This window comes from Erpetoichthys calabaricus, chromosome 5 (assembly GCF_900747795.2).
Source record: "Erpetoichthys calabaricus chromosome 5, fErpCal1.3, whole genome shotgun sequence".
NCBI classification, from domain to species: Eukaryota; Metazoa; Chordata; class Cladistia; order Polypteriformes; family Polypteridae; genus Erpetoichthys; species Erpetoichthys calabaricus.
The window spans coordinates 23,726,614-24,014,971 of record NC_041398.2 but is presented as its reverse complement, the minus strand read 5'-3'; the positions used below and the strand labels follow the sequence as shown (position 1 = coordinate 24,014,971).

The window sequence follows — 288,358 nt, the reverse complement described above, 5'->3', positions numbered from 1 at the left end:
AAAGCTCCTAACTTTTATTTACCTTTCATTCTCCAGACGGACACCTTGGACACAGGCCTGGGTGCCGTGCTGAGCCAGAGTGATGCTGAACACCCCTTTATGTTCCTAAGCTGGAAACTGCTGGAGCGAGAGACAAGGTATATGGCGGAGGAAAGGGAAGGCGATCAAATGGGCGATTACACAGCTGAGGTACTACCTCTTGGGCCATGAGTTTACCCTTGTTACGGATCATGCACCCTTTCAGTGGATGGTCCTACACAAGGAATTGAATCCATGGGTCACCAGGTGGTTTCTTGACCTGCAGCCATACAAGTTTTCACTTGTTCATCGATGAGGCTGTCTTCATACCAATGCCGATGCACTTTCTTGGGTTCACAACCTCTTGATCAGGAACACCCAACCCGACAGGTCTGGATTGAGGTGGGGGGGTCCTTGTCACACATGTGAGCATGTGAGGCAGCTAAAAGGCCTGAATGAGGGTAAGTCCATGCCAGACCAGGGAGTGGTGGAGTGCACTGACTCTTTCTTTCACTTCTCTGTAGACCAGTTACGGGAAATTCCGCCTGGCCCCAATGACATCCGGTTCCAGCGCTATTGATGACATCACTTTTGGTCCCAGGCCCAATGATATTATTTCTGGTTCTCACCCTCTTGATGACATTCACTTCCTTTGCTCTCCCTTAAAGCCACCATCTTTGTGACAAGCAAATCAGTTCTGTTCTGGACTCCAACTTCTACACATCTGTGCAATCATTCATTTAATGTTGCAGCCAGGAAAAAATATATGAGTGGCTGCCTCAAACCTTTTTGTGCCTTTTGTCGATTTTGTGGCACTGCCTATCTGAAAACTCTGCTCTTTTTTTTAATAAGATTTCATCATGACACATTCTCCTAAGGTCACTTCTTCTTAAATATAATTTGTTGGTTGTCACTTAAGCTACCCACTGCTGTAGTAAGCATTTATTTAAAAACTTTGAGAAGTTTAAAAATGCCATAAAAACTTTGCATTGATCACTTTTGCAATATGCAAAAAGATGTAAAAGTAAACTTAAATTTACAAAAGCAAAAAGCTGTGTTTCTTTACAATTTATTTAGACTATTACACAGATTTAGATGAGAACAGGGCATTCAGCCCAACAAAGCTTGCCAGTTATATCCACTTAATTCTCCCAAAATAACATCAAGTTGAGTTTTGAAAGTCCTATGTCTACCACGCTACTTGGTCATTTATTCCATGTGTCTCTGGTTCTCTGTGTAAAGAAAAACATTCTAATGTTTGTGCAAAATTTACCCTTAACAAGTTTTGAACTGTGTCCCTGTGTTCTCAATAAACTAATTTTAAAATAACAATCTCGATCCACTGGACTAATTCCCTTCATAATTTTAAACATTTCAGTCATGTGTCCTCTTAATCTTCTTTTGCTTAAACTGAAAAGGCTCAGCTTTTTTAATCTTTCCTCTTAATTCATCCCCTGTAGCACTGGACTCAGCCTAGTCGCTCTTCTCTGGATCTTTTCTAGCTCTGCTGTGTCCTTTCTGTAGCCTGGAGACCAAAACTGTACACAGTACTTCAGATGAGGCCTCACCAGTGTGTTATAAAGCTTACCATACCATACCATACCATTTTTATTTGTTAAGCGCTTAAAAACACAGCATTACAACTGACCGAAGCGCTGAAGCTTGAGCAATGCTTCGTAAGACCAGGCCCGGTCTTAGGTATTATGGGGCCCTAGGCGAAAGGGGGGTCCAGGGGCCCCCTGAGGGGGGCAGAGCCTCCCTGGAAGCTCTGCGAAATGCGTGAAAATTAGACCAAGGAGACGTTTTCTTGTAACGTTACGAGGTCATCACCCTGCGTCCCTTTTTCGCCCGGTGTAGTTAGCTGCTACAATTTAGCCAGTTTGAACTGTTAAACATGCGAGGGGAGGGGCGGGCCGGGGGCCTGGCCGCCGTCGATCCAGGGCCCCCTGGACAATAGGCGTTCGCCTACTTCGCCTATGCCTAAGGCCGGGCCCGGTAAGACTTGTACTCAACACATCAGGGTGCTAAAATACTGTTAGCTTTCTTTATGGCTTCTGAACATTTTCGGGCACACTTTCCAAAGAGACTAACATTCCTCTTTTGAGCAGATACACACGATTGATTAACAAAATAACACTGAGTCTGTAATTTAATTTAATTAGTTAAGTATGTGTGGTTTCTGTGTGCGACAAAGGTTATTTTCGCTGTTTGTGTATGCATGTATAACAGTGTACTATTGCAAGTGTGGTTGATGTTTATGAGAAAGAAGGATGTAATGATATTGAAAATACCTTCTCACAGTCAATAAAGTGCTTAGTTCAAGCTTGTTAGATAAAATGAGGGTATGTTGAGTTTGTGGGTTGGAAACATTAAGTGAAATAAAGAAATAGTAGCAATTAACAAATCAAGAACTGATGGATCATATGAGGTACAAATATGCACTCTAAACACTTTAACCTTATTCACAAAATAGTGCAATAATTCCGTGCAGGTTTCAGTGGAGGGGTCTAGTTTATGAATCTGAGCAGAATTTTGGGCAGCATTGATAGTGTTAAAGAGCATACCAGGGTTATGGAAGTTCTTTGTAACACTATTGGAAAATTATTAAGACTTTTCAGCCTTAAAAATTGACTGGTTACTTGACCCAGCACCCCTTCAACATATCAAAAGATACCTGAAGCCTATCCTTCTCCATTTCCTCTTGGCTCTCCTGCATTCTCGTCTGGCTGAGCGAGTAGTATCAATCAGCCAGGGTTTGGATTTTAACATTGGCTGCCAGGATTTAAGAGGGGCTACAGTGTCCAATATATTTAGGCATGTTAAAAGAAAAAGAGAGATGAGCTCCTCAGTATCAGGACAAGATGGATCCAGCAAAGAGGGCAGCATCTTCAAAAGCAGCGCTAAAATCCATAGCCATGGAGGAAGTAATCCTCCACTGGCAACATGCAAGGGCACTCAGTTTAGATAAATAACGATTTCTAGAAACTTCAAATAAAACGGGCACATGATCAGAAAACACTGCATCCCTTAATTCCATATGAAAAATGGACAGACCATACAAAAGAACTAAATCAAGTGTATGGCCCGATTTTTGCGTTGGACCAGTAACTAACTGAATTAAATTAAAGGAATCAATAAGATTTAAAAAGTCGTGAATCAATGGCTTATTGGGACAACACACATGAATACTGAAAACTCCCACAATAAGAACACAATCATATTTTAATATAAGACCAGATAAAAACTCAGAAAACTCATTACAAAATCCTTATGACATTCACCGCACAAACTACAGGGTCAGATTTTTCCAGCTCAAAGATATTTAGTTCAAAGCTGGAATAGTTAACCCCTGGTAATTGCAGTTAAGGTTTTCTCTGAAGACGGAAGCAACTCCACCTCCTCGACCCATTGTTCTTGGTGTATTATAATAAAGACAGTCCAGTGGTAAACGTTCGGTAAAAGGACTGGAATCTCCAACACCCATCCAGGTCTCAGTCATACAAGGTAAATCCAGTCCGCAGGATGTCATAAAGTCATTCAAAATAAATGTTTTAAGGATTGTACATTTACCAGTGCAATCTTTGTTACAACTGGGCTTCTTGTTAAGCATGTAGCATGACCAATAGGTCAGAGATTACTGTGATTCTCCCCGCCATCCTGAAGTTGGGGCGAAAAACACCAAATAGGTATGGACTCCTCATCCACAGGAACAACAGGTAAGGGCCAGTTTTAACAAGGTTGCAATGAATGATACAAAAGACACCAACCTGAGAGGAAATGGAGTTTGACAACACTGCACTAGATCATAGACACAGAGACAGAACATCATTATACAAAGATAGATGGAAAAGTAGGTCCATTTAGTGAAATGCATGTTTTCTATTTTATATGTTAATTTCAAATTTAGTGTTATTACTAATCCATGTTTACTTTCATTTACTTTCAACATAAATGCACTTTCTAAACGAGAAAGGCATGTTAATATAATCAACTATTCATAAACAAATACTGTATCTTTTTCATTTTTTTAATATGGAATAAAGTCATTCCTTCTAAAGCCATCAGCCTCTGACCTGTGGACTGCTTGCTCTCCATCTCCAAAACTTTATTTTCTTTTGAGTGAAGTTTACAGAAGCATAGAGGACCTCATCAGCAACCCTGTTGAGAACATTGTGAAGAGTGAGGTGGTTAGCAGAGCGGTTTGCTCCCATTAATTGGTGACAACTCCGAACATCAGAGAAAGGCAGAGATCCTGAGAGTGAAGATAGCCAGTGGTGTATTTATTAGGTAGAATTTAAATATCACACAAACCTTTAATAAATATATACAGCCTACTGTATAAGCATATTTTAATATATAAATCATCACTTATTTTGTTCATAGCCTTTCACAAAGCACATTACACAAGACACTTTTAAAAGCACCTAAGAATTAGAGTAATGCAACACCAAATAATTCAAATTTATGGTAAATCATGCGGTAATAAATACTCAAAAGAGACAACAAATTTAAATGAATGAAGACAAGAGCAGATTGACAGGAGTGAGATAAAACACTCATTATTAATATTAGGAAATTGATTTTTTTATATAAAATGTTACTCCTATTCCACCCAACCTTCATATCTTCAATAAATCAGTAAAATACATTACCATTAAAATGCTTGGCTAAAAATGCAGAAAGACGGGAAGATGGAAGCCTGCTGTTCAGTTTGTCTCAGGCGCCTTCTCTGTCACTGATGAATTTTGTGTCTTTCTTATAAATAAGCCTAACCACAGTTAGCTAGGTCATCTATACAGGACATCAAAACCTCACTATTTGTAAATAGGGAAGCAAAAAGGGAAGCAAAGTGCTACACTCCAGTAAAGGGTGGCACACGTATTTCTAAATGTGCACTCAAAAAGTCAGGTAGCAGAAACCCAAAGGATCTTTGAGCAGCTGGCTGGACAGCCTCATTCATCCACATTTTAGCAAAACATTGTTGGCATGTGTAGTGGATAATCTTTATGAAAAAATGTTTTGCCTATTAAGCTTTTTTATAGTGCATTTTTCACATTTTTGTAAGCAGGATGAGTTCATTTTAGAGTGCAAGGCTTCAAGGTAACTCCAGACCTGCAATGAACCTGTTTTTGATAGATTGACATGTTATCAACAATATGCTAAATACTCTTTTATAAATTCATACTTTAGAAAGCCTTTGTCTAACAAAGGATTAACAGCAGAACCCAAGTTGTAATACAAGAGTACCCTTGTTTTGGTGTGCTCCAAAGATATCTTTGTTTAAATAAATATATTATACTTATTACTTAAATACCGCTGAAGTCTGAAGAACCTTTTACGTAAGTTGAACCTCTGTCAAGAGATTTTGTGCTGTTAAATGACCCAACAAAGATATAAAAAAGTAATGAAATCTAGATTGTGCAAATCTTTTAGAGCAGTGTCTTTGTGATGGGGTGGGGGTCTCCTTGATGAATCAAGCGCACTTATGCTGAGAAATATGTTGATTGCTTGGGTGACCATCATGCAACAGCCTGAGACCCAACCTAGTGTTTGCGAGGTCACAGTTACATTTTAAAAGTATTTGCTTAACAGACACTCTTATCCAAAGAGACAACTACTTAGCAAATCCCAGGCCTGCATGGACCTACACTTGTGAACAAAGAGGGGTTTGTGGGAGGCCACGGTAACACTTCTAAATTTTCTGTATGAGCAATTTGAACACCACGCAAGATTGCTGTTTATAGATTTCTCACCAGCTTTTAAATACAATCCAGTCTCACGTTTTAATTGACAAAGGGATTGATCAATTCTGTTTGGACTTCTGTTTAAACTTTTTAACAAACAAAACAGAAAGAGTGACTATTAATGGCTATTTATCCGATATCCTGACCTCATCCACCAGATTTTCTGAAGGCTGCTGTTTCTTCTTCTATTTATCTTATACACAAATGACGTCAGAAGTTCACATCAGGACTGGCATACAGTGCCCTCCATAATATTTGGGTCAAAGATCCATTTTTCCTTGATTTCCCCCTGTGCTCCACAGTTTAAAATTGCAAATCAAACAATCCAGATGTGATTAAAGTGTACATTTCAGACTTTCATTTACGGTTATTTGCATGCATTTCGGTCACACCACATAGAAATGACAACACTTTTCATAAATGGTGTAATAAGTACATAAGTTTAATATATCACTGTGCTCTGTACAAAAAATATTTTTTAAAGCCACTCACATGTACAGCTAACACAAGGCCAGATTTAACACACAGGGGCTCATCATTTAGAACTGCTAGGCAAGCATTAGAAGACAAGTTAAGAACAACTGCAAATGGGCAACATGCGCTATCTCTATGTGTCAGAGTCAGAATGACATTGGAACTTCTTTTCCTTGTTTGGAATGGCATGATTTACCTAAGTGGGGGTCTGCACATGGAGAAAGAGTATAAAACCTTGAAACGGCGCACCGTTGAAGCCGATGGACGGATGGGAGATAATGTCGTGTCTGTAAAATCCTTCCAGTGCAGCGATGAAAACGGCAGACTGTTATCACAGACGTGCGATTAGGAGGCAGTCTAAAAGCCTAAAGGTGAGTGAAACATCGCAAGATGAAGGGTTGTCACGTGGTACTTACCGGAATCTGTTCTCTCCACAGAAAAACCAAAGAAAAATCATTTCCAACCTTTCTGAATTTCAAAGTGGCCGCCATGACGTCACTTCCGGTCACATGAACTGACATCACTTCCGACGCTTCCTCAAAGACATCACTTCCGGTTTTCATCAAACGACGTTGTTTCCGCTTCTTGTTGCAACGTCACTTCCTGCCAACCATTTCCTGTTCCCACAATTCAATACTGTATATAAACGCCATTTTGTCAGATAAAGATTGTCAAATGTTACCGTTTTGGTTTTGCTTTTGATCATTTATTTTGCTACTTTGTCCGCAGGTCAATATACGGGGACGGTCGCCAACACTTTGTTTTTGTGAACGTCTTATTCTTTAATCGAAGACTTTCCACACTGTATACATCGAGCTCCCACTTTGGTAATGGTCTTGTCATGGCTTCCTCATCTGTTATGCTGCGTAAACCGTCACTAAAGAAAGCTAAGTTATTTCTCCTACGTATGTGATTTCTTACCACCGTATCACTAAGGGAGGGGTAGCACCTTTTAATATCATATCTATATAGATTCAGGTTATGTAACATGCCGCAATTACAAAAGAATTTATTCCAACAAGGCAGCTAGCGCCCCCTGCTGGATTCACATGGTCTAAGTTAATAAAGTTTAATTCACTTATTTATGGTATCTGAGTGCCTTCCATGACAATGAGAAACAATCAGCTCTCATTTTATAATTAATACAAACAAACCTCTTCTTTCATTCTCACTCTGGCCCTATTGAAACTGTATATTTAAATCATCTGCCAAACTCTGATGTAGTACCTTCAAACCAAAACCTGTCTAGCATTTTGAGATTATTATTAGTTTTCTTTCACTGTTCAGACTGTAGTAAGACAGTCGACATTTTGTACTTTCAAAATCCAATTGAAATATCCAGCTCTTAATGCAATAAAGACATGCATTCAAAGCAAAACGTGACTGATCATTACTTTAAGGTTAGTGGTTATAAAAATGTTATAAATGTATGATTTTTTTTCTTAAATCTGTAATAGTCAATACTGCTCCCTTCATTTACTGTGATCACTTTTAGCTAAACAGTCTAACATATGCTTATCCACATTGGCCATTATTGAGCCCATTTGTATGCATGTCTGCTGCTTTTCTTTGTGATTTTGTATATTTATTTTAATAATTGTTCACTTTTTCAGTGTAATGACTTGCAGTATGAAGGAGAAAAGGAAAGGTTAAAGGCCCTACACATGACGATATAGTGAAAGCTCCTTTCTCAATTGAGTCTTTCTACCGATTTCTGTTATTTTTTTATCTTTTAAATTTTATTATCTAAAAACAGAATACTGCAGTGGAATTCGACAGATCAAACATATTGTAACAGTCCGGAAAATTGAAGCAGTGTTTCCTAAAAGTCTTGCAAGTGGGGTTATTCAGTGTGCTGTGGAGAGGGGTTGGCAGAGGAGCCCCATCTGCCACTCTGAAATAAAGCAGCCACTGGGTTGCTGGGGGAAGGAAATTGTTAAGGAAGTACTTTATACAAAAAAGAAGAAATAAAGAGAAGTTATTGAACTAGTTTTTTTGTGGGTGGTTGACATGTGGTTGTTTTCTCTGTTTGGGCACTGTTTGTTTTGTGTCGGCTTGTTCAATAAAGCTAGAAGAGCAATAATAATTTTCTTTTGGATTGCTACAACCACTTGCTTTTGTGGTTTATTTCTCCTGACTGGAAGGGGACATTGCAATATTATAATGGCAATGGAAGCAAAGGAAAAATAAAAACACAAATAAAAACAACAGCAGAGAAAAAAGGAAATGTCAGCTCTTATCTGTACTGAACCTGATGTTCAATGGCCTTGAGACACTGACTCACACCTGAATAGCTCTCTATTTGCATTTCTTCTAGAGGTTTGATGAGAAACAAATCCTGTAACCACAAGTTCCACCGAGTCTGGCTGACAGCCAACTAATTGGCACCTTTATCTTTGCAGGGACGTCCTGTGCTTATCACAGAGAGGTCTGTATGACCAAAGCTAGCTTATCTGGTATTTCTTATTCCACCTCTCAGCTGCCAAAACTTATTAATTCATTCATTCATTAATTTGTGACTGCGGTGGGTTGGCACCCTGCCCGGGATTGGTTCCTGCCTTGTGCCCTGTGTTGGCTGGGATTGGCTCCGGCAGACCCCCGTGACCCTGTGTTCGGATTCAGCGGGTTGGAAAATGGATGGATGGATGGATTAATTTGTGACTTTAAGACGGAAGCCAGGAAACATTTCCACAAGCAAAGAGTTGTGGGAATCTGGAATAAACTATTGAGTCATGTAATTGAAACAGAAACTTTTAATAAGGTTTAACAAGTATCTGCATGAAATACCAGGACACTTGATCAGCTGAATGGTCTCTGATATTTGCCACACTTCTTAAGTTCATATGCTATTAACACCCTTTAGCCGTTCAGAGAATTGGAATTGGAAACAAAAACACAGATGAAATGATAGGATGAGAGTTGAAGTTTTCTGTGAACTGAGACTGTGATGAGGGGTGGTGACAGAAGTGGGACATTTGAAATAAAGGAAGACTTTGAAAAGCCTGCACTTTAATTTAGCACTTTTAGAAAATTATTTTGTTCCTAAGGGTAAGTAATATTAGAAACCTAATCTAATTATTAAATACTAAACACAGAGTGTCAGTGAGAAGTCAAGCAAAATGACACCTTTTATTGGCTAACTAAAAAGATGATTACAATACGCAACCTTTTGAGGCGACTCAATCAATTACATCTTGCCTGAAGAAGGGGCCTGAGTTGCCTCAAAAGCTTGCATATTGTAATCTTTTTACAGAAAAAGACAGAATTAGAGACAGAAGGTGGGAGTGAGGCTGAGAAGAGAAGACACTTTTGAGATGCCAAGAAAAAAAAACACAAGTGTCCCATCACTTCTTTGGTCATGTTTTCTGGCACCATCTTTCTCATATATATATATATATTGTGAAAGATAGAGACACTGTCGACCCCTTGAACCCTCAGACCAGACGTCAGACACCAGATAAAAGTCCAATAATAATATTTACTATTATAAAAAAAGTGCACAAAGCACCACCACTCCACTATGCTCAATAACAATCAATAATCAAATAAACAATCCTCCAATCTCCCAGACGCTTAGCCACCCTGCCTCCCAACTAAGCTCGCCGTCTGGGATTTCCCACAATCCTTTTATAGCCCTCTCTGTCCATGTGACCTGGAACGGGTCAGATAAAAATCTTTCTTTCTTCACCCCGGAAGCACATTGTTCCCCATGTCCATGTGACTCAGACGTACTGCCGGGGCGTAAGGCAAACAGTCGTTATTCCTCCTTGCAGTGCCTTCTAGCGGGCCCCAAGGTATCCAGGGCTGGGGATAAAAACTACATTGTCTAGGATTCCCTGCTGGCATTCGGGGCACCTCCATGCTGCAGGGAGGGCTCCACCTGGCTGCCTGGGGGTATTGGCCGGAATGAAAGGCCGGCCACATATCACTATATATATATATATATATATATATATATATATATATATATAATGTGTGTGTGTGTGTGTGTGTGTGTGTATGCAGATTATCAGAGAGCACCACTGTGTATCTACGCATCCACTTTTAAACTGGGATGAAAGAGAAAGAGTGATTGAGTGTCCGTCCAACAGGAAAATGTAAGGCAGCCATCATGCCTATTTTGAAACATTTTATCTCTTTTTCAGATGCTTCTTATTTTTCTTTTCTATATGAAATTTGGTTTCTAGCATTTTTAATTTTATTTCTGGACCAATTCGGAAAGGCCAAACTTTTTAGGTAGAAAGTAGACAATACTGTACATTGAATGCGATGTTGCTAGATGGGCTGGATGGCATAATTTCCGAGGATGGCCTACAAGCGGTGAGCTATTGAGATGATATTGTAATGGCGCTGACAAGTTACGTCAACCAGGGAAGAGTCAGCTAAGTATGAGCTGGCATTACATTCACTAGTGGCAGAGGTGCCTATATAAATGGCAAGCCTGAAAAATTGCATTCTCTTCCAAATAGTGCAGCAATGGGCGAGCAGTCTTTTTAAGGATAGTGAGCCACCTCAAAGAGCCATGTAAAGAGCAGAGAATCCATCCATTGTGGCGTTTAGTGCTGACCCTACAATAAAATAAAATTCAGAGGTGACAGGTGGCCACAGTGGACAAGGTGAATGCTTTAGCACCTAGGAGGAACCTTTTTGTTTGTGTGTTGTTCTTTCTGTGCCATTCTCAGTCTCAGTCTCAGTCACGAAATAATAATAATAATAATTCTTTGCATTTATATAGCGCTTTTCTCACTACTCAAAGCGCCCTGCAATTGCATGTTAAGGACCTTGCTTAAGGGCCCAACAGAGCAGAGTCCCTTTTGGCATTTACAGGTTTCGAACCGGCAACCTTCCAGCAAATGAGTGTCCTCCAGAACCTTTGATTGCTTTTTATTCATTTTGTCAATAGGCCATTTGCTTTAGCCAGTGTCACATAAACATTTTGAGCATAATTTATTTTTCGTTTTAATCTTTGAATAAAAACTACTGGGTAGTTATTTTTTTTGGTTTTAGGTTTTCATCTGGATGGCAAGAGGACACAAGTGTGAACTGTGGACATTTTTAAACACTTTTTTAGTTTTTGCACATAGAGACTAGATCTGTGGTTGTCAAGTTCAGTCCCGCTGGACCCCTGTGGCCACAGGCTTATGCTCTCACCAGTAACCTTGCCTTTGTTTCCTAATATTCAGCATTTATATTCATGTGAAATTCAGAAATAAATGTATTTTGCTGCATGTACTAAATGCTTAGCTTTTTTGTCTTTTTCTTTAAAATTCACCATCAGCAGAATTTGCATGCTTAGTTGTGTCAAATGAATTAGCAATAAGAAGTGCAGACATACGTGCAAACAATGTGAATGGTAAAAGAAGAGACTCTACTTAAGTGTCATATTTACATTCAGTTGTATACTCAGTAGTAGAAACAGCTGATATAACAAGAACATTAAAAACACACAAAATCTGTTAAAGCTAGATTAAAGAAAATCAATAAAAGCTCATTTAACTCCATGCAACACATATAAATACTTGCTGCTTTGGGATTAAAAGCGGAAGTTGGTAGTAATGAAGACCTGCTGCCACAGGAGTTCCCTGATTTGAACTTGAGAGCCTCTTGAACAGATGTTTTTGGAAACTGTTTCTTTTTTTTTATAAATTGCTATGATTATTAAGTGTTTCCTGCTTGTTTCTGGGAACACACCAGTCATAAGGTACAAGTAGGGTGTTGTCTTACATCGCGTTCTGTGCTGTTAAGCTGCAGTGATGGTGGTTAATTGCTGCACATTTTCTTTTCTGTCCTCCCTGGCCATCGGACCTTACTCTTATTCTATGTTAATTAGTGTTGTCTTATTTTAATTCTTTGTCTTTTTTTCTTCTTTCTTCATCATGTAAAGCACTTTGAGCTACATTATTTGTATGAAAATGTGCTATATAAATAAATGTTGTTGTTGTTGCACGTCCACACACCAAAGCCACATGTCACTTTGAGGACTCATCCCATCTTTAGCCAATTTACAGAAGTTGTCCTGCCCTGGTTGACAGCATAAAGTTGTCCATCCTACAAATGTGACCTTCTTTTATAATCTCTCATTATACATGTAATGACAACACCACAGAGACACATCAGACCTCCATTTATATCCTGACTATCAACTTGACACCAGAGCGGTTAAAGATACAAGCTAGTTGATCATAAAACACGATGGAGATGTTCACCAATCATCTCCACTTTGCCTGACAAAGTAAGTTAATGAAAAAGAGCTGGAGGCAGGGAGATGGACATTAACAGAAGTCGCCTCAACACTGGTGCAGTTGTGCTACTGATGCTATGTAGGCTGCTGGTTTAAGTAGTAAAGGAGTGAAAGTTGTGGCTAACAGTATAAAGAAACTAAAAGAATTTGTGTTGGATGCTACCAGGACATACCTGTCTGGTGTTTGCCTCTCTTGTCCTTAGTCTGTTTTACTGTGGCATAAACATTTAAAGTGGGCTTCTCAAGTGTCATCTGTTTCCATGTCTGCTGCAATCTGCAGAATGACTGAAGAAAAGGGGAAGATGAAGTCCTGTTTAAAAAATGTAATCTAAGATGGCTTGTTACGGTCAGAGGGTCTGTGTGTTTGTCAAATGTTTCACACTCATCTCTCTTATTTTTATTTTACTAGCATACAGTTTGTTTGATATTCAGCGCTTTTTAAAAATGTCAGTCATGTCTCCATCCAAAGGGATTTGGTTGATTTGGACTTCATTATGTCCTGTTTCTTGTTGGACACTCCAGTACAAGACCACCGGCATTGCTTGTGGCTCCAATCCATGGAGGGCTTACCAAAAGCAGAAAAACCTTTTTTAATTACATGCAGTTCTGCTTTACCTTAACGAAAGCCTTGGCTCAAAGTGTCTTCCAAAGGAAAGGAGGTAAAAGACATTGGATTACTTATAACAATACCCAGAATTAAAAGAAATTGACAAGATAAAAGCTGAGAAGGCAGTGACACACAGGCCTGGAGACATGAAGTGAATATAAAATAAAACAGACAGACAGACACAGGGAGAGGCCTGCAGAAGATGAATACAATGAGGCCAAGAAGCTAGTGTGCTGTAACTGAGTGTCCACTAGCACATCTCTCCACTGAATTTAAGAAAGACAAAAACATGTTTACTATCTTCGGTTTTTATATTATACAGTATATGACTGGGAAAGATAAAAATACAGCAGTAGAAATATAAAGAGAACCAAACCGGATGATGGATGATGTTGTGGATGAATGTTGTTGAAGAAATGGCAGTGAACTGAAATTTTGCTGCTGAAATTCTCTTTTTATTAAGCATTTTTTAAATAATTACCATAACTGAACTTGTGTTTCTGTTATTGGGGTTCAGGGTGATTATTAGGTGTTTACAAAGATGTCAGGATGCTCTACTCAGCCTCCTTCACTCCAGCCTCATTTTTCCCTATCAATGGCAATGTGGGAGAAAACATTTTTCCAGGCAATATAAAAGATAAAAAAATATTGAAAGTTTTACATTTAAGAAAGTTAAGTCAGCTTCATTAACATATACATTTTTGAGGGAATTTTAGAGAGCATTGTAACAGTAGCATACTCGACTGAAAGTAACTTCATAAGATTCACTGTAACATTAACATCAATTCGGCCTCCAAGATTAGCGTAGATTTGGTATAGTTCTGCTGTTAGGGAGTCCTCTTATTGCTATTCCATTTTCCCTTATTTTACAAATACTTTGGCGAGTCTGCAGTTGTACTTTTGGAGACAGCAGATATATCTGTTCCAACTGTCTCTCCTCAATCAGCTGCACAGATCGTCTTCTCGGATTCTGTCATATTAACAAAGCAAAACCACAATACAGACAGATAGATAGATAGATAGATAGATAGATAGATAGATAGATAGATAGATAGATAGATAGATAGATAGATAGATAGATAGATAGATAGATAGATAGATAGATAGATAGATAGATAGATAGATAGTGTCAAAGATGAAACCATAGAGTCGTGCAAAGGTTTGGGGCAGCCACCCATATAACTCCGGAAGAGTTAAATTGGGAGTACATTGTGTGGAGATACGAGTCCAAAACAGAACTGACTTAAGGTGGCAGAGATGGCAGTTTTAAGGGAGAGCAGAGGGAGTGAGGTGATCACGGTTGGAAACGGAAGTGACGTAATTGGAGGAACCATTCAGAATTTCCAGTAGTCAGTCTGCAGTGTATAAAGAGAAGGGTCAATACACTCCGCCACCCCCTGGTCTGTCATGGAATTACCTCATTCAGGCCCTTTAGCTTCCTCCCATGTGTACATATCTGACAAAAGATAGATAGATAGATAGATAGATAGATAGATAGATAGATAGATAGATAGATAGATAGATAGATAGATAGATAGATAGATAGATAGATAGATAGATAGATAGATAGATAGATACTTTATTAATCCCAATCTAGTGTCCATTCTTCCATTTTATATGCTGAAGGGGGATTGTGGTGCCCAGTCCCCCACTGACACAACTTCCCCAATCAGGGTGCACGTAGTGACGCCGCTCACGCTGTGCACCCCATTCCTCCCAGATCTCTCCCATTTACTGAGGCAATCGCTGGTGGGCACTCTGTAAGGAACCTCCTCTCTCTTTCTCATGCCGTCACACTCACTGCAGTAAGAACTACTGGCCCTTTTCAAACTTTTGACTGGGACTTTACTAAAGTTAGATGGCTTCTTTTTAACAAGGCAATTCAGATATGTGTTGCATTCACTTCAGGTTATTGATACTGGTGACTCCAACAAATGCAAAATTACTGACCCTTTCTATAGCAGATGGGAGAGTAGTATGCCACTTGATTCCTCAGGTCAATGGCCAGCTCAGTTTTGTGCTGAAATCTAAAATAGATATTTTTGTCCTAACAGCACCATGCCAGAAAACAAAGTTCGTCTCTATTAGCCACCTTATCATTTTTGCTGATCAGGCCTATGATGGTGATGTCATCAGCAGATTTAAAGATGGATCTGGAGCTATACTGGCAAAATAAATGAAGCAATTACCAGAATAAGCTGGTATCTCTGAGGAGTACAGCCAGTTTATTCTCAGTGTTCATCTCTCCCTTCTACAGTGAAGTCCTTGGATGTTTCATTCCAGGTGTCTTACATGTCAGGGCTTTCGGTCCACTGCCACAATGGCATGCAGAGGTGCTCTGTCACTTAAGTGTGGCTCTGTGTCTTGCTTTGAGGTCTGCTGCATGACATTACATAGTCCTTTTCAATCTTGCTACTTCTGTTATACTTTTTACCACGTTGGAAGCCCTTCAAACATGTACGCACCACACAAACATGTATGTCCACTTTCAATGATAACGTAAATTTGGGAGCTGTGGATTCTAACAAGATGGCCATCATGATGAGCAGGCATGAACAATGGCCACCTGCCGTCAGGTCTTGGATCTCAGAGTCTGACCTCATTATTAAATGTGTGGCATAATCTTTAGCTGTCAAAATGGAGACAAGTGCTGCTGTCAAAGAAAGAAAGAGAAACACAGAAGAATAATGAGCAGAAACAGATAAAAGAGTGAAAATTAAAAGAAAGACAGCATTGAGTACACTGTCCTGTATCAGACCTACAAAAGCGCAAGTTATTTTATTTTTGTTGAGTTCTCTAAAGAAGCAGTGTGGAATTTACATGTATTACAAACAATAGTCTTTTATTTCCACACATATTAAATATCTTGTGTCCCTATCCCATAGTAACAGAGCCAAGTGATTCCTATTTATTTGCCTTTGCTCATATGAAAACAGTGAACATGTCATGTTAGAGCTGACATTTCTTCTGACTTGTCTACCTTTGAAGGCTGTAAATGTAAATTAACATGAAGATGAGAGACGAGTCTATAAAAGAAAATAATGATTTAGTTATAAGACCAGCACAAAAACTGAACTTAGCACATTGTAAATTTGCAATATTTTAAAATACATAAACCACTGGTATATTTAGCAAAAACAAGGTTGTTTGAGAAGACAATCCATCCATCCATCCATTTTCCAACCCGCTGAATCCGAACACAGGGTCACGGGGGTCTGCTGGAGCCAATCCCAGCCAACACAGGGCACAAGGCAGGAAACAATCCTGGGCAGGGTGCCAACCCACCGCAGGACACACACAAACACACCCACACACCAAGCACACACTAGGGCCAATTTAGAATCGCCAATCCACCTAATGAGAAGACAATGGTCATTGATAATAAAGAATGTCATAAGATGAAAAAATCACAGAGAGTGAAATCCCCAGCAACCTCCACATTGCCATAAAGACACCAAACCCTGCTGTTTATAAACTAAATTTAAAAACAGACTTTAAAGGCTCCACTACAAATTACAACATATTTTATTACAAGCAAAAATTCAGGATAGAACTTACTAAAGTATGGAGAGAAGTTCTAGAATGAAGACTTATGGACCTTTTAACAAGTATATCAAATAGAACGCACTTGAGATGATTCAAAGCACACCACTTGATGAAAGCCGATAAAGGATGGGCATGGGAGAGCCTGGTGACCACTGGAGCAGCATCAGACTTCTTTTGGATGTCTTAACTATTGGTAGTAGTAGTAAAATACAGTAGCTTCAGGAGGTTACAAAAACATCTTGTCTGCTGCATTGAAGTTATTTTCTCCAGATGCGTAGTCTAGCATTTTGTCATGAAGATCTCACCGCCAGGCAAGGCATTCATTGGGGAAAAGATGTAAACAGTTGAACTTGAAAAGTCTTCTGATTTTAATTCAGAATTGTATTTATGTCTGTTTATTTCAGATCTGTAGTAAACAAACTGAAACCAAACAATTCCACAGAAAAAGCTGGGTTATACATTTAGAAAGTGCCAACAAAGTCTTTAGTGATAGCACTGGGTTACCGGCCCAATGCAGCTACAATATTCAAATGATCTTCAGCATAACAGTAAGCGTTATGCTACGTCATTGTAAGGTGATTTGTTACTTTGCATATTCTCATCTGAACAAAAAATGCTATGTTCAAAATTAAAAACCAAAAACCAAGAAATTAATTGTGAAATTCTGATCTTCTAAGCTTTACCTTTTAATGTCACATCTGTGCTGTCTGCCATTCTAGGGTGCCAGCTGAAGTCTTCAGACCCTCTGCAGAAGTACAGACTGATTGTGTAATAGTCATATGGTTACAGCACAGGAGACCATTCAGCACCTACTGTACAAGATGTCATGTCACGGTGCATAGCAGATCCTTTCACTAACCACTGATTTTTACCTGATGCTAATAGCCCCAATAATGCACTTGTTCCTGTGCCTGTTTGAGTGTCATTTCTTGTTCTTGTGTCTTCTGTCCTGAACATTGCCATTTATTTACATTATATTAACATTTTCAATTTACAGTCTGCTGCAAGGGGATATCACTGAAAACATAACAATTACTTCCACTGATATCTCAGATGATAGTCAACTATATCTGTCATTCATATCAAATTACATTTCTGCTACCATAGCCAAATATATCAATGAGATGAAATAGTCAATGAATGATAACTAGTAGACTCTGAAAATATATACAGTACATATATAAAGTATAACTTGGTGATACATAAAGTAACAAGGTTCTGTCACTATTTAACTCAGTTAATTCAAGCTATAATTTTAGAGGATAAACACACAACTTGGTGTTTTTTTAGAAACCAGTCATCTTTTTAAAACACACATTACAACAGGCCCTAAAACTGCTTTGTCCAGCTATGAATTAAGTTTCTAAATATGGGAAATACGAAAATGTAATCTACACATTTATTTCTTGTGGAAGCAACTGCTGCAGTACATTATTCAGACGCTTTTCACATCATTCTATATTCCATCTTCACTTAATTGAAAATGCCGTTGCAAGAACTACTACTAGATAAGAAGTATGAGCACACATCTTCAGTTTGTAAACCTTTACATAGGCTAAGGACTGATTTCAAAATCATTGTTCTTAGTTAGAAAAATATAAATGGCCCAGGTCCTACTTACTAATGCATATTAATCCCTACATACAGAGTGTGATCTCAAGGTGCCAGCCTACTAAAGATTCTAAGATTAATAAAATAACAGTGGGAGGTGGAACTTTTAGTTACAGGGCCTGGAAGCTGTGGAATTGTGTGCCTGCTGATATAAGAGATGTCTCTTCAGTTTCAGCATTTAAATCCAGGCTGAAGACTCACAACTTCAGTCTAGCATACCCTGACTAGAGCTGCTGATTCCCTGTGCATACCACTTCTCTGTTTGTTAGTCATTTGTACAACTACATTAGTTTTAAAATATTTATTGACATTTCTTTGCATATTCTGTTTGTGTGTTGGTGATTTGTGATGCTTGATACTCCACGAGAGAAAGCACCCCAATCCCAAACCCCCTACCATTCATCTATCTGTAATGGTGCTTGCATTGCTAAATGTTAAACAGCAAGTACCAGCTCATATGTTATTCATATCCACTCCTCAGTACATGGAATTATAGGGAATATTGATTATAACCATACCCAGTATGAAAGACACCAGGTATACTGGAATAAAACGATGAAATAAGTTAGTTATCTTATGAGACTGTCCAGTATGAACTTATCTAATATGCTAGAATGTGCAGTATGGTGTGGTGGGACAGTTGCTGTTGGTCACTGGAACTTGTGATCTTTTTTATTTTATTTTTTTATTTAGTTAGACCTCCCTGTGTCTGCGTGGGTTTCCTCCTGGTGCTCCGGTTTCCTCCCACTGTCCAAAGACATGCTGATTAGGTGCATTGGTGATTCTAAATTGTCCCTAGTGTGTACTTGGTGCGTAGGCGTGTGTGTGCCCTGCGGTGGGCTGGCGCCCTGCCGGGATTTGTCTCCTGCCTTGCGCCCTGTGTTGACTGGGATTGGCTCCAGCAGACCCCCGTGACCCTGTAGTTAGGATATAGCGGGTTGGATAATGGATGGAGGGATTTAGTTAGACTTTCTCCAGCAATTCTTCTGATGGGAGTTTTTGGTTTCCTTTCCCTTATTACCAACTGGTCATATCTCAAGACTAATATTAGCAATTGTTTTTTGTGTTAATCTACTTGAAATCTCTCAATTTAATTGTGTATTTAATTCAATTTGTATACTTATGTATGTTCATCATGTCATTTGTATTATCGTGGTGAGCCTGTTACAGTGCTCTGAGCTTGTACTCAGTAAAGAGTATTATGTAAAAAAGGGGAAAAAATGGACTTGACCAGACTCAAAGCACAATATATTTGTCTCATTGCCCCTGTGCACTTCAAACATTCTTTTTCATCTTTTTGAAGTCCAGTTTCTTCTCACATGTCAGATATTAGTGAATTATACAGACTGGCTCTGTATGAGTGAGTGTGTCAAGTTGGATCCTGCATTGTGCCCAGTGGTGCCAAGATAAGCTCTGGCCAACAGTGCCTGTTTATTGGGATTGGTTTATTCATTCATCCATGATGTACCTGAGATGTATCATCCATTCACCATTTATCAGTTCTACACCAACATCAGTCTCATTGGATTTGACTGATTAAGCAGACAGTCTACCTGACACCATGCCCTCTGCCTCTAACCCTGTTTAGCCCAAGCCATTAATGACAGACATGTATTTTTAGAGCTTTTTCTCTTTATCTTTACAGTTTGAGCCCAAGTTGTTTTTTTATTTTTATTTAGCGATAGCAATTAACAGGCCAACTCGAGTCACATTAAACTGCGTCTGACTTGTTAGCAGTACAGCCACAGCACCAAAACTCAACTTGTGAGGGCACCCATAGCAATATCATGAATGTCCTTCAAAATCATCAATATAATATTTTTAAATAAAATGTGAAATTGGTTGGATGACATTTTAGTATCTGAAAGTACCTGATAGCTTTTCTGAAATACAACAACAATAAAGTGTATTTATATTACACATTTTCAAACAAAAAATGTAGCTGAAAGTGCTTTACAAAATGTCAGAGAGAAAGTTACAAAAAGAGAGAAGATTAGACAATAATATTAAAAAGCAAGCAACAAAGAAAGAAAAAAAAAAGACTCAATGCTCTTAAAAACAGATAAATATCTGTAGAAGAGTAATGTCCTTATGTACAATGTCATGCTCTAAGTCTCTAAAGATGAGTTCGGTGATAAGGCCAGATGGCCAGGAGGACAGAAGAAGCAAAAAAAAAAAACTCCAGTTAGGCTGGAGAAAAATCAAAATCTGCAGGGGTGCCAAGGCCAAGGGCTGCTCAGCCCCCTCTGGGCATTCTATGTAACATAAATGTTCTTAATACGGTCCTTTTTGTTTCCAGGCTTCATATGAGAGGATTTGATGAAGTCAGTCTCATGGACAGTTGAGGCTGAAATAGATTATCACCAATGAAAAAAGTATGACTGAAAGTTGATTTAGCAAATTCAAATCCTTTTGTGCTTCTGGTTGTTTGAGCCACCTCAACAGGCGTGTGTGAAGCTCTACTACCACATTGTATTAAATGTATCTGGCAGTGATGGTCCTGCATGAGACTTACCGGTGTTACCCACTGGGAAAAATAACATCTCCACAGATTTAAAAATATCCTTATTATTTTTTAATAAAATAAAATGTTGCTTAATATCTGGAATCAAAACTGAAGCAATTCATAAAATCTAAAACATTAAACTGTATAAAAGTATCTCAAGAGCACACAGTAAGTAAAAATAAGTTGAGTATTACAATGAAGTCACTGGAGATGTGGTGTGCTGTGTCCACTGAAGTTTGAGATGTTATAAACTCCTTTGAGCAGATGGTGGTGGTCTGGCAGTCAAAGCTGCACTTTATTGCTTCATTGGTGCCCTGTGATTCTGTTCCTGGTCTGATGTTGGTTGCTCTTGTATTTTTCTGTTTCCCTTCATTTCAGTTTGGAGACCAGCTGGTTTGGCTTCACAGATCCACTTCTGATGCTCATTGCATTCTGCATCATACCAGCCACTGTATTTTTTGTTCACCTGCAGCTGAACGCAGTCCTCTCCATTAAGATTATTCTGAGTCCAGTTGTCTGGCTCAAACTTGTCATCCTGATCTCTTTTGGCCCAGAATCTGTAAGAGAAGAGGAGTTATCAGTGCTGAACTGGTAGCTGCACTCCAAAGTGAGACATCTGAGACACATTTTGTGTTCTGAGACTGAGGTCCTCAGACATCGGAAACAGAAGAATAAACACAATTTTGTCATTTCATTATAACAATGAAACAGACTGATGCATGTGACTTGATTTGAGTAACGTTGAAAATGCAGGTCTGAAGACAGCTGTTGCTCTGCTCATTTGACCCCCACAGTTTATAGTTTATATAATATCTCATTTCTAATTAATTCAATTGTCTTGATTTGTTTATATAAATCAAATTGAAACTGACCCAATATACTTTGAGTTAAACAAAACTTTGGTGTTTAATTATGTTAATATTGTAAACAATTTATTGTTAGTGTATTATCACTAGAAATTTGTGTGATTGCTCCAAATCTGTAGATATTACACACAGCTATACACAAATATATTGAAATTACTTGAATATAATATATTAAATAATGCTATTACTGTCATTTGTACTGCAACTTAGAAAGAAGAAACTCAAAAAGGAGCGGCTACTAGCATCCTTTAGTGAAAAGAAACTGAGCAGTATGTTAAAACAGTGAGATGCCATTATGTTAGCATGAAAACATCAAAATTCAGGTGTCCATGACGTAATTTACAAAGATCTGAGAAAGGCGTTTCATGTAGAATAGTCTGGAACGTCACCCATGAATAGCCTTATTCATTTGAGAAGTTTGTGTTATCTACATATTTATGTGCAATTGCACATACTCAGAAAAACACACTCTGTACATTTGGAACAACATACTTTTTGAATTTTAATAATAATATCAGAGCTACATAAGTTTTATTTTCTTTCTAGAGAGATTGCTTTGCTAAAGAATTCAAGTCTATGAAAGTCTGAGCTGTCAGCAGTGGCAAAAACTCTGAAGAAAATGGAGAAAAAACAATTGTTTGAGCCAGAATATTTTTGTTAATCATAAAAAATAACCCTTTGATTCTATTCATATTCAGTCTATTCCTGGCTGGAGATAAAAAATTTAAACAAATGTGATGAGGAAATTTTGGAAAACACCTTCCATAAATAATATAGAAATTACTGTAAACCATATCTGTAAATTGTATCCTCCTTTACACTTAAAGTACTAAATATTAGTTTTGCTACAGTTGTACAACATTTAACTGTTATCATTTAAAATTATGTTTATTAACTTGGTTATTATTATTTAAACTAGACATTAAGCCCGTTACAATAACGGGCACTAGAACAGTAGTGCATAAACATTAGTAGGAACAGTCTATATTAAATGGCAAGGGACCTTGACCTCATTCTGTTTCTTGTCTTAATTTTTTTTTGTCAAAAATATTTTTGCAAGAAGCCTAAAGTAAAATAATAATAAAAATAAAATAGAAACGTATATGACAATACAGTAAGTATAATTAATATTACATTTATCCTCTCCTCTGTGTCTGTTGATTGATGTGTTGTGTCTGTTTGAAGATCTCCTATCCTGCCTCTCTTTATTTTAGCTTGGTGTGGCGTCTCTCCAGCAAGTACTGTGCAGTTCCCCAGCAAGTATTTTAATCTGTGCTGGCGTGCAGGTGATTATTGTATGTATGGCGTCTCCCCAGTAACGGATTTTATGTGTGCGAAAATAAATCTACTTTTAAAAGTCATGCTATTGTAATATCATGAAAATTCGTAAATTTAGGAAAACCCCTTCAACGACTGACACTTTACACTTTACCGGGCCAAGCTTCTTAACCTTCCTCTTGTGTTAGCTTTCTGTTATCATCTCTTATGTTAACGGGTCGGTTTTGACCCGTGTATTAAATCAGCTATAAAATACACTAACAACAATAAGCTATCATCCAATTTGTTTCTCATCTCTTGGTTACCTTGTTAGGCTTCCTTATCCATGAAAATGTTGGTTTTCATACTTTTGGTGTGGGCCTCTGGACCTTTTTTTGTCAGTATACCCCTTGATTTCAATTTTAAAAAATGGTAAAATGAACCTCAAGAGAATCATATTAATAAATAAAAGGTTCTTGTGTTACCTGACTAATACTGAGGGGTATAGAACACATCTCTTAAATAAATTTGTTTTATTTATTTTTTTATTTTAATATTAATAACTAAAGTGACATCTATGGTGTTACGGGTCAATTTCAACCCATAGATATTTACATCAAGAAAAGGCAAAAAAATATTTTTTTCAGCAATAGAACTTTAATATAAACTGAAAAAAATGAAAAGCAGAACAGGTCATGACACAAAACATATATTTGCATGGTCAAATAAACAAAAACCAATCAAGAAAATCAAACAAATAGAAATCAATTACAAGTTCCAAAACTAATACAAAGCTAAATCAGAGTAAAAACCTCTGTGTGCAAGAACATGCTTGTGTATGTGTGTGTTTAGAGGCATGTGTGTCAAAAAGTGACACTTTGAGTGTTCTTTGCAGAGATAGTTCTTGCAGTTGAAACACAATACATTTGTCTTTCTGTCCTTACTGCTTGGGCAGACCTGACACCTCTTTCTTTTCGAATCAGGTGGCCTGACTGGGGTTGTTGCTGTTTCGGTTGGTGTTGAGGCAGGGCTGGCTGAGGAGGATGCTGATGCAGATTCTCTCTGTGTTGCTGATGGTGAGGATGGAGTGCTACGTGAGCTCTGCAGCTGTCTGACAAAGGCTGCAGCGTCTGGGTCTCGGGGCACCCGTTCCCTTCGCCTAATGTGTGGCTTGACAAGGGAATTTCCTAACTCCTCAAGAAACAGTCTCCGCTTGTTTTTTTTGGTTGAGTTCCACCCTTGGTGGATGTGGCTCCACAACACAAATGCATTATATGCAGACACATCAAGGATGTTGTAAAACACAACCTTTGGCCATCTTCTGGTCATTCGGTGGCATGTGTATGTGGCTGTCAGCTTGTCCAGGTTGTCCACTCCTCCTTTGTTTTTGTTTTAGTCGTGGATAATTGTCGGCTTTTTGTCACTTCCTGATGATACAGCTGCGTCTTTGTGAAGAGTAGACATGAGTATCACATTCCGGTTTCTTTTTGGACAATATGAGACAACAGTGGTGGTGTCTGTAAAAGCAAACTTTGAGGAAAGTGGAGCCCTGCCCTTCACCTGCAAGATTTCGCAGGCAACTCAGGTTTATTTTTCTTCACTGTTCCCACCATGGTAAGTTTCCTCTTGAGAAGTTCTTGTCCGAGGTCATAGCTGGTAAAAAAATTGTCACAAGTGATATTGTGACCCTGCAGTCCAGTGGTCATATCGAGGACCACACGTTTTCCTTGGTTTTTCTCAGGGATGCCACTCGCAGCTTTGCCTGTGTAAATCTGTAGATTCCAGGCATAGCTGGTTCTTGCGTCACAGGCTGCCCAGATTTTTATGCCGTATTTCCCTGGCTTACTGGGTATGTATTGCCGGAAGGGGCATTTTCCTCGAAAAGGGACAAGACGTTCATCCACTGTCACCTCTGGCCCTGGATTGAACATCAGCGGAAGGAGCTGCACCCATCTCTCCCAGACATCCCCGATGGGACCAAGCTTGTCAGATCTCACTCTGGTCTCTCTGTTGTCAAATCTGAGGACTGTTGATATCATTTGAAATGTCTGAAGTGACATTGTTGCCCGGAAAATATTTCTGCCTGTTGATGCGTCCCATAGACTATCAGTGGCCTCATTGCAGGATCTGTACACTCCAGGAAGAAGAAGAACACCAATGAAAGCATCCAGGTATTCCTCATCAATGTCTTTCCACATGTCACCATGGACTTTTTTTCCTTCAAGGTTCGTCATAGTAATGATGATTCTTTTTAGTGACAATGGCATAAATAGCTCAAAACATGTTTTGATGTCACTGACTCTGGTCAGAGCAAACCTTGTGATTCCAAGGGTCATTTTGATGACATTTGCAGCAGCTGCCCTGCCATGTACATCATGAGGTACTGAGCTCCAAAAGATCTTACCATTTTTGGACTTGAATCTTTCAGCAGGAGCAGCTTCAGCACCAGTGACCTCCTCATCCGACTCATCAGATGTGTCTGTGTCTTCTGGATGATACTCCACATTGTCTTCCTCCTCAGAAACCTGCTCATCTGAATCGCTATGCTGTTCTGTGTCCTCTCCTTCATTTTCACCAAAAATATGATCCAGAACTTGGCTCACTGTAAATCTTCTTCTCATTTTTGCATGCTGCAAATTGTAACTGTGCACTCTGCAAGTCAAATGGCCACTCAAATGAGTGAATTCACCTCACATGTCTGGATATGCCCGTCTTTGTTTGTTTTGTTTTTGTGCAGGTATACTGGAAAGCCACGCAAAATGAGAAAGCTCACATGATTAGGAGAGGAGCTGGTTGTCAGTGTGTCAGCTGACAGTGCACTTAGGATTTCAGTTTTGGCTCTAATTATTGCTTTATCATCGTATTATCATAACTGGGTCGAAACCGACCCTAACAACACAAAGGTCATAATTTCAACCAGAGCATTTTATAATTTAGTAAAAATATTTTTTTTTGCTTTATTTTGTTGAAATAGAGGTTCCTGACAAAGTCAAAAAGCCTTGATGCAATAAACAAATTTATGTGATTCTTGTATGCATTTAAAATTTAAAACGGGTCGGTGCAGACCCTAACACAAGAGGAAGGTTTAATCGCAAATCTGACATCCTCAGAGTGAAAACTTGCACAACAATAAACACTAATCCCACCTGTTTGAGGAAGCTGGTCTCCGCGTCTCAGTACCCGGTTGGATTTTTCGTGCCTTATGTTTTAGGTGTTACCTCATTTACTGAAATCCGATTGGATCGGCCGCACAATATTTTATAGGTCCTGCCCTCTCTGTCTTGTGTGACGTGTCAGGCGGCCTTTGAAGCATCTGCTAGAGGCCGGTAACTCTGCCACTCATTCTGCCCTTCCCTGTACTTCCGCCTGTCCGTAATATGCGTTTAATTTTCTGTCACAACAGTGGGCAATCAGCAGAGTCTCCCCAGGATCTGATGTAATGTGTGGCGTGCAGCTGATAATCGTGGCTGTGGTGTCTCTCCAGCAAGTACTGTGCAGTTCCTCAGCAAATATTTTAATCTGTGCTGGCATGCAGCTGATTATTGTATGTATGGCGTCTCCCCAGCAATGGATTTTATGTGTGTGGCCGCGAGTACCCAATCAGCACTCTCCCCAGCAATGATGTCCTTTATTAAAGAGTGCCCCGCGCATGCGCACTTCACCAGAAGACACACACAGGGATTTTATTAAAGAGGATTATTTAGTGTAATCTGTACTTAATGTTAACTGAGAATTTGCTCACAGCACTTTAAACCAGCAAACAGCACTACTGTATACAAAAATATGTTTTATTTTATTCCATTATTATTACGTTTACATTTACATTTTTACTTCACATTTTGCTGGGAATAAAAAGTGAGTGCAGTACTAGCAGCAAGTGCTGATACAGATCCTCTGCTCTTTACAAGACTCTTTTCAGCGGCCTGCTATCCCTAAGCTCACTGCTCGCCGTTGCCGCACTAGCTGGTATTCTGCTGCATCTTTGCAGGCTCACCATCACTGCTCATACCATTTGTGACTCATTGCTAGCTGAAGCAACTTGTCACTGCTGTTACATAACTCCCCTCACAAAGTTGCTCTTCCCAGCAGCCACTTCCAACTCCTTGAAATGGCACACGGCTCTTCAAAACTGTGGTGTGGTCTTCATTTCTTCTGCGATTCTGTGGCTTGTGAGAAAAGCATATCAGCAAGGATCTTGAGAGCTTCGCTGTTTGGTGACGCAGTAGGGATGTTGAGTGCTGCCTTGTGAGATGGCGTTGTCTTGTGGTGCAGCAGAGGTGTTAAAACAATGCACTATTATATAGTGAGTTTCAATTAAAAGTGAGGAGGCGATGGAGCTGCAAATGTTCTGATTTCTAAGCTGGATTTTTTTACTGAGCTAACACTGCAAACACCTTTCAAGGCCCAGATCACAGCTTTGACAGCTCCCTCATCTTTTGCCTGCACTTTTTCTGTCGGCCCTGCTTCACAAAGCTCACCTGGGGTTAGTGACAACTTGATCTGACATTTTTTTCCCAACTCACTCAACTGAAGCTCCACCAGCCTCTGCATACTCATTCCAATGTACTTTAGCAGGTAGAAAAGTGTTGGTGGAGCTGCAGAGGTAGCAATCTCTTGGCTGTCTTCCTAACTTTACTGATACTGCAAACAGCACTCCAGATAAAGAATCTCAGCCTTGTGGCTCTCCAGCAAACCCGTTAGATGAGTCAAACAGGTCAGTTTTAGGTCTTAGTGTCACTTGGCACTTTGATAAATTGTACTGCAGGTGCTTTTTTCCTGCTTCTGACACCAAAGTAGCCCTGGCGTCAAGTGCTGATATGGATTCTTTGCTGTTTACGTGGTGTGGTAAAGTGAGGCTTGCAGCTGTTTGGTAGCATTTAAATAAATAATTGGCACACCCGTGTTTGTGTGTGTGTGTGTATATAGCATGGCGAGAGAGCATGCGTGATGCGGGTGAGGACGGCCTTGCACTTGGTGCACACGTGTAGGATTGCCCGTGACTCTAACTGGCACCAGGAGCTTCTGATTGCTGCAGCTGTCCCACGTCTCCGCTTTAAAAAGGGAAGCATGAGTGCAGGAAGGGAAAAAGGAGCAACAAAAAGGCAGATAGAAGGAAATCAGCCAGTGACTATGAAAGAGAGAGGGAGGTTTAAAGGGAAATAGAAGAGAGGCAGAGATCGAGAGCAAGAGAGAGCACCCGAGCTATGAAGTGAGGCAGGTGGTTGGAGCCTCAGTGCCATGCAAACCGGAGGTGATGATAGGGTGCTCCTACTGAGCACTTTAATGGGGGGTAGGTGCGGCCTGAGTGACACCGTTTCCCCACAAGGGCAGAAGATGAACGGTGGGAGAGACATCTGGGTCTCGTTGGATTACCCTGCAGATGCTGAAGGAAGGGCAGCAGGGAACAAAGTCCAATTAAGAAAGTTGACTGCACCTGTTGGTGGGCATTAAAATGTTTATGTGCTAGCATGCAAGTTTACTTAGTTTTCTTTAAGTTAAAAAGCCTTGAGTGTTTGCAGGAACTCGTTTGGTCTTCAGTCAGCCTGAAGGCCCAGTAGAGCTGCCATGGCCCAAAATAAAAGCTTGTTTACTCACTTCCCTAGAAAACAGAGTCCTTGATTCATAGAGAACTAGGCAAATGAAAAGCAAGCAGGCCACATTAAAAATAAAACAGCGGCCTGTAAAATAATAGTGCCTGTCTAAGCCACTTAAAAAGATGTCAAGCAAATCCTTTTAACAGTCAATAGTTCTAAAGCCAATGACAAGGCATATTGATCTTTGATTTAAACCTCAATAACACCTTGTATTTTGATTTTTTTTTAATAAAAGCATTTGCACTTTTCACTATCCTCTTGCTTGATGTGTTTGATCTGCTCACCGGCTCCCAAAAACAAACAGGGAGCAAGGAGCCTACCCACATCATCACAAATGGCTCTTTGAGGTGGCTCACTATCCTTAAAAGGTTTGCTTGCGTTTGCAGCGCTGAATGAAAATCTGATTGCAACATTGCAGGCTTGCTGTTTTCATAAGTGTACCTGCTTGCTGGCTTTGAAGCTGTCCATTTGTAACGGCCGACCCCTTTTACCCAGCCGGCAGCTACACCTCCAAGACCAGTGGCCTGGATAATTAACTGAGAAAGAATCTACTATCAAGCCGTACTTCTTACCATTTGAACTTTTCCCCCACAATCGACGGTGAAAAATAAGTACACAAACAGGATGTAAAATTAAACAGATTATATGTATTAAGTAAAACAAGACGACATGCAAAAAATAGAAACATATATAAATACAAATATCCCTCCACCCCAGCAATAACAAAACACCACCAAATATATATAAATATATACAACAAAAACCCTCCCTTGTCCCTGTAACAAATAAACACACAACACGAAAACAACAATGAATGATAAACTGAAAATGAATGAGAATGTGAGTCCGGCAATAATGAAACTGTCCTGAAAGCGGATGACTGAATTAGTGATATTGAGTGGTTTGAATCTCCCCGGAAAAAATGGAACAGCCTCACCGTGAATCCTCGTGTGAATGGTGGATGATTAAGTCCTACCCCGGGGTCTTTCGTGGTGAGGTCCGTGAAATAAATCCGGCAGATGGAAAAACAAACTGGATTGGCAAGCGCGATGTGGACAATAACTGGTACCGTTGGTTCGTGGTCGTGAATGAAAAATCTCCTCTCCTCCTTTTCCTTCTCCTCCTGATGGCTTATATAGTCCTGTGACGGCTGGGATTGAATGATTGTAAACAGGTGTTTTCCAGGTTGGCGGCTGTGGTCTCCTTCCATCATCCGTCCCCCTTTTTACGGGGACGGCATAAACTGATACACAAACAGTAAACGGGACAATGAAACGAGACGCACGCAGAACTGACATTTAAACACTATGTGGCCCCGCTACACATTTGCAAGATGGAATGTCAGGTCATAGTATGGGTGACTCATCCCTGGCTATTGCAACTTGCAGTGTCATTGAAGATGGAAAATGATAATCAAAACACATATCTGATTACTCAAACAAAAGTCTACAAGTGATGGGTGTTGTGATGTGAAATTCTGCATGTATGTTGATAAATATTTTGTATGTCTTTATTTGTAACTTAGACAAAGCAATGTAATATTAGTGTTACATTATTGATAATAACAGCAGTGGTTTGATGATTAAGAACCCCTTCCCCCCTTTTAGGAATAAGTCTCTTTGTAATTTTACAACAGGGTTGGGGTGAAGTGTCTAAAACAAGTTTGGACAATGAATCTCTGCAGGACTCCCAGTCAACCAACCAACAGGAAAGCCAGATTGCCTAGCTGGCAAGTTTTACCTTAAGAAATGATTTTGGGGGCAGGTGTGAAGGTATTCTGTCCCCCCCTTGGTCTGAAGTATGGCTGTTTGGAACTGACTTGTATCAGAAGCTTTTATGTACCATGACACCCTATTGGCTATAGGAATTGGACAGAAAAAACAATGGGGAATGTGTCAGAGTACGCATTGTTACAGGTGTGGTCTTCAGCTTTATTTTTATTATATTTAAGCCAGAGTTCATCCACTGGCTTATATTTAATGTTCATTTTTCTGTCTTCTTTATTCTTTATACATTATCATTTATTATTTTACATTGTTTTTTAAATAAATATGGAAGACAGGAGTGCCACTGTGCCCCAAACCTACAGATACAACTGATACACAGTCATGGGTTCAAATAAAGGTAATTAATTTTTCCTATACCTTTATCAGCAAGACAATTGGAAACAACAATGAATCTTCTCTTCTCTCTTCATCCTCAAACTCCTCTTCCTCCCTCAAGCATTGCCCTCTTCCTCCCAACTGATTTACTGGTATGAGGTCCAGTGGCCCCTTTTATCATGGACCAGGGAGTACTTCCAGTGCCAGGGCATAGCCCAGTGGAATTAGTTCCAGGTCAATCAGAAGCTCTGTATAACAGGGAGCATAACTCCCTGTAGCACCCTTAGGAGGCATCCATGAATCCCAGCAGGGTTGCCTCATGGCACTACAAATCCCATGTTACCTTGCCATTACTGGAATGGATTTGTAAGTCCAGAGATGCTGCCATCTAAAACCTTGGGGAGGCATACATTTCTGAGACTGAGCTCCCTCAGTTGTTCTGGGCAGTTAAGAAAATGGAAATAATCCCAAACGGGATGCCGTCCATGGGTGTGTTCCTTCAAAATAATACAGTATTCCTCTGTATACTTGCTGTTTGTTTAATTTTGTACTATTATTTTATTCTCCTTGATTTTTGTTTAATATCTGTTCATGTTTTGCTATTCTCCTATGCCTTATTTATTTTGTCGGTGATTCCCTAAGAGGCAAGGCCACCTGTCCATCTCTGTTAATGGATTGCCCCCAGCCCTATAAAGGTTTACAGAACTTGCAGTCCTTTGCGGTTCATTCTAATGTGCTTTTGTGGAGCGGAGATTTGTCTTTTTATTACCTTCATTTAATTTTCTTAGTTTCACGGATATACATTATTTGCCTGTCTTTAGATTACATTTACTGGCTTCGTGGTTCTGGACGTTGTTACTGAGGATTGCCTTTTAAGGTCCTTGTTTGAATATTTTTAGAATATTTTGTTATTTTTTGATATTTAATTAATAAATCCTTCTTTTATAAAGATTCTGGTGAGACCTGTCTCTGTACTAGCCAGAGTTTCAATTTTCTTTCTTGCAAGACTTATTTTGGGATATTTTGAGACTCTTTTGTGAATTTTGAATGTTAAAAGCTGGTTCTCAGTTCCGAGGCCTAAATAATCCTGAAGATTCCCAGTTTCCTAGGGTCAAGTTACTCTCAAGTGTGACTAATTTTGGGACAGACTAATTAGAATTCTGGCCTTTTTTAGTGTGTGTCTTTTTGAAGGCCTCATCTTTTCATCTTTTTGTTACTTGTGTGCTGCTGCCATCAGAACAGTTTTTAGTTTTGAATCACCTTGAATTACCTCCTGTTGTTTATTAAATGACTATTGAGAAAGTGATTTATTTTTAATTAACATTTTATTTTTAATCACATGACTGTGTTAATCAGATCCATTAGTGGAGATAATGAAAATAGGACCACATATTCAATTTCCTTCCTCCCTCGGTCAATAAAACAACTCTGGAATTTCTCTTAGCAGTAAAACATTTTTCTGTCAAGTAGTTCCTTGTGGTAGATTTGTTAGTTTGGTTTTGAGTTCATTAAAGTTTGTTTCTGGTTACCTTCTTCACTTAACTCTGCTGCTCTTGTCCTTTGTGTGTCTCAGTTTATGTTTTAGTTGTTGTTCAACATTAACTGGTATTTCAGTGCTCACAATCATTCTTTCTCATTTTAGCAAACCCTTAACAAAATGAGTCCATTGATTTTTTTAAATGCTAAATAACAGTCAGATACATACAGAATTAAATGATTATAATTTTTTTATTCAAAGTTATTACTTTACTATTAAATTATGTTAATTTGACCTGAAATTCTAAAGCTAAGCATTTTTATAAACTAAAAAATTCCTTAGCTTTCTCTGGCCTTTTCCCACAAAGGTGAATGATACAGAGGTCACAATGTGAAAATAAAAGCCTTGAAAATTACTGGATATATCCACTGTGAACCAGAGAAAGGTTTCCATTTGAAACCTTTTTGCTTATGACAACAAAAGCAAACTAGAAATAATAGATTTTATCATAGATTCTTGGCACTATTTTCTTGTGGTAAGAATATGTTTTCTTTTCACTTGTCTACCCGGAGTGCAGGCTTTCATTGTTGCTATCCCTGTGACCCTCAGTGATTGTGTGCTTACATGTGAACACCTCGTGTCCCTTCACTTGTATTCAAAAGGTCCTAATTTCTGTTCACCAGCTTACCTGCTATTAACATCCAGGGGTCTGCTGTCCACCCAAACAAACTGCTTTTCTGTCACATGACCGGTCAGTCCAATCCAGTACTTTCCCTGCTGTTCAGCTCCTCTTTTGTTTTTTGTTGTTTTTATTAAGAAGCTCTGAAGAAAAAATAAACTTGTGTCAGTTATACTGGGATATTTGTAGTACTAAAGTGTTGTACCGTGTTAGCCATTATGAATGTAGAGAAAAGCCAAGCAAAATGACACCTTTTATTGGCTAACTAGAAAGATTACAATATGCAAGGTTTCGAGGCAACTTAGGCCCCTTCTTCAGGCAAGATCTTTTCTCTACTGGAATATTTGATAATTAGCTAATCTCCCTGCCCTCTTTTACCATCTCAGATGTTGTCTCTCTTCATTTTTATAAGAATGTCTCCTTGTCTGACCCTCAACACAATAAAAGCTGTACCTGTTCCTCTGCAGTCTCTATAATCACCAAGTCTCCATTTATTGATTTGCATTTATTGCGACTGGCATTCCAGTTCATTGTTTCATTCGAGAAGAAATAACATTTTCCACTGAACCCCAGCCAGTTTTCTGGACAGACAGCGCACTTTCTTTCTGTGGAAAAAGAAGAAATAATAAATAATGAAAAAAAGACTGCTGAGATCAGAGTCTGGTGACAGAGATTAAATGAAATCTTAAGGAAAAAAGAATGAAGTGGTTCGGGTACTGGGGACCACCATCTTCCACAGCAGTGGGATACAGGCCATTACTGCCATGTGTTTAGAGTTCAGTGAACTTCTTACTTGCATGTGCTAATGAACATGTTACACACCATCACTCTACGGTGCCATAATTAGTAAGTAGAATTACTTTTCCCCAAACCTTCTGTCTTACTTACCTTCAAAATATCAGAAAATATTTGTCATAAATGTATACAACATAATAGAAATGCACAAAAGAACACTGCCTCAATATTTATCATATACAGAAACAAAGTATTTAGTAACAGTGGAAACCCTGGGTGCCATAGAAAATATTGAAGAATGTGTGTTGACTTGTGAAATGTGTAACAACTTTACAGAGGGTTTTCCGATGGATTCATTACCACCAACATTACCCCCGAGTTCTCTGTGGCAGGAACTCTCCATGGACTTCATTACATATCTGCCCTCATCACAAGATGGCTCTATCACAATTTTAGTTGTGTATGATAGGGTATCAAAAAGTGTACAGTTTTTACTTTAATTATATACTTGCAGTATATGAAAATTCAAGATAGAGATGAGGAACAGAAGAAGAATGTGGGGTGTCACAGTCGATTTAACAGGACAGTAATATAAGGAGATATAAGGATTCATTATTTCAAAGGCATTAATGAGAAAGCAACAATGTTTATTTCAAATATACCTTACTCTCCAACTCCATCCATCCATCCATTATCCAACCCACTATAACTTAACTACAGGGTCACGGGGGTCTGCTGGAGCCAGTCCCAGCCAACACAGGGCGAAAGGTAGGAAACAAACCCTGGGCAGGGTGCCAGCCCACCGCAGGGCACACACACCCACTAGGGACAATTTAGAATCACCAATGCACCTAATCTGCATGTCTTTGGACTGTGGGAGGAAACACACGCAGACACGGGGAGAACATGCAAACTCCACACAGGAAGGACCCGGGAAGCGAACCCAGGTCTTCTTACTGCAAGACAGCAGCGCAACCCACTGCACCACCGTGCCGCCTCCCCAACTCTTAAAAAGGAAATAAAACATGTTCTAAAGATGTGACAATTATGGGCAAAAAAGGGAGCGTGAAAAAAGCTAAGAAGATAATTTACCAGTGGGCACAGAAAGACAATGTTCATGGCTGTACATCTGTTTTCATGGTGAACCTTATACAATGACAATAGTCCATCAACACAACATTTTCATGTTGGAGGAGCAATAAAACCGGGAACTGCTATAAATGATCCTTGAGGTTTTGCACGATTAAAATAGTGAACCCATTCAGGGTGCACAAATTTGTCAAGAGACGCATGAAAAGAGTAAAATGTTTGCTGAAAATAAAGGTGCACAGGATTCACCATGCAGGCACAGCATACTATACTTTGATGAGAGGAAGCCAGAATGAAAAAGCCCGTGTACACTTACATTAAGAAAATATATATATATATAACCGTCAGCGCAACATTAGAAAATTTAACTAAAAGTGACCCAAGTGGACCTCACTTACTCTGAGTTAATTGGTTTATAACAGGACAGTATTCATCCAAAGCTCTAAATCTGACGGTCAACTCAGTGAGGTTTTCCCTAAGCGATGAATATCTGGAATGAAGTTCACTGTGATTAGAATATAACTCATTGTTGTTCTTTTTCAGCTCTTCATTATTTGATTGTAGCTCAGTGTTGTTCTTTTTCAGCTGCTCATTATTTGATTGTAGCTCAGTGTTGCTGTTTCTCAGTTCTTCATTCTGAAATTGCAGCTCCCTGTAGCTCTCATTCAGTGCTGAGTTCTCATTTTGCAGCTGTAACACATTTTGCTGCAGCACAGTGACATTTGCTTGTAACATTTTAAATTCTTCTTGGGTTCTAGAAAGGCTAAGCAGCAATGTATCTTCATTTTCTTTATATTTGCTGTTAGTGGTATCTAAAAAAACAGAAATATTGCACTTAGACAGGTTGCTCACTTTATAGTTTATGGGTCTTTGGTTGGCTCTAATGAAGTAGCTGCATGAAGATGGGTTCAGTGTCTTGTCTAGTTACTGCCTGTGCTTGACAGTTTTCTTCCGTGACATGAAGACTAATTAGTATTAGATTAATTTGTGATTCAAATTTGAGTCATTATGTGTTATTGAGTGAGCCCTTTGATGGACTAGCATCCCATCCCAAGATGGTTCTTGATTTGTGTTGAGTGCCAATGAGATGTGCACTGCCTCCACCTAACAATGTAAGAGACTGCAGCAGCACCGCCACAAGGCACAGGGTTCCTAACGTTGCACTGTTTGCTTATTTCTATGTTATGTGTAACTTGTGGTTTTGCAGTCTTTTCTAAGTGTGTAAATGAGGTCTGTGAATTTGAATAGTTTTCTTCACAACATGGCAGTGAGGGGTCAGTGAAAGTGCTTTATATGCACTTTATGACCAAAGGTTTGTGGACACCTGATCATCATATCTATATGAGCTTCTTGAACATCCCATTCCAAAATCATAAGTATCTGCATAGAATTTCCCTCCACTTAGCAGATATAACAGCCTCCACTATTTTGGGAAGACTTTCCACAAGATATTGGAGTGTGTCTGTGGGAAATTGTGCCCATTTACTCAAAAGAGCATTTTTGAAGTTAGGTACTAATGTTGGACAAAAAGTCCTGCTCACTCCTGGCACTTCAGTTCGTCCCAAAGGAGTTCAATAGGGTTGAGGTCATGGCTCTGTGCAGGCCACTTGAGTTCCTCCATTACTTGGCTTTGTGTACAAGGGGCACAGTCATGGTGGAATACAATAGGGCCTCTACCAGACTGTTGCCACAAAGTTGTTTAAAATGTCTGTGTGCTGTAGCATTAAGAGTACCCTTCACTGGAACCAAGGGGTCTATTCCAAACCTTAATAAACAGCTCTAGACTGTTATCACTACAGTATGCAAATGCAGACCATAAGGTAGCGTTCTTCTGTCACTCGGCAAACCCAAGTTTGTCCAGCAGCCTGCCAACAGTGAACCATGATTCATCACACCATAATGGCAGCATGCCTTACACCACTCCAGCCAATACTTGGCACTGTGCATGGTGATTGTAGGCTTGCCTGCAGCTGCTCGGACATGGAAACACGCTTATTCAAGCTCCTGACGAGTTCTTGTGCTTCCACAGGCAATTATGAAACTTTGTTATGAGTGAAGCAACAGAGGATCGACATTTTTACATGCAATGCGCTTTAGCGCTCTCTGGCCCCACTCTGTGAGTTAGCATGGTCTATTCTGTCATAGCTGACCTGTTGTTTCTCCTAAGCACTTTCACTTCACAATAATAGCATTTAAAGTTGACCAGGGCAGACCTTGCAGGACAGAAATTTTATAAAACTGACTTTTGCCAAAGGTGGCATCCTATGACAGTGCCATGTTTAAAGTCACTGAGCTCATCAGTGTGACCAAGTCTACTGCCGGTGTTTGTCAATGGAGATTACATGGATTTGTGCTTGAATCCACCCATTGATGATGAAACACTGGAAATTAATAATTTGGAAGGCCGTCCACATAGTTTTGGCCTAATAGTGTATATAGAATGGGAATGTGGCGCAAGGGGAATTCCTTGTCATCTTTTCATTTACATACATCAAACAACAAGAACTAAGGAAAAATGGCAGCAGCAGCATTTGAATTGCTGTTTATCTGGCAAAAGAGTACTACATACTGAATCTGACTGCATGAAAGAGAGGCCAGCTTGCAAAATATTACGAAGGACTGACCTCTGGTTCCTGGATTACAGAATCTGGCAGTACTAAATTTTATTTGGGAAATCAATTCAATTGCTGTATTCAGGACAGTCAGTTGATATTTATTTTTAGAATAACAATCTGAAGTGCGTTATGAAGCATGTTGTTAAGTTTGTACAGGATTGTATCTATTTTTTGATCACTGGTGATGTGTGGTTTTCAGAGTTGTGCTAGTGTTGGCTTTGTCCCGCATTAGATACTTAGGGAAATGGTACATATAGTACCTATAAAACGGTTTGGGGCACTGTCTGTCCAGTGACAACTCCTGTCCAGTGATGTAATTAAATAGAAGTCATCTAATTATTATGAAACACAACAGTCTTACTTTATTATTAATACATTATTACTTTATACTTTATCTTCTTATATAATATGCTACCATGGCCTTCCATTTGTCTGTCCAGGATGTTAAACCTATTGACCTGAAATTTGGTACACATATACTACTTGGCCTCTACTGTCCACCTTTGGGGTGTTGATTTTTATTACTCTTTTTATTTTTATTTTATTTTATTGAATCAACTCTCAGCAGTAGCCAGCAGGGCGGCTGTACTGCACATACGTATGGGCGCCGTTCTCATCCTTACCACCTTCACCGTCACTTCCCCTACCTCTTCATATCTTCAATCATTCTTAAGGCAGATTGAACACTCAAGTGCCAGCTTAAGTGAAAAATTAAGAAAAACGTACTAAGTAATTGCAACACAAAAACTGACTTAATCAGTTTTAACGCAAAAAGATTCTGACGGAAGAAGAGAAGAAGCGGGCCGCAAAGGTGGAGAAAAGAAGCGCTGCTAAGGAAGCAGCAATCATCAACCTCTGAGCAAACGAGTGCTAAACGTAGAGAGAAAGAGGATGAAAACTATGAATGCTCAAGTCTAGTGTATTCACTGCATATTATTGTGCAGTCCATTTTTACTGGTTATTAATATTGGGCTTTATTTTTAAAGACTGTTTTTATCCTTCCTAAGCTTGTCTTTCTATTTCAAAACATTCCAATATACATCAATAAATCATTCTTTAATCAATTAGATTCAACCATAACCTCATTTATTTGGAATCTAAAACATCCACGTATCCAAAGAGCGACTCTACAAAGACCTAAGACAGAAGGTGGCATGGCTCTACCTAACTGTCAGTTTTACTACTGGGCAGCAAATATACAAGCTATAAAGACCTGGACACAAATAGATGAACATACACAGGCCTGGTCCGCAATAGAAGTAAAATCCTGCATTACTTCTCTATATTCCCTGCTTTGTGCCCCAATAAATGCAAGTTATCACCAATATACTAATAACCCAATTGTGCTTCACTCATTCAGAATATGGAACCAATGTAGGAAGCATTTTCAGATGGAGAATCTTTTATCTGTTGCACATCTGCATGAGAACCACCTTTTTCAACCCTCGCAAACTTATGCAGTTTTTAATATCTGGAAAACATTTGGGATTAAATTGCTTAGAGATCTATATATAGACAACATCTTTGCATCCTATGAACAATTACATTACAAATTTAATTTTCCAGCAACACATTTCTTTCACTATCTTCAAATTAGAAACTTTGTCAAACAGAACCTGCCCGATTTTACCCATCTCCCACCTTCCTCTATGCTGGAAAAAATATTGCTCAGTCTTGAGGACTCAGACAGCATTTCTGCAATATATAAAAATATTTTACAGTCCCTCCCTTTCAAATATCCAAGAGGACAATGGGAAAAGGATCTTTCGCTCAACATATCAGAAAAGGAGTGGAAGGTAGCAATGCAGAGAATTCATTTCAGCTCCATATGCGCAAAGCATACAATTATTCAGCTCAAAATTATATATCGAGCACACCTGTCTCACTTGAAATTGTCCAAAATGTTTCCAGGACAAGATCCAACCTGTGAATGCTGCAATCAAGTTCCAGCCTCACTGGGTCGCATGTTTTGGGCCTGCACCAAATTAACATAATTCTGGACAAAAATTTTTAAGTGCTTTTCAGACACCCTTGGTGTCCCAATCCCTCCTAATCCACTAAAAGTTGTGTTTGGTGGGCTCACATAGGGGCTTAAAGTGGAGAAGGACAAACAAACTGTGACTGCCTTCACTTCACTCGTCTATTCAGGTAGTCAACTTCAAGTGCTGAGAACAAATGCCCGCGCCGGTGTGGTTCCCTATTTACCTGACGAGGTAAGAAGGTGGTATTGTAGCAGCAGAGCTGGAGCTTAGCTAAAGACGAGGCGGCTTGCGAGAAAGTGGCGTTACAAACCTTTGGTGCCTTCTGTGATCCTGGGAAATGTGAACTCACTACCAAATAAGATCAATGAACTGGCCACGCTGGTGAAAAATGTCAGGACCTACAGAGAATGCAGTTTGTTGTATTTTTGTGAAATGTGGCTAACAACTGACATCCCAGATGCTAACGTGGAGCTACCCAGGTTTAGCACAGTTAGAGCGGACAGAGATGCAATTACCTGCGGGAAGCAGAAAGGAGGAGGACTCGCTCTCTATGTGAATACAAGATGGTGCAACTCTGGACATGTAAATGTAAAAATCTCCACTTGCTGCAGGGACATCGAACTGTTGGCCGTAAGTTTGCATCCCTATTACTTGCCCAGAGAGTTTGGACACGTCATTGTTGTTACCAGTAAGCCCGCGATTCTGTAAAGAATCGTAAATCTAAGAATGGCAATCAGTTTCCTCCGATCTTTGGAAGGATGAAATATCATGGAGGGTGGGTGCGTCCGGGGAAATGTCATTTAATTAAATAAGCACATCTGTACTAAAGCGGTTTCGTTTTGTGGAGCCGTGATTCCTTGTCCTTTCCTGACACTGACCGCTGGCAGAGTGGAGCACAGTAAGTTTAGTTTACAGGCTGTGTTGTTCGTGTGCCATCTGCTGAGTCTGGGAAGCCGCTGGGTTTGAGTTTGGGATGGTGAGGGGCTGTGCGCATGCGTCGCGGTGCGTCCGGAATGAAAAGTGATGGTGGGTGGGAGCGTCCTGGTAAAGTTTGTATTGAATTAAATGTAGACATTTGTACTAACATTAACCAATTTATTAAAACAAAAATGGAATTGTAATTGTCACATTATATAAGTCAAAAATGTCTTTGAGTTGCTGCCCTTATAAGTAAAACCAATATCGGAGTGGAAAGGTTCACATGAGGTATTCTGGAAAGTAAACATTCCTAAAATGAAAAATAAAAACAGTTAATCAAATATCTCTTTATAAACAACATTTTGAGTAAAGATGGCTTGCTGTTCTTGAAGTAGTTGTCCCTGGTATGGAGTAGTTACAACCTTACTTTAACGTCACACGAACGACGAACTCTTGAAAAGGCAACATAAAGTTGTCCATGTGCAAATACAGGCTCAGAAAGGTAAATGCCTACTTTCTCCATGGTTTGTCCTTGGGATTTGTTGATGGTCATGGCAAATGCAGCCTTAATGGGAAATTGCCGTTGTTTAAATTTAAAGGGTAATTCCAGGTCAGAACTTGTAAGGTCAATTCTGGGAATCAAAGCAGTATTGGAAGTATGGGATCCAGTTAGTACCTGTGTCTCAATAACATGTTCTGTCAGCCGCCGCATTTTGGGAAGCCGCTGCGTTTGACTCTGGGGCGGGCGCCATGGCGCAGTAGCCTACATTGTGTTATTTTGGGCGCCACCTGCTGACTCTGGGAATCCGCCGCGTTTTGGGAAGCTGCTGCGTTTGACTGTACAGGTTGTATTGTTTGGGCGCTCAGAGGTTGTGTTTTTCGGGCGCCACCTACTGACTCTGAGAAGCCGCTGCGTTTTGGAAAGCCGCTGTGTTTGACTCTGGGGCGGGTGCCACGGCGCATTTCGTTGTGTTATTTGGGCGCCACCTACTGACTCTGGGAAGCCACCGCGTTTTAGGACGCAGCTGCATTTGACTCTGGACTCTGGGGCGGGCGCCAAGGCCGCAGTGCACATGCGCCTCAGTGCATCCGCCGTACATATATTAACTGTGGTTTAGTAAGATAGATTGTATACATCCCTCCTCAGGCGGACATGGAGATAGCAAGTGACATCAACCATTCTGCTGTTGCTAAACTGCAAATGCTGCACCCCGAGGCGCTTGTGCTAATTGCTGGAGACTTTAACCATGTGACGCCGGACAAAACATTACCTGCCTTCTCCCAGAATGTGGATTGTAACACCCGGCCATTTTGTTCCAAATTCCCTAATCATCTTAATAACTTTCTCCTCAGCAGAGCACCTATTGCCTCCAATCCAAATATTTTCTGTTAACAAAAGCATTCATCTTTATCTCACTCTGATTAACAGAACCAAAGTGGATGTTTGTACAGGAGACACGATAGAAGGGTATATGACTGAAATGCTTAGCAGGGAGCAGTGGGATGTCAACACTTTTTTCTGACAATCAAGTGTATCTGAGATTAGTTTACTTGTGGCAGAAAAATGGGCAGACAATGTGATGGTGGAGGTGAAGAGTGTGAGTGAGCTTGTTGTTATTATCATTATCATTATTGTCATTATTATGATAATTGTTGGTGAATGACAGAGGAATTATAATTGACATATGCTCTGCAGGTTGACAGAACAGACAAATGGAAAGGTGAGTGCTCAGGTGGTGATGACTGCGTTGGGTGGCTACCTAAAAGGGGCATGTTGGAGACAACTTTGATAGTTATGAAGGAGTCCTTAGGGGCTTTGGATTCGTTTTCAGGAATGTTGATATTGGCATGGTAGAAATGGTTGTCTGCTACACCATGTTCAAAAGAGAAAAAAAGAAGTTATGTTTAAATGTGATGGTGTTAGGAACACAATAAAGTATTTGTTAGAAGAGAAGCAAGACAATTGGATCATGGTGAAAAATATGAAGGTGATCGCTGCAGAAGGGTGTTCATTACATTAGTTTTAAAATATTTTTTTGTTATGTAGAAAATAAAATATGAACAACCTCTGTCTAGTACAGACATTCAGTAATGGTGCATGTCTGAAACTGTATAATTAGTGTGTCCCAATATTTATGCAAAATGACAAGGTCCGAGTCTTTAGAGTCCTGGTGCTTCCTGTCTTGCTATATGGTTGCGAGACATAGACGCTATCCAGTGATCTGAGACGAAGACTGGACTCTTTTGATATTGTTAGAATCCTTGGGTACTGCTGGTTTGACTTTGTGTCGAATGAGCAGTTGTTTACAGAGTCCTGAATGAGGCACATTTGACTGAAGGAGTGTCAGTTACGGCACTAAGGCCATGTGATGCGATTCCCCGAGTGTAATCTGGCTCACAGGATCCTCGTTGTTGAGGACCCAAGTGGCTGGATCAGGCCAAAGGGACGCCCACATAACACCTGACTGTGGCAGATAGAGGGTCATTTCCGGAGGGTGAGACTGGACCTCGTATCTGCCTGAGGGGTTGCCTACCAGGATCCCAAGCTGTTTCATCGTGTAATGAGTGCAGCAACGCGCAGTACCAGTGCATGCTCCCCAACCTGACCTGACCTGACCTGTTGCTTTACATATGCACATGTGTGAGTTATGTTTTCTGGATGCACATTAAGTGCTCTTTAGACAACTAAATGGATACACTAAGAAATTTATATCACATTACAACTTACATTGTCAGATCATCTCAGATCCATTGAATCATTACAGAGGAACATGGACTGCATACAGGGTTGGGCAGATTTGTAGCAGATTACATTTAATGTAAGTAAATGTAAAGTGTTGCACGGAAGAAGTTAACATGTTAGGTTTGAATGCACAATGGGAGATCTGAAAATTAAAAGTTCAACTTATGAGAAGGATTTAGGAGTTGTAGTGAACTAAACACTATTAACTGGCAGAGAGTGTTCAGAAGCCATTAAGAAGAATAACAGAATGTGAGGTTATATAGCATCCTGCCGTGTGGAGTACAAGTCACAGGAGGTTATGCTGAAGCTTTATAACACACTGGTGTGGCCCCATCTGAAGTCCTGTGTGCAGTTTTGGTCTCCAGCCTACAAAAAGGACATAATAGCACAAGAAAATATCCAGAGAAGAGCAAATTGGCTCATTTCAGAGCTACAGAGGATGAGTTATGAGGAAAGATTAAAAGAGCTGAGCCTATACAGTTTAAGCAAAAGAAGATTAAGAGGTGACATGATTGGAGTGTTTATAATTATGAAGAGAATTAGTCCAGTGGATTGAGACTGTTATTCTAAAATGAGTTCATCAAGAACACAGGGACACAGTTGGAAACTTGTTAAAATTAAATTTCCCACAAGCATTAGGAAGTTTTTGTTTACACATAGAAGCATAGGCACTTGTAATAAGTGAGCAATTGTTGTAGACAGTAAGACTTTAGCAATTTTAGACTTGATGTTACTTTAGAAGAATTACAGTAAGTGGATGGGACTGGTAAGATTTGTTGGACTGAGTGAATGGCTGAGTGATTGGCCTGTTCTTGTCTAGATTGTTCTAGTGTTCTAATTTTTCTCGAAAGTGGTAGTGAAGTGCACAAGTGCATATTATTAAAAAGTCTATATATAGCATCAAGGATGATTTTAACTAATCCAAAATCTGTGAAAACTTTGAAATGAAGAAAAAAAATCAGATGAATGCAGTACTCTAAACCTTAATCAAATTGTTAAACTCTGTTAGGGAAAAGTTTAGTTTATCATTGGCTTAGAGACCTAAGCTGCAAGGGAGAGTTTTATGCTCAGAAGATCTGTCCAAATATCCCTTTATTCTTAGAAATTTCAAGCCCTAATTGTACCCGTGGAAATAAAACTTGTTCAATTGAAATTGAAAAAATAGATAACAAAGAGTGAAGCAATTAAAAGCAAACGTTGCTGTGAAGGGCTCAAAGCACTAGATTATTCTAACTGAATTTTCAAATTGAATTATAAATCAATGAAAATCAAAAATCAATGAAAATAAATTAGAGCAAAGGATATACAGTATACAGGCCTTTTGAACAATATTTCCAATTTTTTTATTTGAAAACGTTGCTGAACTTAACTTTGTTTCACAGTGTTTTTTATGCAGTAGGAAAACTTTAGTGAAATCAGCAAATTTCTTCATACAAGTGTAGAGTAGAATGAAAGCACAACTTTTACTCACACCATTCCCTAATATGAAAAAAAAAAAACTAAAAACATGGACTTCAGAAGGAAATCTTTATTTTTGGAAAGTTGGTATGAAGTAACATTCTGCTGCTTTGTCAACTTTTAAATTAAAATGATTTTCCCTTAACAGCATTTGACATATTGTAAAAGGGAATTAACCATTACTCATAGGAGTAATTCCTGGTCTTATATTCTGTGCCCTCAGGTAAAACAAATATTTCAAAAATGCTCATTTAATATTGAAGACTTTGAAATAATTTCTATCAATGGGATCAGCATAACAGAAAAAAAATGAACACCAGCTTTATTAATGGTATGTCTTTCCAAGTACCCACTGAGTAATTTAAGTGGACACACGTGAGTAGAAAAGTATTTGGCCCCTTCCTCAAGATATAATTTAACAAAGTGTAAGAAGTATCACATAAAATCATATTACCCATCTTACAATTTATTATCTAAATTCACCGTACATATATTAAATATGTGCAGCTTTCACAATGAAGACAACACCTCTATTTAACAATTTTTTTCTAACTATATACTTCCAGATATATTTGACTCCATATTTATTATTTACTAATTGTACTTCTAGACCAAAAACAGCCAGCACTTCTTCACTCAGGATTAGAAGGAATTTGGCAGCTAACTAAAGATATGAAAGCTCTGAAGTGCATAGTGAAGAAAATTATATTCAGACGTCTGACTCGGTTGTATGTAAAACAATGTCATACGTGTCACAAAGCACTCCTGGCATTTTAAACTGCTTTAAGTTACATGGCTATGTTTTTATCTCTCTGTTTGCATATGGTGTTTCTCTTCATGTTATACGTTCTGTTTTGTAAGTTATTTTGTATGCTTGTTTGTGACATGATAAATGGCAGAGTACTCTGACCCTTCACTAGCTGCAAGCATTTGTGCCGTTTTGACCTGCGTGCTTTTGTTGTTCACTGACATTATTATATTGTATGTGCAGCACAACACTTATGCATGAAACAGAAGCTCCCCTTTATTTTTTTTAACCATTTCAAATTTTTAGTACAAAGAAGCTTGATGAAATAAATGATTTTGTAAGCTTAATATTTTTAGCTGAAAGTTACCTGCGATTTTCACCATTTCGTCTGTGTGCAAGCTACTATCTACTTTACCAAATGCTTAGTTAACCACTTACTCTAACGTTTCCCGGTACTTTAACAGTCCACAAAGCTCCCCAATTCTATCTTCATTTTCGATAAACATATTGACAGTGATATCTAATAAAACACAGCCAACTGCTGCAATTTGTAACTGATGGATTATGTCTTTGGGTGGCATAGTGAGGCAGCTATATGAACTTGGATTTAGTTTTTCTGTTCAGTGACTGCTACTGAAATTTTCCTCATGTCTATGTGCAGCATAGTCAGTTTTGCAAAGGTCTTCAGGTTCTTCCGTGCAAGAGGTGTAGCTAGCTATCTGAAGGCCCCTGTTCAGCGCTCTAAGGTGGACCCCTCCTGTCTAGCATAACTCTTAGCAATTTATCTGCGACTAGATCCTAGGGGCCGGCTGGGCAGTGGCGTCTGCCTCACTATCAGATGACACACTGGTGACAAACAAACCAGCTCTCTAAATGAAATGTGTAATAACTTTTTAAATCGCTTTATTACAGCCGCTGTAAGTTAGCAAAAATAAACAAAATTGTGAGAATAGAATGTCGGAGTTGTGGGTAGTAAATACATCTATGTAAAATGTTGACATGCTAATTTTTTTGTGAAAGAAGATGATTAAACTGTAACATAAGCTAGAAAGTAGAAACTGTTCTGTCCTGTACAAAGAAGCAATATCAATTTGTAAATAATTAAAACAACAACACCGGCTGACAGGATACTACTGCACAATCGACCCATTTTACACAAGTTCTGAGAAAATGAACATCATAAAGTGGTCACATTCAGAAATCCTCACAGTAGTGACACTAAGGTACTAAGGTGCACAATAAAACAGATTACAGACAGGATGGATTTAAAACATGCACAATCGAGCGGAAGACGCCGGTGAAATGTCGGTGCTATAGCGTTCAATGAGAAGATTGGCAGCAGCATACAATTCATTGTCAGCCATCAAGGTCAGAGTTGATTGTAACAAGACATTGAACGTTGTAGCTACTGTACTTTTTTTTAATCTATACAGCCCCCAGTGGGCCCCCCAAGCTCATATCCCCTTGTGCTTTGCACAATCTGCACAATCCATTGCTACGCCAGTGCTTCCATGTCCAAAATACCTACATGTCAGGTAAATTTGTGACTCTACTTTGGCGTATTACATGTGTGGGTGAAAGAGCCCTATGATTGACTGGCATCCCATACCACAAGGGTTCTTGATTTGGGTTAAGTGCCACTGGGATGGGTTCTACCAAATGATGAAGCCACATACTGGAGGGTTTCAGTTATAGGACTGTCTGTTCATCACTGTATTTAATCTTTGGTTGTTGGTCTTCTCTAAGCATGTAAATAAAGATAGCCTTTTTGCAGTTTTGTCCCACAGAATGGAGGTGAAGGTTTTTTGTTCTTTATTTCATCTTATACAAGTTCTTGTATTAGGAATTTGTTAGTTTTTGCATACCCCTTGGGGTCAGAGCACAGGGTCAGCCATTGTACAGCGCCCCTGGAGCAATTACAGGTTAAGGGCCTTGCTCAAGGGCCCAGCAGAGTAGGATCTCCTTTGGTAGTAATAGGGATTTGAGCCAGCAACCGTCCAGATACCAATGCAGAGCCTCAGAGCCACCACTCTGCCCTAGTTTTGTCCCACACAATGGCAGTGAAGGTTATTGTGAGAGTTCCCATTTCCTCTAGAAGTGCTGCTATGCATACTGAATGGGATGAAAATATAATTAGAATTCCTTGTAATCTTTTTGTTTACATCACCATGCAACAAGGATGGTTGTGGAAAATCACTAATATTTGAATTTTTAGCTTCTGGCTAGGGACGGGTGAACCAATTTGCATGAAACTGAATTTGCAGTAATATCCAGTTTTTTGTTTTGATAACAAATGTGGAAAACAAATGCAGTTTTGCTTCGAGCAAAATTTGTTCCATTGACACGTAAAGAAAGGTGTTTAATCTCGATCTGGAACCGTTTTCATGCATTAATTTCATATGTGTCTGCCTGTCATTTAGCATTTAAATAACAAAATTTAATGAAATCAAACAACAAAAAAAATCACCGGACTCAATACCTGTCCCATGTAAACATTTTGTTGACGTGTGTAATGATTTTTCTGCTAGTGTAATGCCCAATATGGTCTTGGTAGCTGCAGTTTTAGTTTTAAAGTTGTGGATTGCTTGTTTTTTATGATTTATGTTTTATGTTTTACTGAAACAAAGATTTAACAAAAAAGGAAGAGCTTCATGAGGAGACCCCTTCATACTCCCAAGCTGTTAAATACTCAAAATCCTGTATCAAGAAAAAAATGAGAGTCCCTCCAGTCTCTGTCTCTATTGCAAAGGTAACAGGAGAGCTTAAGTCTTGTCATTAACATCCATGTTCAACATATGATGCAATAACATATACAGTATTGACAAGATACAGGATTCTTGTATGTATGGCAAAGTATAACATGCATATGTAATATTATCTTTCCTGTACAGGTCATGATGTCATATACACAACATACTTTCAGAAGTTCCTCTCTATTTTTTTTTATTGTGCACTTGAAAATTTCTCTATGAATTAAACAAAGTCCTCTAATCTGACACTGTTAGCAGAATATAACCCCTCACTGACAAAATTAGGTTAGTTTCGCCTCGATTTCAAGGGTCTATCTTCTTTACCAGGAGCTCACTTCACCACTTACAAAGACATTTTCCTTACATTTTAGTTTGTGTGTAAAGATCCACAATTATGGAAAGTGCATTTTCTCTTTACATTTACATTAAGTTTCCTGAAATATACTCACAGTAAACACTCAAGGAGGAGGCGACAGCCAGTAACAAAGAAAACAGCAATATGAGCAGCAGCTTTAGAGGTGAAAACCTTTGTTTGTCCTTTGTTGAAGACACTAATAAGAGAGAAGAGAAGAGCAGAGCAGTGAAGTGTTGAACAGAAACACTAACAAAATATACTTGGTCAAGTGGTCAGGGAATTGTGGTCTCACCTTTAGTTGTGTCACCATTGGACTGCTTTTCATCCCCAGGTGTTTTCCATTCAGTTCTGCAGTGAGCGTCTGCGTTGTCTTTATTTATATCACTGGCGTCTGACAAATAAAACCTTTATATAGTCATGAAACACTTCACTAAAAGTGACAATGTTGAAAGCTGGTGCTTATGGTCAATTACATTGACAGGACGAATAATCATTCAGAGCCTCATTCCTCTTTATTTTGCATGATAGCCACAAATCTGGGACATTTATCCAGCTGAGACATAATAAACTTCCTTTGGTCAAGTCACCTCACTCTTTTTCAGCCTTGCTACCACTCATTATGTAAATTATTGTCATTTTTAAATATTACCAGCACTCCCAGGTTTATTGCAGCATGTTTAAAGTGAAAGCTGTTTTAAAAGGCTATGATATAATGATCTGAAGAGGTCCTAAAACATCTAGAATTAAAAAACTATACATACTACAGAATATCACTATATATCTCTTTTTAAAGCAAATTAATATTGACTTTCTTTAACTACTTTAAAAGTTGACATATACTGTATGAAACACAGTTCCATTTCTGAGTAAAAAGCTTTTACCTGTTTGAGAGTTGGAGTTTTTCTGCTGAAGATTAGTACATTTCACTTCTGCATAGATGACCTCTTCCCTCGGGACTATTTAGAAAAAATAGTCAAAAATAAAAAGAAGCTTCACTTAGGACAGTGTGGTCTATTAGCAAACATTTTGATCAAAAATTAAAGTGTTTCTTGCATCGCAAAACAATCATTCTTGAGTTGTAAGTGTTGTATCCAGACAAATAAACTCGTTACACACATTTGCCCAAATGTTTTCTTACTTTTCTTCTTCCTTCTTTTTCCCACAAACCCCCAGTTCACCACACCCCCATTATTTCCATCCTGCCCCCTGTCTTTTATAAAACCAGCTATATACAAAATTCTTAAAGAAACACAGGGTTGAATTCTGGACATAACAATAAGATCAAATATTAGTGGGGCTGTTTTCCTTTATGTTCATATCACTTTATACATTAAAAAAAATATATTTAAACAGAATGAGCTTAGAGAATCTGCTGTTTCACTGTCTGTACTTTTTAATCCCACTTTACTATTCCTGATGCACTTGACCTTCTCCTTGACTGTTCTTTTACTACTAAAATACTTAAACAATCTCTCCTTATCTGCTATATTCCTATCTTTTAGCCCCCCCTAATATCCTTTTTAAAGGTTGCCCTCTTGATTTCATTCGCCATATGATTCACATTGGAGTAATTAGTCTTATACATCATCAGTTTCATTAAACATCCTACTAATTCCAAATGTAGAAATGTATTGAACCTGTCCTGCACTATATTTAAAACATTTTTAAACCTGTTCCACTGCTCTTCGACTGTCTCCACATTTAAAAGCTTATCCCAGTGTATCCTCCTTGGCCTTTTCGCATCTGCTCAAAATTTGCCCTACCAAAGTTAAACTTAACAATTTTGGACTTTACATCTACACACTTTTCCAAAACACTGAGAACTTTATTAAATTATGGTTACTTGACCCTAGTGGTTCAGTCACCTCTACACCCTCAATTCTATCTGTGATTATTACAAAACACTAAATCCAGACAGGCTTCACCCCACGCTGGTGCTTTAACATACTGTATTAAAACACAATCACTGATTACTTCTGAAAACTCCTGCTGTTCTGCTCCGCTATTTGCAAGGTTATCTCATTTAATATTCAGGTAGATTATTCCCCCATGACATAATATTCCTTATTAAACTTGCCTTTTAAATATTACCAAACAGATATGCATTGAAATTACTGTCTGCATTGGGTGGTCTATAACACAATCCTAAAATAAGGCCTCTTTCCCTAATGCTTTCCAGGTGAAGCCACATGTCCTCATTAAGATGTGGCTCATCATCCAACTGAAGAGGACTTACATTTAAATTCCGTTTGACATAAACAGCAACCTCACTTCCTTTTCTGTTCTTTCTATCCTTCTTACAAATTTTGTTTCTCTCTATGTTATACTTATTGCTATCATTCCTATTTAGCCAGGTCTCTGTAATTGCTATAATATCATAATTGTGCTCCTCTAAATACAACTCCAATGTACTCTTTTGTTTTTAATACTTCTAGCACTAAGACAAGATATTTTTAATGTGTTACTCATTTTATTTTTGTATTTACACATTGGGTTAGAACAGAGGTTGCACATTAGTCATTATGGCAGACTGATTAGTAGATACTCTATTGCAGTAAAAATGGACCAACCACAGCAATCTTGTCAAATATTTTTGGAGAATATTTTAGGCCACCATCTGACTGATGCAAAGTTGTAATGCATCTCGTGAGGCTCCTGGCCACATCCTGACAATTTTCAATTCTCTGATGATTTGCACATTAAGGGAAGGAATCAATCTATTTTTAAAACCTGCATATCTAGAACTGGGTCACAAGAAAATGACAGCAAGCATAGACACAAGACAGGAGCAAGCCAATGCAGGGCATCAGTCCATCGCAGTGAAGGTAAATCCTTTTCCACAAACACAGAATTGCGGTTTGTCATGAGGGATTTAATCCCAATACATGTGTCATCATGCACACTAATCATACAGTATTTCAAAAACCCAAAATTGGACACAGTAAAATTGCTGGTGTTAAATGAACTCTTACAGGATTACAGTAACTGTTTAAGTGTAGATCCATATGTTCACTTGAAAATGTTTATTTTCCACTATTTCTCTTTGATGGCAGTATTGTAAGAAGCTGCACTTTTTTGAGACAGTTTAGAGTCACAAAAACCATATGCGTTCAGGTCCTTTCAGCAGTTTTATTATTGCAGCCACACGTTCACCCTACTGACCAATAAAGCTCTGATTTTCATTTTCTGTCTCCTCTGTTCCCCCACATACTTCACAACGTTTGTCACAACACTGTTAAGTTAATTCTAGCTGCAACCTTAAAACATGAACATTCAAATATTAAACTTGCAAATGCATAATCACTACATTCATTAATTAAATTAGTTTATCTGTAAAATATGATTCTACACTACAGTACTTTGGCTATCAGAGCATTGTAAGCTCTAGTGGCTTACCAAAAGAAGTACACATTCTTAGTCAGTCAGTCATTTTCCAACCCAATAAATCCTAACACAGGGTCATGGGAGTCTGCTGGAGCCAATCCTAGCCAGCACAGGGTGCAAGGCAGGAACAAACCCTGGGGACACCGCAGGGCACACGCATACATCCACACACCAAGCACGCACTAGGGACAATTTAGGATCACCAATGCACCTAACCTGAATGTCTTTGGTCTGTGGGAGGAAACCGGAGCAGACACGGGGAGAACATGCAAGCTCCACACAGGGAGGACCTGGGCAGCGAACCCAGGTCTCCTTACTGCGAGGCAGCAGTGCTACCACTGCACCACCGTGCTGCCCCACATTCCTAGTGTGACTCATAATTTTGTAAAAAGAATAAGATGGAACACACTGCCGTCTGCTTTACATTTTAGATGAAGGTTGCGATGTTTTTAACAAAACATTTTACTGTTTCCTCCTAACTTACTTTCTAAATACATTTTAAATAATTCTGTGCCCTTTTTTTGGTTCAGTTGATGAATATTTTTGATGTCGCAAGCAGACAGGAAGAATTAAAATGACACGATAAAAACCAAATAGATTTGATCATGCAGACATCTCACCACTCCTGAGCTGGTGAGAGCTAACATCAGTTCTCACACTCATTTGTACTAAGTGTCACCCATTTTTTGGAAGTCAGGGAGAGTCTCACATGCTCTTCTGACCAGTGTAAGTTCCTTCTCACTGGTGACATGCTTTCAAGAAACCAGGCCTTTATCTTTTTTGGTTTTGGCTTAATGCTTTACTACTAAAATTGGGCAGTGTTATTTATTGAGCTTTTTCTGTGCTGCTATTGCAATTGCACCCTTTTGAATATTTGTCTAGCACTTTGAACGTAAGAAGTGTGCTTTATAAATAAAATTGGTTATTACTTTGTGCTCTTCTGATGTCTGTTTTAACACTAGAATTACCAGAGCCTGCGAAAAAACTCGTAGATCCGGACCACCTTAAATCGCTTCTTAAAACCGTTCTCACCTCTCCGCCAGCGTCTTTTGTCATCTAAATGTACTGATAAAGACAAGCTGCAAGCAGCCGGCTATTCCATCCCCCCACCGACTTAGAACGTACACGAACTTCTCCCAGCTCATGCCTTGATTGATTATCTGGGAGTGAAGTGGAGTTTTAGAGTGGAAATAATAAATCGTTATTTGGAACACACGCATTTCATGTGTGTTGCGTTTCTACAGTAATCTGTGTAAACACATTTTTAAAACAGAAACGTTTTTTACATTCTAGTAACAAATGACAAAATGTAGGCATAAACTATATAATGGATGAAACCTGAAGTCCAAATATCAAAGAAACACTTTCAGCAAAAGGTACAAAAAAAAGCCGCCGCCAAAAAAAGCTTCCTTAGTGTGCGACATTGACACTCATTTACTGTAACTGCTACCATGGCGCAACAGTATCAGTTGCTGAGTGGCAATCAGGTTACGAGTTCGATCCTGTATGACTCCCTTTTGAGAAGTGAAGTGTTCTTATTTTTACTATTTTAGAATAAAAAGATACATTTAATTTCAGTCTGTAACAGCCGGTGTAATTTATGATATTTGCAAAGGTTAGCTTTTTTTTTTTTTTCAGAACCATTACATAACAAAAAATTTCGATCATTCTTTGTGTCATTGTTTCCCTTTGATCAACTTGCCGTTGTGATGAAATGCTTTGAGAAGCTGGTGCTGGGACTCATTAAACATACAATTACAGATAATTTGGACTTATAGTTTGCATATCATTATAACCTGTCCACTGAGGATGCCAAATAACTTGCAATTCATACCATTCTGGAGCCCTTCCATGCAAAGATAGATAGATAGATAAATAGACAGAAAAACAGTTAGATAGATACATAGATGCCACTTTATTTTTCCTCAGAGAAAAAAATTAGCCAGAGTTCTGTGAATAGTCCAGTACTTAGACTTCCCTCTTCTAGATTTTCAGCCATGAGTGGATTTCACTGCATCACCTTCTCTTGACTTGTCGGCTCATACGACTATGCACACTACTATGCTCCTTTTTTCACCTATGGCTACACAAGTCCAACGCTATCATTACATTTGCTTATGACACCACCACTGCAGACCTTTTCAGCGAAAATGTAACTGGTCATAGATTTGAAGAAGCAAAAGACATTTTATGTGTGTTGCAGCCATTGGAATAAGTGTGAGGAGGCTAGCTTGCTGGCAAGGAATCGTTTAGCCATTGCCTTATCAGAGAGTTTCAAGGTAGAAGGTCTAACACACTGTAACAGGAAACCAAGCTTTTCCTCAGTGACTTCTCTGAATTTGTTTCCTGTTACGACAGCACTGATCACATACAGTTCCTATAAAAAGTAAGGAATACCCCATCCAAAAATCACATTCCTTTTGAAATCTTATTTAACCCACATACTGTAAATCGTAGTGATGGTCAAGAAAATTATATAGAGAATGGAGATGGCAATGTTTCTGATAGAATAGGAGTCTATGATGACTAACACTGGACAAGAGCAAACAATATCAAAAATATCCAGGAAAAGATCTCATTTAACTCATGTTGCTTAATCCACTTGCCAGGTCATCCACTGATATGCTTACAATGTCTAAAATGCATGCAATCTTTGCTAAAATATTATTAATACAGAAAGTAAACCACAAATAGGAAACCCCTTCATGCAGAGATGTGGTTTTCAACTGAAGACAGAACTCCTCTGACCAATGAATGAGGGAGAGAAGAAAACAAGAAAAGGAAGGAATCTGAAAACACTTGAAACAGCTGCCTTGTGCAAAGAAAGTCCTTTCAGAGCAGAAGCTGCAGCTTAGGATATGCAGTACAACAACTGAAGCATTTCTTCCCAAACTCAGTCCTGAGGACCCACTGTGGCTGCAGGTTTTTATTCCAGCCAAATTCACAATTAGTGATAATATTTGATCTCATTCATTATTATTCTGCCTTTAGAAAAGCACAGCAGTATGATTTTTACATTTATAAGACATATAGAAATATTTCTACTTTTGCTCTAAATGCTTACCTCTCTTTTGTTGTTGTCCTATTGTTTTGTTATTTTTTTGTGCAGTTTGCACCCCTCATTGTATCCTAATAATGATAATTAAAACAAACAGAACTGACAGCCAGGTAAACAACACTGAATGATGTGAGAAGTCAAGCAAAATGAAACTAATGGCTAAACAGTACAACACCCTAGTACAGGGGTCCTCAATCACAGTCCTGGAGGGCCACAGTGGCTGCAGATTTTTATTCCAACTAGTTTTTTAATTAGAAGACAGTCCACACTGATATTGAAACGTGGTATTGAACTGTTTGGCTTGCTAATGCTTGCATTCATCCAAGAGAAAGTTTAATTGCACTGTAGAGTTTCCTTCTCGGAGAACATTATCCAAGTGTTTTGTGGACCAGAAGAGATTTAAACTTAACGGTCCTTCCAATTCCCCTCTCATTCATTTCTAAAAAATTTTTATCACAGATACTTCATGGTACATATGCACAGGTTTAAAAGGAAGCACGTTAGCTGGAGGACTGCTGGTTTATTGGTTAACTGCATCTCATTATTAACTAATGTCTGGTTAAGAAAACAGGCAACAATTCAAACTTAAACGCTGCTGCTAAAACCTAAAAGAGGCAATTAAGGGTTCTGAATGGTAACAGGCAAGAGAACTAAAATTAAGCCCAAAATATGTATTGCTTTAGTAATAAATAAAAGGGTTCTAATTAAGAAATTGGTTAAAGTGAAGACCTGCAGCCATAGCAGACCTCCAGGACTGTAACTGAAGACCTCTGATGTACAAAGTAACTAAACTTTGTCTTTGATAAATGAAAGCGCTAACAAGGCATAGAGTTAAACACCAACTGTCATTATCTGCAAGGCCTGAGTTCTAATTGGAACAATGGCTGGAATGAAAACCGGCAGGCACTGCAGCCCTCCAGGACCGTGATTGAGGACCTCTGCCCTAATTCTACCAAATACTGAGTGATGAAAGGCTGCAATAACTTTATTGACAAACCCACTAATTAGTAGATAATAAATTAAATAATCAGAACATCTGGAAAAGCAAAATGAAAATCAGGCTGAAAATTGTTAAAAAGCTAAAAAAAATCCCCATATAAGTGTTTAGTACATTTTAATAAAAATTTACCAAACTTAGTTTTGTTATGTCTCCATTGGCTCTAAAACATAGAAACTGGGAAATAACATCTCACTTAATTAGGCTAGGAGTCCAAATAAAAACACAAGCTGGTTGGAACAAAAACCTGCAGCCACAGTATCAAACAACGTAAGGCAAACTTCCCTCTTTCCAGAAGCGACTGATCGTGGAGCTGCTCTTGCTGAAAGTGCGTTCTCCTTTCAAATGTGTCTTAATTACAAAAAGGTGGACATTTGTTTCATGTTAACTGGCTCTTAGGGGTACGAGGTCACATTGCTAAAAACTCTTTGCAGTTTTAGGCGCCATGGCTTAGCTGGTTAAAGCGCCTGTCTAGTAAACAGGAGATCCTGAGTTCGAGTCTCAGCGGTGCCTGCCCTTTGTGATGTTCCTTTGAGTGGATTTTCATCTTGGCTCTCGGATGTGCCTGGAAACCTTGCAAGGAACAAGTTAGCTTTGTCCGTTTCAGTGCGGAAGACGGAGTTGGAGCGCATCTCTCAGCTTTAATTCTCTATTCTTTGGCCAGTGAACGAAAGAGAGGAAGGCGAATGCCTGCCTGCTTGCCTGTCTTCATGACGTGTAACGGATTGCTCTGTAGCAAGGCAGCAATGAAAGAGAACAATTGATCATGATATAAGTCTAGTTGAAACGTCCGTGCTTAAACATAGATCGTGGCATGAAGCTTTATCACAGCTGTTAATTTGAATTTAGCAGGAATGGACAGAAGGAAACATGACTTTTTCACGTGACAAGGTGGCCGAGTGGTTAAGGCGATGGACTGCTAATCCATTGTGCTTTGCACGCGTGGGTTCGAATCCCACCCTTGTCGTAAATTTAAATCTTACAGTGTATTATAGTTTCTGCACCTATCAGTGCTAGCAGCTCAGTTTCAAGAAGAAAATATTCCGACGCTGCTTTCCGCAAACGATCCCACCTCCATCTAAACGCAACGACTGCCTCTTATGGGAGTTTCTCAATCCGAGCAACACCTGATGCTCACCTGCAGTATCTTTGTCCATAGTTCAGAATCGAAGTATTCTGCCCTAAGCCTTCTGTTTTACAGAGTGAAATGGAAAGTTGGCCAGTAAGTATCTCATGTGGGGCGCCGTGGCTTAGCTGGTTAAAGCGCCTGTCTTGTAAACAGGAGATCCTGAGTTCAAATCTCAGCGGTGCCTTCTTCACTCTGTGTCCTTCAGTTTCTCTTCAACAGTACACGCACAGCTCAATCGGTGGTAAAGTGAGCTTTAAATCAGACTGCTTTCAAACCTTACCGCATATCTGCCCGGTTAAACTGATAGGTTTATTACGTATTTGTTTTAAGTCTTTAAGGGCAGTCGAAAAAGGAAAATGGACAACCTCGATGAAGAAATGACTTTAAGGTGCCTTTGAAGATGAAGACTGCTTTTCTCAGGTACGTGAGTGTGATGTGTTTTTCAGATGACATCTTGATCGTCCTCATCACGGATTATGTGAACGTTGTCTCTTCATCGAGCGCTTCCTTTGAACACTGGATTCAAACAACGTAAGCCACGGCGCCCCACATAAGAGGCAATCGTTGCGTTTAGATGGAGTTGGGATCATTTGCGGAAAGCAGCGTCGGAATATTTTCTTCTTGAAACTGAGCTGCTAGCACTAATAGGTGCAGAAACTATAATACACTGTAAGATTTAAATTTACGACAAGGGTGGGATTCGAACCCACGCGGGCAAAGCACAATGGATTAGCAATCCGTCGCCTTAACCACTCGGCCACGTGAGAAAATCATTTTCCCTTCTGTCCATTCCTGCTAAATTCAAATTAACAGCTGTGATAAAGCTTCATGCCACGATCTATGTTTAAGCACGGACGTTTCAACTAGACTTATATCATGATCAATTGTTCTCTTTCATTGCTGCCTTGCTACAGAGCAATCCGTTACACGTCATGAAGACAGGCAAGCAGGCAGGCATTCGCTTTCCTCTCTTTCGTTCACTGGCCAAAGAATAGAGAATTAAAGCTGAGAGATGCGCTCCAACTCCGTCTTCCGCACTGAAACGGACAAAGCTAACTTGTTCCTTGCAAGGTTTCCAGGCACATCCGAGAGCCAAGATGAAAATCCACTCAAAGGAACATCACAAAGGGCAGGCACCGCTGAGACTCGAACTCAGGATCTCCTGTTTACTAGACAGGCGCTTTAACCAGCTAAGCCACGGCGCCTAAAACTGCAAAGAGTTTTTAGCAATGTGACCTCGTACCCCTAAGAGCCAGTTAACATGAAACAAATGTCCACCTTTTTGTAATTAAGACACATTTGAAAGGAGAACGCACTTTCAGCAAGCGCAGCTCCACGATCAGTCGCTTCTGGAAAGAGAGAAGTTTGCCTTACGTTGTTTGAATCCACACTGTAAAAAATAAATCTTTCATGTGTGAAAAATAATAATAAAATATAGCTAACTATACGCAAAATAATCATTACTTTAATTAATAAAAATGAGTTTTACCCTTTTTATTGATTATTTAGTTCTAATTCAATAAAAAAATTATGAATAATGTTAACTTATTATTTTTCTGAAAATGTAAACATTTTTTATATCTTATTCTAAGTAAAAAAACTATACTGTGAATTAAACACATTTAAGTTAAGTTAAATGTAATGACACGGCACTTCCTCTCACATCGGTTTCTTGGTCTTTACAACAACGCATTCCTTTGAAAATACAACTCCGTTGTTGTGACTATCTGTGTATGTTCAAATAAATAAAGATATATGGAATTTTAGCATCTATTTGTTATACAGTCGTTACTGTCCAGCGTTGCATTATTACTCTTTTTTTTTTAGTACTGTAATTCAAATGAAAATCGGAGTAAAATAAACCATTTTTGCCACTACTTATATTTAATCAAACTCATTTCTTTTAGGTAAATTTGAGTAAATTAATAAATTAAGTTTACTCAGTAGTGCAGTATATTAAATCTACTCAGAAATATTGCTTGTAATTTGTTGCCTTATTTTTTTAAGTACTTTTAACGCGTTATTTTTTACAGTGTAGGTCTCCAGGACTGAGTTTGGGAAGCACTGGGTTAAAGCATTCATAATGCAAATTAATCAGCACAAGAGTAGATGGCAGAAGTCTAACTTGTAATATCAATAAAAAGTGATGGTATCGCTAAGAATAACCCTACAAAATAAAGAAAAACACTACAAATAAATAAAACAATGTACAAGATAAATCACTCACTATGAAAGTTCAACAAGCAAAATGAACTGGAGTTAATTTCTTCAATAAGAATATAAAAAGTCTGATACATGAGAAGCTGACACTCAGTCCATCAGAATGGTTTGGTTATCTCATCTATCTCATCCATCTCTGATATTTTTTAACATTTGTCAAGGTTTCTGGTTCAACTCCTTGACTCAGTAGTTTGTTCCAGATTACACCAACCCTTTGTCTGCCTTGCTTCCCAGTCTCTGTCCTAAATGTACTTAATGCTAATGTCTTCCTACTGCCTTGTGGACGGGTTTCACTATTTAGCTGAAAGAACTCAATTGCATGATCTTTATTGATACCTTTAGGAATTGTGAAGACCTGAAGTCGGTACCTACTGTATATTGCTTTTTGCTCAAAACTAAACAAGTGCAATTCTCTGATACTCTCAGAGCAGGACATGCCCTGCAGTCCTGGGTTGTACTTGGCTGTTCTTTTCTGCACAGTTTCTACAGCAATATTTTTAAGCAATACACATACATAGTCAGCGGTGGGTTGGCACCCTGCCCGGGATTGGTTCCTACCTTGTGCCCTGTGTTGGCTGGGATTGGCTCCAGCAGACCCCCGTGACCCTGTGTTCGGATTCAGCGGGTTAGAAAATGATTGGATGGACACATACATAGTAAATAAAGTTTCAGCAATGTAATACATGTAAAAGTAAAAGTTAAAACAAAATAATCTTTTTAATAAGGAGTAAAAATTTGTATGCTCCAGGTACAACCTGGTGCTCATTTTAAGCACTGACAACAAGCTTTCCACACATCTACCCATTTTCTAAACCTGGTGAGAACATGCAGCTCCATGTAGGGGGCACTCAGACTCCATGTTATGAGGCAGCAGCACTACCATTGCACCACTCAGTTTCCAGAGAGTATCCAGAGATCAGTTACAACAGAATTTTCTTGGGCTGGATGTCCATCCCTCACAGAATAGAACTGGTTACAATGGGGCAATTTTGAGAAGTTTGCTATCTTAATATGTACATGACAAAGGATGTTAGGGATGAAGAACTATCTGGAGATCTGTGCATTCACACTATCACAAGTGAAGGACACAGTCATGAGGCCTTAATAACAGCTTTAACAAGCATTAACAATCTACCAGGCACTTTTTATTATAAACTAGCCGCCCCCCGCGGTTCCACCTGCGTATTAGTGAAACAGGACATTGAGGATGGCACCGCCCAGCTCCCCACTGCTGACATCATGCTTTCCCCTCCCCTTGGCCAGCAGCCTCTGTTTGGGATTAGTGCAAATATATCACTCCTGCAAGCGAAGTATGATTCTTAGCATGGTGAGAGTGGTCACAAAATCAACTGGAATCAAGCAAAGTATAGAAAAAAAAATGATCTAAATCCGTTAAGTAGTTCTCTCGTTTGCTAGCTAACAGAAGGTAAGGAACGCCCCAAGGCTGGCGCCTGTGTGAGGAGGAACCCGCCCCCCTCCCCTTAGCCCGCTGTGTGTTATTCAGATTCGCACAAATAAATCAGTACCACAAACGAACTATGATACTTAGCGTGATGAGAGAAGTCAACTGGAATGTTCAAGCAAATTATAGAAAAAAACCCGATCTAAATCTGTTAAGTAGTTTACTCGTGCAAAGTGGACAGCCAGACAGACTTTGGATTTTACATATAGAGAGATTAATGTGTGAATCTGTTTATTTCATTTTGAAAAATTAACCATAACGTTTTTCCCCAAGAAACAAACTTACCCATTTGAAAGTCCTTCTCCTGGTGATTCAAAGGTTTTACAAATTTTACTTCTGCATAAGTGATTTCATCATTTGGTTCTGTTTGAAAAGAAGAACAAGTCGTATTAAAAGGCTATATTTATAGTGAATTAAATAGTTTTGTGATCTTGGTTACAACTGTTCACCAAATAAACAAGAAGAATTCAATCTAGACCCCCAATTCAAAAAATTATATTATATAAAATAACTAATTAGAGTTACTAGTTAAAGAAAAACTGCTAAGTCCATGGTCATCCAACAATAGCCTACATGTCTGATCTGTTTTCTCTGGCCTCAAGCCATCATCCAACACTTTTTTTCATCCATCCATCCATTTCCTAACCCGCTGAATCTGAACACAGGGGTCTGCTGGAGCCAATCCCAGCCAACACAGGGCAGGAAACAATCCCGGGCAGGGTGCCAACCCACCGCAGGACACACACAAACACCAAGCCAATTTAGAAACGCCAAACCACCTAACCTGCATGTCTTTGGGAGGAAACCCACACAGACACGGGGAGAACATGCAAAACTCCACGCAGGGTGGACCCAGGTCTCCTAACTGCGAGGGCAGCAGCGCTACCACTGCGCCACCCTTCACTTTTTTTCAGTTATTTTAAAATTATGTGAAATCTACACAGATATCTTTTGATCTGATATCATTGGGTTTCTTATGTTTCTATAACAACTTTAGCCAATCAGCTTTAAAGTCTGCTTGAGGGTCTAAATGACTACAGGCACACACTTTCACATTTTTTCATTATGGATAAAAACAAAACTGATTCTTTAGGAATTTATTAGATGACAGTGATTTCCATCCATGCTCAAAAGGATTTACGGTGTTTTTCTATGAATGAGAAGAAAACGAGTTATTTTCATTTTCACAAAACAGACAGTTTGAATTATTCTTCAAGCACTTTCCAGTTTTCAATGTCAAAAGCCAAATTTAAGCCTGACTGGTTGAAGATAAATTATTTTCTTGGAACATCAGAAACTGTTGACATCACATTCATCTGTGCAGTCAGTTTGAAAGTGGTTGGTGTTGAATTCATGTTAACAAGACATGCAATGCATGATTGCAAAGTTAAATAATTCCCTCCATGCCTGCCACTTCAATGAGAAGATTAAATAATCACTAAACTTGTGCTGCGTCAATTATAAAGTCGGTGATTAAAAGTGGCATGACCAGGGGGACACTCTTCTTCAAAATCAAACGGCTAGAAAGCAACACTTAGAGCAAAAGTGGCAAATGCCCAGACAGCTTCAGCACCCCCAAATGGCACCTATATGAGACACTTTTCTCTGAATTCAGCGCCATCAAAATATTGGACATAAATGCACAGTTCTGATATGTCTGTGCTGTCTGCTGATTCATAGATGGCTGGGGATGCATGATCAATCTGACTGACGGCTTCTATCATTCAACTTTGGACATTTTCTGCCATCTTGTGAATGTGATGTGCAGAAGGAGGTTTTTGTTTCTTAGATTCCACGAATTTATCTATCGATTTATCACAAGTAAACTCTGATAAAATCACCTGTAATATACTCTTTTTATACCACCGCATCAGTGAACAGTGCCAAAGCAGACTGAAGGAAAACAATTTTTGCTTGTTCTTGTTGAGTTAGTAAATGGATGAATGCTTAAGTGCTTTTATCATAGCTTTTCTTTCAGAATTTCATTTTTTCTGTACCAGTTCACGAAATGTGCAGAATAGTGGAAAGAGGCGTGTTTCTCAAAATACTGGTATTTTCATCATAATGAAGCTTTCATTACAGACCAGAAAGGTCAGCTGAGCATTTCAGAATGATGGTGTCGACCTTTCCAGAATGATGGCGTTACACAGATCTACTATTTAGTCCATTCATCACTCAAATGATGATTCTCGCTATCAGTCCTCCTTTTAAGACATTTGGAAAGATATATTTTGACAACTAACTTGCAAGTGAATTTTGAATGTTACTATGCAGGCAATTGGTAAAAGTTACATGATTGGGTACAACAAATGTAAATTTATATAAAAACAAATAAAATGAAATGACTCAATTTTCTCGTTTGAAATGATGTTAATACCAGGATTGATTCAGTGCAAAATATGCTTGCTGATTCCTTTTCTTGTGAAGATATAAATATAGCATGTGTGACTTGGCTTAACAAGTGTGACGTGGATGAGTGTGTCCATGAGTGGATGAGAGTGTGTCTGTTAAAGCGTGTGCGAGGTGTGTGTTGGTTTGGGGAGTTAACAGTAGGGTCTGGCCTGACCCAAAGAGTATTTTCTCTGTGATAATTTGTCCCCTGACCAAGTCTATTTGATGACCGCTGTACTTTATTTCATTCATTGTTTATATCCTCATTGACAGTGTTCTTAAAGATGCTATTTAATCCAAGCATTATATATCAGTGTGCATAAGGCATTTTGAGATCAGTGAACTTCTTCTTTATGATCTTATAAAGCTTAATTTCACTTCCTCAATTTTCTGCTGACTATATGTAAGCTACATGCTCCTTGCACTCTGAAGCTAAGTTGTATCAGTGAACATTTTTACAGTTATGTGTTGAACAATTAATTAGAATATCACTTTGGAGCCTTGAAAGGAAGAGTACAAAGTGCAGTCCACTTTGAAAAAATACCATAAATGCTGGAGGGATTATATCTCAAGACTAGTCTGGAAGCATCCGGGAATCAGCCAGGAGGAGTGGGTGGTGTGGCCTTGTCAGCCAAGGTCAGTGTATTGATATGTTACCGGCCTCAGGCCTAAGCAAACCTGGGCCAGCTACAAGCCACTGTTGCTACAGAGTATAGCTGTAGCAGTGTGGGGCCAAAAGCATAAAAAGAAGTAGGCAGCAGTTTGGAATCTATGACCATACTTCATTTAATTCTGATTTGCCCAGAGGTATGTAACTGCTTCATTGTCAGCCTAGATCAACATGTAGACCGGTTTAGCAACGGTACTCAAATGTACCAATTTCCTTTGCTTAACAATAATAGACACACATTTTCATCTATCTATCTATCTATCTATCTATCTATCTATCTATCTATCTATCTATCTATCTATCTATCTATCTATCTATCTATCTATCTATCTATCTATCTATCTATATACCACTGTATTGTTGATATAGAGACCAATATCACCAGAACACATTAATGTTCAAGCCAAGCAAATGCAAATTCTAACTGAAGAAACAGTAGTGTTATCACAGTGCTTCATGTCGATGAGATAGATACCAGTCAAAGCAGTTTGATTTTCAAATCAAGTGATTCTTTAAATATCTACATCCTGTAGACAGCTATCACCAATAACCTGCATAACTACTAGGGGGTGCAACTGAGCCCCAAACCACAGACACAGCAATACCCAACACAATTCCAGGTTCAAATAAATGATTTGACAAAAACGCCTTTTTCATGCAAACACCAGCAAAATTAACCGTTCACAATCCTCCTCCAAGAGAGAGTTGCCCCACTGCCTCCCAACTCAGACTCAATTTAATTGAGGCAGCAGGCTCTTTTTTAAACTAGATCCAGGAACTACTTCTGGTCTCCTGTCCAGCTCATCCAGAGCATTTCTGGATTGTGTGGAAACCAAGGCAGTCCTCCCCCAGCAGCACCCTCTGGCAGTATCCAAGGATCTGACAGCACTGCGTTTATCAACTCCAACTCCCATGCCACCCGGCAGGTGTCTTAATCTGGTCCAGGCCTGAGGAACACTGGCACCTGTTGTGTGGGGAAATTAACTGCTCCCAATCAGCCCATTTGCCCAGTACATCCATTATGATCTCCTGGCCGGGTATGAATCCATCCTTTATCCCAGCCAGGATGCTTGTCTTTCCTCCTTGTAACTTACACCTGTAACAGAATTATTCAGGAAATTTGCCTTTTCACTTATCATATGTGACACTTGAGGGTGCTGTTGCTCCTCAAACCCGATAGACAAACGTCCAGGACATCAGGTAAAATCACTTAAAAGGTATTTTAATTCCTTTTCTTTTCTTTTAACAGTGCCTTTAAGCACCCCCAACCACCATACACAGGTAAGTAACAATAATTATAATAATAATGATGATCGAACCGCCACCTTATCGTGGTGGAGGGGTTTGCGTGTCCCAATGATCCTAGGAGCTCTGTTGTCCGGGGCTTTATGCCCCTGGTAGGGCCACCCAAGGCAAACTGGTCCTAGGTGAGGGATGAGACAAAGTGCGGTTCAACATAACCTCCTATGATGAATAACAAATTTGGACAGCGTTTTCCCTCGCCCGGACGTGGGTCACCGGGGCCCCACTCTGGAGCCAGGCCTGGAGCTGGAGCTCGATGGCGAGCGCCTGGTGGCCGGGCTTGCACCCATGGGGCTCGGCCGGGCACAGCCTGAAGAGGCAACGTGGGTCCCCCTTCCCATGGGCTCACCACCTATGGGAGGGGCCAAGGAGGTCGGATGCAGTGTGAGTTCGGTGGTGGCCGAAGGCGGGGACCTTGGCGGTCCAATCCTCGGCTACAGAAGCTGGCTCTTGGGACGTGGAATGTCACCACTCTGAAGGGGAAGGAGCCTGAGCTTGTGCGTGAGGTTGAGAGGTTCCGGCTAGATATAGTCGGGCTCACCTCGACGCACAGCTTGGACTCTGGAACCAATCTCCTTGAGAGGGGCTGGACTCTGTACCACTCTGGAGTTGCCCCCGGTGAGAGGCGCCGAGCGGGTGTGGGCATACTTATTGCCCCCCGACTTGGAGCCTGTACATTGGGGTTTACCCCGGTAGACGAGAGGGTAGCCTCCCTCCGCCTTCGGGTCCTAACTGTTGTTTGTGCGTATGCACCGAACAGCAGTTCGGAGTACCCACCCTTTTTGGAGTCCCTGGAGGGGGTGCTAGAGGGCATACCTTCTGGGGACTCCTTCGTACTGCTGGGAGACTTCAGTGCTCACGTGGGCAATGACAGTGAGACCTGGAAGGGTGTGATTGGGAGGAATGGCCTCCCCGATCTGAACCAGAGTGGTGCTTTGTTATTGGACTTCTGTGCTCATCACGGATTGTCCATAACGAACACCATGTTCAAGCATAGGGGTGTTCAGATGTGCACTTGGCACCAGGACACCCTAGGCCTCAGTTCGATGATCGACTTTGTGGTCGTGTCGTCAGACTTGCGGCCACATGTCTTGGACACTCGGGTGAAGAGAGGGGCGGAGCTGTCAACTGATCACCACCTGGTGGTGAGTTGGCGTCGATGGTGGGGGAGGATGCCGATCAGGCCTGGTAGGCCCAAACGTGTTGTGAGGGTCTGCTGGGAACGTCTGGCAGAGCCCCCTGTCAGAAGTAGCTTCAACTCCCACCTCCGGCAGAACTTCGACCACGTCCTGAGGGAGGTGGGGGACATTGAGTCTGAATGGGCCATGTTCCGTGCCTCTATTGTTGAGGCGGCTGACCGGAGCTGTGGCCGTAAGGTGGTCGGTGCCTGTCGTGGCGGCAATCCCTGAACCCATTGGTGGACACCGGCGGTGAGGGATGCTGTCAAGCTGAAGAAGGAGTCCTACAGGACCCCTTTGTCCTGTGGGACTCTGGAGGCAGCTAATAGGTACCGGCAGGCCAAGCGGAATGCAGCTTCGATGGTTGCTGAGGCAAAAACTCGGGCATGGGAGGAGTTTGGGGAGGCCATGGAAAACGACTTTCGGACGGCTTCGAGGAGATTCTGGTCCACCGTCCGGCGTCTCAGGAGGGGGAAGCAGTGCAGTGTCAACACTGTATATGGTGGGGATGGTGCGCTGCTGACCTCGACTCGGGACGTTGTGGGTCGGTGGCGGGAGTACTTCGAAGACCTCCTCAATCCCACTAACATGCCTTCCAATGAGGAAGCAGAGCCTGGGGACTCGGAGGTGGGCTCCCCCATCTCTGGGAATGAGGTCACCGAGGTGGTCAAAAAACTCCTTGGTGGCAGGGCCCCGGGGGTGGATGAGATACGCCCGGAGTTCCTCAAGGCTCTGGATGTTGTAGGGCTGTCTTGGTTGACACGTCTCTGCAACATCGCATGGACATCAGGGACAGTGCCTCTGGTTTGGCAGACCGGGGTGATGGTCCCCATCTTTAAGAAAGGGGACCGGAGGGTGTGTTCCAACTACAGAGGGATCACACTCCTCAGCCTCCCTGGAAAAGTATATTCAGGGGTTCTGGAGAGGAGGGTCCGTCGGATAGTCGAACCTCGGATTCAGGAGGAACAGTGTGGTTTTCGTCTTGGTCGCGGAACAGTAGACCAGCTCTACACCCTTAGCAGGGTCCTGGAGGGTGCATGGGAGTTTGCCCAACCAGTCTACATGTGTTTTGTGGACTTGGAAAAGGCGTTCGACCGTGTCCCTTGGGGATTCCTGTGGGGGGTGCTCCGGGAGTATGGGGTACCGGACCCCCTGATAAGGGCTGTTCGGTCCCTGTACAACCGGTATCAGAGCTTGGTCCGCATGGCCGGCAGTAAGTCGAACCCGTTTCCAGTGAGAGTTGGACTCCGCCAGGGCTGCCCTTTGTCACCGATTCTGTTCATAACTTTTATGGACAGAATTTCTATGCGCAGCCAGGGCGTTGAGGGGGTCCAGTTTGGTGGACTCAGGATTGGGTCACTGCTTTTTGCAGATGATGTTGTCCTGTTTGCTTCATCAGGCCGTGATCTTCAGCTCTCTCTAGATCGGTTCGCAGCTGAGTGTGAAGCGGCTGGGATGGGAATCAGCACCTCCAAATCCGAGACCGTGGTCCTCAGCCGGAAAAGGGTGGAGTGCCCTCTCAGGGTTGGGAGTAAGATCCTGCCTCAAGTGGAGGAGTTCAAGTATCTCGGGGTCTTGTTCACGAGTGAGGGAATAATGGAGTGGGAGATCGACAGGCGGATCGGTGCGGCATCCGCAGTAATACGGGCTCTGCATCGGTCTGTCGTGGTGAAAAAGGAGCTGAGCCGCAAGGCAAAGCTCTCAATTTACCAGTCGATCTATGTTCCTACCCTCACCTATGGTCATGAGGTATGGGTAGTAACCGAAAGAACAAGATCGCGAATACAAGCGGCTGAAATGAGTTTCCTCCGCAGGGTGTCTGGGCTCTCCCTTAAAGATAGGGTGAGAAGTTCAGTCATCCGGGAGGGGCTCAGAGTAGAGCCGCTGCTCCTCTGCATCGAGAGGAGTCAGATGAGGTGGCTCGGGCATCTGATCAGGATGCCTCCTGGACACCTCCCTGGTGAGGTGTTCCAGGCACGTCCAACCGGGAGGAAGCCCCGGGGAAGACCCAGGACACGTTGGAGGGACTATGTCTCCCGGCTGGCCTGGGAACGCCTCGGACTTCTCCCGGAAGAGCTAGAAGAAGTGGCCAGGGAGAGGGAAGTCTGGGTATCTCTGCTGAAGCTGCTGCCCCCGCGACCCGACTTCGGATAAGCGGAAGAGAATGGATGGATGGATGGATGGAAATGACAAATGGCTATTGTAAAAATTAATTGTTCATTATGATTGACATGACCAACAATGTGATGATCATTCACACAATAAAAGAAAAAATGAATATAACAATGAATGCATCTGAAAGAATATACTTTCATTATAATAAGAATCAGATAGTTGCATTTGTGATTCAACAAATTACCAGATAATTCACAGGATGACTTGATCTTTTACATTGATGAAAAAGGAAAAACGTCCTCAAGGAACACAAACGCTATAATACAAAATTTTAATAGACCAAACAATCCATAACCCTAATTCAGAATTTATCCATGGGGTTAATAAAGTGCATCTAATCGAATCTAATCTAAAAAAAGTAAAGGGAGAGGAATGAGTGCTGAAATAAGTGTTACTGTCTATCAAAATAGCTTATTTTAAAATGTGTAAACTTTTTATATTTTTATTTTATTTAAAGGAATCCCTTTATATTAATTCTTATTACTGTGTATTTATGCTTTAATCATTCAGTAATTACCTGCTAACGTAAGATTCTTTCTGGTCATTATTGTTTTGCACTGACAGTACTGTGTAACTGGTATTCTGGTGGTGAATGATTGTGTGTCCTCTGGTAAAGTTGTTTACTGTCATTTTATCCGCTTTAGGCTGTCTGTACTGTGTGTTAATTTCACCTGTGTGCGAATGAGTAGAATAACACAGGCGTATTGGTACCGATATAAAAAGATAGTAATAGGCTTACTGGTATTTAATGCTGAAACAGCTTAAGGAAATGACGGAAATTGATCAATAGCTGCTAACAGTGTATGCTTGCGTGAAAGTTTTATGCATGCAGGTTTCAGAGTGGAGACACTGTGGAGTTGTTGGTTTCATGATTTTGTCAGGTGATGTGTATCTGACAGGGTGTGGTTGGGTAAGTTTGATGAAGGAGTGGGTAGTTGCTGGTCAGCAGGGAATGAGGAGGTTAGTACTTCAGGAGAAAGCTATAGTTCTGTGACAGAAAAGATTTTTCAGAGAGCTTACATTTTTCCACAGTGGTTATGATGGCATATTTTTCTGTAAGATCATTGGTGCATTTTTTTTACAGTTTTTGCTAAGTTTGTACCATGCTTAATGATATTAAACAAGTGTTAAAAGCTAAAACATTCTAAGGTTAAACAAAGGACATGCATGAACCACACGCTGGCCTCAAGAGCAACGTTCTAGACCCTTAACCATTAGCTCATCTTCAAAAGGTCACAAGCTGGGGACCTTGCCTTATAAGGAAGTTAAAGGGCTTGTTGACTGTTTCTGAACAACTGCACGAGGAGTGAGTGGTCTTACAGAAACCACATGCACGCTGAAGCTGAGAGCTAACAGACACAAGCAGAGGTGAAGGCAGACAAGAGAAAGATCTGCAGATGGTCAATCAGAGCTCACAAATATCTGGACAGGGAGGCACTATAACCACAGACAGACTGAACGATACAAAGGTGGATGCAATGAATAATTCACATATGTAGAGATCTTCATGGACATTGCTCCATCAGATGGCATCTAATGAGGTGAATCATTGATACTATGGAAGGTTCAATGCAAAGGCAAACATTTTTTATGCTTGTTAGTGAGCCTGGTGCTATTCAAAGGAGTCTTCACAAGTTCAGCTTGTATTGTATAGAGCAAAGTGAAATTTTAGATTTTTCTGTCGGACAGGTGATTGGGTCTTTTACTTTACCATAGTAAAGATTCTTCTGTCATCAGCAATGGAGGTCCTCCTTGGCCTGCTGGTCCCTTTTGAATCACTGAGCTCACCAGTGTGTTCTTTTATCTCGATGATATTCCAGACAGTTGATTTTGGTCATCCTAAGGTTTTATCAATGTCTGCAATGACTTTATTCTTGTTTTTCAGCCTCATAATAGCTTATTTGACTAGAAAAAGTGTTGTCATTTCTATATGGTGGGACAGAAATGAATGCAAATACCCTTAAATTAAAGTCTGCATTGGGCATTTCAATCACATCTGTATTGTTTGAATTGTAGTTTTAAACTGTGGAGCTGAGGGGTACATCAAGGAAATAAAAGTGTCCTTAGGCCAAACATTATGGAGTGCACTGTAAGTGTTGGAATATTTGAGGTAAGAGATGAGGTAAATGGGCAGCCATCTATGAAATAACAAGGGAAAGAGCTACACTTAGCAAGGCCAAAAGAACACAGACAGAATATCACATTTTAATAGCTGTATATCTATTTTTTGTGTCAAAGGTTCCCTTATTTTTAATTGAAAAATGCCTTCCAAGTTATTGCAGTGTAATATACAAATTGATTATGTATGTTTTATTGCAATGTTGCCTCTAACAGAAAATATTTTTATACTGTCAACCTTAGTTTCCACTTGACATTTATATATTTTATAAGTAAGTATATAGCACAATATGGCCATAGTAGCCATCACTCCAGGCCGTCTATAAAGCTGCCTCTTGGTGCACATGGCATGCCATTGCCACCTTGTATGTGAGTTTACTAGTTTTTTTAATTCTGGCACTAAGCTCACTTCGAAAAAACCTAGATGATTTGTCTTTTCATAAGTGTAATTTATATATTGACAAGTAATCCTAAAATGAATGAAAACCACTGCAATTGTTTGAGTTGCTAAAACTGAAGCACTTGAAGCAACACCCTCAGAGTTATGATGACCCTGTAACTAGCAGTGCGTTAGGCTGCACTGTGGGAGCCACTTCTCAAATTCTGGACTTCCTCCTTTTAAAATCCACTCAGCAGTTATTATTTTATGTAAATTAAGCTGAATGGCATAAATTGATCTGCAGCTGGTAGCACTGTCATAGAAGCTAATGAAAAGTAGGCATGCATGAACGTCCTGCACATCCATCCATTTTCCAACCCGCTGAATCTGAACACAGGGGTCTGCTGGAGCCAATCCCAGCCAACACAGGGCACAAGGCAGGAACCAATCCTGGGCAGGGTGCCAACCCACTGCAGGACACACACAAACACACCCACACACCAAGCACACACTAGGGCCAATTTAGAATCGCCAATCCACCTAACCTGCATGTCTTTGGACTGTGGGAGGAAACCGGAGCACCCGGAGGAAACCCATGCAGACACGGGGAGAACATGCAAACTCCACGCAGGGAGAACCCGGGAAGCGAACCCATGTCCCCAGGTCTCCCAACTGTGAGGCAGCAGCGCTATCCACTGCGCCACCATGCCACCCCCGTCCTGCACATGCATGTTGCAAATCAAGTAATGACACACTGGAGTGGTTGGCTTCATGATGTGCCTAAATTAATTAACAGAGGCTCCTGTTTGAATAACAGAACATTCTATGGAGAAGTAAAACTATGCAGTTCAGTCTGGCCAAAGAATATCCTAGCAGCATTGACCTCTAAGCAGGAGATAGCCCTGCACAGGATGCCATTCCATCATGGTGCCCAGTCATAGGCACAGCCATATCCACAATCACACAGGGCCAATTCGGAACCAAGTAACTTAACTTGCTTGCGTTTGGATAGTTGGGAGGAAAGCCAATATATCTGAAGTAAAACACATGCAGACACTGAAATAACTTGTACTCTTCATTCAGACATTGAACGCATGTGGGAATCTGTGAGGTAGCATTACCAACAATTTTACCTCCATGTGGTCTGAAATAGACATATATTTTACTAGCCACATTTCCGACAGGTAACAGAATTAATGTAAAAATATTTGATATCTCTTGCCCCCCGGTGTACCTTCAATGCCTTGACTCTGTTTCCTCATGTATCTGAACCTCTCTTGACCAGTGCTCCCTCAGTCAAGTGTGTCCCTGTAAAGTCAGTGACATTTCGAGGCACTTTGTTCCCCTCCTGTATGCTTTATATACTTGCTGTCTTTGAAGGTGACTCTCAGCATGCCTCCTACACCTTTATTGCACCTTGTATGTCTCACAGTTGCACTTCCTCTTTCAGTTGTGTAATCAAAGCCAAACTAGCCAATCAGAATTCTGTAAGGGACCAGACATACACACAGACCTTAACATTTTATTATATTGTGGATTACATTGAAAAAAAAATATGTGCTTCTTTCACCAAAACTATGCTTTTATGGAGGATTAACTGAAACCTTAAGAAAAAATAATGCCACAAGATATATTTGAGTTCTAGCAGGTATCTAACAAAGACCTGTTCTGGCTGTCGATGAATATCTACAGTATGAATGGCAACGGGGGACTGAAAGGGCCAATAAGGTAAGCAACGCATACACTACTTCTACAAAAAAAGACTATCGTATTTATTTACTGCAGATTCTGGATGTTGTCACCTTGAAGACTGCAGATTACACAACTAGGAATCCAGGCCCTGACAAACTGCACGGCTGATTAATGTCTTTTTAACACAGTTTCCAATTTTCAAAGTATTGCAAGCTTGTCACTTTGGCATCACAAAGAGGCTAACTTGCTGCCTGACAAAACTTGTGGCTTTACAAATGTTTTCCAGGTACAGTGAGTTCATCCGCAGTATCAGCCTGCCTTTTTTTCTTTTTCCATAAAATTTTGGTAAAATATACACAAGACATGGAATGGACGAGTGTCTTTTTTTTAGAGTGGTCCAATACATCAATTTTATTCTTTCCCTGCATCCATGTAGTACGCATTGTACTTCAATTAGATAGATAGATAGATAGATAGATAGATAGATAGATAGATAGATAGATAGATAGATAGATAGATAGATAGATAGATAGATAGATAGATAGATAGATAGATAGATAGATAGATAGATAGATAGATAGATAGATAGATACTTTATTAATCCCAAGGGGAAATTCACAGCTTCTATAACTTAAGACATAAATAACTTCTCCAATTTTGTGGGAGAGACATGCCAAACTATACAACTAATGCTCAAGAACAATAAAATACAAACGCATCACCCCAGTTCGCAAGTCCTTGAATTGGCTTCCAGTTAAGCTTAGGCCTGATTTCAAAATCCTCCTTCTTACATATAAAGCCTGAAAAGGCCAAGGCTCTGCTCACTTGTCTAAAATTATTATTACTTACAAACCACATCATGCAATAAGATCTCAAGATGCCTATTAAATATTCTAACAATTAATAAAATATTATTGGGAAGTCAAGCTTGTAGTAACAGGGCTCCAAGGCACTGAGATGTTTTGTCTGTTTTTATAAGAGATGCCCCTACAGTCTCAGCTTTTACATTCTGGCAAAAGGCTCACTACTTTTATCCAGCATACCCTGAAACAAGATGCCAATTAGCTATTCTTATTGTATTTCTGTTTATTACTCATTTGTTCAAAATAGAAGCATTGTAATCATTGTCCAGCCTCACGCCTGGACAAACTGGTGATGAAGGCAGGCTCTATTGTAAGCATGGAGCTGGACAGTTTGACATCTGTGGCAGAGCGACGGGCGCTGAGCAGGCTCCTGTTAATAATGGAGAATCCACTGCAGCCACTGAACAGTATCATCTCCAGACAGAGGAGCAGCTTCAGCGACAGATGGCTGTCACTGTCCTGCTCCACTGACAGACTGAGGAGATCGTTCCTCCCCCACACTATGCGACTCTTCAATTCCACCTGGGGTTACTGTCTGTTTTTACCTGCATTTTTATTACTCTTTAATTTAATATTGTTTTTTGTATCAGTATGCTGCTGCTGGAGTATGTGAATTTCCCCTTGAGATTAATAAAGTATCTATCTATCTATCTATCTATCTATCTATCTATCTATCTATCTATCTATCTATCTGTCTGTCTATCTATCTATCTATCTATCTATCTATCTATCTATCTATCTGTCTGTCTGTCTGTCTGTCTGTCTGTCTGTCTGTCTGTCTGTCTGTCTACCTATCTATCTATCTATCTATCTAATCTTTATTGATGTTTACAGCATTCTGTTTTACTTCACAGTGTCCTGCTGTGGTGCCAATGCTCTACACCCAGAGCATCATGCTTCCCATGACAAAAACAATGGGTTGGCACATTGGCACAGTACTTGAGCTGTTGCCTTACATGAAGTTGACATGTTCTACAAGTGTCCATGTGTGATTCCTCTGTGTGGTTTCATCCCACAGTCCAAAGACATGCAGATTAGGTGAACAGGCATTGCTAACTTGCCCCATGTGTGCATGTATGTGTGAGTTCACTTTGTGATGGACCGGTGTCCAGTCCAAGTGGTATTACTTGCTTGATTTGAAATTTCTGCAGCACAGAACAACAGGTCATCTGGCTCCAATATTGAAAGGTGGAAGTCAGTAAATAACCTGGTGTGAGGTCAGATGTCAGGGGGAATAAATCTCCAGCTCTTGAGGTTGGATTCCTTTAATTTTCTCATTCTATTCTCTCACACAATTTGGGCGTGCAGCGCTTCCTGCTCTCTGAGTGTATCACGCCTAACCCTTTTTCTTTTTCCTTTTTCCTTTCAGGGCTGGGTGGGAGCCACTGAATGGGTGTCTACAGTGATCTAATCTAAGGCACTATATAATAGATTAGTAGGTAGATAAGGCACTATATAATAGATAGTGTAACAAAGGCGCTATATGAGCATCGACCCGACACAAACTGACACCGTGAGGCACGCGTAAAATAAACTTTTTATTTTTCTTCGTCTGTGGGCTGCATCTTCCCTGTACCCACAGATACAACACAGTCCCATAAACAAAAACAAGTCACCAAAAGCAAACACAAAACACACTGGTCTTCACCACCACTCCTCCTGGCAAGCGTTGTCCTCCTCCTCCTGACTCTGGCTCCCGGAGTGGTGGCTGCTGGCTCCCTTTACAGCCCACCTGGAAGTGCTGCAGGTGCTTGGCTCAGGAAGCCATGCAGCCTCCCCTGGCGGTGGCCACAGAGCCCAACAGCCTGTCTGTGGCCCCAATGCAACCCAGGGGGGCTGCCTGAAAGCATTCCGGGGGAAGTAGTGTGTTGCCCATGTCTGTTCCCCTGGACCAAGTATCGAAGGGGCATCCCGGCTGAGCATGGGCCGCGGCCATCCGCCACGATAGATAGATAGATAGATAGATAGATAGATAGATAGATAGATAGATAGATAGATAGATAGATAGATAGATAGATAGATAGATAGATAGATAGATAGATAGATAGATAGATAGATAGATAGATAGAACAAATTTTATTTGTCTCCTGGGGGAAATTTTGCTTTTTACACAAGTGCTTTAAATAAATACAGAGCCTCTATGAAATAGTACATATGAAACACATTGTATCATAGACAGATATTACATTTGGTATAATCATCCATAGTGAAATTAATGTTTAAAAAATGTCTGATATATTTTATATTAATTGCTACTTTAATATATTTATTGATCGTCTTTGCTTTCATTAGAGCATAAACAAGCTTTCTAAACTACAACACATGTTAATGCAATCAATCATTCATAAGCAAAATATCCTTAAGAATTTTGTTCTTTCTAAAGCCTTAAGTCACTGACCTTTTGGCTCCGAGATTTCCCGTTCAGTCAACTCCATTTGCTGCGGAGCAAAGCTCACAGTAGCGTAGTCGTGTTCTTCAGCCATCCTGTCGAGAACAATTTCAGAGTAGATGGGTGAGGAGTTGCTTGGGGAGGAAGTCTTGTTACACACACCAATTGGTGATGCTTAATACATTTGAGAAAGGAAAAGAGCCTTGAAATTCTTAGAGATATACAATAAAATCACAAGTATTAAATTAGCACTTTAAGTGTTAAATTAATGTTTTGTGTCTTTCTGCGCCCACTATAAACAGTGGGGCTATGTAAACACTTAAAGTGTTATTTTAACACTGGTGAATGTAGTGTGTATGAGGACATGCTGAAAGGCCAAGGAAAGTCATGTATTAGGCAGATTTTAAAAATAAACTGAAATAATAAATAAACCTAGACTTACTTATTAAAAAGAGATTCTGGTCTATCTTATTTTGCACAGCTCCTTTCATAAAGCATATCATGAAATGGCACTTTAGAAAGTATTGGAAGTTTAATTCCAAGAAGCAAGAAACGAACGTGGAATAGAAAAGAATTAAATTGCTTGGTAAGTCATAGCTACGTAAGGACTAATAAACTACAACTGATTGTTCCTAGGAGAAAACGTACAGGAAAAGCATAGCCAGAACCTGGTGAGCAGATGCCACCAAGTCAGTGAAGTTTTAAAACACTCCGATCTGAAATGCAAACAACCAAAAAGGTTTTTCAGATATGAATGTTGCACACCCCAACCTCTGGTTACTTGAATAAACCTCTATATTGTAGATGCTCACCTCCAAACATTAAATTAACAAATTACACCACAAGGAAAATAAAAGCCTTTGAAAAGTAACCACACTATTGAGTCTCAAACAAAAATGCTGAATCAGACTTACACTACTAGAAGCACAAATCTCACAACCCTCTCTTCAGAACCCTCAGGTTTTTTTTTTACAAACTTTTAAGCATTTAAAAGTAGATAAAAAAAAGTAAAAGAGTGATAAATTTGCAAACCTGCTGTTCTGCTTATCTCAGCCGCTTTCTCTGTCACTGCAATTTTGCCAAAAATGTGTTTTTTTTACTTCCTTCACTGTAGACGTTAACCCAACCAGAGGAGTTTAAAGCAGCCATTTGATCATTTACTCACTACAGCAACACTTTACTATTTTTAAACAAGGGAACAAAATAATTCTAGTAAAGAGCTGAAAGTTTCAAATGCAATTGTCAAAAAAAAAAAACAAGCAACAAAAATGAAAGAATGTGAAAAAGTAGGCAGTGTAGTAGCCACCAGAGCCATGAGCCCCCATCTGACTGTATGAACCCTCTGAGGTCTGCGTGAGCGGGCACAGCTTTCACAAACTGTTAGGCAGGAAATGAAAGTGTTCAGTTCAAGTTTATGCGTCTTTTTATTTCCAAAGACTTCCTTATGCAACTTTTAAAACCCATTAATTACTTCATAGTAGACACATTAAGAACATGGAGAGAACATAGCATAGGCTTTTTGTCTTAGAGTGATGCAGAAGGATTTTTTTAAACATAAAGTACCAGGGGCCTCATGTATAAATGGTGCGGACGCACAAAAATGTTGTGGAAGAAAGTTTCCATGTTCAAATCGCGATGTATAAAACCTAAACTTGGCATAAAGCCACGCACATTTCCACTGTAGCTCATACCCTGTTGTACGCAAGTTCTCCGCTTGGTTTTGTAGACTGGTGGCACCCAGTGTCAAAGCAGTGCTACTGTTCCTGTGTGGTTACCCTTTCTTTTTTAGATCCACATCCCTGACGCGGTTTTATAAATACACTGAAATTAACCGCATATTGTTTATTAGTTTAATACATCTGATTGTAATTAACCTGTAACAATATAATGGTCCATAGAATGGTCAGACTATTCCAAATACCATAACTGCTTTAGCGTTGTTACTCTCACTGCACCTTCTTCTTCTTTCAGCTGCTCCCGTTAGGTGTTGGCACAGCAGGTCATCTTTTTACATATTACTCTCACTGCACCACTCAGAGTATTTATATCACTGTGTCTGAGTGGGGAATCACAGCTGTACAGCAGCTGATCGGAAACACAATTGTCGGTATACAGCATCAAGCACACACTCCCTCAGCCATGCTGTCTATTGACTGCTCTCATACGGCAAATACTTTTAAAGCCTTTCCTGTACGGACCTCGCAGTTCAGAAACAGTTTCAGCCCAAGAACTCTAAACGCATTCAATCAGTCCATCACGTGATTCTTGTAGAACTGTTTGTACTTATAAGTACAATTACCTCACTGTAAACTTGCGATACAGTTATAATATTGCACAACCTGAGCCACTTTATAAAGCACGTATTTACATATGATGACGATATCATTTTTAAGATGAAATACAGCAAAATATGTTTATTATATTATACAGATAAAACTTTAACTTAATTTAAATAATCTATATTGTTAATAATTAAACATGTGAGGACACGATGCCGCAGCGCTAGCTGGTTCAGGGACTGTTCCTGCCTTGCGTTGTATTCTTGCTGGTGCTGACGCGACACAGGAAGGATAGATGGATAGAATAATTAAACACGTACTGCGAAGATATTTCAATGTTCCTTAAAAGTTTTGAAGAATCGGAATTCTAAGCTTACAGAAGGCTTAACGTCTATTACAGAGCTGAATGTGTGGCGATTGTGTATTTGGAGAAAGAAAAGGAAGGACAGGAATTGGGAGTTAGTACGTTTGAAAGAGACAGTACTGCTGCAATAAATTATTCCATTGAAGGTTGCGCATGGCACAGCAAGCATCTTGCGTGAGACAGGAACAATCACTGCACCACTGTGTTCCCATGTTTAATAACACGCTTTAACTCCTATCATCATGAAAATGACATCACATATACATCTCAGTATTTTAATTATTCAGAGAGCAGTAATATCACGAATATAATGGATTCTGTGTCCTGTCGGAGGAAGAGAAAGCCCGGAAGCACGTAGTAATTCACACACATAGAACACATAGAAGATTAAATACAAAACAAAGCATTTAACATGCTACTTTAGTTACGATGGGACTGAGAAACTAGCAAATTAAACGATTTTAAGATGAAGTTTATGATGTTTTACTTTAATGACAAAATAAACTACGTGATTAAAGTGGAAATTTAGAGATTAAAGTTGACATTTCATGCTTTTTTCCCACTGTGTGCATTTTTTTTTCTCTGTACCCTAATAAGCTTTCATATGACACTCAAATGATGGGCCACAACTCGCCTTTTCACGGCGACTTTGATATGTGTCAACTTCTTTTTTATTTCGGCACTGTGCGACTTTGTGAATGTGAGCTTTCGAGTTTCTCTGACACGCTATGTCACTTGATCAACTTCCTTTTGTTGATTATATCACTGTTTAAACCAACAAATAGCAAGTTTTTCCTTGCCTCCACTTGGTATTTGCTGGAGTTCTTCTATTTTCCCTCTTGCTTTTGCCATTGCCTTTTCACAGAAGGCTGAGCTTAAGGGCTATTTACATTGATTTGCATATTCAAAGAGGCGTAATTCTGGGAGGAGTTGGGGCGGGACAGAAGGCGCGTGCACGTGTGGTACTTTTCATGCTGACCGGGATTTATGGAGCGGAAGAACGTGGAAGTTGGCGTTCGCGCAGATTTATGCATCTGGATTTTTTTTGTGTGTAAGCACATTTCCGCTTTTGTGCTTATGTCATGTTATATTGCAAATTCTACGCACGCCGTTATTCATGAGGCCCCAGGAGATGAGATGCAGTCCAAGAAGCACAACAAATCCACACCCAGTATGTCTAAACCAATCTTTTTCAAGCCCACCATGCACACCAAAAATCTAAGTTCTGTAGTATTTGGCTGTGCAGTGGCCCGTCCATAAGTATAGCATGAATGAGTCCATTGTATGCTACAGTTAAAAGAAAAAATATAAAAATAAAAGTGAATGTTTTGCTGCTGGTGCACCAAAAACTGCACAGTTGATGAGAATCTACAGAAAAAAGAAAGAGCCCTTAACATTTGGACTATGCCCACATGTTCATGTTTTCATTTAAAAGTTTTTGATGTCCACACTGAGTCTTCATATTGTTTACAAAATAATCACTGCCCACATTGAACTGCCCCAAATTGCATATATATAAAAACATAAGAAATTTGACTCTGGCCCCATGAGACTGGGAATTGTCCTGCACCAGGAGGAACCCAGGGCACATTGCACCAGCATAAGGTCTAGCAGTGGCTCTGGGGATTTCATCCTGGTGCCTAATATAAGTCAGGGTACTGTTGCCTAGCATGTGGAGGTCTGTGTGACCTCCCCAGACCATCACTGACCCACTGCCAAACTAGTCATGCTGGATGATGTTAATGTTCACCACAGCGTCTCCAGATTCTTTCACGTCTGTCATATGTGCTCAGTGTGAACCTGCTCTCATCTCTGGATGAAGCTCAACTTAACAATTTTAGTCTTTCCATTTGCACTCTTACAAAATACTGAGAACTGTATTATATTATGGTTACTTGACCCTAGTGGTTCAATCACCTCTACACCCTCAATTCTATCCTGATTATCACAAAATACTAAATCTAGACAGGCTTCACCCCGCAGTGGTGCTTTAACATAATGTGTTAAAAAACAGTCACTGATTAAATCAGAAAACTCCTGCTCTTTTGTTCCACCATTTGCAAGGTTATCCCAATTAATATTTGGATAATTAATGTCCCCCATGACTATAATATCTCCCTGTAAGCTTGCCTTTTTGATATTATTAAAAAGAAGTGTGTTGAAATTACTGTGAAAAATGTGAATCCCTTTATGTTATACTCATCCCCATCTTTGTTATTTAGCCTGGTTTCCATTATTGCTATAATATCATAATTATGCTCTGCTACATGCAACCCAACTCATTTATCTTATTTTTGATACTTCTAGCGTTACGGCAACCTATTTTTAATGTGTTACTCCTATATTTAAATGTTGGGGTAGAATTTACATTACTACACATTTTTATTTCTACACTGTTGTTTGTTCCTCCATGTATAGATCTAAACCTGGCCTGTACTAAATTCCTTGCTCTTCCCATTCCCTAGTTTAAATAATCCTCGACTAGCCTACTCGTATGCCTCCCCAATACATTGGTGCCACCCCTGGTTCAGATGTAACCTGTCACAGAGTAGGTCCAAAAGGAGTCCCAATGCCCCATAAACCTATACCCTTCTACCCTGCACCAAGATCTGAGCCACGCATTAAGCTTCCTAATCTCCTCAGTCTTACCTGGACTGGCATGAAGCACAGGTAGAACTTCAGAGAAGACTACCTTGTCAGTTCTGCTCCTCAGCCTGGTACCTAACTCTTTGAATTTCGATCGCAGAACTGACAGACTACCCTTATGTATGTCATTTGTTCCAACATGGACAATGACAACTGGATCCACCCCCGCCTATCCACCCTTCTAGGGATGTTCCCCACCTGTGCACCCGGAAGGCAACACACGGTGCAAGACTCTATCTCTGGAGCGCACCTGCACTTCAATCCCCCTAATGATTGAGTCCCCAGCTATCACTACCTCTCTCTTTCTGGGAACTGGTTTTGAAGTGGCCCATTGGGGCTCCTCATTCCTGCCTACCATCTCAGAATCATCGGAGACACCGCTCAGCTCAGCTCCGCAAGGACCTGATAACAGTTTGACACTACTAATTCTGATGTTGATGCCTCCGGACAGTGTGCACCCTTTATCTTATGCCTTGTGACCATGACCCACCTATTTCTACCTGTCTGGTCTAGAATCTTCTTCCATGCCACCTTAGGGGTGCACACTATCTCTCTAAAGGACACCTGGGCCAGGTCCTCCAAGTCTCTACTACAATGCAGGTCAGCCAACTCCTCCTCCAGTTCAGCGACCCTGAGCTTGAGGTGTTGGATCAGCTAGCATCTTCTGCAGATGTAGCCCTCATAAGCAACTGCCTCCTCCAAGCCATTATTCAAAAAGTCCAACAACCAAAAGGACTTGCATTGCACCGGCCTCATTATTGAAATTTGATTTAGGATTAATAAAACTGCCTTAACTTTTTTTTCTTAAAATTAAAAGATTTAACTTAAATGGTAACACTAAGAACTGCTACATCTATTTTACACCTTCTATCCCCTTAAGCTCCTGTACTGTTTTCCCTCTCAGCTGCCTGCTGTTTGTCCTTCTATGAGGTTAATTTTACTTTTCTCGGTCTCTTCTCCTAACTTTGCGCTCCTCTTATTCCTTACTTAACACTAAAATCCCTGAAGCCTCCGAAAAAACTTGTAATCCTGGCCCACCTTAAATTCCTTCACACCCCTCCATCAGCGTCTTTTGTTTTGTAAATGTGTCGATCAGCAAAAGCAGCAGGCAGCCTGCTATCCCATCTTCCACTGTCGGAGCTCAACTCGGACAAAAAGTTCTCCCAGCACAAGCCAAGGCTCCTCATCTGCATGTGAGGTGGCTAGAGTTGTATGGGGTAAATAATACATTATATCGTTATTTGGCATACATGCATTTCATGTGTCTTCCGTGTCTACAAAGATCTGGGTAAATGTAGGATGAAATGCAAGACAGGAATTGTTGAACACATAACTAAAAAAGAAATGTTTTTCATATTTTAGTAATAATTGACAAAATGTAGACATGAAGTGTATAATGTGTGAAGACTGAAGTCTAAATGTCAAATAAACACTTTCACAAAAGGTACATATATATATGCAATGTTTGCAATGTTTTCAAAATAGAGTCCAAAACAGAACTGATCAAGTGGAGGTAAGATGGCGGTTTTAAAGGTCGGGAGAGGAAATTAGGTTATCCAGGCCGGAACCGGAAGTGACGTCTTCGAGACCGAAAGTGCCATCATCAGTGACACCGGAAGTGATGTCATCAGTGGTGCCGGAACCTGATGGGATTTCCCGAGAATGGTCTGCAAGAGACTGAGAGAGACAGTCAGCATACTCTGCCATCCCCTGGTCTGGCATAGTATTAACATTACTTAAGCCCTTTAGCTGCCTCCTAATCACACATGTGTGACAAGTCCCCCCCCCCTCAGCCAAGACCTGCCGGGTCGGGCGACTTGCACCAAGAGGTTGTGAGAACGAGAAAGAGCATCACGTTGAAATGGAGGGAGCCCCTACAATGAACAAGCGAATACTGTGTTCCTTCCATGTGCTGGAGTAGATGACAACATCATCCAGGTAGGCAGCATAATACGCATTATGAGGGCGGAGCACTCTATCCACCAGATGCGGAAAAGCTGCAGGTGCCCTGTGTAACCTGAATGGAAGAATGCGATACTGCCAGTGTCCACTAGAGGTACTGAACACAGTCTTGGCCTTTGCGGAGTCCATTAAATGAATCTGCCTATACCCCTTCGTCATGTCAAGTGTGGTCAAGAATTGTGCTTGTCCGAGCCTCTCAAGGAGGTCGTCCACTCGAGGCATTGGATAAGCATCGAATTGGGAAACTTAAGATTAAGCCACGGAAGTCATTGCAAAACCTCCAACTTCCATCAGGCTTAGAAACCGACCAGGGACTATAACTTTCCTCTATCACACCTAGGTTCAGCATGCGTTTGATTTTAAGTTCCACCTCAACTTTCTTTGCTTCGGGTAGTCGATAGGAACATTCTTGAATGACAACCCCAGGTTCAGTCACAATATCATGTGTAATCAGAAACGTCCATCCTGGTTTCTCACTCACAACCTGTTTCCGGCTCCCGCCCCTGTCTGTAATTTAGCTCTGGCCCGAAATTAAGGATGATTGATTGAGTAAAGCGGGGCTGAGCGGAGAAGGGATCTGGATCCCTTTCCTTCCATGGCTTCAGCAAGTTCACATGATAAATCAGCTCCCTTGGTTGATGATTAGGCTGTTTCACCAAATAATCGACAAGTCCTTTTCTCTCCTTAATTTCGTAAGGTCCTTGCCAGTGGGCAAGTAATTTGGAATGAGAGGTTGGAACCAAGACCATGACTCGATCCCCCGGTTGGAATTCTCGGAGGGTGGTTCCAAGGTCATAATATCGGGTCTGTGCTGCTTGCGCTTCCTCCATGTGACTTTTTAAGATCGGTCAAATTTTTCAAAATCTATCGCGTAATTGTGTGATATATTCTAATATATTGGAAGAGGGAAGAGTCTCTCCTTCCCATCCTTCTTTTAAAATATCCAATATTCCCCTAGGATGTTGTCCATATAATAATTCAAATGGTGAGAATCCCGTAGAGGCTTGTGTGACTTCCCTATATGCAAAGAGGACGAGAGGGAGGAGCTGATCCCAATTTCTCCCATCCCCGCTGACCACCTTGCGAAGCATTTGTTTGAGAGTCTGATTAAATCTCTCTACGAGACAGACGGTTTGAGGATGATACACTGCGGTCCTTAAGTGCTTTATTTTAAGTAATTTGGCAGTTTCCCTGGACATTTCCGAGGTGAAAGGCATCCCTTAATCCGTAAGGACTTCTTTAGGGACGCCGACATGCACGAAGACCCCCACTAATTCCCATGTGATTCCCTTAGATGTAGCTGAGTGCAACAGAACAGCCTCAGGATATCGAGTAGCATAATTCACAAGGACTAATATGTACTTATGTCCTCGAGCTGAAGGCTCCGGGGGTCCTACGATATCGACCCCAATACGTTCAAAAGGGACATCAATCAAGGGAAGAGGAACGAGTGGACGTGGTCCCTCCTAGGAATTTGCCGTAATTGACACTCGGGACAAGAGACATAAAAACGGCGAACCTCCTCATTAATTTCCCGGCCAGTAAAATCGGAGCTTAATTTGTTTTTTCGGTGCCCAAATGGCCTCCCAGGAGATGAGCATGCGCCAACTCACAGACCTGCCACCGGTAGGTTTGTGGGTTTAGCAACAGTTTTCTCACCCCCAAACATGTTCCACTCTTCGATATAACAGATCGTTTTCAATCACAAAGTTCGGACCCCGTGGCATGGGTTGATGAGTGCGTTGGCCATTGACAAGCACGACTGCATTTTTTGCAAATTTCAGGGAGTCATCATGCCACTGCTCCAGTTTGAAAGAAGCTGGCGTTTCTTTAAACTGAAACTGTATTTCAGAGAGAGGGTCCGGTCTGATCTCAAGGGGCTGAGCATCATCCCAGCTCGTCGAGGCGTGAGTTGATGACGTATACACCTGCAACAGCCCGGGAATCTCCTTGCCCCTTTCTTTGGTTTCTGTATATCCCTTCACCGGCTGATTACACGGTGTGGAGACAGCTTGAGTCGGGTCATCCCCGTCTATAACTAGGCCTAAGCTTCGTATGGGAGTAGTCAAAAGCATACCGCATTTATTTTCAGGCCAGTCCCGCCCCAGAATCACTGGTAAAGGTGGCGAAGGGAGGACCACAACAGGGATTTTTCTCAGCGATCCTCCCTGACAGATGAAACACCGGGCGGTTTTGTATTTTCGGATTTCTCTGTGTATACATTTAATACTGGTCTTTTCCTTTATCCACTGTCGCGGTAATACATATTGACAATCAACAATGGAGATGTTGCTGCCTGAGTCAAAGAGGGCCTCGACTTTAAATCCATTAACGACTACAATACCCGTATGGGATAGCGTCAGGGGGTTGGTAAGTGCACATAAACCATCCCTCCCCTTCCACCTGCATTCCACCTCCTCTCCAGGCAGGTTGCGCGTCCGACGGCTCGGGAACTTCAAAACATGCTTTGGAGCACATGAAAGGGACCGGTTAAGTGGAACATAATCCCCATGGAATCCACTAGGGAACGGTTCTGCTCTCCCAGATTGTGAGACTGATTTTATTCGTTCGAGGAGCCCAAGGAGCTCGCTCATGCTGTGGACTTTTCCCCAGACCAGCTGGGCTATGTTAGCGGGGAGGCTCTTTAATAGTAAAAAGCAGGCCACCTGCTGCACTGTTTGAAAAGTGTTCAGCTCAAATGGCCTTAGCCATTGTGCCACCTGCTCCCACAGAGCCTCTGCCTGTTCTTGGAGTTTCTTTTGGGAGTTATACTCCCAAGTCATCAATGTTCTAGCCTGCTGGTCTGGGGACAGCCCATTTTTCTCTGAGGTCTTAACCTCAACTGGCGGCTCAGCTCTCTCCTCCGAGAGAACATCATGAGCCCCCCTTCATTTCATCCCTAGGGACCAGCCCACATCTGTTAGTCTCCTCCATATTCCCCCTGTGGTTATATTTTATCCCGGGTTTATATATACAGTAGGGAGCAAAGCCTGCTCTGAGTTACACTTGACCGCCAGAGTAGCTCCCCACCCAGAAATTTGGCCCCAGTACTTTCCCACCTGGGTATTTTTCATGTCCTGTCCTGTTTTCTTCAGGGTATACTGCAACCTGCCGGCTACGCCAGTGTAACAAAAATCGACTTCAGACAGTCACAAAGGTTTGGTGCAGCCACCTGTAAAATATGTTCCTGGCTGCAATGTTTACAAAACAGAGTCCAAAACAGAACTGATCAAGTGGAAGTAAGATGGTGGTTTTAAAGGTCCAAATTTTCTTGGTTTGTGTAGCTGATGGAAATATTAGTGTTTACCTGTCAGACAAGCAATGAAGGGTGTTCTGTTTGTTTTTCTGCTGTTAATGAGGAGACTCTTAACTAAAATTAATGATCTTTGGACCCATGTCAACAAGGCCACAATGTGACATATTATCTTTACATTTATATTGTAATGAGAATCTGAGAGGATGAGGACATACAAGTGACCATAGACTACACTGTAGTAATAGTAGTAGTAGAAATAGTGTTCTTGTGACATGTACAGATGACAGTCCTTTGTTACCTGCAACACGTCACTACTCTCCAGCATCATTTACATTTGAAAAGCAATTCTCAAAACAACATATAAACTATTAAGGTCTTAGGTGATGATGAGATCACATTTTAGAGTTCACACATACACTAATCCAGGAAATTCCTAATGGGTCACAAACATTTTCTTATAACTGAGTCTTAAGTATTTTTTAAAAGATATAGAAAAAAATTGTGGAACAATTTGCCCCTCATAATAAGGTCGGCTCCCACACTTCATAGTTTTAAGTTTCTGCTAAAAGTGCACTTTTATTTACTTGCTTTTTAGTTTATGACTTTGAATGGTGACATATTTCTATTTATATTGTTTATATTGTGTTCATCTTATGTATGTGTTTTTTATTTATTTATGTTTGTGTGTTGGTATGTGTGTGTTCATGTATATATAATGTTTTCTTTTTCTTTTTAATAATTCCTTATTTGGCTTTTATTTCATACTGTTACCTTTTATTCTATGTAAACCACTTTGGTCTACTTCTAGTTGTTTTAAATGTGCTATATAAATAAAACCAAGACCAAAAAATCGGGAGTGGTCCTCCCTACACTTTCTCATATACTCAAATTTGGGGATGAATATCTGAGGAGCAAATCGCAAGACAATTATTATATTTTTTATATTATGTACATTAAAGAACCATCAACAACAAATCAAGTGAAATTAATAATATATTGAACAATTATTATATAAGTAAAGTTGAACAAATCGGACTCTGCAGCTGCATGAATAAAAGGTAAAGTACTACTTCCGGTTAGGGAAATAGCCCAAAAGTTGATAGAAATCTATGTTTTGTACCTAATACTTGTATGCAAAATTTGGTTGACTTAAGTGAAAGCGTACTCAAGTTATCGTGTTTACATACAGACAGACACATGGAAACATAATTCCAAAAATGGTATTTTTGGACTCAGGGAGGTCTAAAATGTCGAGATTCAGCAAAATCTTGACATCGAATTTTTGGACAATTACAATACTTTACCAACACTTCATATACGAGAAAGTAAATAAAACCAAAAAGACAAAGGAGTATATTTGTCAAAAGGATGTATAAGAATGAAGAATGTCTATCACATTTCCCCTCAAGTGATTATATCCATCCATCCATCCATTTTCCAACCCGCTGAATCCGAACACAGGGTCACGGGGGTCTGCTGGAGCCAATCCCAGCTAACACAGGGCACAAGGCAGGAACCAATCCCGGGCAGGGTGCCAACCCACCGCAGAGTGATTATATCCATTTGTTAATTAAGTTGACAGTGTGTAAAACTTTTAGAACTGAGTCAAACTGCTGCTGGCTGGATTAGTGGAGTATCTCCTACTTCCTTCCAAATAGACATACTGTAGGAAATTGGAGCATACGGAAATTACATTTGTATCAACAATAAACTGCTGTTTGTCACCAGTAAAGAAAGAGTTCCTTTTATTTTGCGAGAACTGTTATACTTCAGGAGCAGATGGGTTTTCTTCCCAAGATCAGAGTTGCTGACATTCTTCCAGCAGTCAGTCAAATAGACAGTCAATCAGTTTTATGTCTTCACAGTTTATTGGAATTAATTTAAAAATTTCTATGATGTGTAATATTTTTTAGGCTTGTTCAATATTAAATTAATGGCAGCTTTTATGGTGAGTCTTTTGTGCTGTTTTTCAAAAGGGTATGTTTCTGTTATTATATCTCTGAATAATCTTTCTATAATTATACATATTAATGAAGCAGATCCCAAGTATGCTTTCTTGGTGAAAGCTGTGGGTTTTATGACATACAAAGTGTTGTTTTGTTTCCCTCTCTTTGCATTTCTCAGGAGTAAATGGAGCTGTTAACACTTTTGAAGTTTTTATAGCTACACATTGTTCCATTTGCATGAGTTTTGATCTGTAACTTATTTTGGGTTCTCAGTATATAAAAGGTTAACTTTCAAAAATATAAGTGGAAGAAAATTATTTTTGTCATTTTCTGTTTTTATGACTTTATTCTATTTTGTTGCTGTATACAATTTTGAGTTTGCTATAAATAAATTTTCAATTATTGTACTGCTTATTTACCTGCTATCATTTTAATTCATGCTGAGAAGGTAAAGCCCCTTTCACTGTGGACACACGCTGGTACTCTGTCTCTCGGTCTGAATATTCTATTTAGTTAGGATTTTAATTAATTTTAATTAATTGTAATGCATGTTAAGTTAAGCTGCCTAGCCTCTGGTGTTTTATTCTGAAAAACACAATATAGAATGGCACTTGGACTTTGAGGTTTTATTATATAGTATATGCTAGTTAAACAGCGCTTAACCTCTGAGGTTTCAAATAAAAGGTGACTATTAGCCATAGTCATATTGTTTTCTTGGTGTATATAAATTAAATCTTTACAAACGATTGTAAGTCATGCTAACTCAAATATTACAATAGCTTATAACTAGTTCATATCATAAAAATAAAATTGGTCTTTTAGACCAAAAACAATAAAGTGGAGTTTCACTCTACTATTCCATTATTGGTTAGGAGAAATGAAGCTGTAGTGAAACAGGATGAGTACAAACTTAACATCTATCTACACTCACAACCAAGTAAAATTGTTTAACCTCTTAACATACAGTTTACAATCACTTCAGTGTGGTGTCATGAGCTAAGAGCTCTAAAGCACATAAATACCATTATTTTCCAAAAAAACTTCCAAAAATGCCCACTAGATGGGGGTATACCACCAAACACTATCTAGATCAGGGGTAGGCAACGTCGGTCCTGGAGTGCCACAGTATGTGCAGGTTTTTGTTCCAACCCAGTTCCTTAACGAGAACTCAATTATTGCTGATGAAGCACATATTGCTTAAGTGACATTTTAATGCTTCATTTTAGTGGTCTCGCTTGTTAAGGTTCTCCAACCTTAATTGCTTATTTCAATCTTAAACTGCTACATTCAGTGTTTTAATTGCTCCTTATTAGCAATAAGATGTAAAAGACAAAGCAGCCAGCAGTTCTCCAGCTAGCTTTTTTCCAATTACATCTGTGTGTGTTCATCATGCACGGTTTGATTTAATAAAACACTTAATAGAAAAATGTGACAGACTGAAAATGATCTGTTTTAGGCTTCAAATCATTTGGATGATATCCTTGGAAAGGAAAAAAATCTACGATATAAAAGCCTTACATTGCACAGACTAACAAGCCATAAAATTAAATAAGGTCTGAGATTGGCAATGATTGGTTTCTAATTAAGCAATTGGGTTGAATGAAAACCTGTAGCCACTGCGGCTCACCAGGACCGACATTGCCTACCCCTGTTTTACATCTTATTGCTAATAAGGAGCAATTAAAACACTGAATGCAGCAGTTTAAGATTGAAATAAGCAATTAAGGTTGGAGAACCTTAACAAGCGAGACCACTAAAATGAAGCATTAAAATGTCACTTAAGCAATATGTGCTTCATCAGCAATAATTGAGTGCTCGTTTAGGAACTGGGTTGGAACAAAAACCTGCACATACTGTGGCACTCCAGGACCGACGTTGCCTACCCCTGATCTAGATAATAATAACAACTCAGAATCTTTATAAAACTAAAACATATTTTCCTCCTAAAAATGCTTGTAATAAGAATAACGATCCACAGAGCACAAAAGCCAAAATGGAATCATCTAAAACAAAACTTCAGCTAGGCGACCAATATATCCCAACACAGAATCTAAAGATGTAATCAAAGAAGAAAGCCAAATAATCTGTGAATCACCAAAAGAACAATAAAGCACATATAAACTCATCATTCCCAAGCACATTTGAAAAGGACCACCAGGAACTGTGGAAGACCCTGCATGTTTTTAGGATGGAGGGCAGTTCCTTGCAGTGGTTGCTTGGAGGACTACCCACAAAACACACGGAACTTAACACAGGCAGCTTAAAGACAAGATCAAAAACAGAGAACAATACACGTCATCAACAAAAAACAACATTAACATAAATGGCACAAGAAAGAAAAAAGACATCAAACAAGACTTTGATCCAGCCAGGGGAGGAACCCTGAATGAGGATTTCAAATTTCTGCTTTATTTGTGTAAATAAAATGTATTTAATAGTGTTAAACATCTTGTCATGACCCCATATTGGATTTCATTGCCATTTTTCCTGGTAACCTTACCATTACTAGTACATCTGACTCACAATGTCACAGACACGACCGTATAAAGGATCAGCCTCTTTACTTCCGCAGCTATCTGAGATTGCTCTGAAAGACTCTGAAAGACTAGCATGCAATGTTCATCTACTTTTCCTCAGGAAAACAAATCTGTTGGCAATGATTGTTTGCCTAAGACTTCTGGGTTTTGTTTTGGATTTAGCAATAGGGTGGATTGATTTTTTTTTATGAGGTAAGACCTTTGTATGGCTTTGACTGCATCTTGTTCCCAGGTCCTGCTCACTAAAAATTCGGTCTTACAAATTTTTTAAATAAGTGTAGTATGTTTATCTTATGCCTCTTTCTTACATGGAAGAGCAGCATTTTTATGCAATGATAATTTTCAGTGCTGCTTTGTTGTGTGTTGTTTGATCTTATTATGCGGTTGTATTCTTCTTAGTGAGTTCTGGGTGATGTTTAGAGTTAGTGTTGACCTTACTTACGAGAAGGCGATGCACCTTATAGTACAACTCTCTAGTTGTGTACTGTCTGTCAGACATGTTACAAGAAGAGTACACCATAAAATGGATTATTTCTCACATATATGAAGGTTCAAAAAGAACTAAAACATTTCAGTGGTTCTTCACATTTTCATTCTCCTTCTCTATGTAGCCAAACTCTTTTCACCTGTTCCTGTCTTTTCGTGTTCCTCTTGATCCAGACTACTGATCTCTGTCGTCCTCATGTACAGTTCGTGTCTGGTACTGTCTGCACAATATTCATGGATTCCCAAAGCCTTCTCCTCATTTTCCTCATTCAGTTTATTCATCATCTTCATTTCCCCTATTTTTCAGCTGTTGTGTATCAGTCCTTGCCACTAGCACATAATTTCTCCCTCCTTCTGTTAAAAATCAATAAACTATTAACAATTTGTATGATTTCTATATTTGTTGATTTTATCGTTGACATCACAATCGCCACTTTTTTGTATGCCAATAGTGACGAGCAAAACTGGCAAGTTTCATTTACTGAAACTGGCACTAAAAATTAATTTCAATGCAGGTTTTGCAGTTGTGAAACACAAATGTCACTGATGAGGTTTTGGAAAAAAAAAATTTTCTGGATGGAAAACCATGAAGGAACAACGAAAGTACTTCTGGGTCCAGCATAAAAGGAGGGAGTCTTCTGCCACAGAGTAGTCAGAGTCAACAGCAGAGTTTATGAGATTATGTCGGAGGTGTGGAAGGAGATAAGAAAACATATTACTTTATCATATGATTGTGGAAGAGGATTTGGAGGTCTGTGAAGGTACTGCAAAATAAAAGTATCTTGTGTTCTATCCCAGGATTGTGTCATGTAGTTGTGTATCGGGGTTTAGGGGCTCAGTTGTGCTACCTAATGGTCTAAGCTCTTATTTGTGTATTTGTGGCTTTTCAGTTAGTTTGGCCAAGATGTCTTTCACCAAGTGTCATCCCCCTTCTAATGTCTGGACAAACATCCACTAAACCCTTTAACTGTGCACATTGAGTTTCAGCTAAAAGATTAGCTATTAGACAGAAGCAGGATACTTAAATTAACCAGCAGGTGAAGTATAAAGAATGGCCATTAGGTGCATATTAAATGATAAAAAAAAACTGAACAGGCAAATTTTAGGAAATTATATTCTAAACTGTAAAATACAACAATGTATATTATGTTTTGCTCTACAAAAAGGTGAAAAGCCTAGTCGGTCAGACTGAAGTGAACACAATCCAGTGTAGACAATTCCGATTAAAGCAAAGATTTCTGGTCTGACTGCCTAGGTGAAAATTAACGGCAAGAGCACTTAAAACAAAAAAAAGAGGGCACTTCTTCACTCGGAGGCCTAGAAAAACAACACAGTCATTAGGCTGAATGGCTTAGTGAGATGGTTGTACATGTTGGTAGTTAGCTATACAAAGGAGGCAGAAGAATTAAATGCTGTTCTCTAATATACATATTTTATGATATTCTTAAATGAAACTGAACTATCACAAAAACTATTTAGGTGATTTCACAATTTGTTTGAGTATGAGGTATTGTCTTCTTTAAAGGAAATCAATTAAAGACTTGGAAGAGATTTCCCTTCAATTTAGTTCTCTACAGGATCTATTAATATGGACAGCACAGATTCTCCATTAGGTTTTTCGTAAAATACTCACAGTAAAAAATCAGGGAGGAGGTGACAGCCAGTAGCACAGAACACAACAATACAGGTATGAGCAACGGCTTTAAAAACCACAGTGTTCTTTTATCACTCTCTGGAGACGGTGATAAGAGGCAAAAAAGAGCATAGTGTCTTATAAGGCGTTTAAGGATGTTGTGGTGTCCATGTTATTTTTACCTCCATTGGACTGCTTTTCATCTCCTGACCCCGACTCCAATAGTGTTGAGTGCTTGGTGCTTTACTAAACTGCTGCAATGTCAATAAAAGTCAATAAAGAAGGAAAACATTTTCTACTGAGATGTGGGGAAGAATCTATTATTCTGATTACCAATGAGATATCCGTGTGAAAAAATAAGTGGCGTTAGTTGTTTGTTGGTTATATAAAGTGTTATTTTTGGTCATCAGTAAATTGGAGTTTGACACCATTCAGTTATAGGAGAACCTCTGCCGTTCTTCAAAACTGAAGGCAGGAGGGATTGTGATTTCCAGCACGTAAGATCCAGTCCTGATGGTGAAGTAATACACTGCAGTGCTGATGTACAAGCTGATTTTTTGGATACTTTTTATTGGTCAGCCTTTATTAGCCATACTTACCTACAAAAATAAATGATAGGTAGTAACTATGAGGATGAAATCAAAGGTTTAAGAAACAAAGGCTTACTTTTATTTGGCAATATAAATGAGAATTTAATTTTAAGAGAAATTGTGTAAGCTGAAATTTGTGCTTTACATTTTATCACAGATCTCCACAGATAACCTGAATTCCTCCAGCAAATAAAAGGACGAGCATCATTGTCGAGACCTTTTTAGACAAGCCTCTTCATACATAAGCTGCATACAGATCAAAATATGCCAAATAAGTGATGTTAATCAAGAGTGCATATTGCTAATATTCTACACAATCTAGAACGCTTGAGTTCAGCAAGGAGGATGATGTACAGCATATCTCACTTTTACAAGCCTTGATGGTTAAATTTGTGCACCAGTATCATCCATAAGTCTGGACTTGTGTTTAACCAGAAAATCGACTGAAAATATTAAAATCTTTATTCAGTACTCCATGCATCCAACCATTTTATCATCTCTGCTCACAGCTCAAGATGTGGCCTTCCCTAATAGATAGTGTTGAGCAAAACAGAAGATATTTGTTTCATACCAGTGCCGTAAAATTTGCTTTACATGTTATTCAGCATCTGTGAAACCTGTAAAATGAGGCTTCTAAAAGTTTTTATGGGATGTAACTCAGAGATTATTCCTCCATATGGGTCGTTTTGCAGCAGAAAATTCTCCAGGCCATACCCCCTCCATGCTCTGCATCAGAATAAATTGTGTCATGATTTTTTACTTGGAGAAAAAGGTTGCAATTGGGATAAAAATGTGTCCTAATGGGTTAAATTTCCCGTGAGGCAAATTTTTTTGCAAAGGGAAATTTTAAGTTTTGCATGAATCATTTCACTCATCACGATTAACAGAGTTGAGCAACTTTTTACTCCAAAGCAAAATTCCAGTGCATAGACACAGAAATGGAAGACAGTCTATAACAGAGAAATTTGACTTGGGAGTCACATCATCCAGACTCACTGAAGGAAGGTGAAGTAAACAAGGAGACAGGCTGCATAAAAAAGCACCATATTAGTCTAGATAGAGAAATGGGTTAACTTGTCAGTAACCCTCAGCTGAACTATTCTATGGAAGCAGGAGAGGAGCAGAGCGCAAGCCGTGTGCTGGCTGGAGCTGCTGGGCACTGTGACATTGCAATGAACTGGAGAACACAATGCAAAGTGGACTCTATTTTGATATAAGCCAGGAAAATGTCTCTGTGTGAAAAGAAAAACAGTACAAGAAAACATTTTCCTGAAGCCCTACTACTGCTTTGAATTTACAGTTCCAATATTTAATAAATGATATTTCTAGAAAAGTGATGTTACTATAAACCGTGTGTGGGACACTCATCCACACCCACAATGAAAGACTCGGGCCGTTAACAAGAAAGTTGAGCTTACCTGCAAGAAACTATAAGCCATGAAGAACACATAAAACCAAAACTACCAGCTAAATTACATCAATTCCTTTTCTAGCATTGAATAAGCCAGATCATCAACAGTATTTATAAAATGTGAATAATTGTTTGTAAAAGAGTTAAGGGAACATAAGACTACCTAAATTCTCAGAGAAATCCAAGAAAGATATCCAGTCAGCCAACACTTTGTGCTTTGTATTTTTTTGTTTGTTGCCCATTATCTTTGTAAATACATATACACATTCTGTATATTTTTTATGTATATAGCATGCCTCTCACTCCTAATTGTCTCAGCTCATCACCTGCAATCACCTTCTGTTTTTCCAGACAACATTCTGTTTGTCCATTTTGACTTCAAGCTTTGTTCTTCTCTTTAGCAATGACAATAATTCACAGGCCAGAGTAGCAGCTTGCTTTTCAGGGCATCAAACCTTGGCTTATGACAGTAGGCCTCAACAACTATATTTTGAAAACATCAAATACTAAAATGTGACACTGGGTGTAGACATTTAGTGACATTTCAGTCTCAATGAACCTTACTGACTTGCCATTTATGAGTTGCCTTATCAAGCTTTGGTTGATATGTTCTTCATGGCTTACAGTTTGTTGCAGGTAAGCTCAACTTTTTTCATCTCAAGAGTTTTTGCGAAAAATCTTTCTTCTACAGTTTTTTTTTTGTCAGACAGAGGCATTTTTCTGGCTTATATAAAAATAGAGTCCACTTTCTGCTTTGTCCACCGGTTCATTGCAACATTATGGTGTGCAGCAGCTCCAAACAGCAGATATCCTCTCCAAGTGCCATAGAATATTTCAAGCTGATTTGGAAGATTCAAAATTGTCACTGAGGTCATTTATATCACTTTACTGACTCTTCTTTTAAGTGTGTCTTGGTAACGAGTGTCTGCACATCTTACACTAGTCTCACTGGTACTGCCGACTGGGATAGTTAATGTCCTCAAAGATTTCATAATTTCTTTAACAAATGCATTCACAATGTTAAAAATAGATTAAAAATAATGACAGCTCCTGAAACTATTCAGGAAATGTTAGAAGTTCACAGAAACATTAGAGTAAAAATCAAATACAAATAGTTTAATGTTATACTGAAGTCACTGGAGATGCAGAGTGCAGCTGTCCTCTGAAGTCAGGGATGCTGTAAAGTCCATTGAGATGAAGCTGCTGGTCTGCTGTAGTTTATCTCCTCATGAATCCTCTTTGATTCTACTGAGGTCTGGTGCTGGTCACTCCCATGACTCTTTGTGGCTTCTACTTGCTTGTTGAAGATGGCCTAACTTGGCTTCACAGATCATTTTGCTTTTCTTAGAGCATAATGCATCATACCAGCCATTGTATTTCTTGGTCACCTGTAGCTGAACACAGTCCTCTCCAGCAAGACCATTTCCATCACCAGTCCAGTTGTCCGGTTCAAACCCATCATCATCGTCCCTTTGACCCCAGAAACTGCAAAAGAAGAAAGAGATGTTATCAGTGATGAATTGGTAACTGCACTCCAAAGATGCCTGAGACACACCTTGTATACTGAGTCTGAGGTCCTCAGAAATAGGAAACAGAAGAACAAACTTTTTTGCACAAAAGTGGACAGATTAGAGACGAATGTGGGTGATTTGGTTTTAGTCAAGTTGAATTATACATGCATGAAGACATGAACCGCTACTGCTTTTTGACATTTGTATTATCTCATTTGTAATCCACTTTACATTATCATTATTTAGTTTAAGTTAACTCTGTCTAACCGCATGTTACTGCAAGGGAGACCTTACCAAGAGCACAAAGCTCCCACAACCTAACTCTGAGGAGCATCACTAAGGTGCACAAGCCCCACCACAACATCAAGGTGATGGTCCAGAGTGGGTCTAAGGTTATTGCATAATCAACATGTCAGTTACCCAGTAGTATGCGCATAATGTTCAAAGTGCAAGCATTTTTAGTTATAAATATTGTAAAATGAATACTTCTGGGGTAGTGCACAACTGTGAAGTGTGTTCAAATTGGATTGAGCTTTTGAATAAAAGAAATGGCACTTGACCAATGAATGAGAGGGAGAGTCGAAACTTCAGCTAAAAAACTCAGTCTGTTGTGTAGCTTTGAGAAAGTGGGTGTTGTGTTTATTGGAGTGCAATGCTATTACTGTTAATATAATCTTGGGTAATTTGTACAGTTACAATGTACTTTAATGCTGTTGTAGATGTTTATCATGTGCTTCAAGTGCTACGTAACCTCATTTGATTTCTCATTATTTACTTCCTTAAATGTTGGAAGTGTAATATCTTCAGTTGCAACTTGTAAATGTTTATTCAATTAATGCAGTCCATTAAATGGTGATAGTTCTCAGATACTGAAAAATGCTGTTCCTGGTTTACTGAGCAGATTGTGTTAATGCCCTTTTGTTTTTGGTTTAAGTTACTGTAATGTATTTGTACAGTGGATTCACAAAGTATTCAGACCTTTTCAATTTCTGCACAAGTAATTGTATTGTACATTTAATATTAAATGATAAATTTGACACATCCATAAATGTATACTCAATAACGTATAATAATAAAGTGAAATCAAATTTAGAGAAAAGTTTGCCAGTTATTAAACATCAAAACTGAAATCTCTAATTTCCGTATATATTCGGACTCTTTGCTGTGGCTCTCCAAATTGTGCTCAGGTACTGTACATCCTGTTTGCTTTATTTCTGCTTGAGATGTGTTCAGATTTTAAAACTTCACTGTCTATTGGGCTATTTTCCCCTCTTTTCCTAATCTTAACCCAAGTGTGTTTTAACCCTCTTTTCTTCTATTCCTAATTTTAATCTAATAATTTTTAATTTCAGCTCAAAGCGGGGTGTCTCCATTGAGAGAGACAGGGAGAAAACAAACCTGATGAACAACTTTTTTAGCAGGTTTGACCACCCTAACCCAATCTCACTCTCACCTCAGAGTACTGCATCCTCCACCCATCCTTCTGCTGATATCAGCATAGGAGAGAGTTTTCCCCCCACCCACAATTACAGCAGCCCAGGTAAGCAGAGAGTTGAGGAGACTTCGTGCTAGCAAAGTGTAACGGTTGTCACATATTTTTTTGTGTGCTTTTAACTGTTTCTGCCACTTGCTTCCCTTTAGAGATTATGTCCAAAGGAATAATTGACTGTGGGATATCTCTTTAAGGGGAGTAGGGGTCCAAACAACGCCTGGGGGTCCTTGCCAAAATGTACTTTGGTGTGACGTAAGAGGAAGAACAGACTTTAAAAGGCAAAGAGGCGCGTATTTGAAAAAAGAGAGGAGTGAGAAGGAAGTTTGTTTAAAAGAGTTATCTGGGAAGGTGAATTGATAAAGGAAGTGATTGGTAAAGCAAGTAAAATTCCCAAAAGTACAAACGGTTAGGGTTTGTCTAGTGATCGAAAAGCAGAGGTGCTGGCTAATCGGAGAGGAACCTTGGAGCGCACGATTTATCGTTGCATTTGTGATGCAAGTGGCGGCCATGGAGGGACGCTAACACAGAGACACCCGGGTGAGACGGATTTCAGCTTTTAACAAAGAATCGTCGCCAGGCCGGTGAGATTGCTTCTTTTACCATATTAAATCAGTATACGAGTCAGTGGAGCGTATCTGACTGGATTACTGAATTTATCACAGACTTCCCAGGCCGTGTGGTTTAGAGACTTTAAACAAATATAAAAGGGACTGGGGAATGTGTGGGGATTGTGTGTACGTTTGTCTAATTTATATTTGTATATATACATATATATATATATATATATATATATATATATATATATATATATATATATATATATATATATATATATATGTGTGTGTGTGTATTTAGACGTGTATGTTTAGTTTGATTTATAATATATATTCTTTTTGTTTGGCTAAATAATTGTTGGGGTGATTATTTCTTTTTATTTTGTATAAATTCATAAAAGACAACTCCATCTGGGGACATCAAATTGGGGCTCAGGTTCCGTCGGGTTTCGTACCTAATAGAATTTAATTTTCCTAAGAGTAGGAGTTTTTTGTGTGTTCCGGGCTCCTTATTCAATTTAAGAGGAACTCGCTACAAAAGCAGCGGGTCCAGATGGAGTATCGCCACGACTGCTGAAGGCCTGTGCGTTGGAGCTGGGGAGTCCTCTACAGCATATCTTCAAACTGAGCCTGGAACAGGAGAGAGTCCCGAGGCTTTGGAAAACATCTTGCATCACCCCAGTCCCAAAATATCACATCCTGGTGAGCTGAATGACTTCAGGCATGTTGCCCTGACGTCACATGTGATGAAGACCATGGAGAGGCTGCTGCTTCACCACCTGAGGCCACAGGTTCAACACGCCCTCGACCCTCTGCATTTCGCATACCAGGAGAAGGTGGGAGCGGAGGATGCCATCATCTATATGCTACACCGATTCCTCTCCCACTTGGACAGAGGTAGTGGTGCTGTAAGAATTACGTTTCTGGACTTCTCTAGTGCCTTCAACACCATCCAACCTCTGTTCCTCAGGGACAAGCTGACAGAGATGGGAGTAGATTCATACCTGGTGGCATGGATCGTGGACTGTCTTACAGATAGACCTCTCGGGAACTGCAGGTCCGACATTGTGGTCAGCAACACAGGAGCACCGCAGGGGACTGTACTTTCTCCGGTCCTGTTCAGCCTATATACATCGGACTTCCAGTACAACTCGGAGTCCTGCCACGTGCTAAAGTTCTCTGACGACACTGCTATCATGGGCTGCATCAGGAGTGGGCAGGAGGAGGAGTATAGGAACCTAATCAAGGACTTTGTTAAATGGTGCGACTCAAACCACCTACAACTGAACACCAGCAAAACCAAACAGCTGGAGGTGGATTTTAGGAGGACCAGGCCCCTCACGGACCCCATGATCATCAGAGGTGACTATGTGCATAGGGTACAGACCTATAAATAACTGGGAGTGCAGCTGGATGATAAATTGGACTGGACTGCCAATACTAATGCTCTGTGCAAGAGAGGACAGAGCCAACTATACTTCCTTAGAAGGCTGGCGTCCTTCAACATCTGCAATAAGATGCTGCAGATGTTCTATCAGACGGTTGTGGTGAGCGTCCTCTTCTAAGCGGGGGTGTGCAACATAAAGAAGAGGGACGCCTCACGCCTGGACAAACTGGTGAGGAAGGCAGGCTCTATTGTAGGCATGGAGCTGGACAGTTTGACATCTGTGGCAGAGCGACGGGCGCTGAGCAGGATCCTGTCAATCATGGAGAATCCACTGCATCCACTGAACAGTATCATCTGACAGACTGAGGAGATTGTTCCTCCCCCACACTATGCGACTCTTCAATTCCACCAGGGTGGGTAAACATTAACATTATACAAAGTTATTGTCTGTTATACCTGCCTCACACTCTCCACCTTGCATTTTTTAACTTGTACTGCATTTTTATCACTCTTTAATTAATATTGTTTTTATCAGTATGTTGCTGCTGGGGTATGTGAATTTCCCCTTGGGGATTAATAAAGTATCTATCTATCTATCTATCTATCTATCTATCTATCTATCTATCTATCTATCTATCTATCTATCTATCTATCTATTGTGGCACCCGGCTGGGGTTGTCGCCCGGCCGGGATGCCCAGGAGGACCGGAGGAGGGCTTATGAGGGGGCGTCCGCTCTGGTTGCTTTGGGGGCCACAGGTACAGAGATTGGAAGCTCTACCCTGTAGGGAGCCGTGGTCACCGTCAGGGGGCGCCCCGATGCCTTGGGAGCCCTGGACCTCAGCACTTCCGCCACACCCGGAAGTGCTGGGGGGAAGAGAATTGTGGACACCCAGAGGACTTCCGGATGTACCGCCAGAGCTTCCGCCACACAGGGATGTGTCTACGGAAGCCCTCAGGATGCACCTGGAGTCCTTCCGGGGTGAATAAAAGGGGCCGCCTCCCTCCAGTCATGGGCAAGAGTCGGGAGGAGTAGGATGAAGCTTGGTGGAGAGGAGTGGAGGTGGACTAGAGACAGTACGAGGCATTGTGTTGTGGCCAAGGACTCAAGGGGTGATTGGTGCTGCAGCACTGGGTTGTGCTCACGATAAGTGTAAATAATAGTGTACAATAAATGTGTGGTGGACTTTAAAATGCTCTCCGTCTGTCTGTGTCTGGGTCATCTTCCACACTATCTATCTTATTGTGAGATATGGCCGGTCATTCATCCCGGCCAATACCCCCAGGCCGCCAAGTGGAGCCCTCCCTGCAGCATGCAGGTGCCCCGAATGCCAGCAGGGAATTATGGACATTGGAGTTTTCCTTTACAGCCCTGCTGGATACCACGGGGGCCACTAGAAGGCACTGCAGGGAGGAACAGCGACTATTTGCCCTACGCCCTGGAAGTAGGGAACTTTTTATCTGACCCGGAAGTGATAGAAAGTCACATGGACTGAAGGATTGGAAACACTTCCGGGTCAGGGACTATAAAAGGACGATGGGAGATCCCAGACGTTGAGCTGAGCTTGGTGGAAGGGTGTCAACACGTCTGGGACAGTGGAGGATTGTTATTTGATTATTGATTATTGATTGTTTATTGAGTATTGTGGAGTGGAGGGTGCTTTATGCAAATTTATTATTATAATAAATAATAATTCTGGGCTTTTACCTGGTGTCTGGTGTGGTGTCCGAGGGTTCAAGGGAGCGAGAGTGCCCTTATCTATCTATCTATCTATCTATCTATCTATCTATCTATCTATCTAATCTTAAAAGCTTAACAGGAGCACTGAAGTTAATAGTTATTCCTTGGGGTCCCACTACTAACCCACACATCCTTTCATTTTTTATGTTTTTATCAGAACCTTATTGGAATTATGTTTATATATTTTACAATGTTTACACTTTAGCTTTTCTTTTAGGTTAGATTATATTTTTAACACGTTTAGATCAGCTTTTATATATTTGCATTTTTAATATTGATTTTAGAAGCAAATTTTATAGCAGATTGGTAGCATTGCGCTTTATGTCAGGACAAAAACTAAGCCATGAAGTCCAAGGAACTTTCGGTAGACTTCCAATATCAAATTGTGGTGAGGCATAGACCAGGAGATAAAGCCATTTCTAAAGCTTCAAACAAAAGTCATTTTACATTTTAAAGGACACTGAGACCACTCTAATGTGACATCTATAGGACAAAGTGGCTTTAGTGGCACACCAGGGCTGTAAGACAGCAGATTTAGCAGACATCTAACCGCATGAAGCCCCCACTTGCATTCCAAACTAAGTGAATGAACTCCAGCTTGTACCAGAATTTCTCTGTTCTTAATCTGATAACAAACGTTTAATTCAGAGTTGAACAGACATCTTTCCAGAGACGGCTCTGCAGACATTTTGAGCCAGAAGGCATGGAAAGGACTAAAGCATAAACAAAATAAATAAAGAACTATAAATCAATGAAGGCCAACTCTGATGAACACAAGAACTCGCCTATGATGAGACACTGTTTTGTAACTGGACATGACTTTAATCCAATTAAAAGAAGTTATACCTTCCCTTAAATTTTGATGCTGGACCTTGTCTGGCTCTCTAAATTGGCTTTCTCAAGGGAACTATGAAGAAACTCCCAGGGGCTTCCCTAGGAAACTCCTGAGCACACACTCCAAAAAACGACTGAAAATCTCTGAAACAAACCGTCTCTCTGAAACTAAAAGGTGATGAGTCTCTTTATCTCTCTTTGGGGAGCTGAAACCAATAATCTTTTTCTTTTTTGTGGACCATAAAGTCTAGATTTAGTCTGCCAAACCAAAGCTGCATGCCAGTAGTCCGAACAAGCTGAGAAGCAGCCATTACTTCAAGATGAGAATATCAGCAGCTAAAGCCATAAACAGTAATGATTTTCCCTATGAAGTTGCAGATGTCATAGCAAAGGGCCTAACCGAGGAAGGCACAGCACAGCACTGACATAGGATCATACAGGAAAGAGAAACAGTACACTCCACATATACTAAATTGTAATTAGGATCTTGTACAAGCACACAAAAGAGACAGACTACAAAATATGTGTTGTCATTCATTTTGAAAGAAATACTCTCAACACTCGTGCCAAAGGATTCATTTTTATTTGTTCATGGATTGCTTTTCTCAGCAGTTGAAGTGAATGAATTCACACAAATTCTGGAAAACAAATGGCTAACGTCAATCATTTTTTAAAACTGATTAAGAATAAAGAGCAGACTGCTTTAATAATAATGAAGAAAAACAGTTCTTATTTACTTTGATTTTCTTCTGGTTTGGTGATTTGTTTGTTTAGTGATCAGAATTCTAAACATATATAATGAGGGAATGTTTGAATACACCCTCTAAGAAGTAGCATACCACAAACTAAACCTTTTAAAGAAGCCAACAAGGTCACCCTGAACGATCCAAGACTGGACAAATTCAAACACAGTAGCACCATTTTTCAGTGGAGATATGTGGTAACAGCTGGAGACACAGATCTGCAAATCTGTTTGGTGGTCACTAGATGGCAGCACCTTCTGATTTCTTTAAAGAAAAACCTAACAAAGAATTCCATTTAGAGTATGTCTTGTTTCTCTAATCAGTTGATATTGTGAGAAGGTTTTTTTTTTAAATGAGTAAACTTATAAGCAGATGATTAGCAGAAAATGAACCCCCCCACACCCCCCCACCAAACCAGCGAACTCCAAACTAGAGTTAAGACATAACTTAATATAAAATCAAGAGGAAAAGCCTGTTTTCAGAACTTAAACTTTTCTGAAGAGACCAGTTTACAATTCACCTGCCATGGGAGAATATTTATGGTGTAAATATGCATGCTTATATCCAAATTCCAAATGTCTCTTCTTTTCTTTCAGTTCCTTCAAATTTGTATTTAAAATTCACCACTTTACCTGTTATTAACATCTAAAGGTCTACCATCCACCCACACAAAGTGACCTTCTATCTCCTGATCAGTCAGTCCAATCCAGTGCGGTCCTCCTTTGCTTTTTGTTGTGCTTATTAGGAAACTCTAAAGAAGAAAACAATAAAAATAAAAACAGACATGCACCTGGGAAGTTTCACAATTCACTGTTTCTAATCTAGAAGCCATTTTTTACTATTTCAGATGTTGTCTGTCTTTTCATTTGCATATAATTGTCTCCTTGAGGGACCATCACCACAATAAAAGGTGTACCTGTTCCTCTGTGTTCTCAATAATCACCAAGTGGCCCTTCAATGAAGTGCAGTGATCACGACTTTTATTCCAGGTCATGTATACACTTGAGAAGAGGTAACACTTTGTGTTGAACTGCAGCCAATCCTTTGGACAGACAGCACACTTCCTTTCTGTGGAACCAAAGTTAGAGTTAGAGTTAGAGAAAAGGAGACTGCTGAGCTCAAAGTCTACTGACAGTGCCCAAAAGAAATTAATAGGAAAATAAACTTAGAATTAAGTGATTAAGTGAGGACCTGGGGATCAGCACCTTGGGCAGCAACTAGTCAAGAGTAGGACAGCTTTAAGTGACCCACATGAAATTCATACAGAGGCACAGATTTGCTCCTTGGGAGATATTGAGGAAAAGAACAAGTATCTGGGGTGTCAAAAATGGGGGCATTTGGACAAGACAGTAGTTTATGGAGGGCGAAGGATTACCTGTTTAAAAGGTATTAATGTGAACCTCACTTACCATTTGTAATTTTGTTTGTAATAGGACAGTAGTCATCCAAGGCCGTAAATCTCAAAGTCAGCTTGGTGAAGTTCTCACTAATTGAAGAATATCTGGAAAGAAGCTCACTGTGATTAGTTTTCAGTTCATCATTTTGAGACTGTAGCTCACTGAAGCTCTCATTCAATGCTGAGTGCTGGTTTTGCAGGTGAGAGAAGTTTGTTTGTAACAGGTCCAGTTTTTCTTTGATAGCAGAAATGCTGAGTTCCAGTCTGTCTTCATTTTCTTTATATTTATTTCCAGTCACGTCTAAAGAACCAAACACAGACAATTTAGACACATTTCTTACATGTTTAACTAATGAATTTTGTCTTTGGAAGGCATAGTGAAGAAACTTCATGGACCTGGGTGCTGTTCCCAGTCTGATCACTGCGTATGTGGGGTACTCCTGATGTCTAAGCTGGTTTTCACCACGTCCTCTAGTTTCTTCCATTTCTTAAAGGCATACATGTTAAATTAATTTGCAGCTTTCATTTGTTTTATGTGTGTGAGTGAGTGAGACCTGTGATGTACTGGCATTCCATCCCAATCATCCCTGAGATGGGCTCTGCTTCCATTGATTCATCTAAGACAGGGGTAGGCAACGTCAGTCCTGGAGAGCCGCAGTGGTTGCAGGTTTTTGTTCCAACCCAGTTTCTTAATGAGCAATCAATTATTGCTGATGAAACACTTATTGCTTAAGTGATAGTTTGATGCTTCATTTTAGTGGTCTCGCTTGTTAAGTCTCCCCGCCCTTAATTGCTTATTTCAATCTTAAACAGCTGCATTCAGTGTGTTAATGGCTCCTTATTTAGTAATAAGATGTAAAAGACAAAGCAGCCAGAAGTTCTCCATCTAGCAGCTAGCTGGCTGCTTTGTCTTTTACATCTTATTACTAAATAAGGAGCCATTAACACACTGAATGCAGCTGTTTAAGATTGAAATAAGCAATTAAGGGCGGGGAGACTTAACAAGCGAGACCACTAAAATGAAGCATCAAACTATCACTTAAGCAATAAGTGTTTCATCAGCAATAATTGATTGCTCATTAAGAAACTGGGTTGGAACAAAAACCTGCAACCACTGCGGCTCTCCAGGACTGACGTTGCCTACCCCTGATCTAAGAGAATGCATTAGAGCCACATAGCTGGGGTTTCTGATTTTATATTGTCTGCTTATCACTGTCCACAGTCTTCTGTAAGCCTATGCATTTACACAGTGCTGCCCCCAGTGGCCTTATGGGAGTTCTGTTTCTTTTGGAAATGCTTCAACTTCTACAGAATCGGAAGATAAGGAGAATTCCTCCTACCATGGAGCAAGAAAAAAGGAGGAATAGCAGCAGTTTTTAAACTGTTGCTTCACTGTCCAAAAAGTACATCTGCCAGACTTGACAAGAATCATACACGGAAGGTGTACAGCCTTCATATGAAAAAGAGGTTATTATGGACACCTCAAGAGAAATAGTGTCCAAAGAGAACTGGTAACAGGTGATGAAAATTAGGAGACCGAAAGAAGCGCACATCAATATCAGAAACATAACATAACATAGGTTTGGACCAGAATAATGATGCAAATGTCCTTGCACAACTTTGGTTTTATTACTCTCATCACAAACATACAGAGTACTGTATGCTGTCACCTTATATAGGTGGGATATGTTGATAAAATACAATTTTTAACTTCTGTGTCACACAACTGGCAATAGGAATAATGGACACAGCAACTTTTAACAACAGTTATGCAAGTAACCACACCTGAAAAATAAATGGACAGGCTAAGCTGAACACAGTTCTTTAAATCTCAAGCGAAGATTTCTGCTCAGACCATGGAAGTGAATACTAAGATTAAGAGCATTCAAGTCAAACAAAAGAAAGAACATTTCCAAGCACAGAGGTTCAGAAGAACTTGGAAGAAACTACACAGCCAAATGAACACACTGTCATGTGAAAGGTGAGATGGCTATAATGGATGACATGATAGTGGTGTGCTATCCAAAGGAGCTACAAGAATTAAATGATATTTTCTAATTTGCCTGACCGATGATGATGACCGATGGTGAAAAAAGCCCACTACTAACAAAATGACATAACAACCTTGTCTGAGTGCCAGTGCCTCATGTATAAACACATTCTCACACCTGCCTTACTTCGTGCGTACGCAAGTTTCCACTCGGTTTTGCAAATTGGCGGCACCCAGTGTCAAAGCAGTGCTACTGTTCCTGTGTGGTTTCCCTTACTTTTTTAGATTCACATCCCTAACACGGCTTTATGAAATACACTGAAATAAACTGCATATCATTTATAAATTTAAGGTATCTGATTATAATCAACCTGTAACAATATAATGGACCCAGAATGGACAAACTATTCCAAATACCAGAACCTTTCCTGCACGGACCTCGAGGGTCAGAAACAGTTTCACCCCAGGAGCTACAAATTCACTGAATCAGTCCATCAGGTGTTCCTGGTAGAACTGCTTGTACTTATGAATACAATTACCTCACTGTAAACTTGCACTATAATTGTAATATTGCACAACCTGAGCCACTTTATGAACCATTTGCATTATCTGCACTATATGTACGTATGCTTTAATATTGTATATGTTTCATTGTTTTTTTATCATATTATTATTATTTTAAGTTTATGGAGGATTTACATATTGAATCTCATTGAACCATACAATAACAATAAAGGAATTCAATTCAATACAATAGAAGAAAGCGCATATTTAAAGATGATGATGACTGACTTCTTAGTCTATTTAGATTTGCAAAAGCTATGTTCTTGGAACTCTTGATATCATTTTTAAGATGAAATGCATTGAAGTATGTATATTACATTATACAGATACATTTTTAACTTCATTTAAATAATGTATACTGTTAATAATTAAACATGTGGGATTGTTCATGCCTCGCGCTGTATGCTTGCTGGGACTGACACAACACTGGATGGATAGATGGATAGAATAATTAAACATGTACTACGAAGAAATTTCAATGTTCCTTTAAAGTTTTGAAGAATTGGCTTTCTCGGCTTACAAATGGCTTAACATCTATTACAGAGCTGATTGTGTGGTGATTGGGTACTTGGAGGAAGAAAAGGAAGGACAGGAATTGGGAGTTAGTACGTTTGAAATAGACAGTACTGCTGCAATAAAGTGTTTTATCGAGGGTTGCGGACAGTGCAGCAAGTATCTTGTGGGAGGCAGGAACAATCTCTGGACGGGGCGCCGGCTCATTGCTACCAATGCGACACCATCCCCCCACATTTAATACATGCTTTAATTCATTTCATCATGAAAATGATATCAAGTATACATCTTAGTATTTAAATTGTTCAGAGAGATGTAATATCGTGAATGTAATGGATTCTCTGTCCTGTCGGCATAAGAGAAAGCCCGTTTAAGAAGCACACAGTGATTCAAGTCATAGAGCACATAGAAGAACACGTACAATATGCAACATTTAACGTGCTACTTAAGTTACAATGGGATCTGAGAAACTGTAGTAAATTAAACATTGATTTTAAGATTAAGTTTACGATGTTCTACTTTAATGACAAAATAAACTATGAGATTATGTGTCCCTATTTTTTTGCTTTTCTCTGTACCCTAATAATGCTTCCATATGACACTCAGATGGTGGGTTATAACTCAACTTTTATATCTGACCACTTCTTTTTTATTTCAGGCACTGTGTGACTTTCTGAACTTGAACTTCCTAGTTTCTCCGCCACTCATTATCACTCGATCAGCTTCCTTTTGTTGTTTATACCACTGTGCTTTTGCCATTGTCTTTTAACCAAACGCTGAACGGGAAAGGTGATATTTATATTGATATTTGCATATTTTAATATGCAAAATTCTGGGAGGAGTCAGGCTGGGACGACAGGCGTGTGCACATGCGTTACTTTTCACACTGACCGGGATTTATGGAGCTAAAGTGCGTGGAATTTGGCTTATGCACGGTTTTGTGTTTCTGAATTTTTTTGTACGTATGCACATTTCCACTTTTGTCCGTGTTTTAGTGTGAGTTCTACGCACTGCCTTATACATGAGGCCCCAGACCTGTCCTGTTTACCAGGACACTAATCAAACACTCTACAAAGATGGAAAGCACAGATTCTCTATACAGTTGCATTAAGATTCCTCACAGTAAGATACTCACAGTATACAATCAGGGAGAAGGTGACAACCAGCACCACACAACACAGCAGTATCACCAGCAGCTTTAAAAGCCACAACCTTTGCTTGTCATTACATGGAAACGCTAAGAAAAAAAGAAAAAAAGAAGAAGACTGTTAGCGAAGGGTGTGAAATTAAGACAAAAGATAAAGTGCCTCACCAGGTGATTGAGGTTATTGTTGTGTCACCCTTACTTTGGCCTCCATTGGATTGCTTTTCATTTTCAGCCTTTTTCCAGACAACAGTGCTGTAGGCATGACATTCTCCAATGTCGTTTTGTAACCCATAGGCATCTGACAAAGCAAACAGACATTTAATATGGACACTGTTATAAAGCTGGTGTTCAGAGTAATGGCCCATGCGTAAACTTGATACGCGCTGTCCCTGTTATTAATATGGCAACATTTTACAACGGTAACACAACCTTATTACAGACCTCAGCCATCCAGCATAGTCACCTGTTTTCATCTAACCTTCAAGTTCATTAGCTCTCATTTTTATGTACATGTCATAAAGTTATTCAGAAGCTACTCATACTAACAACTGCAAATATATATTGTCAGGCTTGGGTCACACAGTTGCACAGATTCATTCAGAGTTTTCAAGAAACATAAACTTTATTCGTATACAGCATAATAAAGCAGAGGATGACTGGGGGAGAAGAGAGACAAGACAAAAAGACAAAAGGACAGCTGCTGTACAGGCTTTTAAATGTTTGAAGTGCTGTGCGAGATGCAGTTCATGCAACATGGCAGCAGCAGCAACTCAGCAGCTAATGGAGCAAAGAGGAGGTAAAAAAAAAAAACTATTTGTTCCCATTGTATGACCTTTTAAGAGGAGGTTTCAGAGGAGCAACCGCATCTTCTAGAAGTGCGTGTTCAGCCCCCCTCTTCACACCTCCTCCCTCAGCTTTATTCACATCTTCGTGAATTAAGCAACTTTCCAAACCAGGTTCAGACAGGCATGACAGGACATCTGCATTAATGTGCACAGAGCTGGGTTGATGGTTGACAATAAAACTATATGGTTGCAAGCTCAAGAACCATCTCGTGAGATGGGAGTTCGGATCTTTCTAACGGTATAGTCATTGAAGAGGAGTGTGATCAGTCACCAATGTAAATTTACGACCCCATAAATAATAACGGAGCGGATCCACAGCCCATTTAATCGCCAAACATTCTTTCTCAATTGTCGAATAATTGTGTTCCCAAGGATGCAATTTTCTACTTAAAAATGTGATAGGATGCTCCTCACCATCAAAAACCTGAGACAGGACAGTGCCTAAACCAAATGCACTAGCGTCCGTCTGTAGAACAAAATCCTTAGAGTAGTCAAGATTCTGCAAAACCGAGTAAGAAGACAAAGCAGTTTTCAAATCACAAAAGGAACATTCACAATCATCCATCCAGATAATAGGGTGGTTCATTCTGCCTCTTGTAAGATCAGAAATTCTTGGGTCACACAGTTGCACGGATTCATTCAGGGTTTTCAAGAAACATAAACTTTATTTGTATACAGCATAATGAAGCAGAGGATGACTGGGGGAGAAGAGCGACAAGGCAAAAAGACAAAAGGACAGCTGCTGTACAGGCTTTTAAAAGTCCGAAGCACTGCGCAAGATGCAGATCACGTGGCACAGCAGCAGCAGCAAGTCAGCAGGTAATGGAGCAAAGAGGAGGTAAAAAATTTTGTTCCCATTGTATCACCGTTTAAGAGGGGATTTCGCAGGAGTGACTGCGTCTTCTAGGGGTGCGTTCAGTCCCTCTCTTCACAATATATATAGTGTGACAGCTCACCCGAACACTGTCAGACCAACACCAGCAGGGTTATAAAACACATGTTTATTTTCACCCAAAGTCCCAACACAATCCCGCACAGCACACAGTGCTCCTGCACAAAACACACCTGAACACAGGCTTCTCAAATGTCTTTCTTCCTCCTGTCACTGGAGCTTCATCCACCTCCAGCTCCTGACTCTCGCTCCCTGACTGTAGGAAGGCAGCCCCCTTTATAGTCACCCTGGCGTGCTACAGGTGCTCGCTGATGTTCTTCCAGCGGCACTTCCTGGTGTGGTGGAAGTGCCGCATGAGCACCCAGAAGCACTCCGGGCGTCGCTGGAAGGTCCTTCCTCCACCTTCCCAAGTGTGGCGGAAGTGTAGATCTCCTGGGCTTTATGAGGCTTGGGGCACCCTCTGGTGGTAGCCACGGGCCCCCACGGGTTTGAGCCTCCCTGCTACTTCCTCATAGTACCCTTGCTATTCAGGGCAGTTGTTTCCTCGCGGCCCAGGGAACATATAGATCCCTTCCGGTCCTTCCTGGCATCCTGGCTGCGTCTGGCACCCAGCCTCCTGCCACAATAGTCACCTGAGGATCACTTTTCAGGTATACAAAAACCCCACAGGACAAGAGGAAGGGGTGGCGCCAACACTAACAATACCATTTATTTTCTCTGAGACGCCACCCAATGAAGGCACCTCAGCCACACCCCGGCTCAACTAAATCATATCTCTTCCAGTTGGGATGATATACATTTGAGGGCTCCTGAAAGATGGCTTCTCAGTCAGAGGAACTACGTCCCACATGACAGAGCTCCCCAACCCAGACCAGCTCAAGACAGCTGATAATTTAGAAAAGTTGCTGAGGCTCAAAAGGTAGATATTGCACCTGTTTTCTGTTGCACCACTGAGCTGACATTTTTGTTCTTTGTTTTGGACACTGGCAGTAAATGGGGAGACCCAGCTGGCACCCCAACTTTTTTTGGTTCTCCTCTGCCCTTCACAATATATTATATAAACACTCTCATGCACACACACACACACACACACAGAGTACTGTGCAGAAGCAGATGGATATTTTCAGATGTGCTGTCCATGTTCTTCTACAGAAACAAAAAACAAACAGAAAATATTGAGGAGTGTAAGTCAGACAGCCAAATTCAGCAGTAGAACTGGATTGAGTGAACAAGTGGAATGCTAAGAGAATCCAAAGGGCAGTCACTCCAGATATTGAGTATATGGATGTTTTTGTCTGTATATTGAAGTTTTTAGGATCCCTGCTCTAAAGCATTTTATTCACCTCTGACTTTTACAATCAATGCCACGTATGTTACATTCATTGTATGTTTAAGTCAGTCTTTTGTCATTTTATCGCCATTGTTTTACTGTCACCCAGTTTTCTTCTCAGTGTAGAATGGCAGTTTTATACATTTTACCAAAGTAACACTAATGCTAATGGAGATTTGTTTGTTTCATAATATTTGGTTGTGAATCCAAAAACGTGGACACTGGGTGATGTGTGCCACCAGCCTAAATAGGAAATAGACATCACAGATGATATCCTAAATTGAGAAGAACATGAGCAGCAAAGAGATTGTCATTAGAAACAAAACAGTGGTGCCTATAGAATTATAATACCAAATTTTAAAGAAAATGGAGACAATGGCATCACAAACAACTACCCTTAAATAAAAGGAACAATGAAACATATTACAGATTTTATAAGTCAAAGTAGATATAAAGAAAATACGGGTTCCTGGACTGTCTGTAACATTATTTTCCTTACATTGTATGATCTTCGTCCTGTTTCCATGATAATTCTTTATAATGCAGGTTTTATTCCTTCTTTCAGTTGGTTTCTCCTGATTTAAAACTCAAATAATGGTACACTCTGTTTAGTGGGATTGACTTCCTGATTCCAGGCTTAATCTGCCAAATGTATCTTTTGTTCATGAAAGTTCCAATGATTTCTTCCAAGTTAATGCATTCAATAAATCGCTGTACACCAATTACACCCCCAATTATTTTCTTCTTAGAGCCTGCTCAGCCACTTCTTCTTCCTGATTCACATTCATTTCAACTCAAATTATCAGCACCATTGCTAAGTCTACAGCTGATAAAGCAAAATCTAATTAAGTCCATATATTCTGTCTGTTGTGATGGAATGCAGTGGTATAATAATCAAAAAGAAAACTATTAAAGTCAAATACAACACATAAAACAAACTATTAGAGTCAAATTTTAAAATAAATGAAGTATTTTACCAAATAGAAATATAGTGGTGTTTTGTTTTAATAAAAGTACTTACCTGTGGAAGAGTTTCTTTCTGCCTGCTGATGATTAGAATATTTCACACTATTTACTTCCCCATAGGTGACATTGTTCTTTAAGACTATTTGAAAAAGATGACAATCAGTAATAAAGAAACTTCAATTAAAAAACAGTGATTTATGCAGCAATTATCATGTTTAAATGACTCATATGTTAAAATCATTTCTGAAAGGTAACATCACATTTGAATGTTAAATGATTTTGTTTAAAATATAGTACACAAGAGTTTTTATTTTCCTCTCCTCTATTGCCATCTGCCTATAACAAATTATAAGTACAGTAATTCCTTGCTACTTCGCGGTTCACTTTTCGCCGATTCACGACTTCACGACTTCGCGGGTTTTTAAATACAAGTGATTGCCTGCCTATCGCGGAAGTTATGTTCCAGACCCATCAGCAACAGGAGAAAATCCGCGATATAGAAAGACCATATAAATAAACATTTTTATAGTTTAAGCCTTAAAATACCCATCTCACATGCTTTAAACACATGTAAACTTATAAAACACACTTTGTTAACACATATGATATGTGGATGTCGGGCTAAGGATATGAGTAACATCTCACTATTATAAAACATTTTAACTTCACGCAAGACAAGACAGTGAGACAGGAAAATTGGTGATGTACAGGCTTAAAATTATTGACACGCAGAGCGACAAGCAGCACAAAGCCAGCACAAAGTCCACTTCTCCTTAGCGTTCATTCTGCTCCCCACCCCCTTGACAATGCGAAGTGGCAGGAGCGTACTGCGCTTCCGGGAGGGGGGTTTGAGCGAAGGTGCGTTCAGCTCTCTCTCTCTCTCACACACACACACACACACACTCTTCCTTCCGAACGCGCTGAGCGACAAGCAGGCATTTTGGCAGAAGCAGCACAAAGTCCATTTCTGCTCAGCGTGAGTTCAGCTGCCCCCCTTCACAAAGCGAGTGCAGACACATTGAAGTCTGATCGCTGCGTGCAGTGTGCAGTGTTGGTCTGAGGTGTTTAAGAATGTAGAAAGTGTTTAAGAGCATAGGAAGTGTTTATAAGAGCGTGGGAAAGGTTAACAAGAGAGTGAGAAAGGTTTATAAGAGTGTGGGAAGGGTTTATAAAGCCTTAAAATATGTATAAATAATAAAATAAATATAGGTCGCTACTTCGCGGATTTTCACTTATCGTGGGGGGCTCTGGAACATAACCCCCACGATAGGTGAGGGATTACTGTATTGCTAAAAAATAAACTAATGGGTAAAATCACTGTTTTTGAAACTTGCCAGTTACTCTATATATTTTGTATTTTCATAGTATAAGAATGTGTCAGTGAGGGCAGTTAGACCCGTGATTTCCAGTTTGTGTAATATAAGAAGCTCGGCTGCTCGGAAGGAGGCGTCCTTTGCAAATAGAGTGACCCACCAGATAGAGATGCAGTACTTGACCCTTATTTCCACAATGAAGAGCCAAATATAGACGTAAATAGACGAAATTTTGTTTGACTTCCATAAATTAAATGGGACACCTGGTTGGTGTCCCAGCTATTCATTCTCTCTATGACCTGTCATTAGTGCACCTGCCACAATCTACATGGGGACCAGGACGCCCTGAGCATGGAAGGACTGGGGAGAGAGTATTTCCAGGACAATTTCTGCCCCAGACTGACAGAGGGAATCTCCCTTGTTTTCCAGTAGGGCCGCCAGGGGGCGCATGGACATTTTCAAGGCCCTATTTAGCCACACTTCCGCCACACCTAGAAATATGGCCAGAAGAACCTTGTTGGGCCCCTAGAGTCCTTCCAGGTGCCCTATAAAGGGAGCTAGTCCCCACCACTCAATGGCCAGAGTCAGGAGGAAGAGGACAAAGCCTGATGAGGACTGGAGGTGGATTGACTTGCAGCAGAGAAGGACCTTTGTTGTGCTTTAATTGGTGATTTGTGCACTGTGCTGTGGGGAGCAGGGTGAAACGCTCACCAATTGTAAATAAACCGTGTGCTGGGTGCAGAACTCATCTCTGTGCCTGTCTGTGTCTGGTTGGGGTGGCTGTACGTCCCCTGGGCTTTCTCAACATATATGTAGGTGATTATATATGACGACTCTACACCTAAAGAGTAGTGACGTCACTTCTGTGGTCGATCAAGAAGCCCTGTCTCTTCCACCCTGGACCATACTTAATCATTGACATACCTGCAAGTCATTGTTCAATTGAAGAATCTGTATCTGAGAAGAGCACTGTGCCTTTAGAAATGCACCTAGATAATAACAGTCTATCCTTTTGTATTTTGTGTACATCATTTATATATTAATGTAAAATTTTAAGTAGCCAGCAGGTAATCCTAGACTTTGATGTGCATTTTGATTATCCTTTAACAGTAGCATAGTCAGCAGGATATGAGCTGATCATGATGAAACCAATGGACCTAACAACCCTAGTCCAGTCCCTATGTTACCAACAGCAGAAATAGGGGGTGAGCTGCAGGACAGTGCAAGCAGCCTTACAAGAAAATCAAGCTAATAGGCCATTTCAGGTGCTGTTATCACTTCATCCTCATGACAATATCAAAACCTATCTCTTGATATTCTTGTACTGTGTCCTGCCATTATTGGCCTAAGGAAGAATGGATGCATATACTTCCTCTCTTTATAACCAGAGAAGACCAACAGGCATATTATGATCTTGAGAAAAGAGCAGCATACAGCTGTGTGTTAGTAAAAAAAGAAGAGTCTGACCCGCTATGGCCTCATCCTTAACCTACAAGTTCAACAATGTCAAGCGTGGCACTCCATTCAGATTACAGGTGTTTGAACTGTAAGGACAGTTGGCCTGCTGGATTTAATCAGGGGAAAATACCATTCAATGAGTTACATAAATCTCTGCCTGTGATTATCTTATTAATGCCCTTCCAGAAAATCTTGACCAGCAAGTCAGCAGACAGACCTGGAAAAAATATGGAAAGCCCGGTGGAAACTATTGAGTGGCAAAGAAAGAAGGAAACCAAAGCCACCACACCAAAGTCAATTGTAAAATTACCAGGGTTACCTATATCCACGTCAGACTCGCTGGTAAAAAAGCACATTATATTTACTGTTGTTCCAGGGCAGCATGAATACTATGTAGGTGGCACTACTTCTGTCACCTGTTTATGCAGTAATTTTAGGGTGGGACTAGTCACACAGTAAAGAGGGTGATACCAGAACTGTAAAGATGCCAGAAACGTTAGCAGAACAAAGATTGCACAAGTAGCTAAGAGCAAATTCCATTGTTCAAGGGGAAGGATATACTATAATGCTGTTTTTACTTAAACTAAATGTGCTGATGGTTAGGAGTTAAGAGTTAAAAAAGTTATTCCTGGACAGTAGGAAAGTCAAGGGGCCAGATCAAGAAAAAGAGAGAGGAGAGCATTAGGAGGCCTTAATGAGAACAATGTAAAATGAGGTGGTTGGTTTGTTGGCAGGAATTAAGGAGCAAAACATATCACAACGGGTGAAGAGGACAAAAGAAGGTAACAGAACACTACATTGTAGTGGGGTCATATAGGGGGTTTTATTTGTATGTAAGTATGTCCTTTTGAGTGATTGTTAATTGTGAATAACAACACTGGTTGCACCGATTCCTGTTTGTAAATTGGGGTCGTGCCTTTAAATGGGTTTGTACTGATGTGGAGGGGCTTGTGGGATTTGTAGTCCATGGTTTGTATGCACTGTACTAATAAAACCGGAAGACAAGGATGTGTTTGGACTTTTTGTTTGTGTCATTTTCCAATCAACATCATCCGTAGTAACTCCTAAACCATTCTGGACATTCATAGAGGAGAAGGATGGTGTTTGTCCACCAAATTTAGGGACAGCTGTGAGTCCGCACTGATATGAGCTGAATGTAGAAAAAGAAACAAATAGAAAGTGTTAGAAAACATTGAAGATAATGAGTGGAACTGAAGGAAACTGGAGTCATCAAAGATGCCACAAAGGGTGCTAAGATCCATATGTGAATGTGAAGGTTGTACTGCGGTAATCAATTCCTATCGTGACAAATCAGTATCTGGAAGTACCAAGTTGGAGAGGAACTTGGATGTCTGGTCAATGGGACACCAAGTTGTGAAGACATATTTTAAGGTAGGAAAAACAGGATAGAGGATGGGGCTCTGGGAGACCTTAAATTACAGATGAAAGGAAATGCAAATGGTGGAGTAGAGAGCAAGGTAAGGAAAAAGCATAGCAGACAAAGGGCAAATGCAAAAAAATATAATAACATTTTTTCCATATTTAAACAGCACAAAAATCAGCACAGAACTTATTATTAACAAGTTATTAACTTTTAATATAAAAAATGAAATCAATGTTAAATGTATCAAAATTACTGAGGCCAGACAATACTTATCCAAGGATCTGCAAACAAATCAAACAACATTACTGTAATAAATAATACAAGAAGATACTCACTTTCAGTCCGTCAAGTTCATCTAGCTACTAGCTAAGTAGTCCTAATATATTATTCAGAGGCATACTGTAATACAACATTCTCAAACCTGTTCAATGCAGTTCAGAGGTGTGGGAGATAGAAGTGAAGTCCAAGACAGGAAGCAGAACTGCTCAGGATGCCAGTCCATCATGGTACCAACTTAGGCACACACCCACACTCACACAAGGGCCCGTTTAGAACTTCAAGTTAACCTAAACTGCACAACATTATGATATGGGAGGAAGTTCCACATTCAAACTTCAAACAGACAAATACTGGATGCCAGAATCAAAAACAGGACACTGCATCCATGAGGCGAGGACACTAATTGCTACAGTATATAACCATTCTGCCCTAATAATAGACATTTAATTAAATCTTTATATGTGTTTACAAAAATGAAAAAGGAAAACAGTCTCTTCATTTACATTAGATGTGAAAGAGCTGTTGATGTTTCAGATGTGAATTTTAAGAACCACTACATTAAGTCCATAAAAATATCATTTTTAACGCAGACGGTTTAATTGAAATTCTGGGAGATCATTATCCTTACAGTATTAGTTAAACGTCTTTCACAAACTTGACGTCAGTCCATCACAGGCCAAAATTAATCACAATGAGTTAGTTTAGACATACCAAGTGATGAGCGAAACAATTAGCACAAAATATTAATTTCAAATGAAGCTTGGAGTTTTGCTGTGCAAAAAAAAATTTGAAACAAATAATGTTTTATCTCAAGTGAAATTCACACCATTAATACTCATAGAAATATATTTATCTGATCTGCAATATTTTCCTCAAAGTGTAAACACATGGTACATTTTAATATGGTGCAAAGCATGAAAAGGGGCCATGGATAGACAACAATTATCTAGACAATCTCAACAGCAAATAGGGCCTTTTACAGTTCTGCAGACTTAGACAGTACAGAACTCCATGCCCCAGTAAAATCCATTGGGTGTATAGCTGCCAGCAAAACCTCCAGAATGATCCTGGCTTGGATCAGCTTACAGAGTTAGGGAAAGTGACAGATGGGTTACTGCTGGCCCCAAATTGATGTGCCAGACAGAATATGTGACACAAATGTGCAGGCAGGTTTTTACAGAGCAATATTTCTTGCTTTCCACCCCAAAAAATTAAAAAAAAAGGCAAGTGTTCACAATTACGTAATCACTTGCAAAACTAGTTTCAGGGAAATGTACCAATGGAAATCTGTTGTTTCACTCTTCATTAGAAATGTCACTTAACCTAAAATGTATATGTTTTAGTAGTGAATGGAGGCTGAAGAATCTGGGAAAAATCTATGCATTCACAGCTTTCTTAAAATAAACAATAACATATGAAGAACAAAAGTCACAAGACCAGGACAACTGCTTTAGCAAACATTTAGTGACCAGCAAGATGTTTTTATTATAAATTAATATGTGAGTTTCTTCATTCAGTTATGAACATAACAGAATGATATTCTACATGTATGGAATATTCAAAATGTGCTCCTCCAAACTTACCTGTTGGAGACTGCTGTTGTTGACTCAAAGGTTTTACAATTCTTACATCTGCATAAGTGATATCCTCAGTTGATACTGTTTGAAGGGAACAACAAGCCATGTTAGAAGAATACATTTTATAGTGATTTGAACAGTCCTGTTACCTTGGATAAAATATCTACAAGATTAACATGAAGAACAATTATAAGACCTAAACCACCAGTTCAAAAACTAATATCAAACCAACTGTGCAATTGAAGGAAAGTTAATTTGACCTTGATTAAGTTACTCATTCTGTGTGGCTTCATAGACACAGTGTTTTTAAATGTGCTAAATAGTCTTAGAAATAAATATCAGTATCTTATATGTAAATGTTTATGTGTGGAAGTGTGTGTGTCTGTCTGGCCCGGAAATGAGAGGTGGAGTTGGGGTAAGGGCTCTACCTCCAAGGAAACACAAGTGAGGAGGGCACGTCGGCAAAATGAAACCTCAGAAGAAAGACATTCGCTTAGCTACTAATGCACAAGTGATGTGAGCACGTCAACAACACAAAACCTCCTAGGAAAGAGATGCCCAGAGTAGTTCCTTTCAATTACCTGACATCGCTACAATTCAATATTTTTTCTGATGATTTCAGTAGTTTCTAGAACCCAGGGCTTTTTACAGCATGGGCTTAAACAACTAGTATACAATAAGTATTCGGAGTAATTTACAAGTTAGCACATTTAGGAATAAAAATATATGTATTGAGATCACCTTCTCTCTTACTATTTAGTTTCTATTTCCCAGAAAAAGTAGGGAGATACTTCTTGTTCTCAAATTAAATCTGTTATCAGCTTTGTAACAAAGAACCTAAGCACTGTATGTCAGACATAATAATTAATTACATTGATATAGTGCTTTTCTTAGTACTCAAAGTGCTATCCACACAGGGAGGAACCGGGAAGCGAACCCACAGTCTCCTTACTGCAAAGCAGCAGCACTACCACTGAGCCACCTGTGATGACATAATGTAAAAGAAAGTAATTTTAGTTTCTGCTGCTTTATTCCTGAACAGTAGGTATCAAAATGGGGAAAACAGTCCGATTTGCAAGCTATGACGCATGAACAACACAAAAAGAGCAGCATTAGAAGCAACTTTATTTGTTCTGGGTTTGCTCATTGCTACTATTCAAGGAGCTGTAAAACCTAATGCACTTCTTCAATCTGGCAGTGCGTCATGCCCAAGTAGCCCTCACTGTCTCCAGGTTCAGCATTGAGACGCCACAAGGCCTGTAGTCTAAGGTGGATTATCCTTGAGTATTCCTTCAATTTTCATGAAAATCTTTGCAGCTGCTTTAGTGGATCCCAGAATAAACACAAATACATATGTACATACATGCAAACACATGCCAAATCAGCTCTATTGATATAGATACTGTATGTTTCAGTATACTACAATATAATACTACATAAATAAATACATATAAAGAGATAAAACATCCAGTGTCCATGCCCAGGTGTATATATAATGTATATTGTGACTGGTGTCACTCATAATGATGACAACCATCACTCATGTGCATTTCTGTAGTTCCCCTACTTCATTTTTACTCCCACATAGCGCTGCCAGCTGCATGCTCTTACGCTCTTAACCGCGAGCTGTCTCCCTGTTAAACAGTAAACCTGTGGCAAAGAAAAACAGCTGCCCTTCAAAAACTCCCTCTTAAACAGGATTTCAATGAGAAACAAACACACTCTTACCCATCCCCTTTGTGGGATCAGCCGCAGGCTTACTGCGCAACTTGCTTCTTGCAGGAAGTTTAGAACATTTAAAAGGCCAACCTAATGGCTCACACTCCTCTCCTCTCTCCATCAGACTGTGTCTGCTCCAGGCGCTGTTTTTGAGCCATCGAACCTCCTTGAGGTTCTTATGACATGGAGACGAGAGCTGGACCCCCAACGTTTGACAGCTGCAACCTGTCTGCTATTCTGCTTTTGACAAACCCCTTCTGAATAAGCTCTTGTATTTGTACCTGTCAGTTCAGCATAAAGAACGTGTACCTTGGAAACCTGATCCCATTTCCAGTCTCCTGTGCAACTTTATGACCCAAGCTTGACAATATATAAATATATACCCTTATTCTTAGAGCATATTATAATTGTATGCCACTGGAGCTTCTTTGTACATATAGCAATAAATCTTTATAATACCTAACTGTGACTGCTCTTTTAATCTTTAGTAAAGTCAGAATTTTTCTTTCTTTTTAGTTGTCTTTCTGTTAAGGCGCATTTGCATAACACACACACACACGGGACAATTTAGAATCACCAATGCACCTAACCTGCATGTCTTTGGACTGTGGGAGGAAACTCACACAGACACAGGGAGAACATGCAGACTCCACGCAGGGAGGACCTGGGAATCGAACCTGGGTCTCCTAACTGCGAGGCAGCAGCACTACCACTGTTTTTAGAAATTTAGCTCACTTACTTTTCAAAGAAATTTGTTGGGGCATTTGTTGAGATGTCTCAAACAGATCACAATGTGCAAAGATTTAAAATTTCAAAATCCCCACTTGAAAGCCATTGGCAAAACTGCAGACTTTTCTATCTTAAATCAGAGAAACATTTTCTATGGCTTCAACTATGAAAAAGTCTGAATTAGTATAAGCTGCCCAAATTCGGGGTTGCATCAAGTATTTGAAATATTAAAATGTTTGCTTTACTTTAAATGTGGGAGTGGGGGCTATATTTTTTTTTCTTTAACTGGCAGGGGCCTACCTAACTAAATACCTAACTCCCCCAAACTCCACCCCACTCAATACACAAGGAATGACTGACCGACTATACCACCCAGTTAAGGGTGGGAACTGGGAATCAGAATTAAGCTAATCCCCAGACTCTTACTAAACACATTCTTTTCTATTTACAGGGCTGAGCAACCAGCACATCGGAGAAACAATTAAAAAAATCACCAACATCTGAAACAGAATAGATCACTCAAAATCCAATGCAATTGCATTTGTCTTGATACTCGCAAGTTTCTGTCTCTGTTGATTATCATCAAATCCGCACAAAACCCTGGAAATTAAAGGCGCAGCTGACTTTACTCATTCATCTCGATCCTGCAACCATTGGAGATTCTCCACATAAGCTCGTCTCAAGGGTTGGCTTCCCATGCTTCTCCATCAGCTCCTAAAATGCACACGGTTCCAGAACAGGGCTCTCCACTCTAATTGACTAGAGTGAACACGAGAAACTACTATCAGCGTCTAAATCACCACAGATGAAGACAACATTGAGGGTACTCACATCTTCCAGGCCTCGACTGTGTCGAAACCCAGACAGCATGAAGTCAACACCAGCTGGTCAATTCTTCAATCTCTTATCTCACTCGCTGCGCCTCTCTCCTTCGCACTAGTCGTACCATCCGTTATGGATTCTGTCAATTTAAGGTGAAGCACCCGCTGCACGTATCCTGTGTAAAGCTGTAAATCTCCTCCAATTGTCTGCACTCCTTTGGAAAAGCCAAAAGCAGCACTCTCTCTCGGAGTACCACACACAACAACCCCAAGTTCAAACCAGGGTTCCGCACATGATCCAACCCATCTCATGGATAGTACAATTTCCTTTAGTGTTTTGATCTACAAATCTGAATTATGTGGATGCTAGGGGTCACTGTTGCCCCTTTAAAACCAACGAACGGAAACTCGGGATACAGGATAAAAGAGTATTTTTATTCTTCTTTACTTCTATAAATAATTTCCTATGCACCACAGCTACCAATAAACAGGCAAGTAATCACAATGCACAATAATAATAAACACGATTCTCTCTATATATATCACCTCCACACCTCCCAGCAAGCTTTGTCCACCTCCACCCGACTCTGGCTCCCTTGCTGGGTCTTCAGAAGTCCTTTATATAGTCCTAGAAGTGCTTCTGTCCTCAAGTTTTCTTCAGCCCGGAAGTACGTCTGGGCTTTTGTCCCCGTGACTTGGTAGTACTTCCAGGCTATGGGTGAGAAATGACACCCCAGGTTCTTTTGCAGTGTTTCCTGGTGGCACCCATGGTACCTAGCAGGGCTGTGATGTTAACCTACATGTCCCATAGTGCCCTGCAGGAATCCAGGGCACTGCTGCAGTCCAGGGAAGCTGCCATCTAGCATCTTGGGGGAGGCAGTGTCCTAAAAAAGCTGCTATCCCCCATCCTTCCATCTCAGGGGCATCACAGCCGGGTTCAGCTGCTGGCTGTCTGTTACAATTAATTGTCCCTTCAAATCAAGCAAGTTGTCCCAAGTATTGTGACACCATCAATATAACACCCACGTGATAAACTACTGACATACTTTTGCCTTACTCCATAATGTGATCCAAAAATTCCACTTTTGTTGAATCGGTCCATAGAGCATTCTTCCAAATTCTAACAAATTGGAGACAAACATTTATGTTCTTTATGGTTAACAGTGGCTTTAGCCTTGCTAATCTCCCTTAAAGTTTTCTTCTCAATGTCTTTGTGACTGCGTACTCATGAACATTGACCTTCACCGAGGAAACAAGAGCATGCAGTTCTTTTTTGCAGATTTTTTTTTGTGGTTGTTTGTGACTTCCTGGATGATTCTGTGTTGTGCCCAAAGTGGAATTTTGGCAGACCATTCATATGTATTACTGTGCCAACTGTTTTCTATTTCGGAGATTAAGTGGAGCCCAGGAGCCTTAGGTATGCCTGTATAGCTCTTTCCTAACTGAAAGATATCAATAACCTTTTTCCTGATCTCTTCAGGAATTCCTTTGAAGGTGGCATTGTGAGCTATTTGTGCTGGTATGTTGCTTGATGGTGCGGACTGACTGTAACCAAGTCGCTCTGGACTGATTTAACTAGGGGGCAGTTGCTTCTTCACACAATGCCAGTTGATGTTTGATAACTTTGTCCATTTGATAAACGAAACAAGCAGAAAAAAACAAGAGAGAGAAAAAAAATGTTCAATATGTTCACTCAGGTGTCCATTCTTTAATACTAGCAGTGGCACCCAGCAGTGCCCTGGCTCAGGAGTTGTTTGTTTGGTGTTGGCCCAGCAGCTCCGACTCTTTAATTTGCAGGTTTGCCTCTTGTCTGTTATGTTTCTTTGGCCCAGCAGATTCACTTTATTTTGGCATCTGAAGATAGTTTTCTAGTTTTTCGGGTGGCATTACATGCATAAGAATATAGGAAATTTGACAAACAAGAGGAGTCCATTCAGTCCATCAAACCTGTTCGTTCAGCTAATATCTAAGCTCTCCCAATATCTCGTCCAGATTCTTCTTAAAGGTTGTCAAGGTTTCTGCTTCAACTACATGTCTCAGTAGTTTGTTCAAATTCCCACAACACTTTGCGTAAAGAATTGCTTTGTGGCTTCAGTTCTAAATATACTTCTTCAAAATTTCCACTGGTGTCCTTATGCTTGTGATTCACCCTTAAGGTGAAAGAATGCTGCTGAATCTGCTCTATCAATATCTTCAAAGATTTTAAATACCTGGACTAGATCCCCTCTACTCGAGACTAAACAGGTTTAATTCTCTGAGTCTGTCACAGTATGACATGTCTGTGGTATAGCGGGTCCACAGCCCTGAAAGAATAGCATTTTTTGTAAATAATCCATTGGTCAAGTCAGTCTCTTTGGGTGCGCTCGCCATGGAGAGTTGATGAGGTAATTGGGGCGAGACGTACCTGTACGTGAAGATGCGATCGTTCTCAATTGCTTCATTGGATTCCTGCGGGGCATGATTGAAACACTGTGCCTGCGGAACCATGTAAGTATGGGCCGGCAAAAGAGATCGAGAAGGAAAAAGAAAGGAAAAAGAAGCAAGAACAAGAATAAGAATAAGAAAAAGAAGGTGAAGATAAGGGTGCTGGAGAGAGCGAGTGAGACCAGACTCGCTGGACAGCAAGCAGCTGGGAGGAGAGCCCTGGAAGAGTGTTTGGCCGACACTCGGGGCAGATGGATTGGGCCACTCCTTCTGAGCTTTTTAGGGGAGTAGGAGTGACCAGGATCATTGATGGCTCAGAAGGCAGCAGGAGTCTAGAGGCTTGGTAGGTTGAGCTCCATTGTGACCACCTTTACTGTTGGGGGAACCCAAGTCTCGGTCTGGTGAGTGGGCTGTACGTAGTCAGGGGATGGAAGGCTACTGGACCAGTAGGAGAGTCAGCTGCACCTGCTGATAGGGCGACTCCCCTTTTGCAAGGCCCATATGGGAGAAGCAGGGGAGCTGAAAGTTAAAAGGAGAAGGCAACAGGTTTTTAAAAAGGACCGCTTCCAGGCCGTATTTTTTTTAATGGAATTACTTGTTGGGATTTTAACCTCCACAGTCATCTGTTTTTTTTGGATTGTTTATTAACTTTGAGCACAGAGCTATTTATTTGGACACTTTTTAGTTTTGGTTTGTTTTAATAAAAGCAATTAAACACTGTACACCTTCCCCTTGCTCCATGTGATTTGTCCTCATTGCACAGCTCATCAGGTTACATTCCTGATGATGTTGGGTTGAAGAGGTTCCCAAAACTGGAAGAGGGAGCATGGAGCAGGAGCCACGCCGTCACAATGTCCTGGGATGTAGCTGGTTGCTCTCCTCTGCACAGCTTTAAGTGCTGCTTTGTCTTTCTTGTACTGTGGTGACCAGAACTGCACACAACACTCCAGATGCACTCTCAGTAGTGCATTATATAGTCTGACCCACTGAGTTATTTTAAACAGTTTTTATGATATATTCTAACATTTTATTTGCCATTTTTAATTGCTTCTGAACATTACTTGATGATGAAAACATCGATCAACATAAACTCCTAAATCCTTTTCTGAGGTTGCTTCCTGTAGCTCTGTGTCTCCCATCTTGTATTTAAAATGTATGCTCCTTTTGCTTTTGTGTAGCACTTTGCACTTTTCTACATTAAACTTTATTTTCCAGGTGTTCGCCCAGTTCCAAAGCTTGTTCAAGTCTTTCCAAATTGTTTTTGCTGCCTCCTTATTTTCTGCCAATCATCCATTTTTAGTCATATGTAAATTTTAAAAGTTACCTGAATAAGTGTCATTAATATAAATTGGAAAAAGTAGCAGAGCCAGGGCAGACCCCTGATGGACTCCACTGATGACCCCATTCTTCTCTTATCTGTACTCCTTGTCTCCTGCTGGTTAACCAACTAGAGATCAAATTTTTGTAGGTTACCTCTTAAACCAACAACTTCAAGTTTTAGAATTAATCTTTGGTGTGGGACAACTATATCAAATAAACTGTACTTTGTTTCCAGCAAAATTTATGCTATTCATAAGAGGAAGAAAACCATGTATTTCCTAATCTGGAAGGATCTCCTCTTATCTGTATTCTTTGTCTACTTCCCTTTCTTCAAATTATTCAGAATACTTTGACTTTAAATGGTTTAATTTGCATAAAAGTCTAGTCAATCAGCTGTAAACTGACTTAAAATAGTTTTATCTGTTTTGCTTCTGCTTTTCTAAAAGAGGAGTGACTCACTCAGCGATTTTGTGGTTAACAATCCACTAGGCCTGTGGCATTTCTCATATTCCTTTCTTTTGTTGAAACCCCCAGTCAGCTTTTATTGGCATTAATTAAACAGTAAAAGTGACGTTAAGTGTAAACAAAAAACAAGCTTTTCTTATCACACATTACCTATTTTTTTATGACTGGTTATCTCTATTCCTCTTTTGATTGTTTTTATGCTCAAACGTTTTATTTGCCTGAATTTATTGAGGGACAGTTATATAAATTACTTTTTGCTTTCAATGCACATGGGTAATGGCCGAAAGCATAGAGTGGCAAGGTGGAAGAACCAACGCCAGACAGGACACCACACAGTAGAGCACAATCAAATGATATTTGAATGGATTTGACCGCACATCATAGAGAAAAGCCAAGCAAAATGACACCTTTTATTGGCTAACTAAAAAGATTACAATATGCAAGCTTGCCTGAAGAAGGGGCCTGAGTTGCCTCGAAAGCTTGCATATTGTAATCTTTCTAGTTAGCCAATAAAAGGTGCCATTTTGCTTAGCTTTTCTCTACATTCATAATGGCTAACACAGTACAACACCCTAGTACTGCACATCATATAATGAGAGTGAGTTTATCCTAACATATTAACAGCAATGTTTAGGGAAATACCAGACGGTGTAAAAGTGTGCCTATAAAAATTGGTAGTATCCTGTACCACACTGCTTATGCAACAATGTCTTCTGTGTAACTGGAATAATCCTAATCTACCATCTACTGTGCTTTCTTTAAAAAGTCTTCACCCCTTTGGCAGTTTTCACATTTTCTTGTTATACAAAATTGAATAACAGGGCATTTAGTTTGACTTTTTGACAACAGAAAAGGAGACTTTAATATCAATGTAAACTAAAAGCAGATCATTTCAAAGTCATCTAAATTTATTACAAATATAAAACCTCTTGGTGACTGCAGGAAACTGTGATATCCTACCTCACTAAAAAGATTACAATATGCAGGCTTTCGAGGCAACTCAGGCCCCTTCTTCAGGCTTGCATATTGTAATCTTTTTAGTAAGCCAATAAAAGGTGTCATTTTGCTTGACTTCTCACTACATGCATAATGGCTAACATGGTACAACACCCTAGTACTATATCCAACCTCAGACAGGCAGATCACACATCTTACAGGCCTACATCTTTAAAGGCTTCCCAGACCTGAAATATGTCTAGTCTTCCTGAGGACACTCGAACCTGGTGGTGGTGTAGTACTAGAGGGCTGACCTCTGCTAGTGAAACATTGCAGCTGAACTCAGGGGCACAAACACAGACTGGAAGTCAGAGAGAGTGAGAAAGAGAAAGAGGGGCAGATGTTCAGAAGGCAAAATGTTTGATGGTAATTAGGAAAGAGGAAGCCACCTCATTAGAAAAGTCTCACAAAGTTCTGTGATGAGAAACAAAATGGCCGCAGGATTTGTTTTGCTATACAGCCGTTACCTTTGCTATTTTGTTTCTTCCTTGATCATTGCTGTTTTTGGTGCTTAAATACGTCATTTTGATTATTTGTGATGCCGTTAGCACTAAGTGAATGGATATGGCGGGGAGTACTTCTGTTAAAGATTACAAAGTCATGTTTGCACATTCCCATATGTACAGTCATATGAAAAAGTTTGGGAACCCCTCTTAATTCTTTGGATTTTTGTTTATCATTGGCTGAGCTTTCAAAGTAGCAACTTCCTTTTAATATCTGACATGCCTTACGAAACAGTAGTATTTCAGCAGTGACATTAAGTTTATTGGATTAACAGAAAATATGCAATATGCATCATAACAAAATTAGACAGGTGCATAAATTTGGGCACCCCAACAGAGATATGGCATCAGTACTTAGCTGAGCTTCCTTTTGCAAATATAACAGCCTCTAGACGCTGTCCTCCTATAGCCTTTGATGAGTGTCTGGATTCTGGATGGAGGTATTTTTGACCATTCTTCCATACAAAATCTCTCCAGTTCAGTTAAACTTGATGGCTGCCGAGCATGGACAGCCTGCTTCAAATCATCCTATAGATTTTCGATGATATTCAAGTCAGGGGACTGCGACGGCCATTCCAGAACATTGTACTTCTCCCTCTGCATGAATGCCTTTGTAGATTTCGAACTGTGGTTTGGGTCATTGTCTTGTTTGAATATCCAACCCCTGCGTAAGTTCAACTTTGTGACTGATGCTTAAACATTATCCTGAAGAATTTGTCGATATTGGGTTGAATTCATCTGACCCTCAACTTTAACAAGGGCCCCAGTCTCTGAACTAGCCACACAGCCCCACAGCATGATGGAACCTCCACCAAATTTGACAGTAGGTAGCAGGTGTTTTTCTTGGAATGTGGTGTTCTTCTTCCGCCATACAAAGCGCTTTTTGTTATGACCAAATAACTCAATTTTTGTCTCATCAGTCCAAAGCACTTTGTTCCAAAATGTTTCTTTGGAGAGTTGCTTTGAAGATCCCATGCTGTCACTCTTCAGAGGAGAGTCAAAGGGAAGCACAACTTGTGATTGACCACCTTAAATACTTTTTCTCATGATTGGACACACCTGTCTATGAAGTTCAAGGGTTAACAAGCTAATTCAACCAATTTGGTGTTGCAAGTAATCAGTATTGAGCAGTTACATGCATTCAAATCAGCAAAATTACAAGGGAACCAAAATTTTTGCAGTCAGTTTTTCACATTTGATTTAATTTCATACAACTAAATACTGCTTCACTAAAAATCTTTGTTCGGAAAACACCCCAGTACTTCCAACGTTCCTAGGAAAGGAAAAGGAACACACTGGTGAGCTCAGCAACACCAGAAGGCCTGGCCAACCAAGAAAGACAACTGTGCTAGATGATTGCAGAATTTTTTACTTTGTGAAGAAAAAACAATTCACAACACTTAGCCAAACCAAAAACACTCTCTGGGAGGTAGGACTATCATTGCCAAAATCTACAATCAAGAGAAGACTTCACAAAAGTAAATACAGAGGCTTTACCACAAGGTGCAAACCACTGGTAATCCTCAAGCATAAGAAAGGACAGATTAGACTTTGTCAGAAAATGTTTAAAAAAACAGTCCAGATGTGGAACAGTTTTCTTTAGACAAATGAAATTAAGATCAATATGTGCCAGAATGATGGATAGAGAAGAGTATGGAGAAGAGAAGTCACTGGGCTGTTCAGTACGACCCATTCTACTGCCAGTGTTTGTCAATGTCTATGCGCTTGATTTTATACGCCTGTTAAAAATAGGTGTAGTTGAAACACCTGAACTCAATCATTTGGTGAGGTGTCCCCATACGTTTGGTCATATAATATCTCACATTGTTCCAAGCTGCTCTTCTTTACAGCTTTTTATTAGATTTAATTTATTTTTATTTTGTCAGTTGTCTTTCACAAAAGGCTATACATGCAATTAATGCTTCATCTAATTTTTTCAAAAACAAACCTCACTCGTTCTTTCCATTTTCCAAATTGTGTTTTTTCTTGATATAGAAACTTGAGTAAATGTCTCATTAAAATGTCAATAAGTGGAAAATGTATTTTTTAGGTTGGTGTTTTTGATGAGCATCATAGTAATCTCTTTTTTGAAAACTTTTGTGAAGCTGTATTCTAAATATTTTTTTCTGCAAAGTAAAACTCTCCTGGGTAATTGTGTACATCATTAAAACCTTCTAGGTTTATTAAATAACTGCTGGGGTAGAATTGTGCGGTATATGGAAGGATATTGATCACGATATGCAAGATGAAAAAGAAGCAAAAAAGGTGCCTTAGCAGCACTCTAAAGCAGTAGCTCTGACAACGAATTGGTTTTCTTGTTAAGACTGTAGCAGTTAATTGATTTTTAGAAAAATGAGTGATAGGCAGCTCACTCAGATTCCAGTGTATGGCACCCATATATAACTCAGAGAAGGTACTGTAGAAAATGTGACCCTATAAACACACAAATATGTTGTGAACTAAAAAGGCAAGACTGAACAGCCATTGATTTGCAACTCCAAGCCAGCATGCAACCCTGCAGTTTGCATTAAATTAACTTCCCATTTGAGGGTAAAATAGCATGTGTGTATGTCACTGTTAGTGGTGCCAACAACTCAATAAGAATAACTTGAAAGATATCTGGAATGGACTAGGCATAATAACTGGACTCTGACAATCCAGGGCTCAGGTGGTAGGAGATGTAGACAAATTTAACACCCTGAACCAATTTTTTAATTGAATTCCCCTCCCATTGCCACCTTCTTCCATTGACAACATACCGTCCCTACTACATCAACTACTCCTACCGCATCAACTGGAATGGCCAGTGACGAGTCCACCTCTGAACATCACTGTGGGCTGTCCATGACTGAACACCAATTAAGGAGATTAACAATAGAAGCTATACACAGGAAAAGCTGCAGGATCAGATCGAGTCAGTCCTCAAGTTTTTAAGAACTGTGCTAACCAACTTTGTGGTGTCCTCTGTTATGTGTTTAGTCTGTCCCCAAGGCTCCAGAAAGTGTCACTGCATAATGCCTCACTGTGACCATCAAGTTAGAAGTTTTCTTTTTAAAATTTCTCCCTTTAAAGTCATTCTGGTGTGTTTTCCTGAAAATAGTGTGTGTGTTTACACACACACACAAACACACACACACACACACATACATACATATATATATATATATATATATATTGTGATGGACGACCGGCTATGGACTCCGGTCGCCACCCCCAGGCCGCTAGGAGGAGCCCTCCGGACAGCATGATGGTGCCCCGACTTCCAGCAGGGCCTCATGGACTCTGTAGTTTATACACACAGCCCTGCTGGATACCTTGGGGGCCACCGGGAGTCACTGTAGGGGGGCTAGTGGGCTCTTGCGTGCCCTATAACCCGGGAGTGCGTCACAGTCACGTGACTGGAGGAAGCGACGTGCTCCCGGGATGAAGAAGAGGACTGTTTGCCCTGACCCGGAAGGAAAACGGACTTGTGGGTTTGGCCAGGAACCACTTCCGGGTCAGGGGCTATAAAAGGATTGTGGGAAGCCCAGAACACTGAGCTGAGCTGGGAGGTAGGGTGGCGAAGTGTCTGGGCGAGGAGGATTGTGTTGGTTTATTGAGAGTTTATTGTTTATATGAGTGTAGTGTGGAGAGTGCTTAGTGCACAGTATAATTATAAAATAAAATATTGTTGTACTTTTACCTCGTGTTCAGAGTGGTACCTGAGGGTTCAAGGGGTGGACAAAAGCCTTAACTGCTACAATATATATATATATATATATATATATATATATATATATATATATATATATATATATATATATATATATATATATATATATATATATATATATATATATATATATATATATATATATATATATATATATATATATATATATATATATATATATATATATATATATATATATCTATACTGCTCAAAAGAATTAAAGGAACATTTTGAAAACACATCAGACCTAAATGGGAAAAAAAATCCTGCTGGATATCTATACCGATATGGACTGGGTAATGTGTTAGGAATGAAAGGATGCCACAACGTTTGATGGAAGTGAAAATTATGAACCTACAGAGGGCTGAATTCAAAGAAACCCCGAAAATCAAAGTGAAAAAATGATGCAGCAAGCTAGTCCATTTTGCCAAAATTTTCATTGCAGCAACTCAGAACCGTACTCAGTAGTTTGTATGGCCCCCACATGTTTGTATGCATGCCTGACAACGTCGGGGCATGCTCCTAATGAGAAGACAGATGGTGTCCTGGGAGATCTCCTCCCAGATCTGGAGCAGGGCATCACTGAGCTCCTGGACAGTCTGAGGTGCAACCTGGCGGTGTCAGATGGACTGAAACATAATGTCCCAGAGGTGTTCTATTGGCTTTAGGTCAGGTGAGCGTGGGGGCCACTCAGTGGTATCAATTCCTTCATCTTCCAGGAACTGCCTGCATACTTTCGTCACATGAGGCCAGGCACTGTTGTGCATCAGGAGGAACCCAGGACCCACTGTACCAGCATAGGGTCTGACAATGGGTCCAAGGATTTCATTCCAATACCTAATGGCAGTCAAGGTGTCGTTGTCTATCCTGTAGAGATCTGTGCATCCCTCCATGGATATGCCTCCCCAGACCATCACTGACCCACCACCAAGCCGGTCATGCTGAACAATGTAACAGGCAACATAACATTCTCCACGGCTTCTCCAGACCCTTTCAAGTCTGTGACATGTGCACAGCGTGAACCTGCTCTCATCTGTGACAAGCACAGGATACCAGTGGTGGTCCTGCCAATTCTGGTATTCTATGGCAAATGCCAATCAAGCTCCACGGTGCCAGGCAGTGAGCACAGGGCCCACTAGAGGATGTCGGGCCCTCAAGCCACCCTCATGAAGTCTGCTTCTGATTGTTTGGTCAGAGACATTCACACCAGTGGCCTGCTGTAGGTCATTTTGTAGGGCTCTGGCTTGCCCTTCCCAACTGTTGACTCATTGTCTGAGACCGTCCATCCTCTTTGCTCTTTCTCTGTTGCCACACGGGAAGAGGTGGAGGATGTCATCAGGAAAATGAAACCGTCTACTAGTTCCCTGGACCCTTTCCCCTCACCCTTGCTGAGGGCCAACATTTCTGCCATCTCTCCACTTATCACCAGGATAATAAATCAGTCCCTCCTGGCTGGCCATATTCCTTCTGCACTAAAAACTGCTGTCATCAGACCTCTACTGAAAAAATCCACCTTGGATCCTGAAGTTCTCTCCAATTATAGGCCCATCTCCAATCTTCCATTTCTCTCCAAAGTTCTGGAAAAAATAGTTGCAGCACAACTTCACGATCATCTCAAACTGAACAATCTGTTTGAAAAGTTTCAGTCTGGTTTTCGCCCTGGCCATAGCACCGAAACAGCCCTGGTCAGGGTCACCAATGATCTTCTGATGACGGCAGATACTGGTTCACCTTCACTACTTTTCCTCCTTGACCTGACAGCTGCTTTTGACACAATAGACCATAACATCCTTCTTCACCGCCTGCAATACACTATTGGACTCTCAGGAATTGTTCTAAATTGGTTTACATCATACCTGACTGGCAGAACTGAGCATGTCGCCCTTGGCAGCGCAAAGTCCCACACCCACAACGTCGCCTGTGGTGTTCCACAGGGCTCTGTGCTGGGCCCTATCCTTTTTACTATCTACATGCTCCCCCTTGGAACTGTCATTGGCAGACATGGTTTATCGTTCCATTGCTATGCCGATGACACTCAGCTTTACCTCAGGACTACTCCCACCTCCTCTACTGCTCCTCTGCCAACATCTACATTGTCTACCTGCCTGGAGGAGATAGAGGCATGGATGAGGCTCAATTTTCTTCAGTTGAACAGATCCAAAACAGAAGCCATCTTAGTTGGTACATCACATCATCTTCGCTCTTCTACCATCACCAGTATTACTTTCTCTGGCCAAAATATTCCTCTTTCCACATCTGTTACTAATTTGGGTGTTAGAATGGACTCCCAACTTACTTTTGACACCCACATCAAATATCTCTGTAAGTCATCTTTTTACCATCTCAAGAACATCGCCAAACTCCGCCCATTACTCACCCTGGCAGATGCAGAGAAGCTCGTCCATGCCTTTGTCTCTTCCAGGCTGGATTACTGTAATGCACTCCTCATTGGGATTCCTGGCAAGAGTATCCAGAGACTCCAGTATATTCAGAACAGCGCTGCCAGGATCCTGATGAGGGTGCGAAAGTATGATCACATCACCCCAATCCTGAAAACCCTTCACTGGCTCCCTGTTTCATTCAGAATAGAGTACAAGGTCTCCCTTCTTACCCATCAGTGCATTTATGGACATGCCCCTCTTTATCTACAGGAACTCCTTACCCCCCATAACTCCTTACGTTCCCTCCGCTCTGTACTCACTAACACTCTTCAAGTCCCCAGAACTAAGCTCAGCAGCATGGGTGACAGGGCGTTTTCATCGGTGGCGCCGAGGCTGTGGAATGCCCTCCCTGATTACCTGAGAGCCCCACAGTCGACTGAGGCCTTTAAGCGAAACCTAAAAACTCATCTTTTTAGAAAGTCATTTTGTTAAAGTATTTTATAGACTCTTCTGTTCTTTTTTATTTTATTATTCTATTTTTACTCTGTAGCACTTTGGGATTGCTAAAATATAAAGTGCAATATAAATAAAATTTATTATTTATTATTATTATTATGTTCCTCCTTGCCCAAAGGAGCAGATATTGGTCCTGCTGATGGGTTAAGGACCTTCTATGGTCCTGTCCAGCTCTCCCAGAGTAACTGCCTGTCTCCTGGAATCTCCTCCATGTCCTCGAGACTGTGCTGGGAAACACAGCAAACCTTCTGGTAATAGTGCGTATTGATGTGCCATCCTGGAGAAGTTGGACTACCTGTGCAACCTCTGTAGGGTCCAGGTATTGCCTCATGCTACCAGTAGTGACACTGACCGTAGCCAAATGCAAAATGAGTGAAAAAACAGTCTGAAAAGATGAGGAGGGGAAAATGCCAGTATATTCAGTGATCAAAGCACAGAGGGAGATGAAGATGGTTGAAAAAGACTTTCCAGAGTTGTATGTCTGACTCTCCTGGTGAAGTGCTTTAAAGTGTATGCAGCCTCTAACCAGTTTGGCTAATGCAGTGGTCCTCTCTTCTAAATTAATCTAAAATTAATTATAGAGCATAGCAGACACAGGTTTAAATATCAATTAATGAATTACTTCACTGCCTTGAGCATGGTAAAGGTGCAATATAAATAAAATGTATTATTATTATTATTATTAGAGATACCTGTTTGCCTATCAGATAGGAGTGGCTTAAGATACACAAAACATTTCAAATGAAAAACAGGGTGAGAAAAACTAGTTTATTACTGTGTATAAAACTAACTAATCTCTATCTATACTAATAAAAGGCAAAGCCCTCACTGAATGACTGACTGACTCATCACTAATTCTCCAACTTCCCGTGTAGGTGGAAGGCTGAAATTTGGCAGGCTCATTCCTTACAGCTTACTTACAAAAGTTAGGCAGGTTTCATTTCGAAATTCAAAGCGTAACGGTCATAACTGGAACCTCTTTTTTGTCCATATACAGTAATGGACTGCAGCTCGCTGGCCGTGGGAGGCGGGGTTGCGTATCGCGTCATCACGCCTCCCACGTAATCACGTGAACTGACTGTGAAGGAGAAAGGACGGCCTTATATGGCGTTCGTTTATAAAACAGCGGACAGGCTGTGTAAAGGCAGCTTCACAAAAAAACAGATCCTTAATAAATTGTTATTGGTATATTTTCCCTCAATTTAAAAAGGTTTTCTTTTCTTCTTAATTAAAATTTAAAAGCAATACTTCACCGTTGCGAAGCCCCTCTAGCGCTGACGTCCGAGGTTCGACTCCCGTAAGGGAGTGCAGTGAGTGTGTACGCCTGACGAGCCAAGAATTAGGGCGAAACACGTGTCACGTACTCTTTGCATTATTTGACAGTAAACTATTTTCAACCATTCTATGATCTGCTTCTCACAACTGAAGGCACCGTGGCTGATGTTAGCTGACTTGCTGGCCAACCATAAGCGTTACCTGGTAGGTAACCACCCATACAATCAGATTGTGATTCAGACTACGAATGCCGTGAATGTAATTACCCCGATCTACATGCTGTCAAATAAACGAACCACACGCCGTGGCGCAATGTTAGGGGCTTCGCCTCTAGCGCTGACGTCTGAGGTTCGATTCCCGTAAGTGAGTGCACTGAGTGTGTATGCCTGATAAGCCAAGAATTAGGGCGAAACACGTGTCGCGTACTCTTTGCATTATTTGACAGTAAATTATTTTCAACCATTCTATGATCTGCTTCTCACAACTGAAGGCACCGTGGCTGATGTTAGCTGACTTGCTGGCCAACCATAAGCGTTACCTGGTAGGTAACCACCCATACAATCAGACTGTGATTCAGACTACGAATGCCGTGAATGTAATTACCCCGATCTACATGCTAGAGAAAACCTCAATGAAGAACAAACAGTGTGTAAGCATACATATTAACACATGTGCAATTAAACGTGTGCATTTACGGGGTGATTTCTCAGGCTTAAAAGCTCGCCTTTTATTAAAAAGGTAAATGCAAACTGTTTTCATTCTGAAGGGCACAAACCACGTTGGATTTCAGCCGTTAAACGCGCAAAAATGTCGGTACACCAGATAAATAAGCGCAACATATTATCAGTTGTATTGTATGCTTACAATACATATAGAAATGTGTTAATCATTAACTAATAGTATGGGATGGTGTTTTTCGACTCAGCTACAGATGCCGATGGAGACCAGAACTGCTTTGGAAAAATATGAATGTCTTGGGGCCGATCTGGAAGAAGGTAGCGCAGCGCCTTGATTTAAACGATTCCATGTCTTGGTGGGTTTGCGTAGCTTATTGTCAATATCTTTACACCTGTTTTTAAGACTTATTGACTGAAATGGGCTTTCACGAAAAAAGTTAGGGCTTTGCTACAGAATACACCCTCCACAAGTTAAGGAAGTAAAAATAAAGGTATATATTCGTATATTCATTCGTATGCATAGCCCCATTTGGCTGTTTTAGTTTTTTTTTTTCTTTCTTCAGTAATATTTAATCTTCTTAAAGAAAAACAACATATGCATTTTACTTTTTTGGTATCTCTTTAGTAATATTTTAGTGTAAAAGGATAACCAGTATTTAAACCTTTTATGTTACTTTATAAAGTTATTTTACACAATGTTGAAAAATTAATAAGAAAGCTACATATTTTGGCAGCTGCTGCTTTAATTTTCAATGAAATGAAAAAAGCTCTCCAAGAGAAAACCTCAATGAAGAAGAAACAGTTTGCACTATCTAAAAAGGAGAAACCCTCATTTATAAAGGTTTGCTGCAGATGACTTAACTGAAAATAAATGAATAGTTCCTATGTGTATAATACATATTTATCTATTTGACTTATGCCTTTATTCCAGCAACTTGCAACATCTGAGATACAATTTGTTACATTACTTTTGTTTTTTGCATCACAGGCAGGTGAAGTGACTTCCTCAGGGTCACACAGTGGTGTCAGTACCAGGATTTGAACTGACAAGCTCCGGGTTTGCTGAAATATTACTGAAGAAAGAAAAAAAATGAAAACGGGCAAATGGGGCTATGCATACAAATGTCCATCCATCCATTATCCAACCCGCTATATACTAAATACAGGAGCCAATCCCTGCCAACACAGGGCACAAGGCAAGAAACAAACCCTGGGCAAGGTGCCAGCCCACCGCAGGGCGCACACACCCACACACACCCACACACCAGGGACAATTTAGAATCGCCAATGCACCTAACCTGCATGTCTTTGGACTGTGGGAGGAAACCGGAGTACCAGGAGGAAACCCAGACAGACACGGGGAGAACATTCAAACTCCACGCAGGAAAGCGAACCCGGGTCTCCTAACTGGCACCTTTCACTGCGCCACCATGCCGCCCGCATACAAACTTAAAAGGTTTAAATAAAACAGAAATATATACCTTTATTTTTACTTCCTTAACTTGTGGAGGGTGTATCCTGTAGCAAAGCCCTAACTTTTTTCATGAAAGCCCCTTTCAGTCAATAAGCCTTAAAAACAGGTGTAAAGCTAAACTTGCAGCACCGCTATTCAATTACACTTGCCTAACGCCTCTCCTAAGGGGAGATACTGTGGGATCTGGGCATCAGTCAAAGCACCAATCACAGGCCCGATTAGAAAGCGGGAAGCTGTGATTTGTTGTCTCCCTCCCATGTAACAATCACAGCCCGTGTTACAACGCACTATGTATGTATGTGTATATGTATATATGTATATGTGTGTGTGTATGTATGTGTGTATATGTATGTGTATATATATGTTGATATGTGTTTATATATATGTATATATATGTGGATGTGTATATGTATATATATATATATACAGTGGAACCTCGAGATACGATCACCTCTGTATACGAGAAATTCAAAATACGAGGAAAGTATGAGCGAAAAATTCAGATCTAAATACGAGCATTGGCTCGCATAACGAGCCACAAGCCAGGCTGTGGGTATAGCTCGCGGCTTAGCGAGGGGGCGTGGTAGCAGTTGCGAGCCGCGATCTGCGGTGTCTGCGTTTCTCACGTAAGTGCACAGGTGGGAAACTGCCCACATCCATGATTGTTCCTGTGGCTGATGGGCTGCAGCTGCCATGTCCTCCCCGCATATACAGTGGTGTGAAAAACTATTTGCCCCCTTCCTGATTTCTTATTCTTTTGCATGTTTGTCACACAAAATGTTTCTGATCATCAAACACATTTAACCATTAGTCAAATATAACACAAGTAAACACAAAATGCAGTTTGTAAATGGTGGTTTTTATTATTTAGGGAGAAAAAAAAATCCAAACCTACATGGCCCTGTGTGAAAAAGTAATTGCCCCCTGAACCTAATAACTGGTTGGGCCACCCTTAGCAGCAATAACTGCAATCAAGCGTTTGCGATAACTTGCAATGAGTCTTTTACAGCGCTCTGGAGGAATTTTGGCCCACTCATCTTTGCAAAATTGTTGTAATTCAGCTTTATTTGAGGGTTTTCTAGCATGAACTGCCTTTTTAAGGTCATGCCATAGCATCTCAATTGGATTCAGGTCAGGACTTTGACTAGGCCACTCCAAAGTCTTCATTTTGTTTTTCTTCAGCCATTCAGAGGTGGATTTGCTGGTGTGTTTTGGGTCATTGTCCTGTTGCAGCACCCAAGATCGCTTCAGCTTGAGTTGACGAACAGATGGCCGGACATTCTCCTTCAGGATTTTTTGGTAGACAGTAGAATTCATGGTTCCATCTATCACAGCAAGCCTTCCAGGTCCTGAAGCAGCAAAACAACCCCAGACCATCACACTACCACCACCACATTTTACTGTTGGTATGATGTTCTTTTTCTGAAATGCTGTGTTCCTTTTACGCCAGATGTAACGGGACATTTGCCTTCCAAAAAGTTCAACTTTTGACTCATCAGTCCAGAAGGTATGTTCCCAAAAGTCTTGGCAATCATTGAGATGTTTCTTAGCAAAATTGAGACGAGCCCTAATGTTCTTTTTGCTTAACAGTGGTTTGCGTCTTGGAAATCTGCCATGCAGGCCGTTTTTGCCCAGTCTCTTTCTTATGGTGGAGTCGTGAACACTGACCTTAATTGAGGCAAGTGAGGCCTGCAGTTCTTTAGACGTTGTCCTGGGGTCTTTTGTGACCTCTCGGATGAGTCGTCTCTGTGCTCTTGGGGTAATTTTGGTCGGCCGGCCACTCCTGGGAAGGTTCACCACTGTTCCATGTTTTTGCCATTTGTGGATAATGGCTCTCACTGTGGTTCGCTGGAGTCCCAAAGCTTTAGAAATGGCTTTATAACCTTTACCAGACTGATAGATCTCAATTACTTCTGTTCTCATTTGTTCCTGAATTTCTTTGGATCTTGGCATGATGTCTAGCTTTTGAGGTGCTTTTGGTCTACTTCTCTGTGTCAGGCAGCTCCTATTTAAGTGATTTCTTGATTGAAACAGGTGTGGCAGTTATCAGGCCTGGGGGTGGCTATGGAAATTGAACTCAGGTGTGATACACCACAGTTAGGTTATTTTTTAACAAGGGGGCAATTACTTTTTCACACAGGGCCATGTAGGTTTGGATTTTTTTTCTCCCTAAATAATAAAAACCATCATTTAAAAACTGCATTTTGTGTTTACTTGTGTTATATTTGACTAATGGTTAAATGTGTTTGATGATCAGAAACATTTTGTGTGACAAACATGCAAAAGAATAAGAAATCAGGAAGGGGGCAAATAGTTTTTCACACCACTGTATAGAGAAGCGCGAGCCGGTTAAGGGGGAGAAAAAGTAAAAGAAAAGAGAGAGAGAGAGAGAGAGAGAGAGAGAGCGCACGCACGCACGCACACACGCACGCACGCACGCAGGCAAGCAGGCAGGCAGGCGAGCGAGTGAGTGAGTGAGTGCAGGCTCGCGTGTAGCTGAACAATGATTTGAACAGGCGAGCCAAACAGCTGAAGCAGGACGGTGTAGAGAAGGTCAGCTGCATTAAGAGTGTCTCGCCTGTTGCAGAGCCCGCAGGTGAGACGCTAACAGAGAAGAAGCACCGGGGATTGTCATCTGTTTTTTAAAGACGGCATCCTTTTGACGTTTTAACCTCGTGTTAAAGGATTGTTATTCTTGTGTATTTTAAACCTCCACTTCACAACTGTTTTAAGGATTATTTATTTAAAGATTTATTGAATGCTCTACTGCACTTTGGACACCTGTTTTGATTCTTTTAATAATCAGTTATATTATTTACCAGTGCTATTTATTAAAGGTAGACTACAGTATATATAATTTATCAGTGTTATTTGTTAGGAAAATTGATTTTTATGTTAATATATTTGGGGTGCAGAACGGATTAACTGGATTTCCATTATTTTCAATGAGGAAGTTTGTTCTAGATACGAGAAATTCGTTATACAAGCTCAGTGCTGGAACGAAGTAAACTCGTATCTAGAGGTTCCACTGTATATATATATATATATATATATATATATATATATATATATATATATATATATGTATATATGTATATATATGTATATGTAGATATGTGTATATGTAGATATGTATATATATGTATATATGTATATGTATACAGTAATCCCTCCTCCATCGCGGGGGTTGCGTTCCAGAGCCACCCGCGAAATAAGAAAATCCGTGAAGTAGAAACCATATGTTTATATGGTTATTTTTATATTGTCATGCTTGGGTCACAGATTTGCGCAGAAACACAGGAGGTTGTAGAGAGACAGGAACGTTATTCAAACACTGCAAACAAATATTTGTCTCTTTTTCAAAAGTTTAAACTGTGCTCCATGACAAGACAGAGATGACAGTTCTGTCTCACAATTAAAAGAATGCAAACATATCTTCCTCTTCAAAGGAGTGCGTGTCAGGAGCACAGAATGTCACATAGATAGAGAAAACAATCTCTAGCAAACAAATCAATAGGGCTGTTTGGCTTTTAAGTATGCGAAGCACCGCGGCACAAAGCTGTTAAAGGCGGCAGCTCACACCCCCTCCGTCAGGAGCAGAGAGAGAGAGAGAGAGACAGAGTTTGTTTTTCAGTCAAAAATCAATACGTGCCCTTCGAGCTTTTAAGTATGCGAAGCATCGTGCAGTATGTCGTTTCAGGAAGCAGCTGCACAAAAGATAGCAACGTGAAGATAATCTTTCAGCATTTTTAGACGAGCGTCCGTATCGTCTAGGTGTGCAAACAGCCCCCCTGCTCAATCCCCATACGTCAGGATCACAGATAGTCAGCGCAAGAGAGAGAGAAAAGTAAGCAATCTAGCTTCACAGCCATCTGCCAATAGCGTCCCTTGTATGAAATCAACTGGGCAAACCAACCGAGGAAGCATGTACCAGAAATTAAAAGACCCATTGTCCGCAGAAATCTGCAAACCAGCAAAAAATCCGCGATATATATTTAAATATGCTTACATATAAAATCCGCGATGGAGTGAAGCCGCGAAAGGCGAAGCGCGATATAGCAAGGGATCACTGTATATATGTTTACATAACCTCTTTAACACACTACTTCTCCACTGCGAAGCGCGGGTATTTTGCTAGTATATATATAAAATTGAATGTCTGTCTGTCTGACTGTCCGCTTTTCAAGAAAACTACTTAATGGATTTAGATCGGGTTTTTTTCTATAATTTGCTTGAACATTCTGATTGATTTTGCGACTTCTCTCATTGCGCTAAGTATCACAGTTTGCTTGCAGTACCGATTTATTTGCGCAAATCCAAGAGAGATGCAGCTGGCTGAGGGGAGGGGTAAGCATGACGTCAGGAGTGGGGAGCTGGGCAGGGCCCTCCTCACTGCCCTTTTTCACTAATACGCGAGTGGAACCGGGAGGCACAGCTAGTATTTAATAAAGGAAAAGAAAAACCTTACTAGGAATTTCTGAATTGACACATTAAAGGAAGAAACTAGTAGATAACATCATCATTAATTATGATAAAGTGAATATAAACTGTCTACACATCCCTGCCAAAATCTCAGATTTTGTGTAATAAAAAAAAAGAAACCAAGATAAATCCTGTCAGAACTTACACTACCTTTATTGCAAAATTGCTATCTATACAAAGCAGGTGAAAACAAATCAGAAACTTTATTGAAAAAAGGAATAAAATCATACAAACACCTGGTTGCGTTAGTGTGCACACCCTTTAATAATCAAGGATGGGGCTGAGCTCAGAATCAACCAATCACAATAAGTCTCATCTCAAATAGTAGTTAGTATACAGTATACCTGACATCAATTAATGTAGCTCTGATTGAGTTCAGATAAAGTTTAGCTGTTCCTGTAGGATTATTCCGATATCCTCTTGGTTGCAAAATACTCCAAATGCCATAGTCTACAAAGAGCGTTTAAAACATGAATGGTATCTCATCACTGAAAGGTATCAATCAGTACAGGCATACAGAAAGGTATCCGAAGCATTAAACATCCCATAGAGCATGGGGAAGACAGTTATGAATAAGTGGAGAAATAATGGCTCAACTGTGACTCTACCAAGATCAGGACATCCCTCCAAGATTGATGAGAAGACAAGAAGAGAACTGGTTTGGGAGGCCACCAAGAGGCCTACAACAACATTAAAGAACCTACTGGATCTTTTGGCAAGTACTGGTTTCTCCCAATATATGACAACAATCAGTCGTGTTCTTCATATGTCTGAGTTGTGGAAGAGGATAGCAAGACGAAAGCACTTTCTCACAAAGACAAACATCCAAGCCTAGGTAGACTTTGCAAAAAGAATACCCAGTCTCCCACAACCATGTGTAAAATGTTTATTATGGTCTGATGAGATCAAGGTTGATATATTTGGCCATAATTCCAAAAGGAATTTTTGGTAGTAAAATAACACAACATATCATCAGAAGAACGCCATTACCACAGTGAAGCATGGTGGAGGAAGCATCATGCTTTGAGGCTGCTTATCTGCAGCTGGAACTGAATCTTTAGTAAAGGAGGATGAAATTGTGAATAGCTGCAAGTATCAGTTCATTTTGGTAGAAAACCCTAAAGCATCTGCTTGGAAGCTGAAGATGAAGAGGAACTTCACCTTTCAGCATGACAACAACTAAAAGCATACATCAAAATCAAGAAAACAACGGCTTCATAATAGGAGGATCAATGTTCTGGAATGACCCAGCTAGAGCCCAGACCTTAATCCAATTGAAAATCTGTGGGGTGACCTGAATAGAGCTGTGCACAGGAGGTGCCCTCATAATTTGACACATCAGGAATTTTTTTGGAAGGAGGAGTGGGCAAAAATCTCCATGTCTAGATGTGCCAAACTGATAGGTTCTTACCCCAAAAGACTGAGTGGTGTAATAAAATCAAAAGGTGCTTCAACTAAGTATTAGTTTAAGGGGTGTGCACACTAAAGCAACTAGGGGTTTGTATGATTTTTTCACCAGACGGTTTCTTATTTGTTTTCACCTTATTTGTACAGATTGCAGTTTTGCAATAAAGGTGGATTAAGTTCTGACAGGATTTATCTTGTTTTCATTTTTTTATTACACAAAAATCTGTGATTTTGGCAGGGGTTTGTAGACTTTTTTAGGCACTGTACACAGGGTCAGCACCAAGGAAAAAAATCTGTTAGAATGTCTACAGTTCTTTAGGGCTGCAATGACATTTAATTTAAAATGGAACCATTGCAATTACGCATGTGAAATTTTATTTTTGCTTTGAATCACAATAAAGAGTAAAGTAACACTACATACTCACTACTAAAATTTGGTATTATTAAATCAAATTATTTAGATCATTGATAGTTCATTATTTTATTAATGACCCATTCTCAAAAATATTGTTGATGTATTTTTCACTACTTTCAACAAAAACCTTCCTTAACATATTCATAAGTTAATGAAAATGGAGACGGAGTTGGTGTGATTTAGAATGAAGAGCATTTAAGCAACACAGATGTGTGGCTTGTGGTGTGAATCTGGTGTTAGTGTAGTTATCTGACCACTCACAAAGTAAAGCTATTTTTAGGGTGTAGGTTAAGTAAAAGAAAGTGAGTTTGTCCAAACTGTGTGGACATGACATTAAAGTTGACAGACATCATTCCATTTTCTATTCCACCCACCAAAGTAAAGTGGTACTAGGGCTGAAGATTGGTGTCATGATATAGATGTGAGTGGACTGGAACAATACCACAGCCACAATGGTGACCTAAGTTTGGGTGTCAGAATACCGGCCCACAGGAATTTATGAAATTTTTCTTTACTGTTTTTGCTTTTAAGATCAGCACTAAGTTGAGTATAACAGGACATAATTATTTTATCACCTACAATAAGCAACAGAAGACTGTCTGTACCCACTGTTGGAATGCCAAAAGTAAAATAGTCTATAGGTATATAGGTATGTGTAAAAATAAGTACACCCTCTTTCAATTATATTGATCTGTTGCATACCACATCATCTGTGAAACGTGGTGGAGGCTGTGTTATGGCATGGGGGATGCCTGACTGCCAATGGAAGTGGGTCACTGGTGTTTACTGATGATATGACTACTGATAAAAGTTGAAGGATGAATTCTGAAGTGTGCAGGGCGCTATACTGTCTGCTCAGATTCAGACAAATGCTTCAACACGACACTTCATAGTACAGATGGACAATGAGACAAAACATACTGTGAAAAGTGCTTTCAAAGCAAAGTAGTGGAATATTCTTCAGTGGCCAAATCAATCAACTGACCTCAACCCAACTGGACATGGATTTCACTTACTAAAGACAAAATTGATGGCAGAAAGTCCAAGGGACAAGCAGCACGTGAAGACAGCAGCAGTAAAGGCCTGGCAAAGCAGCAGTAGGGTAGAAAACCACCAGTAAACCCCCGATTCTCTAACGAATCGCAAATAAACGCATGGCAATCACTCTGTGTGTCATATAATCGAAGGGATGACAGATGATGGAGGGTGGGAGTGTTGTGGGAGGCTATGGATTTAATTAAATACATATATATGTATGTATATGGAGGCACGGCAATCAGTCTGTGTTTCATACAATCGTTGGAGGGATGACACACGATGGAGGGTGGGATTGTTTTGGGAGGTTATGGATTTAATGAAATACATATATATGCACGTACATTAATAAATATATTGTAATTACAATAGAGGTATAATTGTTATTAATGTTGTTGAGTTGTCGCACATATATGTATGAAATATATTTTAGTGTAGAAGCGCGTTGTAGGCGCCTGCGTTCATTGTGTCTATCCATGCGGGATTGTGTGTGTATTTCCCTTAGTTCAGCTGTTTCGTTTTGGAGCCGTGACTCCGTTAGCTATACATCGTTTACTGTTATGAATTATAATGGCACTTACGTTTAATGCGGAGCGTTCGTTTATTGTGTTTATCCATCTGCTCTTGTCTCGGTGTTTTCTGTGGCTTATTATTACTGTATAGGCGCTTGTGTTGTAGGTGCCAGCGTACATATGCTGTGTAGTGTGGATGTATGGGGTTTCCGTACTGTAATACTGTAATACTGGAATGCGATTGAAATATGCACTGAATATTGTCATTTCTGTTGTTAGTTGGTTTGAGCTGTGACTCCTTTCGCAAGCGCGTTGTAGGCAAGCGCGTGGACCTTTGATTTGAGCCGTAACTCCTTTCGCAAGCGCGTTGTAGGCGCGCTCACAGCATGGACCTTTGGTTTGAGCCGCACGCGTTGTCACAGCATGGACCTTTGGAGATTCCGTATATCCGGTGAGCCATGCGCCCCGCGGTTTGAAACGTGAATCATTTCATTGTTGAGCCGTGACTCTTTTCGCAAGCGCGTTGTAGGCTTGCAGCATGGACCTTTGGTTTGAGCCCGTGAATCCTTTTGGTTTTGATCCGTGACTCTTGGTTTGAGCCGCGCGCGTTGTCACAGCATGGACCTTTGGGGATTCGGGGATTCCGTACATCCGGGGATGCCGTACATCCGGTGAGCCATGCAATTGAAATATGCGCTGAATATTGTCGTTTCTGTTGTTAGTTGGTGAGCCCTTCGCCCCGCGGTTTGAGACATGAATCCTTTCGTTTTTGAGCCGTGACTCCTTTCGCAGGCGCGTTGTAGGCGCGCGCTTTGTCACAGCATGGAACTTTGGTTTGAGCATTGTCACAGCATGGACCTATGCGGTGGTGTGGGCGGTCGCGTCCGGGCGGCCGTACAACCTGGCGTGCACGCTTTACCTGAGGTGTAGTTCACAGGTCGTAGTCTCGTTTCTGTGTTTTCTTTGGTTTGAGCCGCGACTCCTTTCGCAAGTGCGTTGTAGGCGTGTGTGTTGTCAGAGTTGGTTTGAGCCATGACTCTTTTCGCAAGCGCGTTGTAGGCGCGCGCGTTGTCACGGCATAGACCTTTGGTTTGAGCTGTGACTCCTTTCGCAAGTGCATTGTCACAGTTGGTGTGTACCGTGACTCCTTTCGTAAGCGCGTTGTAGGCGCGCGCGTTGTCACAGCATGGACCTTTGGTTTGAGCCGTGACTCCTTTCGCGAGTGCATTGTCACAGTTGGTGTGTGCCGTGACTCCTTTCGCAAGCGCGTTGTAGGCGCGCGTGTTGTCAGTACATCCGGTGAGCCCTGCGCCCATCCGGTTTACAACCTTCGGTTAGTAATATGGATCACTTGGAGATGGTCATGGGTTCCAGACTTCAGGCAGTCACTGACTGTAAATGATTTTCAACCAAGTATTGAAAAGCCAAGCAAAATCATCAACATCAACATCTTGCCTGAAGAAGGGACCTGAGTTGCCTCGAAAGCTTGCATATTGTAATCGTTTTAGTTAGCTAATAAAAGGTGTCATTTTGCTTGGCTTTTCTCTACATTCATAATGACTAACACGGTACAACACCCTAGTAACCAAGTTTTGAAAATACTCATTATATTCATGATTATGTCAGAGTGCACAAATACTTTTGAGCCCCTGAAAATAGGGGAAAATATGGAACTAACTGTACACACTTGATCAACTCAGCACAGTGTCTCTCACCTGACTGATTGTTCAGACTGTAGGCACATGATACCTAATGGCTTATTTGATAACTACACCCTACTCTTGCGCTATTGACCGATTGTGGGAATTTTTGTGTTCCCCCTCATATGTGATGCCTAGAGCACCATGCACCTGCATAATGATACAGATGTAAGAATTACCTGGCACAGTCCATTAATAAGAAAAAGGAAAAAATGAGGCTGCACTGCAAAAAACCCAAGGCAGCAGATGAAGACACAAAGATTTTTATTCTGTATAAATCATCTTGATTACAAACCTTTCAGATTCATCTCTGTGATTGCCCAACATTGACATTTCCTGTAGCTACCCACACATTTCTGACATCGTCATATTAGGAAAGAGTAAGTTCCTTTCCTAGAGCAATGTAGTAATATCGGTTACAAGATTTACAATCAGTACACATTCAGCTTCACTTCCTGACAGGTTCTCTGCATGAATGCTCGTGTTATTCTATATTACCTGTTTCATATCAGCTAACTCTGATAATGGCATTCTTTAAATAAATAGCCATGAAATGTACTTTTTTAATTGTAATAAATGCCTTGAAAACAAGATTTCTAAAAAATCCATTTTAATGACAGACCTTTGAAGAGCAGTTTTATTCAAAAGGCAGTAAGGAGCCCAGGGCTCATGTCTGTGTCGAGTTTATGTGTTGTCACCATGGGTTTCCTCAGGTTGCTCCAATCTCCTCCCACAGTCTAAAGACATGTAGGTTAGGTGGACTGGCAATGCTAAACTGGTCCTAGTGGACGTGTATGTGTGTGTGTGTATTCCCTGAGATGGGCTGATACCCTGCCCAGGGATTTTTCCTACCTTGTGTCTGATGCTTGCATCAATAGCCTCCAGTTTCTTTATGACCCTGCTCAAGGTAAGCAGGTTTAGTGAATGGCTTGGTATGGAAGTGCAGATTGGCTGTACTTAGAGGCTAATGTAATGAATATGAGTGTGTAATGTGGAAGGGACATGTCCCCAAATCCTCCATTCCCAGTCACTCACACCCCACCATACATTACCTGGATATTTATAGGGCACAATGTCCATGAATCATTCAGTAACAATAAGGCAAATTGCTATTTTAATACAGGAATGATTCTTAGAGTGATAGAATGGAGTAACTGGCTTACCATCCATCTATCCATCCATCCTCTTCTGCTTATCCGAGATCGGGTCGCGGGGGCAGCAGCTTGAGCAGAGATGCCCAGACTTCCATCTCCCCGGCCACTTCTTCTAGCTCTTCCGGGGGAATCCCAAGGCATTCCTAGGCCAGCCGAGAGACATAGTCCATCCAGCGTGTCCTGGGTCTTTCCCGGGGCCTCCTCCCGGTTAGACGTGCCCAGAATACCTCACCAGGGAGGCGTCCAGGAGGCATCCTGATCAGATGCCCGAGCCTCTTCATCTGACTCCTCTCGATGCGGAGGAGCAGCGGCTCTACTCTGAGCTCCTCTCGGATGACTGAGCTTCTCACCCTGTCTTTAAGGGAAAGCCCAGACACCCTGCGGAAGAAACTCATTTCAGCCACTTGTACTCGCGATCTCGTTCTTTTGGTCACTACCCATAGCTCATGACCATAAGTGAGGGTAGGAACGTAGATCGACTGGTAAATTGAGACCGATGCAGAGCCTGCATCACTGCGGACGCCACATCAATCCGCCTGTCGATCTCCTGCTCCATTCTTCCCTCACTTGTGAACAAGACCCTGAGATACTTGAACTCTTCCACTTGGGGCAGGATCTCGCTACCAACCCTAAGAAAGCACACCACCCTTTTCCGGCTGAGGACCATGTTCTCAGATTTGGAAGAGATGATTCCCATCCCAGCCGCTTCACACTCAGCTGCGAACCGATCCAGAGAGAGCTGAAGATCATGGCCTGATGAAGCAAACAGGACAACATCATTTGGAAAAACCAGTGACCCAAGCCTGAGCCCACCAAACCGGACCCCCTCAACACCCTGGCTGCGCCTAGAAACTCTGTCCATAAAAGTTATAAACAGAATCAGTGACAAAGGGCAGCCCAGGCGGAGTCCAACTCTCACTGGAAATGGGTTCGACTTACTGCCGGCAATGCAGACCAAGCTCTGACACCAGTTGTACAGGGACCAAACAGCCCTTATCAGGGAGTCCGGTACCCCATACTCTTGAAGCACAGGATTCCCCAAAGGACACTGTCGAACACCTTTTCCAAGTCCACAAAACACATGTAGACTGGTTGGGCAAACTCCCATGCAACCTCCAGGACCCTGCCAAGGGTGTAGAGCTGGTCCACTGTTCCACAACCAGGACGAAAACCACACTGTTCCTCATGTATCCGAGGTTCGACTATCTGGAGGCCTGGAGGTGGGGCTTGATGGTGAGCACCTGGTGGCCGGGCCTGCACCCATGGGGCTCGGTAAGGGCACACCACGAAGAGACGATGTGGGTCCCCCTTCCCATGGGCTCACCACCTGTAGAAGGGGCCAAAGAGGTTGGGTGCAGTATGGGTTGGGTGGTGGTCAAAGGTGGTGACCTTGGCGGTCCGATCCTCGGTTACAGAAGCTGGCTCTTGGGATGTGGAATGTCAGCTCTCTGAAGGGGAAGGAGCCTGAGCTAGTGCGCAAGGTCGGGAGGTTCCGGCTAGATATAGTCCAGCTCACCTTGATGCACAGCTTAGACTCTGGAACTAATCTCCTTGAGAGGGGCTGGACTCTCTACTACTCTGGATTTGCCCCCAGTGAGAGGCGCCGAGCGGGTATGGGCATACTTATTACCCCCCGACTTGGATCCTGTTCATTGGGGTTCACCCCAGTAAATGAAAGGGTAGCCTCCCTCCGCCTCCAGGTGGGGGGATGGGTCCTAACTGTTGTTTGTGCGTATGCGCCAAACAGCAGTGTGGAGTACCCACCCTTTTTGGAGTCGCTGGAGAGGCTGCTAGAGGGCATACCTTCTGGGGACTCTCTTGTTCTGCTGGGAGACTTCAATGCTCACGTGGACAATGACAGGGAGACCTGGAAGGGCGTGACTGGGAGGAATGGTCCCCCGATCTGAACCTGAGCGGTGTTTTGTTATTGGACTTCTGTGCTCGCCACGGATTGTCCATAACGAACACCATGTCCAAGCATAGGGGTGTTCATATGTGCACCTGGCACCAGGACACCCTAGGCCTCAGTTCGATGATCGACTTTGTGGTCGTGTCGTCAGACTTGCAGCTACATGTCTTGGACACTCGGGTGAAGAGAGGGGCAGAGCTGTCAAATGATCACCACCTGGTGGTGAGTTCACTTTGATGGTGGTGAAGGATGCCGGTCAGGCCTAGTAGGCCCAAATGTATTGTGAGGGTCTGCTGGGAACGTCTACCTCCATTGTTGAGGCGGCTGACCAGAGCTGTGGCCGTAAGGTGGTCGGTGCCTGTCATGGCAGGCAATCCCCAAACCTGTTGGTGGACACCGGCGGTGAGGGATGCTGAAGAACTAGTCCTGTGGGACTCTGGAGGCAGCTAATAGGTACCGGCAGACCAAACAGAATGCGGCTTCAGTCGTTGCTAAGGCAAGAACATGGGCGTGGGAGGAGTTTGGGGAGGCCATGGAGAACGACTTCCAGATGACTTTGAGGAGATTCTGGTCCACCATCCGGCATCTCAGGAGGGGGAAGCAGTGCAGTGTCAACACTGTATATAGTGGGGATGGTGCACTGCTGGCCTCAACTCGGGACGTTGTGGATCGGTGGGGGAAGTACTTCGAAGACCTCCTCAATTCCACTAACATGCCTTCCAATGAGAAAGCAGAACCTGGGGACTCTGAGGTGGGCTCTCCAATCTCTGGGACTGAGGTCACCAAGGTGGTAAAAAAACTCCTTGGTGGCAGGGCATAGGGGTTGATGAGATATGCCCGGAGTTCCTCAAGGCTCTGGCTGTTGTAGGACTGTCTTGGTTGACACGCCTCTAGAACATTGCATGGACATCAGGGACAGTGCCTCTGGATTGGTAGACCAAGATGGTGGTCCCCCTCTTTAAGAAGGGGGACCGGAGGGTGTGTTCCAACTACAGAGGGATCACATTCCGGTCCATCAGATTGTCGAACCTCGGATTCAGGAGGAACAGTGTGGTAACAGGCTTACTTGGCAATAAAGTGGGAAAAGCCATTACACAATGGAAATCATTCACTTATTTTATAACTTCACTTTTATTTAATTACAAGGTCATAAAGGGCCAGAAAAAATGCAGAAGCTCTGACGGCAAGGTAAGTCACCTTGGATGAGGAACTAATCAATTGCACATTCATTTACACAGGGCCCATTTGGAGCTGGCAGTCAGCCTAATATGCACATTTGTGGGATGATGAAGAAAGCAGCAGTTGTGCAGGAAGGTACAAACTCAGTGCAGGGAACTGCCTGAATTCTGGAGTTATCAGGGAGCCATGCTGACAACTGCTAGATGATTGACTTTAAAGGCCATTTTACCACGATACTCAAAGGACAGGAAATGCATTCTGAATCACTGTGCTGAAATAATTATTTCACAAGTCGCTTCAGAAATTGGACCACACTGAAGTGAAATGTGCCAGTGTGCAAAGCCATCTTGTTGTGTATAATCTGCACATGCGTTGCAATAAACTGGCGAAAGCAATCCAATTCATTGCATAAATTAACAAAAATAATAAAGTTGAAAGCAAACTGTTTGTTCAGATAGATAGATAGATAGATAGATAGATAGATAGATAGATAGATAGATAGATAGATAGATAGATAGATAGATAGATAGATAGATAGATAGATAGATAGATAGATAGATAGATAGATAGATAGATAGATAGATAGATAGATAGATAGATAGATATGTGAGGGCACTATATAATAGACAAATAGGCTACTGTGCCTTGTTGATCCTTGAATTGAACATAATTTGCTTCAGCAGCAACAATGTTGGTTTTGACTTTGCTGACGATGCTGGACTCGGGTTAAGCACAGTGTTGGAGTCACAGGGAGCATCCCAGATAGAGTAGATCTGCACCAGGGATCTTCTTTAAGTCTTTTATTCTTTATTCTGGTTGTTGTTCGAGTCATGAGATAAAAGACCAGTCCCCCTGGTGCAGGCGTTTTGCTGATAACATTGTTTTGTGTAGCGCCAAAAAGAAAGAGGAAGTGGAGAGGTAGTTGGAAGAATTGAGAAGAGCTTTGGAAGGTAGAGTTTTATAAATAAACTTGATAGCTTGGGCTTAATTATCAAGTCAGAAATAATAAAAAAAAAGCTTTTTTTAACAGATTCAGAATTAAATTTAAAAATGTAATTAATTTAAGAAATATTGCAAAAGTCTGATCTATATATTGACATTTCAGTATGCAAAACATTCATTTGTGCTTTTGTATTTAGTCAGCTAGATTACTGTAATGCACTTCTGTCAGGATTACCTAAAACAGACATCAATCAGCTTCAGTGAATCTCAGCCAAGAAAAGCAAAACTGAGCCTATTTCACCAGCTTGAATGGCTGTTGATATCCTTTAGGATTGATTTTAAAAAATTGTTAAATGCATATAAGACAGTGAACAGTCTCAGTCCTGCCTATAATTTAAAGTGTCTCTCACTTCAACTCGCAATCTAAATCTGGTCTGGCCAAGTATACTGAAAACCAGGAATTCGAGAACTACAAACCCTAAATTGTGGAATGCCCTGCTGAGAGAAACCAACCATGCTGTCTCTGTGGAAATCTTTTGAAAAAATTCTAAAGACCCATTTTTCTAATTTGGCCTTTGCTTAATCTATCATACACACATGTTTGAATAGATTAAAATTGACAGTTAAGTATTCTGTTTTAGTTTCATTTAATCTGTGACTAATCTGTTTTCCTTTTTCTGGTCCTCTACATGCCTGTACTCCCAGTCCTACTCGGGTCCCAATCCAGGTGGTTTGTCGTGCAGTGGGGTGGCAAAACATTATCACAATGCAGAAGTAGACTAAGGCTGTACACGTCTGCATAATTGGACTGGATGGACTTTATCTTTAATGTTAAAAGAAGATGATCTGCAGTGGCAACCCCTAACGGGAGCAGCTGAAAGAAGAAGAAGACATTCTTGTTGCACTGTTCTTTTATCCTTACTCTAATGTTATTTACTGTTAGAGCTATTCTAATTACTACTTAAACTAACAAATTCAAAGCCTAAGTGATTGCTCTGTTTTCTAGATGTAGTCATCTTATATTGAGATGTTTAACTAGCATGGTCATAAGACTACTTCAATCCTGTCTGTACTTTCAGAATGTAATACAGTGTATACCTAGATTAGTGTTTTATGTCTAATATTGACTCTTCTTTGACACTAATTGCACACCCAACCTACACTCTTAAAATTACTGGCTCTTTATTGGGTTGTGTGGTTCCTCATACAGCAAGAGTGGTGTTTGGGGGTGGCAAGTGGGGAGACCTTAGTGGGCCCTGATTTTGAATTCCACGTGTCCCATTCGAGCATATTTGTCAAGTCATATTCTCCAGTAATATTTTGATAAAGTCTGCGTGTTATCTTGCAAAAATTTAGCTGAAAAAAGTAATGAGAAAATCTGGTGTATGTTAACATTATTTTTTTAAAATTCACACGCAAGTTTATACAGTCCACTCATACCGGTAACAGCGTTTGATGTAACTGGCCCCACATGGGGTTGTTCAGCCCTAGGCCCCGCACACCCCGAAGGCCGCCTCTATCATACAGCCACTGTTTGGCAAAATACCATTTCATTCTGCAAAGGTTTTTTTTTTTGCATATACTGTAATGTTGGTTCTTTGTGCTTTGAAAACTTACTAATATGTAGAAATAAACTGAAATTTGTAATGGATTGTGCTTTACACAGCAGGATACTAACAGATTAAGAAAATCTGGATTTAGTCAGTGTTAGTGTCCTTTAAAAATCAGGAACTTGTATTCACCACCTCATCCCATAGATTAATCACAGTTGTTCTTGACATAATGACCAACATGCCATTTGCCTAAATTGTGGTTATGTGAAGTCCATTCTTTTTGTCCCAAGCCTCAGAAGCTCTTACTATTGGAATCTTTTAATGCCTCATATATTCAGGAATACTACATGCATAAACACTGTGACAGATAGAGGGCGCTATTGCTCCCTTGAACCCTCAGTCACCACGCCAGACACTAGATAAAATCCAAAATATTTAATTTATTATTAATAAACAGTGCACAAAGCACCCTCCTCTCCACAATACTCATATAAATCAATAACAATACTACAATAAACAATCCTCCACTCTCCCAGACACGTTGCCACCCTTCCACCCAGCTCAGCTCAAAGTCTGGGATCTCCTACAGTCCTTTTATAGTCCTTGATCCGGAAGTGTTTCTCTCTCTGTCCATGTGACTGTTAACACTTCCGGGTCAGATAAAAACTCCTTTTCTTCATCATCCTGGAAACACTTTATTTCTTCCAAGCATGTGACTGGGATCTACTTCCAGGCTGTATGGAAAATAAACATCTCTGCGTCTCCCTGCAGCATCCCCTGGTGGCCCCGGCGTTATCCAGCAGGGCTGTGTATCAAAATTCCATAGTCCATGATGCCCTGCTGGAATTCGGGGCATCTCCACGTTGCAAGGAAGGCTCCATCTAGCGGCCTGGGGGTATTGGCCGAGATGAATGGCCGGCCATATCCCACAACACATACATATATTCTCAAACCCACTACAGTAATCCATGTTAGAGCCTATATTGGCAATATCCAGTGCAAGGTAAGACCCAAACCTGGACCGAGTGCCAGTTCACCACAAAGCCAATTCATGCACCTAAACACACATCATGACTGTACTGTCAGGAAAATGAGCTGCTCAAAAACAATGAATACGTAAAACCAGGAAATTATTCACTTTCACAATACCAAAAAAAGGTTATTACTGAAATGTCAAAACAAGAAAACAAGCACCAAAAACCAGACATTAAGCAAGAGCAAAGTGAAAGCAGAAGATTCAATACCAGAACAGACCAAGTAGGCATTCACAAAGAAAGGCTTTGACTTTCAGAATTTATCCAAATCATGGATTGTGAGCAGAGTCACACCGCTGTTTAACCTTCTGTTAGCTAAACTCACGATGAGCAGAACTGCGGACCCCAGGAATCAAGAGACATGTCTTAGTAGTGCCATCTGTGAAATAGTAGTGCCCATAAACAAACAAAAAAAGATGTTACGGGACAATAAATAAGCATAAAATTTAAAGAGTAAACTTTTCCACTAATGAGAAAAATACTGAACAAAAGCCATATTGTAAAAGAGAATAAATGAATATTGCCTTGTATAAAGAAAGGTCATTGCAAAATCAAGAAAATAATTTTCTAAATTGACCTACACAATTTCAGATTAACAAAACATACACATCTTTAGAGATATGAGAGAAAGACAAGAGTACCTGTATGTGTGTATACAGTATACTGTGTATATATATTGTACTTTCACCTGGTGTCTGGAGGGTTCAAGAGGCAGACGAAAGCCTCTACTGCTACACTGGCGTATTACTCTCTATAGTGGGTGGTGTTTACCCCTTCGTGTGTTGAAGCGGGACCTTCTTAGGGTCATCTGCATACATGACATTTGATTGAATTACAGGTCCCCTGCCAACAGACAGCCAGAGAATCCTGCCGACTACGCCAGTGTAGCAGTAGAGGCTTTCGTCCGCCTCTTGAACCCTCAGGTACCACTCCAGACACCAGGTGAATGTACAAGACTTCATTATTTTCTTGTAAAATAACCCTCCTTTCCACACTACTCATAAATCACAATACCAATACTCAATAACATTCCTCCTCTCCCAGACACTTCGCCACCCTACCTCCCAGCTTAACTCAGTGTCTGGGCTTTCCCCGGAGTCCTTTATACCCCCTGACCTGGAAGTGGTTCCTGTTCCAACACCCACAAGTCCTTATTACTTCCAGGCCAGGGTAAATAGTCCTTTTCTTCACCCCGGGAGCACATCGTTCCTTCCTGTCATGTGACCATGACGTACTCCCGGGTTATAGGGCACGTATGAGCCTACAAGCCCCCCTACAGCGACTCCTGGTGGCCCCCAAGGTATCCAGCAGGGCTGCGTATAAAAACTACATAGTCCATGAGGCCCTGCTGGAACTCGGGGCACGTTCACGCTGTCCGGAGAGCTCCTCCTGGCAGCCTGGGGGTGAGGGCCAGAATATGTAGCCGGCCATTCATCACAATATCCATCCATCCATCCATTTTCCAACCCGCTGAATCCGAACACAGGGTCACGGGGGTCTGCTGGAGCCAATCCCAGCCAACACAGGGCACAAGGCAGGAACCAATCCCGGGCAGGGTGCCAACCCACCGCAGGACACACACAAACACACCCACACACCAAGCACACACTAGGGCCAATTTAGAATCGCCAATCCACCTAACCAGCATGTCTTTGGACTGTGGGAGGAAACCGGAGCGCCCGGAGGAAACCCACGCAGACACGGGGAGAACATGCAAACTCCACGCAGGGAGGACCCGGGAAGCGAACCCAGGTCCCCAGGTCTCCCAACTGCGAGGCAGCAGTGCTACCCACTGCGCCACCGTGCCGCTCTTCATCACATTATATATATATATATATTTATTTATATATACAGTCGACCCTTGATATACGACCGGCCTGACATGCGGACAACTTGATTTACGACCAAAATTTTTGTTTTGATTTACAACCAACATCTTGCGTTACGACCTGAATGCGGTCACGTGTATCCGCTTGCATAAATGTAAACAAACAGCCAAGAGCGTTTGTAAGCATCAGTCGGAGCCCAGATACATGTGTTTGTGGACGTAATTTCGGTCAGTGCAGTGATTTATATAATTTTTTTCGATAATTGCTAAGGAAGGAAGAGAAGGTAACAAAGGTAAAGAAAGCAATCACAATCGAAACGAAGAAGGAAATGGTGCGGAAATATGAGAGTGGTGTTCGTGTGACCGATCTCGCTAATATGTACAGCATGTCGAAATCCACCATCTCGACAATTTTACAAAGAAAAAATTTGTATAAGGAGGCTCCTTCCAAACAATAACCACCTTCCATTTCATCTCCTCCTCCTCCCTTCCTGCAGCCCAAAGATGTCAATTTAAATGGTGAGTACAGTATGAAATTGTTGTTTCTGATAGGCTAGGCACTTTTTATAACTTTTTGGTTAGTACATTGCAAAAATTATTGGTGTTTTGGTAAATTATGCACATTATACACCCTTTTTTATTATGAAAAGGTTAAGTAAGTGTTGCTGTGGGAGTTTAGGAACGCATTATGGGTATTTCCATTATTTCTTATGAGAAAAATAGTCTTGACTTACAACCAACTTGAGTTTCAACCAGCCCTCGCGAACAAATTGAGTTTGTAAGTCAAGGGTCCACTGTATATATATATATATATATATATATATATATATATATATATATATATATATATATATACAGTGACAACTTTTTTGTAATTTTGGTTCTGTACATTACCAAAATGAATTTTAAATGAAACAAACTCAGATGCACTTGAAGTGCAGACTTTCAGCTTTAATTCAGTGGGTTGAACAAAACGATTGCATAAAAATGTGAGGCAACTAAAGCATTTTTTGAACACAAAACCTTCATTTCAGGGGCTCAAAAGTAATTGGACAATTGACTCAAAGGCTATTTCATGGGCAGGTGTGGGCAAGTCCGTCGTTATGTCATTATCAATTAAGCAAATAAAAGACCTGGAGTTGATTTGAGGTGTGGTGCTTGCATGTGGAAGATTTTGATGTGAACAGACAACATGTGGTCAAAGCTGCAAAAACAGAAAAAACCCATCCGAGAAATTGCTACAATATTACGAGTGGCAAAATCTAAAGTTTGGTACATCCTGAGAAAGAAAACAAGCACTGGTGAACTCAGTAACGTAAAAAGACCTGGACGTCCACGGAAAACAACAGTGGTGGATGATCGCAGAATCATTTCCATGGTGAAGAGAAACCCCTTCACAACAGCCAACCAAGTGACCAACACTCTCCAGGGGGTAGGCGTATCAATATCCAAGTCTACCATAAAGAGAAGACTGCATGAAAGTAAATACAGAGGGTGCACTGCAAGGTGCAAGCCACTCATAAGCCTCAAGAATAGAAAGGATAGATTGGACTTTGCTAAAGAACATCTAAAAAAGCCAGCACAGTTCTGGAAAAACATTCTTTGGACAGATGAAACAAGATCAACCTCTATCAGAATGATGTCAAGAAAAAGTATGGAGAAGGAGTGGAACAGCTAATTATCCAAAGCATACCACATCATCTGTAAAACACGGTGGAGGCAGTGTGATGGCTTGTGTGTGCATGGCTGCCAGTGGCACTGGGACACTAGATAGATAGATAGATAGATAGATAGATAGATAGATAGATAGATAGATAGATAGATAGATAGATAGATAGATAGATAGATAGATAGATAGATAGATAGATAGATAGATAGATAGATAGATAGATAGATAGATAGATAGATAGATAGATAGATACTTTATTAATCCCAATGGTGTGACACAGGACAGAAGCAGCCGAATGAATTCTGAGGTGTTCAGAGACATACTTTCTGCTCAAATCCAGCTAAATGCAGTCAAATTGATTGGGCGGCGTTTCATGATACAGATGGACAATGACCCAAAACATACAGCCAAAGCAACCCAGGAGTTTATTAAAGCAAAGAAGGAAAATTCTTGAATGGCCAAGTCAGTCACCTGATCTTAACCCAATTGAGCAGGCATTTCACTTGTTGAAGACTAAACTTCGGACAGAAAGGCCCACAAACAAACAGCAACTGAAAGCCGCTGCAGTAATGGCCTGGCAGAGCATTAAAAAGGAGGAAACCCAGCATCTGGTGATGTCCATGAGTTCAAGACTTCAGGCTGCCATTGCCAGCAAAGGGTTTTCAATCAAATATTAGAAATGAACATTTTATTTCCAGTTATTTAATTTGTCCAATTACTTTTGAGCCCCTGAAATGAAGGGAATGTGTTAAAAACTGCTTTAGTTGCCTCACATTTTTATGCAATTGTTTTGTTCACCCCACTGAATTAAAGCTGAAAGTCTGCACTTCAACTGCATCTGAGTTAAAATTCATTTTGGTAATGTACAGAACCAAAATGAGAAAAAAGTTGTCTCTGTCCAAATATTTATGGACCTAAATGTATATGTAGAACACAACAAGTAAATAAACAAATAAACAAATGGTGCAAAAAGCTGCAAAAAAAGTTCTGCAACGCTATATACAAATGGAAAGAATAATAACTAAATTGAGTTATTGCTTATTTAAATACTGGAAAGAATACATAACTATTGCACTATTGGGTTATTGCACATAATTTAAATATTGCACAATAATGATGATCATGTGCAGTGAGTAGTGGATGTTGGACCTTGAAAGTAATGATATTGTACAGTATACAGCTATTACACAATTAATATCAGTACCATTTAGATATTGGATATTGCACAGTTCATGGATAGAACGAAGTCCAGGGGTTGAGGGGTTAGACTGTGTAGTCAGTGCATGTGTGAGTTTAGAATGGTTGTGGCTTTTGGGAAAAAACTGTTCTTGAGTCTGTTTGTCCTTGTTGTGATGCACCTGTAGCGCCTCCCTGAGGGCAACAGGTCAAACAGATCAGAGCCACGGTGGGAGCTGTCCTTGATGATGTTTTTTGCTCTGCTGAGGCAGCGGGAGGTGTAAATGTCCATCAAGGAGGAGAGAGGGCAGCCGATGATCTTCTGTGCTGCCTTTACTACTCGCTGAAGCCTGTCCCTGTCTGCCATGGTGCAGCTGCCGTACCATACTGTGATACAATACATCAGCAGGCTTTCGATGGACGAGCGGTAGAAGGTCAGTAGCAGGTTGGAGTCCAGGTTATGCTTTCTGAGGACCCTCAGGAAGTGTAATCACTGCTGAGCCTTCTTGATGACTGCTGTGATGTTGTCTGTCCAGGAGATGTCAGCGGAGATAAGGATGCCAAGAAACCGGAAGGTATGGACCCTCTCCACACACTCGCCGTTAATGTAAAGGGGGGCTAAGTCGGTGCTGTGCCTCCTGAAGTCGACAATGATCTCCTTGGTTTTCCTGGTGTTCAGAGCCAGATTGTTCTTTGAACACCAGGCTGCCAACTTCAGGACCTCCTCTCTGTAAGCTGCCTCGTCTCCCTTTGAGATGAGTCCGACCACTGTGGTGTCATCAGCAAGCTTGACGATGAGGATGTTGTTGTGTGCCGGACTGCAGTCATGGGTGTAGAGACAGTACAGAAGGGGGCTCAGCACACAGCCTTGTGGGGTACCGGTGTTCAGTGTGCGAATGGATGAGTAGTGGGGTCCGAGTCTCACAGTCTGGAGTCGGTTGGTAAGAAAGTCTTTTATCCAGACACATGTGAGAGGGGGGAGGCCAAGAGTGACCAGTTTGGTGATGAGAATGTCAGGAATGATTGTATTAAAAGCTGAGCTGTAATCCACAAACAGCATCCGGACATAGCTCTGCTGCTGCTCCAGATGGCTCAGCACAGAGTGGAGAGCTACAGCAATGGCGTCTTCTGTGGATCGGTTCATGCGATATGCGAATTGGTAGGGATCGAAGTCTTGGGGGAGATAGTCCTTGATGTGCTGGAGAACCAGTCTCTCGAAACACTTCATGATTACTGGAGTGAGGGCCACAGGGCGATAATCATTTAGGCTGGTGATGGGAGACTTCTTTGGCACTGGAATGATTGTGGCTGATTTTAGGTAGGATGGAATGACTGCCTGGGCTAGGGAGAGGTTGAAAATTTTGGTAAAGATAAAGGTGAGCTGGTGGGCACACGCTCTGAGCATCCTACCAGGCACTCCATCTGGGCAGGCAGCCTTCTTGGGGTTCACTGCCAGGAACACCCGTCTGACATCGTGCCCCTTTACAGTGAGTGGAGTAGTGCAGGAACCCGGTGAGGGTGGGAGCAGGGCTGGAGCAGGTGAGTGCTGCTGTTGTGATGATTCAAAGTGAGCAAAGAAGCAGTTTAGCTCCTCTGCTAGCGGCGCACTCAGATCTGTTGTTGCATCACAGCCTCTGTAGTTTGTGATGTTTTGTATTCCCTGCCACACCTCCCGTGTATTGTGGATGGACAGGTGGGACTCTATGCTCCTTTTATGGTCCGTCTTGGCATTTTTAATTCCACTTTTCAGAGCTGCTCGGGCAGCCCTGTACAGAGCTCTATCACCTAACCTGAAGGCAGCGTCGCGGGTTCTGAGGAGTGTACAGACCTGGCTGGTCATCCAGGGTTTCTGGTTTGGGAAAACCCGAATGTTTTTTTCCACAGTCACATTTAGTGACACTAAACTATGTACATGTAATAAGTACTGAACGTAGAAAATTATGGTCACTCACCAACAATGACACAACGACTTGTCCGACAACGATGAGTTTAATTTTACTGCACAACAAAGGAGAACGTTACAGCTCTTCTAAAGGAGCCTCTTCAGGCGATTGTGTAGCGCCGCCGTTGTTCTTCCGGAAGTTTTCAATCCAAATCCCTAAAGCAGATTCCATCCGGACTACCGCCTTATTACATCCACTTACAACTCGTTCTGCGCCCTGGTTAAAGGACACTGTGGCCGTAGATCTTATATGCTTTTCCTCCTTTTTAAATAAAAAGAATTGTGGACTCATTGATGCTGTAATGGCGTCCTACAGCGGTGTAGCTGTTCCCTGCTTTCAACATATCCAAAACTTGTACCTTTTCGGCAATCGTTAGCATCTTCCATTTGTGTTTGGGCACGGCCCCTGAAACGGTAGCAGGAGCAGATCATTTTGGAGCCATAACGAAGGGCTTGACTATGCACAAAGATAAACAAAAAAGAGCACAAAAGTTAACTCTTTACACAGCGAAACACGTTGATGCTGAATGAGCGAGACGAGACTTCCTGGTTAACGCAGCAGAATCGAATTCGGCGCTCCGTCGCTGAGCCAATCAGCACACAGGAACTTAACTGCATGCTCTGATTGGGTAGCTTCTCAGCCATCTCCCAATAGCGTCCCTTGTATGAAATCAACTGGGCAAACCAACTGAGGAAGCATGTACCAGAAGTAAAAAGACCCATTGTCCACAGAAACCCATGAAACAGCGAAAAAACTGCGTTATATATTTAGATATGCTTACATATAAAATCTGCGATAGAGTGAAGCTGTGAAAGTCGAAACGTGATACAGTGAGGGATTACTGTATATACAGTAATCCCTCCTCGATCGCGGGGGTTGCATTGCAGAACCCCCCGCGAAAGGTGAAAATTCGCGAAGTAGAAACCATATGTTTATATGGTTATTTTTATATTGTCATGCTTGGGTCACAGATTTGCACAGAAACACAGGAGGTTGAAGAGAGGCAGGAGCTTTATTCAAACACTGCAAACAAACATTTGTCTCTTTTTCAAAAGTTTAAACATGCTCCATGACAAGACAGAGATGACAGTTCCGTCTCACAATTAAAAGAATGCAAACATATCTTCCTCTTCAAAGGAGTGCGCGTCAGGAGCAGATAATGTCGGAGAGAGAAAGAAAAGAAAACAATCAAAAATCAATAGGGCTGTTTGGCTTTTAAGTATGCGAAGCACCGCCGGACAAAGCAGCCTTTCAGGATTTTTTAGAGGAGCATCCGTATCCTCTAGGCCAGTGTGCAAACAGCCCCTCTGCTCACAACCCCTCCGTCATGAGCAGAGAATGTCAGAGAGAGTGAGAGAGACTGAGAAAAACAAACAATCAAAAATCAATACGTGCCCTTCGAGCTTTTAAGTATGCGAAGCACCGTGCGGGAATCATGTCGCTTGACAAAGCAGCTGCACAGAAGAGAGCGATGTGAAGGTAATCTTTCAACATTTTTAGACGAGCGTCCGTATCGTCTAGGGGTGCGAACAGCCCCCGTGCTCACAATATATTTGAGGAGTTTTATTTAATACGTAATACACGCTCTGGTTGGGTAGCTTCTCAGCCATCTGCCAATAGCGTCCCTTGTATGAAATCAACTGGGCAAAGCAACAGAGGAAGCATGTATCAGAAATTAAAAGACCCATTGTCCACAGAAATCCGCGAACCAGCAAAAAATCTGCGATATATATATTTAAATATACTTACATATAAAATCCGCGATAGAGTGAAGCTGTGAAAGTCGAAGAGTGATATAGTGAGAGGTTACTGTATATCCATCCATCCATTATCCATCCATCCATCCATTTTCCAACCCACTATATCCTAACTAAAGGGTCACAGGGGTCTGCTGGAGCCAATCCCAGCCAACACAGGGGAGCTAGGCAGGAAACAAACCCCATGAAATGTACTATATAACAGATCGATAGATAGTGGTTTAGGCGTTCAACTTTAAACCCAGAGGTTGTGGGTTCAAATACTCCTATTAACTCTGTGCGACCAAAAGCAGGTCATGTTCTGTGTTTGTTCTCCAATTGGAAAAACAAAAGAAATGTAATCAATCGTATCTCAAATGTTGCTTGAATAAAGGCATTAGGCAAATAAGTACACAGTGCAAATTACAGTCCACAAAGCAACTATGTCTTGTTGAAAGTTCACACCAATTCCATTACAACATATAACAAAACTATTCTTGTTAAGGAACATTCATTTTCCCATTTTCTTTTCCAAAAACCATCATCCCCCCAAAACATTATACCAACATCCATACTACACACATTTATCTTTGATTTAAAATCAATTCCCAGTAAATGCCTTATTTCCTATGACTTTCCGTCTCTCTTTTACAGGAGTGAATCCCCACTTCTTAATATCTCTTTTAACTGTCCCTTCTAGCTCCTTTTCTAAACTGTTTTTTTACACACTGCACATTGCTGGTCACAGTTCTCTTTATAAGAATACACCTGGCATCCCATGTGCTCTTCTTTGCCGGGCTAATAATAAGTACTTACTTATTCATTCGAAAACAAAATCAGGCAAATATGTACTGTGAATGTAAATGGTCCTGTGTCAGTCCTTTAGATCTGTTGAATAAAGGATGTCCATTGGGACAATCGCTGTTATTTAACACTAGAATTACCAGAGCCTGCGAAAAATCTCGTAGATCCGGCCCACCTTAAATCCATTCACACCTCTCCGTCAGCGTCTTTTGTTCTGTAAATGTGCCAATAAAGACAAGCAGCAAGCAGCCTGCTATTCCATCCCCCACCGCCGCAGAACGTGCACAAAGTTCTCCCAGCTTATGCCTTGATTGATTATCTGGAAGTGAAGTGCTTTTACAAGTCCTATAAATGTACAGCATCTGTTACAGACACAGATCAAATGTATGTGTGTACTGTATAATATTAACAATAGGAGCAGCTCACTACTGAAAATGGAAAATATAAGAGGCACTCGGGATCGAACCTTGATTGCAAGTCAGCAAATCTTACCACTATGCCACGGAAGCTGTTGTACCGTCCTTGAACCTTTTGTGAAAGTGTTTATTTGATCTTTGGACTTCAGGCTTCACACATTATATAGTTTATTGCCAACATTTTGTTATTTACTACTAAAATATGAAAAACGTTTCTGTTTTAACAATGTGTTTACACAGATTATTGCAGAAACGGAACACATATGAAATGCATGTGTTCCAAATAACAATCTATTATTTCCAATCTAAAACTCCAGCACTTCACTCCCAGATAATCAATCAAGGCATGAGCTGGGAGAACATTGTGCACGTTTTGCAGCAGTGGGGGATGGGATATCAGGCTGCTTGCTGCTTGTCTTTTTTGGCACATTTACAGGACAAAAGACGCTGATGGAGAGGTGAATGGATTTAAGGTGGGCTGGATCTACAAGTTTTTTCGTAGGCTCTGGTAATTCTAGTGTTAAAAGAAAATGCCCAACAATAGATAAGATGCGTGTTAAATTGCTCTTAGTGAAATAGATATGTAAAAGATAGTTTTTATCAACTGCTAATATAATTTATTAATTCACATTTGCTTTCAGTTTGTTTCCTTGCACCCTTTGTTGGCTGGGATTGGCTCTAGCAGAACCCCGTGACCCTGTAGTTAGGATATAGTGGGCTGGAAAATGGATGGATGGATGGCTGGATGGATTTGCTTTCATTTTAACATAAGTGAGCTTTCCAATCTAAAAGGCTTATGGATGCAGTCAACCATTCATATCCTTTTAAAAACATTCTTATAAAAGACATATAAAAGGCACTTCTTCCAAAGCCTGTAGCTTCTGACCTGTTAGTTGATTGTTCTGTAGCTCCTTCATTTTCTTTTGATTGAAGTTCACAGTAGTATAGAGACCCTCGTCAGCCATCCTGCCAAGAAAATTACAAAGACTGAGGGAGGTGAGGTGATTTAAGTGGGCAATGGAGGGGTTTGCACCTACAAACTGGTGACAGTTCAGTACAAGGCAGAAAGGCAATGAAATTCTTAAAACTATGTAACCTCACTGGCTACGTGAGGGATGTGATGGCGAGCAATGTGTCTATTAGATAGAATTTAATAAGCACACAAAAGTGTAACAAATTGATAACTACATGCAGCCAATAGGCCCCTTATTTTACTGTGTCCTTGACAAATCAGCTCTCTACAGGCTTCAAAACAACAAAATAATTTCAAAGTATAGTAAATCCAGGGAGATGAAGACACAATCAAGATTACGACTGAATATAGACAGGAGCAGACTGACTGCAAGTGTCTGAATCAGAAGGAAGGTCAGCTGGACAATTTGACATCTGTGGCAGAGCAACTGGCGCTCAGCAGGCTCCTGTCAATTATGGAGAATCCACTGCATCCACTAAACACTGTCATCTCCAGACAGAGGAGCAGCTTCAGAGACAGACTGCTGTAACTGTCCTGTTCCACTGACAGACTAAGGAGATCGTTCCTCCCCCATACTATGCGACTCTTCAGTTCCACCTGGGGGGGTAAATGTTAACATTATACTGTACAAAGTTATTGTCTGTTTTTACCTACATTTTTATCACTCTTTAATTTAATATTGTTTTTTATCACTATGCTGCTGCTGGAGTATGTGAATTTCCCCTTGGGATTAATAAAGTATCTATCTATCTATCTATCTATCTATCTATCTATCTATCTATCTATCTATCTATCTATCTATCTATCTATCTATCTATCTATCTATCTATCTATCTATCTATCTATCTATCTATCTATCTATCTATCTATCTATCTATCTATCACTGATCTAAAATGCAAGAGTCAAAAAAGGAAAAGTGTCTCACACTCTAAAGTCTTTGTACTTGAGTAAACCCTTCTTTCAAATACTGACCCCGAGAACAACATTACTTTAAAAAAACAAAGAAAAAAAACAATTTATCAATTTCTAACCAAAATTAGAGAGAAGCTAGCTGGAGTGCTGCATGTGAGCCATGTCCTATATACCTTGAATGACTTAAATTCCACTTGTCACAAAAATGCATAAGAAGCTAAAATCAGTAAAACAGAATTTAGGTTACAAACCTGCTGTGCAGCTCATCCCATTCACCTTCCCTATGACTGAATGTTTGCTGCTAATGTGATTTTTTTTACTTCCTTCTCCTTAGTATAAACTTAACCAAAGTGTTCTAAAATGGTCAACACCTACAGAAGAACACTTTACTAAAAGGAAGCAGACTGCTGGTTGCAATCAGAGAAGTTCCAAATAAAACTGTCAAGAAGGCAGGCACGCTAGACTTCCTCTACCGGGGCCCTCATCCTCCACAGATTGTGTGACGAGAACATGAAGGAAGACAACTTTTAAGTGCAAGACAGAGAGACTTAGTGCGAGCTGATCAATCTTTATTCTCAAAGTTTAAAAACAATTCTCAAAATCATTCTGGTTTAAGTCTGCAGGCTAAAATATCTCCTGAGTAGCTGTGATGTTTGACTCTGTTAATGTAACTATAACTAGTTTCATGGAATTAGAAAAGCAAAGAAAAATATTTGCTTAATTTTTGTGTAAAATGTACTCTGGCATGATTTTTGAGTCTCTTGTTATTGGGATGTCTGTAAAATGTAAAGTATCATCCATGATTCTTCCTAACTGATCGTTTAGATATTGTCCATCAAAACACAAGAATTACCAAATGCTGCACATAGTGCCATCTTTTAGAGGGTACAGCCACACACACACACACACACACACACACACACACACGCACGCGCACACACACACACACACACACACACACACGCCCACACACGCTCACACACACGTACACACACACACTCCAGTGTGAGCCATCCATTGTCCACATAAATGGAAGAGTTTGTGAAAGCCCATGATAATATTGTAAGAATATTATAAAACTGTAGTTTTAGTGACTGGGCAAAAAAGTGAAAGACAAGGTATAGAAACTACGAGGCAGCAGCACTAACAGCGTGCCACTGTTTTTCCCTCTAGGCAAAGTTCGACTAAAATATGAAATAATAACAACAACAATATTTATTTCTATTGTACATTTTCATACAAATGATGTAGCTCAAAGTGCGTTACAGGATGAAGAAAGAGAAAAAAGACAAAATATAAAAAATAAAATTAGGCAATACTAATTAACATAGAATAAAAGTAAGGTCCGATGTCCAGATGGCTGGAGAAAAAAAAATCTGCAGGGGCTCTGAGGCCACGAGACCACCCAGCCCCTTCTAGGCATTCTACCTAACATAAATGATCTCAATCAGTCCTCATGGTATTCAGGGTTCACATGGAAGAACTTGATGATGACGGCATTGGGGACTTCTGGCCTTTAATCAATCAATGTAGGATTATCAATAATAATAATAATAATAATAATAATAATAATAATAATAATAATAATATGGGTGATGTGATGGCACAGTATAGCGGTTAACAGTGCAGTTTTGCAGGCTTTGAAGATTTAAAGTTCGCTCCAGTTACCATCTGGCTGGGGTTGGCAAAATCCCGCTGTGCCTCCTTTGGGTGCTTTCACCACATGTTCCTGTCCTCCAAAAGATGATGGTAAGTTAACTGGCTAATCTGACCTGTTATGAATGAGTGCAGGTCTGTTCATGAGTGGTGCTCCATCCACAGTTAATTCTTTCCTTTTTCTTGATGTTGCTCAGATAGTCTCTGCACTAGTTTAAGTGGTTGTATTAACGAAAGGGTCAAGGATAATACAAGTTCACATTTTTTGTTATGTGTATATAGTACATCATAGAGAGTAAGGTGCCCATGTGGATATTTCACATTGTTTACCTGCCTGGGTGTTGTGTAATTATTTAAATGTCCTGCTACATCCTCAAGACAAGATGGACTTGAGAGAATATGAGTGTGTGTCCTTTGATAGACTGGCATCCCATCCAGGGGTGGTTTCTGTCATGTGGCTCTCGGCGAAAAGACAGACTAAGTATCATTACAACAATGCCATTCTGCCGGGGCCAGACATGATTCTCAAATGAGAATGCACGGCTGGGGAAAACCTGTTTAAAAGTGTGTAGTGAACAGCGGCAAAATCCTGTGCTGTAAAGGCTACACCCACAGGGATTCTTCCAAAAGTAGCCGCCCCAGATTGCATTTTAAACTGCTGTCAGGGTTTCGGGGAGAGAGCAAAATATATGAACAAAAGACCTGATGCAAAGAAATAAAATGAAAAGCTAAAATTGCTGTTATCCATTCAGGAGCTCAAAGCACAAGGAAACTGAAGATCAATAATTAATTTGAATGTTGTTATGAGCGCTGTGACCACCGCAGCTACTGGGCTCCACACATTTGAGAACTGCCTCTGTCTGCTACGATATCTTTCTGCCACTTTAACTTTTGCATGACATAAAAACAGCCCATACACTTTAAATAAGAATTGTGCTCTATGGATATACAACATATAAAAATGCAGCAGTTACTTTGTCATGGCATGTTTCCATTTCTTTATTTATTGATTTAGACAAAAAGTCAGTAGGTGGATGTTGTGCTTCCACTGCTGTTGTTAGGCAGGTTTGTTTGCGTATTTACATACATTTCTTTTGCTTTTTTTGAGCTGTGCAATTACAGAGGGTTGACCGCAAGGTGCCCCAAAACTTTAACATTGTCTTTTACAATATACTGTATGTTGTCACACACACACATGCCTGGGAGACAATTTCAGGGATTGTCACTTATAATGCCTCTCCTCTCCTTCCCGCTGTAGAGAATATGACATCATTTCCAGTTCTCCTGGACCCGCCTCTTCCAGCTCATCACCTTTATAACCAGCACCACCACCACCATCTTTTTCCAGGCTAATGCTAGACTCATATATATTGCTTATGTTAGGGAATGAGACAAGGTAAGAGCTGGGGCACCACTGAAAATGAACTCCATTTAATGGAACAAAAAAACAAAGAAAAGCAGTCATAGTAATAAAGTAACTCAGAGATCAATGGCCACAACCAGTTTACATTAAGAATCAGGCCTGTAATACCTTTTGGTGCATGGCAGTTTTATATTATCTGAGTGAGGAGGAACTTCCAGGACACCAAGGGAATTAACCTTAGTCAGTTTTTTGAGAGTTTATTCAGGACTGTGGAGAAAAGGGGAAAAACTACTTATGGCGATGTCCCCTTCTGGTGTGGAGTAGTACTGCTTATCTTATCTGAGCCCTGATAAAAGATAGAGTAACTTCTTTGTGCCTTTTCTAGGGAGCCATTAAAAAGCAAATATTGTTGAAAACTGCATGTAAATTGTAAGTAGTGTGGCAAAAGTGCGCAGTCCTTTTCAGGAAAGCACATAAAAGGGTGACTACAGTGGCTCAAGCCCCTGTCCTTTCATCTAATTGGTCAATGTGCATTTTTCTCTCATTGCAAGAAACTGAGAAAAAGCCATTCTAAGCATTATTCCTTGTTAACGCTATGTAGACGACTGTTTACCATCCTGATGTCGGCATCCCTCTTTTCTCCCACTTTGTCTTTCCTTTTATTTTATTATCTCCTCTGTGCCATGCAGGCTCCCTTTATAGCCCTAACTGGTTGTAGGTGCTGTCCTTTCACTTCTTCAAGCACCTGACTGACTCACTCACATTTGTATGTGAAATGCGCAATCAGCCAAGAACCCCAATCCTCTCTGGAACAGCATGTGTGAACTTGCACCCACCCAGATCCTGCACACTCTTGGGACTCTCAAGTACTTAGTAAAACCCACGCTTCTCCATGGACCTCTTATCACACTAAGAAGCCAAATTTATTATGAAATTGAGAAAGAGGGTCATCTTATTTCACTTCAGCGTTTTCTGGAGGTGGGTTACAAATAAGATTAAATAAAGGTTTGCTATGCAGACTACTGTTTACCGTCCCATGTGGAAATATAATATGGCTTTTAATAGGGGCGTCACTGCACTGGGGCACTTTTCTGTTTTCTTCTTCTTTTCTTAAACATGAGGACTGCATGCAGAATTCCCGGTATGGAAGTGAACCTGCAGCTTGCCTAACTACTGCAGACAGGTGACATGGAGACCCCCTGTTTCAATGCATTTCTGTGAAGAAGATCATTCACACTCTAAGTAGTACAACAAAACTAGGAGTGTTCATTGCTCGGTAATAGTTTTATTGGTGAAATTCACCAAAGTATTTTTCATGGTGTATTTGATTAGTTTGGTGGTGACCTTGTTCACCAAATGTTTCCCTGAAAATCTCCTGTGCAGCCAGTTTAGACAAACTTCTTTTTTTGCCCCAGCACCCTGTGATGCTTTGCGAGGCCAGCACGACTTCCCAGAGCTGTAGTAGCCAATGTTGGATGGTACAGACCCCCCCGGCCCCTGAGGTAAATAACACTGATCCTTGCCCCACAGTCTTACTGTCTGTCAGTCCCCAGCTGCAGAACAAAGAGCAGAGGCTCTCATCCAGAGGCGGTTAGCATGAAGCTCTTCCTCTTCTATGCCCTCCTCTACCTCTCCATCTCCCAGATGCTGGAGCGTAACATGCCTCTGTTGCCCAGCCACCCCCAAATCCAGTGCCTAAATGGGCACCAGGCAAAACTGTTGATGCTGCAGCTTCTACACTATTGGCTGGTGAACACAGTCCCATTGACTACTGAAGAGTTGTGTCAGATCCCCGGCTGCCATTACTTTGTAATTCTGTGGGTAGACTGACTGTCATAAAAATGAATTCAGTTCTGGATCAGCAGAGATTTCCAGACCCCTGGAAGCAGGGCACTGGGTTGTGTGTGCACTTGTAAATAAGGAAAATGTAAATAAACGTGTGTTGGTTGATGAACCTACGGTGTCTGCCTGTCTGTGTCCGGGCCAGCTTCCACAGTTCCTATTCAGGGGATCTCTACCCAGTTGCCTGCCTCCTCTCTAGCATACACTGGTGTCTTCCAATCCTGATGTTGGCATCCCTCTTTTCTCCCTCTGTTTTATTCTCTTTTATTTTATTATCTACTGTCTGCCATGCAAGCTCCCTTTATAGCCCTAATTGGGTGTAGGTGCTGTCCTTCCGCTTCTCCGAGTTCCTGACTGACCCACTCACATTTGTATGTGAAATACGTGATTACCCAAGAACACCAATCCACTCTGGAACAGCACATGCACACACACATGTGAATCTGCACCTGCCTGGATCCTGCACATTCTTGGGACTCTCAATTACTTCGTAAAACCCACGTTTTTCCACAGACCTCTTTTCACACTCACCAGCCAAATTTATTATGAAATCAAGAAAGAGGCTCATCTTATTTCACTTCAGCGTTTTCTGGAGGTGGGTCACAAATAAGGTTTAATAAAGGTTAAGAACCTCTGATTTAAGTGCATGTTCACTACAATACTTGGCAGGGTATAGAGTGGCACATATCCAGGGTGTCCAATGTCAATTGGCAAAGCACAATAAAATGGAGAGAAAAGACAGGGCCGTTGTCAGGTGTCTGATAGATACAGCGTCACTGCTTTGCTGCCAGGAGTTAGTGTCTAAAGGACATGATGAGAGTGGAGATTTTCAGAGAATTTATGTAATGGGCTTGAAAAGTCTGCTCATATCTTGACTGCTCACTTACTCATCATCTGTGTTACTGTCAAAACCTACTTAAAATAATTTTACTGCTGTTAATAAAGCTACGGTTCTGCAGTAAATGAAGGCTGAGGTCAAAACATCCTTTTTTGGCATATAAATGAGACAACAGGCATTTCTTATTGTGTACAGCATTCCATTTTAATGAGTTTTATGTATTCTACCGGCTTAATTCAGGAGAGTTTTGTTGGCTTCTTTGATGATTCAGGAGAGTGGGATGTAAACACTCTGATGAAGACCTCATGTAAGCTGCCAAGATTTTAAAAATATTTGACCATATTAAGCAGTAAAGTATAGATGGAGACAAGGTTTGTGTTAGTTATTATGCATTTTATTTTAATGAATGACAGTGGCACACACTGGGCTTCAACATGGACAAAGCACTTCAGAAGAGGCTGAGAGGTCCACCCAAAGCTAAGCATGTTTGGACCCGGCCATTACTTGGATGGGAGACCATTGAGGAAAAGTTAGGGTTGCTGCTGGAAGAGGTGTTGGTCAGGCCAGCAGGAGACACTTACCCTGAGATGTGAATGTGGATGCCACTATCCCAGTGCAGTGATGGGCATACTGTACTGTAAAAATGGTGGTGTCCATTGGATGAGATGTAAAACTGAGGCCCTGGCTTTCTGTGGTTATAAACGATCCTTGGACATTAATCATAAAGAGTAGGGTGTAGCCTAATGTCCTGGCTAAACTGCCCACCAAAGCCTAGTCATTCTGGCCCCCTAATCATTCCCTGTATCTAACTGGTTAACTCCACCTAATAGCTCATGTGTATCGAGCATACTGGTGAAAAAATTGCTGCTGTTGCATCATCCTGCTGGGTGCTATAAATTAGTGGTGGTTGAATTGGCTCCCCAATCTAATAATAATAATAATGTTTTATTTATGTAGCGCCTTTCATACACTCAAGGACACTTTACAGTTAAATACACACATTAACAAGACAGTAGAAACTACATACACGAAAAAGACAAATACTCCTTGAAAAGATGTCTTTTTAACAGAAGTTTGAAATTAATAATAGATTTACTTTGTGTGCTGTTGGAAGGAGCAGGAGGTGGTTACTGCTAATTGAGGGCTATGTAAAAATGCCTTCAAGTTGAACGTGTCTGGGGTTGAGTCACCACCACTATGAGCTGGTATTCCGTCATTCAAATGAGCAGCTTCAGACTCAGCTGCAGGGGAGCCTATAAATATATCACACAAAGTCATATATGAATACTACTAGAGTCCTTATAAGGATAGCAACTACTCAAAATTGTAATGCAAAGAACAAGAATCCATGTAGTGCAGCACTACAGTATTATGATCAGTATCTGATGTTTTGAAATGTAATGTAGTATACATTATGGTTTCTTCCCATTTATCGGTTGGCACACACAAGCACTTGAGAGACAACTTCAGGGCTTGTCAAATGGTAATTCCACCATGAGTCAAGGGCCGGCACTGTCAACTAATGCCTATCCTTTCTCTCTCTTTGTCTGCACATCAGAAGATCAACGGCATGAAGAAGTCTAATGTCACTTCTGGTTTTCGGTCAGCTGAACCCACTCCGATGTATAAACACCTCCAACACCATTTTGGCATCAATCTTGTAGAAGGACTTCTGACATACTTGGTCAAAATGTATCACAAAACTTATACAGTACAGGGATCACCGCTCAGTGTCCCAGTGCTCTCTTGTTTGTTTGTTATCTTAAAAGGTTGAGAAGGTTACTTCTGTCCCATGAACAGAGTACTGTGAAAGTGTAATTTACAAGGGCTAATTCACTTGTAACACATCACCACTCTCCAGGCGAAGCTTATGTTTTTTTCTGCACGTTTTTTTTTTTACAATACATTATATTTAAAAGGGCAAAAAGAAACTCAAATTGATTGTAGAAAATTCTGTATGTCTAGATAAATGTAGTTTTTTGGACATATACTTTTACAAAAGCAGATTTTTGGTTGATTAGTGTCAGTTTAACAGATATGACAGAAGACGCACATGGGTGGGCATCCCAGCCTGGATGTTACAACGTTTCTTACCTGGACAGAAGGCCAGCCCTTCAAAAGCACAAGAAAGTGGGCAAAGATCATCTTGCTTCAGCCAGGAGACAGGCAAAAGATTCCAGTGTGGCACTGGATACATTGGCATCACGGCAGGGTTGGACTGATCAAAAATACCTAGTCAGAAGACCAGTGTGATGGAAGGACAGGTGGAGACAACCTGGAAGAGCTACATTGCTCCCCCGACATGCTAGGTGGCAGCCTCCCTGGGTGATGCTACCTGTGTGGACACCTGCAAGGCATGCTGGGAACAGTAGTCCCATAAGGCAGCCTTTTCGGCTTCCACGGGTGTTTCCAGGGGTGATGTAGGGGTCCATCATCCCTACTTTATGGGACAGCCATTTGACCCATAAGTACTTCCATTGGGCTATGCCTTAGCACTGAAAGTACTGTTGGATTTGAGATAAAAGAAGCCACTCAACCTCATCCATGCAAGTTGGCGTCCGGTGGAAGAAGGACAAAGCTCACCTTGAGGAGTGGAAGGAGAGAGAAAAAGAGAAGGTGAAGAACACAATTATTTTCGTGACTTTCAAAAGCCTTTTGAAAGGTATTTGTGAAAATAAATGTTTGTATTCTATCGGGACTAGTGTTGTGGTAGTTGTGTCTGGGGTTTCGGGTGCTACTACAGCCCCTACTGGCCGCATAGGCTATTATATATAAGCAATACTAATCTAAGTGAACTAGTATATTTAATAGAGGAAAATACATGAGAGCAGTTAGTAAAATTATCTCCAAGAATGGTCTGGAAAGACAGAAGCCTAGACTGTAGTCTACTATACTCCAGATATTAAAAAGTAACAAACGAAGCTGGGGAAAGAAAGCATGGCATCAGCAACACCTCTCTCAGAGGGTGGATCAAATCATTAAATACATTTAAGAAGTACCACAGAAATTTAATAATAATAATAATCATAATAATAATCATGCGGTGGGCTGGTGCCCTGCCCGGGGTTTGTTTCCTGCCTTGCGCCCTGTGTTGACTGGAGTTGGCTCCCAATCCCGTGACCCTGTAGTTAGGATATAGCGGGTTGGATACTAGATGGATGGATAATAATATTCATCATCCTCATCATCATCTGTTGCTCTCTTTGTTTTTAATGCCATCTTAGCAGTTCAACGTCCAGAACCTGTTGTTTTGTTATTATTATTATTGCTCGCCCACCAAGGGGGGCGCTAAGCACCTGCCATTTCACATCCCTGCCGCTTGCATTGTGAAAGGGGTGGCTGAACGCACACTAAGGAGATGTGGATGGATCAGCTGCTGGCTTTCTGCTGCTGCTGCCAGGCTGCATGTTCTGCTTGTCGCGCTGCACGTCGATCATTTAAAAGCATGTACAGCAGCTGTCCATTTGTCTCACTGCCTTATCTTGTTAAAGTGTCTCTCCGAGATGATCACGTCTCAACCCACGATATTCTTATGTATGTACAGAGATTATTATTATTATGATTATTATTATTATTCTGTTGTCAGACCAAAGGATTCATAAAACATTAGGAGAACAGGTAGGGATTATATAAAACAACTCAAAATTTCAGGAAGACCATGATGTATAAGAGCTGCTCCTCTGAACAGAGGTGTTTGGGATAACTAGGGAGCATGTTTCATTGGCACTCTCTAAGAGAGGTCTATAATAATAATAATAATATATTTTATTCATTTGTAGGCGCCTTTCTAAACACTCAAGGACACCGAACAATAGATAAAACACAGATTATAAACAAAATATGAGATACAGTGATCCCTCGCTATATCGCGCTTCGCCTTTCGCGGCTTCACTCCATCGCGGATTTTATATGTAAGCATATTTAAATATATATCGCGGATTTTTCGCTGCTTCGTGGGTTTCTGCGGACAATAGGTCTTTTAATTTCTGGTGCATGCTTCCTCAGTTGGTTTGCCCAGTTGATTTCATACAAGGGACGCTATTGGCAGATGGCTGAGAAGCTATCCAGCTTACTTTCTCTCTCTCTCTCTCTCTTGCGCTGACGTAGGGGGGTGTGAGCAGGGGGGCTGTGTGCAGCTGCTTCCTGAAAGGACATGCTGCACGGAGCTTCGCATACTTAAAAGCTCAAAGGGCACGTATTGATTTTTTTTATCTGTCTCTCTATCTCTCTCTCTCTCTCTCTCTCTTCCTCTTTCTTCCTGCTCCTGACAGAGGGGGTGTGAGCTGCCGCCTTCAACAGCTTTGTACCGGCGGTGCTTCGCATACTTAAAAGCCAAAAAGCCCTATTGATTTTTTTTTTGACTGCTTGCTTTGCACTCCTTTGAAAAGGAAGATATGTTTGCATTCTTTTAATTGTGAGACAGAACTGTCATCTCTGTCTTGTCATGGAGCACAGTTTAAACTTTTGAAAAAGAGACAAATGTTTGTTTGCAGTGTTTGAATAACGTTCCTGTCTCTCTACAACCTCCTGTGTTTCTGCGCAACTCTGTGACCCAAGCATGACATTCTTAAAATAACCATATAAACATATGGTTTCTACTTTGCGGATTTTCCTATTTCGCGGGTGGCTCTGGAACGCAACCCCCGCGATGGAGGAGGGATTACTGTACTTTAACCTTTTCAGATTTATAGTTGACAGATTTATAGTAGTAGGTCTTATGACTGAAAGTTTTGTCAACAGGAGGGCAGTGTATTCTGGGAAAGCTCAAAGGTAAAGGTTAAGCAGGATTCAGAGGATTTTACATTGTTAGAAAGTAACACAAGACAGTTTTTAAATAGCCAGTCTTCTTGCAGATTCAAGTAGAATTGGACTCTCATGGAAAAGTTACCTTGAGCTTTGTGATAATGATGATTAAGTAAGAATGTACTTTGAGAAAGTGAAAAAATATTATGTTGCCCTCTGCTAAATTTGATGAAAACAAACAAATGAAGTACTTATTTTGGACAAGAAGGGGGTAGAACGGCTGCCTTTAATTGCACTTTTTACAAAAAACGATTTCTCTCACTTCAACTGAAATGGACATTTTCAATTGCAGTTTTTTCTCACATGTTTGTAAAGAACTAATTTCAGTTCCAGAAAGGAACACTTGCAAGGAGCGTTCCTCTCGGGCGAAATGGATACATTCATAGAGTTTTCTGTCTGTTGTTACTTAGTTAATAGACTCTTGGAAAAAGAGCTCTAACTCTGGTAAGTAATCGTTCTGTTAAACACTGATTAAGGATATAATTTGCAACTAAATGTAAAGAAGCCATCTAGGAATTGTCTTCTGAAACTGAATGAGGACTGCATGAACCTACCCAGGTTGTATAACAGCTTATATTTGCTGCTATAGGTTTTGACGCAAATAGACATAATTTTTAAGTGAAAGCTTAAATCAATGTCTTTGTCTGATTGCTTCTAGTGAGCAGGGATGTCAGCTTTCCACTCCTTGTTTAGCTGAAGTTTGTTAAGGGCACAGAGGATGCTTTTATGACAGCCTCTTTTAGTGTTAAACTTGGCTGATGTGAAGGCTTGAAAGAAAAAGACAGCCCCATTCAGCAAGCCTACTGCCATTAGAGGTCCCATGGGGTACAATATAGACAGTGAGACAGGTAAAAGGTTACCACTAACAGAAATATAGGTGGTTTTGATATTTCTTCCTATGCCCCATTAAGAAAAGAACCTAAGAGGTTAAGTTGGTACCTTTCATGATGGGTGCATCACAATAAAAGAAATTTAAATAAAGCCAAGGAAACACTCATGATGTCCTGAGAGTGGTAGTATGGGGGGTTTAGGCATTTTTCACATAGTCTCAGAACACTTTGGGATTCTTCCACTGGAGTTGCAGGCTGAGACATGGGAAAAGTATTCCTGTCTAGAACAAAGCAATTTGAATACTAATGTAAAAAAAATATTATTTAAAGATATCCCAACTCTACTTATTATATTAAGCTTTCAGGAATACCATTATAACACAATAAATGGCACACACACACACACACACACTTGTTACAGATATTCATAAGAAGTAAAAATGGTTTTGCATAATGCACAGAGAGGTTAGTAGGGTTTTGTTTTTCTTCTTTCCATTTTATTCTTTGTTTTCTTCATTTAGTACTTTTGCTTATTAAAGGCTCTATATTTTTGGCATCCTTTTACCTCTTTGTGGCTATTTCTGGGTGTAGAGGGCTTCCATGAGAGGTCTCATGCTATCATAAGTCCTTCAAGATCATTTTGAATTTGTTTAAGAGCCCCTGGTGGTTGAATTCAGCTGTCTTCTGCTATCAAGAGTGTCAAATTTCTCATTCTCAGTCTGACTGCAGATTATCATTTCAGAAACTCCCAGTATAACCAGTGACTTATGAATTAGATATTAGATGTGAATAAGGGCAGCTGCTGCTTCACAGATCCTTTGTTTGATTTCACCACACCATGCATCATACCATCCATTAAATAGTGTGTTTTTGTTTAGGTGTATGCAATTCTCTCCTTCTTTATGGTCTCCCTTAAAGTTGTCCGGCTCATATCCATGATCGTTTTGATTATCCCTTTGGCCCCAGAACCTGCAAGAGAAGAGGAGCTGTCAGTCATGCACTGGCACTTGCACACTAGAGTTGGGTCAGCTTTATAGAACACACAAGTGATATAAGACACTGTGGGTATCTTAGATACACAAAAGAAATGACATGAACTAAGATGTGTAATGTGATTTCAGTCATGTCAAGTTCTGCAGAAGGCAGGAGAAGCTCTGAGTGTAATTCCCACTGCTGGAGTGTGTGCATGTGTGTAATTAATGTGTTTTACATGATCATAGCATCAGTGATCTTAGTATGGCAATCAACTATATAATAAAATGCTATGGTCTCTCTGTGTGTCAATCTAATCTGATTGGTCAGTTTTGCATTAGTGATGCGATCAAAAGAGGAAGTGTGAGCGGGAGACACACGTAAGGAAAGAGACAATAAAATATTTTTAAATTGATTCTGTTATAGGTAATCTGGCTAGTTTCAAATAAAAACCAAAAAACAGAAAGAAACACAATTGCTGCATATCCAGCTTTACAAGGACATTTCATTTTTGTGGCACACAAAATGCCCTGACCTATTAAGTCCATACTTCAATGTAACAGATTTGGGCTTTGGTATCCTGGGTTGCAGGTTGTTTAATTTTTCATACCATATACATTTGTTTTTGTGGTTGTTTGCATTGTTTATAATTTGGCAATACCATTTTGTGAAATGTTTTGCAAAGTCTCAGAAATTTTATTTTTAGTCTGCTTTTTGCTAGTCGTTAGAATAATTGTGCAATCATTCCCAGCCTACATAAGATGGCAGCACAGAGCTTTTAAAATCTAAGCTTTTGGATCCATAATAAAAGCAAACAATTCTGTTAAGAGATAGTTGAGGTCTTTTAAACAAGTTAATATTAGAGCCTAGGCAACAAACTTCAAGCTTTTGATTCTATTGTGGTGTTTCACGTTTTGACAGTCATTTCGGTCAGACTATCTCATGAATCTGACCACCATCTACTCTCTATTACTTAGATATTAACCTGCTTTTTTTGCTACTCGAACCCTTTCTGAGTACAAAGTGTTTAAAACAAGCATGGCATGTGACATCTCAGGGAACAGTCAAGCGGTCATGTTGGATATCTTTAAAAGAGAGACTTGGAAAGCCAGAAACCATCTGCACCAACTGTTAAATAAATTAAAACCTTTTGGCCAATTTCTTATTTTTTATTTAAACTTCTTTTCAACCTTACAGTAAATATCTTCAAGCCTTTTTGACTGGATTATTATATACAGTCCTTTGTTAACAATCCCAGCCTGGTCCTGACTACTCTTTACATTTTTCCGTAAGAAGCTTACTCTGCCTCACTCACTTTAGAATATAAATAATAAGAACCTTCTTTTATGGAAATATCTAAACACACGTGACAGATAAGGAACTGGGTTTTCTCCTCAGACGTGTACTAATTATCCTCAAAACACACTCACCTGTCTGTTTTGCACAGAAACTCACAAGGTGTTGCCTGGAATCAAACAAAGTCACTTTTTTAGTGATATCACCTGCAAATCAAATGAACATGACCTGCCGAGGCAGAGAAGTGAACTTTCAGTGCTCTGTGGCTCCTTTACTGAGAGGGTCAGAAATATAGGGGTTACCTTTACGTTCGTTGTTATTTTTTATATTTTTATGTAGTTTCTGTTATCTTTGTTTACGATTTAACATTAATGGGTGGCATGGTGGAGCAGTGGTAGCGCTGCTGCCTCACAGTAAGGAGACCCAGGTTCACTTCCTGGGTCTTCCCTGCGTGGAGTTTGCATGTTCTCCCCGTGTCTGTGTGGGCTTGCTCCCACAGTCCAAAGACATGCAGGTTAGGTGCATTGGTGATCCTAAATTGTCCCTAGTGTGTGCTTGGTGTGCTTGTGCCCTGCAGTGGGCTGGTGCCCTGCCCAGGGTTTGTTCCTGTGTTGGCTGGGATTGACTCCAGCAGACCCCCGTGACCCTTTGTTAGGATATAGTGGGTTGGAAAATGACTGACCGACATTTATGTAGTGTCTCTTTAAATGTTCTAAAGTTCCATGTGCTTTGTTGAGCAAAGCACCAAGAGGCAGGGCCACCCTAACATCATTGTTGTTGGGATTTTCCTTGGGCTATATATCAAGCCAGTGCGAGAATTTCAACAATGAATTATCAAGTTTGTGATGGATTTTACAACTGATATTTGTCTTGATTGGATTTTCTTGGTTTTGTGATCATTTTGCCCTGTTTTTTAGATTTCAGTCTCAGATTATGTTTTTGGGACTTGTTCACTTACAATTGCAGTTCAGGGAAATCTTTTTTTGCTGTTTCGAGTATGTTTGTTATTTCTTTATTTTTTTTATAATTAAATCTTACAGTTTGAAGTTGTCTTAACAATCCAATTTTATCTCCTTTGTAAGGAATATTTATTTTGGGACTTTAAATGTCTTTCTGAACTTTCAAAGTGAGCCTCCCATTTTGGGAGCCCCTTCAGGGTGTAGCCTCCTGGTAGCAGTAGGGAGGGTGGCTGATTTAAGGTGAGCCTCTTTTTGTCAGATTAGTGAAAGTCCTGGCCCGCTTTATGGTCACTTTGAAGGCCTTGCACACCTTTCTATCTTCTCTATCTCTCATTCTTTCCTAGGGCATGAAACGAAAGCAGACAATGGCTAACGGTGAGATAACTCCAGGCTGTCAACATCCAGATCCAGAAACTCCTGTCTAGATGGAGGCACCTGAGGGATTTGGAGGCTTGTCTGCTGGAAAAATCCTCCCTGACATCTGAAATCGTTACAGCAAATCGTGGTTCAGTAACATCGACTCCACGCTGTGCCGCTCACTTTCAAGGCCAAGTGAGCTTTACCCCTGCGCCTCGTCAACAATGAAGAACTTGGCCTGTTTCAGCTATGCAGGCAGGGATTTAAGGCTAGAACACCTTCATTGGCACAGGCAAGCATCTCCACTTAGAACCCGTTCAACCCTCTCCGCGCCCCCAGTTTGCCTTCAACCCTGGGTGATGTATTTGTGATTGGAGATTCAATTGTACAAAATCTAAATATCTCTTGCCCTAATCAGAAATCTTTTCTCTCTTGTTTTTCCGGTGCTTGTGTCCGAAATGTTATGAGACGGGCGCCGACAGTATTCGAGAGGCACAAGAACAGGGTAGTGGGATCCATTGTGATACATGCCATGGTAAATGACGTGAGATACCGACAGTCAGAGATTCTCAAGGTCAGACTTCACAGCACTAATTAAAGCCACGAAGGAGAGGAACCTGGCTGCAAGAATCTTCATCTTGGGTCCCCTACCTCTCGTTAGAAGATCGAACGAGTATTATAGTCGTCTGCTGGCGTTAAACATCTGGCTGAAAGGCTTCTGCGAGAGTCGAAATATCGGGTTTGTAGACAACTGGGACCTCTTCTGGGAGAGGCCTGTTTATTCAAGCGGGATGGTCTGCACCCAAATAGCTTCAGCGCATGGGTCCTCTCCAAAAACATTGCTAAGGTAATTCATCTCTCTTGACTCTCCATTTTTACTCCTAACCCTTTCCATAATGCTTTGCTAGGATGTGATAATTTGGTAACAAAATCTTCCTCAAAAGTGCACTGCATTAATACTCTAATAACTAACCTCAATGCATGTAAAAAAAACTAGGCAGTGAGACATAAATATGAATAATTTAATTACAATGAACAATGCATTAAAACTATAAAAACAGATTATAGATTAAATGAAAAATATGCACAGAGCGGCGCTAATAAAAATAACTTAATTTCTATCTCGAATACCCATAACACACATACAATTCAGTTCCGCTCATCTGAAACACTAAATATGGCTTTATTAAATGTTAGAGCATTAACCAAGAAGATGTTTTGCCTCAATGATCTTATTAATAATAGGAAAATTAATCCAAGTGAAACGTGGATTAGCTCTGATGGCGCAGCTGTTTTAATCGAATCTGCGCCTCCAAATTACAGCTTTGCTCATGCGGATCGCCAAGTTAAGAAAGGCAGTGGTTTAGCAAACATTTACTCGAGCTGGTTAAAGTATAAAGATGTCAGTTTTGGTAAATTCAAGTCTATTGAGTATCTTGCCATTGTTATTCATGGAGTTTCTCAGTTTCTTGTATTATCCATGTATAGACCTCCTAAATACAATGTGTCTTTCTTTAAGGAATTCTCGGACTTGGTGTCAATTGTAATTACGAACTATGACACATTCCTAATAGTCAGTGACTTTAACTTTCATATCGATAATCAGTGTGACCCGAAAGTAAAAGAATTCATGAAATGGACTCTTTTGATTTGAGCCACCACATTAGTCAGTCTACACACAAAGCAGGTCATACGTTAGACTTAGTAATTACTAAAGGACTAAAAGCTGACATGAAGCATATCATTAATATTGGTCTATAAGACAATTTTCTCTACTATTTAATATAGAAATAACAATAGAAAATATTCAAGAGAAGCATATTGTTAAAAAAAAACGCTTCTTTGCTTCATCAGCAGCTTCAAAATTTACAAACATTATAAGCAACCAGTCCAGCCCATTTGTAGTGCTTATTACAATAGTGAGAATTATGTAAATAGTAAGGTGGAAAATTTTCAGAACAAATCCCAGTACAGAAACTGCACTCATTAAAGTAGTAAATGACTTGCAGTTGAAGGCAGACAGAGGCCATTTATCTGTTCTCATCCTCTTAGATTTGAGTGCCGCATTTGATACCATTGATCACAATATTCTTAGAAATTGCCTTAATCAATGGGTGGGCCTCTCTGGCAGTGTCTTAAATTGGTTTGAGTCCTATCTGGCAGGTAGAAAATTCTTTATTAGTTGTGGTAATTATACTTCAAAGACACATGATATTCTGTATGGTATTCCACAAGGCTCTATCCTGGGTCTGCTGCTCTTTTTGATTTACATACTTCCATTAGGTCAGATTATCTCAAGGCATAATGTGAGCCACCACAGCTGTATTTATTAATAGCGCCTGATGACCCTGACTCTCTTGATTCACTGACACAATGTCTTACTTGTGTTTCTGAATGGATGAGTAGTAATTTTCTCAAACTAAATAAGGAGAAAACAGAAATTTTACTGATTGGCATTAATAGATATAATGAGGTTATTAGAAATTAACGATGCATTAGGATTAAAAGTCAAGACAGAGATAAAGAATATAGGGGAAACTATTGACTCTTACCTGAATTTTAAATCACATCTTAATCAGATTACTAGGACAGCATTTTTTCACTTAAGAAATATAGCAAAACTTAGACCTCTTATAATACTGCAAGATGCTGAGAAATTAGTTCACACTTTTGTTTTCAGTTGACTAGATTACTGTAACACACTCCTCTCCAGACTACCCAAAAAAGACATCAATTGATTGCATCTAGTGAAGAATGCAGCTGCTAGAATCTTAACTAGGAAAAGAAAATCCAAGCACATTTCTCCAGTTTTGATGTCACTACATCGGTTACCTGTGTCATTTAGAACTGACTTTAAAATAGTGCTTATAGTTTACAAAGCCTTAAATAATCTCACTCCATCTTATATTTCAAAATGTCTTACAGCTTACACTCCAAATCATAACCCTAGATCATCAAATGAGTGTCTGCTTAGAATTCCAAGAGCTAAATTTAAAAGAAGTGGTGAGGCGGCCTTCTGCTGTTATGTGCCTAAAATCTGGAATAGCTTGCCAATAGGAATTCGCCAGGCTAATACAGTGGAGCACTTTAAAAAACTAATGAAAACACATTATTTTAATATGGCTTTCTCATAGCTTCATCTTAGTTTAATCCTGATGCTCCGTATATTCAATTAATTATCATCGTTATTCATGGTGGCTCCAAAATCCGTACTAACCCCTACTTTCTCTTCTGTTCTCTTTCTGTTTTTCTGTGGTGGCGATCTGCGCCACCACCACCTAATCAAAGCACTGTGATGTCCCTACATTGATGGATTAAAGGCCACATGACCGTCATCATCAAGTTCTTCCATGTGAACCCTGAATACCATGAGGACTGATTGTAAGGTCATTTATGTTAGGTAGAATTCCTACAGGGGGCTGGGTGGTCTTGTGGCCTGGGACCCCTGCAGATTTTATTTTTTTCTCCAGCCGTCTAGAGTTTTGTTTATTCTCTCCTCCCTGGCCATCAGACCTTACTTTTATTCTATGTTAATTAGTGTTCCGTTATTTTAATTCTTATTTATTTTGTCTTTTTTCTCTTTCTTCATCATGTAAAGCACTTTGAGCTACATTATTTGTATGAAAATGTGCTATATAAATAAATGTTGTTTTTGCCATGTTTTTGACTCCAACACAGAGCAACAGCATAAGTAGAAATTTTTGGAGAATGACTAAAATATCAATGCAGTTGTGAAGAAGGGCCATAGTACCTTTAAACAACAAATGTCTTTGTTTTCTTTGGGGGGGATAGGTGTTCTTTTCTATTGTTTTTGTTAAGAATTCTATACAAAAGGGATGAAGGAATCATCTCACTGCGAGTCCTCTGTAAACTTTAAAAGGGTGTCCTTGGGAGGTGAGTCTGTAGCTATAGTAATAATGGAATTTTGAGCTTTTATTCTGGGCATGAATATTTACAATGGTCCAGAAGGTTTTGGAGAATAACAATTAGAAGAGTCATGCCACTTAGTTTATTGGGGTTACTTAGTAATTTTGACAGTACAGAGGTAAAGTAGTGTGTGCGGCTACCTAATGGATTTAATGTTCAGGGTTCAAATCCCTTGGCCATTCTTTGTCTGTGTGGAGTTTGCACATACTCCTTTGGTCTGTGTAGACCTCTATGTACTCTAATAATCCTTACTTATTCATCATTTGTGTTAGATTAGCTCTAAATTGGACCTATGTGTGGTAAGCTTGAGCTTGTGTCCAAGTCAGCCCAGCAGTGGGTTGGTGTTCTATCCTTGTTCCTAGTTTTCCCAGGACCTTCAATCTGATTAAGTGAGTTAAAAACAGCATTAATATATAAATACTCAGTAAAGTGGAATCCTCATCATTCCATGTGGATGATGAAATAAATGATACTTTGGTTACCAGTCCATTTGAATTAAGTCATTTTGAAGACTGCCCCAAGTAACATAGCCAAAAAAGTGAGAATCTATCATAAGAGTGGGCTTGTGTTAACATTAAACATTTTTGTTATTTTCTGTTAAATAAAAAAGAGAGATATGACAAGAATGTGCAAGGGACTAACCATGCCAGGGTGCCATCTCTTGTATTGACCAACCTCAGATATAAAGATTGTGAATGTTGAAAATAGCAGGTTATGCCTGACCCACAAACTGACAAGAAACACAGAAAGGGAATAGCTGATGTTATTCCCTCCTTAGACATTTAAGTAAAGACAAGATAGAAAACAGGGAAAGACTCTGGTGGGAAAGTTGGCTGCTGCAACCTGGTGTGTCAGTCTGATACACACTTTACATTATACAGTATTACAAATTGAATCCATGTCTGTCTTGGCAGAGCATTTACACGGCTTATGGAGTTGGATGTAAAAATGGTGACTCACTAGCCTTTGTAAATTATCCTACCAGAGGCTGGATTGAGCTTTATCACCTAACCATTTAATAAATTGTTGCATCTTTATGTATTTTCTATTTAAACACAACTGTAAAGTCATATAAAAACAGACAATTGACCGAGAGTAATGAAACCTGTTGCATGTTTAATGATCACATTCCTGTCCAGAGCACTGAGCCAACAGTTTCTAATGCGAAAAAAAAATATTCTTACTTGTTGTTTTCATTCAGAAGTCTGTTGTCCACCCAGAGGTACTGACCTTCTATCTTCTGGTCAGTTAAACCAATCCAGTGAGATTTGTCAGTTTTGCTGATAGTCTTATTCAGTAAGAAGCTCTGATGAGAAAACAAACTTGTGTCTGTAAAGAAGCGTCTCTGTTACAAGTCAGTGATATCGCTGTACTTCACTACCCCAATGTGATATTTTCTGTTCAACTCCCATCTGCAAATGACTTCCTGCGTTATCTCCACCAAGTTGAATGACTTACCTGTTCCTCTTGGCTCTCTATGATCACAAGGTGACCCCCCATTGATGTGCAGTTATCACGACTGTCATTCCAAGACAATTTATTAGTGGAGAAGTAGTAACATTTTGTGTTGAATGGCACCCAACTCTCTGGGCAGAAGACACATTGCCTTTCTGTGAGATGAGAGAACAGAAAGCTGAATGAGTGAGACCACCAGAGTTCTGTTGTCAATGTTAAACTGAGCCCCTTAGGCAAATGAAAGGTCTCTGCTGTGGTACTGGTGATTCAAAAACCTACTGTTGATACTGGGATGTACATCTGGGAGATACACGAGAAAGAAAGGGAGTGCTAGGGGTTGAAGGGCCTGGAGCAGGAGAAGCCGCTTGTGATTAATGAAGGATTGTGACAGCAACTCATGACTGCAACAATGATGACTCTTGTTGTTTAAATTTACAAGTAGGCAGGGATTCATAGAAATAAACTTATGAATAGGCAGGGATTCTTAGAAAAAGCACTCACCTGGTTTTGAGACATCTTGTAGAGAGCAGTATTTATTAAGAGATGTAGTCAGGGCTGAGTGGTTCCCTTGTAATGCTGAGTGCCTCATTTGCAGGTCACTAAAGCTCTGTGTCAAATTCATATTTTGGGATTGCAGTGCTGTGTGGCTTTGATTCAGAGCTATGTACTGGGTTTTCAGGTTTAAGAGCTGATCCTTCTGAACTGTGAAGTTCTCATGTAATATCCTCAGCTCTTCGTTGGTATTAGAAAGGTTTTGTTCCAGTTTCTCTTGGTTTATTTGATTTTCTTTGTATTTATGGTTAAGGACAACTAAATGACAAAACAAAAAATATTGAAGTCAGGTAGGTTGTGCCACTTCTAACTTACTTGTGGATTGTCTTTGAGAAAGTATTGAAAAGGGGATTAATGGAGAAGCGTAGAGTTTTTCAGGGTCTCAATTTTCCCATGTATTAATCCTCCTCCCACACTACACCTTTTTATGTCCTGTGTCTTTCTTTCTTTTGCTTCAAGAATCTTTCTCCTTCATTACACTTCTTGATGACTGAGATGGCGAACATAAGCACAGTATACACTATAAATGTTACACATGTTAAAGGAGCAAATCCACTTAATTTTTTTGCATAATGAAATCCTTGAACACTTAAAAATACATTTGAGATCTGCAGACATTAACATCACGTTAACAATAATAGCAATAACTCTTTGAAATTTACTCCCTTTCTTATTTCCCCTGTGGCAGATGGCCGGGGTCATTACCTGGCTGGGATGCCTAAAAGGACTGGAAGGTGGAAGGAAGGAATAGCTTCCGGGCCACGAAGGGGCAACCGCCCTGGAGCAGGAGAGGACCACGGGAGAAGAACAAACAGCTTCTGGCCTGTTGGATCCCGTGGCCACCGCCAGTGGGCGCCTTAAGCCTCGTAGGACTTGGAAATAGTTACTTCTGCCACACTCGGCAAGATGGCAGAGGAACCTGCTAGGGACGCCCAGAGTACTTCCGCCACACCAGGAAGTGCTGCCGGATGGGCATCATCAGACACCTGGAGCACATCCGGGCAGGAATAAAAGGCGCCGCCTTCCTACAGTCTGAGAGCCAGAGTCAGGAGTGGGAGTAGGACGAAGCTCCCAGGAGGAGAGTAGAGGTGGCCAAGGACTGAGAAAAAGAGTTATTGAAGGGTGATTATTGATAGTGTGCATTGTGTGCTGTGTGACACTGTCTTTATTAATGTTTAATAAATGTGTGCTTTTTATAAAGATGTGGTTTCCGACTGGTGGTGTCCGGGCAAGTCTCACACCCCTTTTTAATCTGGCAAACTCCTAGAATCAAAATGTCAATGTTACTCCCAGAAGCAAGGCAATTCCATTACCTGTCACAGTTGGAAATTGTAATATTTTACAGCATTTTACTATTATTATTATTTATTACCAGATGAACTTTGTGCAATTAAAGCATAAGAAAATTAATTTGACAAATGGTATTAAATTGAAGCTCTGACCTCAGCTCCACCTTTTCCAGCTATTAAACAGTTTGTTGAGAGCAAATGGTCAGACTGGAATGTTCTAAAAGACACTGGTATTGTGGGACACCCAAAATATTTACTTCATGGGTCAGGTCGCCACCACCACCAGGCTGAAAATGAAAAATTCAAATATCAGCCTTTGTTCAGGATTACGCTGCCCTATTCATGGCTTTGGAAATAGGAGTGTCAGTGTGCCAAATTTGCAATTTCTTAAAATAAACTTTGATCATAGATCTATCCACAGTGAACCCTCGTCAGCTAATATAGCATTGTTTAACTCAAGATCTCTTAATGGCAAATCGCTGGTGCTGTCAGAATTCATTCAACAAAATCAAGTCTTGCTTTATTCATTGTTCTCTATCATCCCCCAAAATACAATGCATCTTTTTATCTGATCTGACTGAATTATTAACCCACTTAAGTTCCCTTTTGCTGAGAGTCACACTTCTTGATTATTTCAACATCCATATTGACATTACTACATGTAAACTGAGAAATGAATTCCTATCCTTACTGGACTGTTTTTGATTTTCCTACCCACTCTGGTGGTCATATATTGGACTTGATCCGCACATCTGGATTATTTGTTGGCAATGCTTATAGCAGTGATTTGGGACTCTTTGATCATAAAACAGTTCACAGATCACTGTCTCATTATCTCTCCCTCCTCTTACCTATGAATGTCAAATTTCTTTCAGAAACCTTAAAAATATCTGTCCTTCTATCCTTGCTAATTCCGTCTTCACCTATTTGTTGGTTTGTTGTGTGATGGGTGCGGCAATGTGCTGTATCAGCGTGTGCTCCTAACCTCCTCCTCCTCCTCCAAACTATTCAATCAGATAGTCTTGATGATCACTATGACACAGTCCTTTTTTCAGAACTAGATTAAACATCCCCTTTAAAGCATAAGGAAGTTTCCTTTATGCGTTCAGCTCTGTGGTACAATTCAGAGATACAGTCTATGAAAGCAGCTGGCCAATACCAGTATGTCACGTAAGACTGGCCTCACTGTGCACATCCAGGCTTTCTCTAACCTTCAAAAGGCTTACAGAGATGCACAAACTGCAGCCAAGAACACACATTAGAATAATAGAAAGTGGCTATGATAACCCAAGGGTTTTGTCCTGTAGTTAATAAATTACTTCTAGCTGAACTGGCCTAATTATCTCCTCTACCAAAGCCTGTGAAAAATTCCTCCACTTTTTCCGCAATACAGTAATCCCTCGCTACTTCGCGGTTCACTTTTCGCGGATTCACGACTTCACGGGTTTTTAAATACAAGTGATTGCCCGCCTATCGTGGAAGTTATGTTCTAGACCCATCAGCAACAGGAGAAAATCCGCGATATAGAAAGACCATATAAATAAACATTTTTATAGTTTAAGCCTTAAAATACCCATCCCACATGCTTTAAACACATGTAAACTTATAAAACACACTTTGTTAACACATATGATATGTGGATGTGGGGCTAAGGATATGAGTAACATCTCACTATTATAAAACATTTTAATTTCACGCAAGACAAGACAGTGAGACAGGAAAATTGGTGATGTACAGGCTTTTAAATTATTGACAGGCAGAGCGACAAGCAGCACAAAGCCAGCACAAAGTCCACTTCTCCTTAGTGTTCATTCAGCTCCCCACCCCCTTGACAATGCGAAGTGGAGGAGCGTACTGCGCTTCCGGGGAGGGGGGGTTTGAGCGAAGGTGCGATCAGCTCTCACACACACACACACACACACACACACACACTCCTCCTTCCGAACGCGCAGAGCGACAAGCAGGCATTTTGGTAGAAGCAGCACAAAGTCCATCTCTGCTCAGCGTGAGTTCAGCTGCCCCCCTTCACAAAGCGAGTGCAGACACATTGACGTCTGATCGCTGCGTGCAGTGTGCAGTGTTGGTCTGCGGTGTTTAAGAATGTAGAAAGTGTTTAAGAGCATAGGAAGTGTTTATAAGAGTGTGGGAAAGGTTAACAAGAGAGTGAGAAAGGTTTATAAGAGTGTGGGAAGGGTTTATAAAGCCTTAAAATATGTATAAATAATAAAATAAATATAGGTCACTACTTCGCGGATTTTCACCTATCGCGGGGGGCTCTGGAACATAACCCCCGCGATAGGTGAGGGATTACTGTAAAATTAAATCTAAATAATTTAACTAACATAAATCCATCATCCATTTATATCTTTAACTGTCTTCCCACTCCATCCAGCTCCTTTTCTAAATTTTCACCAGTCACATCTGCATTTACTAATGACCTGCTTTGTAAGATGAGGCCCACTATCTGTGTACAGCATCCCAATTGCCACCATACTTCTTAAATCCTGCCTTCATGGCCTAATCCTGACTGTTACAAGAATAATAAATACATCCCTTGACTTTCTTTGTGTCAGCCACTTTTAAAATCGCTTCTGTAAGCCCACTGTTAAAAAATCTGGTCTTGATGCTGATAATCTTAACAATTTTCAGTCAATTTCTAACCTACCTTTTCTGTCAAATGTTCTTAAGTGTGTTGCAGCCTCCCAACTCACCAATTACTTAACCTCTAATAAATTGATGGAACCCTTTCAGTCTGGTTTCAGGACCCAGCACAGCTGTTCTGCTTCGGGTAACCAATGATTTGTTTATGTCAGTAGACTCTGGACAAACCAGTATATTAATTGTATTAGACAAGCGTCTCAGTGCAGCATTTGACCCAGTCAGACATGACATTCTACTGTCCAGAATGGAGAACATGCTGAATATCTCTGGCACTGCCCTCCAGTGGTTTAAGTCTTGTCTGACTGACAGGCAAGAGTTTGTTAGTTTTGGCAACAGCAGGTCCAGCTCAGAGCTGGTCACACAAGGAGTTCCTCAGGGCTCTGACGTCAGCCCTCTGCTCTTATGTACAGTATCTACATGTGTTCTGTATCCATATCATTTGTACATTTGGACTGGGTTATCATTTTTATGCAAGTAATACTCAACTCTATATCAATGTTAAAAGTGAAACTTCGTCAGAGCTTTCTTAGCTCACAATTTGTCTCAATGAAATTAAAACCTGAATGGAGCAGAACTCTTTAAAATTAATTACAACAAAACTAACCTCCTGCAAATTGACACTAAAGCGCAACTTAAGAAAATGAGCTCCTTCTCAGTAACTCTTGACGGTGATCTCATCAGACCTTCTTCAAATGCAAGGAACCTTGGTGTCATTTTTGATTCCTCCCTTTCTTATTACGCCCACATAAACCACATTAAGAAAGTTTCCTACTTTCACCTCCATTACATATCCCGTGTTCACTCATTTATCTCCCTTTCTAATGCTGAGAAACTTGTCCCTGCTTTTATCACTTCCCGCATCCATTATTGTAACTCCCTACTGGCAGGTGCCCCTTCATATCTTATATCACAGCTCCAGTTAATTCACAACTCTGCTTCAAGAGTCCTAACATGAGCCAACAACAGCGAGCACATAACACATCCTGCTTCACCTCCACTGGCTCCCTGTCTCCACTGGCTATCCTGCATCTATCTGTTTCAGTGTTTTATTCAGAAAATATTTGTATCCAATGTTACATATACCTGCTGTTTCTTTATGAGACTCTGTTAAACATCTTGAGCATGGAAAATGTGCTATATAAATAAAATGTATCGTTATTATTATTAGTAGTAGTATTACTTTTGTCAACACACATAGAATTTGGCCATGATGACAGAACGATTTGATGTTAGATTGGCCAATTTGGCTTGGCCTCTGGCTAATATTTTGTCTTCTGATTCTTTTTTTCAGCCTATTTGTTAATTACGCTGTGAGAAGACATTATTTCTCTCTCTTTAAAATATAAATGCATGAGCATGGATGGAGCTTACCCTTTCAAATACAGTGCAGCGTTTTTAAACGGTAAACTCCTGAAATGTGAGTTTTAATTCTTTTACTTATTCTTTTATCCTGTGGGTCTTTATTCCCTCTCCCAAAGACTTAAGTGCATCCTTACAAAATGTTTTCACATCCTTTATGTTTTTAGATTACAGAAACATCTGTAGGAAAAGAAAAAAATGCATCCCCAAACACCACTGAAAGATACTTACAAAACACAATGACTCCGGCAATGGCAGCCAGGAAGACAGCACACAGGAACGTTAACAACAACCACATTAAAAAGGTTTTATTTTTCTTTTTAGTAGGAGGTACTAATATATCTGGAAGAAAGAAAAATGAGTTTGTTGGTTACAGCAAGAATATTTTGCAGTGAACTATCACAACGTTCAACTAGGGGAATGTGAGCTCACCGGTACTTTTATTTACATTTGACTGCTTGTCAATTCCAGCCATTTTCTGGTCTATATTGCAGTAGGTATCACTCTCTGCATGAGCACCTGAAAAGCAAACATTGCAAATGACCCTTCATAAACATTTCTTTCATTAATTATCCTAATGTTTAACTCCATTAACTTTGCTCTAAAGAACTTCGTTTTTGAAATTTGAGCTTGGGCTACCAGAGCCTGTGAAGAGGAAAGTAAATCCCATTATCCTGGCTATGGCTGCAGTTAAGATGCAAGATGCTAAATTTAAACAAACATGGAATATAAGCAATCCATTAAAATCTATGATGGGCTAGCACATGTAAGGCTGTACAATCCACTTAATGTTGACAGTGCTCATAAATGTGTTCAGGAGGTTAAAATGGAAAATGTCCTTGAATATGGATACAGAATGGAATGAGCCACTTCACTTTCTGAACATTTTATTGTGTTATAGATTTTATTTTAAATAGATATATGTGACATTTTTCCCATCAATCTACACCCAATAATCCATAATGACAAAGTGAAAGCAGGTTTCCAAAATGATTTGCAACATTTATTAAAAATCAAAAACTGAAATCTCTCTTTCATATAAGGAACACCTTTGGCAGCAATTACAGCTTTGAGTCTTCTTGGGTAGGTCTCTACAAGTTCTGCATATCTGGATTTGGGCAGTCAATCCCATTCTTCTTGGTATATCCTCTCAAGGTCCTTTAGATTGGATAAGAAGGGGCCTCATGTATAAACAGTGCATACGCACAAAAATGTTGTGTACTCCCGTTTCTACGCTCAAATTGCGATGTATAAAATCTAAACTTGGCGTAAAGCCACGTACATTTTCACGCCAGCTAAATGCTTGGCGTACGCAAGTTCTCCACTCATTTTTGCAAACTGGAGGCACCCATTGTCAAAGCAGTGCTTTTGTTCAAGTGTGGTTTTCTTTTCTTTTTTAGATCCACATCCCTGACGCGGCTTTATCAAATACACTGAAATTAACCGCATATTCTTTATTAGTTTAAGGCATCTGATTGTAATTAACTTGTAACAATACAGTAATCCCTCGCTACTTCGTGGTTCACTTTTCGCGGATTCACGACTTCGCGGATTTTATATGTAAGCATATCTAAATACATAACGCGGATTTTTCGCTGCTTCGCGGGTTTCTACAGACAATGGATCTTTTTACTTGCTTCCTCAGTTGGTTTGCCCAGTTGATTTCACACAAGAGATGCTATTGGCGGATGGCTGAGAAGCTACCCAATCAGAGCACGCAGTTAAGTTCCTGTGTGCTGCTGATTGGCTCAGCGACGGTGTGTTGCATTAACCAGGAAGTCTCATCTCACTCATTCATCATTAGCGTGCTAATGCTTCAGGGGCCGTGTCCAAGCACCAACAGAAGATGCAAATGATTGCAGAAAAGGTAAAAGTTTTGGATATGTTGAAGGAAGGGAACAGCTACACCGCTGCAGGACATCGATTCTTTTTATTTATAAAGGAGGAAAAGCATATAAGATCTACGGCCGCAGTGTCCTTTAACCAGGGTGCAAAATGAGTTGCAAGTGGACGTGATAAGGCAGTAGTCTGGATGGACTCTGCTTTAGGAATCTTTGCAACAAGGTCGACGACGTCATGACCGCCTACAAGCTGCTACGTGTACTTCGCTATACAGTAAGTGTAAACTTATCTACCGATTTCATATTGCTTAGCAGTTGTCCCTGTTTTTAATAGAGTAAATGGTGGGTTGTAAACAATACAGGGAGGGTTTAAAAACGTCCAAATACACGTTAAATAATTAAATAAATATAGTGTCCCTACTTCGCGGAAATTCAGTTATCGCGGTCGGCCTTGAAACCTATCTCCCGCGATAAGTGAGGGATTACTGTATAATGGTCCACGGAATGGCCAAACTATTCCAAATACCATAGCTGCTTTAGAGTTGTTATTATCAAGTATTTATCTCACTGATTCTGAGTGTGGAATGACAGCTCTACAGCAGCTGATTGGAAAGAGAATTATTGGTATACAGCATCAAGCACACACTGCCTCAGCCATGCTGTCTATTGCTCTGCTCTCATACGGCAAATGCTTCAGAGCCTTTCCTGTACGGACATCGCGGTTCAGAAACAGTTTCATCCCAAGAACTATAAACACACTCAATCAGACCATCAAGTGCTCCTTGTAGAACAGTTTGTACTTATAAGTACAATTATCTCACTGTAAACTTGCACAACAGTTATAATATTGCACAACCTGAGCCACTTTATAAAGCGTGTATTTACATATGATGACAATATCATTTTTAAGATGAAATGCAGCAAAATATGTTTATTACATTATACAGATAAAATGTTAACATCATTTAAATAATCTATATTGTTAATAATTAAACATGTGAGTACATGGTGTTGCAGCACTAGCTAGTTCAGGGATTGTTCCTGCCTCGTTCTGTATTCTTGCTGTGGCTGGCGCGACACTGGAAGGATAGATGGATAGAATAATTAAACATGTACTATGAAGATATTTCGATGTTCCTTAAAAGTTTTCAAGAATCGCTGTTCTAAGCTTACAAATGGCTTCACGTCTATTACAGAGCTGATTGTGTGGCGATCGGGTATTTGGAGAAAGAAAAGGGAGGGCAGGAATTGGAGGTTAGTATGTTTGAAAGAGACAGTACTGCTGCAATAAATTATTTCATCAAAGGTCACGCACGGCACAGCAAGCATCTTGCAGGAGGCAGGAACAATCTCTGGACAGGGTCGCCAGCTCATCACTATCACTGCGCACCGTGTTCCCATGTTTAATAATATGCTTTAACTCCTATAATTTAATATTGTTTTTGTCAGTATGCTGCTACTGGAGTAATCCCCTTGGGATTAATAGAGTATCTATCTATCTATCTATCTATCATCATGAAAATGATATCAAGTATACATCTCAGTATTTAAATTATTCAGAGAGCTGTAATATCATGAATGTAATGGATTCTGTGTCTTGTCGGAGGAAGAGAAAGCCCGTTTAAGAAGCATGTAGTGATTCACACACATAAAACACATAGAAGAACACATACAAAACAAAGCATTTAACGTGCTACTTCAGTTATAATGGTATTTGAGAAACTAGTAAATTAAACGATTTTAAAGATGAAGTTTATGATGTTGTACTTTAATGACAAAATAAACTACATGATTAAAGTGAAAATTTCGAGATTAAAGTTGACATTTCCAGCTTTTTTCTCACTGTGTCCCTATTTTTTTCTTTTCTCTGTACCCTAATAAGTTTTCATATGACACTCAGACGGTGGGCTACTACTCGCCTTTTCACGGTGACTTTGATATCCGACAACTTCTTTTTTATTTCGGGGACTGTGCGACTTTGTGAACTTGAGCTTTCGAGTTTCTCTGACACGCTATGTCACTCAATCGACTTCCTTTTGTTGTTTATACCACTGTTTAAACCAACAAATAGTATGTTTTTCCTTGCCTAAGTGTGCTTATTAATAGTGTACTGGGATTTTCCCAGATTGTCTGTAAACTGCAGTTGTTAATCTCCTGCACAAGGAAAATAATCTCGAGTCCTTTCTACTTAAGAACTTTACACCTACTTCTAATCTTCCTCTGATAAGTAAATTGCAGAAAAAACTATTTTCAGCAGTTAAATGATTACTTGAATATACATTGTCTTTTTTGATAAATGTTTAAGTCAGGTTTAAGAACAAATCAACGTACAGAAACTGCACTGGTTAAATTAAGAAATGAGTTGCAGGTTAAGGCAGATAGAGGTGAAGGAGGTGTTACTACTGGCTCGGTTGACCTGGCAGACTCTACTTTTGTTTATTTCTCAATCTCATTTGTCCATGGACAATAAAAGGGATGACCCAGTTGGTGGTTGAAACTTTCTTTTTGTTGTCTGGAGACCTGTCATTCCCACACTTGTTCACAATAGATTTAAAATAGTCTTCATGGATAACACACTTAAACTATTAGTAAAGTTTACTGGAATAGAGAAAAAAGAACCTTCCACTTAAACAAACTTACCTGCTTGAGGGCCTGAATCCATTTGTTGTTTTTTTTTAGGTTTAACCTCTGCATAGGTGACATCCTCATTTTGGTCTGTTTAAGAGAGAAAAGAAGAACTATTAAGCTCTGCTTTATACATAATTAAAGATTAAAGTCATATATCCATTAAATATAGGTAAATAAATGTGATCTTATGCAACACATTACAAACATTCAACACAATCACCTCCTCCATGTCATATACTTACAAAAAATTTTATTTTAAAAGAGTTGTCCGTGGCGCACACTGTACACTTTAGACAGATAATACTTTATTTGTCCCCAGAGGGAAATTAAGACTCTACAGAAGCTCAGGAAAAATATAAATAATGTAACAAACAACAACAACACCTCAAACACAAGCAAGACGTTCTGGCTTGGATACCACTTGACATCAAGCTAACAGGTTGGATCAGACTGTGGTCAGATCTCCAGGTGCCACAGGTTTATATTTACATTAAACAGGATGATAGAACTTATCCCTCTAGGCAGTAACATGGACAGATTCTGACAGTCAGTAATTCAATGTCTGGCTTATGCATTTTAGTTTTAAATGTAATATGTTCAATTTTACAACATTGCTCAGTCACAAAGATTTACAGTTCCCCTCCTCCCTTTTTTCACTCCATCAGATTGTAGCAGATGAAATCTGTTCACCATCTTTAGGATCTGTAATAAGACCTTTAGTTTTTCTCTGCAGTGCACAAAATGCAACAGGACCTGAACTTGCCATGACTAGCTGTAAGATAACAGTTCATCCAAGTTATTCAACAGTGATAAAAAAAAATTCCTCATATTTGGAGGTAGGCTAGTTCTGAAACCTTTTCACCTTACTTTAATTATCAATACGGCTTTTCACTCTTTCCATCTTTGGATGAGTTGCTTCTCCAATAAGGTGTAACAGAACTCATTAGGCAGGCAGAGATTGCAGTGCTAACAGCTAACTAGGAGAATATTTAATACATCCCACTTTATTTTCTTCAGCATCTTTTTCATTCTCAGATGTTGCAGAGGTAAGGTAGGCTTCAAATCTTCTTCACTCTCCTTTGACTTCTGTCAAGTTGGCAGCTGCTCCAAAAGGCAATTTATACATTTTTTATTGAAAGCTGTAGCCAGACCTCATCTGATGTTAATATTAATAAATTAAAAAAAAGAAAAGTTTTTCAAGAAATAGTAACAACAAAGAAAAAAGAAGAACAAACAGAGCTAACACTTAGCTTCTGTCCCGATGCATGAACGGAAACAACAAGCATTACATTGTAAAACTGTACAACAGAAAAATAGAAAAATGGATTAAAATTAGTAAAAAAAATTAAGCCAGAGAAAATTACTACCATAAAGGTGAATCCATTATTTTATCTTCAAATATGAATTACCAGTCTTTTAATTTCATAATTATCATAGCATATGTAATTGGATCAAAAGACAATGACAGAAATTTTAAAAATATAGAATACTAGGGGGCTCTGCCCCCTGCTCTCTTTGCTTTCCAACCCCCGGCCAGAAGCTACGCGCTAGCCTCTTTGAGGATCTGCTGCTCACGTATGGGGAAGCGGATGTACAATTTAAACAGATTGTTATTTTCGTGGCAATTGTTACATATGCATAATAGAACTATTTAACATTACAGCGAGTAATTAACCATAGTAAAAAATAGTAAAATGTAATAAATTGAAAGAAAATTATGTTTTATTTTGCGTTACAGGAATTCTCTGCGTTATATGTTTTCGTTCTGTTTGGCTTTGAAATTAACACACAAATACTTTTTAAACTTACACTTTTACTGTAAAACTTCAGTAAAAACATTTTTTTATATTAACTTTTCGTCAGTATGACATTGAATTTTGATTCCGTGTTTGGACTACAATGCAACGTATAATTGCCCGTGAGTGAATATCGTTTCTTTCTCTCTAACAAATAATCTGACTTTTTCAAATGTTTCTCCCTGTTATTTGTTAATTGTCATAGCAAAAGCTATTCTAATGGGAAATTCTAAACGTTTTAATACAAATGGCATATCAAGATCTCTTTTGGTGTCAAATGTTATCTGTGGAAAATGTACTACATTAACTTTCTTGTTGCCTGTTAAAATTTTACATGTCAGAATTGTTCAACAGCATAGTCTATCCATCCATCCATCCATTTTCCAACCCGCTGAATCCAAACACAGGGTCATGGGGGTCTGCTTGAGCCAATCCCAGCCAACACAGGGCACAAGGCAGGAACCAATCCCGGACAGGGTGCCAACCCACCGCAGGACACACACAAACACACACTAGGGCCAATTTAGAATCGCCAATCCTGCATGTCTTTGGACTGTGGGAGGAAACCGGAGCGCCTGGAGGAAACCCATGCAGACACGGGGAGAACATGCAAACTCCACGCAGGGAGGACCCGGGAAGCGAACCTGGGTTTCCTAACTGCGAGGGAGCAGCGCTACCACTGCGCCACCGTGCCGCCCAGCATAGTCTATTGCTACACATTTAAGCAATTTGCAATCGACAATTTTCGCGATAATTCATTTGACTTCATTGTTTCTCGATGGTAGGATTGCCCATGTACTCATTTCTTCTGTTGATAACCCTTCAGGATGAAATTCTTCAATAAGATTTGGACATGATAATTCTTCATTTACTGGGAACTTAAAGTGAGGAAAACGTAAAAATTTATAAGAGCTGAGAGCGCAGGAACTGTGTCTGACAAAAGCATTCACACGAATGAGAGGTGCGAGAACATTGGGCGTGGTTGAAAATGGTTGAGAGGAGGGTGGAAAAAAGTCTCTTGGCAATTGTCTCGTCTCAAGATTTTCTTTTATAATAGACAGATATATTCTATCACTTCTATCTTTTTCCTATATGTGTCTGATAGGCAAACTGCAGAGGATCCAGATATTTTGAAACCAGGGAGCGTAGCTGTTTTAGGACTAGACCAATTGGTCTGATGTCCGTGGGATTACTGAAATACCCTTTCTTTGGCATTGGTATCACACAATGCAGGCAGTAGTTTGGCAATATCAAGAGTAACAGCACACTGAAACCTTAGACCATTATTATTATTATTATTACTAGGGTGTTCCCCCCCTGCTGGCTTCACTCGCCAACCCCCCTGGCCTGCTTCACATCTCTGCCGCTCGCATTGTGAAAAAGTGGGCTGAACGCCCCCCAAGGAGACGCAGTTACTCCTCTGAAACCCCCTCTTAAACAGTGATACAATGGGAAACAAATACAGTTTTTTTTACCTCCTCTTTGCTCAATCAGTTTCTGGACTGCTGCTGCTGTCCTACTCTTTGTCTTTTATTTCTGGCCCCGGGCATGGTAAAACCTCAGGCACAAAGTCTCGTCACGCAGGACGTGAGTTCTTGATATTTTTTACTTTAGAATTTAAAAACGGAATAAGAATCTGAAAATCTAACAACATCACATTACAAGTTCAATACATTCTGAAAAGAATGATACTAAACATATATACAGTGGTGTGAAAAACTATTTGCCCCCTTCCTGATTTCTTATTCTTTTGCATGTTTGTCACACAAAATGTTTCTGATCATCAAACACATTTAACCATTAGTCAAATATAACACAAGTAAACACAAAATGCAGTTTTTAAATGATGGTTTTTATTATTTAGGGAGAAAAAAAATCCAAACCTACATGGCCCTGTGTGAAAAAGTAATTGCCCCCTTGTTAAAAATTAACCTAACTGTGGTGTATCACACCTGAGTTCAATTTCCGTAGCCACCCCCAGGCCTGATTACTGCCACACCTGTTTCAATCAAGAAATCACTTAAATAGGAGCTGCCTGACACAGAGACGTAGACCAAAAGCACCTCAAAAGCTAGACATCATGCCAAGATCCAAAGAAATTCAGGAACAAATGAGAACAGAAGTAATTGAGATCTATCAGTCTGGTAAAGGTTATAAAGCCATTTCTAAAGCTTTGGGACTCCAGCGAACCACAGTGAGAGCCATTATCCACAAATGGCAAAAACATGGAACAGTGGTGAACCTTCCCAGGAGTGGCCGGCCGACCAAAATTACCCCAAGAGCGCAGAGACGACTCATCCAAGAGGTCACAAAAGACCCCAGGACAACGTCTAAAGAACTGCAGGCCTCACTTGCCTCAATTAAGGTCAGTGTTCACGACTCCACCATAAGAAAGAGACTGGGCAAAAACGGCCTGCATGGCAGATGTCCAAGACGCAAACCACTGTTAAGCAAAAAGAACATTAGGGCTCGTCTCAATTATGCTAAGAAACATCTCAATGATTGCCAAGTCTTTTGGGAAAATACCTTGTGGACTGATGAGACAAAAGTTGAACTTTTTGGAAGGCAAATGTCCCGTTACATCTGGCGTAAAAGGAACACAGCATTTCAGAAAAAGAACATCATACCAACAGTAAAATATGGTGGTGGTAGTGTGATGGTCTGGGGTTGTTTTGCTGCTTCAGGACCTGGAAGGCTTGCTGTGATAGATGGAACCATGAATTCTACTGTCTACCAAAAAATCCTGAAGGAGAATGTCCGGCCATCTGTTCGTCAACTCAAGCTGAAGCGATCTTGGGTGCTGCAACAGGACAATGACCCAAAACACACCAGCAAATCCACCTCTGAATGGCTGAAGAAAAACAAAATGAAGGCTTTGGAGTGGCCTAGTCAAAGTCCTGACCTGAATCCAATTGAGATGCTATGGCATGACCTTAAAAAGGCGGTTCATGATAGAAAACCCTCAAATAAAGCTGAATTACAACAATTTTGCAAAGATGAGTGGGCCAAACTTCCTCCAGAGCGCTGTAAAAGACTCATTGCAAGTTATCGCAAACGCTTGATTGCAGTTATTGCTGCTAAGGGTGGCCCAACCAGTTATTAGGTTCAGGCGGCAATTACTTTTTCACACAGGGCCATGTAGGTTTGGATTTTTTTTTCTCCCTAAATAATAAAAACCACCATTTACAAACTGCATTTTGTGTTTACTTGTGTTATATTTGACTAATGGTTAAATGTGAATTTCCCATTGGGATTAATAAAGTATCTATCTATCTATCTATCTATCTATCTATCTATCTATCTATCTATCTATCTATCTATCTATCTATCTATGTGTTTGATGATCAGAAACATTTTGTGTGACAAACATGCAAAAGAATAAGAAATCAGGAAGGGGGCAAATAGTTTTTCACACCACTGTATGTAGGTTTTAAAATAAGCCCGATTTAAATCGTGACAAAAAAGTGACATAAAAAGTCACATAAAATCGTTGCACAAAATCGTTGTACTTGTAGGGATAGGATTTTATATATACAGTATAGAGTAGATTATTATTATTATTATTACCAATTGGGCTTTATTTTATAAAGGAAACAAAACAAATTGGTATGTCATCGCTATTAAATACTATTGAAGTCCAAATCTTTGGGTGCCCTCCAGAATGCAGAAACCCTTCCAGTTACCAATTTTTCAAAATGTAACCTCAACAAGATGTTATTGAGATCATAGCTTGGCTGTCATCAGCATCAACTCAGATGTCGCACAGAAGCTGTCGTGTGTTGACTTCATAAATGACTTTGCCTTTAGAAAATGTAGACGTGTGCTGTTGTGATATGCAACAAAGAGACTGAAGAGACCCCTTAAACATTCACCTTCAGGTTTTGATTATTTTAAAAAAGTATTTGTATTTGATGTTAAAAGTTATTGTTAGGTTTGGGATGTATGCTTCTTTTGCTTGTTTGTTATTTATTGTTCAAATTAAGGACTGTTGTAAGACATTCTCAGAGAGGGGAGGCCCACAAGAAGATTCCCTGTATGGTCCCTGTTTGGCTAGGGGTGGCACTGATCTGTGGAGAGAAACTGTCCCTGAGTCTACTGGTGCCAGTGCTAATGGTTTTGGAGAAGTGAGAAAAGCGGCTGTACAGGATGGCCATGCTCTTTATTTATACCATTTGCCTTGGTAAATGATACGTATGTCCTGAAGAGAGGCCAGCTGAATGCTGGCTGTATTCTCTGCCGCCATCACCACCCTATGCAGGGAGCTGAGCAGGTGCCACATCAGGATGTGAAGCCACTTCACAGCAAAGACTTTGTTTGTAAAAACGGAATCTAGCTTGGACTTGAGAAAAAGCACAACTTAAAAAAAAGAAATTCAAAGCAAAAACAACTATCCTTTTTAATTGCCTGTTTTTAGTAATGATTTTATTTGTATTTGGTTTACATTCCTTTTCTTAGCTTGTGTTTCTTGAGAGGACAGTGAGAAAAAAGTAACTCTTTCAACAGACTTCATCTTTTTTTCCTCTCTTATGGCTTTGCTTCAGTTCCAACTGTGATTTCTAAGCTAGAAGATTTCCTTTCAGTTGCATTTTGCAATTGACATTTTCCTTTAGATTGGTTTAGTATAGTTCATCAATTCCTGATATTTAAAAATCAATATATTATCATTCATACTTCCAATAGGTGCTACTTTTTATTTTTCTAGCTAACTGGAACCACATGTTTCAAATTGTGTGGAAAACATTTTTATTGTCAGCTCACCTCTTCACTCAAGAGCAGATTCTAAAGTAATCTGAGTTATTCATCTATCTGTTTTATTAGCTTGCTAAATCCAGTAGGCAGTCACTGGGTGACAGAGTCCATCCAGAGGCAATGGGGGAAAAGACAGGAAGAGCCTAGGGAGTTGATTAGAGGTCGCACTCACTCAACTGTAAAATGGGACAGTCTGGAGTTAACCAGTTTATCTAATCTGAGCGTGAGCTGATGTAACTGGAGTTGGGGGTCAAAGTACTTCATGAACATAACGTCCACAAATACATTATCTGTACAGACAGAGAAGTGTGTCTCAGCATTTCCAAACAGTGCACCTCTCTGTCACAGTCCATGGGGTAAATTATTTTTTCCTTGAGAGAATACTTTTTAAAATCAAGTCTCCTCATAAAGATATAATTTTCACGCCACCTCCGTGTTCTGTAAGACATTCAGAAATTATTGTTTCAGTTCCACCTTCAGGAACTTGAGCTGTGATTAAATTAAAAGCCTCATGTGCTCTCATCTAATTTGAGTGTGGGTGTGTGTGTAAGTGGATCATGCAAAGTCCCACTCCCTGTCCAGGGCTGTTCACTGTTAGGCGCCCACTTCACTTGGACTGGTCCTATGAGTCTAAAATGGATTATATCAGTTTGAGAATATGGAAAAGTTTCACATAATGGCTTTAAAAATATATTGAAGGTTTTACTACAGTATCATCCAGTGTTTCTCAACCTTTTTACTGGAGTGGCATCCTTTTTGTAACCAAAAACATCCCAAAGCACACCACTGTTCTACTAACCACAAACACATTATATCTCATGCACAACCTCAACTGTCCAAAGGTGTGGGGCTACCAGAGAAGCCGGTAAAAAAGCAGCTCTGAGATCAGCATTCGCAGACACAGCACTCAGTGAGCACTTTAGTGGCATCTCCCAGCTGCTTCATCCCTTTGCCCTCCCCTTCTGCCTCAGAGGCAACTCTTATGCCCACTGTCTAACAGCCCCATGAGGCTGGATGCTAGCAGATGGACTCTAGCAGCTAGGAGACACACCCGAAGTGTTCTAACATAGCCATCACGGAGCTGATTTTATCCCAGTTTCTCCAGGTAGTCCTGTCCTCTTCAAAACAGATCTTGACCACCTTTGTAACTTGCACCTCTCAGGTTCAGACCAAAGCACACTACACTATTATTTCCACAGCGTACCCAAGTAGCTTTCACATCACACCACTGTGACAAAGGAACATTGGTTAAAAACACTGGTATAATGTCTGTAACCATGATTGATTTCAGGAATATCGAGGGAGGCAGATCTTCAATTGAAAACTTGATTTTGTTTCACTTTGTGAACTACTTTCATCTTCAAAAATTATTTATTTAACTGCATTTTAGCAAATAATGCATATTTTGGACATTGCGAACAGACAAATGGATAACTGACGTGGACTATGCGAGCTACGTATCTTGAGATTTTTTTTCTTTGACATTTTAATTTTGTTTGCTGTTGTTCAGCTAAGGCTTCTGCTGGCCTCAATTGAAGTTTATTGTGTCAAAAATTTCATTTTCTCTATCCTCCATGAGATAAAAAAAAATTTCTCGGACCATCACTACAAACAACACACATAAAAAAAATCTAATTTTCGGTAATTAGTTCTTTTAAGAATGGACTCAGCTGACCCAAAATAAATTCCTACGGCTTTTGATATTTCACACACCATCATCCTTGTGTTGTTGATGCCAAAGGCCTGTCAGATGCTAAGGTATCATTGAGAGACACTTGCCCATTTTCTGGTAGTGACATATAAAGTACCCTGGTCAATACTGAATAGATGAGAAGGAATTTCTAAAATTTCAGTTTTTCTTTTGTAATTTGTTTAGTCATTATTATTGTGAACACTAATAAATAACAGCACTAAATAACCCATGTTGTAAAAAAAACATTCTAATAGCCTCTAATGAAGGAAATTCCACAGTAATTATGTTGTTAATTTCAAGAACAGTGTTTGACATCATTGACCATCTTATTTTATAATAGTTATGTTGTTAGATTTAAGCACTAGTTTGAAATCATTAACCATTTTATTTTATTACACAGACAGGTTCTGAGACACGGTCCTTGAATGGTTTCTTATTAATTAAGTCATTTTCATTGTAGACAAAAATATGCTATCAGTACTCCCATCATTATCCCATCATGATTGAAGTCTGAGAGGCAGGAGGTGACTGGAGCATGAGACATACTGTACTAACATGCTGACATCACCTTTATGAGTGGAAGTGGAAAGTGGAGTTTAAAGTTACTGAGGTGTGAAAGTTAATTAAAAGACGAATTTTGCTCCTAAAAACTTAGCTTTTTGCCTTTAAGGAGTTGTGCAGGAATTTTTAACTTTTTTTTTCCTTTCTGATGAGTTTTTTGCTTGTTTTTTGCCTGCACAGGAGCAAAAGTAGCTGAGTGTTTGGGAAACATTTGGAAAAAGTTACATGTTACTTGCATGTGTTATTTGTATTTAAAGTAGAACTGTAATCGGTAGCAGAAAATGGTAAATCTTTAAGTAAATAACCACAGTCTTAATGTCGAATGCTGAAAAGTAACAGTGATTCATTTAGTGGGAAGAAGTTAAGGCATATAAAGAATATTTGGACAGAGCACCATATAGCACTTGTGCAGTAAAGCGTTAATGCATTAAAAAGTGACGGTACACGCGTTTATAATAAAGAAAGTATTTATTTTAAGTATTTGTAGGCTGCTAACTTGAAAACAGCTAAGAGAGGGGCTTGACTGTACGTAAACAGCATCTAGTGAGGAAGTGCCGATCAGGCACAAGTGGCTGTAGAAACAGACACGAGGATAAATAAATAACTAGTGGCAGATATTCATTAGACAAATTTTCTTAGCATTAAGGAAGAAGTGTGTAAAAGTTTACTAGACTGAACAGTTTTCACCGGTCAGAAAAGTAGAGCAATTAAGATGGAAACAGTGTAAGGGTTTATTAATACAAAAGAATACAAATGGTGTGAGTGGAGAGCTTTTAAGTAAGGAATAAGAGAAGCACAAAGATAGGACAGCAGACAAAGAAAAGTAAAATTAACAAATAGAAGGACAAACAGCAGGCAGTTGAGGGGGAGAATATTACATGAGCTTAAGGGGCCAGAAATCTTAAGCTGTTTTAGTAATCCAAAGCCTATTTTGATAATGAAGTCAATGCAATGCAAGTCCTATTGGATGTTGGACTTTTTAGAGGACGGCTTGGAGGAGCCCCTCTTCTATGAGGGCTACATCTGCAGGAGATGCCATCTGGTCCAGCATCTCGAGCTCAGGGTTGCTGAATGGAATATTTTATGTTCCAGTAACCACTTGATAAAATTTTCAAATGACAACTCATGTTCAATGGCATAGTGTTTTCAAGTAGTTATGTTTTCATGTGTGAATGTGTGTGTGTGTGTGCGTGCATGAGAGAGGCAGAGAAAAATTCGATCTCATTCAAGTGGTTACTGGAATACAAAATAAACACTTTTGCAAAGGTATAACGAAACAAGTGTGCTTTTATTTGAGAATTGAACTAAATAACAAATAATTCAAGTGACAACAAGATACTATGTAGACATGATTCACCAGCATCTGTGTGTCTGCTTATACCCTTTCAGCGATATCTTTGACAGGTATCATAACTTTGCACTGGGCTCTTACAGACTGAAATCAAAGGCTTCTTCTTTTTGGGCGCATACACCGTCAGTGTGGAACTGCCAGATCCTAACACTAGCATGGCGAATTGCTCGTGTACTGAAGTGACTTTAGCTGCAGGTTAAAGTCCTGTTTTACTTATAATGCCAAGCAGAGTTGTGTTGTGGTGCAGAGCAGTCTATTAGCCAACGAAAGCGCTGTGAAGAAGCTGTCTGTTGTTACAGTCCTGCCTTTGACAAGAAATGGCTCCATAAGCTTTATGACCACAGACTCGGAAAGTCTTTGCCTTGCTTTGTAACTGAAAACACAGTTCTCAACAAAATTTTGCCAGATGTCAGAAATCGCAGCAAATCTGTTATTTTTCAAACGCTCTGCATGGGTTCCTTTGTTGTCAAAGCGCAAATGCCACATGGTGGCCTGATAGTGGTCACGGGACATCGTATCTTTGATTATTGGTACAACAAGTAGTTCTGAGCAGGTGTCCACTACAGCACCAATTGTAGTCATTGCTGCTCTTGTGAAAAGAATGGAGATAAATGCCATCAGCTCAGAAGGGGAGAGGTAAGTTTGTTGTACCACATAAACGTCACTGACAGAATAAAACTGAATAATAAAAAAAACAAGAACTAACTTTTACAAGTAGCCAAAATTTACACTGTGTGTTACAGACTCAAATCAGTTTATGTTTTTTATTATTTTCTAATAATAATAATATCAGCTCACTACTCAAAATGCAGAGAGCCTGCTCTTGAACCCAGAATCTTTTGGTTATAAGGCAGCAGTTCTTACCTCTGCACCATCTAAGACTACGTATTAACTTTCTGTCGATTGACATTTGAGCTTGGGTTTGTAACTCATTGACAGCAACATCCATCCATCCATCCATCCATCCATTTCCCAACCCGCTGAATCCAAACACAGGGTCACGGGGGTCTGCTGGAGCCAATCCCAGCCAACACAGGGCACAAGGCAGGAACTAATCCCGGGCAGGGTGCCAACCCACCGCAGGACACACACAAACACACCCACACACCAAGCACACACTAGGGCCAATTTAGAATCGCCAATCCACCTAACCTGCATGTCTTTGGACTGTAGGAGGAAACTGGAGCGCCCGGAGGAAACCCACGCAGACACGGGGAGAACATGCAAACTCCACACAGGGAGGACCTGGGAAATGAACCCAGGTCCCCAGATCTCCCAACTGCGAGGCAGCAGTGCTACCCACTGCGCCACTGTGCCGCCCTTGACAGCAACATGTAAATTGAATTTTTTTTTTTTACTTTGGTTATATTCTTGAATAAAAGCACACGTGTTTATTTGATATTTGGACTAAAGTCTTCACACATTATACACTTCATGTCATTATTGGTATAACATGGAAAAAGTTTCTGCTTTAGGTATGTGCTCAGCATTTGTTGCCTCGCATTTCCTGTCATGCTACATTTACACAGATCGTTGTAGACACGGAACACACATGAAATGCATGTGTTCCAAATAATGATATACTGTATTATTTATCCAATACAACTCCAGGCACCACACATACAGATAAGGAACCTTGAGCTGGGAGAACTGTTTGCCCGAGTTGATATCCGACGTTGGGGGAGGGATAGCAGGCTGCTTCCTGCTGAACGACACATTTACAAAACAAAATACACTTGTGGAGAGGTGTGAAGGAATATAAGGTGGTCCAGGAATATGAGTTTTTTCGTAGGTTTCAGGGATTCTAATGTTAAACTTGGAAATGGGGATTAGGGAGTTGAGGACAAGCCAGGTTTACAATTGTACAAGAAGGGATGAACAATGGTGTAAAAATAAATAAGCATAGTAATGTAAGTTCTAACTCAACGTTTTAGTGCAAAAGTGAAAAATAGCTTGCTTTCATGCTAGAAGTACTAAAATAAAAGAAGTGAGTTGGTGGTTTATGTAGCTCAGCATAATTATGATGTTAGAGCAATAACAGAAAACTGGCACAATAACAAAGATTGGAATGGGTATAGCATGAAGGGATACACATATTTTAGGAAGGGTAGACAGAAAAGAAAAAGGAAGTGGTGTTGCTGTTTATGTCAAACAGAATTTATATTCAAGTCTTCTTCAGTAAGATGATGTCTTAGTGAGGGTATGCGGATTCATCTGGAAAGCATTAAGGAAAGAGCTGTTATTGTAGAAGTGTGTTATAGACTGCCCAATACAGACAGTAATTTCAATATTTTTATATTTTATTTTTAATAATACTAAAAAGGCAGGTTTGCACTGGGATATTATAGTCATGGAGGACTTTAACTACCTGAATATTACCTGGGATAACCATGCAAATAGCAGAGCACAAGTGCAGGTGTTTTTAGAAGTTACAGTATCCGAGACTGGTTTTTAACACAGTATGTTAAAGTCACCAACATGAGGGAAAGCCTTTCTAGAATTAGTATTATGTAATAATCAGGACAGAACTTTGTGTGTAGAGGTGATTGAACCATACAATTCTCAGTGTTTTGGGAGAGTGCTGATGCAAAGACCAAAACTGTTTAGTTTAACTTTTGTAGGGCAGATTTTGAGCAAATGCAGCATTTTCACAGCAGTAAAAGGCATATAAAACTAATAACTCCAATGGCATATGAGAGCATGAGAGCAACCATTAAGAAGGATAGTAGGGAAGCTAAAAAGGTAGATAGAGAAGAATATAGTAGATAAGCAGAAAGATGATCCAAAAAGGTCCTTTCAGTATTTTATTAATAAAAGAATAATCAAGGAGGAGGTGAAGTGCATCAGGAATAGTAAAGGAGAATTAAAAAAATACAGATAGTAAAATAGCAGATGCTCTTAAAAACTTACATTTTTCTGAGGTCTTCACATAACCTCTCAGCTGTAAAAGGGACTACTGAGTGATTTGGAAATTGTAGAGGCAGAAGTGCTGTTTAGATTAAATAATCACTAGGACCAGATAATATTTACCCTTGAGTTCTTAAGGAAGTTCGTGTGTACATTTATAAACCCTTGACGCATATTTTAGGAAGTTACTGTGCATTGGGGAAATGCAGGGCCCCAAGCTGTAGAATGATCTACCTGTTAACATAAGAGATACCTCTTCAATCTCAAGTTGAAGACTTACAACTTTAGTCTAGCATACCTTGACTATAGCAGTTGATCAGCTGTCCATACTGCATTTTTGTTGGTTAAGTCATTTGAACAGAAATGTAAGTATCACAATATTTTTAAACTGTTAATACTTGGGATCAACAGTACAGAGTAACGGGAATTGTGGAAGAGAGGTGAAGAAGAGAGTGCAGGCAGGGGGGAATGGGTGGAGAACAGTGTCAGGAGTAATTTTTGACAGACGGTTATCAGCAAGAGTGAAAGGGAAGGTCTACCAGAAGGTAGTGAGACCAGCTATGTTATATGGGCTGGAGACGGTGGTACTGACCAGGAAGCATGAGACAGAGCTGGAGGTAGCAGAGTTAAAGATGCTAAGATTTCCAGTGGGTGTGACGAGGATGGACAGTATTAGAAATGAGGACATTAGAGGGTCAGCTCAGGTTGGATGGTTGGGAGACAAAGTCATGGAGGTGAGATTGCATTGGTTTGGACATGTGCAGAGGAGAGATGTTGAATATACTGAGAAAGGATGTTAAATATAGAGCTGCCAGGTAAGAGGAAAAGAGGAAGGCCTAAGAGAAGGTTTATGGATGTGGTGAGAGTGGACATGCAGGTGATGGGTCTAACAGAGCAAGATGCAGAGGACAGGAAGATATGGAAGAAGATGATCCGCTGTTGCAACCCCTAATGGGAGCAGCCGAAAGAAGAAGCAGCAGAAGACTAACTCACCTCTATTCTGTTTCACTTCTCGTTATCTGAACGTAGCACTCAGATGGAAAAGTCATCTGAGTCATAAGTCATAAATGAGCATCTGAATTGTCAGACTGGAAAGATTCTCTCATCAGTTTGGAGTGCCTCTCCTGTAGATGGCTCAGGAGGGGGTAGACAGCTAGATGATTGAGGTCTCCAAGGCCAAAGTTGTCTTTGTCTTTTCAAATCTCCTCCATTGTCACCTGGCCATACTTCATCAATTATGTAATTAAAGGACATATATTGTTGGTTTCCATTTGTGTTAATCAGTTTCTACTTTGTTTTCTATTATGTTTAAACAAATCTGTATCTTTATAGTTACTAATTCGGTGTTTAGTAATTTGTAAAATCTATACTTAAATTTTCCGCACAACATTCTGTGCCTGAACTCATTGAAGAGTGCTATACAAAAACAAGTAGTATTGTATCGTAAATAAATGGTGTTGCTGTGGTAAAGGCATTTTCTCACTAGTGTTAGCACAATACTTGATTTTATATTTTTTGACATACATACTGTCAAGACTCTAATGCAAGAATCATTCACAAATGTCAGAAACTTGCAACTCATATATTATTGTACACAGGAACTCATCTTTGGCCAATTGTAAAACCACAACCATGCAACATCCCTTCCAGGTTCCAGCTCAAAACCGTTTGATATCTTACAGTAAAAAGGTTTCTACATACATATTGCACAGTGTTTTAATGCTATAAAGCATACAGTGTTCTCAGCTTGTAAATGGGTAAAGTGCTACATAATGGAAATTCCAGCCATTCATCATCAACCCTATTTAATTCAGTTAGGGGTCACAGTGCTGGATCTTATCACAGCAACATCAGATACAAGCAAGAACCAACTCTGTATGGGGCACCAGTCCACCATGAGGCACACTCCATGCCCACACACTGTGCCAATTTTATTCACCAATTAGCTTAACACTCATAATTTTGAGATGTGGGCAGGAAAACCAGAATACCCAAAAAAAGGGAAGACACACAAACACAGGGCACACAGACAGAGGCTGAGCCAGTATTTAAATTCAGATGTCTGAAGTTAATGTCGCAGCAACACAAAATTCTACACCAATGCACCACCCAATTATGAAACAAATATTTATTAAACTAGGGGGTTTCGCTTATTCATTGACGTTTCATTTATAACGTATTGTCCTTATACGCTTTATATGAGCTGAGACCCTGGATCTGTGTGTGCTCAAATCCTTCACAAGACTGAATGTTTTGCTGCCCCACTTTCTTATTTGATAGATTATAAGTAGGGCATGTCTTGCAAGAATCTCATGTTCTCCGTCATCGCGAGATGGTCCTGTGTCAATCTCTTGGCACAATGTCTCATGTTTAAGGTCCTCGCGGGTCTTTTAACTATCTTCTGTGATCTTAACGTGAAGATCACATATCGTCTCCTTGCCATTCACTCCCACAGAATTTTTTTTATAATAGAGAGATTATTCAAACACACAATTATTTCTCATATGCCTGTAGTTTACTTTTATTAAACAGTCCCAATTTATTAACACATTCTAATGATTCATATCATGAAAAGACCAATATTGAAATTGTCCAACAAATGGTGTCATGTTTGATCTTAACGTAATGCTTTCCACTCAGCCCCAATTACTCTCATTCTTACTTATAAATAGTAATATCAAATTACTGCTACTTACTATGTCTGCCAAAAAAGCTTCTCAGATTGTCCTCCCTTCTGTTATGGTCATTTGTCACTGCCTTGATTCAAACACACACTGGTCTTTGCTTCTGTCCAGAAGCTCACTTCACTTCTTCATCAGAACCCACAGCACCCACACGTTGGGTTTCTCAAACCTTTGTGTGTTTCTCTCTAAAACTGTTTCCGTCTGCTTCTTCTTCTAATCAGCTCTTTATGTGTTTTTGTTTCTCCACCTTCACATCACGGTCATGAGCAGGCTGGTGTAAAGTTCAAGATCTCTTTTATTTTCTGATTTTTCTCTGTCTGGCTCATAATGAAGTCATACAATCAGTAGCCACTTTATCGGTTCCTCACAAACAGCCAACTAATTAAGTGGCTAGAAAAATTAAAATAATAAATTAAAAATCTAAATACTAGAATCAATGAAACAAAAGATATTATCTGCACAGAAGTTTAAAAAATGAAGATCTAATAAACAGGAATATGAACCAGAAGAATCTAGTGTTACAAAAAAGGAAGAACCAAAAAGCAAAGTCTGAAAGGGCAAGTGAAAATTTAAACTGACAAAATATCCTTAGCTGTTACTATCCTAAGAGAGAAGCCTCACAACACTTTTTTCTTAAAAAAATTACAAAAATAGCAACCAATTTCAAAATGTACAATTCAAAAGAAAAAAATAACCTAAAATTAAAGTAATAAAAATAAAAAAATATATACTGTACTCCAGTTAGCCCATTGTACACCAATCAACCACAACATTATAACCACTGACAGGCAAAGTGAATCACATTGATTATCTTGTTACAGTGACATATGTCAAAGGGTTGGGATGTATTAGGCAGCAAGTGAGTGGTCAGCTCTTGAAAGTGATTTGTTGAAAGCAGGAAATGTGAACAAGTGTAAGGATCTGAGCGACTTTCACAAGGGCCAAATTGTGATGGCTACACAACTTTGTCAGAGCATCTCCAAAATGGCAGGTCTGTTGGGGTGTTCCCAGTATACAGTGGTTAGTACCTACCAAAAGTGGTCCAAGGAAGGATAGCCAGTGAACTGGCAACAGGCTAAAACCCAATGATGTGTGTGGCTAGCATGTCTGGTCTTATCCCATAGAAAAGCTACTGTAGCAAAAATTGCTGAAAAAGCTTTAATGCTAGCCATGAGAGAAAAGTTCCCATTCTGACCCCAGTCCACCATCGAAAGCGCTTACAATGGGCAAGTGCATTTCAGAAATGGACCATTGTGCAAATGAAGGCCGTGGCCAGATTTGAAGAATCCCATTTTCTTTTAGTTCGTATGAATGGCTGGGTGAGTGTGCATTGTTTACCTGGGGAAGAGATGACAGCAAGATGCACTATGGGAAGAAAGCAAGCTAGTGCTGGGAAACCTTGGGTCCTGGTATTCATTTGGATGTTACTTTGACACGTACCACCTAAACATTGTTGCAAACCTTGGAAATGATATTCCCTGAAGGTGGTTGCCTCTTTCAGCAGGTTATTGCACCCTGCCACACTGCAAACAAGTCTTTAAAGAGCTTCTGTAAAAAGCCAGATTTCCCCCCAGGGACAAATAATGTTCTATCTACCTATCTATTGTAACACTAGAAGTCACTGTCGCTCCTCTAACCCAACAGACAGGCACTGACAACACAAGTTAAAAGCACCAAGAACACTTTTTATCCCTTTTCTTTCCTTTACAGTGCTCTTCACCACCACAGCCACAAGTAATAAACAATTACACAAAACATGAACTATTCTTTTTCCTTTCTCTTTCTCCTTCACACCTCCCAGCAAGCTTTGTCCACCTCCACCCGACTCTGGCTCACCTGCTGTGTTCACAGTAGTCCTTTAAATAGTGCCCGACCCGGAAGTACTTTTGTCCTTCCGATCATGTGACTTGTCAGCACTTCCGGGTCGGATAGGTAACTTAAGTTTTTCTTCAGCCTGGAAGCACTTCTGGGCTTCCATTCCCATGACCTTCTAGTACTTCCAGGCTATGTAGAAAATGAGAGTCCCAAGGTCTTCTCATAGCATCCCCTGGCGGTGTCCAAGGTACCCAGCAGAGCTGCGATGCTGAACTCCAAATTCTATGATGCCCTGCAGGAATCTGGGGCACCGTTATTCTACAGGGAAGCTGCCATCTAGCATCCTGGGGGAGGCAGTGTCCCAAAGTAGCTGCTTTCCCCCATCCTTCTACTCTTTTTGTGTCCCTGCCAGGCTGAGCTCAATCCAGCCGCCTATCTATCTATCTATCTATCTATCTATCTATCTATCTATCTATCTATCTATCTATCTATCTATCTATCTATCTATCTATCTATCTATCTATCTATCTATCTATCTATCTATCTATCTATCTCTAGCAAAGAATTCAAGGTGTAGATTCGGCCTTCAAATTCTCCCAGATTTCAGTTCTATCAAGCATCTGTGGGATGTTCTGGAAAAATAAGTCTGATCCGTGAAGGCCACACCTTGCAACTTAGAGGGCTTAAAGTCGCCGACATCTTGGTGCAACGTACCATAGGAAACCTTCAGAGGTCTTCTTGAGTCCATGTCCTGATGGGTCAGACCTGTTTTGATGTCACAATGGGAACCTACACAATTTTAGGCAGGTTGTTTTAATGCTGTGGGTGTGTGTATCTATACTAATAAAAGGCAAAGCCCTCACTGACTCACTCACTCACTCATCACTAATTCTCCAACTTCCCATGTAGGTGGAAGGCTGAAATTTGGCGGGCTCATTCCTTACAGCTTACTTACAAAAGTTAAGCAGGTTTCATTTCGAAATTGTACACGTAATGGTCATAACTGGAACCTCTTTTTTGTCCATATACTGTAATGGAGTGCAGGTCGATGGCCGTGGGAGGCGGAGTAGCGTATCGCGTTATCATGCCTCCTACATAATCACGTGAACTGAAAACAAGGAACATCCACAAAGAGCGCTGAAGAAAACATTCATTACACAATTGAGAAACAGCGGAGAAGCTGTGTAAAGACAGCTTCACAAAAAAACAGATCCTTAACAAATTGTTATTGGTATATTTTCCCTCAGTTTAAAAAGGTTTTCTTTTCTTCTTGATAAAAATGTAAAAGCAAAACTTCGCCGCTGCAAAGCGCGCCTGACTTTATTGAAAAGAAACTAAACTTGCAGTGCCGCTATTCAATGACACTTGCCTAACGCCTGACTTTATTGAAAAGAAACTAAACTTGCAGTGCCGCTATTTAATGACGCGCTGCTATTCAATTACACTTGCCTAACGCCTGACTTTATTGAAAAGAAACTAAATTTGCAGTGCCGCTATTCAATCACGCACCGCTATTCAATGACACTTGCCTAACGCCTGACTTTATTGAAAAGAAACTAAACTTGCAGTGCCACTATTCAATGACACTATTCATACATCCTTTTCCCCAGCCACACTTCCCAACTCATACTGTGGGATCCCAAGGTGTTCCCAAGCCTTCTGAGAGATAAAATCCACCCAGCGATCCCTGCTTTTTCCTTGTGGTCTCCTTCCAGCTTGTTGTTCCCGTAAAACCTCCACAGGGAGGCATCCAGGAGGCATCTGTATCAGATGTCCGAAGCACCTCAATTGACTCCTCTAGATGTGGAGAGTCAATGGACTGCTCTGAGCCTTTTCTGGATTTCTGCGCTTCTTACCCTCTCTCTATGAGAGAACCCAGCCACTCTGCAGAGAAAACTCATTTCGACTACTTGCACCCTCAATCTCATTCCTTTGGTCATTATCCAAAGCTTATTACCATAAGTGAGGGTAAGGATGTAGATTGCCTAGTAAATCAAGAGCTTTGCCTTCAGACTCAGCTCCTCCTTCACCACTACTGATCAGTATAGTGACTGCATAACTGCGCTACCCACACCAATCTCTCTGTCAATCTCACCATTCCTTTTCCCCTCACTTGTAAACAAGACACTGAGGTACTTAAACTCTTCCACTTGAGGCAGTAACTCACCTCCCACTGGGAGAGGACATTCCACCTTTTTACCTATTGAGGACCATGGCCTCAAATTTTGAGGTACTGATCCTCATACCTGCCACTTCATACTCAGTCACAAACCATCCCAAAGCATGCTGGAGTTTACAGCCAAATGAAGCCAAAAGGACCACATGTGACATGATTCTAAGGCCACCGAACTGGACCCCGTCCCCTCCCCAGCTGCACCTTTATATCCTGTCCATAAAAATTACAAACAGAATTGGAGACAACGCACACTGACTGGAAATGGTGCTGATATTTTTCCAGGTATGCAAACACAGCTCTCACTGTGATTATACATTAATAGATCTTATTATGGACCCCAGAATTCCATACTCTCCCAGCACACCCCACAGCATCCCTCAAGGAACACGATCATATGCCTTTTCATTTGCCACTCCAGAGGCACAGTTCTTGATGACCACGCAACATTGAAAAGACGTGTGTGCCATGACAGCCCAACAATGTCCAAGGCCTTCTACATTTCTGGGTGGATCTCATCCACTCCGGGGCTTTGCTACTGTGGAGTAGCTTAACTACCTCAGTGACCTCCCTCGGGCAATTGGTCATTGATCCCCCATTCTGGCTCTGCTGCCTCCACAGAGGGCATGTCCATTGGGTTCAGGATCTCTTCAAAGCGTTCCTTCCACTGCCTAGACAACAACTTCAGTCCTGTTCAGCATTATTCCACCTTTGCTGCGAACAGCATGGTTAAATCCCTGCCTTCCCTTTCTGAGTTACCTGAATAGTCTTACAGAACCTCTTTGAGCTCAATCAATAGACGCTTTCCATGGTCTCTCTGAAAATCCTCCCACACCTAGGTTTTTGATGCAGCCCTTTCGGCCTGTTGGTGCCTCTCTGCTGCTTCAGGAATCTCTCATGCTAACCATACATGGAAGACCTTTTTTTTCAGCCTAATGGTAACCATTACCTCTGGTGTCTACTGTGTCCTTGGGTTTCCACCTCAAAAACACCTATGGCCCTCAGGCCGCAGCTCTCTGCAGCCACTTCCACATTTGGACGCTATATCCCCAGCTTCCCCCTGGATGCAAAAAAGTTCTTTTGGAGGTTGGAGTTGAATGTCTTCTGGATAGAAGCCTCCTCTAGACACTCCCAGCCCACCCTCACTACTCACTTGGGCTTTCCAGGTCTGTCCAGGTGCCTCCCCCACCATCTGACCTAATTCACCACTAGATGGTAATCAGTTGACAGCTCTGCCGCTCTCTTCACCTGAGTGTCCAGAACATACAGCCACAAATCTATGGAGCTCCTGCTCTGACCCTTTCCATAATCCCCTCCAGTGACTCCAAGAAGGCCTGATGCTCCAAACTGACATTTGGTGCATAGGCACATAAGGCAGTCAGAGTCCTCCAGTCCACTACCTTCAGCCACACAGAGGCAACCCTCATTGATCAGGCAGGGACTCAATAAGAAGCCAATTCCTGCCTGACACCTTTTCCCCCTGGGCAACACCAGGGTAAAGGAGAGTCAGCCTCTTTTGAGTTGTTTTGTTCCAGAACCAAGCAAGTGGGTGGATGTTAGCCCAACTGTATCTAGTTAGAACTCTCTGCCTCACTCACCAACTCCTGCTCCTTCCCCCAAACAGAGGTAACATTCCATGTCCCAAGAGTCAGTTTGTGCATCTCGGTTCCAGTCCACCAAGACCTTTGCCTTCAACTGCTGCCCAGGTCACATTACATCTGGCCCCTACTCCTCATGTAGGTGGTGGGCCCACAAAAGGGATCTAGGAATAGTGGTAGCCCAAAATGGAAAATTAGGTGCAGAGATGATCCATTGAGTACAGTGTGGATGGAACAATTGGAAGAAGGTATCAGGAGTATTGTGTGATCAAAGAATTAAGGCGAAGGTGAAAAGTAAGGTATTTAAGACAGCAATGATGAATGAGGCATCAGCAGTAAAGGGAGCACAGGAGAAAAAGTTAGATGTAGTAGAAATGAGAATGATGAGATGAATGTGTGTATTTACAAAGAAAGACAGAAAAAGAAATTAAAGTAATCAGGGGTACAATAAAACTGTGAGGGATATCTAAGAAAGTAAAAGAAAGTAAGTTGAGATGGTATGGATATGTGATGAGGAGAGACAATGACTATGTGGGCAAAAGAGTGATGGGAATAGAAGTACAGAGGTAGAGGTAGGACCAAGCTGAGCCTAAAAGGTTAATCAAACACAATGAACCCAAATAGAAGTGAGAAAAGATAAAGACAAAGAGGAAGAAGAACAACTTCTTCTAAACTCATGAATATAGTCTTAAAGTAATCATGTCCCATCTGTGCTTATTCTAGCCTGCTGTTTTATTGTGCTATCAGATCACCATTGAAATGCAAAATACTCTGAATTCTGCTTTGCCTTTCTGCTTTCCCAGTATCTTTTTTACATGACAAGGCTTTTCTGTTTTCAGCCGTGTATTTAAAATCTGTCATTTGAAAAAGTTAAAGCATCTCCCATTCATCAAGTGCCTATATCACTAGGTCACATGTTTTAAAAACTCCAATAGCGGGTTGTAGTGAGAAAACAATGTTCAATATCTCTTAAACTGGAAAAAAAATCAATGCTCTGTACAAGGATCAGTTAAGCCATTTTTCAGAATGGCGCCTGTGCTTAATCATATTATTTTGGTTTTGGTTTTATCCAAAACAAATGACCATTTTAGTCTGTCTACTTGTAAAGCTCTCTTGCTAAAATAGGGACTTAATGACAAGTTTCATGTATTGTTGATGAAGCAGGCTGCTGCACTTGCTGTTATTTTCTTTTGTATGAGTTGTGTTCTGTTATAATGCATAGTTCCCAAATAAAATGAATTAGAAACAGGAATGAATTCATGAAAGGGAAATTAAGAGACTTTCCAAAACACAAAATTACCCTGTAAAGTATCAAAAACCTGTCAACAACTGGTCTTCTTATCCCCTAGTTGTACCTGTCTACATTGTGGAGTTGACTGAGCCAATGCTCTTTATTCTCCTTCTGTTACACCATATTCTCTGATTCCTTCACCAGTTGAGCATTTGACAAATTGCCATCACTAGTACCAAGCTCCAGGTTAACAATATGGACAACCATGAACCACATCCAGGCTCCTAGATGGTGTATTAAAGCCCTGGAGAAGCCCAATCATATAGTTAAGGGGCTCTTCACTGATACCTAGCAAATTAAGGATTCTTCATGCTTAAACAGAAATTCTCTGTTACCCAGCAGTGTTTTTCGTTGATTGGAGTTTTTGTTTTCCTCTCCTCCAGTGTCAACAGGCCATAGTCCAACAAGTAATGGACTCCATTTATGTTAATCAGTTTCTAACTACTTTATGCCTTTATGTACGCATTATGTAAAAAGTAATTGTATTTATCTAAGAACTTATCACAGCACTCTAAACCTGCACTCAGCAAAGAGCGCTATACAAAAATAAACTGAATTGAACATTTTTGTCTAAGGCTTCATAAGGCTCCTTATTCACTGGCAGTGGCCACTACTGGCCATAGGTACTTTTCCTACATTAATTCCTTTGACAAGATGGATTTTGTATTTGGAGCACAGGTAGCGATCTGCTCAGAGTTACACAGTTTCTTGACCACTCCGCAGTAGAACGAGAGTTTGACAGCATACAGATAAGTACTTGACAATGTCTCACAAAACTAAGTGCATCTGTGAGAAAATATACAAAAGAAACAAATACAACAAACAAGCAAATCAGCAAACTGTAATTAATCCAAAAATGAAAAAAGGCAAGAGAGTAAAATCTGAAATGAATGAAATATTTAAATTCATCCTTCTTATTATTTTATTTCATTTTTAACAGAAAATGTTAAAAATTAAATAAAAAAAGAAAAGAAATGTACCCTTCTTACCATCAATTATCACCTCTAATTAAAAGACATAATAAGCATAGCCTGTGTAAACACACAACTTTCGGAAATTGTGAAATAACAGACTGAATTTTTGTTTAAATTCTCTAACCTTTTGGCTTCTTGCTGTCCACTTCTGGCTGTTGGTTCCTTTGAGAGAAGACCACAGAAGAGTAAAGGACCTGATCGGCCATCCTGCAGAGAGCAGTACAGTGGGTGAGAAGTGTCTGAATGACAGCTTGGAGGTTCACTGTCCACACATAGATGGAAGTTTAAAACATCACAGGCAGGAAGAGGAACAACTTTTAAAAAAATATGCTGAATAGCTGGCAGAGGTTGTAACCAACTGTGCATTACTAACAGCAATAGTAAGTGTTGCATGATAATTAGGAAACATGTACAGTCTGGTAATTCACCTTCACAGATTACAGAATTACAAACCACTTGACATGACACACAACATTAGAATTCAAAGTTAAGATTTCACCAGAAAAGACCCTGGCTTAGTTCTACTCTGGACCGTAATATGTGCTGAAAATATGTCATAGGGGAGTCCTGTAGTAGGCCTTAAGTCCAGAATAATCACAAGAGACAAAGATCGACAAAAGCAGATCATTTATTTTTATTTATTTACTTATTGAATTTATTTAAAGCATGTACCTTTACATACAATCAAGTCAAACTTAACAAAACTAAATTCAATTCAACCCCCACCCATGAGAAAGAGAGGCCAACAGCCAAAGTAAAAATTTTGAGAATAGTATAGAGGAAAAGGAGTCTTTCTCCCCAGTATAAGTGCTTATTCTAAAGTATTATGGATTAGATCCTTCCAGGTTTTTAGAAAGTTCTGCACAGATCCTCTAAGGTGAGAATTTGATTTTTTCCAATTTCAAATAGTATATAACATCAGTTACCCACTGACTTAAGAGTGCTGGGGTTTGATTCTTCCAGTTGAGCGAGATAAGTCTGCGTGCCAATATTGTAAGAAAGGCAATCACAGTTTGTTTGTCCTTCTCCATTTTAAGCCCATCTGGGAGCCCAGCAAACACAGCTGGTAATAGATTAGGAGGGATTGTGACACCAAGGTTGTCAGGCATTTAAACATTTTTGTCCAGAATGATGTTACTTTGGTACACGCCCAAAACAGATCATTTATTTAAATAACTAAGGTGGTAAAGAAACATAAAGAAAAAAAAAAAAAGGGGGGGGGGGTCCTTAACATCTGTCTGTCAGACAGGATGATTGTCTGCTTGCCTATTCAGTCAGCATATTAAGTGTCCTACCAGGGACAAAAACACACTGGACCACTGCTACACTACATTAAAGGATGCTTATCGCTCTGTCCCTCGTGCTGCCCTGGGACTCTCTGACCACTGTTTGGTTCATCTTCTCCCGACATACAGGCAGAACTTAAGATCTGCAAAGCCTGTGGTGAAAACGGTGAAGAGATGGACCAACGAAGCAAAGCTGGAACTACAAGCCTGCTTTGACTGTACTGATTGGAATGTTTTTGAGTCTGCAGCGACAGACCTGGATGAGCTTACTGACACTGTGACATCCTACGTCAGTTTTTGTGAGGATATGTGTGTGCCCATGAAATCGTTTCTCACATACAACATCAACAAACCCTGGTTTACTACAAAACTCAGGCAGCTTCGTCAGGCTAAGGAGAAGGCCTACAGAAGTGGGGACAGAATCCTGTATAATCAGGCCAGAAACACATTGACAAAGGAGATCAGAGTAGCAAAGAGGTGCTACACTGAAAAGCTGGAAAATAGGTTTACAGTCAACGACCATGCATCAGTTTGGAGAGGTTTGAAAGACATCACCAACTACAGGAAACCATCCCCCCATACTGAAGAGAATCATCAACTGGCCAACGAGCTGAATTTGTTCTACTGCAGGTTTGATAATCCCTCTTTCACACCTCTCACCCACGCCAATCAAAATACACTCCCAGCACTCACTACCAAGCCCCTGCCCCTCCTCACTGACACCATACCTGCACTCAGGATCTGTGAAGGGGACGTGAGTCAGCTCTTCAGGAGACAGAAGATCAGGAAGGCACCAGGTCCAGATGGTGTGTCACCCTCCTGTCTTAAAGTCTGTGCTGATCAGCTGGCCCCCATATTTACACAGATCTTCAACAGATTCCTGGAGCTATGTGAAGTTCCCTCCTGCCTTAAGCGTTCCACAATTATCCCAGTTCCAAAGAAAACCTCCATCGCAGGGTTAAATGACTACAGGCCAGTCGCCCTGACGTCTGTGGTCATGAAATCCTTTGAAAGACTGGTGTTGACCTACCTGAAGGATATTACAGACCCCCTGCTTGACCCCCTACAGTTTGCTTACCGAGCAAACAGGTCAGTGGATGATGCAATCAACATGGGACTGCACTACATCCTGCAACATCTCGACTCTCCAGGGGCATATGCTAGGATCCTGTTTGTGGACTTCAGCTCGGCGTTCAATACTATCATTCCAGAAGTCCTCCACACCAAAGTCACTTGGCTCACTGTACCAGCTCCCATCTCCCAGTGGATCAAAAACTTCCTGACAGATAGGAAGCAGCAAGTGAGACTGGGAAAAATCACATCCAGCACACGAACAGTCAGCACTGGCGCCCCCCAGGGATGTGTCCTCTCTCCTCTGCTCTTCTCCCTCTACACAAATGACTGCACCTCAAGAGACCCATCTGTTAAAATCCTGAAGTTCGCAGATGATATGACAGTCATTGGCCTCATCAAGGACAGTCACGGGTCTGTATACAGACAAGAGGTCGAACAGCTGGCCCTCTGGTGTGGTCAACACAACCTGGAGCTGAACAAGCTTAAAACTGTGGAGATGACAGTGGACTTCAGGAGGAGCCCCCCAGTGCTGCCCCCTCTCACACTACTCCACAGCATTGTGTCTGCTGTGGAAAACTTTAGGTTTCTGGGATCCACAATTTCCCAGGACCTAAAGTGGGAACTAAACATAAACACAATTGTTAAAAAGGCCCAGCAGAGGTTGTACTTCCTGCGCCAGCTCAGGAAGTTCAACCTGCCTCAGGAGCTGCTCATCCAATTTTACTCTGCAGTAATCCAGTCTGTTCTCTGTTCATCTATCACAGTCTGGTTTGGCTCAGCCACAAAACAGGACAGGAACAGACTTCAACGGACAGTCAGGATTGCAGAAAAAATCATTGGTGTTGATCTGCCCTCCATTCAAGACTTATACAGATCTCGAGTCAGGAAACGGGCAGAAAACATCATTGCAGAGCCATCACACCCTGGTTACAACCTTTTTCAACTTCTTCCCTCTGGTAGGCGCTACAGAGCACTGTACGCCAAAACTACCAGACATGTGAACAGTTTCTTTCCTCAGGCCATCACTCTCATGAACACTTAAGTCAATCTCACAGCATCAGGGACAATACTAGGTAAAACCGGAGTCCAATTCCTTGTATGTGTACATATACTTGGCCAATAAAGCTGATTCTGATTCTGATTCTGATTCTGATTCTACCTCCAACTGTCATAAACACTCCAGATCCAATCTGCCAGCTCCTTCTAATTCTCCTGCCACTAACTCACCTCTGCACTCCAAACTCAGAAAGCATAAGAGCTCAAGGTGGCTTTAAACATAAATCTGAGTCCTGGAATCACTTCCAGGATGAAAGACAAATTTACTTTAATAACCAGGACAAAAGGCAGAGTTCCTTCTGGTGGGCTCTTGGTATCAAGGCAACACTGAACCATTATTTTAGTTTAAGGAAATCCCTACCCAAAAACGATACTTTTTGTATCTTTTACTTATCCAGTGTGTGATGATCAAGAAAGAAAATTTAATTAAGGAGACTAGTGATCACAACATTGTTGTTACAGTGAGCTTCAATGGAGAATCAGATTGAACAACAGTAAACATTATGAAAACTAATCTCAGATTACTTGTATCAGATATGCACCACATTGTCCCAAGCATATGCATTCTGGTGAAAATATTGTTAGACAAACCATTCTGGAAAATCCTGTTATGCATCACAGTGAAACACATTCAAACGGGACCGAACATTTGTTGGTCATTAAGCTACAACTGCAATAATTTATATTTAGTCAATGGCAGTTTGCAAAACCGCACTACTTAAATGACCTTGTGCTTGTTGAAGCACCTCAGATATGATGTTTTCATTTCCTTTTCTTTAACTTCTAAACCCTAATTGTATTCCACTCTCAAACCACACTCAGCACTGGCAGCCAATGAATGAACTATCACATGGCTTCTGATCAATGAATGGGGGGGACTCTAGATTTTATGGAAGTCAGTTAGTTATTTTCTAACCCACTTAGTTCAGAACATGGTTGCAAAGAGTCCTGCAGGCTATCCAACCCCACATACACACACATACACAACCACAACCACACACGGGGCCAATTTAGTACCACCAATCCACCTAACCTGGATGTCTTTGGACTGTGGGAGAAAACCGGAGCACCCTGAGGAAACCCATGTAGACATGGAGAGAACATGCACACTCCATGCAGGGCACACCCTTGACATGAACCCTGGTCTCTTTACTATGGGAAAGCAGTGCTACCACTGTGCCACCGTATTTTATAGAACTGGTTCGTTTAATAATATTTTATCAAAAATAGAGATATCTGAGAAGTTGTTAGCATATGGATTATGCGACATAAGTAAATGGAGATTTTTTTTCATAAAAATTTTGCTACTGTCTGTTGACATTCAGCATTGTGCAGAAATTTGTCATCTCATTCTTCATGAAAACATGACATGTAATGTTTTTCTCAGCCATCACTATAAACCAAATGGACTAAGTAACGGATAAAAAAAATTGAAGCTGTTGATTAATCATCATTAACACGTGTGATCAACAAGTTTAAATTTTTTTGTGATTCTGTGTTAATTTAAACAGGTTAATTTGACCGCACTTCACACTTAATGAGGCAGTGCCAGATGAATGCAGACCTATTAATAGCATATGATTGTTTCCTGTGTTTTTTCTTGATAATGGTTTTCACCCACATATGCCAGTAGAGTTGCCAGTCGTACCTTATAATACAGGATTATCCGGTATTGAAATATAAAATACAGTTTTTCATATTGAATTAGTAAATGACACGATTTATTCCATATTTTCATACACATCTTTTCATATAGATTTTCTGGCTCTTCAAAGTGCATAGGAACAATTCAAATCAAACCAGTTATACAAGCAGAGTGAATGAGTTTTATTTTCACGTGTTGTGCTAATGTTGCAGATGCACAAGCGCTGGTGAGATGGCGCATTAGCGTTATCATTGCCATTATGCTACTTTCAAATACTGACTGTAAAAAAAACACGTATAATAGAACGTCCAGAACAAGATGCCACATACAGTGATGAATCTTTACTAGAGCAAGCCTGCCTGTGAAATATGAGTCAGAGTCAGAGAGAATTAAGAGGCAATCAAATGTCCATGGGTCAGCCCTGTCCCTGTCAACAAAAACACTTGCCATCAAGCTCTTTCATTTGTCCATGGAGGGATATCAGACCTGAAACAGCACAGTGCAGGGTCTACTCATGTCCCAACAGATGACACTGGAATTGCTTACTTCCTTACACGTCATTCACACTTCCTCCAACAAAGACATGGCATGTTCTTGTTTAATTAATTATATGTTACGTACTGTAGCCTACACTATAACCTCCATTAGTGTATATCATTATATGACCAATAAAACTAGGCATCACTCCATGCAAATTGATAATGCTGATATTTCCATGTATCTGGGTTGAAAGTTAAAATACTTACCTAGACTTATTTTATAATTCATTAATGATGACAATGTACAATTAAATAACCCTATATAATTCATATTTAGAAGTTTTATTCAGTCCATAATTTGGTATTAAAAAGCCTGATCAATACATATTTTCAGTCTAAATAATGACTCCTCCTCTTAAGGTAATGGCTGCAGAGTTGACTCATGTGGGTCACACAGCTATGAACTAACCTGAGTTCTAACAGCTCTCATTGTGAACAAAAGATGAAACAGGTGTGGCAGGTGGCCGGGTGCAGCCCTCAATCAGCCGCCTATTTAAGGAGCCGCCGCCCTGCAATCAAGGCTGGAGTTGGGTGAGGAGGTGGACGAGGTCTGAGGAGGCGGCAAGGAGAGGCCCTGAGTGTGTGTGCAGTGAAGAGACGGCTTGGAGGAGAAGCCAGGATAGTGAAGAGACTGTGGGGGGTGTTTGGTGGCGGTGCACTTAGTGACTTATGTAAATAGTGAGTAGTGTAAATAAACGTGTGGTGATGGACTGCAACGTGTCTGCCTGTCTGTGTCCGGGCTGTACCCTTCTACAGTGGCGTAGTCGGCAGGATGCTGCACCTGGCACAAGGTGCGGACCTGCATATAGTGAATTGTCTGTGGAAGGCCCGGCACAGCAGGCGAACTCACCCACGTGCCGCAGGGGCGGCGTGCACCGAACCCCGCAGAGAAATGTGGGGTCGCAGACTATGAGCGGTCTGCTTTCAGACTTTGTGTTTCAGGGGCAGCTCAAGAACGCGGCGGCAGCAGGTGGAGTTGCCGTCGAGGATGGGCTGCAGCTTCGACAGCCGCAGCAGCCACGGAGCTGCCCGGAGAATCGCTCTCCTGGGAGAGAGGAGAGCGAGATGGCCGACCGGAAGTCCCTCCTCCTAACAGGCACAGGATTGGACAACGTGTCCTGCTCTCTCGCCAGTGATTGGTCGGAGGCGAGGGCTGGGAATGTCCGTCCCGTGCAGCGAAGCAACCCGAGTGGGCAGCAAGGAAGTGCCCATAGAGAGCAGTCGGTGAGTGACGCTACTGGTGAGGTAAGCCCACCGCCGTCTGCTTCTCTCTCCTTGGCGGCGATATTGCAGGAGCTGCAAAAACAGCTGTGCCTTGTGCTGTCGCCGCCGGCCGAGTGATGTGCCCTCCGGGCGGAGACGCTGGACTCAGGAGGGATGGCAGTGGCATCCGATCGAGAGCCGCAGGCAGAAGAGGATTGGTGCATTGCAGGAGCTCCTGGACGGAGAGGCACAGTGGGGAAGGTAAGGGAGACTGACCCCGTTAAGCTCCGGACGCCAGCGAGGCTGGGTCTGCCCTCTTACAATGGGCAGATCCGAACCGCTGTGGCGTCACAAAGTAAACGGAGGAAGCGGCTTGGGGAAGCCAGTCCATCCGATAAGTGAGGACATGCTGCTGGGTGCGCGTGTCCCGCAAAGGGCCGTCCTCTGCGGAGGCAGAGGAAAATCCCGCAGCTGGAGAGGTGGAGACAGAGCGTGATCCCACTGGTGATTCGGTGGCAGGGAGCACGGACTGCTCGGGCTGGGAAGCCGAGAACGGGAGCATCGGGGTGCCGATCGGGGCCGAGAGCATTGGCCCAGCTGAGGACGAGCCGAGGGGCTGCGTCAGGGCAACGCCTCCAACATTGTTTTTCTTTTGGGTTTACAGGATCGGGCCCTAGGCTACAGTGTGTCGGCTTGCCGCCGAGGGGTTCCCATCCTCCCGGAATGGTTCGCTTGTCCCAGGAGGTCTCAGCTAGCGGGGGAGTCATGTGGCAGGTGGCCGGGTGCGGTCCTCAATCAGCCGCCTATTTAAGGAGCCGCCACCCTGCAATCAAGGCTGGAGTCGGGTGAGGAGGTGGACGAGGTCTGAGGAGGCGGCAAGGAGAGGCCCGGAGTGTGTGTGCAGTGAAGAGACGGCTTGGAGGAGAAGCCAGAATAGTGAAGAGACTGTGGGGGGTGTTTGGTGGCGGTGCACTTAGTGACTTATGTAAATAGTGAGTAGTGTAAATAAACGTGTGGTGATGGACTGCAACGTGTCTGCCTGTCTGTGTCCGGGCTGTACCCTTCTACACAGGATTTGATGGTTATGTTTTTTAATAAATTGTGTACCGTACATTCTCGAGGATAAGTTCTCCCATGGAAAAGTCAGGACTTGATTTTATTGTATAATTTCTGGTACGGAGCACATGGCCTTTTTCTTCTATGTGGCTGTGGCAATGCGCTGTATCAGCATGTGCTCTCTCTATTGTGCCTACGTGACCACACAGTAATACCCAAACTATTGCAAAGTGACGTTTGCACTGTTTTGTGTTTTTTTGTATCTCACATCCTCATAGACCTTTATCGTAAGAGCATCTTTACCTTCGATCAGAAGAAATATGAAGCTGGTTTTAAATTAAATGTCATTGATGTAGCGAAAGAAAATGGTAGCTGCGCTGCTGCAACAAAATTTGATGCGTCTGAGAAACTGATGCGAGATTGGAGGCAGCAAGAAGATATAAAGAAAAAAAAATGAAGTGTCACATTTTTGAATGGGCGTAGAAGTCTGGGTCTGCTTTTATGATCAATTTTTCGGGTTTCAAGACCCGACTTATACGTGGGTATATACGGTAATTGTTAGTGCTTTTGGTATGCTGTCTAACATATAGCAGTCCAAACCATATATACTGTATTGGTTTTCCCAAGTATTATAGCAACCCCTGGGGTTCGGTGAAGTGTGTTTGGTTACACAAAACTATTCAATAAACTAACTAGATTAATTTAATATGTATAGGCAAGTGATTATTAAAACTGTTTTTTTCTGCCTTATAGAAAAATTATTATTATGCTTGAAGGAAATATGATCAGTTGTGATTAATATGTGGTTAATTTTGATTAAATATTTGTCATGCGATTAACTGCTATTACATTTTTTACTCAAACAGCAGCCCTAAAAAATGTCATCTCTGGGTAGAATATTCCATTAAGACAGTAACCTCTTCTTTTGATGTTGCACTTTGTGTTTCCCACTGTAGACTTGAAGGTTAATTCTCTCTCAGCACTCCATGGCCTCCATTGCTTTTTTTAAAGGACCGTATACTCTTGACAACTCTTCAGTCTTGTATCCCAGGTGATATTTGCTTGTTTCCATGCAGGCCACAACTCAATTTCAGTTTCCCAGGAGCCTCAGCCTATGCCCTTTTGGGAGCACCCCATAACAATGAAGAAGATGCTGCCTTTCAGGCTATGCCCTTGTATTTTTTTTACTGGCATAGTGACATGTATTCATAGTGCCAATTCATGCTCTCTGTCTTTACCCTGTGCCACCTTTCTCCTGTAATTTCCTCTGTTATCCTGACCATTCATTCCAGTAAGTTCGAACAATGAATAGATAAAATGGAGAGAACATAACGTGCAATTCATCACAAAGTAATCTGAGTACAGTGTAATTCAAAAGGAAAGAAACACAGGATATGGCTTACAAAAGAATAATGAAACTGTAGCAGATTTAACAAATAAGAGTTTATAGATTTAATATCAAAATGGCATGCATGGAAGAGTGAGTAAAAAAATGAACAAAGGCCACTCTGAAATGCATGAGAGAATGGATGCAAATTTAAACCCTACTAATGATGACGGGATTATGTATTGTTGGTACCCTTATTGCTCATTATTTAGATGAGATTAGATTAGACATACTTTGTTAATCACCAAGGAGAACTTCAAAAAATTTCTGGGTTCCTTATTTTAGCCCCCTTTTCAGGTTCAAAATCTAGACCGTGCAACTCTACAGTCAACATAAAGCTAGCGGGCTAGACAAAAACAAATAGACCCAATATATTTACCAAAGAAACAGAGACCAGAAAACAAAAGGCTAACAATACAGACTTTCAGGTAGCACCCCTGTCAAGTTACAGTATCCCAATATTCACATGCAAAATGAGTCTCATTAACACAGATCTACTAGATAGATACTTTATTAATCCGAAGGGGAAATTCACATACTAGTGCCAGACATGGACTTTACCAAAAACCCAGAACGGCCTACAAAATAATAATCTGCTGGACAGCAAAAAAAAAAAAAAATTGAGAGATACAGTGGAACCTCGGTTTGCGAGCATAATTCGTTCCGGACACGTGCTCGTAGTCCAAAGCACTCGTATATCAAAGTGAATTTCCCCATAAGAAATAATGGAAACTCAGATGATTTGTTCCACAACCCAAAACCATTCATATAAAAATGATTAATACAAAATATAAAGTAAAAATACATAAAACAAATTAACCTGCACTTTACCTTTGAAAAGAATCATGGCTGGTGTGAGTGAGTTTCTAAACTCTTGTGGGATTGCACCCAATGGGACGAAACGCAGAAGAGCGTCCCAAAGCAATCGCAGTCTCCCAGCGCTGTAGCAGTTCGACGTAAAAGCGAATCTGAAAAGATCGTGGACATGCTATAAGCGCCTACCGTCGATGGGTGATACAAGGAACAAGGAACATTATAAATGCGCAGGGCCCTGCCTGACTGCTGTGTCTGTGTATAGGAGAGTGGCAGATCCCGCTATAATAAGTAACTGCGCTGTTGCTGTTTCAAGCTGAATAAAGCTGGTGTTGCTAAAGTACTGAGACTCAGCTTTGTGTTTTAGGGTGCAAGACGGGGACTCGCACGTCACAGCGCAACGAGCGGGCACATGCACACACACACACACGAGCGCGTGCATGCGTGCACACACACATACACACATACACACACGCGCACACATACAGTCACAATGCTAATGCTGCAGTAAACAGTATACGCTCGTACAGATGTTGATTATATGAGTGAGGCATGCCGACTCAGACGGAGAATAGGAGACGATTGCCCACAATCCCACAGCGAGAGAGAAAGAAGAACCATCAGCTCAGTTGTGATCACATGACACTCAGCAGACAAAGCATATACATACTACTCGTACTGCAAGACTTCGCTCGTTTATCAAGTCAAAATGTATTAAAAATTTTTGCTTGTCTTGCAAAACACTCGTAAACCAAGTTACTCGGAAACCGAGGTTCCACTGTATGATCAAAAATGAAACGGTCAAAGAAATGGTCAGAGCAATACTGGTCCAGCAGCATATCCAAATGCAGAGGAACAACTGGTTTAGAATCCTAATTCGAATGGCAGTAGACCAGCCAGCTTCAGAGGTGTTCTGGAGTCCATGCAAGAGGAGGACCACAGAGACAATGGATGGATAGTGTGGAGGAGACTCTGTTATTGGTCACTGAGTCTTCTGACCTCGCACTTGGTCGCCCTCCACTCTGTGATGTCCCTGGACCGGAGTGGAAGATGAAGAAAAGAAAAAGAGCTTGTGGAAATAAATAAACTGACCCGTCCGCTTTGCTGCAAGTTAATAAAGCTTGGACAGGACTGCAACTGGCTAAAGTCACACCGCTCACTCTTTAAAAGCCTCATAAATCACATTTACAACATTTACAAACAGCACTACACACAAGAAATGTGGAGAAATTGTATACCTTACTGATGTCGTTGTCTTCTCTGTGACTGAAATGCTGTTAATAAATAATAAGTACTCTTCCCCTTTAGCCAAAGTGCCACACGGCTGAAATGAAGTAACCTCTGTATTGATGCTGTATTTGACTATTTATAAAGAAGAGAACAGAGTTCAAAGCTCAATTAAAACACAGCAAGCTGGTGTTACAGGAAGAGCACTCTGAAAAGGGGGCTTTCAAATGAGCCAGCAGAATAAATTAAAAAAAGAGGAACTGAGCAGCCTTATCTGATGGCAGAAGGTGTACATGCTGGGACCTCTCAACAGTCAGACGCACAGAATGTTTAATCCAAACATGGAAATATTTTTTGCATTAAGAAGCCTTTTCTGATACAGAGATTGGAAATCACAAACTCTCATTATACCACTTGTTTAGATGTTGGTTCAGTTATTACAGTTCTCTCCTCTCTGTTTTCTTAGGAATGGCAAGAAACCTTCTATTAAGCACCATATTTCAGCTCAAGATAAGGAAGTGTAATACAGTCAGTAAATGCCTTTCCCGCTTTTCCCCTAGTATGGAAGAGGAAAAACTTCAAAATAAAAGCTGAATGACCAGAGAAGAATTCATGTCACAACCTGCTCCTGAAAAGAACAGACCCTCCTAAGAGGCAGCAAATATTTTTGGTTGAATAGTCCTCTCTATACGGTGGACTGTTGGTCCCAACTTAATTTGTAATTTGTGCTGTTAGATGTTTTTTTGCAGCAAAACTGCCTCTCGTTGAATGGGGTATCCACCCTGGAACCCCAACCCTTTGACTGTCTCAGCTCTCTACTCTTAGACACATGGTGACATTTATGATTATCCCACCTTGGAATGTTCCAGTTACTGAGGTCCTGGTTCTCTGTCCTCCTTCTTCCTTCTTTTGCAATCTACAATTCGGATCAGTCCTTAAAACAAAACTGTGCTCCCTTATCCTCTCCACTCCCTTCCCACCCACTTTGTAACTTTTTGTGTTTTGCTATCTCCAAATTTAAAGCCAGAGGCTTCATTATATGCAAGTCTACGTAAGACATTTAAGGCCTTACCTTTATTTTAAGTCTGGTGGTGTCACAACCCTTTTTCTCCCTGCATTAGCCTCTTGAAAAAAATACACCTAGCAACATGTCTGTATTCTCCGAAAACCCAAATGATCAGTGTGTTCAATTTAAATTTATACATCACCTATACATCACCCTGGTAAGCTATACATGTTTGGTTTCTAATCCCATCAGTCACTTGAACTGTTGAATGCCCAGGGCACCTCAGTTTTCTCCTCAAATATTTCTTCTCCTGGTTATTTCTACTTTTACCCCCACTTTAATCCAGCAATATTATAAAGTTCATTAAATGCTAAATTGATTTTTGTGACTTGTATTTTATTGAGCTTTAATAACAAAAAAGAACCAGGCTCATGTAATTATATGCCCATCTACAGGGAAAACATTTTTTAATATTTGAATACATTTCTAAAGTTTTATTACATTGTCATGTGTTATTTGGTTTCTTGTGAAGGCACTCTATGAAAGATTAAATATAAAAGAATAAAAAGATTCATTAAAATCATTTACAGTTCCATGGACTTGCCTTTAATTTGTGTGACTGCAGCTGCCTGTGTGGTGTTTGCACATTCTCCCAGTATTTGTGTGGGTTTATCTCCAGGTACACCAGTTTCCTGCTATTTTTCAGATATGTGTGTTAGGCTGAATGGTTTCTTTTAATTGTCCAGATGATGCATCAGCACCAAGGAATTCACTTGGACATCTCTCTCATCCCTCACTCACTGCTATTAACTTAAACATTGGGCTGATGGATTCAAAGTGAAGTCCCCTCTTAGCTAAAGAAGAATTGTCCTTGGTTGAGGTTACAAGTCTGCCTCTTTCACAACAGCAGGTGTGCCTCTTTCATCCTATCTACACTTCAGCTCCATAATTCCCAGTCAGAATGAAATGTAACACATGTGTTTGCGCCTGCCACCCCACCCCAACTCCTCACAGAATTTTTGCATATTTTAACACCTTCTGTTCAGTGCTTGGTTAAAAGACAATGGCAACAGTACATGAAAATAAATAATTTCAGTGAATGCAAAATGGAGGAGGGACAAACATACTGTTTGTTGACTTAAGCAGTTGTATAAGCAAAAAAAGGAAGTTGATCAAGTGATACAGAGTGGCAGAGAAACTTGAAAGTTCATGTTCAGAAAGTCGCACAGTGCCAGAAATAAAAAAGAAGTGGTCAGATATTAAAGTCACAGTGAAAAGGCGAGTCGTATCCCACCATCTGAGTGTCATACCGAAGTGTATTAGGATACAGAGAAAAGAAAAAAAATAGGGACACAGTGAAAAAAAAGGTTGAACTGTCAACTTTAATCTCGAAATTTCCACTTTAATCTCATAGTTTATTTTGTTATTAAAGTAGAATGTTGTAAGGATTTCATCCTTAAATCAATGTCTAATTTACTAGAGTTTCTCAGATCCCATCGTAACTAAAGTAGCTTCGTATTCTATGTGTTCTATGTGTGTGAATCACTACGTGCTTCTTAAACGGACTTTCTCTTTTGTAGACAGGAGCACGCAGGCACTGATCTCCAAACAGAATTCATTACATTCAAGATATTACAGCTCTCTGAACATTTTTGAATAGTAAGATGTATGCTTGATATCATTTTCAGGATGAAATGCATTAAAGCATGTATTAAACATGGGGTCAAGGTGGCGCAATGGTAGCGATGAGCTGGTGCCCCATCCTGGGATTGTTCCTGCCTGCCGCAAGATGCTTGCTGGGACGTGCGCGACACTTGATTAAATAATTTATTTCAGTAGTACTTTGTCTGTCAAATGTAGCAACCCCCAATCCCTGTCCTTTCTTTTCTTTCAACACATAGCCAATCGCTAAACAATAACCTCTTTAATAAATGTCAAACCAGCTTTAAGCTTAGAACACCGATTCTTCAAAACTTTTAAGGAACATTGAAAAATTTTCATAATACATGTGTAATTATTCCATCCATCTATCCATCCAGGGTCACGCCAATCCCAGCAAGCATACAGTGCGAGACAGGAACAATCCCTGAACGGTGCACCAGCTCATCGCTACAGCTGCTCCACCATGCACCCACATGTTTAATTATTACCAATATACATTATTTAAATGAAGTTAACAGTTTATCTGTATATGCATTTTTTAATGTATTTCATCTTAAAAATGATATCAAGTATATATCTTAGCATTCTAACAGCACAGTGCTCAAAGAGGATATCTCTTGGAAATCTAAATCGACTTAGAAGGCAGTCGTCATCATCTGTAAATAAGTGCACTCTTCTATTGAATTGAATTGAATTCCTTTATTGTTATTGTATGGTACAATGAGATTCAATATGCAAATCTTATTTTCCTTATAATAATAATAATACAATAAAAAAACACTGAAAAATATACAATATGAAAGCATAAGTACAATATATATGTACATATAGTGCAAAAAGTGCAAGTGGTTCATAAAGTGGTTCAGGTTGTGCAATATTACAGTTGTAGTGCAAATTTACAGTGAGGTAATTGTAATTCTAAGTACAAACTGTTCTACAGTGGCATGGATCGTGGACTATCTTACAGACAGACCTCAGTATGTGCGTCTCAAGGACTGCAGGTCTGACATTGTGGTCAGCAACACAGGAGCGCTGCAGGGGACTGTACTTTCTCTGGTCCTGTTCAGCCTATATACATCAGACTTCCAATACAACTCGGAGTCCTGCCACGTGCAAAAGTTCGCTGACGACACTGCTATCGTGGGCTGTATCAGGAGTGGGCAGGGGGAGGAGTATAGGAACCTAATCAAGGACTTTGTTAAATGGTGCGACTCAAACCACCTACACCTGAACACCAGTAAAACCAAGGAGCTAGTGGTGGATTTTAGGAGGACCAGGCCCTTCCTGGACCCCGTGATTATCATTACTGTGTGCAGAGGGTGCAGACCTATAAATACCTGGGAGTGCAGCTGGATGATAAATTGGACTGGACTGCCAATAGTGATTCTCTGTGCAAGAGAGGACAGAGCCGACTTTACTTCCTTAGAAGGCTGCCGTCCTTCAACATCTGCAATAAGATGCTGCAGATGTTCTATCAGACAGTTGTGGCAAGTGCCCTCTTCTACGCGGTGGTGTGCTGGGGAGGCAGCATAAAGAAGAAGGACGCCTCACGTCTGGACAAACTGGTGAGGAAGGCAGGTTCAATTGTAGGCATGGAGCTGGACAGTTTGACATCTGTGGCAGAGCGATGGGCGCTCAGCAGGCTCCTGTCAATCATGGAGAATCCACTGCATCCACTGTACAGTATCATCTCCAGACAGAGGAGCAGCTTCAGCGACAGACTTCTGTCAATGTCCTGCTCCACTGACAGACTTAGGAGTATCGTTCCTGCCTCACACTATGTGACTCTTCAGTTCCATCGGGGAAGTTATTGTCTGTTTTACCTGCATTTTTATCACTCTTTAATTTTTTAATAAAGTATCTATCTATCTATCTATCTATCTATCTATCTATCTATCTATCTATCTATCTATCTATCTATCTATCTATCTATCTATCTATCTATCTAGTGGGAGCACTTGATGGACTGATTCAGTGCGTTTATAGCTCTTGGGATGAAACTCTTTCTGAACCTCGAGGTCCGTGCAGGAAAGGTTTTGAAGCATTTGCCGGATGTTAGAAGTGCAAATAGACTGTGACATGGCTGACTGGAATCTATGCAGATACTAGTGGCTTTCCTGAGGCAGACTATGTTATAAATGTCCTCCACATAATCCTCTGTGCACTCAAGACAAACCTCTGTAGAACTTTCTGATCAGTTGCTGTATATTTGTGATTCTACACTCAGACACAGTGGGTTAAAATACTCTGAGTGGTGTACTGAGAGTAACAACACTAAAGCAGCTATGGTATTTAAAATAGTTTGACCATTCTATGCACCATCATATTGTTACATGTTGATTACAATCAGATGCCTTAAATTTATAAACATGCTGTCGATTTCAGTGTATTTGATAAAGCCATGTCAGGGATGTGATTCTAAAATAGAAATGGAAACCACTCAGGAACAGTAGCACTGCTTTGATGCTAGGTGCCGCCAGTACGTAACACCGAGCCAAAAACTTACATACACAATGAATTGAGCTGGTGTGAGAATATGCGTGGCTTTACGCCAAGTTTCATTTTTATACATTGTGATGTGAGCATGGAAGCAGGTGTACGTAATATTTTTGTGCGTACGCATCGCTTATAGATGAGGCTCCAGATGAGGCCACACTATTGAGTTATATACTGTATTGCACTTCACTTATACCCCATACATAGTACACACTGTCTGGGTGAATGTGAATAGTGATGAGTCCACCATAAATCCTTTTTTTTTTTTTTCTCAAATGGTGTGCTTTCAATATCAGGCCACCCATTATGTGCTCATATCTAACATATATACTTTCTACACATAAAACTCTATAATTATTTAATTAAATTTCATTTACCCAACTCCTTCTGTAATGATTACGCTGATTCTAGATTATCTGACATTTGCATTTAGTTTGGTATCATCTGCAAACTTAGCTAGCTTGTTATTTATATTCTTACCCACATCATTTATGTATATTAAAAAGAGCAGCAGCCCAGCACTGACCTCTGAGGGACACATATTCTCATAAAGTTCCTCTCACTGTAACCTTTTGTTTCTGTTTTTTACGCAAATTGTCTATCCACCTACAGACAGCACCTTTTAACTTCTATTTCTTTTACTTTAAAGACTACATTCCAGTACCTTATTAAAAACCTTCTGAAATTCCACATAAATAATATCATATGCATCTCTCTGATTGTTGCTGCCTGATAGAATTTTAGGAACTTAGTAAAACTCAATCTGTCCCATCTGAACCTATGCTGACTTTTTGTTATTTCATCTGTTTTAACATATGATGCTATGCGTGAAGTTTGCATGTTCTCCTCGTGTCTGCGTGGGTTTCCTCCGGGTGCTCCGGTTTCCTCCCACAGTCCAAAGACATGCAGGTTAGGTGCATTGGTGATCCTAAATTGTCCCTAGTGTGTGCTTGGTGTGCGGATGTGTGTGTCTGTGTGTGTGTGTGTGCCCTGCAGTGGGCTGGCGCCCTGCCCGAGGTTTGTTTCCTGCCTTGCACCCTGTGTTGCCTGATATTGGCTCCAGCAAATCCTCGTGACCCTGTAGTTAGGATATAGCGGGTTGGATAATGGATGGATGGATTATTCAGGCATTTATGTTAAGTGCACTTGTCAGTATTACTTTTAAATGATTTTTGACTCTGGCACAATAAATGGACCTTTTTTGTTGCTTCAACTAATCCAACCAGGCTGTCATTCCTGCTACACATCTCACCGCAGTTACAATATCCTCATTCATATTCTGCACCACCCCCACATATTTTTCTGCTTCTCCTGGCTTCCTCATACAGTACCATAACTCCTCTCTTGGCCCTCTGTCATAGGCTTTCTCTAAGTTAAGAAAACACGCAATGCAATTCCTTCTGACCTTCTCTGTACTTCTCCATCAACACTCTTAAAGCAAACATCACATTTGTAGTACTCTTTAACTTTAAATTTTAACTAGCATGCAATAAAGCTTTAGAAATTTAAATGGAGAACAACAAAATTGCAGGTTTAGCAGTTTGCAAACATTGATGGTATTGAAGAATATAAGGAAGCTACACACAAGACCTGCTGTAAATATTTCTCCAGACTAACAGATAACAACACACACTCAGTGCCTTCTTTGTTGTGTCTCATCTTATTCATCTGAAACCCCTTCTCCTGGTGAGGGTTGTGGTGACAGTACGTCAAGCAGGTCAGCCCACCTAGAGATTCCAGCTCCCACATGTGCTCAAGCCAGCCGAGAGATGTAATCCCACCAGTGTGACTTGGGCTGAACCCGTGTTGCTTCCAGTTTGGCCTGAATTCTTTGAGGGTTGGCATTAACAAGGTGCTGGAAAAGTTTCAAAGGGATTTTGGTCCAAGTTGACCTGATAGCATTACTAACTTCCTGCAGATTTTTGAGCTATGAATCTTCCATTTCACCTCATCCTAAAAGTGTTCAGTTGGGCTGAAGCCACTGTCAGGTCTGTGAAACCAGTCTGAGATGATATGTACTGATGTACCTTACAATGCCTGTAAAATGTATTCATCCCTGTGGTTGTTTTCACATTTTATTGTTAAACTACATTGATCAACATTGATCAACATCGAAAGACTCCTTAATGTCAAAGTGAAAACAGATCTCTGCAAAGTGATCACTGCAAAATATCTTATCTTTATGTTGTGTGGTTGCTACGCTTTTTTTTTCTGAGAATGTACATTTCTGGGTTTGCAAATTTCTACCAAAAATAAACATACCACAGAATGTGTTCTCTAAACAGTTATCACTTTTAATCTCCATCACAAATACATTATCGATTAGTTACTTTATATTCTGCTGTAGCATAATGGAGACTTTTTAAACGAAGTCGTTTTTTTTTTCTGCTTTTAATAGTTTGCTATTAAGACTTTAAATAATTTGTCGGATGGAGAGAAAAGCAATGGATTTGGGGTTGTACATTTTTTGTGCATTTGATTTAAAAGTGCTAGTTGGCAGTAGAAACACAGTTTCTCTGCCTTATTTGCGTTTGTTGTGATGTGAAATTTTGCATACAAGTTGATAAATATTTTGTATGTCTTTATTTGTAACTTAGACAAAGCAATGTAACAATAGTGTTACATTATTGATAATATGATGGTATTATATGATTATTGATAATATGTATGATGATTTAAGAACCCCTTCTCCCCTTTTAGGGTAATTTTACGACAGGGTTGGTGGAAGTGCCTCAAACAAGTTTGGTAAGTATTTCTGTGCTAAAGTCTCTCTCTCAATCCCCACAGGAAAGCCAGGCTGCCTAAATGCAAAACTTTAGCTCAACAAATGGTTTTGGGGGGTGGCAGGTGTGAAGATGTTTTCTGTTCCCCCATTGGTCTGATGGCTGTTTGGAACTGGCTTGTATCAAAAGCCTTTAAGTACCATGACACCCTATTGACTATAGGGGTTGGACAGAAACCCTATACATTTGATTGCTTTACCCAGCTCTCTCTCTGTTACCAAACTGACGAAAGACCATCTAACACCATGAACTAAAAAGGACAACACAATGGAGAGCACAGCTCAACAGCCATATTGAAACAGGCATGTGGCCTGTTCTGAAAAAAGATGGCCAAAAATGAGGACTTCACTAGAGACATTTAAAGTAACTAACAAGTCTGTGTGCCGCCTGAAACTACACATCAACATTTATCAGGTTGTATTGTTGCCAATATTCAAATGTACTTTGCATATTGTTATTATTTATTAATATTATCAATAATACATTGTTTAAATTGTAACTTAACTCTTGCTTGTCTTTTACTACACCTAATTGCCTGATGTTATAAATGTAGAAGGGAAGGTGGGGAGAAGTTATATGGTACAGTACCTTATAACAGTGGTAAGTCTGTGAGATCTGAGGCATTCTGACAAAGGCTACATATTAATAATACAAAAGGGGAAATTACTCTACCAAGGCAAAACAGTGTTGGAAAAAGGAGAAGTTTGATTGTAATGATCAAGTTGGAGCACAGGGTGTGTCAAGGCTTGAAACACATGGGTACAGCCATGTTTGACTAAAATAGGCAGAATATTTAATGTATGCCCACTGCCTAGAATTTATAAAGGTAACTGAATTGTCAGTCATTTTCCTAACCTGCTTGGTCCTGAAAAGGGTCACGGGGGGTGCCAGAGCTAATCTCTACAAGCATAGGGAACAAGGCAGGAACAAACCCTGGACAAGGCAACAGTCGATCACAGGGTGAACACATACACACACATACAACAAACACACACTAGGACCAGTTTAGTACTGCCAATCCACCTGACTTCAATATCTTTGGACAAGTGGGAGGAAATCTGAGTATCCAGAGGAAGCCCACGCAGACACGAGAACATGCAAAGTCCACACAGGGCAAAACTCAGAACATGAACCCTGGTCTCCTTACTGCGAGGCAGCAGTGCTACCACTGCACCACCATGCTGCATTTAACTGAATTGTAAGTTTTAATTTTAATATAAAAAATATATTTATATGGTATGTAAACATGTGCTAAAGGATCACTTTGATTGATTTTGTGTGGATTTATTAAGCACTTTTGTTTCTAGGACTGAAAGCTGTTTATAAGGATTTAACAGATAATGAGTTCTGACAGTAATGAAAATAACAGTGACATTTTCTGAGGAAGACTATTTTTTATTCGGACTGAAAGAACAACTAAGAAGGGTGGGGCTGACAAGACAGCCTGACGTGCTGGAGGTTAAAGTTATCTTCATGTAACACTCCAGTGCTTTTGTAAAGGCACCGACAAGATGCATCCACCTGGCACCTGGTATGAGCTGGCATTATATCACTCAAATGAGCAGCTTCAAAGCCAGCTGCAAAGAAGACTATAAAAAACATAAGCCGAACAAAGTCACATATGAATTTAAAAGAGCAAAGTGCCACAGAAGGCCAAAATAGACTTGCCGGGCTCTTCTGAGGAGATGCTGGAGATTCTCAAGGCTGAGATCTAGGATCTGGAATGCTGTTTGCAGAATAAGTACAAGAAGGAAGACAGCAGAGACACTGCTTCTTCGGCAGCTCCAGCGCTGCTTCTCCATCTACTAAGGTCCAATTACTGACAGAGCTACTGGTTCATGTAGCTGGGGAAAGGTGTGACAGATGTTGTTTCCACCAATACCAGGTGAGCAGTGTGAGGCAGGGTCAGAGGTGAGACTGTACAGGCAAAGGACGAGGTGATGTTAGCAAGCAGCCACAACAGGGGAGTCTCAAAGCTGAGATCAAGGACTTCTAGTTGCAGCATCAGCTCAGAAAGGATGACAGCCAGAAGACTGGTATATGTTTATTGTTCCTTCCAAAGTCACTAAATATTGTAACTTCAGGGTGGAATATAAACATAAATAGAATGAAGTAACTTATCTCCCTAGGCCAACATTACGGACACATTCCCAGAGCCAATATATTAATGTCTGGATTACAAATATTAGTTTAATTGTAAAATGTTCTTTACTACACCATCACTAATTTACCTAGATGACCTGTGTTACTCCTGCATTTTTTCCACACTGTCCGATTGTATCAGATGAAATTGATCCAGTTTTAAAATCATGCCAGCTGTCTGTATTGCACAAAGCACCACTTACCTAAGCACACTGAGAGCCAACAGACTGTCTAGTAGGTATTTGTGTGTGTGTGTCCATCTTAATATATATAGTCAGCATCTGAATATATAAGGTGAAATTTGGTACATATAAAATCATTCTCTATCTATCTATCTATCTATCTATCTATCTATCTATCTATCTATCTATCTATCTATCTATCTATCTATCTATCTATCTATCTATCTATCTATCTATCTATCTATCTATCTATCTTAAAAGCAAAGAAAATGGATAAATGGAAATCGGCTGTTTATTAAGAGAGTAAGAAAGTATAGTCTTATAGTGTCATCACTATATCTATACTGTAGACAAGTGCAAAACCATTGAAGTCCACACTTAAAAACCCTTTTACCCTAAGGCCGGGTTTATACTTCATGCGACGCATGCTGCAGCGGACGCTCCTGCTACCCAAGCATTTTACTGTTTATACTTGCACGCGTACTTTATGTTAATCTGGAGGAATCCACCAGGTGGCAGTGCGAGATATCATCACGGTGAGAACAGGTTCGGCTTCTCTGTGTTGTGAATTGCCTGGAAACACCCATTAAATTCCGATGACACCTTACCGTAATATCTCTGAAAAGGATGTTTAATGATTAAATCCATCAATCCAGGGATGTGTCCATTTCAGCAAGCATTGAGCACAAGGTAGAAACAATCCCTGGACGGGATCTCCGCTCATCGCAAGGTGAATACAAGCACTCACATACACAATAGCGTCATTTTAGTGTCACCAAATCTGCATATCTTTGGAAGGAAACCGGAGCCCACTATGGAAACCCAGCAAGAAAACATGCAAACTCCAGGCAAGGAACACCAGCGACGTGACTCCCTGTGAGACAGTAATAAGATACTAAGAAAGTACCAGTCCCGTCAAAAAATGCCAGACACAAGCATAATAATAATTTGCATAAGAACTGCCATTTGTAAGGAGTAAGTAACATTAAGAGACTGTCAGCGCTATAAAATATCTGAGCCATGGAAAAAGATCAAGAAAACTATCTGAAATCAGCAGAAAAAAAAACAAGGAAAGAGGGGAAAAAAAACCAAAATACAACTGAAAAACTGTGAGAGTTACAGAAGAAGTTCTTACCAGCTCTGATTAGGTCTGCCACCGCATCACCCCCATGTGTGTAATTATTAACAGTATTCATTATTTAAATGAAATTAATGATTTATCTGTAAAATGTAACACACATACTTTAATGCATTTCATCATGAAAGTGAAATCAAGTATAAATCTAAGGATTTTAAATGTGCAGAGAGTTGGAATATCATATATTTAATGTGTTCTGGTGGTGATCTATTGCTGTTTGCCTCTGCTGTCAGGTCAGGAGGAAACCCCAGAAAAAAAAACGGCACAAAAGATGGTATGTGAGACTTTTAAAATGTATTGTGTCATTACAATCGGGATAATGTGACTCTTGAATATAAAAGCAGCACGAATGCATCTGTATGTCGGCATTTTGCTTCACTACATTGAACCGTTCATAAAACATTGAAGCGCGCACATCAATCCTGCAGGATCCTCAAAGCAGCTTTCTGCCACTTGTAGATAGTAAACAGAGACTCTGACATCACATTCCAACTTTTATCACACTGCAACCCCCCGACTTTTTGCTGGGACTGCAACTCACGCACAAATCGTGTTCATTTCTGAGGACCTGCTCAGAGGACGTGTCAAATGAACACTGGGAACGCGTGGCAGCCATGATGTGTGTGGGTACACGTTCTGAGCATGAAGTATGAACGAGCCCCTACACTATGACAAATACCAAACATAAAGTCATTTCAGGTTGAGTTAGTGAAAAAGAATTGCAGCTTTAACACATTTTTCATTCAGCCATGCAGGCCACTTAAATACCGTTAAGCCAGGAATGTCAACCTCAAGGCCTGCAGGGACTTTTTAAAGCGACTCACTTGAGCAGCATTCAAAATAAGTTACATACGGCCCACTACGACCATTAGTTTTCTCAAAGGCTATTTTGAATGTGTTTTGTAATGTGGTGAAGCTCCATCCAAGCATGACACGTGTTATTTCAGATGTAAACAGATGTAGCTTGCCGCCTGTATCTCATCTGACTCAGTACATTTTCGTCCTATGGCTGTTCTCAGGTTTCCTGCCCTGCTGCAACGTGCAAGAAAAGAGAAGCTGATGAAGAAGGAAGACAGTTTTAAGAGAAATGCAAAACAGATTGTGATGAGTAGAGGGGAACCTGTGTATCTCATTTCTAAATAAAATGTTGGTGTATTCTATACATATATACAATATTGTTTTTGGCTTCAAAAAAATTGAGTTTGACACCCCTGATTTAAAGTGACTGTGGAAACCAACTCTCGATTAGGTGCCAGTCTGTTCCATTGAGCCAGAACTTGAACACAACGAATCTTTGCCATTTACTGTGCCACCATGCCACCAAAAAGATACACAAATGAAAAAAGTAAGTGAAAAAAATAAGAAATCATTACATGGACTGGACAAAAGAGGGGACATAATGAAAAATAAGAAAGGAACAAGACATGAAAGTGAAAACAAAGGAATAAGAACACAGGGAGAAACAGCAGAAAAAAGAGTAACAATTTACTTTAGAACAACCATTGAAGGATAATAAGAGGGTGATAATAAGAAAGTACCAGTCCTGTCAAAAAATGCCAGACACAAGCATAATAATAATTTGCAATAAGAACTGCCATTTGTAAGGAGTAAGTAACATTAAGAGACTGTCAGCGCTATAAAATATCTGAGCCATGGAAAAATATCAAGAAAACTATCTGAAATCAGCAGAATAAAAACAAGGAAAGAGGGAAAAAAAGACAAAAAAAACTAGAACTGAAAAAATCTGTGAGAGTTACAGAAGAAGTTCTTACCAGCTCTGATTAGGTCAGGAGACACAAATCCACAGAAGACCCTCTAGGTAATACTTGAAGAGCATCTGTTACAATTAAGCCAGAAGAAATTGCAAAACTTTAAAAGAAAATGCTTTTTCAGCCTTGTTCCACTGAGCAAATCAAGAAAAACACATTTTCACAGCGGATGAAGGTGAAAAAACTAGAAGATGTTATAGTGCATATGAGATTAAAAAAGGGACCTGCAAAAGCCACTGTACTAAAAACAGAATTGACATCAAGTTCTACTTCAGAAAAAGGAAACTTTATAAGACAGAAGCGGAAAATGAAACAGAAGCCCTGTTAATGTTTTTGTTTGTTTTTGAATAAAAAGAAAAAAAAAAGAACTTGTGGCTTCTTTCATTATTATGCATAGATATAATATTTAGAGGAAGGACTGCTTCACTTCTTTACTTTGTGTACAAATTAGGAAAGGATAACAAATTATAACATATTCTGTAGTGTCACTTATTTGTTACAAGTAGAGGAGCCTGCCTACGGACAGTACATTATCAAGTCAAGTAGCGTTTTTTTGCCTTGTGTATTCAGTACAATTAAATTTGTACTTGCGTGTCTCCTCGATAACAGATAGATAGATAGATAGATAGATAGATAGATAGATAGATAGATAGATAGATAGATAGATAGATAGATAGATAGATAGATAGATAGATAGATAGATAGATAGATAGATAGATAGATAGATAGATAGATAGATAGATAGATAGATAGATAGATAGATCTTTATTTGTCCCCAGAGGGGATATATACTGTCACACATGCGGATTAGAGGATGTCCTTAAGGACTTGATATGTGTGACAGGTGTCTGGTCACACTTACAGGCAATCTAACCTGGTCACAGTTTAAATACAGTATCTGACTAAGCCACACGGTTTTATTAAGAGACTGGGAACTCTTGAAATGTACCGATAAAAGCACACAGGTTTCTTTAAATCGGGCGGTGAGTAAACACACAATGAAAGACACAACAATAATTTCATCAAAAGCAACAGTAACTTCTATTACTGAAGACAATATAAAGTACATTAATAAGATAAACGAACATAAAAATCTAACAATATCAGGAACAAAATTCCTTTTTTTATAAAGGAAAGCACACAGTCCACATTCTAAAAGTCCATTAAAAACATGAAGTGGAGGATATACAACCTTCAGTGGTGCAGAGTCCAGTTTGCACACTATGTTACCCCAACAATTAATCATCCAGCTCTCCACGGATGCACTCTGTTCACCAGACGCTCATTTCCCAACAGAAGTCTTGTCAAATCTTTGAATCCCTGTCAGCGTCTCTTCGTCGTTCCTTTTTTCCCACTCTGTGCTCCTTGTGTTGCTGCAACCTAGACACACCTCGCTTCTTGTCCGCCAGGTTCGCCCAGTCCTTCCATGCGGCTTCCCTCTCTCGCTGGACCCAAAACCAGCATCTTCTTGTGGAGCTGTCTCTTCCACCTTGGAGGTAAGTTTTGCTGTCTTTGTGCCTTAACCCATCAGCAGGACCCACCGGTATCTGCTCCTTTGGGCAAGGATGAACAGGATGAGCACTGCCAGAGCCTACAAAATGACCTCCAGCAGGCCACTGGTGTGAATGTCTCTGACCAAACAATCAGAAACAGACCTGTGAGCTCCTGTGCTCTGTGCGAGTGTCTTGGCAGTGTTCTCAGTGGACCGTGCCTCACCCCTGCCTTCTTCTGCCCAGAACTTTATATCTCCTTCAGTCCCTGCCTAGATCAACAGGACGATGATTTAAACAATGGCACATCCAAATTTCCTGGGCTTAACAAATATTGTAAACACAGGTTAACAAAAAGTATTGTTACCAACTATCGATGAGTACGCATATTGAAAAGCGCTATATAAATGTAATGAATTATTATATTATATTATTATTATATGCTGATCCGAAACCAATATTCCCAGACATGTTCATTTCTAAGTTAGGTAAATACAAACATTTTCCAAGGAAAAGAGTACTGTAGTTCTGTTATCACAATGTTGTATTGTTTGTATGTTTAAGCAGTTGAAATTTCAAAGTGGGTGACTCTTTTGCAAGACCTATATCCTGTAGACCGCCATCCAATAATCAGTAACAGACTTATTCAGGAAATTTGCCTTTCAACTTATCACCCCAGTCCCAACAATGGGTGCATATTGCCCCTTCATCTACTGACTTTTACATTTAATATTTACATGTTTCCTTGCCTAAAGGGAAAAAAAAAATCCCCCATTGCAGAGAAAAAAATGTTCCCCTCTGACATATGATAACAAGCTATGGTGAAAGGGGGCACTGTCACTAACATTCTCTTCTCATTCTCTTCCCACAGGTTAGGGAAACCACCCAGTGAGGGCACTTAGCCACACCCCTCCCAGTTTAAATGATAAAAAAAACCTGAGCTGCTTAGAAGGAGGTATCTTTTGCAATCAGAGAGACTTGAAGGATAGAGCTCCAGTAATTTGTCCACAATTCAGTGGTGAAGAGCCAAATACTTTTGTTGTTATTTGCCCAAAGGGCTGCTTGGCAAATGCACCCTGTTGGTGTTCCATTTTTTCTTTTTTTCCATGATCTGTCATTCCTGCACCCAGTCACATTACATACACACACACACACTCACGTACACACACTATGGTCTGAACACACATCAGAATAACTAAAAAGGAAGAAGATTAAAAAGAAAACCTCTGACTTGGCTGCCACTGTCACAGTGAGGCATTATGCAGGTGTATTGCTCTTGGTATAAAGGACCCCCAGTAGCATTTTTTGACACACTTCTGCTCAATAATTCATTGGCCGAAAGTCCTGAGCGTTAGTGTATCAGAGAGAGGATGTGCAGTGTTGTTCATAATAGCACTTAATGCAATCCAAACAATAAATACCAAAATAAAAAGTACACTTAGCATGCAATATAAATATATGATTATATAAACTGCTCAAAAAAATTTAAGGGACACTTTGAAAACACATCAGATCTCACTAGGAAAAAAATCCTGCTGGATATCTCTACTGATATGGACTGATATAGTAATGTGTTATGAGTGAAAGGATGCCACATCGTTTGAGGGAAATGAAAATGATCAACCTACAGAGGGCTGAATTCAAAGACCCCCAGGGAATCAAAGGGAAAAAAATGATGTGGCAGGTAGGCTCATCCATTTTGGCAAAATTTCATTGTAGCAACTTGAGAACACAGAAAAAACATTATTAACTGTAATGTTTATAAGTATCCATCTATCCATCCATTATCCAACCTACTATATCCTAACTGCAGGGTTGCGGGGGTCTGCTGGAGCCAATCCCAGCCAACATAGGGCACAAGGCAGGAAGCAGACCCCGGGCAGAGAGCCAGCCCACCACAGATGATTGATTATAAGTATTTAACTCACAAAATACCAATGACTGAATTTTGTATTAATCATGCTGCAGAGAACTATATGATTTTATAATTCTATATGATTTTATCTGCATTTAGGTAGGAAATGAATTATGTTTATACACAGAATATGAGACTGATTTAATTTTTCTATGTGAAAGTGCTAACCTCATGATATTAACAGAACACCCTGTGATATTATAATTCAATGTGATCTTTCTTTACTCTTGTTTAATATTATAAGAAAACAAGTCACTTATGAAGTAATAAATAAGAATTATTAATCTAATCAGACAAATATAAACTAATGAAGATATTAAAATTAAAAGAATGTAATCTCTTTATAACTAATGCAATGAACTTTAAGAAAACTGCTTAAAATGGGTTTGTACTAAGACGGGCACATTCTTTAGATAATGTAGGTGCCTGGTACTGCTGTTTGTTTTTCTGTACTCCTATGTCATAAATTTAAGATGTTCCCTAATCTATGGGTGACCTCAAAATGAACTGTTATGTTTTTTTTTTCTGTTCTCTCTTTAGCTAAATGAACAAGCTAGGTAATAAAAGGGGAAACACTTTTTTCTTTTGCAGTCTGTCCACATTCTCCAACAGGGCAGTCTCACAGGTTTTTTACTCACCAAGAATAAAGAACAAAAGAATAAAGAAATTGTTTTTTATTAAAAATTGGTTTTAGACTCCCGTTGTTGATTTCGACTTCAGCGCTCACAAACTCTAAAATCGCGGTCAGTAGTTTGTATGCATGCATGACAAAGTCCTTATGAGATGACGGATGGTGTCCTGGGGGATCTCCTCTCAGATCTGGACCAGGGCATCACTATAGCTCCTGGACTGTCTGAGGTACAATCTGGCAGCATCAGATGGACCGAAACATAATGTCCCAGAGGTGTTCTATTGGATTGAGGTCAGGTGAGTGAGCATGGGGGTTCAGTCAATGATATCAATTCCATCATCCTCCAGGAACTGCCCATATACTCTCACCACAAGAGGCTGGGCATTGTTGTGCACCAGCAGGAAACCAGGAACCACTGCACCAGCATAGAGTCTGTCAATGGGTCCAAGGATTTCATCACAATACCTTGTTGTTTAGCCTGTAGAGGTCTGTGCGTCCCTCCATGGATATGCCTCCCCAGATATACCATCACTGACCCACCACCAAACTGGTCATGCTGAACGATGTTACAGGCAGCATAACGTTCTCCACGGCTTCTCCAGAGCCTTTCACGTCTGTCACATGTGCTTAGGGTGAACCTGCTCTCATCTGTGAAAAGCACAGGGTGCCAGTGGTGAACCTGCCAATTCTGGTAAATGCCAATCAAGCTCCACGGTGCTGGGCAGTGAGAAAAGGGCCCACTAGAGGATGTCGGGCCCTCAGGCCACCCTCATGAAGTCTGTTTCTGTTGTTTGGTCAGAGACATTCACACCAGTGGCCTGCTGGAGGTCATTTTGTAGGCTCTGGCAGTGCTCATCCTGTTCATCCTTGCCCAAAGGAGCAGATACCGGTGGGTCCTGCTGATGGGTTAAGGACCTTCTACGAGGGGCCCTGTCTAGCTCTCCTAGAGTAACCGCCTGTCTCCTGGAATCTCCTCCATGCCCTTGAGACTGTGCTGGGAGACACAGCAAACCTTCTGGCAATGGGAGGCACATATTGATGTGTCATCCTGGAGAAGTTGGACTACCTGTGCAACCTCTGTAGGGCCCAGGTATCACCTCATGCTACCAGTAGTAACACTGACCATAGCCAAATGCAAAACTAGTGAAAAAAACAGTCAGAAAAGATGAGGAGGGAAAAATGTCAGTGGCCTCCCTCCACCTGTTAAACCATTCCTGTTTTGAGGGTCATCTCATTGTTGCCCTTCTAGTGCACCTCTTGTTAATTTCAAGAACACCAAAGCAGCTGAAACTGATTAACAACCCCCTCTGCTACTTAACTGACCAGATCAATAGTCCAGAATTTTCATTGACTTGATGCTATACTCGCATTAAAAACTGGTCCTTTAATTTTTTGAGCAGTATATAACATGTTCAATGTGTATTTGCAACAATTTCACATACACAGTATTGGTAATGTTACAATACAGTGGAACCTCGGTTTGCGAGCATAATTCGTTCCGGAAACGTGCTCGTAGTCCAAAGCACTCGTATATCAAAGTGAATTTCCCCATAAGAAATAATGGAAACTCAGATGATTTGTTCCACAACCCAAAACTATTCATATAAAAATGATTAATACAAAATATAAAGTAAAAATACATAAAACAAATTAACTTGCACTTTACCTTTGAAAAGAATCATGGCTGGTGTGAGTGAGTTTCTAAACTCTTCTGGGATTCCACCCAATGGGACGACATGCGGAAGAGGATCCCAAAGCAATCGCAGTCTCCCAGCGCTGTAGCAGTTCTCCGTAAAAGCGAATCTGAAAAGATCGCGGACATGCTATAAGCGCCTGCCGTCAATGGGTGATACAAGGAACAAGGAACATTATAAATGTGCAGGGCCCTGCCTGACTGCTGTGTCTGTGTATAAATAACCGCGCTGTTGCTGTTTCAAGCTGAATAAAGCTTGTGTTGCTAAAGTACTGAGACTCAGCTTCGTGTTTTAGGGTGCAAGACAGGGACTCGCACGTCACAGCACACACGCGCGCACGAGCACACACACACACGAGCGCACGCGAGCACAGTCACAATACTAATGCTGTAGTAAACACTATACGCTCGTACGGATGTTGACTATATGAGTGAGGCACGCCGACTCAGATGGAGAATAGGAGACGATTGCCCACAATCCCGCAGTGATAGAGAGAGAAGAACCATCAGCTCAGTTGTGATCACATGACAGCAGACAAACTACTCGTACTGCAAAACCTCGCCTGTTTATCAAGTGAAAATTTATTACAAATTTTTGCTCGTCTTGCAAAACACTCGTAAACCAAGTTACTCGCAAACCGAGTTTCCACTGTATTTGGAATTGTATGTTTAGAAACCTTCCAAATTGTGGGTAGAAACTGTCCCTAAACCTAATGATGTGCGTGCCAATAGTCCAGAAGGTGTATTGACTACATGAGTTGGCAGCAGCTTTGAGTGGATCTGGAATTAAAAGACGTCACAAAGTTAACGCCAAGTGTCAGAACCAAAAAGACTAAAGAGTTATACAAACAGTGCTCAGGATGTCTTTCAAGTATCATAGTCAAGAAACAGTATAGGAAGTTTTGATAACCAAAAATGAAAAGGAACAAGTATCCAGAGCCAGATTGTAAATTGTAGTCGAGAAGCAGGTCATTAAATATTCTTAACCAGGAATACAGAAATAAAATATGATCACAAAAATCTTTTCAAAGAATCCGACTTTGGATGTTGACTGGTATACCTTTGACGTGGAGATGTCACGTGATGAGCTCTTCTGCTTGTCCTTAACAGTAGTGGTATTGCAAGAGTCACCACATAACCCTAAAAATTATGGAAGATTATTCATGCCTAAATTAAATGCAATCCAATGTGTTAACTACGTTGTGATACAATGCACATGCACATGATGCATTTCATTTTGGTACAGTTATCATGTCATGACTAAAAATACATAAACCAAATGATCGATTGCTTTACACTTCAGTACACAATTTTCATGTCAGTTTAAAGTGCAATACAACGCATCTTGCATTTTAATACATGTCCATAGACTGTGTGTCATAAATACAAAGCAAAGCAAACATATTGCAGTTTCACTGAGTGTATTGCATTTCGATTCAAGACCACGCATTAATCATAGCAAAACTAAATGTAATCAAATGATCAATCAGCATGAAATGGAGAGGCAAGGGGCTTGAACAGTTAGGTAAGAGGAAGCTGAATTACAGATGTGTTCACTCAGTACTAAAGGTGGGGAATGGGGAGTTGATAAGGCAGAGGATCCGCTGTCTCAATGAATAGAAGGAAGCTGCCAATGTAAATAATAATTTAATTCTCTGCTATGTCAACTGGTTGCTGGAAAGGGCTGGTGTAACAAAAGCAGAAACAGGTGTAGAATTTCCAGCTATTTTAGTAACACCCTTTGAACACATTCAAGATCTAAGGTCCTGAGTTGCAGCATACGATTATGTAGATCATCAGCCTTGGTGTCTGTACAGCAATATTCCACTCAATGTGGTTTGTGAATACCTGCAGATGGGGATGACTGTACTGGTTATTACTAAACCTCTTGACATATTGGTCAGGATTATCAGAACAAGAATTGAACAATATGATATAAGGCAGCATAACACATTATTGAATAATTTAACATTTAAGAGTAACCTTCTTCAGCGAGACCAAAAACATTCTGCTCACAGTTTCGATTCATATTTGATGAAACCTGCCAGCAGAACATGAAAATATTTAGAAGTGAAACACCTCTTAACTCAACTTTTGAGTTAACGTTTTCATGCTGATTGGTCAATTGATTACATTTAGTTTTGCCAGGATTAATGTGTGGTCTTGAATCAAAATGCAATTAACTTGCAAAATTCTTGCCTTTGGACATGAATTAAAATGCAAGATGCCTTTGTATTGTATTTTAAACTACCGTATATTCTCATGGATAACTTCTTCCGTGGATAATTTGGGATTTGCTTTTACAATATAATTTCTGGTATTTTATAATGTCGGTCGTATAAATTGAATGCGGAAAACTCACGCTATTGGTACAAGGGATTATGATATGCTAACACTAACCTGAGAGAGTAACCACGGAGCACACTGCCTTTATTTTTATGTGGGTGCAGCAATGCGCTGTATCAAAGCGTGTTCCTAACCTCTCTATTTATTGAGCCTACATGACCACACGGTAATAGCCAAACTATTCCAAAGCAACATTTGCACTGACTTATGTTTTTTGTATCTCACACCCTCATACACCTTTATCGCAAGAGCATCCATTATCTACAATGGAGCATTCGATCAGAAGAAAATATGAAGCTGGTTTTATATTAAACGTCGTTGAAGTAGCGATTGAAACTGGAAACTGCGCTACTGCAACAAAATTAGATGTGTCTGAGAAACTGATGCGAGATTGGAGATTGGAGGCAAGAAGGTGAAAAAAAATAAATAAAAATTAAGTGTCACATTTTTGAACGGGTGTATAAGTCAGGGTCTAATTTTATGATCGATTTTTCGGGTTTCAAGACCCGACTTACAGTATACGTGAGTATATACGGTAATACAGAAATTGCAGACTATAGTGAAAAGCAGTCAATTATTTGGTTGATATGTTTTTAATTATGACGCACTAAGACAATTCCAAAATTAAGTGCACCATGTGCATATGCGTAGCATTGCAAAGTCGTTGATACGTCGGAATACATTTAATTTTCGCACAGATAATCTTCCATACAAAATGATATGGCCCATAAAAAACACATTTCTTGAGACTGTTATTCATTGTTAAAAATATATCAAATACATCTAAAACAAAAGCCTGATCATGATATGATGGGATGGCTGTGCATGATGTCTGAGGTCTTTAATTATCCTGCTTGCCTCTTTAAGGCAGTGAGTGTTTGTAAATGTCATGAATAAAAGGCATCTGGGGGCCAGTCCTATTCTGTGTCAGGAAGTAAAGCACTTTGGCTCTATTGCTGGCTGGTGTGCCTTTACTTCTGTTCATCCATCAACATGATGAAGACCATTTAATAACCCTGGGGAAGGTTGGAGGGTCTATGAGTGCGCAGATAGATGATTAGTTCAGCCTGCGCACAGAAGGTCCTTGAAATGTACAGACAGGGGACAATGTCTACCTTTAGGAGTGTAGTGGCATGGTTTTTCCTGGTTGTTCTGCATAGCTCTGCAGCTCCGGTCTTGGAGTTTTTGCAGAGATTTGTACACTAATGGGTAGATGAAGACATTGTGCCCTGTTCAAAGCTGCATGCTCCCAACTAATATGGGACCATGGGATACACACGACAGAGCCCCGCCCATCAACAATTCGAGCGAGAGCGAAAGCATTTGCCAAGAATGTTTTCATTAATCAAGAACGAAAGTAGGAGGTTCGAAGACGATCAGATACCATCGTAGTTCCGACCATAAACGATGCCAACTGGCGATCTGGCGGCGTTATTCCCATGACCCGCTGGGCAGCCAACCGGGAAACTAAAGTCTTTGGGTTCCGGGGGGAGTATGGTTGCAAAGCTGAAACTTAAAGGAATTGACGGAAGGGCACCACCAGGAGTGGAGCCTGCGGCTTAATTTGACTCAACACGGGAAACCTCACTCGGCCCGGACACGGAGAGGATTGACAGATTGATAGCTCTTTCTCGATTCTGTGGGTGGTGGTACATGCCCGTTCTTAGTTGGTAGAGCGATTTGTCTGGTTAATTCCGATAACGAACGAGACTCCCTCCTGCTAAATAGTTACGCGACCCCCGAGCGGTCAGCGTCCAACTTCTTAGAGGGACAAGTGGCTTTCAGCCACGTGAGATTGTGGAATAGCAGGTCTGTGATGCCCTTAGATGTCTGGGGCTGCAAGCGCGCTACACTGAATGGATCAACTTGTGTCTCCCCGGCGCCGAGAGGTGTGGGTAAGCCGTTGAACCCCATTCGTGATGAGGATCGGCTTGAGGCTTGCAATTGTTCCCCACGAACGAGGAATTCCTAGTAAGTGCGGGTCATAAGCTCGCACTGATTAAGTCCCTGCCCTTTGTACACACCGCCCGTCGCTACTACCGGTTGGATGGTTTAGTGAGGTCCTCTGATCGGCCCTGCCGCGGTCGCTCGCGGCCTCTGGCGGAGTGCCGAGAAGACGATCGAACTTGACTATCTAGAGGAAGTAAAAGTCGTAACAAGGTTTCTGTAGGTGAACCTGCAGAAGGATCATTACCGGTTGTGCCGACCCGTCATTGGACGGTTAGGACCCGAAACCTCTCGGGCCCAATTCCCTGCCCTCTCTCCGGAGAGGCGGAGGGGGCAGAAAGGGCATCCTCCCTGGGCGTCCTTCCCCTCTCCCCCCATTCCGCCCTCCGCGCCCAACCACTGTCCAGCCCCGTCCCTCGCTGTGGGATGTGGGGGCGCAGCGGCGGTCCTCCAGTTTTCAGTCACGGACAATTGTATGTTGCTCTCTCCAGAGTTCCCTTGCAGTCGTATCCTCAAACCCACCCCATTTCGACAACTGTGTCTTTCAGGAAGTGTTCACCCATCAATACATCGTCATCACTAGGTGTCCTTCCCCTCACACCCCGTTCCGCCCTCTGCACGCTACCACCATCCAGCCCCGTCCCTTGCTCTGGGAGGTGGGGGCGCGATGGTGGTCCTCCAGTTTTTAGTCACAGACAATTGTATGTTGCTCTCTCCAGAGTTCCCTTACAGTCCTCAAACCCACCCCATTTTGACAACTGTGTCTTTCAGGAAGTGTTCACCCATCAATACATCGTCCTCACTGGGCGTCCTTCCCCTCTCATCCCGTTCTGCCCTCCACGCGTGACCGCCGTCCAGCCCCATCCCTCGCTCTGGGAGGTGGTGGGCGCGGCGGCGGTCCTCCAGTTTTCAGTCACGGACAATTATATGTTGCTCTCTCCAGTGTTCCATCTTTTCATTCACTTACAGTCATATCCTCAAACCCACCCCATTTGGACAACTGTGTCTTTCAGGAAGTGTTCACCCATCAATACATAATTATGCGGCTGGCTAGTATATCATATTATAGATTCAGTGCATGACACTTTTTTACAGGTTACATTCTGTCTCCATTGCAATTAATGCTCTATTCTAGTGACCTGAGACAGAACAATGGCTGTTGTTCAATTATCCAGTATGCTGATGACACTATGATGATAAAACAGATATCTGTGGTGGATGAAAGCTATTACTTCAGCCAAGTGGACTGTTTAGTAAATTAGTACAATCAGGACAATCTTACTAAATTGCATCACCTGGCCCAATTATGTACAAGAATAGCCAACAAAATTAAACAAGAATCATAACTAAAATAGACAAGAATAAACAAAATAGAATCGCCAATATACATACATACATACAAACACCCTACAGTACAACACAATCCACAACATAAGTTTAACTTAACAGATAATAACAGAAGTTAATATGACATAGATACATTTATATTGCATTGAGTTAACAGACTGATCATTTTTAAGAGTCTAATGGCTTGTGGGGTGAAGCTTTTATGAAATTTGGCAGTTCTGCACCATTTACTACTTACCAGAGGACATAATTATAAACAGTCCATTGTAGAGGAGAGTGTGGTGTGTGATAATGTTGGTGGCACTGTTTATGTAGTGTTAACTGTAGAGCTCCTGTATGCCCCAATGATATTTTCAGCTACTCTCACCATCCTCTGCAGGTAAATCTGGTCTGAGGCATTACAGTCCTGATACCAGATGGAGGTGGTCAATACACTCTCTGTGGTGCCTCAGTAGAAAGTGGTGAGGGTGGGAGGGAAGAGGTTAGCTCTCCTCGTGTACCACAGGAAGTGCAATAGTTTATATCCCCTCTTGTCTAGAAGAGATCATTTGTTAACTCCATTCCAGGAAACTTTGTACTCCTGTCTGACTCCTGATGGAGAGATGAAGGTTGGTGTCATGATTGTTGCTGGAGTGAATAGTGATTTCTTTTGTTGTATTGGCATTTATTGTCAGGTTATTGTTTTTACACCTGTTCACTAATTATTTCACCTCCTCCCTATAAGCCGTCACATCATCACCACTGATGAGGCTTATCACTGCTCTACCATGTCAAATGTAATGTGGTGCATGCTATACATGATGTAACAGTCATTGGTCATTAAGTGAAAAGTAGAGGACTCAAGACACAGCCTTGGGGGACACCAAGGGTGGTACTCAATATATTGATTCCTACTTGGACTGACTGGGTTCTGTCTGTCTGTCTGTCTGTCTGTCTGTCTGTCTGTCTGTCTGTCTGTCTGTCTGTCTGTCTGTCTGTCTGTCTGTCCAGTTCTGAGGTGGGATTCCAGGCCCAGGAACGCAAGCATGTTTACCAGCTGCTGAAAGATAATTGTATTTGATTGTGGAGCTGAAGTGTAACAATAATGTCTGCATACGTTCTTTCTTGTATCTATTTTTTTCTGTCTATTATTACATGCAATTGAAAAGGTAAATTTCATGTTTTCTTGTGTAAAGATCTACAGTATCTTCTACTACTTCTACTATATACAGGTAATAAAACACTACTGTTGGTGTGTGTATGTCTGTGGGTGTGTCCAGTCTATGCGTGCAATATAATTGGTTGGTTTGGCTTTGGCTTTGCGTCCTGGTTATGACGTTAAACTGCATCAACTCTGCAAATGGTCCTCCACTTGTAGGAAAAACTTGGGGGTTGGTGGCAGGATTGACACTCTAGCCACCATTAAAAAAAAACTTCACACAGCTGAGGTGAGCAGACCTGAGATTGGCCAGATCTCTGTAGGTTGGTTCACCTTTTATTGGTTTGTTAGCTCTGATGACTGTCATACTCAGGGAGTAGCTGTTGCTGTGATGGATTGGCTCCTTCTGACGTTGTCCGATGTCACACCTTTCAATAAGCGTATTATGAGACTCAGATTAAGGCATTCTCTGGGTGCCTTGTCTGTTATCTCAGTGTATGCTCCAAAAGGGGTGAGTGATGTCTTGGTGAAGGAGACATTTTATTCACATCTTTGCTCGGTGGTTGATGGATGCCATTGAGGTGACACTCCTTTGGTCATGGGTGACTTCACTGTAACCACTGGCACTGACGTTGCTGGCTATGAGGATTTTGTCGGTTCTCATGGGTCTAGTGACCGTGATGAAGGTGGTTCCATGCTCCTTGACTTTGCAAAAGGTCAGGGGCTGTGAATCACTGGATCCTGATCCAGCACCTATAGTCAGTCACAGCACACGGCTTGATGGCAACTCCAGTCTGTACCAGGAACTGAGATGGGTCTAGTGACCGTGATGAAGGTGGTTCCATGCTCCTTGACTTTGCAAAAGGTCAGGGGCTGTGAATCACTGGATCCTGATCCAGCACCTATAGTCAGTCACAGCACACGGCTTGATGGCAACTCCAGTCTGTACCAGGAACTGAGAAAGTTGGCTGCAAGGGCTCAGAGGGCAGATAAGGAGGTGTTTGTTAGAGGAATCTCTGAGCAACTGACACACCATCTATGGCCTAATGACCCATGTTCTGCTTACGGAAGAATCGAAGCATCTCACACATATGAATCTGTTCCTTGGATAGTCGCAGTCAGGACAGATGATGGAACAGTACGTATGAATGACACTGCAATTGTGACCTGCTGGGCTGGCTACTTTGATTAACCGTTTAAAGGTGATCATCCTGCGATGACGTTGGACATCTCTGTGTCCACGGTTCTTGGAGCTTTTCCACCAATTAGCTGTGAACCACCCAGTCTCACTGAGATTGCACAGGTGGTGAATTAGCTGAAGGTAGGAAAGGATGTATGGATCTGTGGTGAACTTCTCCAGGCTGGTGGTAAGGCTGGCTTCTTTGCATTACAAGCAATCTTTGGTTCCATTTGTGAGACAGGCGTCATCCCCACTGACTGGAAAATGGGACTTGTTCTCCCTATCTTGAAATGGAAGGGTGATTGCCTGTATTACAGCACTGCTGGGGGATAACACTGCTCTTGATGCTGGGTAAGGTCCTTGCTGGGGTTGTCCTCAGTAAAATCCTTGATTACATGCTCATGTTATCATGTAATTACATGCTCATGTACATTGCTCATTTGTGCCAGCAAAGCAGTGGGTCCAGATGGAGTATCACCACGACTGCTGAAGGCCTGTGCGCTGGAGCTGGGGAGTCCTCTACAGCACATCTTCAACCTGAGCCTGGAACAGGGGAGAGTCCCGAGGCTTTGGAAAACATCTTGCATCACCCCAGTCCCAAAGGTATCATGTCCTAGTGAGCTGAATGACTTCAGGCCTGTCGCTCTGATGTCGCATGTGATGAAAACCATGGAGCAGCTGCTGCTTCACCACCTGAGGCTACAGGTCCACCACACCCTCGACCCTCTGCAGTTCGCGTACAAGGAGAAGGTGGGAGCGGAGGATGCCATCATGTACATGCTACACCGATCCCTCTCCCACTTGGACAGAGGCAGTAGTGCTGTAAGAATTATGTTTCTGGACTTCTCTAGCGCCTTCAACACCATCCAACCTCTGCTCCTTAGGGACAAGCTGACAGAGATGGGAGTAGATTCATACCTGGTGGCATGGATCGTGAACTATCTTAAAGACAGACCTCAGTATGTGCGTCTTGGGAACTGCAGGTCAGCAACACAGGAGCGCCGCAGGGGACTGTACTTTCTCTGGTCCTGTTCATCCTATATACATTGAACTTCCAATACAACTCGGAGTCCTGCCACGTGCAAAAGTTCGCTGACGACACTGCTATCGTGGGTTGCATCAGGTGTGGGCAGGAGGTGGAGTATAGGAACCTCATCAAGAACTTTGTTAAATGGTGCGACTTAAACCACCTACACCTGAACGTCGGCAAAACCAAGGAGCTGGTAGTGGATTTTAAGAGGACCAGGCCCCTCATGGACCCCGTGATCATCAGAGGTGACTGTGTGCAGAGGGTGCAGAACTATAAATACCTGGGAGTGCAGCTGGATGATAAATTGGACTGGACTGCCAATACTGATGCTCTGTGTAAGAAAGGACAGAGCCGACTATACTTCCTTAGAAGGCTGGTGTCCTTCAACATCTGCAATAAGATGCTGCAGATGTTCTATCAGACGGTTGTGGCGAGCGCCGTCTTCTATGCGGTGGTGTGCTGGGGAGGCAGCATAAAGAAGAGGGACGCCTCACATCTGGACAAACTGGTGAGGAAGGCAGGCTCTATCGTAGGCACGAAGCTGGACAGCTTGACATCCATGACAGAGTGACGGGCACTGAGCAGGCTCCTGTCAATCATGGAGAATCCACTGCATCCACTGAACAGTATCATCTCTAGACAGAGGAGCAGCTTCAGCGACAGACTGCTGTCACCGTCCTGCTCCACTGACAGACTGAGGAGATCGTTCCTTCCCCACACTATGTGACTCTACAATTCCACTTGGGGGGAGGATGGGGTAAACAATAACATTATACAAAGCTATTATCTATCTATCTATCTATCTATCACCTACCAGTTACCAGAGCAGTCTAATTTTATGCCTAAGAAGTCTACCATCGACCGCATCCTGGCACAGTGGGTTCTCATGGAGCACAAACATGAATATCTGCAGAGTTTCTTTTCATAAAGCATTCAACTCAGTTGATCAAGCTGCCTTGTGGGACATCCTGAGACTCTGCAGGATCCCCCTAAGTTGTTGGATGTCATGGTTGGCCTGTACACTGGTACTGTGAGTGCTGTACAGAGTGGAGGAAGAACTTCTGTGTTTTTCCCAGTTGATTCTGGGGTTCATCAGGGGTGTGTTTTTGTGCCTACTCTGTTCAGTGTTTACATGGATTGGGTGTTAGGCAGAGTCGTGGGGTCCAGCAGCTGTAGAGCATCTGTTGGTAAAGAAAGATTCACTTATCTTGACTTTGCTGACAATGCTGTGATCTTCATGGAGTAAATGGAGGCTCTGATGAGTCTGAGTGTCTGGGCTTACAAGTGTCCTGGATAAAAATCAAGGTCCAGGCCATTAATGACCTCTTAGGCACAGCCAGTGTGTATGTCTGTGGATAGAGTGTCGACCTTGTCAAAAGGTTTAATATCCTCGGCAGCGTCACTCGTGTCTCTGTTGACTCTTCCTGTGAAATCAGTAGACAGATTGGGAGAGCATGGGGGGTCATGAGGTCACTGTAAAGGGGTGTGTGGCGCTCTGAATGTCTTTGCAAAAGGACGAAGGTCCAAGTCTTTAGAGTCCTGGTGCTTCCTGTTTTGCTATATGATTGTAAGACATGGACGCAATCGAGTGACTTGAGATGAAGACTGGACTCCATCAGTACCATGTCTCTTTAGAGAATCCTTGGGTAGTGCTGGTTTGACTTTGTGTCAAATTAGTGGTTTCTCAAGGAGTCCCAAATGAGACACATTACCTACATTGTGAGGGTGCATCAGTTACGGCACTACAGCCATGTGGTATGATTTCCCCAGCTGATCCGGCTCACTCATTGTTGTGGACCCTGTTGCTGGACCAGGGCAAGGAGACGCCCACATAACACCTGGCTGTGGCAGATAGAGGGTCATTTCCAAGAGGTGAAACTGGACCACGTGTCTGCCTGGGGGGGGGTTGTCAAACAGTATCTTGAACTGTTTGGTCATGTGGTGGGTGTGGCAACATGCTGTACTAGTGCATGCTCCAGAACATGACCTGACCTGCTTTGGTCTGTTTGGTCAATTTCCCTTTGGCTGCTCAGTCAAGAAAGGTTGACACAACAGATATTGAGGAAAGGCGTAGGAAGAGCACTGTGAGTCACCTTCAAACAAAGGAAGTAATTGCAAGAATATGAATGATGTTTTCACAGCATCTACCATTTCTGGCAGTCAAAAAGTACACAAGAGGTGTGCAAGGTGCCTCAAAATGACAGAGTCTAAGAAGCAGGCTTTACAGGAACATAATAAGAACTGAAGTGCTGGCCAAGACAGTTTGAGACATTTGAGGATAGCAGAACAAACGATTGCTTTGGGTACACAAAAGAAAAGAGATATAAAATATTTTATAACTTATTCTATTAACTGTCTTCAAAAGACAGTGCAGCTAGTGGCAAAATAAAAACCTTGAACCGTGAACATGAGTCTCAAACCTAGGAGAGACCATGAATATTGGGCAAAAGATGGAAATGGAATTACACTTATAAAATAAAGGTGCCAGAGTGGTCCTTCAGATCGATGCCATAGTGGAATCATTTTTGGTTCCCAAAAGACTCACACATGAATGATCCAGAACCTTCATTTAATTTAGATCTGTAACAGGCCCCATATAGTAAATAGCTATGAACGGCACCCTTGAAATGTATGTGTATATAACAACTGCCCAAACTTGTTGAATACAACTCATCTGATCTCTTAGTCACCTTCTAGTACATTTTGTTGTTCACTTGACCTTTATCTGGTTTCCTGATATGCCTCAACAGGTTTCTGACATCTATTAACCCTTTATGTGATATCTACCACACAATGAACCACCTGAATTGGAACCAGAGTGTAGCGGGCGACACCTCAGCACCACACTGGAACAGTGTGAGGTTTTTTATGGTAGCTGGAGTGCCAATCCTGCCACCAACCCCCAGATTTTCCCTGCAAGCTGGAGGAGCTGCTTGCATGCTATTTCTTTAAGATGAATGCTATATTTTAATATGATATGGAAAGCAAATGAAAACACTTTATCCTAAATTATTATGTGACTCCAAAGTCAAATTTTTCTTCCACACGAAGAAGACAGAAAGGTTTGATTTTAAGAGGATGTAAAGCCAAAGCATTGAAGAGAGGGGTGACAAAGCAGAGCAGAGGAAACACATTTGTACTGTGGGCATGTGGATCAGCCACCCAATAGGGTAGATGGGCACCCAGTTCTCAGTTAGGCCATAGTGGACCAGGTGTTGGATGATTTGTCCTTTGTATTTTTCTATTCCCCTGTTGCAATTCTCCCTTCCTTTGTTAACAAAAACCCATTGTTGTTAGTTTGGACTGCTGTGTTGGCATTCAAATGTGGCACTTGGTTCCATGGCCCACCTGTCAAGTTGTTTTGCCTGCCTAAGGAAAAGTCATCCCAGATGGAGGATCGCAGGAATCGTGGGAGAGAGGGGTCCTTTCATCGGATTGGCTGGCCCAGCACTGTTTCAGCTGTGGAATGGCCAAATGGGGGAGGCAACTTGAAGGATGAGGTCTCCAGGACTCTATACAAATACAAATCTTATTATGGGATATATCATTTACTGTTAAATTCTACTGTGTACTTCTAAAATTTATATATTTTTTTTTATTTCTTACTATATTGAGAAATTGTTCTGTGTACTGTACTGTATTGTATTGTATTGACCCCCTTCTTTTGACACCCACTGCACGCCCAACCTACCTGGAAAGGGGTCTCTCTTTGAACTGCCTTTCCCAAGGTTTCTTCCACTTTTCCCTACTAGGTTTTTTTGGGAGTTTTTCCTTGTCTTCTTAGAGAGTCAAGGCTGGGGGGCTGTCAAGAGGCAGGGCCTGTTAAAGCCCATTGCGGCACTTCCTGTGTGATTTTGGGCTATACAAAAATAAACTGTATTGTATTGTATTATTGTATTCTGGCACAGCTCATGACTCTCCCCTACTGTACATAGTAGTTTTATACTATAGATGTGCTTGATTTATATTGTATGGATTTTTTATTTTTTGTATGCTTTTTAAAAATTTGACATTTCAAGCTCCTCCTAGTAGATGTCATTGATGTTTTTATTGAGCTCCTCACGCTGTTTTTTTAATAATGTCCTCGAGACCTTTTTGCTCTCAAAGGTGCTTTCTCTGTTTAATTTCTTTCAGATTATTAACAAGCAGATTAATAGAATGAAAAACTGAGTGTTTCTTGTTTGTGTGAAATTAAAACAGACTATAAAGACTTGTTTGACTGGTTTGATTTGCATATGTCAGTTGCAGTTCTCACTTGATTTCCTTCATGAATTTGCAAATTGGACAGACAGCTCACTCCCACAAAAGGAAGATGTTATTTTTATCTGCTGATCAAGCAGAGGTGCAGGGTTATACCATACATGTAAGAGAGAGAAGTGGTTTGAATTTGAACTTAGTTTGTTAATCATTACTTGTTTGTTTTTGTCAAACTATGAAGAGCTTCAGTCTGCATTCCACTCACCACACTTTTAGGGCCTTTTATTATGGGCAGCATTACAAAGTCACGAGAGTGTGAGAAGCCAATTTCAGCGGCTGTAGGAATAAAGCAAATATAGAGGCAACCACTTAGCTTATCACAGACACTGGGAAAAAAGGTTGGAGAAATAAAGTTATTTACCTGATTTAGCACCCTCTTCACAGATTAACATGGCAGCGCACAAAGTTTCACCCCCGTTTGAGCCCAAGAATTGCTTAATGGGCTTCCTGGAGGCGTGCCGGTGCTCCGAGAGGAACCCGTGGAGTTCGAACTAGCTGACCCCGAGACACGCGTCTGAAGCCGTCTTTCGAGCGCGTTCACGTTTTTCCGCGGCCGAGTTTTAAGGCGCGCTCCCGTAACGGCAGCAAGAGAGAAGGCGAAAGTGCTGTATTTAAATCCAGGGGAACAGGTCAGAAGGTCGGAGAGCACAGTTTCAGAGTAGCCAGCAAAAAGGAATCGAAATGAAAGCAGGAGAAAGTAAAACAGCACTCACTTACTAAACGCTGAAAAAGGAGCCTTTACGTCACCAGGACAGACGGGTGCGTACGAGTGCGGGAACGTTTAAATAAGATGGACTGCACCTGAGTAGGTGTTGATGAACGATGCACGTCCCGACGTGACAATTTATTGGTAACGTAAAGCAGGATTGGGTGGACCAAAGGGTCCGAACGCCAGGGGTCGCATTTTGAACAGGTCATGGGGCTTAAATGTTTAGTTGAGTAGTGGAGAGACGTACAGACCTTTGCGTATACAGGTGCTGGTCATAAAATTAGAATATCATGACAAAGTTGATTTATTTCAGTGATTCCATTCAAAAAGTGAATCTTGTATATTAGATTCATTCATTACACACAGACTGATGTATTTCAAATGTTTATTTCTTTTAATGTTGATGATTATAACTGACAACTAATGAAAGTCCCAAATTCAGTATCTCGGAAAATTAGAATATTGTGAAAAGGTTCAATATTGAAGACACCTGGTGCCACACTCTAATCAGCTAATTAACTCCAAACACCTGCAAAAGCCTTTAAATGGTCTCTCAGTCGAGTTCTGTAGGCTACACAATCATGGGGAAGACTGCTGACTTGACAGTTGTCCAAAAGACGACCATTGACACCTTGCACAAGGAGGGCAAGACACAAAAGGTCATTGTTAAAGAGGCTGGCTGTTCACAGAGCTCTGTGTCCAAGCACATTAATAGAGAGGCGAAGGGAAGGACAAGATGTGGTAGAAAAAAGTGTACAAGCAACAGGGATAACCGCACCCTGGAGAGGATTGGGAAACAAAAGCCATTGAAAAATGTGGGGGAGATTCACAAAGAGTGGACTGTAGCTGGAGTCAGTGCTTCAAGAACCACCACACACAGACGTATGCAAGACATGGGTTTCAGCTGTCGCATTCCTTGTGTCAGGCCACTCTTGAACAAGAGACAGCGTCAGAAGCGTCTCGCCTTTGGACTGCTGCTGAGTGGTCCAAAGTTATGTTCTCTGATGAAAGTAAATTTTGCATTTCCTTTGGAAATCAAGGTCCCAGAGTCTGGAGGAAGAGAAGAGAGGAGAGGCACAGAATCCACGTTGCGTGAGGTCCAGTGTAAAGTTTCCACAGTCAGTGATGGTTTGGGGTGCCATGTCATCTGCTGGTGACGTAGGCACAATACAGAGAAAAAAAGGCAGTGTGCTCCGTGGTTACTCTCTCAGGTGGGCGTTAGCATATCATAATCCCTTGGACCAATAGCGTGAGTTTTCTGCATTTGATTTATATGACTGACATTATAAAATACTAGAAATTATACAGTAAAATCAAGCCCCAACCTATCCTTGGGAGAACCTAAACGCAAGTATATACGGTAATTGCTTATTTTAGGTTTAAATGGCTGCATTAAGGTTTTAATTGTTGTCTGTTGTCTTAACCAGCCATCAGTTAATAATGAGGCGCAAATGACAAAGAAACCAGCAGCTCTCTAGCTAACATGCTTCCAATTAAACCTGTGTATGTGCATCATTTCAAATTGGCCTAAGGCACTCTAAATATTATCAAATGTCATTATGTAATGAAAAGCAGAAACAGTTCATATTATCATTTACAACTGATTAACAATTAATATAATTCAAAATAAATAACTGATGAACAGCTATGGAACAGATGAGCAGCTAACTGACCATTTGTAAGACAAAAACAAAAAAATTCTGCAACTCATTACCCAGTCACCTTATGTATAAATACTCTCAAATTAAAACTGAAACTTTAAAATGTACACATTAGGAAATCATAATAATGATTTTTCTTTTAATACCTGTATTCTGTGATGGGCAGGCAAACAAATATTTTTGTCAATGCCCTAATATTTATGAACCTAACTGTAAATCTGTATTATATATAATATTATATTCAGAATAATATTAAAAACATGCTCCATCTTCACTGCAATCACATGCGCTTAGTTATGCTGAGCACATTTTATTTTGTACAGTTAAGATAAAAGGGAAAGTACAGGTTTTAAGGAACATTTCAATATAACAATCAAATGATTTAAAATCCAGAAGCTCTATTTAGACATGAGCCCTTTTATTAGGGAGGATATGAAAATAGTTCAAGTCTAATGCAGTTTACTGATGGATTGTTAAAAATCGGCCTACTCAATTCCAAACAGACACATCCCCTGCTTTTTAAGCCACTCATATTAACATAAATTTAATGTATTTGTGCATATTCTAATCTGTAAAGTATAACATATGAATTTGTAAAATGTAATATGGTTTAAAAAAATGTAGCTGACAAAAGAAAACATAATTTTAACACTGTTATCTTCTGATATTAAATATATTGTATTGCTTTATGTATCACAGATTTTCTATGTTTAAATTACAATAATCTGTAAATTCTATAAAGGAATATGATTGTTTAAAAATATTACTAATCTGAAATTAACAGTTCTGTTCGGTTAGGTATTTTACTATAGTATTACTGTGAATCAAACACTGCTGCATTGTTTTTCTGTTTACACTTTTTTGATGTCATGATTTTACAGCAATTCACTGTAAATTTCACGGACATTTTTAACAGTGCGAGACCCAAGATGAAAATCCAATCAAAGGAATATGACAGCTGATAGCTGCAGAAACGATAACAGACTCTTAAGATTTAAAGTTACAACAAGGATGAGATTCGAACCCACGCGTACAGAGCACAACGGATTAACAGTCAAGCGCCTTAACCACCCGGCCACCTTGTAACGCGAAAGAAGCATTTTTCATTCTGTCCATTACTGCTAAATTCAAATTAACAGATCTGGTAAGTCTTCATGCCACGATCTATGTTTAAGCAGGCACGTAACTTAAAATTTTAAGAGTCTATTAGCGTTTCTGCCGCTATCAGTACCAGTAGTTCAGTTTCAAGAAGAAAATATTCCGACGCTGCTTTCCGCAAATGATCCCACCTGCCTCTGAACGCAAAGATTGCCTCTTATGGGAGTTTCTCAATCCGAACAACACCTGATGCTCACCTGCAGTATCTTTGTCCATAGTTCACAATCGAAGTATTCTGCCCTAAGCATTCTGTTTTACAGAGTGAAATGGAAATTTGGCAAGTTAGGTTCTCCAGTGAGGCGCCGTGGCTTAGCTGGTTAAAGCGCCTGTCCTGTAAACAGGAGATCCTGAGTTCAAATCTCAGCGGTGCCTTCTTCACTCTGTGTCCTTCAGTTTCTTTTCTACAGTACACGCACAGCTGAATCGGTGTTAAAGTGAACTTGAAATTAGACTGCGCTCAAACCTTGCCGCATACCTGCCCGGATAAATTAATAGATTTTACGTGTTTATTTATTTTTAAGTCTTTAAGGGCAGTCGACTAAAGAAAATGGATAACTCCGATGAAGAAATGGCTTTAAGGTGCCTTTGAAGGTGAAGACTGCTTTTCTGAGTTACGTGAGTCTGTTTTGTTTTTCAGATGACATCCTGATCGTCCTCATCACGGATTATGTGAACGTTGTCTCTTCGTCGATCGCTTCCTTTGAACATTGGATTCAAACATCTTAAGGCAAACTTCCGTCTTTCCAAAAGCATCTGATCGTGGAGCTGCTCTTGCTGAAAGTGTGTTCTCCTTTAAATTTTTTTTTTATTACAAAGAGGTGGACATTTGTTGCATGTTAACTGGCTCTTAGGGATACGAGGTCCATCCATCCATTTTCCAACCCGCTGAATGCGAACACAGGGTCACATTGCTAAAAACTCTGTAGATTCAGGCGCCGTGGCTTAGCTGGTTAAAGCGCCTGTCTAGTAAACAAGAGATCCTGAGTTCGAGTCTCAGCGGTGCCTGCTCTTTATCATACTCCTTTCATTGGGTTTTCATGTTGGCTCTCGGATGTGCCTGAGAACGTTGCGAGGAACAAGTTAGCTTTGTCCGTTTCAGTGCGGAAGACTGTGGTGGAGCAGAGATCTCAGCTTTAGTTCTCTATGCTTTGGCCAGTGAACGAAAGAGAGAAAAGCGAAAGCCTGCCTGCCTGACGTGTAACAGATTGTCTGTAGCAAGGCAGCAATGAGAGAGAACAATAGATCACGATATAAGTGCAGATGAAGTGTGCGTGCTTAAACATAGATCTTGGCATTAAGCCCCACCAGATCTGTTAATTTGAATATAGCAGGAATGGACAGAAGGAAAGATACATTTTTAAGGTGGCCGAGTGGTTAAGGCGATGGACTGCTAATCCATTGTGCTCTGCACGCGTGGGTTCGAATCCCACCCTTGTCGTAAATTTAAACCTTAAGAGTCTATTGTCGTTTCTGCAGCTATCAGTGCCAGCAGTTCAGTTTCAAGACGAAAATATTCCGATGCTGCTTTCCGCAAATGATCCCACCTGCCTCTGAACGCAAAGATTGCCTCTTATGGGAGTTTCTCAATCCGAGCAACACCTGATGCTCACCTGCAGTATCATTGTCCATAGTTCAGAATCGAAGTATTCTGCCCTAAGCCTTCAGTTTTACAGAGTGAAATGGAAATTTGGCAAGTAAGGTTCTCCAGTGGGGCGCCGTGGCTTAGCTGGTTAAAGCGCCTGTCTTGTAAACAGGAGATCTTGAGTTCAAATCTCAGCGGTGCCTTCTTCACTCTGTGTCCTTCAGTTTCTCTTCAACAGTACACGCACAGCTGAATCGGTGGTAAAGTGAACTTGAAATTAGACTGCGCTTAAACCTTGCCGCATACCTGCCTGGATAAATTAATAGATTTTACGTGTTTATTTATTTATTTATTTATTTTTAAGTCTTTAAGGGCAGTCGACTAAAGAAAATGGATAACCCCGATGAAAAAATGACTTTAAGGTGCCATTGAAGATGAAGACTGCTTTTCTCAGTTACATGACTCTGTTGTGTTTTTCAGATGACATCCCGATCGTCCTCATCACGGATTATGTGAACGTTGTCTCTTCGTCGATCGCTTCCTTTGAACATTGGATTCAAACATCTTAAGGCAAACTTCCGTCTTTCCAAAAGCATCTGAACGTGGAGCTGCTCTTGCTGAAAGTGTGTTCTCCTTTAAATTTTTTTTTATTACAAAGAGGTGGACATTTGTTGCATGTTAACTGGCTCTTAGGGATACGAGGTCCATCCATCCATCCATTTTCCAACCCGCTGAATCCGAACACAGGGCCACATTGCTAAAAGCTCTCTGTACAGTCAGTCGCCGTGGCTTAGCTGGTTAAAGCGCCTGTCTAGTAAACAAGAGATCCTGAGTTCGAGTCTCAGCGGTGCCTGCTCTTTATCATACTCCTTTGATTGGGTTTTCATGTTGGCTCTCGGATGTACCTGAGAACGTTGAGAGGAACAAGTTAGCTTTGTCTGTTTCAGTGCGGAAGACGGTGGTGGAGCACAGATCTCAGCTTTAGTTCTCTATACTTTGGCCAGTGAACGAAAGAGAGAAAAGCGAAAGCCTGCCTGCTTGCCTACCAGCCTGACGTGTAACAAATTGTCTGTAGCAAGGCAGCAATGAGAGAGAACAATTGATCACGATATAAGTGCAGATTTAGTGTACGTGCTTAAACATAGATCTTGGCATTAAGCCTACCAGATCTGTTAATTTGAATAGAGCAGGAATGGACAGAAGAAAAAATGACTTTTTCACGTGAAAAGGTGGCCGAGTGGTTAAGGCGATGGACTGCTAATCCATTGTGCTCTGCATGCGTGGGTTCGAATCCCACCCTTGTCGTAATTTTAAACCTTAAGAGTCTATTATCGCTTCTGCAGATATCAGTGCCAGCAGTTCAGTTTCAAGAAGAAAATATTCCGACGCTGCTGATCCCACCTGCCTCTGAACGCAAAGATTGCCTCTTATGGGAGTTTCTCAATCCGAGCAACACCTGATGCTCACCTGCAGTTTCTTTGTCCATAGCTCACAATCGAAGTATTCTGCCCTAAGCATTCTGTTTTACAGAGTGAAATGGAAATTTGGCAAGTAAGACTCTCCAGTGGGGCGCCGTGGCTTAGCTGGTTAAAGCGCCTGTCTTGTAAACAGGAGATCCTGAGTTCAAATCTCAGCGGTGCCTTCTTCACTCTGCGTCCTTCGATTTCTTTTCTACAGTACACGCACAGCTGAATCGGTGTTAAAGTGAACTTGAAATTAGCATGAAGTTTCTGTCTTAATATAATATTTTGAAATAAATGAGAGAAAAGTGAAAAATCACAACATAAGGATACATTTCTCAGAACACAATTTTTGTCTTGGATGAATGAAAGCACTAACACTCCATCCAATTATATATATCAAGTTACGTCATCTGTTAGGCATGCCTTTTCATTACTCAACTGGTTGGAATGAAAACCTGCAGCCACTGCGGACTTTCAGGATCGTAATTGAGTACCCCTGCTGTAGACCCTGTTCTCTGACATTAGGTTGTGGTGATGGTGATGGAAATTCCACTTTCACACAGTTTCCTGATTCCTTTTCCAGTTTGTTATCACACCGGCCTTTCAATTTTTATTTGAAGTCAAACCACACACACTTCACCAAGGCTATGTGACTATTTAAGAACTCGGCCCATCTTCAACCTATTTACAGAAGGTGACTGGGCTGCACACATCCAATAAATGTGGAAACAGAAAGTGGCTCGCCTATACTCCCTGAACTTTCATTGTGTATGCCGTCACATCACGAAGAAACACATCAGATCTCCATTCAGCGCTTCTTATGAGCCAATGTAGTTCAGACCAGAGAAGTTAAGACTGCAAGATGGAGGAGCTGACTAACTATACTTTGCTCCTCAGTATGAGAAAAAGGAAGCTGTGGCTGAGTTAAGGAGAGCAAAGGGCAGACAGATAGAGGCCATTATGAGAAGCTCCCTAAACAGTGCGATTGTACCCCAGCTGTTCTTTTAAGCTGCTGGTTACACTAGGGGAGTATATAAAAAAACTAAATGAATCCATGTTGGAAGATGACAGGAACTACCGGTTTGGTGTCCTTTCCTCTTGCACTTAGTCCATCCTGACGTTTCATAGACATCTTCACTGGGTTTCTCAAGTGAGCTGTAAACCTCATTGCTCTCCATGTCTGCGGCAATCAGAAAAAAGACTGAAGAAAAGATGAAGTCACAGTTGTGTTTAAGTGTGGTACACTTAGCTTCCTGAAGTTGATGGTCACATCTCCATTCACATGGATATTCAGTTCAGTTGAACTTCATTAACTCTTGAAAGCGTGTGGCCATTGAATTCCTAGCAGCACTGATGCAAGGAGATCTACACAGCAAAATAGGCAACTGATATTTATTAATTCATTTTTTTATCATATGATAAAACTTGATTCTTAAAATAAGCAATGGCCAAAAGCACCTTCCAAAGGAAAAGAAATTAATGCAACAAAATGGATGGTAAGCAGATAATACACACACATTGCAGGAGTAGATATTAACAGATGAGATATTTTACATTTAGCTGACATCTTTACCTAAACCAGCTTACAACATTTGAGAGATACAATTCATTACTTTTCTTTTGTTTTTCCAATTGTGAAGTGACTTGCTCGTGGTCACACAGTGTCAGTAGTGGGATTTAAACTGACCACCTCAGGGTTTGAGTCCCAAGCCTTAACCACTATGCCACACTGTCAGTGTGCAACATGGCCACTACTAGCAGTCAGGACAAAAGTGAACAGTAAGAGCTTGAGTTGTAGGAAGACAATATGTCAGCAAGTGAGAAAATGAAGAAAGGGAAACTTTGCTTAAGAGGGGTCATGATTCTGATTTGTTTATATACTTTTTGGCATGTGATTTATTTTTGTCATTTTAACAGTTATGTCATTGTATACAGTAGCTATCTTTCTTGCAAGCAGCTCACTTTTGCCAGTTATGTGAATTTCACCATTATGTGTAATTTCACCACCACTAGGATATTTAAGATGGTGTCCCAGAATGTTATTGATTATGATCTTTTGGCATATTTTGTTTTGACTTGGAATTTGACTGACATTTTTTTTGCTGCTGCTGCTGATGATCATTATCCCCCGTGACAATTTTGCCTGTTTGTGACTTCATTGTTTCTCTATCCTGCCTTTTGGCAACTTCTGTTCCCATGGCCCTGGTTTCCACTAAACATATGACGCTAAAAAGCACTCCCATGAAGACTGAAGCCAATAGGATCCTTTAGCCTGTCTCGTTTATTTCACACTTTCTACTTATTCATTCTCTGGTCAGGTCTACTAGCTCATCACCTGCTGTTTTGGAATTTTAGTTAATATATAATTAGCTTTTACAATTTATTACACAAGGAAAATGACTGAATGTAACTCAAGGGTTAACTAAATGCAACTTAAAGCTGAAAGCGCAAGAGGTCGTTGCCTCAACTTAGAGAAGATTCCAATGTAATTTTCTAAGGTTAGAATGAGGTAAATGATTAATGAACACCCCTTTAGAAAGTGGGGATAAACTGATAGGAAAGCCCATAAACCCCTCCTATAAAGTGGTGCCAAGATCATCAGGCAATCTGCTAAACACCCCTCTTAATGAAGTGGTGTTCAGAATAATGGGAGAATCGACATGAGTCAGAAATTACTGGGTGTGTTAGTTGATTGGAGGAGGTGATAAAGTTCTGCATATTAACTCTTTCAGGGCGGATGTCGACTTTTGTCAAAATTCAGGGGTAGAGGACGATAATCAGCTGTAAACGGTGACAAAACTCGCCATTCTGTTTTAGTTCGACTCTCTTTAAAGTTAGCTTCATTGATTTGACCGAGGTTTCCTGTGCACACGTGAGTAGCGAAGACCAAACAGCCTCTCAAATGGCATTGGCAGCTGGCGAAAGACTAAAGAGAATGCGCAAAGCAAAAATACTCTGTGGGCGATGTTTTGCGTATCATGTCGCTGAGTCACATTCTGAGTTGATGTAAGTGATCAGGAGGTCGAAAACGAACGTGAGGGGCCGGCGTCAGCAGAACATGTCCATGTAGCTAATGCACCTATGCCAGCGTTCACCTGGGATAACGGCCTCTTACGATGACGAGAGGTACAAACCAGATGGCATCACACTGCGACTGTTACTGCTGTGCAAAGACAACCAGGCAGCCAGCCCATCACGTATTCCTGCTGGTCATTGAACTGCCCCCATGCAGTCGCAGCTGCCAGAGACGCCAAAGGGCGCTGACAACAGCCACGGCATGCAGCAAAAGACATTTCATATTGATTTATGTGTGAAACCATTGCTTTGTGTACTTTTCAGAAAACTGGAAAAAAGAGTTAAGAATCAACTGCATTAGAAAAGGTGATTGTCAAGTTTCATTCAGCATTTCTCCCCCGGCTGAGGTTCAAAGTTGTGTTTGTTGTGTCTAATTTTGTATCGTTTATTTGTATTAATGTTTCTTTTGTTTATGATGTATATTTTTCTTTGCGTTTGTTCATAAGTGGTAACGATCCAGGGTATATCCCAAGTGTTTTGTGGGAGGCTCCCAAGGGGCAGGCGACCTGGCAATCACCACCAGGAAAAGCCCTCCACCCTAGTTATGGGAGGGCCTTCCATAGTTTCTGGCAGTTCATTACGAATGTGCCAGGGAGTGGAGTGTTTCTTGTGTTTACGGCACTTGTGCCTTTGCCTTCCGTGAATTTTTGAACCTTTGCTCTGTTTTCAATTACGAATTTTGGATTCTGTATTGGGACTTTGTTTACTGTGGATTGCCTTACCTATTCAGGCAATTCCTTTGTGCTCTTAGGAGCTTTACATGTCTTTTGTTGAAATAAGCCTCTTTTTAGTAAAGATTTTCCAAGGTCCATTTTGTGTCTGTTTTCCCCCACTAGAGGGCAACCTGTGAGAGTGCTTTTGGGACTTGTGCTCATGGGACTCCAAAGTTGCAACAGTGATGTTATTAGAAAAACAATATAAAAGAAAGTGAATTGTTTAACTGATTGCTCACTCCATGATATTTGTGCATAACTTTGTGCCAATAAAGAATTGTTCTTCATTTTTGTATGGACGTTCTTTGAAGATGGATGAAAGCTTTTTCTATGACATTGCGTGCTCTGAGCATGTTCACAACAAAGAAGTACTATGATGGGTGACTGGATGGATATATAATAATCATTATTAATTAATAATTACAGTGTGTAATGGTGAGTGATAGATAGAGGACTAAGTGCTGTAAAGGATAATGAAGAGAGATTCGGGGTCTGTATTTGTCTATTAAATAGTACACTACATTTATCTGTTTGCTTATATTCTATTGAGTGTTATTGTTTCCATAATCTATAAAAAGTTCAACAAATGTTATTCACTTCATCATGTGCTTTTGTTTTAGCTAACAGTTACGTTGTCCCAGTATGCTCCTTCAGTTTTTTTTTTAATGCTTTCTGCTTCAATTCCATGACTTGTGACTCCATGAATTGTTTCGGATGTCTGTGGTTTGTGATTTTTACCATGGAACAAATACCACGGGGGTGAGGGGCGTCAATAAAAACCCTGGCCACTATACATTTTCAGTTTATGAATAAAATTAAGTTGAGAGATCAACAAAGACAGAAAGACATTCAAAAAAGAAAACAGAATTCAAAGAAAACAATGCAAAATAATAAAAGTAAAACCTAGACAAGAACAAAAGTAAAGTAAAATAAGTAAATAATAACTAATTATGAAAATGAAAGAATGAATGAACTACCAAAGTAAAAAAAAATAAATTAAAATCGTAAAGTAGAGCCAGGAAGTCAAAGTACCAAAAAGACTTAAATGAAAAGCCTGGGAGAGTGCAAACAAACAGACAGAAACACAAGCATTAGGTGCTTTAGATGTCACAGATGTCATTTTTCTGCTCATTTAGCATTTTTCTTTCCATTTTTCTTCTGTTACGAATTTTTATCATTATTTGTTGTATCACTTTTTGTCATCAGAGTCCTTTTTATTTTGTTTTTTTTTTCACATGACAACAACATTTTCTTCTGCTCCGGTGCCATAACATGATGATAGGAATCTGTATTGCGTCATGCCATCGCATAATCGGTATATAAAATGATGGTGTGCTTCTCCTCACGTACAAAAGTTTAGATTCTAACAAACCTTTTGCAATGCTAGGTAGTGCAAAAAATCTCAATAAGGAGTTACAACTTTGTGTGACGTTTGACCTCAAATATTTTTTATATTTTTTGTTTTGATCTTTTGGTTCATGTCATCTTTACAGTAAGTTTTTTCAACACAGGTTTGCCCTTTTGTCTCCTTATTCTGTTTTCTTCTTTTTTTATTACTGCCATTTCCTCTCTGGTAGTACACAAGCACAAACAACAAACTACACAAGGTTAACACCACAGCACCTAGGCAGTAGCTACTAGTGGATTATACTGTATATGTCGTTGTTACTGCTGTAATTGGTTGTCCATTGAGTCTGAAACAAAAGAACTGGTGATCGACTTCAGGAAGAAACAGCTGATACACATCCCGGTCTACATTAAGAAAACTGCTGTGGAAATTGTGCAGTCGACTAAGTTCCTGGGAGTCAATGTGATGAACAACATCACCTGGTCCCTGCACACCTCCTCCATCATCAAGAAAGGTCACCAGCGCTTGATCTTTCTGCGGAGGCTAAAGAGGGCCCATCTCAGTAAGTCAGTCCTCACCACTTTTTACAGAGGGACCATAGAGAGCGTGCTAACCAGCAGCAGCTCTCTGTGGCAGGAGAGCTGCAGCGCTTCGGACTGGAAAGCACTGAGGAAAGTGGTGAGGGCTGCGGAGAGGATCATTGGAGCCCTGTTGCCTAATGTACAAGATTTGGCAAAACAACGCTGTCTGGCAAGAGCTGTGCGGATTTCTAAAGACCCTACTTATCCGGCCTCTGAACTCTTTTCCCTCATGCCCTCAAGCAGATGGTACCGCAGCCTGAAATGTAGAACTACCAGGTTTAAAAATAGTTGTTTTCCTACTGCCGTTCGTCTTTTAAATGAAGCATTTTAGTATTTTATTGTAGGCATTTTTAATTCAGAATTTTATGTATTTTCAATTTAGACTTTTATGCACTTTTAATTAGAAATTTTTATGCACCTCTAATCAGAATTTTTGAGCATCTTTAATCTGAATCTTTCTGCACTTTTAATTGAATGTAATTGATTTTAACTACGTGTTTTTATTAATGTCTTGTGCATCGTATTTTCGTTCTGCAGCACATCTTGGATTTTCTGCTGAATGACAAATAAAATTGAATTGAATTGATGATGACGTCCACTTCTGTCTTTATCGACTAGATCTTTGATGGTTGAATAATCATACCCTGGACACACAAGTCCTATTAAAGATTGGACCTTTGTATGTGGTTGGGGGCAACCATGGCTCTGTTCCTCCTGATTCTCTTCTCCTGTCTCGTGTTTGCCCTATCCTCCTCCAGCATATGTATCCCATCTGTTGCGATCAGCAGCAACATCCTCCAGGTCCTCGGGCTTGATTTTGCACTTTCATAACATGATCTTCAACTGATCCTTAAAGTGCATCCTGTGCTCCTCAGCAGAGTGTTGTCCACATTGTAGCTGGCCATATACCACTCTGCGAGGCAGCCAGTTTGGGGGCATCCTTACCACACGTCCCAACCATCATAGCTGGTGCTGGGTGATTGTGGTCTTAATATTTCTGAAGTTGGTTATTCTGAGTGTTTCACAGTGAGGCAAAGGTATTTCTCAAGACAGCATATATGCAAGTGCTCCAGAAGCTTAATGTGGCTGCTGTAAATGACCCAGGCCTCACAGCTGGAGCGGAAGGTGGTAATGGAGATGTCTGGGCAGATTCAAACCTTTGTGTGGAGATGTGTTTTCTTGAAGTGAAAAACCTGGCTCCAAAGTGTCCCGAAGGCAAGTGTTGCTTGTTGGATTTGGTTCTGAATATTGATGTATTCAGAGAGAATGTTTCCCAGATATCTAAACAATGAAACTACTGACAGATTTTCATCAGCAGTAGTGAAAACTGGTGGTTTTGGGTGGATGTTGGCATTCCATTGACAAATTATTTCTATTTTGGTAGTGTTAACAGTCAGCCCCATCCTGCTGCATGCTCTCACTGCTGCATCAGGTATAGTCTGGAGGTCTTGTGGGGTCTGAGAAACAAGAACACAGTCATCCACATTCTGCAGCTCAAGACCCATCACTCTATGCAGTTTGGTAGTTGCTTGGAACCGCCTAATATCGAAGAGGTCACTGCTGTAACAACCATATGGCAGCACCAGGGGACAATAAACTGATCATTGGTTTTACCCCACTGTCTAAAAATAAACAAAAAATAATAATAAACTACTGACCAAACACTTTAGTTGGGAGCGTGCCCTGATACATCACATTGCCGACACCAAACGACAAATTACCTCAAATTTGGAACTGAGCGCAGCCAAGTAACAGGTGACACCGCAGCACCACACAAGTTCCAATGGAACAGTCTGAGGTTTTTTTACAGTAGCTAGAGTACCAATCCTGCCACCAAACCCCCAAGTTTTCCCTGCCAGTTGGAGGACCTGCTTGCAGAGCTGGATGCAGGTTAACCCAGGACAGAGCAATCAGAAGTTAAGGGTCTTGCTCAAGGGCCCACTGGAGTGTAATCACTTCTGGCATTTACAGGATTCGAACCGGCAACCTTCCAATTGCCAGAGCATATCCCTTAGCCTCAGAGCCACCACTCTGCCCAAAGAGTGACCAGAGAGAATTAATAAAATAAAGAAAAGGAAATGAAAGCTGTTTAACAATTACAAAATAAATAACAGAAACAAAACTAAAATAATAGAAAAATAGAGGAAAAAATAAAGAAAAGGCAAAAACAAAAATTCCACAACAAGACCCAAAAGAGACCATAACCCCCATTACTGTGTATAAGGACGTGCTTCTTGGTTTCTCTTGGCGAGGAGTTCTGCTGTCCAAGGACATCCACAGAATAAAGTGTAAAAAAAACTCAGGAGATGAGGTGCCTTTAAGGTCTAAACTGGAAAATTATTAAAAACAATGCAGAAGTGTGAGAGTTCTTAGAAGCAGACCTCTAAACCACATTAGTTTATTCATTCACTTGTTCATTTTCAACTAAAACCATTTCATGTGTTTATTCATTTAACCATGTACTAATACATAAATACTTATTTATTTTCAAAGGGAAACCAAGTCATAGGTTATTTCTTAAAAAGTAAAGAAGGCGTTTCACCTGCATTGCCTTCATCAAGTATTTATTTATTTATTTAACCATTCATTTATATTCATTTTGCATTTTTATGTGATTTCTTATGTTGATTTTTACCCATCTTTTAATTTTAAATATTGTAATGACAGCTTACCTTTTCATTTGTATATTAGTTAATTTGGGATGTTTTATGCTGACGGTTAGTAGAGCATACATTATATGTTAGTTTATATTTTTTATACTTTTTTATCAGACATAATTATTTTAATAACAAAAGAAGGAAAACTCAAATTATCTTCTGAATTTAGAAAATATGCCTTTGAAGGTTTCATTTTTCAGATATATACTTAACCAACATTTGGTAGCGCTGCTGCCTCGCAGTTAAGAGTCCTGGGTTCGCTATCTGGGTTTTCCCTGTGTGGAGTTTGCATGTTCTCCCCGTGTCTGTGTGGGTTTTCTCCTGGTGCTCCGGTTTCCTCCCACAGTCCAAAGACATGCAGGTTAGATTCTAAATTGGCCCTGCTGTGTGTGCTTGGTGTGTGGGTGTGTGTGTGTGTGTGCCCTGCGGTGGGCTGGCGCCCTGCCCGGGGTTTGTTTCCTGCCTTGCTCCCTGTGTTGGCTGGGATTGGCTCCAGCAGACCCCTGTGACCCTGTGGTTAGGATATAGCAGGTTGGATAATGAATGGATGGATGGATGGATGGATGGATGGATATTTAACAAATACAGCCTGGTTGTCAAAGTGTCAAAATGAGACATTAGGACCACTGAGCTGTTAACTAACCAGCCAATCAAGCTTGATGGTGTCAATGGCCTCTTTTTGCTTGTCAGATTTTTATTTCTTCTTATGTTCTGGTTAACGTTACAGTGTTACAGGCTAACAGACATGACCAAAGTTAGTAAACATGATGAGAAAGAGATGCTAGTAAAACATTCATTGTAATATAAACACATGACACTAAACATGAAACTGAAGTTGCTTTATTTAATAAATGAAGTATAGCTACATCTTATGAAACGGATGGACGGATCATGAAGCTAAGAGCCCAAAGATACTAAAAATAAAGAAAAAAACTTACAAAAGAATGAATGGTAATGGTAATATCAAGCTAGGAATGCATCCATCTATCCATTATCCAACCCGCCATATCCTAACTACAGGGTCACGGGGGTCTGCTGGAGCCAATCCCAGCCAACACAGGGCGCAAGGCAGAAAACAAACCCTGGGCAAGGCACCAGCCCACCGCAGGTTAGGAATACAAATCTAGTTAAATCAGGAAATCACTGAAAATAATTCACAAATACACAATAAAATTTAGGAGCTATATTTAAATATTTTTTTTCTTTAAATCAATATTGGAACTTGTTTATTCAAAAGTGAATGAACTTTAAAGTTCTCTCCTGAAAAAAATAATTCAAGAGTTTTGTTTCTTGTTAACGTGAAGATAAATGGGTGTCAGAACAAAGGATTGATCAGCAGTTCAGCTGGCATTGTACAAGGTACAGTTAGTGGTCACTCGGGCATCTAATGGGCATGTCCTATTAGCACTCGATACCAGAGGTGTATGTAGCATAGTCCAATTGAAATAGAGACAAGGAAACACTCAGGTTATAACGAGGAGAATGTGGCTCTAAGATGGCCCCCAAACACTTTGGAATTCATCTGGAGGAGCTGAAGACTGCAGCTGGGGAAAAGTAAGTCTGATCAGAGCAAAATGATAAACAAAAAAATGAGAGGAGATGAAATGCAAAATAAGAAAGTCACTCAGTTTCCTCAACTCCACCTGTGGGATTAAGCTTTTAGGATTATCCTTTTAACTCAGTAAAGTCTGGACATACTGTACTCACTGTAAATGTTGATAAGAAATCAGATTCTGGACCAATAAGAAATACACTTATGATAACTGAAAATGATCTCAACCAAAATATTATCTAAAAAAAAATCAGAGTTTATTTTTCATAATTCGCTTTGTTTTAAGATATAATGAAATACATTTGAAGCAATTTAATGTTTATAGCAATCGAAAATATATATTTCAGATATTTAAATAAAAATATTTCTAAACATTAAGTAGACGTTCATTAATGGCAGTCCACTTCTTGTCTTCTTTCTGGTTGTCCTCCTATATCTCTAAAGATAAGCATGTTACTGTTGATTAATGGGCTGATAATGAGGTTGATAGGTTCTTGTCATTTAGGAAAGATGAACTAGTTTTGCGTCATTCTGTTTAAATTTACAGCTCTTCAATTAATATGGTCAATTTTGAAAACTAGTTCTCTAAAAGTCCCCAAAGTTATTCAATTACGTGGACCTCTGATGGAAGTCAAAAGTCAGTGCAGTGAAAAATGTCTTGTGTGAGTGGATATTGTGGAATGACTGGCACCCAGCTAAGGGCTGTTTAATGTGTTGTGACCAATGTTTATGGCACAGGCCCTGGCCTCTTTGGTTCAATAGGTTTAGTCCAGTGGTGTTCTGGTTAGACACAGTGTCTCTCAGCTCTAATGATCCTGACTCTGTTCTCAGCCTGTTATCTGTTAGAGTTTACGCCTGCTTTCCACATCTTCATTGTGTTTCTCCCAGTGGATTCATTAGGTCAATTGTCAGTACTGCTTTGTGTTCAAATGTGCACTAAAATCCCATCCACTGCCTTTTTTTCCCTGCTCAATGTCTGATTCTGCCAGAATACTAATACATTAAATAATACATTATTGCACAACTTTCTGTCGTGTAGGCAGCTCACCCTTAGCCTGACAGCATAGCCCCCTTGTCTATTATCATCCCTCTCTTTTTTCACAGCCTTAGACTTTTTTGGTGCCAGTGAGCCAACAGCAGGTATGTCCTCTATACTTCAGTTAAATGTTGGCTGAAACAATTTATGAAAATATTAATTCACTCCTTTTTTTAAAGTCATAGGGCCTGACGTCCATCACAGAACATCTGCTCTCACTCAAACCACCCATTTTGGAGTCCAAGACTAAAAAAAATTGCAGTTCACTGGTATGAAAGCAATTCCAGGGTTATTCTGCCATAAATGTTGAATTCAATGTTATACACTATGATGGAGAGCCCAACTGGCAAGTGCTTACCTGGGGCAAGGACACTACCAGGAAATATCACAATGGCATGGGATGAGGATGAGAATTCTGCAGGTAGCCTTCATGGAAAAGAAAAGAAGATCTGTATTTGCCAATGGGACCATTAGGGCACGATAAGCCCCAAATGTGTGTTGAGTGTCTCACAAGGGCAACAGGCAGAGAGACACCCCATATAATGCTCCTGTAGGACTCAAGAAGTTAGGTGACCTATCATTTACTAAAAAGACAGAGAGAGAAAGACCAGGACGGAAACATAAGAGGCAACAAAACCTCCTTGTAACGAGGTAAGAAGCTCATCCCAAACTATATTGATTTGACTTTCAGAAAGCATTTGATAAGGTGACAGAAGAGATGTTGGGCATCAAACTAAAAGAAGTGGGAGTTCAGGGTTTTGTTTGATGGTGCAAAATTGGTTCAGACACAGGAAGTAGAGGGTTATGGGGTGAGGAACTAAATCAGAATTGGCTGATGTTAAGAGGGGTGTCCAGCAGGGGTCAGTAATAGGACCATGGCTATTTGTATAATATATAAATGATTTGGATAGGAATATAAGTAACAAGCTAGTTACGTTTGCAGATGATACCAAGATAGGTGGGTAGGTGGACAATCTTGAATCTATTGAATCATTATAAAAATAATAATAATTCTTTGCATGTATATAGCGCTTTTCTCACTACTCAAAGTGCTCAGCAAATTGCAGGTTAAGGGCCTTGCTCAAGGGCCCAATAGAGCAGAGTCTCTTTTGGCATTTATGGGATTCGAACCGGCAAACTTCCAATTCCTAGTGCAGATCCCCAGCCTCAGAGCCACCACTCTACCCATTACATGGGGACTTGGACAGCATACAGGCTTGGACAGATTCATGGCAGATGTAATGTAAGTAAATGTAAAGTATTACACAAAGGAAGAAAAATATGACGTATGAATACACAATGGGCGGTCTGAAAATTGAAAGCACACCTTATGAGATGGATTTAGGAGTCGTAGTGGACTCAACACTATCAACTGCCACACAGTATTCAGAACCCATTAAGAAAGGCTAACAGAATGTCAGGTTATATAGCGCCTTGATGAGTGGAGCACAAGTCACAGGAGGTTCTGCTCAAGCTTTATAAAACACTGGTGAGGCCTCATCTGGAGTACTGTGTGCAGTTTTGGTCTCCAGACTACAAAAAGGACATAGCAGTGATAGAAAAGGTCCAGAGATGAGCGACTAGGCTGGTTCCAGGGCTGTAGTGGATGAATTATGACAAAATATTAAAAGAAGATTAAAAGGAGACCTGATTGAAGTGTTTAAAATTATGTAGGGAATAAATACGGTGGATCGAGATTGTTACTTTAACCTGATCAGTGTTAGACCCGAGCATTACTCGGTCTGTAAAAGCAGTGCTAAAAGCATTAGTCCTGAGTGATACTCTGGCAATAGTATAAAGATGTCTCACATACGGTTTACTTGGGCTGTAAAAATGGTAACAGAATTAGTGCTGAGCATTACTCGGGCAATGGTATAGACGTGTCTTACATAAGCAACAGGCCCGAGTGTTACCAGGACAATGGTGTAGACACGTCTTCCCCCAGCCTCATAATCGACTCTCGTAAGAAACGCCGGTCATCAGCATTGATGACAAAGTGTATCTGTTGAAAAAGTGATTCTGGGAACCTGAAAGTGACGCTTGTGTCACTTGCACATGTGCAGTATGCTGTTCATATTATTATTATTTTCATTCATTATCATCATCATTATTATTATTTGTATCATTATTATACTCTCTATACTTTTGACTTTGTACTTTTAGTGTTTTGAACATTTTACAGTAGAAAGAATAGATTTAATAAAAATGTCATTTTTCAAGCCAGAAAATGCAATGTTTTTTACTTTTGCATGTTTTTTTGACAAAAAATGTAACACAAAAATTAGAAAGTTTTTATTTACACAGAGAACCAAAGACACATGGAATAAGCTACCAAGTAGTGTGGTAGACAGTAAGACTTTAGAGACTTTCAAAACTCGACTTGATGTTATGTTAAAAGAATTGGAATGGACTGACAAGCTTTGTTGGGCTACATGTTCTTCTCTAGATTGTTCTAACGTTTTATAAAGATTATTGAATATTAAATGAACATACCAACAGGGGATGAACAAAAAAGACAACAAAGAGCAGGCTGAAGGTCTAAACTAGTGAGAAAATAATAAAACCAAAACTACATAACCAAAGTCAGCCTGCAAATGATCATAAGTCAAACACTAAACAAAGCAGTCCTAGGTGTCTTATAATCCTTTCCAAACAAATCTAGGAATGACTCATTTGATTTCAAATTTATCTCTCTTTGACAAAAACAGACACTTCCAGTTAGTGACCTCGGGATAAGAGGGCATTACCTCAGGACCAGGAGTCTGGAGTTAGGGGTAGACTGGGCAAGCACTAAACTGGCAGAAAGAAGAAGAACCAGGTTCTGGAGATTGAGGAAGAAAAGGAGTGATATTGTGTAATACTGTGGTGGGCAAGAGGACAAGGTAAACTACTTGTTAGACAGGACTTGAATGCTTGTTTGGGCATTCAACGAGAAGCCACAGGATGTTGTTTTCCTTCTGTTTATTTTGTTCTTTTTATTCTTTTTTTAGAACTTTTCCTTGGATAATAGTCTTTCATCCTTTCTAATTTTGTTGTTATCTCTGCCTGTGGAGGTCTGCCTTGAGGATCCCCAACTACTACATTACCTTTAAGTTCATTCCCATTTTTTAAATAGACCCTGCTGGAGTGCTGCTGCCCCTGCTATCAGGATTTCTACATCTGTTGGTCAGAAGATGAAAGTCTAACCAGGAGTTTGTCACTTTAAAGACTCCTAGTGTCACCAGTTACTTATGAATTAGGCCTTTTCTGGCTTTCTTTATGACTCTTACTAGTATGTTAAATATGAAGAAGAGCAGCTGTAGCTTCACAGATCCTTTGTTTGTTGTAACCGCACCACGAATCATACCACCCCTCATATTTTGTGCTTGTGTTTAGGCGTACACAGTCCTGTCCTTCAGGATATTTTCCACTCTTATTCCAGTTGTTTGGCTCCCATCCACCATCACTATCCCTTCTCCCCCAGAACCTGCAAGAGAAGAGTAGCTGTCAGTCATGCACCCCACATGTGAGTCTGAGTTTGGTTTCAACAGACACAGCAGTGATACAAGAACCTGTGCCTATCTTAAACACAAAAAATAAATTAAATAAAGTAGGGTGATTGATGTGGCTACAGTCATGTAGAGTTCTGCACAAGGCACCTTTGTTTGTAATTCCTACTGCTAAAATGTGTGCATGTGTTTACATTATCCTAGCATCAATGTCCATAGTGTGGTAATGTCTACTAAAAACAAGTGAAAGAGAAAGCAAGATCCTTATTGCACATCCAGCAGCACTAAATGGAGTGAATGGAGAACAGTATCTGACAGTATCGTGTCACCATAACCACACTAAAGTGACACAATCCAAAGAACCAGAAATTAACTGTTAAAACATTAGAGACCAACTCTTACTAAGAAAAAGGTGATACTCTCATTGTTCAATAAATAAGAATGATTACCGTATATACTCGTGTTTAAGTTCTTCCGTGGATAAGTCGAGGCTTGATTTTACTGTATAATTTCCAGTATTTTATAACGTCGGTCGTATAAGTCTAATGTGGAAAACTCACGCTATTGGTCCAAGAGATGCTAACGCCCACCTGAGTATGGAAGTGAATTAGGGCAATGGAGAAAAAAAAAATACGGACACAGTGAAGAAAAAACAAGTGTATGACGAGAATAAAGTTGACATGCCAACTTTATTCTCGCCATTTCCACTTTAATCTTGATGCTTATGTCGAGAATAAAGCCGACATGTTGACTTTATTCTCGTAGTTTATTTTGTGATTAAAGTAGAACGTTGTAAACGTCATTTTAAAATCAATGTTTAATTTACTAGATTTTCTCAAACCCCATAAGAAATGTAGCACATTGAATGCTTTATATTAAGCGTCCCCTGACTCATGTTACTTGGTACATGCTTTTTAAACTGTCTTCCTCTCTTCCTTTCCTCGACTTTATTCTCAACATATACTTTATTTTTCTTCACGGTGTCCATATTTTATTTTCTTCTCTGTGGCCCTAATACACTTCTGTACCTGAGAGAGTAACCACGGAGCACACTGACTTTTTTTTTCTGTGTATTGTGCCTACGTGACCACACGGTAAAGACGATTGCACTGTTTAGTGTTTTTTGTATTTTAGAACAGACTGGCAGTGTTTGATGTCTAAGTGTCAGGGAGGACATGTGGGCATCCCAATTGGATGACAGCATGACCTCTTGCCAAGATGGAAGGTTCTAGGGAATGGACGAGCAGAACCTGGAGACCAGGATCATTTCCAAAACCCCTATACATTAGGTGACAGTGGTCTGCTGGAAGTGTCCCAGCTTGGACACCCAAAGGGGTTAATGGAAACTGGAGTCCAGAAGTTGCAACCCTGTCGGGGTTCCTACATGTCGCAAGGGGGTGCTGTCAGGGAGATTACTCTGGTTCTTAAACAACCACGGAAGTGTCCTCCCACAAGTCATACCAGGTCACAGAAGGATGACACTCAACTGGAGATGGTAGGAGAAGAAAGACTTTCATTCTTTTGTATGATTATTGACTGTGCTTCATTGTATAATGTGCTTAGTGCATTAAAAATCCATTATTTAAACCTATGACTGTGTTGGGTATTATTGGGTCTGGGGTTTGGGGCTTGGTGGTACCCCTTACTGGTTACAGATGTCACATATCACCAAGGGGCATGACCTTCTTACATGCATGTGTTTGATGTCTTGAGACGTGGTCACGGGGTCATGGTGGACATCTTTAAAAGAGTGACCTCCATGCTTAGAAACCAGATGCTCTTTGTTTAAAACAATGGAAAATCTATATTGTTTTCTTGACCAGCTTATATTGGAGTTATTTTTAGATTTCACTGTGTTTCATTCTGGCTGAGTATTTGTTATTAAACACAGTCCTTTGTTAAAAGTCTTAGTCTGGCCAAGGCTACTGGTTTACCTTGACCTGATGAAGATTACTTGGCCTTTCTCACTTTAAACTTGATCTGATCAGATCCTTTTTTTTATAGAGAGATCTATGTAAACAGTCACAACAAATGCTAAGCAGGTTTTTCTGATCTGAGGTGTTCAGATTATCTTCTAAATACACTCAAACCAGTCTATGGTTACACAGACATGTTGCACTGGAATTAAACAAGGTCACTTCTTTATTGACATCCCCTGTAAAACAAATGGACAGGGTCTGCTAAGCAAGACAAGTGAACATTCAGTGCTGAGGGATTTACTGAGAGGGTCAAGAATGTAGAGGTATATGAAGCCAATAAAGATAGAAACTATAAGAACATTGCAACAAGCTGAAGCAAAATGGTAAAGTTTATTTTAATTGAAAACTAGGGGGCTCTGCACCCTGCTCGCTTTGCTCACAAAACCCCGGGTCGCTTTGCTTTTGGATAAACACGAATATCAACTCTGTCTTTGATATCTCTGTCTTTCGAAACTTTTGAAGCTGCATCACTTCTCCGTGATCATAAATATACACCTGACCAAATTGTGTTTTCTTCAAAATTAAACTTGTCGTAGTTTTAATTCTTGCAGGACCACATATTCTCATAGCATATGGTCCAGAAATGTGTAAATCTACGTTTTTAGCATTGAATGATGTGAACACAAACAGATTAATGTAGATTTGGATATTACACCTGTAGTATTTATAGATTTCACTTTCACCAAACAAATCTTTTAATTCTCACGGATAGGCCTCTTCATTGGGAAGAAACATTAGTTTTCCCTGATGACAACACGAATTAGATGATCTACAAGTCTCCAACTTACACTTTAAAGCCGTACAATATCTACATACTTCTGACATATCTCCTATGTCCATATATTTGATCTCTTTTTGCTGTTCCATTATTTCACTGAGTAATAATTTCCGTTTGTTAGCACTAATGCAATCTTTATCATCAGCTTTTTTGATACTTTCGAATTTTACTATTTTCATAATCTCTAACCTGCTCTGTATGTATATTGCGCCAATGTTTTTGAAGCTCTTTATGATGTTCAACTTTGTCTTCTACTCTTTATCTTTTATTTCTGACCCTGATTGGACCTGGTAGGTATAGCGCAGGAAGTGTGCCTGACAAAAGCATTCGCACGACTGAGAGGTGAGATGACCGTGGTCTTGTTTGAAAATGGTTGTGAGCAGGGTGTAACTTGAAAAAATCTCATGGCAAAAGTTTCTCTCTTGCGGGACAAAAACTCCTCCAAAAAGTCTTGTCTCGTTGCAGGATTATTTTATGTAATAGTGAGATTTTTTTATTTAATATTGTGTGTTTGTTGAGTTTTATTTTATTAAAGTTAAGTATTTTCTTCAAAAACACACTCAAAGTGAACGGTATCGGTAG

At 40.5% G+C, this 288,358-nt stretch overlaps 3 protein-coding genes and 11 non-coding genes across 17 annotated transcripts in view; 10 read left to right on the top strand and 4 right to left on the bottom strand.

Moving 5' to 3' along the window:
* Positions 1–75,644, bottom strand: part of LOC114643591 (CD209 antigen-like protein B) — a 290,359-nt gene extending 214,715 nt beyond the window's left edge. The window contains exons 1-9 of one of the 4 annotated variants that reach the window (XM_051927556.1): positions 75,532–75,644; positions 60,651–60,728; positions 48,997–49,071; positions 48,408–48,506; positions 48,210–48,311; positions 34,945–35,358; positions 33,176–33,327; positions 32,732–32,865; positions 21,214–21,304 (exon numbers count right to left, since the gene is read on the bottom strand). In XM_051927556.1, the coding sequence (XP_051783516.1) occupies positions 21,214–21,304; positions 32,732–32,865; positions 33,176–33,327; positions 34,945–35,358; positions 48,210–48,311; positions 48,408–48,506; positions 48,997–49,071; positions 60,651–60,728; positions 75,532–75,616 (1,230 nt within the window). In that variant the 5' untranslated portion in view covers positions 75,617–75,644. Of the gene's footprint in view, positions 1–20,409; positions 21,305–32,731; positions 32,866–33,175; positions 33,328–34,944; positions 35,359–48,209; positions 48,312–48,407; positions 48,507–48,996; positions 49,072–60,650; positions 60,729–75,531 lie in introns of those variants that run through there. The other 3 variants (XM_028792161.2, XM_051927555.1, XM_051927557.1) reach the window with 3 other exon arrangements.
* trnat-agu (transfer RNA threonine (anticodon AGU)) lies at positions 55,994–56,067 on the top strand. The gene has a single exon. It is a non-coding gene; the product is annotated as a tRNA-Thr (tRNA).
* Positions 56,440–56,521, top strand: trnas-gcu (transfer RNA serine (anticodon GCU)). Its single transcript has one exon. It is a non-coding gene; the product is annotated as a tRNA-Ser (tRNA).
* On the top strand, positions 56,794–56,867 carry trnat-ugu (transfer RNA threonine (anticodon UGU)). The gene has a single exon. It is a non-coding gene; the product is annotated as a tRNA-Thr (tRNA).
* On the bottom strand, positions 57,815–57,888 carry trnat-agu (transfer RNA threonine (anticodon AGU)). The gene has a single exon. It is a non-coding gene; the product is annotated as a tRNA-Thr (tRNA).
* A 19,950-nt stretch (positions 75,645–95,594) lies between the features above and the next one.
* On the bottom strand, positions 95,595–165,649 carry LOC127527757 (asialoglycoprotein receptor 1-like). The gene is made up of 9 exons (XM_051927580.1): positions 165,339–165,649; positions 118,553–118,627; positions 112,591–112,674; positions 108,696–108,800; positions 108,491–108,592; positions 104,302–104,589; positions 103,809–103,960; positions 103,525–103,643; positions 95,595–96,117 (listed from the first exon to the last, which is right to left on the bottom strand). The coding sequence occupies exons 1-9, from the start codon at positions 165,415–165,417 to the stop codon at positions 95,898–95,900; spliced, it is 1,224 nt and encodes a 407-aa protein (XP_051783540.1). The 5' UTR covers positions 165,418–165,649; the 3' UTR covers positions 95,595–95,897.
* A 12,574-nt stretch (positions 165,650–178,223) lies between these two features.
* Positions 178,224–231,921, bottom strand: LOC114643593 (asialoglycoprotein receptor 2-like). The gene is made up of 9 exons (XM_051927586.1): positions 231,856–231,921; positions 220,683–220,765; positions 196,979–197,053; positions 192,930–193,016; positions 192,729–192,839; positions 187,138–187,446; positions 186,640–186,791; positions 186,366–186,487; positions 178,224–178,639 (listed from the first exon to the last, which is right to left on the bottom strand). The coding sequence occupies exons 2-9, from the start codon at positions 220,762–220,764 to the stop codon at positions 178,450–178,452; spliced, it is 1,128 nt and encodes a 375-aa protein (XP_051783546.1). The 5' UTR covers position 220,765; positions 231,856–231,921; the 3' UTR covers positions 178,224–178,449.
* A 35,901-nt stretch (positions 231,922–267,822) lies between these two features.
* Positions 267,823–267,896, top strand: trnat-ugu (transfer RNA threonine (anticodon UGU)). Its single transcript has one exon. It is a non-coding gene; the product is annotated as a tRNA-Thr (tRNA).
* A 559-nt stretch (positions 267,897–268,455) lies between these two features.
* trnat-agu (transfer RNA threonine (anticodon AGU)) lies at positions 268,456–268,529 on the top strand. The gene has a single exon. It is a non-coding gene; the product is annotated as a tRNA-Thr (tRNA).
* A 351-nt stretch (positions 268,530–268,880) lies between these two features.
* Positions 268,881–268,967, top strand: trnas-gcu (transfer RNA serine (anticodon GCU)). The gene has a single exon. It is a non-coding gene; the product is annotated as a tRNA-Ser (tRNA).
* A 268-nt stretch (positions 268,968–269,235) lies between these two features.
* Positions 269,236–269,309, top strand: trnat-ugu (transfer RNA threonine (anticodon UGU)). The gene has a single exon. It is a non-coding gene; the product is annotated as a tRNA-Thr (tRNA).
* Positions 269,310–269,885: 576 nt separating this feature from the next.
* trnat-agu (transfer RNA threonine (anticodon AGU)) lies at positions 269,886–269,959 on the top strand. Its single transcript has one exon. It is a non-coding gene; the product is annotated as a tRNA-Thr (tRNA).
* Positions 269,960–270,329: 370 nt separating this feature from the next.
* Positions 270,330–270,411, top strand: trnas-gcu (transfer RNA serine (anticodon GCU)). The gene has a single exon. It is a non-coding gene; the product is annotated as a tRNA-Ser (tRNA).
* Positions 270,412–270,674: 263 nt separating this feature from the next.
* trnat-ugu (transfer RNA threonine (anticodon UGU)) lies at positions 270,675–270,748 on the top strand. Its single transcript has one exon. It is a non-coding gene; the product is annotated as a tRNA-Thr (tRNA).
* The last annotated feature ends 17,610 nt before the right edge of the window (positions 270,749–288,358 follow it).

What these genes read in the sequence shown, in the direction of transcription:
- LOC127527757 (XM_051927580.1), bottom strand. Translation starts at nt 165,417, where the DNA reads ATGGCTGACGAGGGTCTCTATACTACTGTGAACTTCAATCAAAAGAAA. An exon ending in ACAGAACAATCAACTAACAG is followed by an intron (nt 118,628 to 165,338) that starts GTCAGAAGCTAC and finishes CCCTTCAAACAG; the next exon opens with TATCAACTGAGGATATCACT. An exon ending in CCTTTAGATGTTAATAACAG is followed by an intron (nt 96,118 to 103,524) that starts GTAAAGTGGTGA and finishes CTTCTTTTGCAG; the next exon opens with TTTCTGGGGTCAAAGGGACG.
- LOC114643593 (XM_051927586.1), bottom strand. Translation starts at nt 220,764, where the DNA reads ATGGCCGATCAGGTCCTTTACTCTTCTGTGGTCTTCTCTCAAAGGAAC. An exon ending in TGCCGGAGTCATTGTGTTTT is followed by an intron (nt 187,447 to 192,728) that starts GTAAGTATCTTT and finishes TTTGTCATTTAG; the next exon opens with TTGTCCTTAACCATAAATAC. An exon ending in CTTCTGAATGAAAACAACAA is followed by an intron (nt 178,640 to 186,365) that starts GTAAGAATATTT and finishes CTTCTCTTGCAG; the next exon opens with GTTCTGGGGCCAAAGGGATA.